This window comes from Misgurnus anguillicaudatus, chromosome 23, assembly GCF_027580225.2.
Source record: "Misgurnus anguillicaudatus chromosome 23, ASM2758022v2, whole genome shotgun sequence".
In the NCBI taxonomy this organism is placed as follows: Eukaryota; Metazoa; Chordata; class Actinopteri; order Cypriniformes; family Cobitidae; genus Misgurnus; species Misgurnus anguillicaudatus.
Genome location: NC_073359.2, coordinates 5,246,720 through 5,471,537, shown reverse-complemented (window position 1 = coordinate 5,471,537; position 224,818 = coordinate 5,246,720). Strand labels below are relative to the sequence as shown.

General features: G+C 37.8%; 4 protein-coding genes and 8 long non-coding RNA genes across 17 annotated transcripts; 8 read left to right on the top strand and 4 right to left on the bottom strand.

Moving 5' to 3' along the window:
- Positions 1-6,300: 6,300 nt before the first annotated feature.
- On the top strand, positions 6,301-7,191 carry LOC129452776 (uncharacterized). The gene is made up of 3 exons (XR_012365970.1): positions 6,301-6,443; positions 6,713-6,846; positions 7,005-7,191. It is a non-coding gene; the product is annotated as an uncharacterized lncRNA (long non-coding RNA).
- Positions 7,192-25,150: 17,959 nt separating this feature from the next.
- Positions 25,151-27,760, bottom strand: LOC129454186 (single-pass membrane and coiled-coil domain-containing protein 3-like). Its single transcript, XM_055218701.2, has 2 exons — positions 27,605-27,760; positions 25,151-26,126 (listed from the first exon to the last, which is right to left on the bottom strand). The coding sequence occupies exon 2, from the start codon at positions 26,106-26,108 to the stop codon at positions 25,425-25,427; it is 684 nt and encodes a 227-aa protein (XP_055074676.2). The 5' UTR covers positions 26,109-26,126; positions 27,605-27,760; the 3' UTR covers positions 25,151-25,424.
- Positions 27,761-30,569: 2,809 nt separating this feature from the next.
- LOC129453653 (single-pass membrane and coiled-coil domain-containing protein 3) lies at positions 30,570-55,295 on the bottom strand. 5 transcript variants are annotated; one of them, XM_055218688.2, is made up of 3 exons: positions 33,814-33,919; positions 32,934-33,046; positions 30,570-31,330 (listed from the first exon to the last, which is right to left on the bottom strand). In XM_055218688.2, the coding sequence occupies exons 1-3, from the start codon at positions 33,900-33,902 to the stop codon at positions 30,645-30,647; spliced, it is 888 nt and encodes a 295-aa protein (XP_055074663.2). In that variant the 5' UTR covers positions 33,903-33,919; the 3' UTR covers positions 30,570-30,644. The 5 variants fall into 5 exon arrangements, 3 of the variants coding, with proteins under 3 accessions (XP_055074663.2, XP_073717654.1, XP_073717655.1); XM_073861553.1 differs by lacking the exons at positions 32,934-33,046; positions 33,814-33,919 and adding exons at positions 54,466-54,566; positions 54,983-55,188 and having other exon boundaries at positions 30,576-31,330; XM_073861554.1 differs by lacking the exons at positions 32,934-33,046; positions 33,814-33,919 and adding exons at positions 54,466-54,563; positions 54,983-55,188 and having other exon boundaries at positions 30,576-31,330.
- On the bottom strand, positions 38,557-39,740 carry LOC141359238 (uncharacterized). Its single transcript, XR_012365648.1, has 3 exons — positions 39,642-39,740; positions 38,944-39,526; positions 38,557-38,684 (listed from the first exon to the last, which is right to left on the bottom strand). It is a non-coding gene; the product is annotated as an uncharacterized lncRNA (long non-coding RNA).
- Positions 43,092-44,192, top strand: LOC141359346 (uncharacterized). The gene is made up of 3 exons (XR_012365791.1): positions 43,092-43,239; positions 43,509-43,642; positions 43,801-44,192. It is a non-coding gene; the product is annotated as an uncharacterized lncRNA (long non-coding RNA).
- A 2,771-nt stretch (positions 55,296-58,066) lies between the features above and the next one.
- Positions 58,067-222,843, top strand: LOC129454229 (basement membrane-specific heparan sulfate proteoglycan core protein-like). The gene is made up of 7 exons (XM_073861509.1): positions 58,067-59,066; positions 59,321-59,671; positions 59,754-59,969; positions 60,066-60,392; positions 60,631-60,840; positions 222,103-222,202; positions 222,459-222,843. Coding segments are annotated over exons 1-7 (1,257 nt in total). The 5' UTR covers positions 58,067-59,014; the 3' UTR covers positions 222,460-222,843.
- LOC141359239 (uncharacterized) lies at positions 78,525-79,386 on the top strand. The gene is made up of 3 exons (XR_012365650.1): positions 78,525-78,650; positions 78,740-78,815; positions 79,039-79,386. It is a non-coding gene; the product is annotated as an uncharacterized lncRNA (long non-coding RNA).
- LOC141359258 (uncharacterized) lies at positions 80,470-83,212 on the top strand. Its single transcript, XR_012365678.1, has 3 exons — positions 80,470-80,559; positions 80,644-80,707; positions 82,461-83,212. It is a non-coding gene; the product is annotated as an uncharacterized lncRNA (long non-coding RNA).
- Positions 159,029-174,372, top strand: LOC129453652 (sialoadhesin). Its single transcript, XM_073861529.1, has 6 exons — positions 159,029-159,206; positions 159,547-159,894; positions 159,968-160,177; positions 160,311-160,634; positions 160,817-161,026; positions 173,182-174,372. Exons 1-6 carry the CDS (start codon positions 159,161-159,163, stop codon positions 173,205-173,207), a joined length of 1,164 nt encoding a protein of 387 aa, XP_073717630.1. The 5' UTR covers positions 159,029-159,160; the 3' UTR covers positions 173,208-174,372.
- On the bottom strand, positions 208,778-210,371 carry LOC141359482 (uncharacterized). The gene is made up of 3 exons (XR_012365951.1): positions 210,285-210,371; positions 209,547-209,671; positions 208,778-209,210 (listed from the first exon to the last, which is right to left on the bottom strand). It is a non-coding gene; the product is annotated as an uncharacterized lncRNA (long non-coding RNA).
- LOC141359577 (uncharacterized) lies at positions 212,225-214,584 on the top strand. Its single transcript, XR_012366089.1, has 2 exons — positions 212,225-213,243; positions 213,721-214,584. It is a non-coding gene; the product is annotated as an uncharacterized lncRNA (long non-coding RNA).
- On the top strand, positions 217,352-219,532 carry LOC129454223 (uncharacterized). 2 transcript variants are annotated; one of them, XR_012366091.1, is made up of 5 exons: positions 217,352-218,503; positions 218,595-218,636; positions 218,817-218,901; positions 219,043-219,158; positions 219,283-219,532. It is a non-coding gene; the product is annotated as an uncharacterized lncRNA (long non-coding RNA). The 2 variants fall into 2 exon arrangements; XR_012366090.1 differs by having other exon boundaries at positions 217,352-218,636; positions 219,283-219,529.
- Positions 222,844-224,818: the final 1,975 nt, after the last annotated feature.

The window sequence follows — 224,818 nt, the reverse complement described above, 5'->3', positions numbered from 1 at the left end:
TCAACTATGCCTAAAGTTATGAATTAGCCCCCTTATGAATTATCTTTATTTAGTCCCCCTTAAAAATATTTTTACACAATTACCTCTAATAAAACAACATCATTATAGTTTTAAAATCACATGACTGTATTGAATAGCTAAAAATATCACCTGTAATGAACAGAAAGACATTCAGCAGACCAGAAATGAGGATGAAAGTTGTGCAATGTGTTGAGTTTTGCTCACTTACAGTTGTCTGATTGTTGGATGTTGTGTGATTGTTGTACAGAACTCACTCAGTTGAGTTGGTTCTGTAAATAAAGTTTGTACAGTTTAGCAGTCGCTTTTATTGTCAGTTTAATATGTTTACGTAACTGAATGAGAAAATGTGCTTACCGATGATGTTCAATCTTGTGCTGTTACTGAGTTTTGGAGGTGTATCTGTGTTCATACAGTAATAAACTCCTAACTCATCTACAGTAATATTATATATCACCAGACGGTGTTTCACTGAATATTTGTTTTTAAATGTTTTATTAAAGTAATGGGCTGATTTTGAGAATGAGCGCAGCATCACTGCATGAGAATCCGATTGCCCCAGCAAAATCCAATAAACCTCACCCGAGTCCAGATCACAGTTTATAGTCACATTTTGCCCCAAATCTGTTAGTTGATCTACAGTGACTGCAGCTTGACACCACATTGACACATCTATAAGATAATAAAAGACATAATAAGATGACCGTCTTAAAACCACTTTACAAACTAATTTATAACAAAAAATTTCAAGTTTACAAAAGTATATAAAGATAGTCAAAACATTTATAATAAACTCACAAAACTGAAGTTGAATAATCTTCATGTTGTTGTTGAAAACTGCTTCTCTCTACAGCGTTTAAATAAAACCTCTACTGCAGAGACCAGACAGGAAGAAACATCTCTGTGTGTATCAGCACATATCTGTGGTAAATGAACACGACTATTATTAATAACCAAATAACTGATGACACATTAAAAACATTTATAAAAGCAAAACAGACTGCCTGTCATTTCTAAATACTTTGAAATGTATATATTTATGCATTTGTCAGATGCTTTTATCCAAAGTGACTTACAGTGCATTACAAGCTATACACTTTTATCAGTATTTGTGTTTTATGGGTTCAAACCCATGACCTTTTGCATTGCAAACACAATGCTCTACCACTGAGCTATATGAAACATTAATAATAGAATAATACATAATGAAATAATAAATGTTTTTAAATGTATATGACTATAATAATCTGTTTTAATTCTGAGCTTAAGAGATTTATTTATTTTATTTCTAAATGACTGGTTACCTAAAGATTTAGTTGACTAAATAGTTTGGTGAGTGATTAAGCACCACATTTTCGCACTGTAATACAAATCAAAGTGCACTTAAGCCATACAGTTTTATGTGCTAACACTTCACAGCAAGATTATATTTGTTAACATTAGTTAAGGATAGCTACATTAACTAACAATATAAAATATTGTTTCATCATTTATTCATCTTTGTTAATGTTATAGTTAATGTCACAACAATTGTCCATGTTAGTTCATTGTGCATGTTAATTAACTAATGTTAACAAATACTACATTATTGTAAAGTGTTTCCATATATTTAAATTAAACAAATGACCAATGGTCAACTAAATGAGCTACAGGAATATAAACAGTGTAACAATATAAAACTTCAAACCAGTGATTTCAACACAGATAAGTGCTGTCAGTCAGAGGGTTTTGGTTTATTACAGTTTTTTTACAGACGCTATAGGACCAGGCCCGGTACTAGGCTTGCTGGACTGGGGGGGGAGTCAGGATTTTTGGGTGGGCAGCCATTTCTCGACTAAAATGATTCATACACTAAAATGATGGATGTTTCAATCCAATATTATTTTGCATTTGTCTTATAATAAAGGGCCATTTATATGTCCTTTTGCACGTTCACATTTTAAAAGTAGATCCAATTAGATTTATAATGATTTATAATGTTATAATGATTACACTTAGTGTAGTTTTACACATTAAGTCACAGTGAAGGAAATCATGCAAGCAGGTGATATGAATGCAAAGCTGTACATATAGCTATATTTTATTAATGTGTACACTGCATTTAATCTATTATTTCACTTATAGATAAATTAAAGCCATTCTTATACCTACCCTACTCAATATATGCCTTTATTCTAAATAAACACTTGTTAGGCACTTTCTTTCCACTTCTCAAACATTTTCTTCATTTAAAATAATGCATTTTCAATATGATATGATAAGCTATATTTTCATTAATTCCTGACCCTATCATACTGCTGCAGCAACCTCAAATATCACAACAAAAAACAATGCTTTAAAAAATCTTTTTTGAAACATCATGAAAGCAATTTGACATGCATGACAAATTTGTCAAAGGTTATCCTGTTTGCCTATAACAGCACCAGACAAAAGCATAAGCCCTAAAATACCTTAAGTGTGGTTTGCGACGAGACCAAAGATAAATCGCATTGCTTTGTTCATAACACAGCAAATTAGATATTATAATACAACGCAACATTATAAAATACAACGTTTTACCTTACGATGACCTTGTGGACGTTTTTTGTTTAAAGAGACTCTGTTATTTTATGGTTGGCTGGACATTTTGGGGGGGGGGGGCAGAAGGAAAATCTGGGGGGGGCAATGCCCCTCCCAGCCCCCCTGTAGACCCGGCCCTGGCTAGGACACATTTCTCAATACTTAGGTCACTTTTGCAAAACTCTTCACACAGTTCTCCTAAATGACTTTTAGCTTGGCAAAGCAGTTCATTTCACATTCAAAATGCACTACAACTACCAAAACACTTTATTCAGGTCTCAAATGAACTAATTCTTCCAGAACACTAGCAAAGGTTGGCAGCAGACAAACACACTTTGTCACCCAAAAAACAATGACCTAAAAAACACTAACAACATGTAGTATTATACAATTTGTTCTTGTGTAAAACAAGGACACATCTCTGTTTATAATTCACTGCAATATATGAATGAATCGGACATGATTCAGACAAGATTTTTGCACTGCGCAATTCCAAAATGCAAGAATTTCTATACACACCATCCACTGATACAGATACAATAGTAATGCTAATCTACTCTGCTGTGGACAGCTGTGACTGGTTCAATTGTCCAATTGTTTTTATAGCATTTAATTTTAAGATTTAAAATAAATTCTTTAAAATATTACTGTAGAAATGTAGCAAATTGCTGTCTTATTCAGTTTTGCATTGTTATTGTTTTGAACATAAGTTTAACCGTTTTGAAAACAGTATGTAAGCATTTGCAAATTGGTCTGTACGTCCAAAAGTTTTGGCAGTTGTTGTGTCTGAGTGAGAAAAGAATTCATGAAATTTCAGAGATGTAGTCATTGAATGCATTTTGTACCAAAGCAATGATAATTGATCCTCAGTTTAGCCCACATAGACTTCTGTTGTGCTCACTGTGTGAAGAGTTTTGCAAAAGTGACCTATTGAGAAATGTGTCCTAGCGTCTGTAAAAAACTGTAAACCACATTAGGAGTGCAAAAATGAGGAGGTGCAAGTAAATGTCCATTGGTTGTGTTAACAGAATTGCGACCATCTTATTCATCCAGTTATCTGGCATAAGACGCTAAACATTTTTATTTAAGTGTTATATTTCAGATTTTGGTAACAGTTTTATAATAGTGCATTGACAAATCACCACAGTAAATGTTTTTTCCATTTTATTCCTAGTTTACTTCAAACAACTTTATTTTTTTATTTCCTAACATTTTACAACCAACAGGATCAAGCACATCATTAAATTAAGCACAAGATGTCAAAGTTGACTCGACCGTGTTCAGACTCTTCATGATGTTGAAAAGCTCACAGCGGTGTACTGAAAGAGTCATAGAAGAACTTCTAGTATTAGTATGAGCAGACATATAACCAACTGATTATCTTAACAGTGTGAAACTATTAAACAATAAACTTGATAATCAAATCAATTATTTATTTACATGAGATGTTTTAATGTGTTTTGTGTGATTTACCAGAGTAAAGCTCTTTGACTCTTGAAGTTGATCTGGAGACAAAAACTGACTCTGTTGTAATCTTTTATCTTGATGTTTTGTGTTTTCTCTACAGTAATAACACACACAAGCTAACAAACAGAGATGTTGTGTTAAACTCTTTTAAAAATGGAGGCACATTACTGAATATTTTATTAAGTTAAAGTAAATAACTCACCGATGACCACAATGACCAGAAGAGCATTTAATAGAGAAGATATGAGAATAATAATCATCCATTGTGTTTGATTCGGTTCAATATATTTGACTACTGTATGATTCTGATGAATATAATCAACTTCAATCTGACTGTGAGCGGATGAGTCCTCTGTGAATAAAGATTTAAAGTCAAATCTAATGACTGGTAATGTTATGTGTTGAGCTTTAAGCTGTTTTAATAATTACAGAAGAATCACATTACCATTTATATGTAGTCTGGTGCCACTGCTAAATTTTGGAGGTGTACCTTTATTCATACAGTAATAAACTCCTAATTCATTAATAGTGATGTTATTTATAAACAGATGGTTTTTAGATTGAAGTGAATATTTGTGTCTAAATGTTGTGTTGAAGAGAAAAAATGTTGTTGGCAAAGTGCGTAATATCATCACAGGAGGATCTGGTGTTTTCAGTAATAACCAATAAATCTCTTCTTCATCCAGATCACAGTTTATAGTCACATTTTGTCCCAAATCTGTTAGATGATTCAAAGTCTCCGCAGCTTGACACAATATGTGCAGATCTAAATAATTATCAAAATAACAAAAAAAAGTATTATAAATTTCACAAAAAATAAATTATTTTTAAAACAGTTATAGTTTGTAGACTTACATATTAGAAGCTGAATGATCTTCATGTTGATCTCTTAAAATGCTTTCACATGAATGTTTCTTGTTTTTTCACAAATACACTGAGATGCAGCTTCAGACATTTGACACAAACCACTAAGAGGAAGTCAAACTCACAGACTGACAGACGGCTTTTAAGACTTCCTATTGCATCCTCATGTATTGAAGAGGAGTCATGTGTTGTTTATTCGTCTCTTTGTTGTCTGGCGCCCTCTACTGATAAACTTAAAGTTGAACTGAAGCAGAAATACATTTAATGAGGAGTGAGCACCTATAGCAACAAATTAAAACAGCAATTGGGAGTTTACAGTGTACATATTCTGGTGACATGTGCTGTATTTATGGTATAGTTAGACAGTCAGATGACCAGCATGAGTTTCTCACTGTCTGCAGATGAAAGCGAGTCTTGCGTATTCTGTACTGGATTTATTTGGTAATCTGTTTTACTAAACAATGCAGCAGCACAACTAAACACATTCACATGACTAAGAGAGATTATCTGATATTAACACGTGTGTTTATGTACGAATTATTCAGATCAAAGCAGTAACATGAGGATTATTCAGATTCAGCTCTGTAAGTTTATTACATTTTAAATATTTGTTTCATGTTCATTGTTTAATGCATTGTTAATATTTGTGGCAGATGTTTTAGATTTTCATCAGTCCATGTGTTATTATAATAAATGTGTGTTTTTCTTGTTTCTTATAGATGTGTTAATGTTTTGTCAAGCTGCAGTGACGTTAGATCAACTAACAGATTTGGGACAAAATGTGACTATAAACTGTGATCTGGATATAAATGATGTTTATTGGATTTTACTAAAACAGTCAGATTCTCCTACAGTGATACTGCGCTCATTCTCAAACCCAACATCTGCTTTTTACTTAAATGAAACATTTAAAAACAAATATTCAACACAATCTAAACATGATCTGGTGATATATAATATTACTGTAAATGAGTTAGGAGTTTATTACTGTATGAACACCGATACACCTCCAAAACTCAGTAACAGCACAAGACTGAACATCAATGGTAAGTACATTTTTAGTTATGGAAATGTTTGGTTCCAAAATAAGATAACCTCCATTTTTAAAATTTTCCAAAATCTTGTTTTTTAATTGTGCATTCCAATTAATATCAATCAAACTGCAGTTGATTAGTTTTGATTTAAGCCTTCGTAACTAATAAAATGCAGATAATTAGCACAATAAAACACAATAAAAACATGATAACATGATAATAAACATGTTTTGACAAAAATGTTTAAAGCGGAGTTATCTCATTTTGGAACCAAACACTTCATATATTAATGTAGTAGACTGACACTAACAGTGACTGCTGTAACAAAACAAACTTTATTTACAGAACCGATTCAACCGAGTGAATTCAGTACAACAATCACACAACCTCCAACAATACATCAGAGCAACAATCAGATAACTATAACTGAGCAAAACTCAACACAATTCACGACTGTCATCCTCATTTCTGGTCTGATGATTGTTTTTCTGTTCATTACAGGTGATATTTTTAGCTATTCAATACAGTCATGTGATTTTAAAACTATAATGATGTTGTATTATTAGAGGTAATTGTGTAAAAATATTTTTAAGGGGGCTAAATAAAGATAATTCATAAGGGGGCTAATTCATAACTTTAGGCATAGATGACCTGCAATGTTACATCATACTTTCTGTTTAAAAATATAACATCATTTTCCTAGTTAATTTATAAGTATTATGCATGCATTGTTTATTATCTAAAAATGTGATAAAATTGTGCAAAACCAGGTCTGGTGGTAGCTGTTTGTGCTGTTAATAATAATTGTTGGATCAGATCTGGAAACAGTTCAGGACAACTTTATAAAACTGATTTTATAAAACAGCTGACACAAGAACAGCATCAAGACCCAAACCAACAACAGGTAAAACCATTAACTGGCATTACTTATATTCATTATATTAAATGAGTGCAATCAAATCACAGTACAATACTGGTTTGATTACATTGTGAAACATACATTTAGTTTAAGGCACAATTGTTGTTTAAATGTTAATATAGATTCTCCTGTTGATCTTTCAGTATGTGACGGTGGTTTATCAAGCGGTGTAAAAACTCAGCCAAACAATGACAGCACCTACGCTATAAGGATGCCAAAAACATAAACACAAGAGTATTCTTGATTTTATACTTATATACACTTACAATTAATAACAAGTATGAACTATATAACCTAACTTAGCTAGAAAATATCTTGATTTCTCTCTGAAACTAAGCGTCAAGTAACCACACACTGAACTCATCTTTTTGAGTGTCTTTCATCACAAAAGAAAATACTTTAAACATTTTTGTTGTTGGTTATTAGTTTTGTATATAAGCAATTGTGTAGTATTGTTTAAAGTTTATTTTCTGTACAAAATAGTAAAATTAATGTTTCTTTCAATAACAAAAGTAAACTCTGCCAAACAAAATAAACATCGTTCTGTGTTTCTAATTTACCGTTTTTATTTTATTTTTATTTATTTTTTTGTACTTTTAATTGTAACAGCAGATGATCACATAATTTTGTTTTGTTTTGTTTTTAGCCAAAAGTAGGCAACAAAACTTAACATGTTTAAGATGTTTTCCACTGGTTTGGTCACTTTAAAACTACTAATAGAGTCTCACCTTTAACTAGACTGGTGGTTTAACCTTAAACCGAGTTTGGTGTTTTGCTGAAATCTTTGAACGTGTTTGTAAAACAGCGCTCATGGTTTTCTAAACCTCAAATGGAAACAGATCAGTATTTCAGTATTGCTGCCGTGGTTTAAACTTTGTCTTATACTTCATGAAGATGTTCATTGTTTGTAAACCTCGACCTTTACATTCAGTGTCACACATTTGTAACATATGAAATAAACCTTTACACTTGATAAATTTATATTGTCTATTATTTTGTTTAATTGATAGAAAAACAGACTGATACAAAGATTAAACCCAACAAAGGGTCGATGCAAAACATTCACATGAATAATTTAGTCATAGTATATTTCTGTCATTTGTCTTCAGTGGTTTTCTGTTGAATATCAACACCTGATCTTTATTTAAACACCCACAACATTGAGTCCAACCATCAAGTACCTGTTTTCAATCAACAATCAAAAACAAAATACATCACAACCTCTAATGCAGTTACCACAGTAAACATGGTAGATTTCACAAAGATGATTTATTCATGACTTTATAAGCAACATTATCTGATAACATTGATACTTTATTAAACATTATAAGAAATGAAACTGTTATATGAGCAGAAGTTCAGTCGACTCGAGTGTCTTCAGACTCCTCACATGTTGAAAATCTCACTGCAGTGTACTGAACATACAGCAATATAAACATTTAAAATAATTACATTATACAAGTTTAACACTGTGGTTTGGTTTATTTTACAATAGTCTTACAGATATCAAGTCATCAAAACACTTTAATTATTAACATATTTATAGTACATGTATGTATATATTAAGATAATTTACCTAATTTACCTAAAATTCTGTCTACCATGGCACAAAATTTCATCCAGGTTGATTATGAATTACATAATAATTTAATAACTTTCTAATTAACTATAAAGGCATGACGCACTTTAAATTAACCACTTTAAAGCATCATGTCTTGTTCCAATAGAGGGCGACACACAACAGAGACTAATAAAGCATACACACGACACATGAGAAACACAGAAGCCACCCCTCACTAATTTACACTGGTTGTTATTCACAGAAAATAATTTGAAATTGTATTTTCATTTTAAGTATGCAAATGAGTGCAGTAAATTTGTATAGTTTTAATGGAATATATATTTTATGATTTATATAAAATGTGTTCCTTATAGCACAAGTAGCAGTATACAGGGTTCCCACACCTTAGCCAACTTCAAATTCAAGGACCTTTCAAGGACTTTCCAGGTCCAATACTCTCAAATTCAAGGACTAAATGTGGGGACACATTTGAAGGGAGAGCAAGGTTACATTGTGTTACCTTTAAAGATACATTGTTACAGTTCCCTTTCGAGGGAACTCGCGCTGCGTCCCTGGGGTGACACTTTGGGGACATCTCCAGTGGTAAGTGCTTTTGAATGTTTATATCAAATTCAACCAATTGTGAGGCTTAACAACAAAGACAGGGGGCAGAAAGTATGGCAAGGGAGACACAGCGTCTCGTTCCCTTCTCAGGGAACAAAAGTTACATGTACCCAGAGACATTTTCATGTGTCAAACACAACTATGCAAATAAGCATTTTGGTATGAATCAACATTCACATACAGAACATATAAGCATTAAAGCGAACAATTTAGCACGTGTGCTTAAAAAGTCTAGCATTTTAATGATATTATCCAACACTACACAGGGAATAATATGGATTTTTATACTGAATTCTAGTTTTAACTTGCAACAGATATGCCAGAAAAGCAGATCATCCCTCAGCAGGAAGTGTGGCAAAGCGGAAATCCACCAGGGGATTGAGTACAGATAAACAACATCCACAGAATAACAGGAACTACTGATACATTAGGATAAGCCGTGTGAAGAATGTTGTTTGTTCTCCAGACTTTGATCACCATCCACACCCATTGCATTCAGAGAACCTTTCAAGCTTAAAAATTAAGTGTTAAATGAAGAATTCGACTCGACATGTCAAATATTTGATGTGTCCAAAAACATTTACTTCTCTATATTCTTCTTGTGGATATTGCGGTTTACACACTTAAAAAGTAAAAACTGTCTAAGCAAGAAAATGTGCACTGAAAGAGATGAAACACTTTTAACCCTCTTGTTAAATATTAGCATAACTTTTAATGTTTGGGGTCAAATTGACCCTAATATGTGCTAAATAACTTAATTTAAAATAAAATTGTAGGAAAAAACATAACTTTTTTTTTAATATACATAAATTGTTTATTTAATAGGTTCATTTCTATGAAAACGTATCTTTTGTAGCACATACATTTAGTGTATATTTAGCAGAGGTGTATGGAGGACCACAAGAGTCATGCAAAATTTAATAAAGAACTTCAATATTTAATAACTACCTGGACAATAAAAATAGCAATTAATACATTTGTTTAAAAATTCATTAATTAATCTATAAATATATAGACAAAGTTACAAAAAAATTATTATGTAACATTTTATTAGACAATAAAAAGTGAGATTATAAAAATAACGTAGACATGAAATATTAATCCATGAATAAATACTTCAAAGTAATATAGCAATTTACAAAAATAACATAAAACACTCAATAAGTTCATCATTTTAAATTGCATTTACAAATTCCTAATTAAATAATTGAATTTCAAAATGTATTTCAAAAAGCGATTTAAACAGAGAAATAAATAACTGGATTTATAAATTGAACTACAAATACAGGTTTAAATTAGGCATTTAAATGGGCATTTCCGTGTAACGTTTCTGTTTTCATTTTCCCGATGGTTCTCCTTATTCTTCTCGCTATTCGATTTGCTTTCGTTTTAGCCTCACTATTTAGCTTTTCCGTGACTCTTTGGGTCCTTGCAAATTGTCAAATGAGAAATGCAAATTAGCTATGGCCAGGTGGATGTAACAAGCATGCTGATTGGCTCTGATTGTATGTCATGCGCAGATTTATAGATCTCGGATGAGGACCCAAAGAGTCACGGAAAAGATATAGATAAATAGAGAGGCTAAAACGAAAAGCAAATCGAATAGCGAAAATAATAAGGCAAACCATCTGGAAAATGAAAACAGAAATGTTAAAAGGAAATGCCCTTTTAAATGCCTAATTTAAACCTGTGTTTGTAGTTCAATTTATACTGTAAATTCAGTTATTTATGTCTCTTTTTAAATCGCTTTTTGAAATTCCATTATTTAATTGAGAAATTTATAAATGCAATTTAAAATGATGAACTTATTGAGTGTTTCATGTTGTTTTTGTAAATTGTTATATTAATTTGAACTATTTATTAATGGATAAATATTTAATGTCTACATTATTTTTATAATCTCACTTTTTATTGCCTAACAAAATGTTACATAATGTTTTTTTTTGTAACTTTGTCTATTTATTTATAGATTAATTAATGAATTTTTAAACAAATGTATTAATTGCTATTTTTATTGTCTAGGTGGTTATTAAATATTGAAGTTCTTTATTGCATTTTGCATGACCCTTGTGGTCCTCCATAGAGGTGGGAGTAAGTCACACATGTGCAAGTCACAATTAAAGGAACAGTATGTAGGATTGTGGCCAAAACTGGTATTGCAACAACAAAACTTGTGGCTAAAACTGGTACTGCAATCACACAACTGGTGGCCAAATCACAACATGACAACATAAACATCATTTGAGGGCTGAAACTCCACTTTTTAAATGACAATATCCTGGCCGCACTGCTGTTGTGAGTGATATAAGTATTTGAAATGAAAATGATTTCTAGTGACATATCAGGGCCATGTTATGATTAATTGATATACATTTCTTACATACTGTTCCTTTAAGTCTCAAGTCTTAACCTTCAACTCTCAAGCAAGTCCGAGTCAATCTTTGTGAGAATCAAGTCAAGTCACTACTTTATGGCAAGCAATTCATATCAAGTCGCAGCTTGGGTCAAGCAAGTCACTGGCAAGTCATACAAATGTTTAATGATTTAAAATGTATATCTTAAACACTGTTAAATCTACCGTAGTTATGGACTGTGAGGGTTTTATTTGCAACAAAAAATTATTATATGCATTTCTGTTTAAAAGGTGTCCACACAAAACCAAAAAATAAATAAAAATCAAAACTACAAATCCTAATATGTAAATGTAACTGAAATTAGGCCAACATAAAAGCATTAAAAGTGTTTAGGTACAACTGTGTCAATATACTGTTTGAAATGCAAAGTTAGTGTATTGGCTGAATAACTGTTTGACTGACTACATTTTGTATAAGTAAACTATCTAAAGCCTCACGGTCCCACCCCTTGCTAATACAACAAACGGTTTATTCCATCTACACGCACATTTTGTTTATGTTAGTTGAGTGTCTGGTGGAGCACAAACATCTGCGGTGCAGTTGAAATGTCTTTCTCAAAAAAGTTAAATCAGGCCACCAAAAAAGGGGGTCCCAGAGGTCCGGACCTCTGTCGTTTTCTGATGCTCGTCTTATTTGACTCAACGTTCAGCGCTCGTTTGGCTTCTTTCGGCGTCGCGCAGACCGATCGGCATTAGCACTGCGAGACTGATTTAACAGTAAATGCCTCAGTTTGTTTAAAAGCGATCTCGCGGTAGTGTGATGTCATAGGCCAACAGGTCTGCGCTGCGCCCCATTAAGTAAGATAAAGTCAAAATGTTTACGAGATGACCAATCAAATTGACCTATGGCTAAGCCACATCCCTAAACGCGATGAGCCAATCACAGTGTGCATAGCTAACATTCCCTGCTTCCACATTCATTGAAAGTTTTCATTCGTTTTCTTGTCATTTTCAGTTTAAAATGGTCAAACGGTGTGCATGGGGTACATGCAACTCCGACACTATAGTGTATTCTTAGAGGCTGGTGACTTCAAGATGATATAGAGTCTTTCTGTCTCCAAAAATCATCAATTGCCTACTGTGACAGCTGCCATAGTGCCTGTCATTGAATGTTTTTAAATGTACGCATAAAAGCCAAAAATAGCCTACGCAAAAAATATTCAGATTTATAAAACCATGCGTACACACACCAGCAAGCAATATTCCTTTTATAAATCACAGATCACCGGAAAATCCCGCCCTATACACGCCCATTTTTAACCATATATAGTCAATGCAAATCACCTCCTGTATGCTGATCCTCATATTAATGAGGCTGGGATCGTAAGCTAAATGTGCCCAGCCAATAAGCACAAGCCATTTCGTAATCCTCCAGCATTGCAGTCAGGCAGCATTACAGGGATTACCGAAGCATTTACAGAGCCCTATTTTAAAGATCTAAGCGCATTGTCTAAAGCGCACAGCACAATGTTGGGCGTGTCCACTTTGCTAATTTAACGACGGGAAAAATGGTTTGAGCGCATGGTCGAAACGGGTTGTTCCTATTTTTTTTAAAAAGTAATGGGAGTATTTTGGGTGTAACCTGCAATAAACCAATGAGAGTCTCACCCTCATCCCCTTTAAAAGCCTGTTGCGCTGGCGCTATGTCTAATCCCTATTTAGATGACGGACTTTGTAAACTGAAAAACTAAGCGGAGGAAGAAGATCCCCAGTTTAAGATTAATGTTAAATAATTGTGTTGTTTTTCACTTGTATTGAAATTGTTATTTTTTTATTAAAACCTTTAAAACCCGTTTTTTTTAAGTCATGGAAGTAAAAAAGCAGGCTTTTAATTGCTTTAAATGTATGCCTATCCAATATCATCAAAAAATAATTTACAAGTATGTAAGAAAAGGTACTTTATTTGTAACAAACAGGAGATAAAGAATTTACAAACGGCTCTCCGCACGTTTCAGCACTTGGATAGCGTCACAAGTTTTTTTAAGCATTACTTAAAAATGTTGCTCATCTCACCATATCCGCAGGTACAGAGTCATCATATACAATAAATCCGTGAGGTAGCATTTAAAAAACATTTAAAAACAGATTCATTTGTTTAAAGCGAAGCATTTATTTACTTACCAGGCTACAGTTGAAGCAGCTCTTTGCACCTTCTTACATCTCATAATTAATCGTCATTTATGTCCAAGAGACTCAATAATAATCTTTAACATTCAATCCTTTAATCTTTCATATTTAAAAGCGTTTTTGTGATGCTGTATTCATGTGTGTGATAGGCAAACCCGCGTTGTCGTCCCGCGCCAACAATGCGCCAACAATGCGCCAACAATGCGCCTGAGCACACCTCGTTTTCAGACCAGAACGACCATAGGCGCAAATGCATTTGCTATTTAAACAATGTGAAAATGATAGTTGCGCAGGGTGGAAACTAGCAAAAGACACTTGCGTCGCGCATTGCGCCGGTTGTTGTCATGACTGCTGGGTGATCGATGGCTGTGTGATGTGTGTGTGTGTGTTGTTTACCTGTGGTGCCGGGTCCTCGTGTGTTCACTAAACTCCGCCCCCTTGTTTCAGTAGATTGTTCACCGGTGGTGTCTCGTTTACCTGTCCCTTTATATTGCACGTAGTCCTGTCTTCCGTGCGCGCTCATTGTTTTATCACAGTCCTGCTGCCCTGCCTTGTCCTGTCAGTCGTTCTCTGTCTTCTCCTCTGTTACCCCAGGTTTGGTTTCGGCGTTCGGAGACCCGCCTTCACCCGGACCGCTCGCTTGTGGAACATTGGATTATTTTGACTTTGTTTGTTTTTGATACAGCTGGTTCGCTTCGTTTTTAGGCGGTATACCAGCTGTCTCCCTCTCTCTCCGGTTTGCATCATCACCCGTGAGTGGAGTTCACCCATTTCACCTTTGTGGATTATATTGACTCTAACAACTGTTGAAGATAGAGCCCATATATTTTTTACAGCAATTATATGCTCTAACACCTTGCCAAAATCACTGCATAAATCACTAAAATAAAATAAATATGTGTTTTCTGCTCCTTTTGTGCACGCGTCTGATTTATGCGTACTGTTCTCCAGCAGCACGAGCATTCTCCTCTGCTATACAAAAAGCAGACATATAAAAAATTAATCATTAAATTTAAAAACATAAATATTAATTTTCTTTTACCTAACAGACTTGCATTAACTTGTACACGTGAGAGTAAATATGTATTTTAATGTAATAGGTAAACGCATGTTTCCTCATGCAGGTTTTCACATAATATTTAGGACTAACAATATTATAGAGAGAAACGATTGTCCAGGAGCTTGATGGCTGTATTTCTACAATTTGACACTTGATGATAAAAATGCACATTAATTAAGGACAATTTTTGGTTATTTACACTGCGTTCTGCAGTTATTTAATGGATATTTGATGCTATCCATCTGTCGGTTTATATCGCGCTCCTGTAGTGGACAACGTGACCTTGAGACAGCGCTGTTTAAATATTTAAAATGATTTTTGATTTAAGATTGAATTTTATTGTATATGAAACAATTCTCAGTACAAGTGCAAATAACACTGCTGGATTTCATAATCATGATAACATGGATCTAACATATGATAGTAAAATTAAATGTGTGTGTGTTATCAATACTTATAATAGTTCTTGTCATATTTACTTTCTTTAATCTGATTTCAGTTCACTTTCTCGCCATCTGTGTCACCAATTCCCATTAATGGTCTCCAAAATGTGAGTACGGCGTCAAGTTTTTCTTTATAGAACACAACCTTTGCATGGAAAGTTGTGCGTATGCAAGCCTTATAAATGAGGATCCTGGTCATGTGGTTAGGTTGCGCACTTGTGTGCGTTCAAAAACCAATATTTATTTTTTAAAAAAGTTTTTTGGAGTCATTTAACTCAAGTCCAAGTCAAGTCTTAAATCATGAATGTCAAGTCAAGTTAAATCGAGTTTTTCTTTTTAAATATTTGTCAAGCAAGTCTCAAGTCTCAAATTTGCGACTTAAGTTTGATGACTTGATGACATATGACTTGACTCGAGTCCCCCATCTCTGATATTTTAGTAAGAAAATAAATGTAGTAATGAAAATAATATATAAGATTTGGTTTATTTGACAACAGTTTTACCCTTTTCCACGTGTTAATAGTAAAACACTCATTAGATCAGTTTCACAGGACTATACTGTATTTATATGTGGTAGATTGAAATATGTATTTACAAAGAAATGGTTATAAATCATATGTATTTACAGAGAAATATTAAATAATTGAAATGTGTATTTACATAGAAATATAAAATAATTTAGAAATATAAAACAATTGAAATCTGTATTTACATAGAAATATTAATTCATCTAAGGTTTAATTAATCTGTGAAACAGTGAAAATACATTACTTTACATATGGTGTGAATATGTTTATAACTCATATACTGTTACCTATTGAAATGTGTTACCTTGAAATTATTAATTCTTTATTCTGTGAAGCGTAACTGTTTAAGTTTATAACTGTTTATAAAATGTAACGATGTTATTTGTTTGTTATTTTAGTTAATCTATGTCCTATTAGATTTATGTGTTGGGTACAATAAGGGTTCGATCGATTACTTTTGCCTGCTCGATCGCAGGGGGCGATCGATTGCTTTTGCCTGATTCACTTCACTGGGAGAGAACTCGCGGGGTTTCTTCATTACACATAAAGTTCACAGTGGGGAAACTTCAGCATCTTTATGAGTTTTCTTCTCCCTCTTTTCAGGTATTAACTGAAGGAATAAAATGTTACAATGGACTAATATGATGTTAGAACAAGGTTTAAAAGTATATAAATGCTAAGATGATACTGATTGTGTTTTGGGGAAATGTTTAAATGTGTACTAGTTTAGAGATGCATGAGCCCAGGCGTGAAATGGCGTAAGGCCCAGATAACAACACGAGGCTATATATCGAGAGTTTAGTGTATTTTTACGTATTACATTTAATGTTTATTTCTGTTAATTTAGTACTGACTGATTAATTTACTTAGAAAAATGTAAATATATTGAAGAATGTGAAAAGTGAATTACAGTTTAAGATATTAATGTATGTTCAGATGAGAGTTATTTGAAGAGTACATGTTATTTTTAATTGTCTGTATCAGATATTCTAAAAAGCTGTATTAATTCATGCATCATTGATTATTAATAACTAAAACTGTATTTAATTGACAGTTTATGTAAAAATGTGTAAAAGAAAAAGACAATTGATGTTGTTTTGTAAAGTTTATTGTCAATTGTTATGAAAATCATTACACATAAAGTTCGCAGTGGGGAAACTTCAGCATCTTTATGAGTTTTCTTCTCCCTCTTTTCAGAGGCATTACATTTGGAGGCACCGCTGGGATCTACTCTTCAGAGGGTGGTTGTCGCTTACCTGGCAGACAACTTCTGATGCAGTACATCCCCTAAAACAACCCAGATCAGCAGTGGGGTGGAAAAGTTCCTGAAGTAAAGGCAAGAAAGAGAGAAAGAACCGTAAACCTGAGGCCAAAGAGATCATCAGGTGAAACAGATAAGTTCATTCAGTCTCAAGTAAGCCACTACTCAGTGAAAAGGTCCACTCTAGTGTAAAAATGGAGACAACCGTGCTAGAGGAAATGCAAGTTGAAGTCATCGGCATGTTAAATCCCCTATCCAAAGACAAACTTCTCAGTGTTTGTGAGTTCCTGAAAATATCAGATCAAGAGAATGTCCCATCTAAATCACGCATGTCCCTGATCTCTTACATACTGCAACATCTTGAAGAGGGCATAGCAGAGCTAGAAGATGATGGCATGTCTGTACTGTTAAGCTTGAGAGATAAAATAATAGAATTGAATACAGTCACTGAAAATGAGTCAGCAGAACAAGGCAAACTCACAGAAAAAGATAAATTGCAAAAGGAGTTTGACGAACTGAAGTTCGCAATGAAACAAAAATTGACTGAAATTCAACAATTGGACGAATTTGGCACAAAATCAAGCGTTGTCCAGCCTCAACCACAAATTGCTACGCCTTTTGTAAATGCTCAACATTTAAGCTCACCATGGCGCAAAGATTTTAAAATTTCTGGACAAATCGGCGAGCCAGGTCAAAAAGAGAAATTGACCTTTTCAAGTTTGGCACACCAGATTGAGAACGGTCTGAGCAGAGGCTACCCAGAATGTGAGATTTGTGATGCAGTCATTCGTGCCATTTCTCCTGGTTTACAGTTGCGAAGCTATTTAGAAGGAAAGCCAAACCTAACTCTACCTACGCTCAGACGAATTCTGCGTTCGCACTTCCAAGAAAGAAGTGCAACCGAACTTTACAAGCAGCTTACCTCTGAATGCCAAGGAAACAAAGAAACGCCTCAGAATTTTCTAATGCGAGCTCTAGACCTGCGTCAGAAAATATTGTTTGCGTCTCAAGAGGCAGAATCAGGCCTTAAATATGACCCAGCATTAGTTCAGAGCATGTTCTTACATACTGTACTCACCGGTCTCCAAAGTGACAGCATTAAGGTAGATCTGCAGCCTCTTCTTCTTGACACAAAAACCACAGATGAGGCTCTGTTGGAGAGATTAAACATTGCTTGTGCTAATGAGTCAGAAAGGCAAAAGAAAAAGAAAACCCATGTACAGCACACAAGTACTGCTGTTCATTCAGTTATGTCCAGCGATGAAACTACTGATAAGAAATCCAGTGTGACTCCTAGTGCACCAAAACCATCCTCCAGTGTGTTGTCAGAACTTAAAGAACTGAGAACTGATGTAGCATCACTAAAAACACTCAGTGCTGAAATAGCTCACATTCGAGAATCATTGCAGCAACCAGCCTTTGCCTCACCACAATGCGCCGCTCCTACACAGAGAGCCTTTGACCGAGAAATGGTTCAATGTCCAGTGCAACCATATTGGGCATCACCGGGTGCCAACCCAACAAATCTGAGCACTCAATTCCAACCCCAGTATATGCCTCGACAATATTATGCACCGAATAGTCGTCCCCAAGCAAGAAAGTGCTTCAGTTGTCAGCAGCAAAGAACAGAGGACCGTTGCACGCATTGCTTTAGATGTGGCAGTAGTGAGCACTTCCAAGCAGGATGCAGGATTCGTGGTATCAAGCCTTCAAGAGAGACTTCTTTAAATGGAGAGAGGTTACTTCCGCGGGACAGGGAGTAGCCAGACCCACTGACCCGTCCCAAATATGTGCAGCCTGTGGAAAAACGGAGAACCAAATGAAACGGTGTTCACGATGTAAAAAGGTACTTTATTGTTGTAAAAACTGCCAAACTCACCATTGGACTGAACACAAGCGAGCTTGTATCAACTTACAGAGTTCAGTGTCAAATTCCTGCATTACCATGAGTGTTCACGCTCCCTGCAAAACCCAAGTGAATCAGTATTCCCCTGTGACATCATTAGTTGGAAGGCAATGTCTCATTGAGTGTTACCTGCACGGCCAACCAGCTCAAGCACTATGGGACACAGGCTCCCAGGTATGTGTCATTGATGAAGTGTGGAAAGAGAAATACTTACCAGAAGTCCCGTTGAGAGATGTTTCCAATATCCTGGAGGCTCCAAATACATTGAACCTTGTGGCTGCCAATGGCATTGAGCTGCCCTATATCGGGTATGTTGAAGTGAAATTCAGATTATCATCACAGACATCACACCAAACTGAACTTGTCATTCCTATGCTTGTAGCTAGGGGTCAGAACCTCTCACACCCTATAATAGGTTTCAATGTGATAGAGCAAATTGTGGACTCCATTGAGCAAAAACAACCAAACACTGTCAACAAAATGTTGGAGAAAACTGTGAAAGCTGCATTCCCCAGCTTAAAAAGGAGCAAAGTGCAGACATTCATCCAACTGGTGAGTGCAGAGAATTTATGTGAATACATAGTGAAAACTACAAAAGTGCATGTTAACATTCCCAAACATAGTACTGTGCAGGTCTCATGTCGAGTGTACATGCAGCCAGTTAAAGAGGATAGCACACTCATTTTTGAACCTGATGTAAACCCCCAGTGGCCAGAGGGGCTTGAATTCACAGACAGTTTAGTGAGGCTGAGAAAAGGAGCCCCAACAAATATCGTGATTGAGGTGTACAATGACACAGATCACGATGTAACTCTCATGGGACAGACCCCGATGGGTACAGTACAGCTCGTCAAGAATGTATTCCCTGCTAGTATGTTTGATGTGCCCACAAACCCTACCTCTGTTGGGGTATGTAATATCCAGACTGCAGATACTTGTCCCGATAACATCAGTCCCGATGAATGGGTCCCACCTGTCGATGTCAGCCACCTGAGTAAACACCAGAGACAGGTAGTAAAGCAAATGTTGAAGGAAGAGTGCCATTCATTCTCTAAGTCAGACAATGACATTGGGTGCATCCGGAACTTGCAACTGAGTATCTCCCTTAAAGATGATGAACCAGTCAGTCGTACTTACATGTCAGTACCAAAGCCTCTTTATCGTGAGATGAAAGAGTATTTACATGACCTTATAGCCCAAGGCTGGATTGAAAAATCTAACTCTTCCTACTCTTCTCCAATCGTGTGTGTGAGAAAGAAAGATGGCAGCCTCCGGTTATGTATCGATTATCGGGACCTGAACCGAAAGACTCACCCAGATAGGCAGCCAATTCCGAGGGTACAGGATATTATGGACAGCCTTGGTGGTAATTCTTGGTTTTCGTCATTAGACCAGGGGAAGGCCTACCACCAGGGGTTCATGTCCAAGGAGAGTAAACATCTAACAGCGTTTGTGACACCATGGGGCCTATATGAATGGGTCCGCGTCCCTTTTGGTCTGATGAATGGGCCCGCAGCCTTCCAGCGATGTATGGAAGAGTGTTTAGAAGGCTTGCGAGATGAGATATGCATCCCCTACCTGGATGACACCTTGGTGTTTAGTAAGACCTTTGAGAACCATGTCCAGGATGTAAGAAAAGTACTGCAACGACTTAGGCAACACGGCATCAAACTTAAGCCAAGTAAGTGTGAGCTTTTCAAACCTGAAGTACGTTACCTGGGTAGAATAGTCTCAGCAGAGGGAAGTAAAGTTGATCCTGCTGACACAGAAGCTGTCCGATCCCTGAAAGACAAACAACCAAAGAATGTTGGTGAGCTGAGAAGAATGCTTGGTCTACTTAGCTACTACAGACAGTACATTAAAGATTTCTCTCGCATTGCTAGTCCTTTATATGACCTGTTAAAGGGTACTCCAGAAAATACTGCTCACCTGAAAGAAAGCAAGAAACGATTAAAGACAAAGTGCATGAAAACTGCTGTTCCCTCGAGTAAGCCCATTACTTGGACTGAACAACATCAAAACACTCTTGACCAACTGATTGACTGTTTGCTTCAGCCTCCTGTATTAGCTTTCCCAGACTTTTCACAGCCTTTTATACTGCATACCGACGCATCAGCTCAAGGTCTAGGTGCAGTATTATACCAGAAACAAAGTGAGAAACTTCGTGTGATTGCCTATGGATCCCGGACTTTATCAGCTGCTGAGAAAAACTACCACTTGCACTCAGGCAAGCTAGAATTCCTCGCTTTAAAGTGGTCAGTCACCGAAAAATTCCGTGATTATTTGTATTATGCCCCAACCTTCACCGTATATAGTGATAACAACCCCCTTACATATGTCCTGTCAACTGCCAAATTGAATGCCACAGGTTGCAGGTGGGTCGCTGAATTGGCAGATTTCCACTTTACAATCAAATACCGGCCCGGCCGTGAAAATATTGATGCTGATACATTGTCCCGATTACCCCTTGACATTGGCACAATGATGAAAGAGTGTTCTGAGGAGTTGTCATCTGATGTAATAGGTGCAACGATTCAAGCTGTAGAAGCTCAAGAAGGTCACAGCATCCCCTGGTCAGTGTCAACCAACTGTTCATCTCTTGAAGCTCATCCAGCAGTCCCAACAATTACTCCATTGTCTGTGAATGAGATCAAAGAGGCGCAAACTAATGACCAGAGTATTAGTCCTGTGTATGATTGCAAACTATCCAACACCAAACCGCAAGTGAAACATCTCAAATCATACAGCCTAAAAACAAAATGCCTGTTTCGGGAATGGGGAAAGCTTACTATTAACAAGGATGGAATCCTCTGCCGAATCACTTCCACACGCACACAAGTGGTCCTCCCTGAAAAATTTAAAGGAACAGTCTTGCGAGAGCTGCATGATGAAATGGGCCACCAAGGGACAGATCGCACTCTTTCACTCATCCGTGAACGTTTCTTCTGGCCATATATGCAAGCAGACATTGAGCATTATGTCACCAAAACATGCAGATGCCTGAAGCAGAAAAAGCCCTGTCATGAGACAAGAGCCCCATTAACAAGTATTGTTACGACCCAGCCCTTTGAACTGATCTCAATTGACTTTCTCCACTTAGACCGCTGCAAAGGAGGTTTTGAGTATATACTTGTGGTCGTAGATCATTTCACCCGATTCGCCCAAGCATACGCCACTACTTCCAAGTCAGGGAAAACAGCTGCAGATCGGATTTTTAATGACTTTGCCTTAAAATTTGGTTTCCCTTCTCGCATCCATCATGATCAGGGTGGAGAGTTTGAGAATCAGTTGTTTGAACAGCTTCAAAAGTACTGTGGCATCATCGGCTCCAGAACGACCCCCTACCATCCGCAAGGCAATGGCCAAGCCGAGCGTTTTAACAGGACATTGTTACAAATGCTAAGAACGCTCACAGAAAGTCAAAAGTCGAACTGGAAAGACTCCTTGAATAAGCTACTGTATGCTTATAATTGTACCCGCTCAGAAGTAACAGGATTTTCTCCTTTCTACCTGTTATATGGAAGGTCTCCAAGACTGCCGGTCGACATGTTGTTTGGCTTGAATTCAGAAATGTCTACCTGTAATCAGAAAGAATATGTGGAGAAATGGAAACGCGGAATGGAAGAGGCATATGAAATTGCCAGAGAGTGTGCTAAAAAATCTGCTGACAGGAGCAAAAAGAATTTTGATGGTAAGGTAAGAAGTACCACACTGCAGCCAGGTGATCGTGTTCTGGTAAAGAACTTAACACCACGAGGGGGCCCTGGAAAACTTCGAAATTTCTGGGAAGATAACATTCATGTAGTTGTGAGACAGATGGGTGGTGAGCTCCCAGTTTATGAAGTAAAGCCAGAAAAGGGAAAGGGACGATCCAGAGTCCTCCATCGTAACTTACTAATGCCTTGTGATCACCTACCTCTTAAAAATGCTCCACTTGCAAAAGTCAGACCCAAATGTGCATTGGAAAAGCCTCAAATCAGCCATGTGGAATCTGATGATGAGAGTGACGATGAATTCAATTTTCATTATGTACAACCACAAGTACCTCAACCAAACTGTGTAGTTGAACCTGAAAGTCTCAAATCACTACCTACCATAGAGCCTAATGAGCAGCAAAATTGGGTCCTGGAACAAGTTCCTGATTCAATGTCGTCTGAGGAGAGTGACCAAGAGGATCAAGAACCACCTGCAGGGACAGACCAAGAGACAGAACAAGAGTTAAACTTACCTGTTGATGAACAAGTCTCTGCTCCCATGTTATCCCCTGAAAGTGACCAAGAGAGTCAAAGAGAGGAAACTAACCAGCTACCTACAAGGCAAAGATACCCACCAAGATTACTTACCTATGATGAACTGGGTACACCAACTTATAATGTCAGGCAACTAAATGGGATCTTGCAAACACCACAACCAAACTTACCGTATGTGTCTGCTTATGGACTGCCGACATGGTTGCCACCTGTTCAGCAATACTGTTTCCAGATGCCTTTTGTGTATTGAGTGCACTAAATGGGAACCATGAACTGATAAATTTGCTATTTGCATTATAGACTGTTACAGTCTGGCATTTTGAACTGATGGACTGTTCTGTTTTGGAAATATTGCCTTGAAAATTCTTTGAACTTTTAAAGTTTGAAAAGTATGGACTGTTTTGTCTAAGGACAATTGCCTTTAACAGTCTTGTGACTTTGAAATTTTGAGAAAACAATGGACTGTGTGCCTTATGAATCAGTCTTGAGAGACTGTTGAACATTGAAACTCAAAGAAACTATGGACTGTTGTTCTTTACCTCTTTCAAGTTTTGCACTTTAAAATACTTAGGCACTATTTACTTGCTTCAGAAAGTGAACAAGTTTGGGACAATCTATGGACTGTTAAAACGGAAAACCGTTAAAAGAACTCTTGAAAACCGTTCGTGAGTAAAAGACTCTTGTTGAAAAAAAGAACTATAATGTCGAGACGACATTTATTCTGTCGGGGAGTGTGTGGTAGATTGAAATATGTATTTACAAAGAAATGGTTATAAATCATATGTATTTACAGAGAAATATTAAATAATTGAAATGTGTATTTACATAGAAATATAAAAGAATTTAGAAATATAAAACAATTGAAATCTGTATTTACATAGAAATATTAATTCATCTAAGGTTTAATTAATCTGTGAAACAGTGAAAATACATTACTTTACATATGGTGTGAATATGTTTATAACTCATATACTGTTACCTATTGAAATGTGTTACCTTGAAATTATTAAGTCTTTATTCTGTGAAGCGTAACTGTTTAAGTTTATAACTGTTTATAAAATGTAACGATGTTATTTGTTTGTTATTTTAGTTCATCTATGTCCTATTAGATTTATGAGTTGGGTACAATAAGGGTTCGATCGATTACTTTTGCCTGCTCGATCGCAGGGGGCGATCGATTGCTTTTGCCTGATTCACTTCACTGGGAGAGAACTCGCGGGGTTTCTTCATTACACATAAAGTTCGCAGTGGGGAAACTTCAGCATCTTTATGAGTTTTCTTCTCCCTCTTTTCAGGTATTAACTGAAGGAATAAAATGTTACAATGGAATAATATGATGTTAGAACAAGGTTTAAAAGTATATAAATGCTAAGATGATACTGATTGTGTTTTGGGGAAATGTTTAAATGTGTACTAGTTTAGAGATGCATGAGCCCAGGCGTGAAATGGCGTAAGGCCCAGATAACAACACGAGGCCATATATTGAGAGTTTAGTGTATTTTTATGTATTACATTTAATGTTTATTTCTATTAATTTAGTATTGACTGATTAATTTACTTAGAAAAATGTAAATATATTGAAGAATGTGAAAAGTGAATTACAGTTTAAGATATTAATGTATGTTCAGATGAGAGTTATTTGAAGAGTACATGTTATTTTGAATTGTCTGTATCAGATATTCTAAAAAGCTGTATTAATTCATGCATCATTGATTATTAATAACTAAAACTGTATTTAATTGACAGTTTATGTAAAAATGTGTAAAAGAAAAAGACAATTGATGTTGTTTTGTAAAGTTTATTGTCAATTGTTATGAAAAACATTACACATAAAGTTCGCAGTGGGGAAACTTCAGCATCTTTATGAGTTTTCTTCTCCCTCTTTTCAGAGGCATTACATATACACTTGGCAGACACTTTTATCCAAAGTGACTAAAAGTAACTTCAAGTCAAAAAGTAGGTTTAAAGGTTTAAAAATACAATTATCATATTTTTCAAAGATTTAAAAATAGCTTTGGGGTCAGTTTGACCCCAAACATAATAGGAGGGTTAAATGACTTGAGAACAAGTAAATAACAAAATTAAATTTTTTTAAATGTAGATTCAGGAGCCATTAGTAAATGTTAAACAATTTATTTCTCTGAATTAAGAAAGACAGATGGATGTTTCAAATGACATTTGTGCTTTTATTTAAGTATTCAACTCCACAAATGTATAAGCGTTTGTCTACATTTTGCATATTTACTCTAATGTTTATTTCAATTTAAATTCAGATATTTTTGAATAGTCAGCTGTTATGACTTGCTTGCTTATTATTCAAGCAAACACTTCTGACAATATAAACAACAACAAAAAATTAAATCATACACGAAAAGCCATTGATGTTGATGTTTAAGACAATTCGTTCATATTAGCCATACGTTTAATAGTCAACTTGACTTCGGTTATGCTATCTTGATATTTTTCAGAAGCTGGCCTAAAATCCTCTAAAGCATCTTCATACTCTTTAAGAGCTTGCTTAAGCCGATCACGCTCAATACTTCCTAGGATGCCCTGAAAAATCATTTCGATCCCCATTAATAGCACCCCAAAGACAACACCGCCTAATAACCCTGTTGCAATGACCCAACATGTGCCTGTTATGCCTCCCAGAATCGCCACGTTTTGAAATAACCAACCGACCACAAAAGGGGCTACCAAGCCTGCAAAACCACATTGAATTCCACGAAGAACTTCTGAAACTTTTGCACGTTCAGGAATAGACAGATCTCTTGTCTTCAGTTTCTCATATAAGTCAGGTTCCAGCTTCTCCACCAGCTCCTTGTCAATCTTCTCCAGCCGAGTCTGGATCTCACGGATGCGTTGAATTAATACATCGCAGTTGGCCTTAACAGTAGCGCTCTCGTTCAGGGTGATTGGATTGAAGCGCAATCCCAAGTGTTCCTTTAGAACATCAATGAGTTGGTTGGTGGCTCTGAAGTTGTTCTTCATCAGTTCTACGATCTCTTGACTTTTGCGGATAAGCGTCTCCCTCATTTTAGGATTTTCAGGGTAGAAGATATCAGCGAAATTCATTGTGCTTTGTGTCCAAGTCTTGAATAAAAGAGAGATAATGAATTAAGGATTACAGTGTAATAGGTGATTCTGTTTAAAAACAAAAAGCTGAAGCAAAATCAATTTTTGTTGAGGCATTATAATTCTTATTTTCAGATACTCTTGCCAAATTTGATGCTGAATGACAGGAATAACAAGTATTTAAAGCATGTGCTGTAGATGGAGAAAGCCATTTGTAATCTGGGTAATTGTATATAGCAAGGGAGATAGTCTGTACACTTTCTTGGAGAGCAGACAAAGCCTTCATCCGAAATTGCAGTACATACTGAATTATATGAAGTACCTCCTAATCGATTGTTAAAACAGTATGAATATGGATAGTATGAATGAATTCGGACGTACTACATCCGCATCAGTCTGCAAAGTGACTGGCTGTGTCCGCATACTTTCATATTATATAGTAGGAGAGGCAAGTAGTTTGTCCGAATTCATAGTATTCGAAAAACAATTTATAGTATACAAAAAATTACCTGGATGACCTACCAGACGAGGAGTTATTCAACAAAAAGAAGACGGAGGGACGTAGTTTTATTCAAAAATGCCCGAAAGCAGTAAAGTGCCTCTATTCAAACGCAAATACATATATAAAACAGCTGTCCCTTGTGGTTAAATTGCGCTTGTTTTACATCATAATAACTTGTTGTTATGAAGACGTATGTCACGTGATCTATCAACATGTCTGGTCAAAAGAAGTAGATTTTTTTGCATGCACTTAGAGGGTTTTGCAGTCAAATTTGTTAAATGACAAAAGTGACATAAATTAATATAGTATATATGAACTTGTCAACTTGATTAGCAAAAGAAAAAAAAAAGTTTAGGTTCACTAAATATCAAAACCTTTTCATTAAGGGAACTCGTTTTTTAAGCCTTATTTTTTGTTTTCTCAACTATTTATTTGTCACAGTTGAGGTTTGTGTGTTCAGTGGTGAATGCATCATGCTGCATTAGAGTAAATTCACAACAACTGTTTAAACAATTCACTGATCTTGGAAAATAAAATATTGTTTTAAACAAGATTTACAGCTAAAAATCTGTGAAACAATGTTAATGTACAACATTAAACACTTACACAATCATTAAACTATTAAATGTACTGCAGTAACCTGTTTTAGACAATTAAAACATATTAAACATAAGGTGCTAAGCAATTATGATAAAAATATCTTTTGTTAATCATGTTAGGATTTATTTAAAGATAATTTTGTTTATAATATGCACTAGCCAAACTGAGTTTATTTTAAACAACTCATGTGGTTGGAAAATCAGCTTAATCTTTACAAGATTTTGTCTTACATTTGGACACTGCACTAGCATTAAGTATAAACCGAGAGTTTTTGAAAATGTACAGTACAACAGATAAATTGGATGGATTGATATTTACACAATATTTCCCATTACTATTTCCAATTGAACTCAAAATGTTATGAAATAAAAGTTAAGTTATTGTTCTTGCTCACCTGGGTTTATTCTAAAGAACTGAAGATTGTGCTGTTGGTGATTCAGATCTCAGTCTCTAACACTCTTCTTATGTTTATTCATTCAACTTAAATGTTGTACTGGACAGGAATGAAACCATTGCATTTTATACTGCACTGTGTTACTTTCACTTTTACGGCGACAATCCTAACTGCACACAAAAAATCCCCTAGGACAGGGAGGGGGCTCATGTCCTGGCTGGGTTTGTTTAAAGATTGTTTACTGCTGAATTGTTTTCCTACTTCAGTGAAGAACTTCCTGTATGTAATTTGTAAAAGACAGGAAATTAAGACTGTCTGTGAATACGAAAAAAATGAGTTAACCAGTTTATAGGTTAATACAGTTATGTTCTGCTAAACCACTGTTATTTGTAGTAGTAATATTTCTGCATTGGAAATGATTTACTTACAGATGTAGTAGTGTAATAGAAAAACAATAGACCCATCTGAAATGATATCCACACCACTTGTTCTGAGTTATATACTGTTTCATTGAAAGTGGCATGATCAAAATAATAGCAGTGTGATGTTTAATTGGAAAATGAGTTCATTCTCTCTTTTTGTCCTTTGTTAGGAAAGAGTGGAAGTAAATATTTCTCCCATTGTTATAAAATATATCTGCTGCTGAATTTCTAATTAAAATGGACCATTCAATCATTACTCAGAGGAACAACGCAAATTGATTAAAAAGTTGATTTGAGAGGGGAAAATGTAAAGAAATGCAACAAAGTTTATGATGCTCAGCTTTAAATGATCTCAAATGCTTTAAAATGGCAACAAAAAATTAAAGCACATGGAAATAAACAAGCAACTACGGTTAATACAGATTGAAAAATAGTCAGGAACGCAAAGATTCAGCCTTTCATCACCTCAAAGATGATCTAAAATGATCTGTAAGTACTATGACAGTCAGAAGACATCTGAATGAAGCTAAGCTGTTTGCAAGAAGTCCCCGTTAAGCACCATTGTTTAAATAAAGTCATGAGCAGAATCACATCAACACATCAACTGACCCAAAGAAAAATGACGTGACATTTTGTGTCCTGAGCCACAGTACACCGTAAAGACAGTTGAACATGGTGGTGCAAAAATCATGGTATGGGTTGGGCCTATTTATTGCACACAAGATAAAATCTATCAGTTTGAATACATCAGAATACCTGAAGAGATTATGTTGCCCTTTGCCAAAGAGGAAATGCCCCTAAAATGGGTGTTTTAATAAGACAACAACCCCAAAAACACAACAAGAGGGCAAAATCTTGTGGGGTGACATTTTTGACGCATAACCTAAAAATTGTCAGGAACTGGATCCTGGGTTGAAATACCTGTTTCTGGGTGACAGAAGTTGGTTTACTTGATTTGACACAGATGTGCAGCAGATATCAACAACAATGGTAATGCAACTAAATAGTTACAATTCAATAGTTTAAAGTGAAGTTAAATCTTTAAAAAAATTCAGTTTTAAGTGTTGACACTGCTAATTTTATTTTATTTTTTTACAGCTTAATATTCATTTTATTTGCTTCCCTTTAAAAGAACAAGACATACTAAATTGTGTTTATGCTTTGATTTGTAATTGAATGTGTAATGTTTTTAATACATTTGAAATATGGAAATAAACTCTATTTTTTTAGAAGTGGATAGGTCTTTTTTGGTATAGCTTTCAGAACGCTCCCAGTTTGTCTATTCTGGAACAAATAAATCTTAGACTGTTAATTTACTGCAAGGTGTACCCCAGGGGTCGGTGTTGGGTCCTACTCTCTTCAGTATCTATATGTTGCCTCTTGAGCAGATTATTCTGAAATACAGTCTGGGATATTTCATTGTAAATACATCAGCATTTACAATTTTATCAGCTTGGTTATTGGTAATACAGGTCTAGATGAAACAGAACTTCCTACAATTAAACGGTTCAAAAACTGAAATTCTCTTGATTGGCAGTTCAACTACTGTAAATAAATGTAATAACTTTAGATTTACTGGATCTAAATCCAGTCTGGATGGGTGCCTGATTCTTCCTTCTGCACATGTCTGTAATTTGACTCTTGATGCACAATTGACTTTTAACACTCATTTTAAGAATGTCACTAAAGTAGCTTTTTATCATCTTCGGAAAATTGCACGTATAAGACCATTTATTGCCATGCCTGATGCCGAAAGGCTCATTCATGCCTTTATAACATCTAGGCTTGATATTGCAACTCTCTATTTGCAGGGTTACCTGCAAATTTTATTAAGAGACTGCAATATGTGCAAAATTCAGCTGCTCGTGTTTTGACCTATACACCATCATGCTGCCATATTACCCCTGTGCTTTCTCAACTACACTGGCCTCGCTACGAACTATGGGTTGGAGGTCGTTCTCTTGTGTTGTGCTTAAGCTGTGGAATTCTTTGCCTTTTTCTATTAGGAATGCTGTATCTTTTACTTGTTTTAAGAAATTACTTAAAACACATATTTCTAATGAATCAATTTTATAATCTAATAGCTGTTATTGCCATTATTTAGTGTGTTGTAATTATGGGGTAGTGTTGTTTCTTTAATTGTTGTTGTAGCACCTTGAGTGTAAGAAAGGCGCAATACAAATAAAATGTATTATTATTATTATTATTTTTAAAATGTTTGCACTTTATTCGCTTTTATTAGAACACTGCTATTATTTTGACATGAAAGTCAATGGGGGCCATCAACTATGTGCTTACAATTTTTTTTTGTCCGACCTAGTTAAGGCGGTAGGGTTTCCGAGTTTAGGCGGGCCGCCTGAACTGAAATGTTCTGCGGGAAACCCTGTATATATCTGGTCCATTAGGACCGTTTTAAAGGGTACTGCCCCAGCCTGGAACCATTTTTTCATTTGACAGCACATTACTCCAGATAAAAAGACGTCACACACATTTACTTACACAAGAAGTTTAATTTTCTTTTGTAGATTTGTAAATTAAGTTAAAAGCAGTGTAGCACATGTTAAAAATAAATTTGCTATGTTTACTCTTTTATTTACTTTAACTTTTTAAACTCTCTCCTACATCTTCTTGGATATGATCTTCACATAGGCTTCCACTTCACAAAGAATATCATTGTAGGAGTCACAGGGCGGCCTCAGAATAGAAAGGAGATCTTGCATTAACTGTATGGCTTCATCAAGGCTCGTTTGATGGTTTTGCGATCCACACAGAAGCTTAGTGATTAGTTTACTGCTCTGCTCGAGATCTCCCAGCAGGACGAATGATGAAACGGGCTGAGATTTAAGCAGTTCCACTGGAGGCATTACATCCGTCAGATTACTTCTGGCCAGCTGAACAGTGACTAAAGGACAGAAGACATTCCCCAAGACACCCATGTTTTCATCATGCACATCTTTTATCACTGCAGCCTTTTCTTCCAGTGACCCAACAGAGAAGGCGATCTTTTCGTAAGGTGCAGGTTCAATGCTCTTCTGAACAAGTTTGTCCTCCCTTTCACATAGGCCAAGGATTTGGCTCATAACATGTCTAACCCTGACACAGTTCTGCTCAATACTTTCACTTTCATTTGCTGAGACTGCAGGTATGTTTTGATACATCTGAGTATTGAGGATCTCCGACAGTCTGTTAGTGATGTTGAAGTATTTGTGTATGTAGTGGTGAAGGGATTGCGTAGATCTTATCAGTTCTTCTTTCTTACTTTCATCTTCTTTGCCACAGAACCAAGACCGCATTCTGGTGCTTCCTGTTGATGAGGAGTAAAGTACATTTATTAAGCAAACAATTAACATGGTACATTTTTGTTAGTTCTTGTGAATTAAAGCAACACTATGTAGTTTTTTACCTTTAAATAATGTCTCTAATATTATTTCAGTGATAGAACAACTTTTAACTGGACAAATCGTACTGTTGCTGCAACCTGAGCAACCTCCTAGCTGCTACAAGCACACTCTGAAAGTGGAGGGTAGGAAACACAGCTCCGACCCTCCCCCTGCTTGCAGAAGAGTGTCTGATATCAGGCTGATATCATGCACTGTTGCGCTTTTCAACCACATGGGGGAGCTGTAAGTCATTTTTACATGGAAAGTACATAGTGTTGCTTTAAGTTGTTTTTTTACCCAAAACTGGGTACTGTAAATATCCTACCCAGTCCACGAAATTGTGTAATATAGTCACGTAACTTTTTGATTCATTTTTTTCATTATATTTTTCATGAATTTCCACGTTTTTTCGTGATATCACGAATTTCTGTTTACGTATAATTGTCATGTATTGGTTACTCAACTGCTTTTTCCTATTTTCAAACTATTGCTGCTTCGGTTTAGGGTTAGATTTGGTGTTTGCGTTAGGATGTCACTTTAAGTATTGGTTTATAAAAAAAATTCTGAATTATTTTTTTTATTTTCTGATTTTTAAACCATTGATTGTCACCTGGCGTTAGGGTTAGAGTTGGGTTTGGGTGGATGCCATTTTATGTAAATCTAACCCTAAACCGAAATACCAAGGGTAAGAAAATAGGACAAAACAATTGAGAAACCAATACGTGACAATTGCACACAGAAATTCGTGATAGGATCACAAAAAAAATCGTGAAAATATCATGAAAAAATACTCAAAATGTTACGTGACTATATCACAAAATTTTGTACGACTGGGCTGAAATATCGGACAGAACAAGTGATTAATAAAGAAACCTGCATGTAATGCATGATGGGTTGTTTCAGCTCAAGGTTAGGTTAACACAGTGCTTCTCAAATAGTGGGGCAGGACCCCCAGGGGACTCGAAGCGACACCAGAGGGGGGGGCGTGCAAGACCCCGGGGAAAATACTTTTTCAGAAAGTGATTTTTTGCACCGTCACTTAAAGAATTACACCCCAATCACGCTGATAAGCCGCTTGAGTTTTTTATTATTATTTATTGATTATATTTTATTTAATTTTTCAGTATCAAATGGTCAAAAAATATTAAACTGTAAATAAGGATTGATTTTTTTATTTCAGGCAAATTGATGTATTTTAAGTCTTTTCTGTTACGGACTAAAAAACAATGTTAATAAAGTTATTCTTTGTTGTACGTTAATTGATATTTATTTTTTTGTGGGTTTTCTTTAATGTTAATAAGGATACAATGTTTTGCAGATGTGTCATTTTATAGACAAATTATAGTATTTACAGTCGCGGCGGAGAGTTGGGGGGGCGCGAAATGTTTACTTCTTCCTAGGGGGGGGGTGACAGAAAATAATTGAGAAGCACTGGGTTAACAATAACCCGGTATAGGTTTATTTATTACCCGACCTATATTTATCAAAATTTAGATTGTTTAAGAGTGATTGGACTGAAGGACAAACCATTGTGAAAAGCCTCAACGATTTGGTTGGGAAAGGTTTGGGAGTTGCTTCTCATCCCTTCCTGAGACTCTTGACTTTCACGGACATTGATTTCTCTTCTTTCAGACATTCTCCTTTAAAAGAGAGACAATAAAATAGGAATTTCAGGTAATAAAGGTAAATGTTTGAAAACAATAGCATACACTAAAAAAAAGTTTTGTTGAATTATCTTAATTGTTAAAGGGTTGCACAAAATAAATGTATCTAAATCCAGATATATTTTTAAGTTGGTTGTACTTATATTTGTTAAGTAATTTCAGATTAATTATATTCATAAATTTCAGTATAATTTACTATTTTTTATGTGTAGTACACTGAATTTAATTATGTGCAACCAGAATAATTTAATGGTTTAATTTCTATATACTAAAATTAAGTTTAACCCAATAGTTTTTTAATCTCTCATTCCACCTTAACATTTGTTAATATTCAAATGAAACAAAGCATTTTCAACTCTTACTTTATTAAGAGATTTTTTTTTTAATTTACTCAATAATGTATTAATTTAGAAATACTTACATTTTTTGTTTTGTTTTTACAAATTTCTTTTTTAATAGAATTTACTATTTTTTTTCAGTCTTAAATATAAAAAATAATAATAAATGCAGAGATAACCATATGCGTCACAAAATTAGTATACATTAGTGTGAATATATAAATCAATCTCGTTGAGAGAACATTAAAACATTACATTGCTATAGAATGTTTGGAAGGTTTTGAACATTTGCTTAACATTAATATGAGCTTTTAAGGAACATTCTTGGAACTTCATTTTGTTAACTGGGAAAAACAAAGCAATACATAAATAACCTTAAGACCTCAAAATATTGTTCTTGCTCACCTGGGTTTGTTCTGAAGAACTGAAGATCTCTGGTGTATTTTGTGCTGTTTGTGATTCAGGTCTTTAACACACTCCTGATGTTTATTCATTCAGCTGAAGTGTTGAACTGGTTACAAATAAAACCGTTACACCTTTATATAGCACTGTGTTATTTTCACTTTCATTATGATGCACCAAACTGTGTAAAAAACAAACTAAAATCTTCAAATTTTGGAGACGGAGGTGGCTCTCGTCTTAATCAGTGATCTGCCAAAGTACTGTAATCCTCATGGTATACAGGATGTGTCACTGCTGTTTCTTTAAAGTGCAACGAGTTTTTTCTTATTTAAAAAAATAAATGAAACATTTGTTATTTGCGTAGTGTGATTACCTACAAGATTACACTGAATGTGACACTGAGCAACACACAAACATTCACTATTATACGTTCCCATTTACATGTACTATCATTTAAATGCCTCATTAAGTTACAGCTAAAACTGTTTACTGTTCAATTGTTGTTTACTTACTTTAGCAAACAACTCCTTGCATGTAAAAGGTATCTTAACTTATTACGAGAGTCTGCATTCACAGGAAATCCAGACAGAAAATGATTTGTCTTTAGATAAAAACAAACCACATTTTGCACCTTTCTGCCCCCTACAGTTCATAACATGAACTTTCAACAAATCAGAATAGAATTAGGGAAGCTGTAACACATGGTTATTTCAAAAGTTTAAAGGTTAATACATTGGCTGTGCACAGACGTTTTGTGGGGGCAGGTTGTCAAGTGAGAAAATACACCCCACTCCTCGATTTATTAAGAATAAAGTTAGATCTATATATCTATATGACATGTGACACTATAAATTTGTCACTAGTCTTTTCACTGCAGACAAAAAGCACAAAAGCAGCATCTGAAGACTGAACATAGACTGTTTAATGCAGCAAGAGGGTCATGAATGCATTACGCACTTTCCTAAATGCATAAATAATAAGGTTCAATCCAGTTACACAGTCTTACAGTGCAGTTTTATAAACAAAGGGGGCACTGCAGACTGTGAGGGCAATAGGCAGTTGTTCACCCACCGGAGCCACCTCACTTCCGTGGCCCCATTAAAAATTTACCATTAAGTACAGCCTATATGGCCATAATAATATTGCAGAGTCATGCATGTTAAAGACAAAAATAATCTGTATTCATATTTTAGCTAATTAGCTGTAAAATCAAGGCACTTGTAGCTTGTTAGTCTTTTGTTTATCACCACTCAATATTTAGATTTTTGATACTTTATTCAATAAATACATTTGTTTGACAGGGAAGCTGTGCACTATGACATCATGGCCAATTATGCGCCATTATGTCATCATCATCATCCATTATAATGTAATCGACATTATCATCATCATCATCGTGACATCATAAACCAACTACGACATCATCACCCATTATGATTTAATCTATTATGACTCCATCATATATTATGACATAGATTCCCATTAGGACATCACCATATTTTATGACAACATTGACATTGTGACATCATCACCCATTATGATGTCATCATATGTTATACCTAGGCTTGTTTGAGATGTGGCTTGTCTCAACTGAAATTTAGATGAGAGCAGACGGTTGCAATACAAAATACAAAAGTTATTAAAATATAAATGTCATAAGTCAATAATAAGTTGAAAAAAAAAATAAAAACTACTATAGTTCGTAAGTTTTTAGAAGTAAGAAGTCATCAGCTGACATCTCTGTGCCAATGAACATTAAGCTGTGTCATCAGCAAGTCTTTTCCCATCGTGCTTTCATCAACGCAGTCGGTGGAGGGCAACTGCACCCAGCTGTTCAACATTTAATGTCTTAATAAAACTGTGTGGGTCAGTGGTTTGGGATAAAACCTATGCAGACTTTATTTTGGTAGATCAAACTAAAGCTCAGTTTCTGGGAATCTGTCAGTGTTATTGTTTGACTAGATTGATGAATAAATACAAAACCCAACACATGAGGGTGCTAAAGGGAGTGTTTCATGATGACTTCCTCTCAGTGGTTCGTGTGAAATGTCTCTCACTTTGGTCTCAAGTAAAGATGCATCGCAGTGTCTTTGTGAAAGAAACAAGAAACCTTCATGCAAAAGCAAGTGATTAACATGAAGATCTTTCAGCTTCTAATCTGTAAGTCTATAAACTATAAGTGTTTAAATAATAATACATTATTCGGTGTGAAATTTATAATACTTTTATAAAATTATTTTGACTCTAGATCTGTTCATGTGGTGTCAAGCTGCAGAGAGTTTGGATCAACTAACAGATTTGGGACAAAATGTGACTATAAACTGTGATCTGGACTCAAATGAGGTTTATTGGATTTTACTGAAACAACCAGACTCCCACACAGCGACACTGCTGCGCTCACTCTCAAACCCAACATCCGCCCTTCCCCCAAACAAAACATTTAAAAACAAATATTCAACACAATCTAAACACAGTCTGGTGATATATAATATTACTGTAGATGAGTTAGGAGTTTATTACTGTATGAACACAGATACACCTCCAAAACTCAGTAACAGCACAAGACTGCACATCATCGGCCAGTGTTTATAAATAAATGCCAAGTTATGTAAACACTTTAAATCATTTACCAATTCTTTTGGAAAAAGATGACAGTGTTGACAATCAGTCATTATTAAAATAAAAAAATATATTCCTTTCAGAGCCGACTGAACTCACAGAGTTATCCGTGTATGTGAATGAAACTTTAGTGAAGTGTATACACAATGAGACACAATGGCACTTTATCATCATTATATCTGCGCTACTAAACGCTCTGATCATTATCATCACTGGTGAGTTATTTTTATTTAACTCCCACAATTAAAACAGTAATGTGATTGTAATAATATTCATGTTATCCTGTTTATTTCTCCAGTAGTTAGTTGTTACTCTAAAGAAAGATTAAAGCTTCAGGATACTAAACATGTGTATATAAAACAACATGAAGAGATGAGCCGAGTTCAGGTAAAATCTTAATATATACATACAGTACTGTACAAAAGTTTTAGGCCACCACCATCAGCTTTGTTGTTTTAGCAAAGTTTTCATTTATTAAGATATAAACAGAAAATACAGTAAACATGTACACAAAATGAACAAAAAAACTCTTTTCTTCTTCAGGCATCAGTCAGTAATGTTGACCTCTCCTGGCATTAAACACATCTTGAGCTTTTTAAACAGACTAAAGTCCTGAAGTCTTTTGATTAGAAATGAGGATTTAATTTTTAATTTGTTCAAAAACAACAAATTATTGCTGGCATGGTGGCCTAAGATTTATGCACAGTACTGTTACTGTACTATGTGATAATAATATAAGCGTTTTGATTACTTGATATCTGTAAGACTATTGTAAAATAAATCACAGTGTTAAACTTGTATAATGTAATTATTTTAAATGTTTATATTGCTGTTTGTTCAGTACTGCAGTGAGATTTTCAACATGTGAGGAGTCTGAAGACACTCGAGTCGACTGAACTTCTGCTCTTCTATCGGTTTCATTTCTTATAATGTTTAATAAAGTATCAATGTTATCAGTTAATGTTGATTATAAAGTCATGAATAAATCATCTTTGTGAAATCTACCATGTTTTACTGTGGTAACTGCTGTAGAGGTTGTGATGTCTTTTGTTTTTAATTGTTGATTGACAACTGGTAATTGATGGTTGGACTCGATGTTGTGGATGTTTAAATAAAGATCTGGTGTTGATATTTAACAGAAAACCACTGAAGACAAATGACAGAAATATACTATGACTAAATTATTCATGTGAATGTTTTGCATCAACCCTTTGTTGAGTTTAATCTTTGTATCGGTCTGTTTTTCTGTCAAATTACAAAATAAATGGCAATACAAATTTATCAAGTGTAAAGGTTTATTTCATATGTTACAAATGTGTGACACTGAATGTAAAGGTCGAGGTTTACACACAATGAACATCTTCATGAAGTATAAGACAAAGTTTAAACCACAGCAGCAATACTGAAATACTGCCCTGTTTCCATTTGAGGTTTAGAAAACCATGAGCGCTGTTTTACAAACACGTTAAAAGATTTCGGCAAAACACCAAACTCGGTTCAAGGTTTAACCACTGGTCTAGTTAAAGGTGAGACTCTATTAGTAGTTTTCAAGTGACCAAACCAGTGGAAAACATCTCTGGGTTTTGTTAAACATGAGTTTTGTTGCTAAAAACAAAAATACAAAATTAAAACTCCAAAAAATAAAATAAAAACAGTATATTAGAAACACAGAACAATGTTTATTTGGATTGGCAGAGTTTCTTTTTTATTTAAATAAACTTTGATTTTACTTTTTTGTATAGAAAATAAACTGTAAACAATACTACACAACTGCTTTTGCTATAAAAAACTACCAATAACCAACAACAAAAAGGTTTAAAGTTTAAAGTATTTAATTGTAAGTGTATATAAGTATAAAATCAAGAATATTCTTTTGTTTATGTTTTTGGCATCCTTATAGCATAGGTACTGTTGTGTTGGCTGCGTTGAGTTTTTACACCGCTTGGTAAACCACCGTCACATACTGAAAGATCAACAGGAGAATCAATATTAACATTTAAACTACAATTGCGCCTTAAACTAAATTTATGTTTCACAATGTAATCCAACCAGTATTGTACTGTGGTTTGTTTGCAATCATTTAATGTAATGAATATAAGTAATGATAGTTAATGGTTATACCTGTAGTTGGTTTGTGTCTTGATGTTGTTCTTGTGTCAGCTTTTTTATAAAATTAGTTTTATAAAGTTGTCCTGAACTGTTTCCAGATCTGATCCAACAACTATTATTAACAGCACAAACAGCTGCCACCAGACCTGGTTTTGCACAATTTTATCACATATTAAAAGAATAAACAATGCATGCAGACTTATAAACTAACCAGGAAAATTATGTTATATTTTAAGAAAGTATGATGTAACATTGCAGGTCAATGCCTAAAATTATAATTTAGCCCCCTTATGAATTATCTTTATTTAGACCCCCTTAACAATATTTTTACACAATTACCTCTAATAAAACAACATCATTATAATTTTAAATCACATGACTGTATTGAATAGCTAAAAATCTCACCTGTAATGATCAGAAAGACATTCAGCAGACCAGAAATGAGGATGAAAGTCGTGCATTGTGTTGAGTTTTGCTCAGTTACAGTTGTGTGATTGTTGCTCTGATGTATTGTTGGATGTTGTGTGATTGTTTTACTGAATTCACTCGGTTGAGTTGGTTCTGTAAATAAAGTTTGTACAGTTTAGCAGTCACTATTTCTGTCAGTTTACTTTACATTACATTAATATGTTTACGTAACTGAATGAGAAAATGTACTTACCGATGATGTTCAGTCTTGTGCTGTTACTGAGTTTTGGAGGTGTATCTTTGTTCATACAGTAATAAACTCCTAACTCATCTACAGTAATATTATATATCACCAGACGGTGTTTAGATTGCACTGAATATTTGTTTTTAAATGTTTTATTTAAGTAAAAAGGTAAAGGTTGGTTTGAGAATGAGCGCAGTATCACTGTATGAGAATCTGATTGTTTCAGTAAAATCCAATAAACCTCATTTGAGTCCAGATCACAGTTTATAGTCACATTTTGTCCCAAATCTATCAGTTGATATAAAGTCTCTGCAGCTTGACACAACATTAACACATCTATAAGATAATAAAATACATAATAAGATGACCGCTTTACAAACTAATTTATAACAAAAAATTTCAAGTTTACAAAAGTATATAAAGATAGTCAAAACATTTATAATAAACTCACAAAACTGAAGTTGAATAATCTTCATGTTGTTGTTGAAAACTGCTTCTCTCTACAGCGTTTAAATAAAACCTCTACTGCAGAGACCAGACAGGAAAAAACATCTCTGTGTGGTATCAGCACATATCTGTGGTAAATGAACACGACTATTATTAATAACCAAATAACTGATGACACATTAAAAACAGACTTATAAAAGCCAAACAGACTGTCTGTCATTTCTAAATACTTATTTATTTATTTATGCATTTGGCAGATATAAATATTTTTTCATCATTCATTCATCTTTGTTAATGTTATAGTTAATGCTAAAACAATTATCCATGTTAGTTCATTGTGCATTGTTAACATATAAATAATGTTAACAAATACTACATTATTGTAAAGTGTTTCCATATATTTGAATTAAAACAAATGGCCAATGGTCAACTAAATGAGCTACAGAAAAAATATAATCAGTATAATAATATATAAATTTAAACCAGTGATTTAAACACAGATAAGTGCTGCCAGTAAGAGGGTTTTGGTTTATTAAGATCTATGTAAAAAATGTATTGTTTAAATAATGATTAATGTTAGAGATTTCACAGATTGTGTTCATTTCAGGGTTGTGAGTACTTACAAATAGGAAATGTAAACCTTTTGTTTTAGTGGTATTAATCCACATGAGGAGTGCAAAAATGAGGAGGTGCAAGTAAATGTCTATTGGTTGTGTTATAAAAGTTTAAGTCTTTACAGAATTGCGACCATCTTATTCATCCACAGTTATCTAAATAAGCATTTTTATTTGAGTGTTATATTTCAGAATTTTGTAACAGTGTTATAATAGTGCATTGGCAAATCACCACAGTAAAAGTTTAAAGTTTTCCATTTTATTCCCAGTTTATTTCAAACAACTTTATTTTTTTATTTCCTAACATTTTACAACCAACAGGATCAAGCACATCATTAAATTAATCACAAGATGTCAGAGTTGACTTGACTGTGTTCAGACTCTTCATGATGTTGAAAAGCTCACAGCGGTGTACTGAAAGAGTCATAGAAGAACTACTAGTGTTAGTATGAGCAGAAATATAACCAACTGATTAACAGTGTGAAACTATTAAACAATAAACTTGATAATCAAATCAATGATTTATTTACATGAGATGTTTTAATGTGTTTTGTGTGATTTACCAGTGTAAAGCTCTTTGACTCTTGAAGTTGATCTGGAGACACAAACTGACTCTGTTGTAATCTTTTATCTTGATGTTTTGTGTTTTCTCTACAGTAATAACACACACAAGCTAACAAACAGAGAAGTTGTGTTAAACTCTTTTAAATATGGAGGCACATTACTGAATATTTTCTCAAAGTAAATAACTCACCGATGACCACAATGATCAGAAGAGCATTTAATAGAGAAGATATGAGAATAATAATCATCCATTGTGTTTGATTCGGTTCAATATATTTGACTACTGTATGATTCTGATGAATATAATCAACTTCAATCTGAACTGATGAGTCTTCTGTGAATAAAGATTTAAAGTCAAATCTAATGATTGGTAATGTTATGTGTTGAGCTTTAAGCTGTTTTAATAATTACAGAAGAATCACAGACACTTACCATTTACATGTAGTCTGGTGCCACTGCTGAATTTTGGAGGTGTACCTTTCCTCATACAGTAATAAACTCCTAATTCATCAATAGTGATGTTATTTATAAACAGATGATTTTTAGATTGAAGTGAATATTTGTGTCTGAATGTTGCGTTGAAGAGAAAAAATGTTGATGATAAAGTGCGTAATATCATCACAGGAGGATCTGGTGTTTTCAGTAATAACCAATAAATCTCTTCTTCATCACGATCACAGTTTATAGACACATTTTGTCCCAAATCTGTGAGTTGATTCAAAGTCTCCGCAGCTTGACACAATATGTGCAGATCTAAATAATTATCAAAATAATAAAAAAGTATTATAAATTTCACAAAAAATAAATTATTTTTAAAGCAGTTATAGTTTGTAGACTTACATATTAGAAGCTGAATGATCTTCATGTTGATCTCTTAAAATGCTTTCACATGAATGTTTCTTGTTTTTTTCACAAATACACTGAGATGCAGCTTCAGACATTTGACACAAACCACTAAGAGGAAGTCAAACTCACAGACAGACAGACAGACTGACAGACAGACAGACAGACAGACATACAGACAGACAGACAGCTTAAAAGACTCCCTTTAGCATCCTCATGTATTGAAGAGGAGTCATGTGTTGTTTATTAGTCTCTTTGTTGTCTGGCGCCCTCTACTGAGAAACTTAAACTTGAATTGAGGCAGTAATATATTTGATGAGGAGTAAGCACCTATAGCAACAAATTATAACAGCAATTGGGAGTATACAGTCTACATATTCTGATGACATGCATACACATGTGCTGTTTTTGTGATGTGGTAAGACAGTCAGATGACCGGCATGGGTTTCTCGCTGCGGATGGGGTCGAGTCTTGTGTATTCTCTGCTGGATTTGTTTGGTAATCTGTTTTGCTAGGCAATGCAGCGGCACAACTAACCACATTCACATGACTAAGAGAGATTATCTGATATTAACACAAGTGTTTATGTACGAATTATTCAGATCAAAGCAGCAACATGAGGATTGTTCAGATTCAGCTCTGTAAGTTTATTACGTGTTAAATATTTGTTTCATGTTCATTGTTGAATGCATTGTTGATATTTGTGGCAGATGTTTTAGAGTTTAATCAGTCCATATGTTATTATAAATGTGTGTTTTTCTTGTTTCTTGTCTTGTAGATGTGTTGATGTTGTGTCAAGCTGCAGTCACTGTAGATCAACTAACAGATTTGGGGCAAAATGTGACTATAAAATGTGATCTGGACTCAAATGAAGTTTATTGGATTTTACTGAAACAATCAGATTCTCATACAGTGATACTGCGCTCATTCTCAAACCGAACATCAGCCCATTACTTTAATAAAACATTTAAAAACAAATATTCAGTACAATCTAAACACCGTCTGGTGATATATAATATTACTGTAAATGAGTTAGGAGTTTATTACTGTATGAACAAAGATACACCTCCAAAACTCAGTAACAGCACAAGACTGCACATCATCGGTAAGTACATTTTTAGTTATGTAAATGTTTGGTTCCAAAATGAGATGACCTCTGTTTTTAAAATTTTCCAAAATCTTGTTTTTTTATTGTGCATAACTGCAGTTGAGTTGATTAGTTTTGATTTAAGCCTTCGTAACTAATAAAATGCAGATAAATAGCACAATAAAACACAATAAAAACATGATAACATGATAATAAACATGTTTTGACAAAAATGTTTAAAGCGGAGTTATCTCATTTTGGAACCAAACACTTCATATATTAATGTAGTAGACTGACACTAACAGTGACTGCTGTAACAAAACAAACTTTATTTACAGAACCAACTCAACCGAGTGAATTCAGTAAAACAATCAAACAACCTCCAACAATACATCAGAGCAACAATCAGATAACTGTAACTGAGCAAAACTCAACACAATTCACAACTGTCATCCTCATTTCTGGTCTGATGATTGTTTTTCTGTTCATTACAGGTGATATTTTTAGCTATTCAATACAGTCATGTGATTTTAAAACTATAATGATGTTGTATTATTAGAGGTAATTGTGTAAAAATATTTTTAAGGGGGCTAAATAAAGATAATTCATAAGGGGGCTAATTCATAACTTTAGGCATAGATGACCTGCAATGTTACATCATACTTTCTGTTTAAAAATATAACATCATTTTCCTAGTTAATTTATAAGTATTATGCATGCATTGTTTATTATCTAAAAATGTGATAAAATTGTGCAAAACCAGGTCTGGTGGTAGCTGTTTGTGCTGTTAATAATAGTTGTTGGATCAGATCTGGAAACAGTTCAGGACAACTTTATAAAACTGATTTTATAAAACACCTGACACAAGAACAACATCAACACCCAAACCAACAACAGGTAAAACCATTAACTGGCATTACTTATATTCATTATATTAAATGAGTGCAATCAAATCACAGTACAATACTGGTTTGATTACATTGTGAAACATACATTTAGTTTAAGGCACAATTGTTGTTTAAATGTTAATATAGATTCTCCTGTTAATCTTTCAGTATGTGACGGTGGTTTTCCAAGCGGTGTAAAAACTCAGCCAAACAATGACAGCAGCTATGCTATAAGGACGCCAAAAACTTAAACACAAGAGTATTCTTGATTTTATACTTATATACACTTACAATTAATAACAAGTATGAATTAAATAACTTAAATTAGCTAGAAAACATCTTGGAAAACTAACAATTTGATTTCACTCTGAAACTAAGCGTCAAGTAACCACACACTGAACTCATCTTTTTGAGTGTCTTTCATCACAAAAGAAAATACTTTAAACTTTAAAAATTTTTGTTGTTGGTTATTAGTTTTGTATATAAGCAATTGTGTAGTATTGTTTAAAGTTTATTTTCTGTACAAAATAGTAAAATGAATGTTTATTTCAATAAAAAAAGGAAACTCTGTCAAACAAAATAAACATTGTTTTGTGTTTCTAATATACTGTTTTTATTTTTATTTTTTTTGTACTTTTAATTGTAACAGCAGATGATAATTTTTTGTATTTTTGTTTTAGCAACAATGTTTAACAAAACCCAGAGATGTTTTCCACTGGTTTGGTCACTTTAAAACTACTAATAGAGTCTCACCTTTAACTAGACTGGTGGTTTAACCTTCAACCGAGTTTGGTGTTTTGCTGAAATCTTTTAACGTGTTTGTAAAACAATGCTCATGGTTTTCTAAACCTCAAATGGAAACAGATCAGTATTTCAGTATTGCTGCTGTGGTTTAAACTTTGTCTTATACTTCATGAAGAAATGTTCATTGTTTGTAAACCTCGACCTTTACATTCAGTGTCACACATTTGTTACATATGAAATAAAACCTTTACACTTGATAAGTTTATTATTATTATTTTGTTTAATTGACAGAAAAACAGACCAATACAAAGATTAAACCCAACAAAGGGTCGATGCAAAACATTCACATGAATAATTTAGTCATAGTATATTTTTGTCATTTGTCTTCAGTGGTTTTCTGTTGAATATCAACACCTGATCTTTATTTAAACATCGAGTCCAACCATCAAGTTATGTTGTCAATCAACAATCAAAAAACATTACAACCTCTACAGCAGTTACCACAGTAAATCATGGTAAATTTCACAAAGATTATTTATTCATGATATATGGCTTTATAAGCAACATTAACTGATAACGTTGATACTTTATTAAACATTATAAGAAATGAAACCGTAATATGAGCAGAAGTTCAGTCGACTCGAGTGTCTTCAGACTCCTCACATGTTGAAAATCTCACTGCAGTGTACTGAACATACAGCAATATAAACATTTAAAATAATTACAATATACAAGTTTAACACTGTAGTTTATTTTACAATAGTCTTACAGAAATCAAATAATAAAACACTTATATTATTAACATATATATATATATATATATATATATATATATATATATATATATATTAAGATAGTTTACCTGTACTCGGCTCATCTCTTCGTGTTGTTTTATATACACATGTTTAGTATCCTGAAGCTTTACTTTTTCTTTAGAGTAACAACTAACTACTGGAGAAATAAACAGTATAACATGAATATTATTACAATACTGTATATTTAATTGTATGAGTTAAATAAAAATAACTCACCAGTGATGATAATGATCGGAAGAGCAGATATAATGATGATAAAGTGCCATTGTGTCTCATTGTGTTCTACACACTTCACTAAAATTTCATTCAGATACACAGATAACTTTGAGAGTTCAATCGGCTCTAAAAGGAAAATAATTTTTTTAATAATGAATGATTGTCAACACTTTCATTTTTTCAAAACAATTGGTAAATTATTTAACGTGTTTAAATAACTTGGCAATTAATTACAAACACTAACCAATGATGTGGATTCTTGTGCTGTTACTGAGTTTTGGAGGTGTATCTTTGTTCATACAGTAATAAACTCCTAACTCATCTACAGTAATGTTATTTATCACCAGACGGTGTTTAGATTGTGTTGAATATTTGTTTTTAAATGTTTTATTAAAGTAAAAAGCTGATTTTGAGAATGAGCGCAGCAGTATCACTGTATGAGAATCTGATTGTTTCAGTAAAATCCAATAAACTTCATTTGAGTCCAGATCACAGTTTATAGTCACATTTTGTCCCAAATCTGTTAGTTGATCTAAAGTCTCTACAGCTTGACACCACATTAACACATCTACAAGATAAGAAACAAGAAAAGGACACTTTTTTATAACATATAGACTGTCTGAAATGTATTCAGTGTAAATAATTTGTATAAAACATCTGCCACATTACAAATATTAACAATGCATTAAACAACAAACATGAAACAAATATTTAAAAAGTAATAAACTTACAGAGCTGAATCTGAATAATCCTCATGTTGCTGATTTGATCTGAATAATTACGTACATAAGCACTTGTGTAAATATCAGATAATCTCTCTCAGTCACGTGTATATGAATGTTTAAGGTGTTGCTGCAGTACTTTTACAAAAAAATAACTTACCAAATCCAGTACTTATGGGGCTACACAAGACTCGTTTATAGACACATCTGCAGCGAGAAACTCATGCTGGTCATCGTCATCACTATCAGTCTGATCTGACTGCTTCACCACATCCTAAACTGCTCGCTGTTGTGAGCGCTTGCTAGATACTATAGTGGTTGCTAAGGTGGGTCTGGAAGTGCTTTAGATGGTTGCTAAGGTATATTAACAATATGTTGCTGTTGTCAGGGCAGTTGATTTATGACAGGATTGTAAAACAGAAAATTGAGAGATGAAGAGAGAAGAGGAAGATCATTTCTGAGACAAAGAGTCTGATGACACCACCAGGGCAAATGCTCAAACATGAAGTGACTGTAATAGTTTTAAGCTCTTGGCAGGAAAACTATAAATTATATAATCATTTACTAACTATTCAATTATCTGTAAAGACATGATGTACTACTTTAGTAAATTAACCACTTTAAAGCCTCAGTTCATGTCTTGTTCCAGTAGTGGGCGACACACAACAGAGACTAATGAAGTATTCATGGATGTTTAGTGCAAATAACACTTGTGCTTTTATTTAAGTATTCAAATATGTAACTGTTTGTCTACATTTCACATATTTACTAAATTGTTCATTTAAACTTAAATTCAAATATTTTTGAACAGTCATGCAGTAGGTATGGCTTGCTTGCTTATTATTCAAGCAAACATTTCTGACAATATAAACAAAAACCATACACGAAAAGTCAATGATGTTGATGTTTAAGAAAATAAGTTCCGTTTCTCCTGAAGTTGAATTGTCACCCTGACTTCGATTATGCTATCTTGATATTTTTCAGAAGCTGGCCTGAAATCCTTTAAAGCATCTTCATACTCTTTTAGAGCTTGCTTAAGCCGATCACGCTCATAACTAGCTAGAATGGCCTGAATAATCATATTGATCCCCATTAATAGCACCCCAAAGACAACACCGGCTAATAACCCTGTTGCAATGACCAAACATGTGCCTGCTATGCTTGCCAGAGTTGGTATCATTTGAAATAACGAACCGACTACTAAAGAGATTGCACTGAATGCAACACCAAACTGAATTGCACGAAGAACTCCTGAAACGTTTGCACGTTCAGGAATAGACAGATCTTTTTTCTTCAGTTTCTCATATAAGTCAGGTTCCAGCTTCTTACTCAGCTCCTTGTCAATCTTCGCTAGCTGAGCCTGGATCTCACGGATGCGTTGAATGAATACATCACAGTTGGCCTTAACAGTATCTTTCTCATTCAGGCTGATTTTATTGAAGTACAATCCCCAGTGTTTTTGCAGAACATAAATGAGTTGGTTGGTGGCTCTGAAGTTGTTCTTCATCAGTTCTACAATCTCTTGACTTCTGCGGATAAGCGTCTCCCTCATTTTTGGATTTTCAGGGTAGAAGAAATCAGCCAAATTCATTGTGCTTTGTAAAAAGAGAGATAATGAATTAAGGATTATATAATTACAGTCTAAAGACAATCAAAGATTCTGATTTAAAAGAAAGACTACAGTGAAATCCATTTTATGTTGAGGCATTCAAATTCTTATTATCAGTTACTTTTGCCAAATATGAAGCTGCATGACAGGAATAACAAGTCTACAGTCAAATAAGAATGTTTGAAGCATGTGGTGTAGATGGAGATTGTGAAGTACACAGGCAAGCCATTTGTTGTCTGGGTAATTGTATCTAGCGAGAGCGAGAGAGTCTTATAGACCCCTTCACAGGTCACGTCACAGGCTGTTCCCACAGCGCATGTCGGGGTCAGAAAAGTCATTACAGCAGATTGAGTTGCGTATTATTGGGTATCGTCACCAGGTCTGCCGTTAAGTTTTTCGGCATTCCTGCAGAATCTCAAAAACATAAAGATACAACAACTGTGGCTGCAAGCAATTAAACTTGCAATCTCCACCTACATGAAAGTGCAAAAACATGCTATCACGCGCTGTCAAGAGCATGCCACACCGGCAGGTGGAGGTATAACCCTAATCGTAAAGCCACGTTGGCCAATCAGAAGCCTTAATCAGAAGAAAAAAAACCTGGTTTTACTGTCTACACAACAACACTGCAACCAGCATTTCTGAGAAACCTCACCCTGCCAGGGGTTTTCAAAAATGTTTGTTGCTCGACCACATACGTCATCGAGGTTCTCACATTTCAGTTAAAATACATTAGAAAATTAAGAATGATTTATTTTAAGACATACAATCATTGTAGTTTCATTCTTACCTTGAAATGTAAAATGTTACTTTTTTGAAATTGAACCCGAAATTAAACCTTGATGACGAATGCGAACAACCAACGCGACTTCCGAAATCCTGTTCAGGACGTTTCCGGCAGAACTGACAGAAATGGCCACCCTACCCAGATAGCAATTACATTTGGCCCGGATCCGTTTTAAGCACCTTGCCTCCGTTTCTATCTTAGAGACGTTTTATGATTGTGAACCAGATCCGTGCCAGATAGAGGTTTCAGCTTAAACATCTTACTGCCATCAGTTCATTTTACAGATCTGGCCCAGATCACTTTTCCCATAGGTAACCGAAAGACGTTAGCCGTGTCTGACACTGATTTGGTCCAGATCTGCAATACGAATCTGAGCCGATACTGACGATCAGGCGGTGCTGGATCGGTGCTGGCACATATCTGCAACCAGAATTGTAAAATACATGTGCCATGAGTCGTTGGTGTTTTAAGCCCTCAACGAAGCCTTCAAGGCACTCCCCGTGCCCCGAGCGTTTCAGCCAATCACAGCACTGGTGCTGCATATCGAGCCTTCCACCAGCTTCCGGCAACCGTTGGTCAGGTAAGTAGCGCAAATATGGTAAGATAGGAATGTGACTGTTTTTAAATTCAGCTCGAAATATACTAAAGATGGATATTATTTATATATCTGCCTATAATAGATAGATATCCACAAATTCATCCATCCATGATCCTTAATCTAACCATCCTTGTATTCATAGATTTTTTTTGAAGTGGCTGCACAACTAAGAGAAAAAATTATAATTGTGATTTTACAACGTTGGGTCTGTAGGGTAGCAAAATTGACCTGTGCACCTTTTTTTAATCATTTTATGTAGCAACAAAATATAATATTGATGTTAAATGTCTTTGATACCATTTTGGGTTTTAATCTAAGTTTTAAGATGATTAAATATGTTTAGGAAATAAATTATATATTTGAGAGTTTGAAAGTATTTATGTAGCAATATTTGAAACTATCTGTATCGTATTGTTCATAAAATAAACTTAGCTGGGCCTGTTTTCTTGTCTGGGTTTTGTTTGCTCAAATATCTATTTGCTGTAGGAGGGACAAGTGATAATTTTCTGGAACTTGCGGTGGGGGGGAATAGGTGATATTAGCATTATAGGACAGTAAGCTTGCCAGACAATATTGTGTGAATTCTGTGAAATGTGTGAATCATTTAAAATGTATAAATGTGATTGGAATTGATTTGCATTAAGATTAATAAGCATGGAAATAATCTGTGTGTTTTTTATTTCAGAATGCTACCAGACAGGACTGTCTTATCTACAATGCGTATGATTGTGTGATTATGTATATGGATTTATAGGATACTATTATTGGGGTACATAAGCAGTACACCCTGCAGAGTAACTCTTAGATGTTGTTAACATTTGTTAAGACAGTGAGTGAAATCACAGCAATTCTGCTACACCAAAGGCCCAATGCTGTAATATTACAACATTTTAAAAACTTACCAAAATATAAAAAATGTAAAAACCCATTGATTTTTGCATTAGAGGACTCCTACAACAACATCCTACATTTAACAACAAAGGTTAAATATTGTTTTCAAAGTTTATTCTATAAAAGAGATTCCACACACTATGGGGCAGTTTCCCACTGAAAAAAGTTATTCATTCAATTTACTCAATTTTTTAAGGTAAGTGGTCGCAATTAATTTATTTAAGCTACAGTTAAACAAAAGTTTTTTGTTTTGTTTCGTATTTCTATTTTTCGTTTGTTTAAATGTAGCTTTAATAAAGTGATTGTGACCACTTAATCTTTTTTTCAGTGCAGGACATTTAAAGGGGTCATAGCGTGAACATCAGACTTTTCCATGTTTAAGTGCTATAATTGGGTCCCCAGTGCTTCTATCAACCCAGTAACTTTCTTTGGGTAAGCCATTTTCTGTAAGCATGTGAAAAATTAGATTGTTCAGATTTTGCCTGTTTTGTGAAGTAGGGTGAATTACAATAATACCGCCCCCTTTGTCTGCACTATACAACCACAGTACTGCCATGTAGTGCAGAGAGAAAGAGAGAAAATAAATGACAGCACAATTGAGTTTCAATTACAACAAACCATCATCATTGTGATCAGTGTTTGCATTTCATCAGCCCATTTGCATTTTAAAGGAACAGTATGTAGGATTGTGGCCAAAACTGGTATTGCAATCACACAACTGGTGGCTAATACACAAAATGACAACATAACATCAGTTGAGGGCTGCAACTCCACTTTTTAAATGATAATATCCTGGCCAGACCACTGTTGTCAGTGATATTAGTATTTGAAATGAAAATTATTTCTTAATGTCTAGTGACATATCAGGGCCATTTTATGATTAATTGATATACATTTCTTACATACTGTTCCTTTAAATTATGCTCAGGCCTACAAATTAGCAATTTTAACATGCTATAATAAATTATCTGTGGAGTATTTTGAGCTAAAACTTTACATACACACTCTGGGGACACTAAAGTTTTGTTTAGATCTTAAAAAAAAAATCTCATAATATGACCCCTTTAAGTAGTTTTTACAAACATGCCTTACAAAAAGTGCATCTCGAGACAAAACAATGGCACTGATTGATATATGTTAAGATATGCATTTTTTTTTTAAATTAGGACACCTCAAACATGCATTTTAATCTGGGACTAGGATAAACCATGTCTGGAAAACCAACCCAACAAACAAGTTAAAATTTCTTTTGCAGATTTGGGAGTTGTGTAATATTAAGTGAAAAGCAGTGAGACATTAAAAGTAAATGGCTCGGTTTACTTTTTAACATTCTTTTATTTACCATGCTCTCAGAATTACTTTTAAATTCTCTCCTACATCTTCTTGGATATGATCTTCACATAGGCTTCCACTTCACAAAGAATATCATTGTAGAAGTCACAGGGCGGCCTCAGAATAGAAAGGAGATCTTGCATTAACTGTATGGCTTCATCAAGGCTCGTTTGATGGCTTTGCGATCCACACAGAAGCTTAGTGATCGTTTTACTGCTCTGCTCGAGATCTCCCAGCAGGACGAATGATGAAACGGGCTGAGATTTAAGCAGTTCCACTGGAGGCATTACGTCCGTCAGATTACTTCTGGCCAGCTGAAAAGTGACTACAGGACAGAAGACATTTCCCAAGACACCCATGGTTTCATCATGCACGTCTTTTATCAATGCAGCCTTTTCTTCCAGTGACCCAACAGAGAAGGCGATCTTTTCGTAAAGTGCAGGTTCAAGGCTCTTCTGAACATGTTTGTCCTCCCTTTCACAAATGTCAAGGATTTGGCTCATAACCTGTCTAACCCTGACACAGTTCTGCTCAATACTTTCACTGTCATTCGCTGAGACTGCAGGTAAGATGTTTTGATACATCTGAGTATTGAGGATCTCCGACAGCCTGTTAGTGATGTTGAAGTATTTGTGTATGTAGTGGTGAAGGGATTGCGTAGATCTTATCAGTTCTTCTTACTTTCATCTTCTTTGGCACAGAACCAAGACCGCATTCTGGTGGTACCTGTTGATGAGGAGTAAAGTACATTTAAGCAAACAATTAACAGTTATTTTTTGTTAGTTCTTGGGAATAGTTGTTATTTTTGGACACACATCTACACATCTGGTGGAAACCGTTGACTTGCATAGTATGAAAAACAAATCCTATGAAATTGTGATAATACATATTTTTGATAAAATTTGTAAAAACAGAATCGACAGTTTCCATTTAATTCCATAGGATTTGTTTTTCCTAATATGGAAATCAATAGTTTCTACCAGCTGTGTGCTTATTTATCAAAATATCTTATTTAGAAAGAAATATCATATATGCAGGGATGGGCAGTATTTCAAATACATGTATTTAAAATACGTATTTGAAATACAAAATAGTATTTTGTATTTTGTATTTTAAAGCCTTTGAAAAAAATGAAATGTAATTTGTATTTAAATACATTTAAGATGAGTATTTTTGTATTTTTAAAATACTCAAAATACTTTGAGCCAGTCAACCAGTCAGGGTGCTGTTTTCATGCATCAACTAGTTCAGACCAGACACCAGAGTTCAGGTAAGCAAATATATCTGTGCAGCTTTTAGTGGGCAATAATTGAAATGTTGGAGTGGGAAATAAAGCAAAGGCGATTGAATTATTGGGTGTGATGTGATTTGTGTTATAACTGTCGCAAAAAGAAATTCAAATTCACACTTGCACGTTGGCAGGCAGTTGCACGCTACACTTGCACATTGCACGACTGAGACAGAGTGTGGAACGCTGACAAATTGGCCTTCACTTTTGACTTAAAGGAAAACCACAATTTTTTTATATTTTACTATGTTCTTACCTCAACTTAGACAAATTAATACATAACTATCTTTTTTCAATGCATGGAGAAAGAGCACATAGTTTGCAGCATTTCGACCTCAGTGCGCAGTAACATCTTCACATGAGTAATGATGTTACTGCGCCAGAGGTTGAAGTGCTGCAAACTAAGTGCTCTTCCGCCATACAATATAGTTCTCATTTTTTATTCACTTAAAAATCACGCTTTATTTTGTGCCACCATACTTACTTGTGTAACTATGTAACAGTCTTTAAATAGGGAAAACATGGAAGTGTTTGGTGGCTTCTAAATTCATCCCTGTTTGGATCCTAAGGAATAAATGGGACTAGGCTAAATGCAAACACATTCATGACATGCTGTGCAAAGATTAACTGCACATACAGTATTGAAAAAAGATAGGCATGTATTAATTCATCAGGTAAGAACAGTTAAATATTGAAAAACTGTGTAAACCTAAAAGGCTTTTATGCTTGATGTGCTTTTCATTGTATAATTCTGTAAATGACAGAGGACGACTCGTGAGTAATTGTTCTCAAAACCATCAAAAAGCAGCAATGAGAGGAATTAGTTTGCCGAATAATTTGTCTCGTGAGACGTTTGTAAATCCATGGATTTCTTAACATATAAACTGATTAGGTTGTGGGTCATTTTGACGACACATGAAAAAGTTTTTATAAAACATCACTTTACTTGAAGGGGTGTTCATAAGGCTGACATGACACATTCATAATCATAACATGACACGTGTTATGAATATGTAGGATATTTTATGGATGTTTATGACAACTGTCATTAAGTGTCATTTGTTCAATTATGTCATTTTTATTGCAAAGATGACATTGTTTGAGATGTCTTTGTTACATTAAAGCAACACTATGTAGTTTTTTTACCTTTAAATAATGTCTCTAAAATTATTTCAGTGATAGAACAATTTTAACTGGACAAATTGAACTGTTGCTGCAACCTGAGGAGCCTCCTAGCTGCTACAAGCACACTCTGAAGGTGGCGGTGGAGGGTAGGAAACACAGCCCCGCCCCTCCCCCTGCCTGCAGAAGAGTGTCTGATACCAGTAGTTGCACACATCTAAATGCTTTTGGGCATTCAGAAATAGACCCAGATAGATTTCAGCCTAATAGGGATACTTGCACATAATCACCAATTTCACATGTATTTTGTGTATTTTCAAAATACAAAATACTGTATTTGTATTTAAATACATTTTTCCTCACAGTATTTTGTATTTGTATTTAAATACATTTTTTGACACAGTATTTTGTATTTGTATTTGAAATACATTCCCATGTATTTATGCCCATCTCTGCATATATGTCTAGAACAACATGAGGGTAAATTATTTTAAAATCTTTTTGGGTGAACTCATTTACTATAAATTCTGCTGGGTTATTTTCGACCAAACGCTGGTTAAATATTGAACAGAACACATTTTGGGTTAATAAAGAAACCTGTGCTAGATTGTTACAATGCAACTCATCTGCAAACCCAACATTTGTTCTGTCCAATATTTAACCCAGCAGGATTTAAAGTGTTTAAGAGTGATTGGACTGAAAGACAAACCATTCTGAAAAACCTCAACGATTTGGTTGGGAAACGTTTGGAAGTTGCTTCTCATCACTTGACTTTCACGGACATTGTTCTCTCTTCTTTCAGACATTCTTCTTTAAAAGAGAGACAATAACATAAATACAAGCACATAAAACAATAACATACCCTTAAATATAAATATAATAAATGCAGACATAACCATATGCTTATAAAATTAAAAACTATACAGCAAGTATACAGTTGTGTGAATTTATAAATCAATCTCCTGTGATGCACTGGTTTACACTTAAAGAAAACAGATGTTTAAAATGCTGATAAAACATTAAAACATGGCATTGCCATAACGTTTAAAAATGACAGAATGTAACATTCCTCTAATATTCACATATCCACGTTAAACTTGGAGGTTTCGTACATTTGCATAACATTAATAGGAGATTTAAAAGGAACGTTTTTAAGAACTTAATTGTGTTAGCTTGGAAAACAAACATTTCCCTTTTTAAGCAATAAAAAACTTGTTCTTGCTCACCTGGGTTTGTTCTGCAGAAGTGAAAAAATAACACAAAAACATCAGTTATATGATAACATGTGTAGTGTGATTACGTAACATTACACTATTTGAGCAACACAACACACACATTCATTATTATAAGTCCCCATTCACATTTAATATAATTTAAATGCCTCATTAAGTATAACATTTACTTACAGCTAAAACTATTTACTGTTGAATTATTTGGTAGTAAACAACTCTTGGTATGCAATCTGTTAAAAACTTACGCAGCAATTATAGTTGCATTGATTTCAGGTGTGCCACTCTGGTACTTGCAACACATTTTTTGGCCACTGGAGGCAATAGTTCAGGTACTGTCTTATCAAAGGTTAAACTAGGGGTGGGCAGTCCTACAAAGTTTAGCTCCAACCCTAATTAAACACACCTGAATGTCATTTCTGAAGGCATACTGAAGCCTTTGATTGGGATTTTCAGGTGTGTTTGATTAGGGTTGGAGCTAAACTTTGCAGGACAGTGGCCCTCCAGGACCAGGAATGCCCAACCCTGGGTTAAACCATACAAATACAAGACAAAGTATCACATATATCACAAAAAATGGTTCTGAATTGTTCTAAAACAGCATAAGATAATATAATTTAAAGTTAGAAATGTTCACACATCTATGTTAACACGGTCTCACACCCATGGCGTCAATATTTGACGACACTTGACCATGCGTCAATATGTTGACGCGGAGGGTATACCTTTCGCGTCATTTTTTGACGAACTGGGGACTTCAATACTATTAGGTACGCGAAATTAAACAGTTGTCGCCTGGCATTGGGGTTAGGGAAAGGTTTGGGTAGGGATGTCATTATGTAAATCTAACCCTAAACCGACGCGAAAATGGTAGAAAATGGTAAGAAAATAGGAAAGAGAATGCAACGGACTTAGTGGTGTTGAGGTCCCCAGTTCGTCAGGGAATGACGCGAAAGGTATACCCTCCGCGTCAACATATTGACGCATGGTCAAGTGTCGTCAAGTGTTGACGCCATGGGGTGAGACTGGGTTGTCTATGTATATATCTTTATGACGTGTGACACTATAAATCTGTTTCTAGTCAAATCAGTCTTCGCACTGCAGGCAAAAAGCACAAAAGCACCATCTGAAAATAGCATCATTGTTTACAGTTTTTTCCAATTGCTAACACACAATTTTGCAAACTAGTCTGGTTTTATCAAAAAACTTAACACAATTTACAAAACCACACACCCAAATAGCAAAATACCACATATATCCTGCAAAATGAAGCACTCCAACCTAAACTACATATAACATTATCAAAATCAAACTTTGACACAAATTGGAACACACTTCATTCATATTACCAGATTTTTGTCTAACCAACTACACACAGTTGGGCATAATGAAAAGTGCACGTTTCTTTAGCATGCTTTGCCATAATACTAAAATATGTATTAGATTGTTCACATGCACAAAAATATTTGCAGATACACACACATGCTGTTGAATTTTTTTTATTTTTCACCAAACAAGTCATAACGCCTCGTCCACATCACAGGCAATATATTCCCTTGCCAGACATCGAAGGAAGAAGTGCCTTGAGCGCCTTATCCATCCCTAAATTGCACCAACATCATTCTCATCACATGTCTCTTCCATAGCCTGCAAAAGAGGCATGCGCACAAAGGGCTGCTGGTCATATACCTTCCATATAACTCTTCTATGGGGTTCAAAAATGGCAAGTATGGGGGAGGTATTGCACGATAAATGTTTGGTAGTCAGCAAACCAGATTTGGACTGGGGCTGCACGATGAAAGCTCACGTTGTGCCATACTACAACATACCGGTTTCTTTGGTCTACATCATTCATACACTCAGATGGTATGAGAATGTCGTGGAGTCTTTCTAGAAATGTGAGAATATGGGCTGTGTTGTATCAAGGTTGACATGACGGTGGAGGACACCATCCATATTGGAGATGGCAGCACACATTGTGATGTTCCCACCACGTTAGCCAGGAACATCTATAATGGCTCTGTGGCCAATGACGTTCCTGTGGTCTTTTCTAGTGCTTACATCCTGATTGAAGTGTTAACAATTAACCATTCAGGTGTTTGGGCAGGTGGCACATTTATTGGCCATTTAGCTCGTGTAGTGTCATTTTGAATGGTAGTGTTTTGAAAAGGCAAACATGTGACTTTATGTCAGATTGTTGTGTCTTGTGCAGAGAACCGTGTTCAGTGCATTTAAAAAGTGCCATTGTGAATAGCAAAATGTGTGTAAAGCAGAAAATGTGTTTAGACTTTTGGAGACTTGAGAAGAGGTGTTGCTCTCTGTGTGTCAGTTTAAATAGTTGTGCTGTTCATGTCATTTTAGTGTGTTAACAATTGGAAAAAACTGTAATACAGCAAGAAGGTCATGAATGCATAAATAATATTTTAGGGTTAACGTTTTAAACGAAATGTATGATATTGTGTTTAAGAAAGAACAGTTTTGCTCACATGATATGAATTAGCTAAATTATATTCAATCCAGTTACACAGCCTTACAGTAAAGTTTTATTAACAAAGTGGGCACTGCAGAATGTGAGGGCAAATGGGCAGTGGGCACCGAAGCCACCTCACGTCTGTGGCCCCATTGTAAATTTAAAATGGCAGAGTCATGCATGTTATAAAGACAAAAATGAACTGTACTAATCTTTTAGCTATTAGCTGTAAAATCAATGCATTTGTAGATTGTTAGTTGTTTGTTTATCACCACTCATTATTTAGATTTTTGATATTTTATTCAATAAATACATTTGTTTGACGGGGAAGCTGTGCACTATGACATCATGGCCAATTATGCACCATTATGTAATCGCCATTATCATCATCATCATAGCTGTGACATCATCACACACTATAACATCATCACCCATTATGACATTGTCCTTTGTTTCTGTGATACTGTAAAACAGTAAAGCAGTCAGTACTAACAAATGGAAAGCACAATGTTCAGGTTCATACAATTTGTTCATTGTACATTATAAAGCCTACAATGTACTGTACTACTGTAGTACTGTATACAACAGTGAACTGGCTTATATCGGTTGTGTCACATCATTTGAAACAGGTGAAATCCATTTTGATTGGTTGTGTTTAATCAATGACATGTGTGATGACATTTGTATTTGATTGTTGCTGCTTGTGTTTAGCAATATGCATGACATGTGCATTAGAGTGCAGATTGTGTTTTAAGAATGAGTATGTGTTTGGAGTTTTGCTTAAAAGTCTAAGTGAGATCTGCAAATTGTGTTTTATGATGTGAAATGGTTTAAGGTATTGACAACAGACTGCACAATTAGATAAATGAGTTCAGGCAACTGAGAACTTTGTTCAGCCAATGGGTTTTAGTGTTTTAGCAATTGAGAAAAACTGTAAGTGCACTCATTCAACCCCACCATGTAGTGCAATAATGAGGCTCGCCCGAAATGAACTCTTGTGTCTTGGCGCTTCCGGTGGGGTCAAGTGTCCGAATTACCCACTCGTTTTATTCACTCATTCGAGTGAACTATATTTGTGGACTAATGTAGGAAATAGTGAATGAGTGTATAGGGGGCTATTTCAGACACAACATATGTCTCCCTCATCTGACACAACTGATTCAGGTCTTGTAGTATATTTATGAGAGAATGAGTTGAATCAGGTGTGAGAAAGCACATGGTTGGGTAACAGGTGAGTCAACAAACAAGTGAGGAATGTAAATGGATTTTTATATTAAACAGAAGCCCAACAGCTGATGTGTAGAAAGTGGAGGAGGCTGTTTTTCATTGCACCAGCTTTAGAAGAAAGGAAGGAAATGAGATCATATACAGTATATGTACTGACACGCCTTTAAAAATCACTTTTTTACACAGTGCAGCAATGACTTTGTTAGAGAGAGATCTTTTAATCTGAATCAAGACTGATAAAATTATTATTGTTACTGTAGATTTTCTAAGCAATTATTTTGTCAACTTAATGAATTGTGAATTTATCTCAGATTATACACAAATAGTAAAGCATGGAGTTGAACTCTGCATTCACATCACTGATCCTACTGATAAACATTCAAGGTAAGACAACAGACTTTATTTGTTTTACATTATTCTGAATCTTTGGGAAAGTAATAAGTATAACCTAGTGCTAAACCATATAAGTCAAAACGTGGATGTGGTGGGATTTGCTATACTGATCCAGTAAAATGCATTTTACACTGTATATAAAGACCATTTCCTTATTTATGAACATACTTGGATACTTAGATTATTGACAAAGTGACCCATCTTGTCTCTGAAAATGTTGGTCTTAATTAAGTTTTTTTTCCTAGGCTATCTAACCTTACCATACAATTTAACAGTGAAGTGTGAACCGCAGAACATTTGTGCATTAAGGGAGGACAATGTGTCACTGACGTGTTCTTACTCTGACATCGACATCACAAACGTGTTCTGGATCAGTCAGAAACAGAGAACAAACTGGAGAAACAAAGATGAACCTGAAGATTTGACTTTAGATTCAGATTACTCAGGACGAGTGGATCAGTGGATCACTAAAGATTACTCAATACTCAGAATATATCATCTGAGAGAGAGAGACAGTGGAGAATATCAGGTCATGTTCATTATGAAGGATGGAGTTAAACATCTCAGCTCAGTCACAGTCAATCTAACAGTCACAGGTACATTTACATTCTCATCAGTCTTTTTTAGATTTTCTTTATTTTTAAATGTTAATGTTTCTCTGTGTTTTACTTTATTCAGTGCTGCAGGTGAAGATACATCAGGAATCTACAGAGCTGAAAAATCAGAAATTAAAACTTACTTGTGATACCTCCTGCACTTTAACTTCAAGACCTAAACAGATCTCCTGGAGAAAAGATGGACAACATCTAAAAAAACATGAATCGAAGATCTTAGAGACTGTGTCATCTGCTGCCTACTCATGTTTACTTAATGCAGAAATCTCTGCCCCTGTGTGTAAGTGTGACATTTCCTTACGTATGACAAATATCTCTATTGTATTACTGCTTTATAAATAAGCCTATGTGTACATACACTTTGTGACTCTTTCAGGTCTTTCTAACAGTAGCTGTTGGGGTGTGACTTACACCTCTAGAAGAGTTTGTGCTTTAGTGGGATCAACAGTAGATATTCACTCTTCATACTCACATCCCACTGGAGATACAGTAGAGAAAACATACTGGCATTTACAAAAAAATAATATTTCAAAATATCTAGATCTGCGTGATGTTCATCAGTTTGCTGGTCGTGTGGAGTATATGGGCAACACACTGAGAATCAAAGATGTCAACATGAGCGACGCTGGTGAATATCGATTCAGGATCATCACTAACACTGACTCTTACTCTGGTTCACCTGGAGTCATTCTCACTGTTACAGGTAACCTGTTTCACTATATGGGTTCATAATAATGATTTGTGTATCAGTAGCTTCACTGATATATGGAAAACCAAGATTGGATCTAGACTGTTGTCACTGGGGGTGGAGTGAAAATATTGTGGGGTCACAATGCTTTAATATAAAGTATTTATTATATTGAGTATAGACAACTCTCAGCTAACGTCACTGTAGACACGTATTGTTCACATCAGTAGAGTAATAGGTTTGTGTCTATCAGGTACAAAGGTGAGAAGCAGCCCAGACCCTGTGATAGATGGAGAAAAAGTGATATTAAGCTGTTTAACCGGATGCACTCTGGATAACAAACATACTTACATCTGGTATAAGAATGGACAACAGGTAACAGATGGATTGACATTATTAAACAAGCTGTACCTGGACTCAATCAACAGTGAGGAGCTACAAGAGTATTCATGTACTGTAAGAGGTAACACAACATCTCATCATACATCTGATGAAATTATATAAGAGTCCTTAAAGTTATGTTCTGAATTTTCTTGGATTTGTCTTTCTTTAGAAACAACTGACAGTTCAGTGTTTGTCCCTCTGTTGGTGTTTCTGCCTCAGTTTCTCATTATAGGAGCTCTGTGGATGTGGTAAGTAAACATTTCAACTAAAACCTAAAACTTGCACTACATACAGTTGTCACGCTCCCAGTCTGTTTTCCTGCATGTGTCCTGTTTTCACCCATTACCTTCCTCCTTAGACTACGTTACCCATCACCCTCCAGGCTTCTTCACTTTTTTGTGTTTGTTATCCTCCCCAGCAATCATCCTCATTATCCCAACATTATTCCCCTCAGCCGTGTTTAGTGTGTGTTTTCCCTTTGTTTATTTCTTGTTCAATTTATCCTTAAGTTTGTTCACTCTTAGTCACCAATCGTCTCCTTTCACATGCATGCCTAACAAGAGTGAATATTCTGATATGAGTTCAGATTGTAAAAATGTGAATTTTGACCCTACAGGTTTTTCATCAGCATGAATAAATTGAACTCATCTAAAAACAAAACTGATGACACAAACAAATAGAGGTGAGAAAATCTGTATATCTGTATGTTAAATAAACTAATGGTCAGATTTTATAACATTATCTCTTTCTGTGTGTTTGTCATTGTTAGATGTTGCAGGTCTGTGAGTAGATCAGCTGTCTGTCCATCAGAACTACTGGAGTGATGTCACAACTCTCTTTATGACATCATCACCTAGCGACAGTCTCTCAGCAGTGACATCAGTGATGCAGTCATGTCATATACAGTGGTTCAGTGTAAATCTAATGCTCAGATACATTAATTATTAGTTTTATTAGTTAATCATGTGAGGTTGACCACATAAAGTCTTTAAAAGACGTTTAAGAGTTTAGCTTGAAGCAGTGAAATCTAAAAGAGATATTTTAACGTGTTTGCCATTGTTGTTATAAACATGTCACTTAACATGATACTGCACAATACGAAAGGTGATTGGTTGCTTTACAAAAAATGGTTGGAACATTGTCAGGTACTGTAGTGTACGTGTTATGGTTTATCTTCATCGTCTTATATTTTATATTAGTTTAATTATGTCACTTCCTGCATTCATATCCAACCGTGTCTTGTTACCCATAATTAGTATGTGTAAATAAAGCTCACATGTTAAAATTGTCTTTTGTCTAGCTTTGTCTGTGTTAAATTGCTGTCTCTGAGTTTCATGTTTTCAAGTCAAGTCATAATGTCCCGCCCACTTCTGTGATTGACAGCCTACACAGCCGACAGTCTTTTTAAGCACATTGTGTGTTTATTCATGTCACAGACACCCAGACAATCTTACAGGCATAACGTTAAAAGTTTTCACCACTAAAGGTAGCATATACATGAATCACAAATGTTTTTCTCAGCTAGTGTGTACAGAAACTGCAACATGTTTTACTCTATTAAATAAGGAATTACAACACAAAATATTTGTCTGACTGACATTACGATCTCAGACACCTAATACTTCAGAACACCGGATGTTGTAGCTATTGTTTTAGTGAAGTGATGTCACCAATGACGTTTACCCTTACGAAACAAAAATATATTGCAGTATATTACAATATATTTCAAGTAATATATTGGTAAATATATTTTCCTTTCGTAAGGGTAAAGCCTTGCTCAAGCACAGTGCTTCAAGAAGGGGTTCTTTTTTTAGAGTAGCTTTGACTAAGGCCACGTTAACATTAAAAGGGACAACTCACAATCTTTGGTGTCCCCAGAGTACATATGTGAAGTTTTAGCTCAAAATACCCAATAGAAAATTTATTATAACATGTTGAAATTGCCACTTTGTAGGTGTGAGCAAAAATGTGCCATTTTTGGGTGTGTCCTTTAAAATGCAAATGAGCTGATCTCTGCACTAAATTTCAGTGCCGTGGTTGGATAGTGCAAATAAAAGGAATAAAAGGATCCGCTTTTGACATCACAAGAGGAGCCAAATTTCAATTTTCTATTTTTTCACATGTTTGCACAGAATAGTTTACCAAAACCTTTTTCACAATTTCAAGGTTTATAAAAGCACTGGTGACACAATTATAGAACTTAAACATGGAAAAGTCACATTTTTATGATATGTCACCTTTAATGCGTTTACATTTTAAAATGCATTACTTCTGCTATTGTTCATCCAGACTACTCCAGCGTTTTCAAGCCTCATAAACGGAGTCTTTCGTAAACACTGCAGACCCTGTTTTAGGGGTTGAGCTATAGACCCCTTCAAGGTTTGTAAACATTGAATGACTATTGGGTGTGCATGCAGCATGGGGTCAAACTGTTCATACCATCCAGGCTTTCTAGTTAATCTAACAGGGCTGAAAAACGATGACTTACCTGAAATGAAGTGAGCACTACAAACACAAGCATCTTTGATATTTGCATTGTCCCAGTCTGCACGTTAATTGCTTGCAGCCATAGATGTTGTATTTTTTATTTTGAGATTCTGCAGGAATCCCGAAAAACTTAACGGCAGACCTGGTGCGGTTTTCACAGCCCACGATGCAAGTAGGCATGTTTGACGATACCGAATAATATGCAACTCAACCCGCTGTAATGACTTTTCTGACCCCGACATGCGCAGTGGGAACCGCCTGTGACGTGAACTGTGAAGGGGTCTATTATTACATGTATAGGCTGCATCCATGTGTAAGAGATGAGCTATTATTAAAGTAATAAGTTATTAAACACTTGTATGCGCATGCTCAGTGTGGGTGAATGAATAGTCATGTTTCATATGTTTATGGTAGCATATACTGTAATGTGGACGAAGATTGTTAATTTGGAAATCCCAGTATAGATAAGGGCCGTTTTCTTTCCTTTTTAAATTATTTTATTTTGAATTTTGCATATTACAGTATACATTTAAGAACATATCATGGAAAATAGCAGAAGTAATAATAGCAAAAAACAAAAAAAAACAAAAAAAAAACAAGAGGTGGTCTTGCAAGGGCATACAATTACATTTCAAAGAAAAACAGTACAATCAAAATGAGTGATAATAGACTCAAGGGGATCGCACACCGGCCGCGCAGCGCCTAGGAGAACTCGGAGGTATTGTAAACCGGAAGTGCACATTAAATAGCGCGAGCTTCGTCAGATAGCGTCTACTTCAAAATGTGAAATATACGTTAGCAGCCAATGTTAATCATTAATGATGTGGGACACATATGATGTTATTTAATGTAAAACTATGTGAGTGGCGCTCTGTGGCGCGACAGGGATTAGAACAACTTCCTGAGTCACAGCTGGGCGGCGCGGACAGGTGCCACCTGTCGGCGCCGGTGTGCGTACACTCATAGAAAACAATGTGTTACATTTTTTTAGAACGGCGCGGCGCTGTGCGGCGCCGAGCGGCGCGGCCGGTGTGCGATCCCCTTTACTGTCCTGGTTTAAGGGGATCCACAAAGGGTTGCCATACTTTTTGGAATTGCCGCTGGGATTTAGGGTCTAGAGAATGTATCCTTTACAATCGTATAACATGAATCAGTTCACTCATCCAGACTTTAAAACATGGGGGATCTGGTGCTTAATGTCTCAGAGGGTCGTTTTCATTTTAAAACGTTTTTTTTTTTTTTATGCAAATTCTCTAATGTAAACACCACCTTAGGCATAAAAGTAACATGTTCAGTTACAGATGCTGCAGCCAATATGGGAGCTCCTGAACTGCTGACCTGAGAACAAAGGCAAGGAAGCTTTACAGTCCATGAGTATCCAAACTCTGCCAACTCTTTTGGACCCAAAATGCTTGGTTCCCTTAGCCCTTTATAGGACCATGAAGCTGTTAGAAAACTCACTTCTGAGTGTGCATCGATAATTTCACAAGAAAGACAACAACAGCACCATGCACCGCCAGCTCAAGATGAAGGACCTTAAACATCAAGTACATTCTTTATGTTGTGTTGACACTGCCCTGGGACCCCCACCTTTGTGTTTAGCCATGCTGCAAAGTTAAGGTAAGTGATTAATAAATAATATTTTATCTGTAATTTAAAGGAACCATAAATTAAAAACTAACCAACCTTCTTTAGCATAGCCTTTACAAAGTGAAAGCTAAATGTAGTCAAAATATGCTGTTACCTGTTCTGTTATTGTTATAAGTTTGTTGGTCTGGGTTTTAGAAATGTCTAGAATTTTGTTAACAGGGTTGGAAAAGTTAGTAAGGTAAAACTGACCGCTTACTCTAAGTACTAGATAGTTTTCTTGACATTGACTTAACTTAGAAAAAAGGAAGGAAGTGAGATCATCTAGCAGGTACTAAAACGGAAATGTACAAACCACGAATGGGCAAATATTTGCACAACAACATATGTATGCATGTTTAATATTTTAAAATAAAATGTTATCATAATTATGTCAGTTGTCATAACAGTTGTGTGTTTCTGTAATTAGATTTTACTGTAATGAGGCCGATCTGAATTGTAATAACAGATTTATGGTCTAAGTGTCACAAGGAAACTAAATGTGTTTAATTATTTTTTTTTCAGGAATAATAAAAGTTCTTGCTTTATGTTTTATATTGTATTTGTGAGTTTCTACAAAGTGAAAAAATGAACTCCAGACTCTTATTACTGATCCTGCTGTTATACATTCAAGGTATGAACACTATTGAGTGAACAACAGTTTTGTTGTTGTATTTGCACTGAAACTTCTATTCTTAGACTCAATGCACAAACTCTCCTGACGTATTTCTGAAAGAATCACAGCCACCGTCTTTACTTCTGGATAGCGCATTTCCTATATGAGTGTACTCGCAGCAAAATGCTTTTATACGATTCATTTGACAGCAATTTATAACTGAAGTATATGTATAGCCTTACATAGTTAAAGGGACACCCTACTTTTTTGAAAATATGCTCATTTACCAGCTTCCCTAGAGTTAAATATTTGATTTTTACCGTTTTGGAATCCATTCGGCTGATCTCCAGGTCTGGCGCTAGCACTTTTAGCATAGCTTAGCATAATCCATTGAATCTGATTAGACCATTAGCATCACGCTTAAAAAATAACCAAAGAGTTTTAATATTTTTCCTATTTTAAACTTGACTCTTCTGTAGTTATATCGTGTACTAAGACCGACAGAAAATTAAAAGTTGTGATTTTCTAGGCAGATATGGCTAGGAACTATACTCTCATTCTGGTGTAATAATCAAGGACTTTGCTGTTGTAACATGGCTGAAGCAGGCGTAGTGATATTATGCACTGCCTGAAAATAGTCCCCTGACATTGAAAGTTATTGAGGGGAATATTTTCGTTTGCTGCATAATATCATTGCGCCTCCTGCAGCCATGTTACTGCAGCAAAGTCCTTGATTTTTACGCCAGAAGAGAGTGGAGTAATGTATGTAAATATATCCTACTCTACATGTTTTAATAATGTATTTAACTAAATGGATTAATAATACAAGAATTAAAATGAACTGGTCAGAAACAGAGATGATTTAGCATAAGATGAGAATACTTAACTTCCACTCAAAGTTGTCAATGTAGCTTGAAATATATCATTTAAAAAAAAGCCCACCAGCGAGTGGGTAGAAAGTGGAGGAGGCTGTTTTTCAATGCACCAGCTTAAGAAAAAAGGAAGGAAATGAGATCATATAGTATATATATACTGACACATTTTTAAAAATGAACATCACTTTTGTTACACAGTGTAGCAATGACTTTGTAAGAGAAAACAGAGATATTTTAATCTGAATCGAGACTAAGATGAAAACATTTTTATTGTTACTGTAGATTTTCTAAGCAAATATTTTGTCAACTTTATGAATTGTGAATTTATGTTAGATTATTCACAAAGGGTAAAGCATGGAGGTTAACTCTGCATTAATATCACTGATTCTACTGACAAACATTCAAGGTAAGACAACAGACTTTATCTGCTTTACATTATTCTGAATGTTTGAGAAATTACTAAGTATAGCCTAATGTTAACCATATTAATCAAAACGTAAATGTGGTGGGATTTGCCTTACAACTCAAGTATCATGCATTTTACACGGCATAAAAAGACTATTTCCTTACTTATGAACATACTTGGATACTTAAATATTTGGACGGGATTAGTTTTAGATAGGGAGATGGGGTTAAGCCATTTCTATCAGATCTTCTCAGAGATTTTAGTCCAATCCGAATGCTCCACCAGTAATTATTACGGACCTTCTGTAAAAAGGTCCGGAGACTTCAGGTAATACTAATCCAGTGCGAAAAGACCAGCTAAAACTATACACGTAAATTTTGTCATTTCCTGTTACTTTGCAGGTTTCTTTCAAATATGAAAGCGCTTAAAGAAGCATACACTTGCATTTTAGGCAGAAAACAAGTCAGTGGCAAGTCAGTTCCACACCAATACCATGACACAGATTTCAAAATCAGTCAAACAAGTCAAAATCAGTTCGCAAAGGCACAGACCAGTTTCTAAAACTGGCGTTCTCCCCAAACTGAAATTAAACACAGTGTTTCGAGTCTTATTCTGGTCTGTGTCATGTTGTTTGCACATGTTATATCAGGAAGCAAGGTAATGTGCTGAACAGTGTTTGGGAAAGTTATTTTTAAAAGTAATGCAATAAAATATTAAGTTACTCCCAAAAAACTAATTGCGTTACTTAGTTACTTTTCATGAAAAGTAATGCTTACGTTACTTTTAGTTACTTTTGCATTACTTTTTCTTGGCTGAGGCTTGATCTCTTTAAGGCCTTGCAGATGTTTTCATCTCAGTTTCTGACTCAAACTTTTCCCACACAGGCGTTTACGCATGGAGTGCATAATGTGACTATGTTTAGTTTAATTCAGTCCATCATTTTTTAAACAAATTAATTTAACTAAAAAGTAACTTGCATTACATTTGATTTTTTCATGTGTACATTCAAGAAGTAATGCGTTACTTTACTCGTTACTTCAGAAAAGTAATATTATTACGTAATGCACGTTACTTGTAATGCGTTACCCTCAACACTGGTGCTGCGTAATCAAGTTACCCCTCCCACTTCTGAATGTTTTACTGAGATTTCTAATCCCGTGCGAATTGACCATCAATATTACAGACGTCCTATGGTAAAATTACATTACGCCATCTACCCCTGTAAATAAAATCCCGTCTGAATAGGCTATAGATCATTGACAAAGTCACTCATTTTCTCTGTGAAAATGTTGGTCTTAATGAAGTTATTTTTTTCTAGGCTATCTGACCTACAATTTAACAGTGAAGTGCGAACCGCAGAACATGTGTGCATTAAGGCAGGACAATGTGACACTGAAGTGTAATTACTCGGACATCAACATCAAAACTGGGTTCTGGTTCAGTCAGAAACAGAGAACAAACTGGAGAAACAAAGATGAACCTGAAGATTTGACTTTAGATTCAGATTACTCAGGACGAGTGAATCAAGAGATCACTGAAGATTACTCACGACTCACAATATATGACACGAGAGAGAGAGACAGTGGAGAATATCAGCTCATGATCATTATGAAGGATGGAGTTAAACATCTCAGCTCAGTCACAGTCAATCTAACAGTCACAGGTACATTTACATTCTCATCAGTCCAGTTAAGATTTTCTTCATTTGTAAATGTTAATGTTTCTCTGTGTTTTACTATATTCAGTGCTGCAGGTGAAGATTCATCAGGAATCTACAAAGAAAAATCAGAAATTAAAACTTACTTGTGACACCTCCTGCACTTTACCCTCAAAACCTAAACAGATCTACTGGAGAAAAGATGGACAACATATAAAAAAACATGAATCTAATATCTTAGAGACTGTGTCATCTGCTGCCTACTCCTGTTTTCTTAATGCAGAAATCTCTGCCCCTGTGCGTAAGTGTGACATTTACTTACATATGAACAAATATTTCTATTGTATTACTGCTTTTTTAATAAGCCTATGTGTACATACACTTTATGACTCTTTCAGGTCTTTCTAACAGTAGCTGTTGGGGTGTGACTTACACCTCTACAAGAGTTTGTGCTTTAGTGGGATCAACAGTAGATATTCACTCTTCATACTCACATCCCACTGGATATACAGTAAAGCAAACATACTGGCATTTACCAAAGAAAAAACAAGAAAAATTTCAGGACCTGCATGAGAATCGTAAGTTCGCTGGTCGTGTGGAGTATATGGACAACACACTGAGAATCAAAAACGTCAAGAAGAGGGACGCTGGTGAATATCGTTTCAGGATCATCACTAATAAAAACTCTTACTCTGGTTCACCTGGAGTCATTCTCACTGTTACAGGTAAACTGTTTTACTATTTGGGTTCATAATAATGATTTGTGTATCAGTAGCTTCACTGATATATGGAAAACCAGGACTGGATCTAGACTGTTGTCACTGGGGGTGGAGTGAAAATATTGGGGGGGCATAATGCTTTAATACTGAATATTTATTATAGTACATTTTAAGCCACTGCTAAAAAGTAGGTTTTTTGGTTTCAGCTAGCAAAAACCGTAATGTAAAGTAATAGGTTTGTGTTTATTAGATACAAAAGTGAGAAGCAGCCCAAACCCTGTGATAGATGGAGAAAAAGTGATATTAAGCTGTTCAACTAAATGCACTCTGGATAGCAAACATACTTACATCTGGTATAAGAATGGACAACAGGTAACAGATGGATTGACATTATTAAACAAGCTGTACCTGGACTCAATCAACAGTGAGGAGCTACAAGAGTATTCCTGTACTGTAAGAGGTAACACATGATAATGATGCATTCTTATCTCTAAAAGAGAGAATCTAAGTTTTTTTTTTTTTTTTAATAAACAGATCCAGTTCCAAAGAAAAGCATGGAAACACGAATCATCATATTGTTACTATCTGTGTTTCTCATTATTGCAGTCATAGGAGTCCTTTATTGTAGGTAATGTTCAAATGTTAAAATATTTTATTATTTATTCCACATTATAAGTGGGTGTAGGTTTATCTTTAGTTTTACAAGTTTTAAAACCCTTTATTTCAATACATGAATGGTCCTATCCACCTTATTTCCGAACGCAGAAGTAAGAGATTATTATTTCCCTTTTTCATGCGAGACGTCCATTTCAATAGCCGATAGAAAACAGTGTAGTGGGAGCGCACATAAAACATGATTAAAACAGTTATGGTAAATATTTACTACACCTGCCATGTATTTAATAATTTTATGATGTTGCTCAGGGGTGACTGGTCTTCAATACGCAACAGAGACATACCAGTAAATGGGAAAGTCAGTCGAGTGTTTGTACCTGGAATAGACCAAGAATTTGTGTTTTTAACCTTTCAACCAATTGTTTAAAATGTCACAACTGTCCCTCTGGTGTGAGTTTTTTTTAAACAACCATTTTTAATCTATTTGTTTGAGTTTTTATGGCGACACATCAAGCCTCACACGGTCTGACAGTCAGCAGCATCTTTCTCATTCAACACATTGTAATTATTTGAGCAAATCATAAAAAACATTAAACAATTACAGTTATTCAGTATTGCATTCGTTTTATGAAAACATTAGTACATCGCTCCTTACGCACTAGAGCTTATGAAAGTATTTGCTTATTTAAAAAATATTTGTTTTTCTCTTTTAAAACAAAAAAGTACACGCAAACACATTCACAACTATTATAAACATTAATTAATTCGCAGTTTATGTTGTATATATTCTGTACTGTAATTGCATTTTTGTAATAATATATAGTAGCAGAATAAATAAATTAACTTGTATTTCAAATATTTTGCTATATATGAACCCTTTAAACACTTTCCTGAGGAGGAGGAGAAAGTATATATCATCTCAGAAATGTGACAACGCAAATCTGGCTGTACAGGTGAGAACAATAACAACAAATATTTTGGCTCATTTATCAATCTAACGTAAAAACAACCACAAATCTGTGCACAAATATCATGACAGGGTTCATGTGTGATTCATAAAACATTTGTATGCCACCAATCTTATCCTTCAAATAATCGTACGTTGATAAATGTGTCAGAAAACTATTGTAACTTGAATATACGCCCATACTTATATAAATGAAGATTGTTTATTGTCGGTAATATTTTTATTTCTCTGTTTCTCCAGCCCAAATCCCATCCAGACTCATCAACATTGGACAACTCCACACCTCTATATACGGTTTCTGACTTTACCCACCAGACTCAGTCAGATGAGCAGATCATTCATTATTCAAGTATTCATTTCAAACAGTCTCACAAGACCACGTCTTGCACCCCTACTGTTATATATGAATCAATTGAAGATGTTCATTATTCCACTTTGAAGTTAAAATGACCATTAACTAAATCATGCTTTGTCAACTGCTTCTGTCCACCATGTTGTAACAAACATGTCTTATGTCTAGGCCTGTGTTTTTGTATATATGTAGTTTCAATGACCAGAGGGTGGCAAGAGAGGTTTCATGTGGCATTTATTGGTAGAAAAGCTTGTCACACCATAGCAACAGTAAACCAGAGGTGAGGTAAATGTTCGATTTTGAGGACATTGCCAAGATGACCCCAAAGGAAACTGAGTTGTTTAAAGGGATTATGAGCGGACAGCTCTAACTATTGCATTAGATACTGCTAATGTATTTCCTTATTTGTTTTTGTATTGTATATTGCTTAATGTATTGCCTGTTATCAGTCATACATAAAAAAAAATCATGCTAATATAGTATTGCAAACGTCTAATTTGTCCTATGCAAAAAAAAAAAAAAAAAACACTGACAATAAGTAGTCAAAAAAATTAGTGGTACCCTTTCAAAAAGTTTACACCTAATGAGTTCATATTAGTACCTCGTACAGTTTATTATTGTATACCTTATGTATAAATGTTTGTACCTGCTACAGTGACAGCTAGGGGCCATTGTTCAACCATTTTCTGACAGTTTACAAACACGTGACTATTATTAATATTCAACATTACAAAATAAAAGTTGTATTAAAAAGGTATATTACATGTTATAGTAGTTCCTTAGTAGCAAACACGTAAATATTGCATGATTCATGAAAATGATATTTGTGATAAGTGTGATTTTTCTTACTATAAACAGACGAAAAGAGGAACTGAAGTATTATTACAAAATATTTACGACACATTGCACACCAATTTCCACTTAAAAAAAGCTTGTGGCATAAACTGTTAATAAAGTAAAATAATTATTATTATTAAAGTTTTTTGCAGACAAAACATACAAATTTAAGTAAATTATGACCTTATTTCATCCGGTTTTTCATTCTCAGACTTAAACACCCTGATTTGTGTTTCCCCTTTAAGAGGGTTCGGCCTGGCTCGGTGTCCCCGCCCACTTCGATGTTTGACAGCCTACACGCTTCAGAATAACTGAAGTTTCACTCACACATAGCTTCCCTTCTTTTTTAAGCACACTGCGTGTTTATTCATGCTTATTACACGGCTCTCTGGAATGCTTGATTCTGATTGGTCAGTTGAGACATTTGCAGGTTCGTTCTTTTCAAATAATAACCGCTCCAAAGTAATAACGCATAGCCGGTGCTACTTGTATGTTTTAAATCCCTCCGCGCCAACAAAGATTACTGTTTGGCGCCATCTTGTGACAAACACTGGACAACCACAATTAAGAATGGAACATTTTGACATTCATTTTAACATGTACGGAAAAAACGAAACATTTAAACAGTGGCTAGAAGAACGAACAACGACAAGACAAAGAGAGCTTACTGAGACTGAACTTGACAAAATAGAGCATGACAGCTACGAAGCCAACACACAAAGAAATACAGAATGGGCATTAAAACTTCTCAAAGTGGCTAAAAGAGAAAAAAATGGAGACAGACAAGTATGAAGCAGAGGATCTTAATAAGGTATTACGATCATTTTATGCATCTGTGCAAAGTTTCGAGGAAGGATAAAAATGTATATTTAAAACAAATATGCCAATAAAATGTTTCAAATTCATATTTATGTCCAGTTTTTTTCTTACGTGGCAAGTAGCCGTGTAATAAGCGGGCTGCCTCTACATTGTCCCTTTCATATTCAACATAACACACAAGCAGATTTAATTACCACCTGTGACTCATGACCTGGTTGGGGCTTTTCAACGAAATCCAGCGTTAAACAAACACACACGCAAAACTCTGTTGCTACCCTGGATAAACAAACTATATCCAATGTGTCCATAATGCTGGCTTACCTCTCCTTACATCCAAAAACACACTATTATTTTTTGCCATTGTTGAGTGTTGATATAAAACAAAGCTGTTGTGTGAAGTGATGCCTGTGACTATTACTTGAATGAACAATGCTAATGAGAATCCTCGTCGTCCTGCTCTTACTCCGATTGATGTGTGGGCGTGTTTTTTCAGGAGAAGTACCCATAAAGGCAATATGATACGTAACGGCTACCCATGGTACGTAAGGGGTGCCCATGTTTGAAAAAAAACTTTCTGAAACTTGTAAGAAAGAGGAGGTATGAGTTTGGCCCAGAAATACTCCGTCACAAGCTTAACTGCTTTGTTGACACTTTGCATTTGTTTAGCATGAGGATTACAACTCTTTAATGGTGCTAATAAGTCAGAATGCATGAAATACCATTAAGTTAACCAGTCAATTAAGAGAAAACGCTTCCCTGCCAATTATGAGTTTTTACGGTATTTCTGCTATTATCCACCAGGTAATGCTCTTACCCAACTTATAAAACCCAGAAGGCAACCCCTTAGGCTAAACAGTAAGTACTCCGTGTTTGTTTTGATCATCGCTCTGAATCTGATCTCTATCAAAAGTCCTTCACAAAAATGCAATTTTGTATTTTTGAAGAAACCTACCCATATTTGAGAGGTGATAAAAAGAGAACAAAATAAGGTAAGATGAAATGTTTTTTGTTTGTTTGAAAGCAGAGGGTCTGTTCTTTCATTTGATATATTGTATGTTTATATATTGAAATAAAAACCTTTTTCTGAAAGGCATTAAACTTCATAAAATCATAAAAAATGCGAGGGCTGGCAACTTTAAAAAAAAATGCTGGCAGGAAAAGAGTTAAGATGGATTTAAAAAAAATAAATAAACCAAAACTAAAGGGGATCGCACACCGGCCGCACAGCTCCGCGTCGAGTCGCGTCTAGGACAACTCTGAGGTATTGTAAACCGGAAGTGCACATTAAATAGCACGAGCTTTGTCAGATAGCATCTACTTCAAAATGCAAAATATACGTTAGCAGCCACTGTTAATCGTTAATGATTTGGGACAAATATGATGTTATTTAATGTTAAACTATGTAAGTGGCGCTGTGTGGCGCGACAGGAATTTGAGCAACTTCCTGAGTCACAGCTGGGCGGCGGCGCCGGTGTGCGTATACTCATAGAAAACAATGTGTTCGATTTTTTTTAGAATGGCGCGGCACTGAGCTGCGCGGCCGGTGTGCGATCCCCTTAATGCTTGACAAGCATTAAAAAGACAGTAAAGTTTTCACAAATACTTTTAGACACTGAATCATTTTCCAAATCTAACTAATGGGGACAAAAAAATTTGTACTTGAAAAAGATCATATTCCATTTATATTGGTTAAGAAGTGTTTTTCATATTGTACTTTGACCAATCACGTGATTGGAAATATGTCATCAGGCCCGTCGCGACAAGGCAGGCAAACCAAGCAATTGCTTGGGGCCCCGGAATTTTCTGGGGCCCCAAGACAACGACTGGTTGAGAATAAATGCAACGACAAACTGTGTCCCTTTGATAGTCAATGCAATGCAGTAAAGTGCAATGACACTGTTATTATCGGAATCCCCCTCAAGAGGGCCCCCTCTCAGTACTAGTCGCTGACAACAGGCAGCCAGCCAACCATGTGATCTCTGCTACCGGCAAAATACAAAACTTCGGCAGTCATCATAAAGCGGATTTATGCTTCTGGAAGCCAATAAAGAAAGGAAGAGGAGTATAAGAAAAAACAAAATAGTGGTAAGTAATAATTTACATTGGATGAAATAGCTCTACTTGTCTTGTGCAAATGATGTAATTTTGCAGCAGGTAGGCAGTAGCAAAAGTCTGTTTATGTTAGCTATACCTGCCTGACGGCAAATGCTGCTTGTAACGAACAGTTAGTCAACTTTTTTCTCGAACAAACGGAATATGGTTATATACTGTAATATGTTTTTTAACAAGATAAGGAAGACGCAGATCTGTTTCAAAATCGCTGTTTAATTCCATGACGTTGATGTAGCTTAGTAATAGGTTTGGATGAAAGTGCTAATGAAACGAACTATTCCACACCGTGATAATCTATTTAACAAAATAATGTATCTACCAAATGGGGTTAGGAAAACGACACGATAAATTCTGTGCATCAAACAATAGCTTGGGAAGTTTTTAAGCATTGGTGGTTGTGAAAGCAGACGTATCTCTTATAAATATCAAAATATGGAAATGCTATTGCTAAAATATCTTTTCGGTAACACTTTATAATAACCATCATTAATAGATGGTAAATTGTTAGTTATTTAATATTTAGTTATTGTCATTTAACTGTTAGCAAACTGATCGTTTCACTTAATAAATACTTTGTAAACAATCTATACGTTATTTACCAGAAAGAGGCAGAGGAACATTATTTTTTCATAGCTTATTTTAATGTGCTAGTGTCAGGATATACAGTAGTGACAGTTTATGCAAATATGACATTATTTACCAACAGATCTTGAACAGTTACTTTATTCTGTGTAGCAATGTTTACACTGTTACAAGTACAGTATCAGGACAACTCACGTGTTTCACTGGTACTGTTTATTAACTATTTAACAAAGTATTATAGTCATTTGTTGCAACTTTGTCTATGTTTATAGACAGTTTACAAACCAACAAAGTTAGTAACCCTTAACAAAGTGTTAGGAATATTTGGTCCGTCTATCTATGTAATGTTTATAGATGTTTTAAAAATGGTATCTTAAAGATTTACAAGCATTTTTAATCATTACCCGATACCTAATATATTATATGATAGATATGTTTGTTACAATAAACTGTTAATTTACAACACTACTAATAATTAGTCATTTAATTATAATTTCATTGTTTGTTAACAGTAAAAAGACTGTTTGCTAACAGCTAAATGACAATTAAAGATTAATTAACTATCAATTTACCATCTTTATATGATTGTTATTATAAAGTGTTACCATCTTTTCTTTCTCTCTCAAGGTGCTTTGCTTAAATTTCTCAGCGCGCAGGTTCTTCCTAAGGATACATCCACTGATGAAGGTAGAGTGAATTTCTCTCACTGAGCTGAGCTGTTTTTAGTGACCTCTTTCAATATGCTAACAGTGAAATGGTGAAATGTACTTAACAGGTAATTTCAGATTTTTTTTCAATTATTTTCCCAGCTACACCATCAACGTCATCCTCAACATCAACAGATGCATCACTTCTCAGTGCTGATGTTTCCTCTATAGCACAAGGTACCACAAGCTCTATAATTAGGCTATAGCTAAAATCATGCACAGCCCAAAGTTTAAACTGATAAGTGTGTGCTGTCTTATTGTTAGAAAAAAAACAGTGCAAATCACTATTGAATTCCCACCAAACTGTGTAAATAAACATTAAACTGTAAACCTTAAACTGTATGGCTATGCTGTGGTTCCTGTAGGCTTTGCGTGCGTGTGGGGGGGCCTCCATGTCCATTTTGCTTGGGGCCCCCAAATTCCTTCAAACGGCCCTGTATGTCATCAAGTCTCCCGATGTGTAGTGAGCCAGATAGTGTCCTTACCAGTACCCAAGCCCATGTGCGCAATATACTAGCTGGGTTATGTTCAAAATGCATTTTTGCTCCCTTTCAAGAGCACTTCGTGAAGGAGATGTGCGTAAACAAACTCTCCAGATAAAGAGAAAGTGATTGTTTTCATTGCTGTTTAAGTGTATTCTAATCGGCCATGCTATAAGACACAATAATTGTGCAACTCCCTGAAAAACACTGGCGGCCAGTGACTTTTTTGAGAGCGCACTTAACATTTAACCCGTCATGTGTGTGGTTCATCACTCGTCATGTCAAAATAGGAGCCTGCTGTGGACACTTCAAAGGTGTTTATAATAAAAGAGATGCTCATGTTTTGCCAGATACTCGCTTAATCTCATGTGTAATCAGAGTTTAGTGTTAAGTTAATGCCTTGCAAGTATTTTGTAAACATGAAAGTCTCTGTTGTCATAAACCCCTTTGACGCGTATACAGCAGGCATATATTTTAAATGACGCATGATGCATATAGGTTCACATGATGCAACAAACACGTATTTTGACATAACGAGCCACTCACATCACACTCAAAACTACATTTTGCACCGCTCAGAAGATAAGTCACTGGCCGCCACTGCTCAAAAGTATACAGATCAAGAGCTCTGATCTTCAAAGGAAAAGGGATATAGGGATGATCACTTCAACCACTAATTCAATAACTAGGTACTGTAGCTAGGGAACTGATTGAGACACAAGGAAACTCTTAAGAAACAGTGTTTGTGCAATTTATGTGTGAGCGTGTGAAAATCCGCTCTGGTGTCAGCTTTATCCTGCCACATACAGTGAGGAAAATAAGTTCTCCCACTTAGAAATCATGAGGGGTCTGAAATTGTTATCATAGGTGCATGTCCACTGTGAGCGACATAATATAATCTAAAAAAATCCAGAAATCACAATGTATGATTTTTTAACTATTTATTTGTATGATACAGCTGCAAATAAGTATTTAAACACATGTCTATCAGCTAGAATTCTGACCCTCAAAGACCTGTTAGTCTGCCTCTAAAATGTCCACCTCCACTCTATTTATTATCCTAAATTAATGCACCTGTTTGAGGTCGTTAGCTGCATAAAGACACCTGTCCACCCCATACAATCAGTAAGAATCCAACTACTAACATGGCCAAGACCAAAGAGATGCCTAAAGACACTAGAGACAAAATTGTCCACCTCCACACGGCTGGAAAGGGCTACGGGGAAATTGCCAAGCAGCTTGGTGGAAAAGGTCCACTGTTGGAGCAATCATTAGGAAATGGAAGAAGCTAAACATGACTGTCAATCTCCCTCGGACTGGGGCTCCAGACAAGTCTCAATGATCCTAAGAAAGGTGAGAAATCAGCCCAGAACTACACGAGAGGAGCTGGTCAATGACTTGAAAAGAGTTGGGACCACCGTTTCCAAGGTTACTGTTGGTAATAACTATAAGACGTCATGGTTTGAAATCATGCATGGCACGGAAGGTTCCCCTGCTTAAACCAGCACATGTCCAGGCCCGTCTTAAGTTTGATCCAGAGGAGTTATGGGAGAAAGTCATGTGGTCAGATGAGACCAAAATATAAATTTTTGGTCATAATTCCACTAAACGTGTTTATGTATGTTGTATATAGTGGTTGCATTTCTGAAATTTAAAAAAATCTTGATTATGTATATGCCCGACAAATGCAGCTTATGTGTATGTATTGTGGATATAAATAGTGTACAGTATAAATATCTTCCTAGATATGGACAACTGCAATGTTTTCATTTGTTTATAAAAATGAAAATGACAAAGAAAAGTTCTCAGTTACATGTGTTCTCTAAGGGAGTGCTTTATAAATTGGAAACTATAAAACATCATATGCATTGGTAACTACCAAACATTCAGTTTGTTAAAAGGTCATTTCCTCATCACTGCTCTTAGGAAATAATAGGAACCAGACATCATAACATGGGTTGCAGCAGCTTTAACTAACTTCTTTTCTTCAAATCAACAAGGGACGTTAAGTGATCCCTGCATCATATGATGTACGTATATCTAAGCTTTTAACTGAATCAACAAACAATTAAATGTGCATTGTCTTTTAGTCTGGACAAAATATGATGTTGTTTTGCAGTGTCAATTTATACAAATGAGAGACATCATGGACTTCATCTCAGTCTCATTACTGATCCTACTGCTACACACTCCAGGTAAGGTTAATTCCCTAACAATTGAACATGAGAAGAACAAGAAACGTCTGAATTTGGGTTTGTTGACCAGTGCGAATTGGCCTTAATATGAGAATGTAAATGTTGTATAATTCATTGCTAGTAAGTGAAGTATGAGTTGCCCTTTCTGGGTTTAGGATTTAAGTGTTTTCTTAAGTATCTTATGAGACGGATCTGTCTTATATCTCGTATGTAAACATTTCAGTTTCAGGCTCTTTCAAATTTCTTTCCTGGCATGAGACTTGTCACGAATACAGTATTTGTGCTTTAAAGCAGAGCAAAGTGACACTGAGGTGCTCTTACTTAAAAACTAACATCAAAACTGGGTTCTGGTTTAGCAAGAAACAGAGAACAAACTGGAGAAACAAAGATGAACCTGAAGATTTGACTTTAGATTCAGATTACTCAGGACGAGTGGATCAAGAGATCACTAAGTACAACTCAGAGCTCATAATATCAGATGTGAGAGAGAGAGACAGTGGAGAATATCAGCTCATGTTCATTATGAAGGATGGAGTTAAACATCTCAGCTCAGTCACAGTCAATCTAACAGTCACAGGTACATTTACATTCTCATCAGTATCGTTCAGATTATTTTAATTTTTAAGTGTTTCTCAATGTTTAACTTTATTCAGTTCTGCAGGTGAAGACACATCAGGAATCTAAAAATAAAAATGAGAAATTAAAACTTACTTGTGACACCTCCTGCACTTTAACCTCAAAACCTAAGGGTTTTAGCTGGAAAAAAGATGGACAACATTTAAGAGAATCTACAAGCATTTTTGTGTCATCTGGCGAATATGCTGCCTATTCCTGTTCTCTTAGTACAGACTTTAAAATCTCCTCTGCCCCTAGGTGTGAGTGTAACATTCACTTACATATGAACAAACATTTCAATCAAGTTACTGCTTTACAAACATGTAAGCACATCTGACTCTTTCAGGTCTTTCTAACAGTAGCTGTTGGGATGTGTCTTACACCTCTACAAGAGTTTGTGCTTTAGTGGGATCAACAGTAGATATTCACTCTTCATACTCACATCCCACTGGATATACAGTAGAAGAAACATACTGGCATTTACCATACAACAAAAAAAGACAAATTTCAGGACCTGCGTGAGGATCATCAGTTTGCTGGTCATGTGGAGTATATGGACAACACACTGAGAATCAAAGACGTCAACATGAACGACTCAGGACAATATCTATTCAGGATCAACACTAACAAATCAAAATTTTCTGGTTTACCTGGAGTCATTCTTACTGTTACAGGTAACTGCTTGTTCTTTATCAGTACCAAGACTCTTTGTTTTTTGTTTTTCATGGTGACCTTTCTTATCAGATACACGGGTGACGAGCAACCTAGCCACTGTGATGGATGGAGAAAAAGTGATATTAAGCTGTCTAACCAAATGCACTCTGGATAACAAACATACTTACATCTGGTATAAGAATGGACAACAGGTAACAGATGGATTGACATTATTAAACAAGCTGTACCTGGACTCAATCAACAGTGAGGAGCTACAAGAGTATTCCTGTACTGTAAGAGGTAACACAACATCTCATCATACATCTGACTTTGGTGTTAAAACTTCAGCTGATCGATCATTCGCTAATTTTTTGTTACTCTTTGAAGTGCAAATGGATTCGGCATTAGGTCAATACACAGTCACTCTGTTGGTGTTTTTACCTCAGTTTCTCCTCATAGCAGCTGTGTGGATGTGGTAAGTAAATTCAGTATTTACAATATAATGTGATTATAAGAGTGACTTTGTCTGAAATGAAGACTGTGAATGTTGGTCCAACAGGTTTTTTCTTATTAAGAAAAGATTCTGCTCATCTAAAGAAGCAAACTGACATAAAATCAAAGAGGTAGGAAATTCTTTCTGACTGTGAAGGTTTCAGTATTACACCCAGTATTGTGTTATTAAAGGAAACACCACAGTTTTGAATATTTTATTATTTTCTTACCTCAACTTAGATTAATTAATATATACCTATCTTTATTTAATGAGTGCACTTCATCTTTGTACAGCCCATTATGGATTTGTTAGCATTTAGCCTAGCCCCATTCATTCCTTAGGATCCAAACAGGGATGAATTTAGAAGCCACCAAACACTTTCATGTTTTCCCTATTTAAAAACTGTTACATGAGTAGTTACACATGAGTAATATGGTGACACCAAATTAAATGGGGCGATAACATCAACGTAACATCATCACTTCTGACTCCTCCCCCTCTCGCTCAAACTTCAGTCAATATTACTGCGCCCGAGCTCGAAGTGATGCAAACTAAGTGCTCTTCCGCCACACAATATAGTTCTCATTTTTTATTCATTTTACTCTTTCCCGCCAGCCTTTTTTGAAAAGTTACCCGCCAGCATTTTTTTGTGATTTCACAAAATGCCTTCCAGGAAAATTTTATTCTAAAAATATTTAAACATACAAATATATCAAATGAAAGAACAGACCGTCTGCTTTTAGACAAACAATAAACAAACAAACAATCAAAATGGGAAAAAACTTTATATCCTATCTTTTTTTTCCTTGCTTATAAACTTAAATATGAGTATTTTTCTTCAAAAATACAAACATTTTACCAAAAAGCTGAAATAATTGCTTTTTTGTGTAGGAATTTTGAGATCAGATTCAGAACGAATATCAAAACATACACGGAGTGTAAAATTATTAAATAATTTTTTGCTCCAGTTTTTTTATAAATTGGGTAAAAGCCCCATCTAGTGGATAATCACAGTATTACAGATTACCATAAAAACTCATCAGGAACACATATTTTTCATCCAAATATTTTCTCTTAACTCTTTCCACGCCAACGTTTTAAAATATGTTGCCAGCCAGTGCCAGCATTTTTAATGATTTTCACAAAAGTTGAATGCCTTCCAGAAAATGTTCTTCTTTAAATATAATAACAAGCAATATATCAAATGAAAGAACAGACCTTCTGCTTAAAAAAAGTTTTATCCTACCTTCATTAGTTATTTTTTATCACCTCTCAAATATGGGTAGGTTTCTTCAAAAACAACAAATTTTTAGCAAAAAGCTGAGATAATTCAATTTTTTAAAGGACTTTAGATAGAGATAAAATTCAGAGCGATCTTTAAAACTTACACGAGTTCTTTCTCTTTCACATGTGGCGTTACTTCCAGGTTGTATAATTACCTGGTGGGTAATAGCGATATTGTGGAAAGTCGGAAATTCTCGTCATTGCCAGGGAAGCCTTTTCTCTTAATTGACGAGTTATCTCGTCAATGGCGGGGAAAGAGTTAACTGACGAGAGAACTCGTAAATGGCGGGGAAAGAGTTAAAAAGCGCCACATTTTGTTTTGTGCCACCATACTTGCTCGTGTGGCTACTCATGTAACAGTCTTTGAATGGGGCAACATGAAAGTGTTTGGTGGCTTCTAGATGAATCCCTGTTGTGATCCTGGGGAATGAGTGGGGCAGGGCTAGATGCTAACACATTAACGATGTGCTGTACAAAGATTAAGTGCACATATTGAACCCTAACCTCTACGTTGACGTAAGAACATTATAAAATATTGAAAAACAGTGGTGTTTTCCTTTAAATGTTCCATCTTCTCTCTGTTTGTCTGGTTCTCCTAGAATCAAGTGTGCATCATCTGTATGAAGATCAGCTGCTCTCAGTATCACAACAGCTTCCCTTCACAATGTAAACAACAGGAATCATGACATCATATATTTCCATAATGAATTGGACCCTACTAAACAGTGATTGGGGTGGCACAGTGGCTCAGCTGGTAGCACTGTTGCTTCACAGAAAGAAGGTCCTCGGTTCGATCCTCGGCTAGGTCAGGTGACCTATCGGTGTGGAGTTTGCATGTTCTCCTTGTGTCAGCGTGGGTTTACTCCAGGTACTCTGGTTTTCTTCCCACAGGACAAAAACATGCAAGTTAGGTGATTTAGAGATGTTCCGTTGGGCGAGCTGGTGACGTTTTGTTCATGGGTGATTCTTAGGGTAAAGGTGTGAACCTTTCTTTATTTTTATGATGAAGTTGTTTCAGTGAGGCTATCATGTTCAAATCTGGGATTTGTTTACAGTTGCCCTTTTTTGCCTGATTGTAACCTTTCATGTTTATATTGTCATCTGAAGGCATTGTTTACATCTGAAGGGACTGCTCCTTCAAATGGCTCTAAATGTATGCATGTGTACAGTAAGTCGAACTTGGTGACTTCAGCTTCCGGCTGTATGCTCTGATTTGAAGTTCGTTTTCTGCAATAAAGACTACTGCTCGAGAAAACCACGTCTCCTGGTCTTTGCTAAAAAGGTTTCCAACACATCCAACAGCAAGAAGTTCATATAGAAAATGGAGTTGTATGTTGTTCATTTTAAAGTGTCTAAGAACCAAGGAGATGTTGTTTTGGCTTCACGTCACTGACAGAAAGAGAAAAGGGAAGGAAATAAAACCACACATACATTTCTTAGTAAAAACTTCAAATTGATGTAATTACCAGATTTTTAAGCCTATTTTGGGGGAATTTTAACTAGTCGGTAGGGACTTTATGATGTTTTATTAACAAAGTTCGGGAGGAACATGTCAAATAAAATACCTAAGTGACTTCAGCTGTTTTCAATCAGTAGTCAATGGCACCAGCCGCTTTCAATCGGTAATCAACAATACACCCAATCAGCTCGAAAGCAAGCCATATATACACAGTTGAACTCACTGAAAATCCTTCGCATCTTTCAGAATCCCTCCTCCACCCCATCTCCTCTCACCAAGTTATTTCCTTAAGGGGGGGATACTCTGTGTTTCAGGCTCATTCCCTGCTCAGAGCCCTCTCCCCGGACAGCACGCCAAATACGTTTACTAATTTAATTCTGTTAACTAATTTGTAAGTGTGAACTCGTGAAAAGCTCCTTTGCACCCTGTTTTTTATTAAACCCACAAAAGTTGCATTGCAAAGTCTTAAAGGAAGTTTTCCCACCGCACAATGTAATACTTTTTACAGGTTTTAAGTTCAATACATTAATTTCAAATTAAGACGACAATTTTCCTAAAGTTCAATGTAGAAAATATAAAACATAGGCAGATTATTGGCTCAGTTTATTAGTAATGAAAGAAACAGGTTTATAAAAATATAAAACATAATCTGTCCTGTGAATGGAGTTGAGACTGTTGCTCAAGAATAAGAGCACTAGCAGTAAAAAGATTAAGATTTATGATTAGATTTTTTTCTGCTGAAAACATAAAAGATGAAGTAAAGATAAGAGACATCTTTTACAGGACTCAGCAATAATTAACAGCTATAAATTAACTTTTAATGTAATAGTATATTGTAAAAAAATAATACGCTTTTGCACACCCTTTATAAGTAAGTTTTACATGGCATAAATTGCTTAAAATTCCATGTGAAACTTACTTAAAAAATAAACGCAAAATTGATGCACTATATTTTTGCGTAAATCCAGCCTTTATTTTTTTTTCGGTGTATGTAATACTTGTCAAATTATGTAAAGTCCAAGCATGTTATGAAATGCTTTCCTTCTTCTTATGCTATGAAAAGTGTCAAAAAGTGAAGGAGAGTCTTCAGCATCCGCTTGAGTATGAGAAAATGAGATAAGATCATTAAATGATCTTACTGCTGATATTTACACAACTTTACAAACCGATTAAAGTCAGAGATCTCCCCGAGCACGTATGTATAGACATGTATATGTATTTAATCTTTAATTTGGAATGTTACGAAAAGAAGCATGTTAGTTTTGTTTTATTTTACTGTAATAACTGTTTGATGAATTGAGCGTCACAATGTTTATTTTTTCTCAGAAATAAGAAAAGAGTTTTGGGTCTTATGTGACTTTCTACAAAACTAAATGATGAACTCCAGACTCTCATCATTGATCCTGCTGTTACACATTCAAGGTATGAACACTTTTGAGTAGATGTGTAGGAGTTTTGTGTCAGTACAAACCTTATTAACACTTGCAGAATTTGGACCCCCAATATTACTGCCTTATAACAATAAACTAGCAGTTTAAAATGTACTGATGTTGCAGATCTTCTGAAGCTTTCTTCTTTCACTAACAGTACACAGCAAAAATAAGTCGACTCTCTCTGAACATAAAGCTATTAGTCTAAATTTCCCATGGCCATATTTGTTCAAGTTCATGTCTCTTAAAGAAACAAAAAGTTAAGTTTACACATTCGTATGTAATGTGTGCAAACTTTAAATAAATAAATCTGTGCATTGATTCATTGAAGAAATAAATAAATTAAATAAAACACCTCTACAAAAAAGGGCACTACGGAGTGTAAGGGCAATAAGGGCAGGTCCTCTGCACGGTTTAATCCCCACCTGTGCATGTGTCTGTTTCATTGAGGTTGAATTTATTAACATGCATTAGACAACTAAGGCAGTTTATAGAGAACATTATTGGATTTTCCATTTGGAACTCAAAAATATGCTTACATTTACATTATACTGTATGCTACAAATGTCAATAATATTTCATATTTATTTTCAGGGTCCCTAACATTGGGCAGCTTTAATGTAAACTGTTATAAAGAGAATGTCTGTGCTGTGAGAGGGGGCCGGGTAACAGTGTACTGCAATTATCCAAACAACAAAATAATCACTGGGTTCTGGTTCAGTCAGAAACAGAGAACAAACTGGAGAAACAAAGATGAACCTGAAGATTTAATTTTAGATTCAGATTACTCAGGACGAGTGCATCAGAGGATCACTGAAGATCACTCACTACTCACAATAAGAGATGTGATGGAGAGAGACGGTGGAGAATATCAGCTCATGATCATTATGAAGGATGGAGTTAAACATCTCAGCTCAGTCACAGTCAATCTAACAGTCACAGGTACATTTACATTCTCATCAGTCCAGTTAAACTCTTTTCATTTCTCATCTAATGTAAGATTTTGATTATTTAGGTTTACACGTGAAGATGGATCCTGAATCTACAGGACAGCGAGTAAAACTGAGCTGTGATTCCTCCTGCCCTTTCACATCTGAATATTATTACCGCTGGTACAATAGTGAACAATTTTTAATAGATAGCCAAAGCATATTTGTATCACCCAGTGGAAACAATGAAGATTTTTCCTGCTCTAAGTCTCATTCATTGCCCTCTCAATCTGTGTGTGAGTCTGACATTTATAAAACATTTAAATAAAAATGGAAGAACAAACTTTGCAGTTTTCTTGTTGATTCATATACAGTATGAGTGTGTTTGTAATTGATTGTGAATGTTACAGCAGTATTTTGTGACTCTTTCAGGTCTTTCTAACAGTAGCTGTTGGGGTGTGACTTACGCCTTTACAAGAGTTTGTGCTTTAGTGGGATCAACAGTAGATATTAACTCTTCATACTCACATCCCACTGGATATACAGTAGAGAAAACATCCTGGTATAATAATTATCGTGGGAAATTCAGAGATCTGCGTGAGGATCATCAGTTTTCTGGTCGTGTGGAGTATCTGGGAAACACACTGAGAATCAAAGACGTCAGCATACGAGACACTGGAGAATATCACTTCAGCATCATCACTAACCCATCAGATGCATTTTTTGGTGTCCCTGGAGTCACTCTCACTGTTACAGGTAACTGCTCATAATAAACTCTCTGTAATGCAGCACTCATTATACTGAAGCATTATAGCTCGAGTAGGAGTCTGATATCAGCATGACTGTGATTAGATTTAGGCCATGCTTTACCGATTGGGCTGATATCAAACATTTCAGGATTAACTTTAAAAAGCAGTTGACGTGAACTCTGTTATATGAAATCTCAGATACACGTGTGAGAAGCAGCCCAGACCCTGTGATAGATGGAGAAAAAGTGATATTAAGCTGTTCAACAAGATGCCCTCTGGATAACAAACATACTTACATCTGGTATAAGAATGGACAACAGGTAACAGATGGATTGACATTATTAAACAAGCTGTACCTGCACTCGGGTAACAGGAAGGAGCTACACAAGTATTCCTGTACTGCAAGAGGTAACACAATATCTCATCATTACTTTACTGTTAAAACATTTGATTGGTTACACCTAAAAAAGGAAGTTGTTTTTAACTTAAATTTTTTCCTAAAGTGAAACACAACTTTCAGTTTTAACAGTTTTTTTCTGGCAGTGTCAGAAATTTATAATGATCCTATGACCTACACCTACTCAGTGTTAATGAAAATTCAATGGCCAAAAGTTTGCAACAAGACGATGTGGAAGGAGGCCAACACCGATCTCTTCAACATACTGGAAGGGATCAGAGGCAAAGACATGAAAAAGTTGGAAAGGATGAGCGATCTTTCTAGTCCTACGGCATGAAATGATTTGGAGTGGTCGAAGACAAACAAGCTACTTGTTCAATCCCCACCAAGTCCAGAATGCAGACAGAGATAGATCGCCTAGTCAAGGAGAGGAGGCAGTTGAAGAAGCAATGAAGGAAGGCCATAGAGGAGGAGAAGGAGGGTATAAACCTGTTGCAGAAAGAGATTCAGGGCAGGATTGCAACACTGAGGAGAGCTGAAAACCTCCAGAGGAAGCGCAGAAGGAAGGAGCAAACAAGATCAAGCTTCTACAAAGATCCCTTCAAATTTGTGAAGAGTCTCTTCACAAAGGAAAAGTGCGGAAGTCTCTCAGTGTCAAAGGCCGACCTGGAAGAACATCTGAAAAACTCCTGCACAGATGACAGACACCAGGAAAAAGTTACACTCCCACATGACATGCCACCAGTCAACCCACCAGAGCACGAGCTGTATATCAGTCCACCCAGGTGGGGTGAGGTAGAACAAACCGTGCGTAGAGCAAGGGCCGCATCGGCTCCAGGCCCCAATGGAGTTCCATACAGGCTCTACAAAAACACTCCAGCTGTCCTGCGATTCCTCTGGAAACTGATGTGAGTTGTGTCTTCACGTGGTGTTCCTGGATCTTGCAAATGCCTTTGGCTCAGTCCCTCACAACCTCCTCTGAATAGCCTTTGACTACTTTGGAGTCCCAGCAGCTCTCACAACCCTTGTCAAGGCCTATTTCAAGGGCGTCCATCTCTGTGTGAAAACAGCAGAGTACACAACAGCGTGGCAACACCTGGAAGTGGGAATCATGGCCGGCTGCACCATCTACCCACTGGCATTCACCCTGGGAATGGAGGTCACCATTCGGGCCTCTAGATGGACAGTTGGCAAACAGGGAATAAGACCTGGGCTGAGGCTGTCCCCAGTCAGAGCCTACATGGATGACCTCACAACTCTCACTACAACCAAGGTTTGCACTGTACAGCTATAAAGTAAGCTCCAGAAAAACATTGAGCGAGCTTGCATGAAGATCAAGCCAAGCAAGTCCAGAAGTATTTCCATCATCAAGGGGAAGCTGTCTGACCACCGCTTCCACATTGGCAAGGAACCCATCCCAAATGTTTCCGAGAAGCCAGTGAAGAGCCTAGGTCATTGGTATGATGCCTCCCTTAAAGACAAAGAGCAGGTAGAGCAGCTTAGGCAGGAGGTAGCCAGTGGCCTGGAAAACATAGACAGAACCATGCTTCTGGGCAAACTGAAGCTCTGGTTCATGCAGTATGAACTACTTCCATGTCTTCTGTGGCTACTAACCCTCTAAAAAGTCCCACTCTCAAAGATGGAAAAGCTGGAGAGATTGGTCTGCTCCTATGTAAGGAAGTGGCTTGGCCTTCCCAGGTGCCTCAGCAGTATTGGACTTTATGACAAAGGAATGCTACACCTGCCCATTACCAGTCTGGTAGAGGAGTACAAGTGTGCCAAAGTCAAACTGGAGATGATGCTTCTGGATTTGAGCGATCCATTTGTAGCCCAAGCTGCCCCCATCTTGGCCACCAGAAGGAAGTGGACCCTGTTGGCTGCAACCAAGCAGGCAAAGGCAGCACTCAGACACAAGGACATCATGGGCCAAGTGCAGGAGGAGAGGAGTGGTCTTGGACTTGGGGCCAGTACACCTATGTGGAGCAAGGCCTCTCCATCTCAGAGACGCAAGATGGTGGTCCAGGAGGTACGTCGGGAGGAGGAAGCAAGAAGGAGTGCCCAAGCTGTGGCACATCAAAGCAAGGGCACTGGATGGCATGGGAAGGAGTGGAGAAGAGGAAGATCTCCTGGGAAGAGATGTGGGAAATGGAGCTAATCAGAGCAAGCTTTACTGTCAGGGCTGCCTACGATGTCCTGCTCTCTCCCACAAACCTAAGCCAATGGTATGCTGAGGACCCTGCATGCCCTCTATGCCAAAGTCTAGCAACACTGAAGCACATCTTAGTGGGATGCAAGATCAGCCTCACCCAGACTGGAAGCTGATGACAGACTTGAACAAGAGACTCTGCTTCCCAGCTGAAATTGCAGCCACCAACCTGCGACCAGACCTTGTTCTGTGGTCAGCCTCACTCAAGCTTGTCTATATTATCGAGCTCACCGTGCCATTGGAGGGTGCAGTGGAGGAGGCCTTTGAACTGAAAAAGCTGAGGTATGCTGAACTTGCAACTGAGGCTGGGATGTGAAGGTACCCCCAGTGGAAGTATGTTGCAGAGGGTTCGTAGCCACCTCAACAGCCAGGCTACTCCGGGAGATGGGAGTGCGAGGAAAAGCCCACCGGCAGGCAGCCAAAGACCTTTCTGCGGCTGCAGGAAAGGGAGCCAATGGCTGTGGGTGAAGAGAAAAGACTCCGCCTGAGTCTTCAAGTGAGTTGATGGCACCTAGGGAGTAAATCTGGGATGCTGGGATTCACTGCTGAACCCTCTGGAGATGTCGTGGGCCTATCAGCGAAACACCCAGGAAGGAGGGCGCCCATTTGACAACCCAAAAGGGGCCATCACTCAATTGACCATCCCACAGGGCCGAAAGTATTAAGGGATATCAACATCAAGTCCTACAATAGACCGGTGTTGTTGGGTAATTGCAGTAGTTTGTTACCGTTTGCCACTGAACCTGCATTAACGACGACAGTGGGGCCTCTGGCCTTAGTCAAACGGTTGGCACGTATGGTTAGATTTAGCAGGTTCCTTGTGTGTTGTGGCAAATAGTATGCCATACAGAACCGTTTGCAAGCTCCCGGTGCAAAAGTGTCATCCGCAATTCACCTTGCTGTGTTTTTTTACAACCAGGGCATATAGTGATGACGTTTACTAACTTGTCGTGACCTATGAACTGAAGGTGTCATCATTGTAAAGTCTACACACATGTCGTACCCAAGTTAGATCATAGTCTCTTTCTCAGACTGAGATCCAGTTAAGTGCTCTGCGTGTATCAGACGTTCAACCAACGGTCAGTAGGAGTGATCTCTAACACAATTCCTTTACATAAATGCAATTATTTCAGCTTTATGCTAAAAATTTTTTATGAAAAATACCCATAGTTAGGAGTTAATAAACATATTATATAGTATATGATCACAAAAAATGCTGGCGGGCAACTTTTAAAAAAAAAAAGGCTGGTGGGGAATGAGTCCCACATGCACCACGCAAATGTAAAGCTCATCTTTTATATGAATGTATTGAAAATCCTCGCTCTGCATCAGTGGACAAACACTGTGACAGCCGAGCAGACGCTGAGAGTGGCAGAGAATTTTCAAAAAGTTGTCAGTTTCTCGACTATGTGCAAACATCATGCGAAAAATGTTGTGCGACAGCCAATCACTGTGAAAAGTGGGCAAGCCAAGATTTTTACATATTCTTCCGACTGTTTGCAAAACTGGAGGATTATTGAACTGAAATTATCTGTCATTTACCTTAAATTCATTTAGAGCTGTCTTGAACATTTGTTGAACTGTTCAGTCGTTTTGAACCTTAAGTGGTAGATACACAATAAAGCTTATAGTTTATGATCCGCAGTTAAAAGACGATGAGGAAACGCAATCAGGGTGGAATCATTATTTTCAAAGGCATGCTATACATTAAAATGTCCTAACATGACCCAAAGTAAAAGTTTTTAGCACTGCCAGTGGCACTGAGCGCCGTAGTGGACAATGTAAACCACTTTACACAGAATTTGTTGTTTGTTATTTTGAGTATTTGCACACAGCTGTTACAATCACACTCTGCTGTGTAGCGCTGTGATAACGGCTGCAGTGAGAGCGCCATTTAAAGGGGCTTTTTTCTTTTGGCGGCTAATGATTTTGAAATCATCTTTGTGATAACAAAAAACAGAAAAGTAATATTCTGAATGTTCGGTCTTCTCTAAGTATAACTGAGTTTTTCTCTTCTGAAATAAAACCAATGAAGAAATGGACAGTTCAGTGTTTGTCCCTCTGTTGGTGTTTCTGCCTCAGTTTCTCATTATAGGAACTGTATGGATCTGGTAAGTAAAAATATCAAGTAAAACTCAAAACTGCATAACATACAGTGAATATTCTGATATGGATTCAGATTGAAAGAGTGTGAATTTTGACCCTACAGGTTTTTCATCAGCATGAATAAATTGAACTCATTTAAAAACAAAACTGATGACAAACAAATAGAGGTGAGAAAATCTGTATATCTGTATGTTAAATAAACTAATAGTCAGATTTTATAACATGATCTCTTTTTGTGTGTTTGTCATTGTTAGATGTTGCAGGTCTGTGAATAGATCAGCTGTCTGTCCATCAGAACTACTGGAGTGATGTCACAACTCTCTTTATGACATCATCACCTAGCAACAATCTCTCAGCAGTGACATCAGTGATGCAGTGATGTCATATACAGTGACATATTAATGACAGTTCAGTGTAAATAATCTAAATATTTAGGCTCCACTCGAACCTATGATTAGAGCTACAAAAAAGAATTTTAAAAAGCCCACTGCTGTCAGTTTACTGAAATTTAATCTCTCTTCACCTTTTGGTGTTTATGCTGAAAAGCATATGATGTGTTTTGGATAGGATGCTGCTGTATCTTAATAGCATCGTGGCTTCTTTACTCACTTAACCAGCTTTACCAGTAAGAACATTCAATTGACCAGCTTGGTTGACTAACTTTTGGTGTTGAATAGTGTGAATATGTAGGTCAAGCAGCAAACCAGCACTTATCAGTCTAATCCAGTATTAAAACTGAGTTGTGCACACGGTCTCTTCCTGTCATGTGGACGATTTATGCTTAAGTTTCAAAGATCAAAACGTTGATTAAGATTTATGTTGATGATGAGAACAGGAAACTTATTTTTGCAGCTGCATCTACTTTTTTAATTCATCAGAATTAAGACTTTACTTCTTACGTTACATTCATGCATTTGACAAATGGTTAAAGCAATTTTATTAATCATGACCTATTATGACTGCTTAGTGTAAATAATCTAATGCAAGTCTAGTAAAACTCTTTAATGTTTGATCAAAACAAGGCTTGGCTTTCTGAAGGTTTGCTTAAATAAAGCTTTATTTTTATTTTAGTATTATGGAAAGATACCTGTCTGATATATTTCTCAACATTTTATTGAGGCAATCACAGTCCCCAGAAGAGATTGTCTTGTGAATATGTGAATCTTTTAAAGTATGTTTCAGCTTTACTGTATGTATATTATTGTGTAAAATGTCATGTTTCTCTAAAATGACAATAATTGTAAATAATCATCTTTTTTACTACATTTGTCAAAGTCAACCTGTTTCTAAAAATAAAACTGATCAAGCATTTATTTAAGTAACTGATTTAAAATCAATCATAATAACCTGATTTTTTGGCAGAATTTCAAATATACCTTGTTTGTTAGGGACTTAAGCTCCTTTGCACCCTGCTTATTTTTGGACCCACATGAGTTGCACTGGAAAGTCTGGAAGGAAGTTCTGCACATACTTCACTCCTTACACGTGCTTGCATATTTTATTTTCTAAGCAATGTTACTATCAGCTCCATTTAACAGGTTTTAAAACAATTAAATTCATTTCTTAACAGTTTCCCCAAAGTCCAATGTAAATATAAAAATGTGCAGATTATTTCTGTCTCAATTTATTAGGAATGAAAGGAACAGGTTTATAAAAATATAAAACATAATCTGTCCTGTGAATCGAGTTGAGACTGAAAAAAGCAGAAAAGAATTTTATTTATTTTTCTGCTGGAGACATAAAAGATGAAGTAAAGATAAGAGTCACGTGTGACAGGACTCTCCAACAAATAACAGCTACACATAAAGATTTGTTAAAATGAATGTAATAGTTGTCTGATTATATAAAAGTTAAACATGTTCTGCAATGCGTTCCTTCTTCTTATGCTATGAAAAGTGTCAAAAAATGAGTCTTTCTTTAACATCCGCTTAAGTACTAGAAAAGGAAGTCAGATCAAAAAATGATCTACCAGAACTTCTGATATTGACACAACTTTACAAACCGGTTTAAGTTTTGGGTCTTACATTGCATTTTTGACTTTCTACAAAACTAAATGATGAACTCCAGACTCTCATCATTGATCCTGCTGTTACACATTCAAGGTATGAACACTTTTGAGTAGACGACTTGTGGTTGTTAGATATTTTTAAAACGTTTATTGGGAAAAAGCATCAGTGTAGCTTACTGCATTAAGACAGCGATATTGTAAGACAAGAGTCAGTACAAACCTTATTAACACTCGCAAAAGAAAACCTGGAGAGCCCAGAATGTATCCACAAAGTTTTACGCTTTACATGTAATTTGTGTTTGTAAGGGTGGATTCACTACAGCGCATCTACATTCAGCAGCATTCATGAATACTTTCATAATATTAGGACAAAAAGCCTTTTGAAAATTGTGTTTTCATTGCCTATATCTGAAAACTTCTTAAGAAGAACTTTCTCCAACTCAACTTTGTACATTTATCCAGAGATAGAGCGTGAACTCGACAAGAGATGCTGTGTGCTGGGTGGTGTTGCAAAGTCCTTTGCTTTATTTGAGTTCAGATTTGGGCTACTGTTTAAACTGTCTTTGCGGGTTGTTTTTTCATGCGGGTTAAAGATGAAAGGAATTTGTTTATCAGTAATTGGTATTGGAGCTGTGAATAATCATTCTTTTTGAGCTAGAATGTCCATTGGGATGGTTTTGATATAAGCTGGCAACCCTGGCTGTGTGCTTGCACAGACATTTGGTTCAGATTATATAGACTGTACATGTAAACCAACATTTTAATCAGATTGCAATGTTTAGGGTGCATGTAAACTGTATTGTCGTAACCTTCAAACGTATTATATTCAGTCGGATTGACAAAATTTTGTGCATGTAAACATATCCATTGAGAACTGAAATCTAGGCCTAATGGCCTGAACCCCAGAGCTTAAGTAAAAAAAGAAAATCATAGAAAATGAACAGAACATAAGAGCAGAGCTCATGAAGAAAAGACCAAAGAAGGATGAGCGCAAGAAGAAGAAACAGACAGAAGACACTTTTATCATTTATCCACCTTTATCCCCAACATGATAGATTTAAACTGACCAATCAGAAGACCACCTTTAACCCCCACTGTACTAGATAAACATCTCTGCCAATAGTCTTTGATCACTATCAGTAAGCAATGACTTTATGAAGCTTTTTTCTTTCACTAACAGTACACAGAAAAAATAAGTCGCCCTCTCTGAACATAAAGAACATAAGTCCGTTTTAAATGGCCACAATTACAGTACATTTGAAGCAGTAGCGTAGCCAGAAAAGAGACTCTGGGTGTGCATCTGAAAATCTGGGTGTGATACATTATTGTCATTTTACTGTGCAAAATTATTAACCATTAGCATATAACCATGCTATAATGGCACCATAGTGGATTCTTACAGTATTTCTGTGCTCTGAGAATATGATTTATAATGTTCAGTGATGTCACAGAACTGCCAGCCAGATTCAAACTGCTTTTGTGCATTGGTTGGCGTTCAGCGCTGGTCATATATACAATGGCGGTACTTGACCTAGAACTGATCCCTGAGGTACGCCGTATTTAACCGGGGTGTGATATGACTCTTCCTCATTTACATAAACAAAGTGATAGCGGTTGGTTAGATACGATCTAAACCATGCTAATGCCTGACCACTGATGCCAACATAGTTTTCTATTCTATCAAGTAAGATTGTGTGATCTATTGTGTCAAAGGCTGCACTAAGGTCTAGTAATATAAGAATTGAGATTTCACCACGATCGGATGTTAAAAAAAGGTGATTTGTAACTCTAAGCAGTGTCTCTGTGCTATGGGGCCTGAATCCTGATTGGAACTTTTCATACGTATTATTATTCACTAAGAATGCACGTAACTGGCTTGCCGCTACTTTTTTACATTTTAGAACACATGTGTCAAATACAAGGCCCGCAGGTCAAATCAGGCCAGTGGCACATTTTCATCCAGCTCGCGCAATAATATGTTTTTAATTAATCTTGGCCCGCTTCAATTCAGAATGGAGCATTGCACTACAATTCCCAGCAAGCACTGCGGATGCACTGCGCGCCAAACATGTGATCTCCACGTCTAGCACGAGACGGCTCTAGTCCAGGCCAGCAGTGCACTGACAGGATTCCACCATTACTGAAACGGTTACAGCAGCATTACTTTTCTTTTTTTTAACCAAAAACTTGGTCAGTCAGCCAGAAATAGTCAGGGCGTTTATGTCAGGTGCGAGTTTGTATCCGCCAATGTTACTTAGTGTTATTTTATTATGGCCCATTCGATCTTGAACATTTCAAAAAAATAAACGAACAGTTGAACTTGACAAGCGGACATTTCTGGAAGAATTTTTTTTCTGTCAAGTCAGCAGATGAGTGGTATGTTTATCATTAATTGTCACAATATGATGCACACAGGTATAAAGATGAAACTATAAATAAAACTACCAAAAAAGAAAATACTGATGAATCAGTAAAGATATTTAAATAACAATGAAATCCTGTCACCATAAAACCTGCTTTCGATAGAAAACGCAAGGTAGGAACATATACCCATATTCAGGGAACACTGAATGTCAACAATAATTTGAATCAAAAGACCTTTATTTATATTTATAAAACGGTTAGTTCCAATCCTTGATTCTGATTGGTCAATAGGTGTGCTTTATTCACGATAAAACACTGCTATGACCGCTTCACCCAACGGTTCTATTTAATATCACTGCGCCCTTACCAACACATAAACATATAATGAGACAAAGTCTGAGAACAGTTTGTTGTTTTTATTTGAGCTTTCATGTTGTTGTTCGCAGTCAGGGACTATTTTTTCTAGCGGAAGGAATGCTTTTATTGATTTAACTTCATGACACTTCGCGTCGTGCCTAACACTTTTTTTCTGCTGGAGCAGATTGGGAGGAAATCTGATGTGCAGTATTGTATTTGCCCAGTCAGAATCTTCACTGGCATCACAAAAAAGTACAAAATAAAAATAAAATATGCCTATTTTATATTTGTAGTTTTTGACATGTAACATTAATAAATATGACACCTAAGATTAAGATAATAACATTATTTACATCCCCACCAATGTCAAAATCAAAAATTTGCCCTTACTTTAGCTAAATGACTGTAATCTTTAGTGTTCAAAATGTGTGCAAAGAAAAGTTTATGGTTTTATTTATTACTGTGTTCATGTTCATTTAAAGAGGACTTATTCAATTAAGTAAATTCAATTCTTTACTTATGAGTGGCCTAGTTGTGTTTTAGTTTGTATGGGTAATGTCAGCATGATAAAGTTTGGCCCTCATTTTTTTCCGATCCGGCCCTCGGCTTAAATGGATTTGACACCCCTGTTTAGAAAGAAAAGGGAGATTTGAGATTGGTCTAAAATGATTAATTAATATCATATATTTAGGTGCATGAAAAACATGCTAGTAAGGCATCAATAGATACATTTCTAACGAATATATTAAAAGTGGAGCAGGGGTGTAGAAGGTTAACTGAAAAGATAAACACAAAAACCCTAGATAAATATTTATTAACAACAGCAGTAAATGTGCTTGATCATGGTTTTAAAAGTTATTTAAGACTTTTAATGGCAAATGTCGAGGGGGCATTATTGTTGCACTAAGTAGGCTACATTAAAATGATGGGAAAACCTCTCCACTTTTGGGTTTCCTTTGATTTCGGACAAAACTGGAATGTGTGCATTCAGGTTTGCTCTATGAATTTCTCTCCGCTCTTGCCCAAAGAGTGTGCACGCACTTTAAATCTCTTCAATCACTTCCATGCAATTGTTTTATCTTTTCCGAAGTTTGCGTGTATGCGCTCAGACTGCGTCTCGTGCATTCGCAAATCCATCAGCTCTCGCGCTCTCTCTGGTAAAAAGTTGGCGCTTTGGTCCGCAACCTGAGCCTGAGTTTTGTCTCAGATCATAGCGCTGGGTGCAGGGAGTGCTCATGGGAGTTGTAGTTTCCTAGTGTAGCATTGTGCATTGTTTATAATTTTTTCACATAACTTTTAAGAAAACTACAATAAAAAATATACTTAACCTGACAAAGTGGCTAGTGGGCTTGGCTGTCTTACCCGCCACAGCCGAAATCTACCCGCGTTCTCTTTCCATGCTGCACGCCATACCTTTAACTTTGTGCTTCTCCAATTTCGCTCCATTTTTCTAGCTACCTTTTTAACTCTTTCCTCGCCGTTGACAAGTTATCTCAGGTTATCTCGTCAATCCGCAATACCGCTATTATAAAACCCGGAAGTATCACCCTAGGGCAAACAGCTGTATATCCGTCTAAGTTTTGAGGATCGCTCTGAATCTGATCTCTATCAAAAGTCCTTTACAGAAATAGAATTATCTCAACTTTTTGCCCAAAATTTGGTGTTTTTGAAGAAACCTACCCATATTTGAGAGGTGATAAAAGAGAACTAATGAAGGTAGGATGAAACTTTTTTAAAGCAGAGGGTTTCTTGGAGCGATCAGGGGTGACAAGAATGGGAGCTGAAACGAAGCAGCTCTTGAGTTTGGCAAATGACCACATGAATGTAGTACTAGGGGAGATCAAGGCGGTGGCTGAAATTGTGAATGAAACACAGGTAAAAATTGGCAAAACCCCAGAAATCTCTGCATGGCCTTGCGAGAATCTGGGGATGGCCAGTTCACCACAGCCTTAATCTTATAAGGATCCATGCGAACACCCTCAGTCGAAACGATGACCCATCTCCTCTATGAACTTATCCTGGAAATCCATTCTTTGCACTGCTTGCTGGAGGAAATCTTTGAGAGAAGTTGGGAAGTGACTTCCTGCTGCTTCCATCAATGGCCAGATCCTTTTGTAACAGTACAGTAACTGAACAGGAAGCAATCGCAGCAAATATTCAAAGGTTTATTAACACTTTGCATAAACACACAGAACGAGTCCAATTGGTGGTAATGGTGAACGAAGGGCTACGGTGGTAAGTGGGTCCTGGTTGTTGATGAAATATTATTTTAAGCATGTTAGCTGTCATAATGTTTCTGCTTTTAAATGTGTCACAATACTGTTCCTTTGTGAAAGTTTACATCAATTTGGAAGCAACACAAATTACAATTATTCATGCAATTATTCTTTTGCCTTTGGATCAGTTTCTGACATGTTTTAAAGTGAGTCTGTATATTTACTAAATTTAGAGATTTGTGTTTGAGAACAAAATTGATGAATCTGGGTTCATATCTTTATAGGACTGGATTTTTCGTCTGTCTCGGTGGTCATTTTAATAAAATCACATTTACATTAAACTATTAATATTGTTATTGTTTCTTGAGGCCGGGGCTTGAGCACCAAGTTCACCCCCCAGAACTGCCCAAAGAAAGAAAGGGAGGAGGAGTGATGGCAGAAAAATTGCACCTGGACCCGGAGGCCTGAAGGCCTTATATACGCCCATAATGATGATTGACAGGCCTGAAAGTTTAGGCTCCTCTCAAACGATTAGAGGTACAAAAAAGAATAGATTACATTTAAACAAAATAACACAGTCTCACCCCATGTCGTCAATATTTGACGACACTTGACCATTCCTCAATATGTGACGCGGAGGGTATACCTTTCGCGTCATTTTTTGACGAACTGGGGACTTCAATACTATTACGTCCGTTGCATTCTCTTCTCCTATTTTCTTACCATTTTCGCGTCGGTTTAGGGTTAGATTACGCAAAATTAAACAGTGTACGTGAAATTAAACAGTTGTCACCTGGCGTTGGGGTTAGAAACAGTTGTCACCTGGCGTTGGGGTTAGAGTTAGGTTTGGGTAGGGATATCATTATGTAAATCTAACCCTAAACCGACGCGAAAATGGTAAGAAAATAGGAGAAGAGAATGCAACGGACGTAATAGTATTGAAGTCCCCAGTTCGTCAAAAAATGACGCGAAAGGTATACCCTCCGCGTCACATATTGACGAATGGTCATGGGGTGAGACTGGGTTGAAAAAAACACAGCTGTCAAATCAATTTCATCTCTCTTGACCTTTTGGTGTTTATGTTGTGAATTGTACACTTGTTTTTGAGGTTGTCTCGTCTGAAAAGCATGTGATGTGTTTTGGATAAGATGCTGCTGTATCTTAAAAGCATTGTGGCTTCTTTACTCACTTAACCAGCTTTACTAGTAAGACCATTCAATTGACCAGCTTGGTTGACCAACTTTTGGTGGTGAATAGTGTGAATATGTTAGTCAAGCAGCAAACCAGCACTTATCAGTCTAATCCAGTTAGTTGAGTTTGAGTTGTGTCACACGGTCTCTTCCTGTCATGTGGACGATTTATGCTTAAATTTCAAAGATCAAAACTTGGATTAAGATTTATGTTGATGTAGAGAACAGGAAACTAATTTTTGCAGCTGCATCTCCTTTTTTTAATGCATCAGAATTAAGACTTTTCTTCTATATATGTTGCATTCATGCATTTGACAAATGGTTAAAGAAATTTGATTTATCATGACTTATTATGACTGCTTAGTGTAAATAATCTAACGCAAGTCTAGTAAAACTCTTTAATGTTTGATCAAAACAAGGCTTGGCTTTCTAAAGGTTTGCTTCTGTAGATGTTTTAATAAAGCTTTATTTAGTATGTGACTTATGGAAAGATATTTTGCACTCACCTTTCTGATATTTCTCCACATACATTTTCATTGATACAATTACAGTCCCTATAAGATTGTCTTTTGAAAGTGACCTTTTAAAGTATGTTTCAGCTTTACAGTATGTATTTTATTGTGTAAAATGTCATGTTTCACAGTTTCAGTAAATGTCTCAGTATATGCACAAGCTTGTTCAAGTAGATTTCACTAATTGTTAATTCTCATCTTCTCTGATTTTGTTTTTTGCATGATCACATTCTTCTGTGTGTCATGATGAATAAACAAAACAAATTATTAGCTTTTCTGCAAAATTACCATAATTATAAATCATCACCAAGGAGATGTTGTTTTGGCTTCACGTCACAGACTGAAAGAGAAAGGGAAGGAAATAAAACCGCACATACATTTCTTAGTTAAATCTTTAAATGGACATAATAACCTTATTTTTGAAACAGATTTTTCGAATTTATTTTTAGATCAAACCCACCAAATCGCGCAGCCTGTCCCTCAGGAAAGGAGTAAGAAGCAACCATACCATCTCACCGCAGGCGGAAAAGAAATCCTTTTGCTGGCAAATCAGCAAAACAGTAGAAACTTGTTTTCTGGCCAGACCTGATTATGTGGTCAGAGCTATGCAAGACTACCTTGTTGGTGAAGCTCACTGTCCCATGGGAGGGGGGAATGGAGGCTGCCAATGAGTGGAAGCGTGCCAAGTATGCAAACTTGGTAAAAGACTGCAGAGAGACTGGCTGGAAAGCCGCAACGTGGCCCGTCGAAGTTGGATGCAGAGGCTTTGTTGGGTCCTCAACGGTTCGCCTGCTCCGTGAAATAGGATTAATAGCCATTAAAGAACTGGCAGAGGAGGCAGAGAGGGGCAGCTTTTGGCTGTAGCTAATTAGGAAGCAGAGGATATGGGGGCCAAGTAACACCTAGGGCATCATCAGGGGATCTCCCTGCCATCGCTCCGCAACCAGGAGATGTAATGGGGTTAACATGCATGACTAGTGGTCCCCAGCTGATGATTCCTTTTATGCCCAAAGAGGTGGAACACACCTGCACAAAAGGCACCCGTGGAGGTGCATCAGGCAGCAATGACCAGCAGGTTAACCATCAGCCTTTATTTCTAAGACCCACATGAGTTGCACTGGAAAGTCTGTAATGAAGTATATTCATTCGTGCGTGCGCATACTTTTAGACGTGCATTACATATTTAATTTTCTGAGTAAAGTTCAATGTAAATACAAAAATTTGCTGATTATTTCTGTCTCAGTTTATTGAAAATCAAAGGAACAGGTTTATTAAAATATAAAACATAATCTATCCTGTGAATCGAGTTGAGACTGTTGCTCAAGAATAAGAGCACTAGCAGTAAAAAGATGAAGATTAATGATTAGATTTTTTTCTGCTGAAAACATAAAAGATGAAGTAAAGATAAGAGACATCTTTTACGGGACTCTCCAACAAATAACAGCTACGTGTAAAGATATAGGGGTGGTTTCCCAGACAGGACTTATCCTAGTCCCAGACTAAATGTTTGAGCTGCTTTAATTTAAAAACACCTTGAACTGTTTAATTTTAACATATATCGGTGACATTGTTTTGTCTTAAGATGCGCACCTGTAGTGTTCTTTCTTAAGGTATGTTTGTAAAGACTTCTTAAATGACCTAATATAAATAAGGCCCAGTCCTGGATTAATCTAAACTCTGTTCGGGAAATCGCCCCTTAATGTATAGTTGTCTGATTATGTAAAATTCAAGCATGTTCTGAAATGAAAAGTGTCAAAAAGTGAAGGAGAGTCTTTCTTTAACATCCGCTTGAGCGTGAGAAAAGGAAATCAGATCATTTAATGATCTCCCACAACTTCAGATATTGACACAACTTTACAAACCGATTAAAGTCAGAGATCTCCACAAGCACGTATGTATACACATGTACAGTATATGGATTGAATCTTTTATTTGAAATGTTACGAAAAACAAGCATTTTAGTTGTGTTTTGTTTTACGGTAATAACTGTCTGATTAATTCAGCATCACAATGATGTTTTGTTTTCTCTCAGGAATAAGAAAAGAGTTTTGGGTCTTATGTGACTTTCTGCAAAACTACATCATGAACTCCAGACTCTCATCATTGATCCTGCTCTTGCACGTTCAAGGTATGAACACTATTAAGTAGACCAAAGTTTTGTGGTTTTTAAAACGCTTATTGGGAAAAAGCATCACTGTGGTTTATTAAGACAGTGATATTATAAGACAAGAGTCAGTACAAACCTTGTTAACACTCGCAGAAGAAAAGGTACAGAAGCTGTCACTCGGGCGATACCCTTTCAAAAGTAAACTTTATTTCTACACTGTAAAAAAACTTTGCTGCCTTAAATTTTTTTTAAATCAACAATGATTTACAAGTCATGTCAACAGAAATTAGCTGTCACAACTTATAAAATATAGTTGAGAAAAGTCAACTTAACATTATAAGTTATAACAACTCACCTGTAGTTATAACAACTCATCTCTAGTCAAGATAAATAATAGTAAGTTGAAATGACTTGCAAATCCGAGCCGACTCAACAAAAAACGTCAAGGCAGCAAAGTATCTTTTACAGTGTACATAAACTGTGCATATACTGTAAGTATCTCAAAGGTACATATTGATAGATCTGAGGTATCTATATAGTTCATATTAAGACTTATGAACTTTGAATTTTTTTCTGACAGTGTAGGTAAAGACAAGCTGGATTAAATATAAGCCAATGGCAATGCATTATTAAGGTAATGGGGTCAAGCGCTGTACATTCTGCAGCATTCATTAATACTTTCATAACATTAGGACAAAAAGCCTAATTAAAAATTGTATTTTTATTGCCTATATCTGAAAACGTCTTAAAAACAACTTTCTCCAACTCAGCTTTGTACATTTATTCAGAGATAAAGCGTTAACTCGACAAGAAATGCTGTGCGCTGCGTGGCGTTGCCAAGTCAAGATTTGGGCTACTGTTTAAAATGTCTCTGTGGGTTGTTGTTTTTTAAAGATGAAAGGACTTTGTTTATTAGTTATTGGTATTTGGGCTGTAACAATAATTGCGATGCTTTTGAGCTAATGTTTAGGGTGCATGTAAACTGTATTGTCGTAACCTACGTGACTACATTTTGGGCATGTAAACATTGAGATCTGGAATCTAGGCCTAATGGCCTGAACCCCAGAGCTTAAGTAAAAAAGAAAAGCATAGAAAATGAACAGAACCCAAGCATAGAAAAAGACCAGAACAAAGAAGGATGAGCGCAAGAAGAAGAAACAGACAGAAGACACTTTTATCCACTTTCTTTGACCTTGTGACTAAACCCAACATGATAGATTCAAACTGATCAATCAGAAGACCTCCTTTAACCCACACCGTACTGGATAAACAACTCTGCCAATAGTCTTTGATCACTATCAGTAAGCAATGCCTTTCTGAAGCTTTTACTAACAGTACACAGTAAAAATAAGTTGACTCTCTCTGAACATAAAGTTATACGTCCATTTTTAAATGGCCACAATTACAGTTCATTTGAATAATTAAAATAAATTTACAATTAACTGAACAATAAAATGTGCCATCTATACTTTTTCTCATAAGAAAAGTATCCAATCATACAATTAAAGCTTACAACTAGGGATGTGCCCGAAGCCGAATACGTTGTTTGGAAGGGCACAGATAATGGCTTCAAACTGAATAGCGAATTCATCCGAATAACAGAAAAAAATATTTGTCCAGACACAATCACGTGTTTGTTGGAACAGCGCTAAATTATATGTGTGTTGAGTGAATGGTTGTCATCTATGAAATGACATGAATGACATTTTCTGCGTCTTTTATTTAGAAATATCAGTTTTTTTGGAATTACTTTTAAAATCTTTAAAACGCTGCTAATTTCAAACTTTTTTTAAACCAATTGGAAAAATTGACCTTTTTCCGTTTTATTTAATTACACAAGACCAGAAAAGCTTGATAAAATGCTGCACTCTAATAATAAAATGTTTGTAAATAATTACAGACTTTCGTAACAGATGATCTTTTAATTACATCAAGTTGAAGCAAGCTTTATTGTCAATCTAGGTGAATAAAAAATAAATAAGTAGCCTAAAAATAAAAATATGAAAATGTTACATATTTCAAAGCAAAATTTAATCTGAAGATTACTATGACATAAATTGCAATTAACATAAAAATAAAGTTAACTTCTTATACCCTGAGGCTAATTTGGGGATTTTTGCCTGGATTTGGCCTACCCAATTTCAAAAGGTTCCCATACCCACATGCAGAGGTTTACATAAGTTTGGTATCATTTAACAGGAAACCCTTTGAAATTACATAAAATACTGTAGAAAGTGATAAACATTGTTGTATGTGTTGTCAGACCTCTAATAAACATAAAAATAAATAGGCGCTTTTTGATGTTTTTTTTTATTTTTTATTTGAAAGTGTATAATTCTGTTTGATTTCACCAATCGTCAGCTTACAGAGGAAAAATTATTTTTTTCTTTATCATAATCTATGCAAAAATTATTTTACTCCAACTGAAGGGAGGAATAATACCCTTTTTGTATACAATTTCTGCCTAAAAACATTTGAAGCCCACAAAGGTGGGCGTCTCTGTCTCAAGCCCCTATCCGAACTCAAAGCAGTGTTCTCCATTGTACAGCCTCTTTCAAGTATTTCATCCTGTACAGAGTTTTCCTCTCTTTCTGGACATAGTGAAAGACGTGCTGAATTCCACCGCTTTCCATCACTTAAGATGAAAGAACTCTGACCTGTTTGTTGTTGTACAGACAACGGATCAGTAAACTGGGCTTCTCTTTTTTTACATGAAAAGGCTTTCTCACTTTCACCTTATCTCAAATCGCAACATTAAGAAATTTAGATCCTCTTTTCCGATCTGTGTATTGTTTACTTTTGTTCTGTGTTTGTGTCACACGAGCTCTGACCTGAGCAAATTTATCAGGGGTATCCTCAGGCAGAAGAACATTTAACTTTGTTCTCATGGGTCGGCCTCTCAAGAGCAGAAAAGGGGTCTCACCTGTTGTAGCATGGGGTGTCGCTCGATAGCTCTTCAGCATGGTCAGGACTGCAGATTTCCAGGGCTTCCAGTGTCACTTCACCTGCTTGGAGACCCTGTTTCAGCTCCATGTTGAACCTTTCAATGGCTCCATTAGCCTGAGGATGATAAACACTGGTCTTTATGTGCTTTATTCCCTATGTTTTCACAAAATCAGCAAATTCAGACGATGTGAACTGCGGCCCATTGTCCGCCGTGATGGTGCAGGGGTTTCCTTCTCGAGCAAAGACAGTGGTCAGAAAATTCAGAACAGTTTCTGTTGTTACTGAAGAAGCCAAACCAACTTCCGGCCATTTGCTGAAATAGTCAATCAGTGTTATTGCGAACTTAAAATCAGCAGCTCCTACTATATGGTCCAACCTGATCTCACGAATTTCCGTGGCATGGTCGCGGAATTTTGTGCTCGTTTTTCCGTGGCGTTCTCACGGATCTCCGCGTGTTTCCGTGGCCCTGCCGCGGACTTTCTTTTCCGTGGCATTCTCACGGATTGGTTACTCAACTGTTTTGTCCTATTTTCTTACCATTTTCGCTTCGGTTTAGGGTTAGATTTACATAAAATGACATCCCTACCCAAACCCAACTCTAACCCCAATGCCAGGTGACAATTGATTAAAGTTTAGAAAATATAAAAGAATACATCAGAAAAAATTGTATAAACCAATACTTACAGTGACAAAGTAACGCAAGCACCAAATCTAACCCTAAACCGAAGCGACAATGGTTTGAAAATAAGAAAAAGCAGTTGAGTAACCAATCCGTGAGAATGCCACGGAAAAGAAAGTCCGTGGCAGGGCCACGGAAATATGCCGAGATCCGTGAGAATGTCACGGAAAAATGAGCACAAAATTCCGTGACTATGCCACGGAACTTTGTGAGATCATGTTGCATGGTCCTACTATATCAATAGCAACATGTTGAAATGGGCCTTTTGGGACCTCCACTGGCTGCATTGGAGCTGTAAGTGTTTTGGGCCATTTATCACTGGCCTGGCAGGTCACACATGCAGACAGTATAGTGTGCACAAGATTGTCCATTCGTGGCCACCAATACAGCTCTCTCAGACACTGTTTGGTTTGAGCCAGCCCCTGATGTCCCTTGTGCGCCAAGTGGGTGAGGCGTTCCCGCAGTGCAATAGGAACTATCAAACCATTCCCCCTGAAAATCAATGGACATTCAACAGCCAGTTCATTTCTGATCGGGAAGTATAGACGTAAATCACTGGAGACAGACGTTTGCAGTTTAGGCCAACCTGTTTGAATTGTCTGACGTAACTGAGACAGTTCTGGACAGTCCTCGCATTCAGCTTTGAAGTCCACTCTGCAATTTCAGAAATTAAATCCTGTTCAATGGATACAGTGATGTCTGTGTGGCTCAATGGCATATGGGACAGACAATCTGCCACACAGTTTTTACTATCTGGACGGTAGTAAAGGTAGTAAACAAGCTACCCTCATGTCTGCTCTATTCATGCCCTTTGGTTAGAGAAGAGTGGTCAGGGCCTGATGATCAGTTCTTAGAGTGAAATGATGTCCCCACACATACGTTCTCCACTTTTCTACCGCCCAAACACATGCAAGCACCTCCTTCTCCACTGTAGAATATTTCCGTTCAGCCTTGATAGCCTCCTGGATGCAAAAGCTACCACACGCTTGACACCATCAGGATGTAGCTGTGTCAGAACCGCACCAAAGCCTTAATCTGAGGCATCTGTAGTAATGAATTTGGAAAGGAAAGGGTCATAAATAGAAAGAACAGGACTCTCCAGCAGCATTCTCTTAAGCATTTCAAAGCTTTCAACAGTCTCTTTACTCCACTGTAGTGGCGTTTTTGCATCAGCTCTAAGCATCTGCCTCAGTGGCTCAATCACAGTAGCATAGTTTGGAATACATTTTTGTTAAACCATGATGTGAGCCCTAGGAACGAACTACCATATCTGTAGGTCGAGGAGCTTCTGAAATGGCAGTGAGGTGGTCTGGGCTGGGACATAGTCCTTCTTTAGAAATGACAGGACCCAGGAATGGAATGCTTGCTTGGTTGAAAGAGCTTTTATCAAGGTTAATCTGCAGGCCAACCTCATCTAGCTTTTGACGAACATCTTGGAGGTGAAGATACATACAATTTTACCCGCAGCTTTTTCCTGTGTGGATGCTGGTCACGCGGCATTGGTCAAAAAAATAAAATAAAATAACAGTCAAATTTTGAAATGCATTGTTGTAACGCGCGTTACTAAGATTGTAACAAGTACAATATTACCAAAATTTTATTAGAAATGCGTTATATTACTGTGTTACAGCATTATATTTTGTAATGCGTTACTCCCAACACTGCAACTGAGGTATGCAGCAAAGCATTTGTGAAGCCACAACACGCACAACCTTGAGGCAGATGGGCTACAACAGCAGAAAAACCCACCGGGTACCACTCATGTCCACTACAAACAGGAAAAAGAGGCTACAATTTGCACAAACTCACCAAAATTGGACAGTTGAAGACTGGAAAAATGTTGCCTGGTCTGATGATTCTCGATTTCTGTTGAAACATTCAGATGGTAGAGTCAGAATTTGGCGTAAACAGAATGAGAACATGGATCTATCATGCCTTGTTACCACTATGCAGGCTGGTGGTGGTGGTGTAATGGTGTGGGGGATGTTTTCTTGGCACACGTTAGGCCCCTTATTGCCAATTGGGCATTGTTTAAATGCCAAAGCCTACCTGAGCATTGTTTCTGACCATGTCCATCCCTTTATGACCACCATGTACCCATTCTCTGATGGCTACTTCCAGCAGGATAATGCACCATGTCACAAAGCTCGAATTATTTCAAATTGGTTTCTTGAACATGACAATGAGTTTACTGTACTTAAATGGCCCCCACAGTCACCAGATCTCAACCCAATAGACCTGTTTGAGACGAGACTCACTCTGATCTTTCACCCAGATCTTTAAATTAACTCATGAGTCGTGAGTCTCTAGTATCATTATCCCGGATCAGTTGAGTCCTACTAAAATTCAATGTAAAACCATAATAAGCACCACCACACACACAAACCTCTTGCAACATTATTGATGAGACTTCGCCCACTCTACAGATCCACTCGTAACCGGCTGATCTGTGCGAGAACTGACCTGAGAATCACTCAGAGCCAGAAACATTGCAGACTCGAGAGACATGCGAATCTGCAATGTTTCTGGCTCTGACTTGAGAATCTCTCAACTCGTAACCGGCTGACCCATGCAAACTGTCTCTCAAGTCAGAGCCAGAAACACCGCAGATCTGCCAAAAACATTGCAGACTCGAGACTGCAATGTTTCCGGCTCTGAGTGAGAATCTTGCGTCAGTTTGCTTGAATCAGCCGGTTAGTGGATCTGTAGAGCGAGTGAATCTCATGAGTCCCATGTTCTGCGAGTCTACAATGTTTAAGGCTCTGAGAATCTTGAGTTGCACGGATCAGCCGCTTACAAGTGGGTCTGTACTGAGTTTTCTTGGCGATTTAGCAATACTGACTCAAGTGACTCACACAACCGGGATCACTTTAGTGGGTGACTCGCAATAACCCAGATCCTTAAAATGAGTCGAGTTTGCCAGGCCTACAACCCAATAGAGCATCTTTGGGATGTGGTGGAACAGGAGCGTCATGCACTAGGTGTGCATCCAACAAATATCCATAAACTCCAAGATGCTATTCCATCAATATGGGCCAACATTTCTAAAGAATGCTTTCAGCACCTTGTTAAATCAATGCCACATAGAATTAAGGCAGTTCTGAAGGTGAAAGGGGGTCAAACACGTAAGGAATAATTGACGACGGGCCATTGAATAATAAGAAAATAATGCACACCCAAGGTGCAATGCGGCACGAGGCGAACCGGAGTTACACCGCGGGTGTGCATTATTCAAATAATTCAAAGGACCGGAGTTAATTATTATTCTTATACCACGGTTACCACAAACATTGCTCTGGTGCCTATTTTTACGACATTTGACAAGTTAGGTGTGCGGTTATCAGAAATTAATGCATACCCACGGAACATTTCTCAGCCAATCAGAATACAGCATTCAACAGACACGTGGTATAAAGTATTAGTATGGTGTTCCTAACAATCCTTTAGGTGAGTGTATATAATGTGGTAATTTTTATTTATGATATATATGGAGATAAATAAACCTTTGCAAATCTGCTGGTTTAATACATTCATGTCCTGACCACCAGGCTAGAAATGTAAACATCCTTAATTCACACTTACTACTAGTCTATCAAATAGTCTATCCGCTTGACGGATCCGACCGCATATGTACTGCAATAAACAGGCGTTCGGCGGCTTTTTACATCAAAGGCCGACAGGCTATGCCATTTAGGGCTATATTTTTGAAAATCCTAGACATGGTTGGACCTGCCGACAGGGTTGAGCACTTTTATATACTGTGTTGAGCAAAGAGGCTGCACAGTTTGTCCAGCGGGAAGGGGCCACACATCAGGCCACCAGATGGGGTTGCAATATAACTCGCAATGTATAACTGTTATTATAATTGGTAACATTTTACAATAAAGTTTAATTTGTTAACATTATTAAATACATCAGCTAATTTGAGATCAAGTAAGTCAGATTTCAAAGAAAAAAATAATAAATAAACTCAGGTTTATTCAAATTAATTTCATCATTGATCTCTAGTGCATTTTACATTTGGATCTCAAAAATATGCTTACATTTACATTATACTGTGTTACGAATGTCGATAATATTTCATATTTATTTTTAGGGTCCCTAACATTGGATAATTTTAATGTAACATGTAATAAACAGAATATTTGTGCTGCGAGGAGGACAGCCGTAACAGTGCAGTGTTTTTACTCAAACATCAACATCAAAACTGGGTTCTGGTTCAGTCATAAACAGAGAACAAACTGGAGAAACAAAGATGAACCTGAAGATTTGACTTTAGATTCAGATTACTCAGGACGAGTGTGTCAGAGGATCACTGAAGATTACTCAGAGCTCACAATATCAGATCTGAGAGAGAGAGACAGTGGAGAATATCAGCTCATGTTCATTATGAAGGATGGAGTTAAACATCTCAGCTCAGTCACAGTCAATCTAACAGTCACAGGTACATTTACATTCTCATCAGTCCAGTTAAACTCTTTTCATTTCTCATCTAATGTAAGGTTTTCATTATTTAGGTTTACAGGTGAAGATGAATCCTGAATCTACAGGACAGCAAGTTAAATTGAGCTGTGATCCCTCCTGCCCTTTGATATATAAATATAATTACCGCTGGTACAAGAATGGAGAACATTTATCATTTGCCCAAAGCATATTTGTGTCATCCAGTGGAAACACTAACAGTTATTACTGCTCTGAGCTGCATAAGTCATTGTTCTCTTCATCTGTGTGTGAGTTTGACATTTATAAAATAATTACAATAAAATGGAAGAGCAAAATAAGCATTTTTCTTGTTGATTCATATACAGTATGAGTGTGTTTGTAATTGATTGTGAATGTTACAGCAGTATTTTGTGACTCTTTCAGGTCTTTCTAACAGTAGCTGTTGGGGTGTGACTTACACCTCTAGAAGAGTTTGTGCTTTAGTGGGATCAACAGTAAATATTCACTCTTCATACTCACATCCCACTGGATATACAATAAAGGAAACATACTGGCATTACTATCATCAAACAGAATTCAGAGATCTGCGTGAGGATCATCAGTTTTCTGGTCGTGTGGAGTTTGTGGGAAACACGCTGAGAATCAAAAATGTCAGCACGAGTGACAATGAAGAATATGAGTTCAGGATCATCACTAACACATCAGATAAAGTTTCTGGTGTACCTGGAGTCACTCTTACTGTAACAGGTAACTGCTCATAATAAACTCTCTGTAAAGCTGCTTTCACTGATTAGATTTGATTAATATATTATGATACAGATTTAGGGTCTTTACAATTTTTTTATCTTTTGTGAAACGGTGAGTAGATTACATTTTAAATATTAAAATGGCAATGCTATCAATCATTTGAATTAATCATCTGAAATTTCATCTCGTCTGAATGCTGTATGATGTTTATGTTGTGAATTGTACACTTGTTTTGAGGTTGTCCATTGTGAAAATAATATGATGTGTTTTGGTCACTGCATATTTAATGCTGTATCTCAATGTCTTCATTGCTGTGGAATCTTAACTCACTTAAACAGCATTACCAGTTGGACCATGCCGTTTACTAGCTTGCAAGCATGGTTGACCAAATTTTGCTGTTAATATTGTGAATATGTTGGTCAAGCAGCCAGGCCATCAGCAAACCAGTACTTACCAGTCTAATCCAGTATTAAAACTGAAGCTAGTATAAACTGGTTTTATGAGTTGTCACACATTCTCTTCGTGTTTAAGTGGGTGGTTTGTGGCAAAGTTGATCAAGACTTTATGTTGATGTTGAGGACACTCATTACAGAAGTCTTCAGATTTAAAACAAATACACTAATCAACATTTGACGTGGATCAAAAAAGTTAATCAAATTTGCTCTTAGACAAAAACTATTGCATTGTTCAAAACACAAAAATAACTTTTATGAAAGGTTTTGATTCACTTCCAATGTTGACTGTATATTTATGTTGCACTTATGTGTTTGACAGATGCTTTTATTCAAAGGAATTTAAGCAGTGTTCACATTATATATTTTATCTGTATGTGTGTGTTTGACTGCATGACCTTGTCATTGTTCACATCATACTGAATTGAGCTAAATCAAACATTTCAAGCTTAACTTTAAAAAGCTTTAGTTGACGTGAACTCTGTTATATGAAATCTCAGGTACACGAGTGAGAAGCAGTCCAGACCCTGTGATAGATGGAGAAAAAGTGATATTAAGCTGTTCAACTGAATGCACTCTGGATAACAAACATACTTACATCTGGTATAAGAATGGACAACAGGTAACAGATGGATTGACATTATTAAACAAGCTGTACCTGGACTCAATCAACAGTGAGGAGCTACAAGAGTATTCCTGTACTGTAAGAGGTAACACAACATCTCCTCATACATTTATATAAGAGTCCTTAAAGTTATGTTCTGAATTTTCTTGGGTTCATCTGTATTCAGATAAAATGGAGAGTTCAGTGTTTGTCTCTCTGTTGGTGTTTCTGCCTCAGTTTCTCATTATAGGAGCTGTATGGATCTGGTAAGTAAAAATATCAAGTAAACCTCAAAACAGCATAACATACAGTGAATATTCTGATATGAATTCAAATTGTAAGAGTGTGAATTTTGACTCTACAGGTTTTTCATCAGCATGAATAAATTGAACTCATCTAAAAACAAAACTGATGACAAAGAAATAGAGGTGAGAAAATCTGTATATCTGTATATTAAATAAACTAATGGTCAGATTTTATAACATTATCTCTTTCTGTGTGTTTGTCATTGTTAGATGTTGCAGGTCTGTGAGTAGATCAGCTGTCTGTCCATCAGCACTACTGGAGTGATGTCACAACTCTCTTTATGACATCATCACCTAGCAACAGTCTCTCAGCAGTGACATCAGTGATGCATTGATGTCATACACAGTGTCATATTAATGACAGTTCAGTGTAAATAATCTAATGCTGAAATAGATGAATTATTCATTGAAGTATTGAGTTTATCATTCAACAGTCTTGTGTCAGTGTCAGATCATCTTATAATTGTGTTCTTGCTATAGATTTTGTATTAATACATTTACTTTGCATTTCAGTATTTACAAATATTATTCAAAGTCCTTCATATTAGTGAATCTTAATTTGGTTTTCTATTTTTATTGTTTTAAATTTTGTCTTTATGTAATATTGTATCTTCTCATCTAAGTCTCCATCAAAAAGAGCTGAGGGGTTCTTGTTTAAATAAAGATAAAAAATACATACATACAAATACATACAATAGTTGATTATTTGTGACACTTTTGGGGGGCGGTTTCCTGGACAGGGCTTAGTCCTAGACTAAAATGCATATTTGATCTGCCTTAATTTAAAAACATTGCATTGGCACTGACATATCTTGACATATATAAGTGCCATTGCTTTGTCTCAAGATGTACAACAGTATTGCTTTTTTGTAAGGTTTGTTTGTAAAATAACTAAGGTCTAGTCGTGCATTAATGTAAAACCTGTCCGGGAAACCACCCAATAGTGTTTCGCCAACAAAGCCTTCAATGTCACAAATTAATAAATTACTGTCATTACATTAATACTGCTGCTAAAAGTTTTTGAAATATGGACATGATTTCTTAGAGCCATATATATCTAATGATTTATGATTTTTAATACCATCAAATGTCGAAATGTTAAAATATGATAACTGAGCTTACCAACAATATATAGTTTGTCAAGATGTTTTATAGGATATTTGCTGACATCTGCTGGTCAAACACGTGTTAACTCTTCCATGACATAATGTTATGAAAATAAACATCATATTATATATACAGTACTTTATGTATCAAACTTACATTTATTTTAGCACTGTATTTTATTTCTTATCTGACAGAGCTCTTATTTGTGTGTTAAATGTTTATTGATAATCATATTTACCATGTAGGCCTATTTCTTCTTAACATTTCTTTCAAATGTTCACGTTTATCTGTTTCATCTTGTCTTGTGTACACTGAAATCACTTAAATTAAATGATGTGTTATCAGTCTTTCTGTAACTATGACTAAAGTACTACAGCATGGGAATTTGCACATTTATTTCCTTGATGAAGGTGAATGAGGGTTATTTGTTATTTTTAAGTATTGTGATGAAGGGAAATATTTCAGATTTTAAGTAGTAAATGATACAGATTCAAATAAAGAGTGACTCACATGAAAGTGTTATGGCCAGCTGAAGCTTGTGTGTTTTATGCTGTTGTGTAGTCATTTAAAGTCACAGTAATTTATATTAGGGTCTATGTTGATCACAGAGATTTTTGTTAACATAGACTATACTGAATAGTGACTTTAGAGGTTTTATTATTGTAAAGGACGCTGTGTTGAGCTCTGTCTAAATACAAAACTTGTTGTTACAATCTGACAGTCCTCAGGACTCAGTTGCTCTTAAAGGAACACGCCCAGATTTTTGGAATTTAGCTTATTCACCGTATCCCCCAGAGTTAGATAAGTCCATACATATCGTTCTCATCTCCGTGAGTGCTGTAACTCTGTCCGACGCAGCCCCCGCTAGCTTAGCTTAGCACAAAGACTGAAAGTGAATAGCTCCAGCTAGCAAACCGCTCCCAATAAGTGACAAAATAACGCAAACATTTTCCTATTTATGTATTGTGATTTGTGTAGTCACACCGTGTACAAATAACATGGTCACATGAGACACAGCCATCTTTTAACCGTACTGGGAACTACATTCTCAGAAGACGAAGCACTGCTACTTAGGCGGAGCAATCTGTCCTGTGAATGGAGTTGAGACTGTTGCTCAAGAATAAGAGCACTAGCAGTAAAAAGATGAAGATTAATGATTCGATTTTTTTCTGCTGGAGACATAAAAGATTAAGTAAAGATAAGAGACATCTTTTCCTGGACTCAGCAATAATTAACAGCTATAAATTATCTTTAAATATAAAAGTATGTAATAGTAGTCAAAATATGTAAAGTCCAAGCATGTTATGAAATGCTTTCCTTCTTCTTATGCTATAAAAAGTGTCAAGTAGAGTTTTTTAACATCCGCTTGAGTACTAGAAAATGAGATAAGATCATTAAATGATCTACAACTTCAGATATTGACACAACTTCACAAACCGCTTAAAGTCAGAGATCTCCACAAGCACGTATGTATACACATGTATATGAATTGAATGTTTTATTTGAAATGTTACAAAAACAAGCATGTTAGTTGTGTTTTATTTTACTGTAATAACTGTCTGATGAATTAAGCATCACAATGATGTTTTGTTTTCTCTCAGGAATAAGAAACGAGTTTTGGGTCTTATGTGACTTTCTACAAAACCAAACGATGAACTTCAGACTCTCATCATTGATCCTGCTGTTACACATTCAAGGTATGAACACTATTAATTATAAAACGGCCAGTTCTGGTTCTTCATTCTGATTGGTTGAAACGCGTTCTCAGCTGTGATAAAACTCACCGGTAAACCCACGGCTCAAACCGTATTACATAGCTTGTATCACTGCGCCACTGTTGTTGTGTACTGTAGAAAATAACTGTCAAAATGTCGGATTTTGTTGTCAATTTTGATTTATTGGGTGGGCTAATTATATTATATTGTATTAATTATAATCCGCAACAATTGAACAATTAATGGCGATATCCAGATAAGTGTCAATAAATATTGTTGAGTTTTCTTGTTGATTAATCATTAATGCTTCCGTGAGGAGTAGTTGTACCGTATATTATCCACTGGGTGGCGATCTTACACAAACACTGATGCTTTCACTCAACACTTTAAAACTCAAGTGTATTTTTTGATCAGCGATCTGAATCGGATCTCTAACAAAAGTCATTCACAGAAATGGAATTATACCAACATTTTGCTCAAAATTTGAGAGGATAAAAGAACAATTGAAGGTAGTGTGAAACGTTTTTATTTTGTTGTTTGAAAGCAGAGGGTCTGTTCTTTCATTTGATATATTGTATGTTTATATATCTAAAGAAGAACATTTTTCTGGAAGGCATTAATGTTTAACTAAAGCTGGGTGGCAACTCTTTTAAAAAACGCTGGCAGGGAAAGTGTTAAGCATGCTTAACACAAGCACATGCTTCCAAGCATATCCACACGTCAACAGTTGCACGGTATAAATGTTAATGTATAAATTAGATGAATGTTAATTTATGAAAATAAACACCACAGTCTTAATAATTCATATTTTCATTGTGTCTTTGCTTCGTCTGTTTTGCTTGGGAACCGCTCTGTTGCAGACACACTTGAGTCTGAGGAACTACTTTGTTTGGCGGAAGACTAATATCTGTACTAATATAATTACAACTTATTTGCTGTGTTTTATTATATGAAATCCTGCTATACATAATTTGAAGCAACCGTTTTATAAACGCAATAAGCCCCGCGAAGCAGTGGGTTACCAGTGCATTTTATAACGGCTAAGGGGGTTTTAGGCACTCCGCTTCGCGTCGTGCCTAACAACGCCCCTTAGCCGTTATAAAATGCACTGGTAACCCACTGCTTCTTGGGGCTTATTGCTTTAGTAGATGACAGTTTTGTGGTTTTCAAAACGCTAATTGGGAAAAAGCTTCGGTGTGGTTTATAAAGACAGTGATATAAGACAAGAGACAAGCTCACTCGGGCGATACCCTTTTTTAAAAGTAAACTTTATTTCTACATAAACAGTGCATATAAGTATCTCAAAGATACATATTAATACACCTGAAGTACACAAATAGTTCATATTAAGACACAATTTTTCTGACAGTGTAAATAAAGACAAGCTGGAAAGACCAGAATGTAACCACAAAGTTGTCTTCTCACAGACGCTTTACATGCAATTTACGGCTTACAACAACGCCCTGAATCTGTTTAGGAGCTTCTTACTTAGTGCCAGATTATCCATAGACGGATTGGCCAATAGGGGGGCACCAAGAGCTCCAGACTGCGACCAATCTTTTTGGTTATCTTCTGACTAGAATTAGTCAAGGGGGTTTTATGTTTCTGTGGTTCACAACTTCTTGAACGTTTCATTAATTGTGCACTATGGCATTTGCAATAAATGCATAGAGAGTTAAGTCTATTTATTATCAAAGTATTTGTTAGTAATACAGTTATTTTGGGGGAAAATGTGAATAATTGCATTGCAGGCTGATTTAAGCCGCGGTCACACTGGACGTTGCTGTGTGGAGCAGCTCATCAGTTTGATCTTTTGCTTCATTTATTTGTACTTTTCAGTAGAGAGAAAGGTCACACAGTGACGTACCAGTTTTGTACTGATCACAATGCTCCACGTGATATGAATTCACAGAGCTTTGACTTGAACTTTGCTAGGCAGTGACCTAAGGAGACATCTTTTACAGGACTCAGCAATAATTAACAGCTATAAATTAACTTTTAATATAATATCATCAACCTGTGTATTTATACTCCCTGTTCAGTTCCTTCCTTGGTTGGTTATTGTTAATGTGATGTTTGTATTTATGCTATGTTGCTATTTTAATTCTTAATTAAAACCTATATGTTATTCATATCATCGTCGCCTTGCCTTCCTTTAAGTGGAAACGTTACAGAATAACCGACCGTAAAAACATGCTGGACCCACCCACACTGCACCTACTTCTTTGTGCGGAGGGCTCATGGGATACATGGAGATGGAGGGGGCTCTCTGTCCTTGCTCAAGAGCCTGAGGCAGTTTCTGAGCCGGAGCTTGAGCATGCGGTCCATTGCAGAGTCAGGTGCAGACATTGACTTGATAGACCTGTGGTTGACGGATCCTATTCCCACCAAAATCCCCACCCTTCTCTCTTCATCGGTTCCGTCCGAAATCCTCCATTCGCCCTGTACCCTGATCCCTCCTTTATCGTTGGTTCCGTCGGCACCCCTGTTGTAATCTTGCTCCTTGGCTCTGCCTCCACGGCTTGCAACGTGCAGCCCATCTGCCTCGCCTCGGACCTCTCATACCCCAGTGTGGCCTGAAAGAGAGCCCCCGGCTACGCTTGGGGTCTCCGGTCCACCGCCGCCACCGCAGCTTTGCAACCCGTCACCTGCACCTTGGCTCACCACTTCCTCATCACACTGACTTCTGGCATTTCGGCCATGCTTCCTACCTGCACCCGTCATCTTGGACTCCTCTGACTTCCCTGTCGCCCTCTCTCACCACATTGTTGCCCAATTCAGCCAAGTCCCCACCAGTGCTCTATCCCGGGAGTCAGCAGCTGGCCTCCATGCTCCCTGCGCATTGGTGTCATCCTGGTCCTTCGACCTCTCATTGCCGGTTGCCCATTTTGCCATGGCTCCGCTTCTGGTGTTGGAACCCTGGGATTCCCTCTACACGTCATACATTCCATCCTGGCTCCCCCCACCTTCAGCTCCACCATGGTCTATTCTGCTGACTCCTCCACGCCCTCCACCAAAGCCTCCGCCTCTTCTTCACTCCCCCTTTTTTACTGTCATCACGGCGCAAGGATGCGCCTATTTGGGGGGGGGGTGCGTTATGTCACATGTCGTCTTGTTTGGACTTCACCTGTCTTTGTTTGTCATCACCCTGTGTATTTATACTCCCTGTTCAGTTCCTTCATTGGTCGATTATTGTTAATGTGGTGTTTGTATGTAGCTATGTTATTCTTCAGTAAAACCTATATGTTATTTTGTTACACAGTGCAGGATTTTCCATTTGGATCTCAAAAATATTGCTTACATTACCTTTATACTGTATGCTACAAATGTCAATAATATTTCTTTTGTATTTTCAGGGTTCCTAACATTGGACAGTTTTAATATAAACTGTTATAAAGAGAATATTTGTGCTGTGAGAGGGGACCGGGTAACAGTGTACTGCGATTATCCAAACAACAAAATAATCACTGGCTTCTGGTTCAGTCAGAAACAGAGAACAAACTGGAGAAACAAAGATGAACCTGAAGATTTGACTTTAGATTCAGATTACTCAGGACGAGTGGATCAGATGATCACTTACCGCTACTCACGGCTAACAGTATCAGATCTGAGAGAGAGAGACAGTGGAGAATATCAGCTGATGTTCATTATGGAGGATGGAGTTAAACATCTCAGCTCAGTCACAGTCAATCTAACAGTCACAGGTACATTTACATTCTCATCAATCCAGTTAAACTCTTTTCATTTTTCATCTAATGTAAGATTTTCATTATTTAGGTTTACGGGTGAAGATGAATCCTGAATCTACAGGACAGCGAGTAAAACTGAGCTGTGATTACTCCTGCCCTTTAACATCTGAATATAATTACGGCTATAAGAATAGACAATCTGTAATAAATAACCAAAGCATATTTGTGTCATCCAGTGGAAACAATGACAGTTATATCTGCTCTAAGGAGTCTTCTTCATCTGTGTGTGAGTCTGACATTTACACAATATTTAGATGAAATAGATAATAAATTAGCAGTTTTCTTATCCAAATATATTTGTAATTAATTGTGAATGTTACAGCAGAGTTTTGTGTCTCTTTCAGGTATTTCTAAGAGTAGCTGTTCATGTGTGACTTACACCTCTAGAAGAGTTTGTGCTTTAGTGGGATCAACAGTAATATTCACTCTTCATACTCACATCCCACTGGATATACAGTAGAGAAAACATACTGGCATTACATTAAGTCTGAGGAAATATATCCTTGGGTATTTAATCTCGTGAAATTCAGTGATCTGCGTGAGCTTCATCAGTTTGCTGGTCGTGTGGAGTATCTGAGAAACACACTGAGAATCAAAGACGTCAGCATGAGTGACACTGGAGTATATCAATTTAGGATCTTCAACGGCACATCAGATGAATTTGCTGGTTCTCCTGGAGTCATTAGGGGTCAAGCCCCGAAGGGGCGTAGAACCCTATTGTATTTGTTAGTTTTCTTAATTTTATTATTAGGGGTCAAGCCCCGAAGGGGCGTAGAACCCTATTGTATTTGTTAGTTTTCTTTTTATAATAATTATTATTAGGGGTCAAGCCCCGAAGGGGCGAAGACCCCTATTGTATTTGTTAGTTTTCCTATTATAATAATTAGGGGTCAAGCCCCGAAGGGGCGAAGACCCCTATTGTATTTGTTAGTTTTCTTTTTACAATTATTATTAGTTATTCTTCTTCCGCCATTGCGGTCTATGGCAGCCCATAGAACCGTACGTAGGAAAGTTATGAAATTTGGCACACTGATAAAGGACACTCCAGTGTGTCCCCACAGCAAATTTGGAGTCTCTATGTCTAACCCGCTAGCGCCACCAACAGTCCAAAGTTGCACTTATGTTTTTGCTTATAACTTCTGGTCCGTATGTCCTAGAAACACAATTTTTGTTTCCTCTGATTCCTTGGCTCAAGACGATTCGAAAGGACCCTATGACGTCATTTTCCGTCATGAAAATTTTTCCACTATTTTGAATTATTCGTAAAACCTACTTTTTCGAACTTGTCCTAGAGCTTTTGTCCGATTGCCACGAAAATCGGCACGTAGCATCTAGAGACACTCATGGCAAAAAGTTATCAAAAGAATTTCAATACACCAATCCGTTGTCATATAGCGCTTCAAAGAATTTGAAGTAGAGCGCAAAAAAAACAGATTTTAGGTTGTATCTTCGCCAAACTTAGGCATATTGACACGAAACTTGGTACTTGAGATGCCAGTCAGGAACTACGGGTGCATGCACAGTTTCGTTGCAGCGCCACCTAGTGGTCAGGCTTATGTTTTACACGCCTATAACTTTGGCTCCGATTGACGTATTTTCACGGGACTTGTTTCTTTGGAGTTCTGAATAGTTGCCGAGTCCAACGATACCAAACATGCCAGAATTCGCCTTAAGGTTAACCCTGTGCGGCAAAATAGCGCTTAAAAAACACGCGCGAATATCTCTGCGAGCGTAATTCTGATTGACTCGAAAACAACATAGGAAGAAACTAACCTCACCTTCTGAACAAAAAGTTCTATTGGCGTTATATTAAAATTTTCATCAGAAATGGCCGAAAAATGCAAAAAACGAAAAATTACCTTTAAATTTTGTATTTTTTACACATAAATGGTTATAACTTCGCAACGAAATGAGATTTTTTCACCAGATTTGATACGCTGATGTACGACCACAGTCTGAGGCTACACAAAAAAAATTGCTTGCTTGCACCACTAGTTGGCGTTATAATTGAACAAAACCTGTGATATCAAGCCGGCCCTATGGTCATACAACTGTTTCTTCACTAAACTAAAGTGTATAGACATAAAACTAGCTCAATGTAACGTAATCATGACCTGAAGTTGCATGCACAATTTTGTCACAGCGCCACCTAGTGGTTTTGAGATAGAAAATGGTAATTTTTGCCTAAAACTACTGCAACAAACACATCTAAAACCATAAATCATCATGGATTATTCATTTCATGGCTTGGATTATAATCACTGGTGGATGTCAATTTACTGTCTAGCGACCAATGAGAATACCTTATCAACTGTTGTTGCAACAGCTTTTTCTCTGCATCAGAACAGCGTAGAGACATGGGGATGGTCTCTTTTGACTCATTTAACTTGCTGTAACATGTTGTGACCCATGTTTTGCCACTGCAAACATCACATACATGTCTTTCAGTGCTCTAATGTTCCATGATTGTCAATAACAGAAGGACGATTGCAGTAGACAAGAACATAGATTATTTTTGTTGATTACTTTTGCGTTTTTTTCATCTGAAATCATAAGGTTTACCTAGGTTCTTTAGTCTGCTTATCCAAACGCAACTTTACATCCTTCTGTGCCCTTTTCGGCTTGACCCCGGCATTGCTGCTTGCAGCTATATTTAGGGGTCAAGCCCCGAAGGGGCGTAGAACCCTATTGTATTTGTTAGTTTTCTTATAACAATTATTATTAGGGGTCAAGCCCCGAAGGGGCGTAGAACCCTATTGTATTTGTTAGTTTTCCTATTATAATAATTATTATTCTGGTTCTTCTTCCGCCATTGCGGTCTATGGCAGCCCATAGAACCGTACATAGGAAAGTTATGAAATTTGGCACACTGATAGAGGACAGTCCAATGTGTCCCCACAGCAAATTTGGAGTCTCTATCTCTAACCCGCTAGCGCCACCAACAGTCCAAAGTTGCACTTATGTTTTTGGTTATAACTTCTGATCCGTAAGTCCCAGAAACAAAATTCTTGGTTCTTCTGATTCCTTGGCTCAAGACAATTCGATTGGACCCTATGACGTCATTTTCCGTCATTAAATTTTTCCGCCATTTTGAATTGTTTAAAAAACCTACTTTTTCGAACTCGTCCTAGAGCTTTTGTCCGATTTCCACGAAAATTGGTATGTATCATCTTGAGACACTCATGGCAAAAAGTTATCAAAAGAATTTTGATACAGCAATCCGTTGTCATATACCTCCTTAACGAATTTTACGTAGAGCGCAAAAAAACGGATTTTAGGCTGTATCTTCGTCAAACTTTGGCCTATTGACACGACACTTGGGACTTGTGATGCCAGTCAGGAACTGAGGGTGCATGCACAGTTTCGTCGCAGCGCCACCTAGTGGCCAGAGAAATGTTTTATACACCTATAACTTTGGCTCCGATTGACGTATTTTCACGGGACTTGTTGCTTTGGAGTTCTGAATAGTTGTCGAGTCCAACGATACCAAACATGCCAGAATCCGCCTTACGGTTAACCCTGCGCAGCAAAATAGCGCTTAAGAAACACGCATGAATATCTCCGCGAACGTTTTTCCGATCGACTCGAAAACACCATAGGAAGAAACTAACCTTACCTTCTGAACAAAAAGTTCTATTGACGTTATATTAAAATTTTTATCAGAAATGGCCGAAAATTGCAAAAAAACGAAAAATTTCCTTCAAAATTTGTGTTTATTACACATAAATGGTTGTAACTTCGTAACGAAAATATATTTTTTCACCAGATTTGATACACTGATGCATGAGCATATTCTGAGGCTGCACAAAAAAAATTGTATGCTTGCACCACTAGATGGCCTTATAATTGAACAAAACCTTTGATAACAAGCCATCCCTATGGTCTTACAACTGTTTCTTCACTAAACTAAAGTGTATAGACATAAAACTAGCTAGATGTAACACAATCATGACCTGATGTTGCATGCACAATTTTGTCATTGCACCACCTAGTGGTTTTGAGATAGAAATATGGTATTTTTGCTTAAAACTACTGCAATAACATATCTAAAACCATGAGTCATCATGGATTATTCCTTTCATGGCTTTGACTATGATCACTGGTGGTTGCCAATTCACTCCCTAGCAACCATTGAGAATACCTTATTAACCGTTTTTGCAAAAGCTATATCTCTGCATCAGAACATCGTAGAGACACGGAGATGGTTTCTTTTGACTAATTAAACTTGTTATAACATGATGTGATGTTTTGCCACTGCAAACACCACTCACATGTCCTTCAGTGCTCTAATGTTCCATAATTGTCAATAACAGAAGGACGATTGCAGTAGACAAGAACATAGATTATTTTTGTGGATAACTTTTTTGTTTTTTCATCTACAATTATTAGGTTTACCTAGGTTCTTCAATCTGCTCATCCAATCTCAATTTTACATCCTTTTGTGCCCTTTTCGGCTTGACCCCGGCATTGCTGCTTGCAGCTATATTTATTATTAGTTATTCTTCTTCTTCCGCCATTGCGGTCTATGGCAGCCCATAGAACCGTACGTAGGAAAGTTATGAAATTTGGCACACTGATAGAGGACAGTCCAATGTGTCCCCACAGCAAATTTGGAGTCTCTATGTCTAACCCGCTAGCGCCACCAACAGTCCAAAATTGCACTTATGTTTTTGCTTATAACTTCTGATCCCTAAGCCCTAGAAACAAAATTCTTGCTTCTTCTGATTCCTTGGCTCAAGGCGATTCGATTGGACCCTATGTCGTCATTTTCCGTCATGAAAATTTTTCCGCCATTTTAAATTATTCGTAAAACCTACTTTTTCGAACTCGTCCTAGAGCTTTTGTCCGATTGCCACGAAAATTGGTATGTATCATCTTGAGACACTCATGGCAAAAAGTTATCAAAAGAATTTTGATACAGCAATCCGTTGTCGTATACCGCCTTAACGAATTTAACGTAGAGCACAAAAAAACAGATTTTAGGCTGTATCTTCGTGAAACTTAGCCCTATTGACACGACACTTGATACTTGTGATGTCAGTCAGGAGCTGAGGGTGCATGCACAGTTTCGTCGCAGCGCCACCTAGTGGCCAGACCAATGCTTTACATGCCTATAACTTTGGCCCCGATTGACATATTTTCACGGGACTTGTTTCTTTGGAGTTCTGGGTAGTTGCCGAGTCCAACGATACCAAACATGCAAGAATCCGCCTTACGGTTAACCCTGCGCAGCAAAATAGCGCTTAAAAAACATGCGTGAATATCTCCGCGAACGTTTTTCCGATCGACTCGAAAACACCATAGGAAGAAACTAACCTTACCTTCTGAACAAAAAGTTCTATTGGCGTTATATTAAAATTTTCATTAGAAATTGCCGAAAATTGCAAAAAACGAAAAAGTAACTTCAAATTTTGTGTTTTTTACACATAAATGGTTGTAACTTCGTAACGAAAAGAGATTTTTTCACCAGATTTGATACGCTGATGTATGAGCACATTCTGAGGCCACAAAAAAATTGTATGCTTTCACCACTAGATGGCCTTATAATTGAACAAAACCTTTGATAACAAGCCAGCCCTATGGTCATACAACTGTTTCTTAACTAAACTAAAGTGTATAGACATAATAGTAGCTAGATGTAACACAATCATGACCTGATTTTGCATGCGCAATTTTGTCATTTTGCCACCTACTGGTTTTGAGATAGAATATGGTATTTTTGCCTAAAACTACTGCAACAACACATCTAAAACCAGGAGTCATCATGGATTATTCCTTTCATGGCTTTGACTATAATCACTGGTGATTGCCAATTGACCCCCTAGCAACCATTGAGAACACCTTATCAACCGTTTTTGCAAAAGCTATATCTCTGCATCAGAACATCATAGAGACATGGGGGTGGTTTCTTTTGACTCAATAAACTTGCTGTAACATGATGTGACCTACGTTTTACCACTGCAAACACCACTCACATGTCCTTCAGTGCTCTAATGTTCCATGATTGTCAATAACAGAAGGACGATTGCAGTAGACAAGAACTTAGATTATTGTTGTTGATAACTTTTTTGTTTTTTCATCTAAAATTATTAGGTTTACCTAGGTTCTTCAATCTGCTTATCCGATCTCAATTTTACATCCTTTGTGCCCTTTTCGGCTTGACCCCGGCATTGCTGCTTGCAGCTATATTTATTATTCTGGTTCTTCTTCCGCCATTGCGGTCTATGGCAGCCCATAGAACCGTACGTAGGAAAGTTATGAAATTTGGCACACTGATAGAGGACAGTCCAATGTGTCCCCACAGCAAATTTGGAGTCTCTATGTCTAACCCGCTAGCGCCACCAACAGTCCAAAGTTGCACCTATGTTTTTGCTTATAACTTCTGATCCGTAAGTCCTAGAAACATAATTCTTGCTTCCTCTGATTCCTTGGCTCAAGACAATTTGAATAGACCCTACGACATCATTTTCCGTCATGAAAAATTTCCCGCCATTTTGAATTATTCGTAAAACCTACTTTTTCGAACTCGTCCTAGAGCTTTTGTCCGATTGCTACGAAAATTTGTATGTATCATCTTGAGACGCTCATGGCAAAAAGTTATCAAAAGAATTTCGATACAGCAACCCGTTGTCGTATACCGCCTTAAAGAATTTTACGTAGAGCGCAAAAAAACAGATTTTAGGCTGTATCTTCGTCAAACCTAGGCCTATTGACACAACACTTGGTACTTCTGATGCCAGTCAGGAACTGAGGGTGCATGCACAGTTTCGTCGCAGCGCCACCTAGTGGCCAGAGAAATGTTTTATATGCCTATAACTTTGGCTCCGATTGACGTATTTTCTCAGGACTTGTTTCTTTGGAGTTCTGAATAGTTGCAGAGTCCAACGATACCAAACATGCCAGAATTCGCCTTACGGTTAACCCTGTGCAGCAAAACAGCACTTAAAAAACATGCGCAAATATCTCCGGGAGCGTTATTCCGATCGAGTCGAAAACACCATAGGAAGAAACTAACCTTACCTACTGAACAAAAAGTTCTATTGGCGTTCTATTAAAATTTTCATCAGAAATGGCCGAAAATGGCAAAAAACGAAAAATTACCTTCAAATTTTGTGTTTTTTACACATAAATGGTTGTAACTTCGTAACGAAAAGAGATTTTTTCACCAGATTTTATACGCTGATGTACGACCACAGTCTGAGGCTACACAAAAAAAATTGTTTGCTTTCACCACTAGATGGCCTTATAATTGAACAAAACCTTTGATATCAAGCCAGCTCTATGGTCATACAACTGTTTCTTCACTAAACTAAAGTGTATAGTCATAAAACTAGCTAGATGTAACACAATCATGACCTGATGTTGCATGCACAATTTTGTCATTGCGCCACCTACTGGTTTTGAGATAGAATATGGTATTTTTGCCTAAAACTACTGCAACAACACATCTAAAACCATGAGTCATCATGGATTATTCCTTTTATGGCTTTGACTATAATCACTGGTGGTTGCCAATTCACTCCCTAGCAACCATTGAGAATACCTTATCAACCGTTTTTGCAAGAGCTATATCTCTGCATCAGAACATCGTAGAGACACGGGGATGGTCTCTTTTGACTAATTAAACTTGTTGTAATATGATGTGACCCATGTTTTACAACTGCAAACACCACTCACATGTCCTTCAGTGCTCTAATGTTCCATGATTGTCAATAACAGAAGGACGATTGCAGTAGACAAGAACTGAGATTATTTTTGTTGATAACTTTTTTGTTTTTTCATCTAAAATTATTAGGTTTACCTAGGTTCTTCAAACTGCTTATCCAATCTCAATTTTACATCCTTTTGTGCCCTTTTCGGCTTGACCCCGGCATTGCTGCTTGCAGCTATATTTAGGGGTCAAGCCCCGAAGGGGCGTAGAACCCTATTGTATTTGTTAGTTTTCTTTTTATAATAATTATTATTATTAGTTATTCTTCTTCCGCCATTGCGGTCTATGGCAGCCCATAGAACCGTACGTAGGAAAGTTATGAAATTTGGCACACTGATAAAGGACAGTCCAATGTGTCCCCACAGCAAATTTGGAGTCTCTATCTCTAACCCGCTAGCGCCACCAACAGTCCAAAGTTGCACTTATGTTTTTGCTTATAACTTCTGATCCGTAAGTCCTAGAAACAAAATTCTTGCTTTCGCTTATTCATTGGCTCAAGACGATTTGATTGGACCCTATGGCGTCATTTTCCGTCATGAAAATTTTCCGCCATTTTGAATTATTCGTAAACTCTACTTTTTCGAACTCGTCCTAGGGCTTTTGTCCGATTGACACAAAAATTGGTATGTATCATCTAGAGACACTCATGGCAAAAAGTTATTAAAAGAATTTCGATAAACCAATCCGTTGTCGTATAGCGCATCAACGAATTTTACTTAGAGTGCAAAAAAAACAAATTTTTGGCTGTATCTCAGCCAAACTTAAGCCTATTGACACGACACTTGGTACGTGTGATTCCAGTCAGGAACTCAGGGTGCATGCACAGTTTCGTCACAGCGCCACCTAGTGGCCAGACGAATGTTTTATAGGCCTATAACTTTGGCTGTGATTGACATATTTTCATGGGACTTGTTTCTTTGGAGTTCAGTATAGTTGCCGAGTCCAACGATACCAAACATGCCAGAATTCGCCTTACGGTTAACCCTGCGCAGCAAAATAGTGCTTAAAAAACACGCGTGAATATCTCCGCGAGCGTTTTTCTGATCGACTCGAAAACACCATAGGAAGAAACTAACCTTACCTTCTGAACAAAAAGTTCTATTGGCGTTATATTAAAATTTTCATCAGAAATGGCCGAAAAATGCAAAAAACGAAAAATTACCTTTACATTTGGTGTTTTTTACACATAAATGACTGCAACTTCGTAACGAAAAGAGATTTTTTCACCAGATTTGATACGCTGATGCATGAGCACATTCTGAGGCTACACAAAAAAAATTGTATGCTTGCACCACTAGATGGCCTTATAATTGAACAAAACCTTTGATAACAAGCCAGCCTTATGGTCATACAACTGTTTCTTAACTAAACTAAAGTGTATAGTCATGAAACTAGCTAGATGTAACAGTCATGACTTAAGGTTGCATGCACAGTTTTGTCATAGCGCCACCTAGTGGTTTTGAGATAGAAAATGGCTATTTTTGCCTATAACTACTGCAACAACACATCTAAAACCATGAGTCTTCATGGATTATTCCTTGATTATTCCTCCATGGCTTGGATTATAATCATTGGTAGTTGCCAATTCAATCCCTAGCAACCAATGAGAATACCTTATCAACCGTTTTTTGCAAGAGCTATATCTCTGCATCAGAACATCGTAGAGACACGGGGGCTCTTTTGACTCATTTAACTTGCTGTAACATGATGTGACCTACGTTTTAGCACTGCAAACACCATTCACATGTCCTTCAGGGCTCTAATAATCCATGATTGTCAATAACAGAAGGACGATCACAGTAGACAAGAACATAGATTATTTTTGTTGGTTACATTGGCGGTTTTTTATCCGTTATCATTAAGTTTACCTAGGTTCTTCAATCTCCTTATCCAATCTCAATTTTACATCCTTTTGTGCCTTTTTCGGCTTGACCCCGGCATTGCTGCTTGCAGCTATATTTAGGGGTCAAGCCCCGAAGGGGCGTAGAACCCTATTGTATTTGTTAGTTTTCTTATTATTATTATTAGTTATTCTTCTTCTTCTTCTTCCGCCATTGCGGTCTATGGCAGCCCATAGAACCGTACGTAGGAAAGTTATGAAATTTGGCACACTGATAGAGGACAGTCCAATGTGTCCCCACAGCAAATTTGGAGTCTCTATGTCTAACCCGCTAGCGCCACCAACAGTCCAAAGTTGCACTTATGTTTTTGCTTATAACTTCTGATCCGTAAGCCCTAGAAACAAAATTATTGCTTTCTCTTATTCATTGGCTCAAGACGATTCGATTGGACCCTATGGCGTCTTTTTTCGACATGAAAATTTTCCGCCATTTTGAATTATTCGTAAAACCTACTTTTTCGAACTCGTCCTAGAGCTTTTGTCCAATTTCCACGAAAATTGGTATGTATCATCTTGAGACACTTAAGGCAAAAAGTTATCAAAAGAATTTCGATACACCAATCCGTTGTTGTATACCGCCTTAACGAATTTTACGTAGAGCGCAAAAAAACAGATTTTAGGCTGTATCTTCGTCAAACTTAGGCCTATTGACACGACACTTGGTACTTGAGATGCCAGTCAGGAACCGAGGGTGCATGCATAGTTTCGTTGCAGCGCCACCTAGTGGCCAGAGAAATGTTTTATACACCTATAACTTTGGCTCCGATTGACGTATTTTCATGGGACTTGCTTCTTTGGAGTTCTGAATAGTTGCCGAGTCAAACGATACCAAACATGCCAGATTTCGCCTTACGATTAACCCTGCGCAGCAAAATAGCGCTTAAAAAACACGCGTGAATATCTCCGCGAACGTTTTTCCGATCGACTCGAAAACACCATAGGAAGAAACTAACCTTACCTTCTGAACAAAAAGTTCTATTGGTGTTATATTAAAATTTTCATCAGAAATGGCCGAAAATTGCAAAAAACGAAAAATTACCTTCAAATTTTGTGTTTTTTACACATAAATGGTTGTAACTTCGTAACGAAAAGAGATTTTTTCACCAGATTTGATAGACTGATGTATGAGCACATTCTGAGGCTACACAAAAAAAATTGTATGCTTGCACCACTAGATGGCCTTATAATTAAACAAAACCTTTGATAACAAGCCAGCCCTATGGTCATACAACTGTTTCTTAACTAAACTAAAGTGTATAGTCATAAAACTAGCTAGATGTAACACAATCATGACCTGATGTTGCATGCACAATTTTGTCATTGCGCCACCTACTGGTTTTGAGATAGAAATATGGTATTTTTGCCTAAAACTATTGCAACAACACATCTAAAACCACGAGTCATCATGGATTATTCCTTTCATGGCTTTGACTATAATCACTGGTGTTTGCCAATTCACTCCCCAGCAACCATTGAGAATACCTTATCAACCGTTTTTGCAAAAGCTATATCTCTGCATCAGAACATCGTAGAGACACGGGGACGGTCTCGTTTGATTAATTAAACTTGTTGTAACATGATGTGACCCATGTTTTGCAACTGCAAACACCACTCACATGCCCTTCAGTGCTCTAATGTTCCATGATTGTCAATAACAGAAGGACGATTGTAGTAGTCAAGAACTTAAATTATTTTTGTTGATTACTTTTTTGTTTTTTCATCTAAAATTATTAGGTTTACCTAGGTTCTTCAATCTGCTTATCCAATCTCAATTTTACATCCTTTTGTGCCCTTTTCGGCTTGACCCCGGCATTGCTGCTTGCAGCTATATTTAGGGGTCAAGCCCCGAAGGGGCGTAGAACCCTATTGTATTTGTTAGTTTTCTTAATTTTATTATTATTATTAGTTATTCTTCTTCCGCCATTGCGGTCTATGGCAGCCCATAGAACCGTACGTAGGAAAGTTATGAAATTTGGCACACTGATAAACGACAGTCCAATGTGTCCCCACAGCAAATTTGGAGTCTCTATATCTAACCCACTAGCGCCACCAACAGTCCAAAATTGCACTTATGTTTTTGCCTATAACTTCTGACCCGTACGTCCTAGAAATTAAATTCTTGTTTCCTCTGATTCCTTGGCTCAAGACGATTCGATTGGACCCTATGACGTCATTTTCCGTCATGAAAATTTTCCCGCCATTTTTAAATATTCATAAAACCTACTTTTGCGAACTCGTCCTAGAGCTTTTGCCGGATTGCCTTGAAAATCGGTATGCACCATCTAGAGACACTCAAGGCAAAAAGTTATTAAAAGAATTTTGATAAACCAATCCGTTGTCGTATAGCGCGTCAACAAATTTTACGTAGAGCTCAAAAAAACGGATTTGAGGCTGTATCTTCGCCAAACTTAAGCCTATTGACACGATACTTTGTATTTGTGATGCCAGTCAGGAACTAAGGGTGCATGCAGAGTTTCGTCACAGCGCCACCTAGTGGTCAGACTTATGTTTTACATGCCTATAACTTTGGCTCCGATTGACATATTTTCACAGGACTTGTTTCCTTTGAGTTCTAAATAGTTGCCGAGTCCAACGATACCAAACATACCCGAATTCGCCTTACGGTTAACCCTGCGCAGCAAAATAGCACTTAAGAAACACGCGTAAATATCTCCGCGAACGTTTTTCCGATCGACTCGAAAACACCATAGGAAGAAACTAACCTTACCTTCTGAACAAAAAGTTCTATTGGCGTTATATTAAAATTTTCATCAGAAATGGCCGAAAATTGCAAAAAACGAAAAATTACCTTCAAATTTTGTGTTTTTTACACATAAATGGTTGTAACTTTGTAACGAAAAGAGATTTTTTCACCAGATTTGATACGATGATGCATGAGCACATTCTGAGGCCACACAAAAAAAATTGTATGCTTGCACCACTAGATGGCCTTATAATTGAACAAAACCTTTGATAACAAGCCAGCCCTATGGTCATACAACTGTTTCTTAACTAAACTAAAGTGTATAGTCATAAAACTAGCTAGATGTAACACAATCATGACCTGATGTTGCATGCACAATTTTTTCATTGCGCCACCTACTGGTTTTGAGATGGAATATGGTATTTTTGCCTAAAACTACTGCAACAACACATCTAAAACCATGAGTCATCATGGATTATTCCTTTCATGGCTTTGACTATAATCACTGGTGGTTGCCAATTTACTCCCTAGCAACCATTGAGAATACCTTATCAACCGTTTTTGCAAAAGCTATATCTCTGCATCAGAACATCGTAGAGACATGGGGATGGTCTCTTTTGACTAATTAAACTTGTTGTAACATGATGTGACCACTGCAAACACCACTCACATGTCCTTCAGTGTTCTAATGTTCCATGATTGTCAATAACAGAAGGACGATTGCAGTAGACAAGAACTTAGATTAATTTTGTTGATAACTTTTTTGTTTTTTCATCTAAAATTATTAGATTTACCTAGGTTCTTCAATCTGCTTATCCAATCTCAATTTTACATCCTTTTGTGCCCTTTTCGGCTTGACCCCGGCATTGCTGCTTGCAGCTATATTTAGGGGTCAAGCCCCGAAGGGGCGAAGACCCCTATTGTATTTGTTAGTTTTCTTTTTACAATTATTATTAGTTATTCTTCTTCCGCCATTGCGGTCTATGGCAGCCCATAGAACCGTACGTAGGAAAGTTATGAAATTTGGCACACTGATAAAGGACACTCCAGTGTGTCCCCACAGCAAATTTGGAGTCTCTATGTCTAACCCGCTAGCGCCACCAACAGTCCAAAGTTGCACTTATGTTTTTGCTTATAACTTCTGGTCCGTATGTCCTAGAAACACAATTTTCATTTCCTCTGATTCCTTGGCTCAAGACGATTCGAAAGGACCCTATGACGTCATTTTCCGTCATGAAAATTTTTCCACTATTTTGAATTATTCGTAAAACCTACTTTTTCGAACTTGTCCTAGAGCTTTTGTCCGATTGCCACGAAAATCGGCACGTAGCATCTAGAGACACTCATGGCAAAAAGTTATCAAAAGAATTTCAATACACCAATCCGTTGTCGTATACCGCCTTAACAAATTTTACGTAGAGTGCAAAAAAACTGATTTTAGGCTGTATCTTCGTCAAACTTAGGCCTATTGACATGACACTTGGTACTTGTGATGCCAGTCAGGAACTGAGGGTGCATGCACAGTTTCGTCGCAGCGCCACCTAGTGGTCAGATTAATGTATTACACGCCTATAACTTTGGCTGCGGTCAATGTATTGTCACGGGACTTGTTTCCTTGGAGTTTTGAATAATTGCCGAGTCCAACGATACCAAACTTGCCAGAATTCGCCTTACGGTTAACCCTGCGCAGCAAAATAACGCTTAAAAAACACGCGCGAATATCTCCGCGAGCGTAATTCTGATCGACTCAAAAACACCATAGGAAGAAACTAACCTTACCTTCTGAACAAAAAGTTCTATTGGCGTTATATTAAAATTTTCATCAGAAATGGCCGAAAAATGCAAAAAACTAAAAATTACCTTTAAATTTTGTATTTTTTACACATAAATGGTTATAACTTCGCAACGAAAAGAGATTTTTTCACCAGATTTGATACGCTGATGTACGACCACAGTCTGAGGCTACACAAAAAAAATTGCTTGCTTGCACCACTAGTTGGCGTTATAATTGAACAAAACCTGTGATATCAAGCCAGCCCTATGGTCATACAACTGTTTCTTCACTAAACTAAAGTGTATAGACATAAAACTAGCTCAATGTAACGTAATCATGACCTGAAGTTGCATGCACAATTTTGTCACAGCGCCACCTAGTGGTTTTGAGATAGAAAATGGTAATTTTTGCCTAAAACTACTGCAACAAACACATCTAAAACCATAAATCATCATGGATTATTCATTTCATGGCTTGGATTATAATCACTGGTGGATGTCAATTTACTGTCTAGCAACCAATGAGAATACCTTATCAACTGTTTTTGCAACAGCTTTTTCTCTGCATCAGAACAGCGTAGAGACATGGGGATGGTCTCTTTTGACTCATTTAACTTGCTGTAACATGTTGTGACCCATGTTTTGCCACTGCAAACATCACATACATGTCTTTCAGTGCTCTTATGTTCCATGATTGTCAATAACAGAAGGACGATTGCAGTAGACAAGAACATAGATTATTTTTGTTGATTACTTTTGCGTTTTTTTCATCTGAAATCATAAGGTTTCCCTAGGTTCTTTAGTCTGCTTATCCAAACGCAACTTTACATCCTTCTGTGCCCTTTTCGGCTTGACCCCGGCATTGCTGCTTGCAGCTATATTGGCAATTGTTTCTGTTAGTAAATTTTTCTTCTTCCGCCATTGCAGTCTATGGCAGCCCATAGAACCGTACGTAGGAAAGTTATGAAATTTGGCACACGGATAGAGGACAGTCCAATGTGTCCCCACAGCAAATTTGGAGTCTCTATGTCTAACCCACTAGCGCCACCAACAGTCCAAAGTTGCACTTATGTTTTTGCTTATAACTTCTGATCCGTAAGCCCTAGAAACAAAATTCTTACTTCCTCTGATTCCTTGGCTCAAGACGATTCGATTGGACCCTATGTCGTTATTTTCCGTCATAAAAATTGTTCCGCCATTTTGAATTATTCGTAAAACCTACTTTTTCGAACTTGTCCTAGGGCTTTTCTCCGATTGCCACGAAAATTGGTATGTATCATCTTGAGACACTCATGGCAAAAAGTTATCAAAAGAATTTCGATACAGCAATCCATTGTCGTATACCGCCTTAACGAATTTTACGTAGAGCGCAAAAAAACAGATTTTAGGCTGTATCTTCGTCAAACTTAGGCCTATTGACACGACACTTGGTACTTCTGATGCCAGTCAGGAACTGAGGGTGCATGCACAGTTTCGTTGCAGCGCCACCTAGTGGCCAGAGAAATGTTTTATACACATATAACTTTGGCTCCGATTGACGTATTTTCACAGGACTTGTTTCTTTGGAGTTCTGAATAGTTGCCGAGTCCAACGATACCAAACATGCCAGAATTCGCCTTACGGTTAACCCTGCGCAGCAAAATAGCGCTTAAAAAAACACGCGTGAATATCTCCGCGAGCGTTATTCCGATCGTCTCGAAAACACCATAGGAAGAAACTAACCTTACCTTCTGAACAAAAAGTTCTATTGGCATTATATAAAAATTTTCATCAGAAATGGCCGAAAATTGCAAAAAACGAAAAATTACATTCAAATTTTGTGTTTTTTACACATAAATGGTTGTAACTTCGTAACGAAAATATATTTTTTCACCAGATTTGATACGCTGATGCATGCGCACATTCTGAGGCAACACAAAAAAAATAGTGTGCTTGCACCACTAGATGGCCTTATAATTGAACAAAACCTTTGATATCAAGCCAGCCTTATGGTCATACAACTGTTTCTTAACTAAACTAAAGTGTATTGTCATAAAACTAGCTAGATGTAACACAATCATGACCTGATGTTGCATGCACAATTTTTTCATTGCGCCACCTACTGGTTTTGAGATAGAATATAGTATTTTTGCCTAAAACTACTGCAACAACACATCTAAAACCATGAGTCATCATGGATTATTCCTTTCATGGCTTTGACTATAATCACTGGTGGTTGCCAATTTACTCCCTAGCAACCATTGAGAATACCTTATCGACCGTTTTTGCAAAAGCTATATCTCAGCATCAAAACATCGTAGAGACACGGGGATGGTCTCTTTTGAGTTATTAAACTTGTTGTAACATGATGTGACCCATGTTTTTCCACTGCAAACACCACTCACATGTCCATCAGTGCTCTAATGTTTCATGACTGTCAATAACAGAAGGACGATTGCAGTAGACAAGAACTTAGATTATTTTTGTTGATAACTTTTTTGTGTTTTCATCTAAAATTATTAGGTTTATCTAGGTTCTTCAATCTGCTTATCCAATCTCAATTTTACATCCTTTTGTGCCCTTTTCGGCTTGACCCCGGCATTGCTGCTTGCAGCTATATTTAGGGGTCAAGCCCCGAAGGGGCGTAGAACCCTATTGTATTTGTTAGTTTTCTTAATTTTATTATTATTATTATTAGTTATTCTTCTTCCGCCATTGCGGTCTATGGCAGCCCATAGAACCGTACGTAGGAAAGTTATGAAATTTGGCACACTGATAAACGACAGTCCAATGTGTCCCCACAGCAAATTTGGAGTCTCTATATCTAACCCACTAGCGCCACCAACAGTCCAAAATTGCACTTATGTTTTTGCCTATAACTTCTGACCCGTACGTCCTAGAAATTAAATTCTTGTTTCCTCTGATTCCTTGGCTCAAGACGATTCGATTGGACCCTATGACGTCATTTTCCGTCATGAAAATTTTCCCGCCATTTTTAAATATTCATAAAACCTACTTTTGCGAACTCGTCCTAGAGCTTTTGCCGGATTGCCTTGAAAATCGGTATGCACCATCTAGAGACACTCAAGGCAAAAAGTTATTAAAAGAATTTTGATAAACCAATCCGTTGTCGTATAGCGCGTCAACAAATTTTACGTAGAGCTCAAAAAAACGGATTTGAGGCTGTATCTTCGCCAAACTTAAGCCTATTGACACGATACTTTGTATTTGTGATGCCAGTCAGGAACTAAGGGTGCATGCAGAGTTTCGTCACAGCGCCACCTAGTGGTCAGACTTATGTTTTACATGCCTATAACTTTGGCTCCGATTGACATATTTTCACAGGACTTGTTTCCTTTGAGTTCTAAATAGTTGCCGAGTCCAACGATACCAAACATACCCGAATTCGCCTTACGGTTAACCCTGCGCAGCAAAATAGCACTTAAGAAACACGCGTAAATATCTCCGCGAACGTTTTTCCGATCGACTCGAAAACACCATAGGAAGAAACTAACCTTACCTTCTGAACAAAAAGTTCTATTGGCGTTATATTAAAATTTTCATCAGAAATGGCCGAAAATTGCAAAAAACGAAAAATTACCTTCAAATTTTGTGTTTTTTACACATAAATGGTTGTAACTTTGTAACGAAAAGAGATTTTTTCACCAGATTTGATACGATGATGCATGAGCACATTCTGAGGCCACACAAAAAAAATTGTATGCTTGCACCACTAGATGGCCTTATAATTGAACAAAACCTTTGATAACAAGCCAGCCCTATGGTCATACAACTGTTTCTTAACTAAACTAAAGTGTATAGTCATAAAACTAGCTAGATGTAACACAATCATGACCTGATGTTGCATGCACAATTTTTTCATTGCGCCACCTACTGGTTTTGAGATGGAATATGGTATTTTTGCCTAAAACTACTGCAACAACACATCTAAAACCATGAGTCATCATGGATTATTCCTTTCATGGCTTTGACTATAATCACTGGTGGTTGCCAATTTACTCCCTAGCAACCATTGAGAATACCTTATCAACCGTTTTTGCAAAAGCTATATCTCTGCATCAGAACATCGTAGAGACATGGGGATGGTCTCTTTTGACTAATTAAACTTGTTGTAACATGATGTGACCACTGCAAACACCACTCACATGTCCTTCAGTGTTCTAATGTTCCATGATTGTCAATAACAGAAGGACGATTGCAGTAGACAAGAACTTAGATTAATTTTGTTGATAACTTTTTTGTTTTTTCATCTAAAATTATTAGATTTACCTAGGTTCTTCAATCTGCTTATCCAATCTCAATTTTACATCCTTTTGTGCCCTTTTCGGCTTGACCCCGGCATTGCTGCTTGCAGCTATATTTATTCAGTTTCTTGTTCTTCCGCCATTGAAGTCAATGGCAGCCCATAGAACCGTACATAGGAAAGTTATGAAATTTGGCACACATGTAGAGGACAGTCTCAGAAGTTACTATAGCAACATTGGTGTGTCTGACTCAAACCCTCTAGCGCCACCAACAGTCCAAATATGCACTTATGTTCATGCTCACAACTTCTGACCCGTGAGTCCTAGAAACTAAATTCTTGTTTCCTCTGAATCCTTGGCTCATGATGATTCAAATGCACACATTGATGTCATTTGTGTCATGCACATCTTTCCGCCATTTTGAATTTTTTAAAAAAACTACTTTTTCGAACTCCTCCTAGACCGTTTGTCTGATTTGCATGTCCTTTGGTATGTAGCATCTAGAGACACCCATGACAAAAAGTTATCAAAAGCTTTTTGATAGACCAATGCGTTCTCATATAAATTGACAACATATATGGCGGCGAGCACGCCAAAACGGACGTGAGGCCTTATCTTCGCAAAACTTTATTGTATCGACACGAAACTTGGTATATGTCATAACAGTCATGACCTGAGGGTGCCTGCAACGTTTCGTCACAGCGCCACCTAGTGGTCACGAGATTCGAAAAATGCCTATTTTCGCTTATAACTACTTCAAACTTCAGTCTAAAATCATGAAGGTGGTCTTGTTAGATTCCTTGAGGCATGCCGAGTCAAACGATACCAAACGGTTTTCGGTCGGCCATTTTGGGTGTCGGCCATTTTGAATTTTCTCATTAAGTTCAATATTTCACAAACAGAATGGCGTATCGCTACGAAATTTGGCTTGGTTCATCAGTGACATGTTCTGAGCGCACTTATAAATCTTTAGGACGGCGCCACCTAGTGGTCAGGATATGTAAAAACAATTTTTTAAATCTTTATATCATTTGATTAAATTGCCACTATGACATAAGACTTCACTCTATTGATTCCTTGGCTCATGCTGAGTCCGACTGTACCAAATATGTCTGAGTCAAACCTACTTCCTGTCGGCCATTTTGAATTATATTGAACACATACTTTTTCAAACTCCTCCTAGAGCGCTCGTGTGATTGGCTTGATTTTTGGTATGCATCATCTAGAGACACTCTAGACAAAAAGTTATCAAAAGATTTTCGGTAGACCTATCCGTTGTCGTATAACGTATCAAAGAGTGCGAGGGCGAGCACGCCAAAATGTGTTTGAGCCTGTATCTTTGCAAAACTTTTGCGTATTAATATGAGACTTGGGATATGTCATAACAGTGATGACCTGAAGGCGCATGCACCATTTCGTCACACTGCCCCCTACTGGTCACGAGATATAAAAAATGTCTATTTTTGCTTATAACTACTGCAAATTTGAATGTAAAATTATGAGACTGGTCTTATTAGATTTCGTGAGGCATGCCGAGTCAAACGATACCAAATGGTTTTTGGTCGGCCATTTTGTGTGTCGGCCATTTTGAATTTTTCTTTAAGTTCAAGTATTTCAGAAACGCAATTGCGTATTGTTATGAAACTTGGTATGGTTCATCAGCAACATGTTCTGGGAGGACTTGTAAACGTTTCGGTGCCCCCTAGTGGTCAAGAGATTTGAAGCTATATCTCTGCATCTCATTATCGTATTTACACCAAATTTGGTGGGTGTCATCACAATCAAGACCTAAGTCACCTTCTATTGTTTTGGTCAGTGCCCCCTAGTGGTCAAGTCATTTAAGGCTATATCTCCGTATCGCTTTATCGTATTTACATTAAATTTGGTATGTGTCATCACAGTCATGACCTGAGGCACCATCTATTGTTTCGGCACAGCGCCACCTAGTGGTCTCAATATACGAAAAAATTGCTTTTTTTTTCATAAAACTAATGCAAACTTAGATCTTAAATCATGACAGTCATCACGTATGAATAATTTTTTGCCATGTTTGGCTTGACCCCGGTATCGCTGCTTGCAGCTATATTTATTATTAGTTATTCTTCTTCCGCCATTGCGGTCTATGGCAGCCCATAGAACCGTACGTAGGAAAGTTATGAAATTTGGCATACTGATAAAGGACACTCCAATGTGTCCACACAGCCAATTTGGAGTCTCTATGTCTAACCCACTAGCGCCACCAACAGTCCAAAATTGGACTTATGTTTTTGCTTATAACTTCTGATCTGTAAGCCCTAGAAACAAAATTCTTGCTTCTTCTGATTCCTTGGCTCAAGACGATTCGATTGGACCCTATGACATTATTTTCCGTCATGAAATTTTTTCGCCATTTTGAATTATTCGTAAAACCTACTTTTGCGAACTCGTCCTAGAGCTTTTCCCCGATTTCCACGAAAATTGGTATGCAGCATCTAGAGACACTCAAGGCAAAAAGTTATTAAAAGAATTTCGATAAACCAATCCGTTGTCGTATAGCGCGTCAACAAATTTTACATAGAGCGCAAAAAAACAGATTTTAGGCTGTATCTTCTCCAAACTTAGGCCTATTGACACAAATCTTGGTACTTGAGATGCCAGTCAGGAACTGAGGGAGCATGCACAGTTTCGTCACAGCGCCACCTAGTGGTCAGACTTATGATTTACACGCCTATAACTTTGGCTCCGATTGATGTATTTTCACGGGACTTGTTTCTTTAGAGTTTTGAATAGTTGCCGAGTCCAACGATACCAAACATGCCAGGATTCGCCTTACGGTTAACCCTGTGCGGCAAAATAGTGCTTAAAAAACACGTGCGAATATCTCCGCGACCGTAATTCTGATCGACTCAAAAACACCATAGGAAGAAACTAACCTTACCTTCTGAACAAAAAGTTCTATTGGCGTTATATTAAAATTTTTATCAGAAATGACCGAAAAATGCAAAAAACAAAAAATTACCTTTTAAATTTTGTATTTTTTACACATAAATGGTTATAACTTCGCAACGAAAAGAGATTTTTTCACCAGATTTGATACGCTGATGTACGACCACAGTCTGAGGCTACACAAAAAAAATGGCTTGCTTGCACCACTAGTTGGCGTTATAATTGAACAAAACCTGTGATATCAAGCCAGCCCTATGGTCATACAACTGTTTCTTCACTAAACTAAAGTGTATAGTCATAAAACTAGCTCGATGTAACGTAATCATGACCTGAAGTTGCATGCACAATTTTGTCACAGCGCCACCTAGTGGTTTTGAGATAGAAAATTGAAAATTTTGCCTAAAACTACTGCAACAACACATCTAAAACCACAAGTCATCATGGATTATTCATTTCATGGCTTGGATTATAATCACTGGTGGATGTCAATTTACTGTCTAGCAACCAATGAGAATACCTTATCAACTGTTTTTGCAAGAGCTATATCTCTTCATCAGAACAGCGTAGAGACATGGGGGTGGGCTCTTTTGACTCATTAACACCACAGTAACATTTTGTGAGCTGAGTATTACCACTGCAAGCACCACTCACATTTCCTTCAGTGTTCTAGTTGTCAATGCTCCTCAAGACGTGAGGGAGAGATTTCACTGAATAAGAACACAGCTTTTTTGCTGATTACTGTTATATTAATTTGTCTGAAATCAGGAGGTTTTGCTAGGTTTTTTAAACTGCTCATCCGGACTCAAGTTTACCTTCTTCTGTGCCCTTTTTGGCTTGACCCCGGCATTGCTGCTTGCAGCTATATTTAGGGGTCAAGCCCCGAAGGGGCGTAGAACCCTATTGTATTTGTTAGTTTTCTTATTATTATTATTAGTTATTCTTCTTCTTCTTCTTCCGCCATTGCGGTCTATGGCAGCCCATAGAACCGTACGTAGGAAAGTTATGAAATTTGGCACACTGATAGAGGACAGTCCAATGTGTCCCCACAGCAAATTTGGACTCTCTATGTCTAACCCGCTAGCGCCACCAACAGTCCAAAGTTGCACTTATGTTTTTGCTTATAACTTCTGATCCGTAAGCCCTAGAAACAAAATTATTGCTTTCTCTTATTCATTGGCTCAAGACGATTCGATTGGACCCTATGGCGTCTTTTTTCGACATGAAAATTTTCCGCCATTTTGAATTATTCGTAAAACCTACTTTTTCGAACTCGTCCTAGAGCTTTTGTCCAATTGCCACGAAAATTGGTATGTATCATCTTGAGACACTTAAGGCAAAAAGTTATCAAAAGAATTTCGATACACCAATCCGTTGTCGTATACCACCTTAACGAATTTTACGTAGAGCGCAAAAAAACAGATTTTAGGCTGTATCTTCGTCAAACTTAGGCCTATTGACACGACACTTGGTACTTGAGATGCCAGTCAGGAACCGAGGGTGCATGCATAGTTTCGTTGCAGCGCCACCTAGTGGCCAGAGAAATGTTTTATACACCTATAACTTTGGCTCCGATTGACGTATTTTCATGGGACTTGCTTCTTTGGAGTTCTGAATAGTTGCCGAGTCAAACGATACCAAACATTCCAGAATTCGCCTTACGATTAACCCTGCGCAGCAAAATAGCGCTTAAAAAACACGCGTGAATATCTCCGCGAACGTTTTTCCGATCGACTCGAAAACACCATAGGAAGAAACTAACCTTACCTTCTGAACAAAAAGTTCTATTGGTGTTATATTAAAATTTTCATCAGAAATGGCCGAAAATTGCAAAAAACGAAAAATTACCTTCAAATTTTGTGTTTTTTACACATAAATGGTTGTAACTTCGTAACGAAAAGAGATTTTTTCACCAGATTTGATACGCTGATGCATGAGCACATTCTGAGGCTACACAAAAAAATTGTATGCTTGCACCACTAGATGGCCTTATAATTGAACAAAACCTTTGATAATAAGCCAGCCCTATAGTCATACAACTGTTTCTTCACTAAACTAAAGTGTATAGACATAAAACTAGCTAGATGTAAAACAATCATGACCTGATGTTGCATGCACAATTTTGTCATTGCGCGACCTACTGGTTTTGAGATAGAATATGGTATTTTTGCCTAAAACTATTGCAACAACACATCTAAAACCACGAGTCATCATGGATTATTCCTTTCATGGCTTTGACTATAATCACTGGTGTTTGCCAATTCACTCCCCAGCAACCATTGAGAATACCTTATCAACCGTTTTTGCAAAAGCTATATCTCTGCATCAGAACATCGTAGAGACACGGGGATGGTCTCGTTTGATTAATTAAACTTGTTGTAACATGATGTGACCCATGTTTTGCAACTGCAAACACCACGCACATGCCCTTCAGTGCTCTAATGTTCCATGATTGTCAATAACAGAAGGACGATTGCAGTAGTCAAGAACTTAAATTATTTTTGTTGATTACTTTTTTGTTTTTTCATCTAAAATTATTAGGTTTACCTAGGTTCTTCAATCTGCTTATCCAATCTCAATTTTACATCCTTTTGTGCCCTTTTCGGCTTGACCCCGGCATTGCTGCTTGCAGCTATATTTAGGGGTCAAGCCCCGAAGGGGCGTAGAACCCTATTGTTATTGTTAGTTTTCTTATTATTATTATTATTATTATATATTATTCTTCTTCTTGTTCTTCCGCCATTGAAGTCAATGGCAGCCCATAGAACCGTACATAGGAAAGTTATGAAATTTGGCACACATGTAGAGGACGGTCTCAGAAGTTACTATAGCAACATTGGTGTGTCTGACTCAAACCCTCTAGCGCCACCAACAGTCCAAAAATCCACTTATGTTCATGCTCATAACTTCTGACAAGTGAGTCCTAGAAACTAAATTCTTGTTTCCTCTGAATCCTTGGCTCATGATGATTAAAATGCACACATTGATGTCATTTGTGTCATGCACATCTTTCCGCCATTTTGAATTTTTCGTAAAACCTACTTTTTCGAACTCCTCCTAGACCGTTTGTCCGATTTGCATGTCCTTTGGTATGTAGCATCTAGAGACACCCAAGACAAAAAGTTATCAAAAGCTTTTTGATAGACCAATGCGTTCTCATATAAATTGACAACATATATGGCGGCGAGCACGCCAAAACGGACGTGAGGCCTTATCTTCGCAAAACTTTATTGTATCGACACGAAACTTGGTATATGTCATAACAGTCATGACCTGAGGGTGCCTGCAACGTTTCGTCACAGCGCCACCTAGTGGTCACGAGATTCGAAAAATGCCTATTTTCGCTTATAACTACTTCAAACTTGAGTCTAAAATCATGAAGGTGGTCTTGTTAGATTCCTTGAGGCATGCCGAGTCAAACGATACCAAACGGTTTTCGGTCGGCCATTTTGGGTGTCGGCCATTTTGAATTTTCTCATTAAGTTCAGTATTTCACAAACAGAATGGCGTATCGCTACGAAATTTGGCATGGTTCATCAGTGACATGTTCTGAGCGCACCTATAAATCTTTAGGACAGCGCCACCTAGTGGTCAGGATATGTAAATAAATTGTTTAAAATCTTTATGTCATTTCATTAAATTGCCAGTATGACATACAACTTCAGTCTATTGATTCCTTGGCTCATGCTGAGTCCGACTGTACCAAATATGTCTGAGTCAAACCTACTTCCTGTCGGCCATTTTGAATTATATTGAACACCTACTTTTTCGAACTCCTCCTAGAGCGCTCGTGTGATTGGCTTGATTTTTGGTATGCATCATCTAGAGACACTCTAGACAAAAAGTTATCAAAAGATTTTCGGTAGACCTATCCGTTGTCGTATAACGCATCAAAGAATGCGAGGGCGAGCACGCCAAAATGTGTTTGAGCCTGTATCTTCGCAAAACTTTTGCGTATTAATATGAGACTTGGTATATGTCATAACAGTGATGACCTGAGGGTGCATGCACCATTTCGTCACACTGCCCCCTACTGGTCACGAGATATAAAAATGTCTATTTTTGCTTATAACTACTGCAAATTTGAATGTAAAATTATGAGACTGGTCTTGTTAGATTTCGTGAGGCATGGTGAGTCAAACGATACCAAATGGTTTTTGGTCGGCCATTTTGTGTGTCGGCCATTTTGAATTTTTCTTTAAGTTCAAGTATTTCAGAAACGCAATTGCGTATTGTTATGAAACTTGGTATGGTTCATCAGCAACGTGTTCTAGGAGGACTTGTAAACTTTCCGGTGCCCCCTAGTGGTCAAGAGATTTGAAGCTATATCTCTGCATCTCTTTATCGTATTAACACCAAATTTGGTGGGTGTCATCACAATCAAGACCTGAGTCACAATTTATTTTTGGTCAGTGCCCCCTAGTGGTCAAGTCATTTAAGGCTATATCTCTGCATCTCTTTATTGTATTTACACCAAATTTGGTGGGTGTCATCACAGTCATGACCTGAGGCACCGTCTATTGTTTCGGCACAGCGCCACCTAGTGGTCTCAAGATACGAAAAAATTCATAAAACTAATGCAAACTTAGATCTTAAATCATGACAGTCATCACGTATGAATCATTTTTTGCCATGTTTGGCTTGACCCCGGTATCGCTGCTTGCAGCTATATTTATTATTAGTTATTCTTCTTCCGCCATTGCGGTCTATGGCAGCCCATAGAACCGTACGTAGGAAAGTTATGAAATTTGGCACACTGATAAAGGACAGTCCAATGTGTCCCCACAGCAAATTTGGAGTCTCTATGTCTAACCCACTAGCGCCACCAACAGTCCAAAGTTGCACTTATGTTTTTGCTTATAACTTCTGATCCGTAAGCCCTAGAAACAAAATTCTTACTTCCTCTGATTCCTTGGCTCAAGACGATTCGATTGGACCCTATGTCGTTATTTTCCGTCATAAAAATTGTTCCGCCATTTTGAATTATTCGTAAAACCTACTTTTTCGAACTCGTCCTAGGGCTTTTCTCCGATTGCCACGAAAATTGGTATGTATCATCTTGAGACACTCATGGCAAAAAGTTATCAAAAGAATTTCGATACAGCAATCCGTTGTCGTATACCGCCTTAACAAATTTTACGTAGAGCGCAAAAAAACTGATTTTAGGCTGTATCTTCGTCAAACTTAGGCCTATTGACACGACACTTGGTACTTCTGATGCCAGTCAGGAACCGAGGGTGCATGCACAGTTTCGTTGCAGCGCCACCTAGTGGCCAGAGAAATGTTTTATACACCTATAACTTTGGCTCCGATTGACGTATTTTCACAGGACTTGTTTCTTTGGAGTTCTGAATAGTTGCCGAGTCCAACGATACCAAACATGCCAGATTTCGCCTTACGGTTAACCCTGGGCAGCAAAATAGCGCTTAAAAAACACGCGTGAATATCTCCGCGAGCGTTATTCCGATCGTCTCGAAAACACCATAGGAAGAAACTAACCTTACCTTCTGAACAAAAAGTTCTATTGGCGTAATATTAAAATTTTCATCAGAAATTGCCGAAAATTGCAAAAAACGAAAAATTACATTCAAATTTTGTGTTTTTTACACATAAATGGTTGTAACTTCGTAACGAAAATATATTTTTTCACCAGATTTGCTACGCTGATGCATGAGCACATTCTGAGGCAACACAAAAAAAATTGTGTGCTTGCACCACTAGATGGCCTTATAATTGAACAAAACCTTTGATAACAAGCCAGCCTTATGGTCATACAACTGTTTCTTAACTAAACTAAAGTGTATTGTCATAAAACTAGCTAGATGTAACACAATCATGACCTGATGTTGCATGCACAATTTTTTCATTGCGCCACCTACTGGTTTTGAGATAGAATATAGTATTTTTGCCTAAAACTACTGCAACAACACATCTAAAACCATGAGTCATCATGGATTATTCCTTTCATGGCTTTGACTATAATCACTGGTGGTTGCCAAGTTACTCCCTAGCAACCATTGAGAATACCTTATCGACCGTTTTTGCAAAAGCTATATCTCAGCATCAAAACATCGTAGAGACACGGGGATGGTCTCTTTTGAGTTATTAAACTTGTTGTAACATGATGTGACCCATGTTTTGCCACTGCAAACACCACTCACATGTCCTTCAGTGCTCTAATGTTCCATGATTGTCAATAACAGAAGAACGATTGCAGTAGACAAGAACTTAAATTATTTTTGTTTATAACTTTTTTGTTTTTTTTATCTAAAATTATTAGGTTTATCTAGGTTCTTCAATCTGCTTATCCAATTCAACTTTACTTTCTTCTGTGCCCTTTTCGGCTTGACCCCGGCATTGCTGCTTGCAGCTATATTTAGGGGTCAAGCCCCGAAGGGGCGAAGACCCCTATTGTATTTGTTAGTTTTCTTTTTACAATTATTAGGGGTCAAGCCCCGAAGGGGCGTAGAACCCTATTGTTATTGTTAGTTTTCTTATTATTATTATTATTCATCTTCTTGTTCTTCCGCCATTGAAGTCAATGGCAGCCCATAGAACCGTACGTAGGAAAGTTATGAAATTTGGCACACATGTAGAGGACAGTCTCAGAAGTTACTATAGCAACATTGGTTTGTCTGACTCAAACCCTCTAGCGCCACCAACAGTCCAAAAATCCACTTATGTTCATGCTCATAACTTCTGACCCGTGAGTCCTAGAAACTAAATTCTTGTTTCCTCTGAATCCTTTGCTTATGATGATTCAATTGCACACATTGATGTCATTTCTGTCATGCACATCTTTCCGCCATTTTGAATTTTCCTTAAAACCTACTTTTTCGAATTCCTCCTAGAGCGTTCGTCCGATTTGCATGTCCTTTGGTATGTAGCATCTAGAGACACCCCAGACAAAAAGTTATCAAAAGCTTTTTGATAGACCAATGCGTTCTCATATAAATTGACAACATATACGGCGGCGAGCACGCCAAAACGGACGTGAGGCTGTATCTTCGCAAAACATTATTGTATCGACACGAAACTTGGTATATGTCATTACAGTCATGACTTGAGGTTGCCTGCAACGTTTCGTCACAGCGCCACCTAGTGGTCACGAAATTCGAAAAATGCATATTTTTGCTTATAACTACTTCACACTTGAGTCTAAAATCATGAAGGAGGTCTTGTTAGATTCCTTGAGGCATGCCGAGTCAAACGATACCAAACCGTTTTTGGTCGGCCATTTTGGTTGTCGGCCATTTTGAATTTTCTCATTAAGTTCAGTATTTCACAAACCGAATGGCGTATCGCTACGAAATTTGGCATGGTTCATCGGTGACATGTTCTGAGCGCACCTATAAATCTTTAGGACGGCGCCACCTAGTGGTCAGTATATGTAAATAAATTGTTTAAAATCTTTATATCATTTGATTAAATTGCCACTATGACATAAGACTTCACTCTATTGATTCCTTGGCTCATGCTGAGTCCGACGGTATCAAATATGTCTGAGTCAAACCTACTTCCTGTCGGCCATTTTGAATTATATTGAACACCTACTTTTTCGAACTCCTCCTAGAGCGCTCGTGTGATTGGCTTGATTTTTGGTATGCATCATCTAGAGACACTCTAGACAAAAAGTTATCAAAAGATTTTCGGTAGACCTATCCGTTGTCGTATAACGCATCAAAGAATGCGAGGGCGAGCACGCCAAAATGTGTTTGAGCCCGTATCTTCGCAAAACTTTTGCGTATTAATATGAGACTTGGTATATGTCATAACAGTGATGTCCTGAGGGTGCATGCACCATTTCGTCACACTGCCCCCTACTGGTCACGAGATATAAAAAATGTCTATTTTTGCTTATAACTACTGCAAATTTGAATGTAAAATTATGAGACTGGTCTTGTTAGATTTCGTGAGGCATGGCGAGTCAAACGATACCAAATGGTTTTTGGTCGGCCATTTTGTGTGTCGGCCATTTTGAATTTTTCTTTAAGTTCAAGTATTTCAGAAACGCAACTGTGTATTGTTATGAAACTTGGTATGGTTCATCAGCAACATGTTCTGGGAGGACTTGTAAACTTTTCGGTGCCCCCTAGTGGTTAAGAGATTTGAAGCTATATCTCTGCATCTCTTTATCGTATTTACACCAAATTTGGTGGGTGTCATCACAATCAAGACCTGAGTCACAATTTATTTTTTGGTCAGTGCCCCCTAGTGGTCAAGTCATTTAAGGCTATATCTCTGCATCTCTTTATTGTATTTACACCAAATTTGGTGAGTGTCATCACAATCAAGACCTGAGTCACAATTTATTGTTTGGTTAGTGCCCCCTAGTGGTCAAGTCATTTAAGGCTATATCTCTGCATCTCTTTATTGTATTTACACCAAATTTGGTGGGTGTCATCACAATCAAGACCTGAGTCACAATTTATTGTTTGGTTAGTGCCCCCTAGTGGTCAAGTCATTTAAGGCTATATCTCTGTATTGCTTTATCATATTTACACTAAATTTGGTATGTGTCATCACAGTCATGACCTGAGGCACCATCTATTGTTTCTGCACCACGCCACCTAGTGGTCTCAAGATACAAAAAAATTGCTATTTTTTTCATAAAACTAATGCAAACTTAGATCTTAAATCATGACAGTCATCACGTATGAATCATTTTTTGCCATGTTTGGCTTGACCCCGGTATCGCTGCTTGCAGCTATATTTATTATTAGTTATTCTTCTTCCGCCATTGCGGTCTATGGCAGCCCATAGAACCGTACGTAGGAAAGTTATGAAATTTGGCACACTGATAAAGGACAGTCCAAATATTATCCACAGCAAATTTGGAGTCTCTATCTCAAACCCGCTAGCGCCACCAACAGTCCAAAGTTGAACTTATGTTTTTGCTTATAACTTCTGATCCGTAAATCCTAGAAATGAAATTCTTGTTTCCTCTGATTCCTTGGCTCAAGACGATTCGAATGGACCCTATGACGTCATTTTCCGTCATGAAAATTTTTCCACCATTTTGAATTATTCGTAAAACCTACTTTTGCGAACTCGTCCTAGAGCTTTTGGCCGATTTCCACGAAAATTGGTATGCAGCATCTAGAGACACTCATGGCAAAAAGTTATTAAAATAATTTTGATAAACCAATCCGTTGTCGTATAGCGCATCAACGAATTTTACGTAGAGCGCAAAAAAACAGATTTTAGGCTGTATCTTCACCAAACTTAGGCCTATTGACACAAATCTTGGTACTTGAGATGCCAGTCAGGAACTGAGGGAGCATGCACAGTTTCGTTGCAGCGCCACCTAGTGGCCAGACGAATGTTTCATAGGCCTATAACTTTGGCTATGATCATCATATTTACAAGGGACTTGTTTCCTTGGAGTTTTGAATAGTTGCCGAGTCCAACGATACCAAACATGCCAGGATTCGCCTTACGGTTAACCCTGTGCGGCAAAATAGCGCTTAAAAAACACGCGCAAATATCTCCGCGACCGTAATTCTGATCGACTCAAAAACACCATAAGAAGAAACTAACCTTACCTTCTGAACAAAAAGTTCTATTGGCGTTATATTAAAATTTTCATCAGAAATGGCCGAAAATTGCAAAAAACGAAAAATTACCTTTAAATTTTGTATTTTTTACACATAAATGGTTATAACTTCACAACGAAAAGAGATTTTTTCACCAGATTTGATACGCTGATGTACGACCACAGTTTGAGGCTACACAAAAAAAATTGCTTGCTTGCACCACTAGGTGGCGTTATAATTGAACAAAAACTGTGATATCAAGCCAGCCCTATGGTCATACAACTGTTTCTTCACTAAACTAAAGTGTATAGTCATAAAACTAGCTCAATGTAACGTAATCATGACCTGAAGTTGCATGCACAATTTTGTCACAGCGCCACCTAGTGGTTTTGAGATAGAAAATTGTAATTTTTGCCTAAAACTACTGCAACAAACACATCTAAAACCACAAGTCATCATGGATTATTCATTTCATGGCTTGGATTATAATCACTGGTGGATGTCAATTTACTGTCTAGCAACCAATGAGAATACCTTATCAACTGTTTTTGCAAGAGCTATATCTCTTCATCAGAACAGCGTAGAGACATGGGGGTGGGCTCTTTCGACTCATTAACACCACAGTAACATTTTGTGAGCTGAGTATTACCACTGCAATTTCCTTCAGTGTTCTAGTTGTCAATGCTCCTCAAGACGTGAGGGAGAGATTTCACTGAATTAGAACACAGCTTTTTTGCTGATTACCGTTATATTAATTTGTCTGAAATCAGGAGGTTTTGCTAGGTTTTTTAAACTGCTCATCCGGACTCAAGTTTACCTTCTTCTGTGCCCTTTTTGGCTTGACCCCGGTATCGCTGCTTGCAGCTATATTTATTAGTTATTCTTCTTCCGCCATTGCGGTCTATGGCAGCCCATAGAACCGTACGTAGGAAAGTTATGAAATTTGGCACACTGATAAAGGACAGTCCAAATATTATCCACAGCAAATTTGGAGTCTCTATCTCAAACCCGCTAGCGCCACCAACAGTCCAAAGTTGAACTTATGTTTTTGCTTATAACTTCTGATCCGTAAATCCTAGAAATGAAATTCTTGTTTCCTCTGATTCCTTGGCTCAAGACGATTCGAATGGACCCTATGACGTCATTTTCCGTCATGAAAATTTTTCCACCATTTTGAATTATTCGTAAAACCTACTTTTGCGAACTCGTCCTAGAGCTTTTGGCCGATTTCCACGAAAATTGGTATGCAGCATCTAGAGACACTCATGGCAAAAAGTTATTAAAATAATTTTGATAAACCAATCCGTTGTCGTATAGCGCATCAACGAATTTTACGTAGAGCGCAAAAAAACAGATTTTAGGCTGTATCTTCACCAAACTTAGGCCTATTGACACAAATCTTGGTACTTGAGATGCCAGTCAGGAACTGAGGGAGCATGCACAGTTTCGTTGCAGCGCCACCTAGTGGCCAGACGAATGTTTTATAGGCCTATAACTTTGGCTATGATCATCATATTTACAAGGGACTTGTTTCCTTGGAGTTTTGAATAGTTGCCGAGTCCAACGATACCAAACATGCCAGGATTCGCCTTACGGTTAACCCTGTGCGGCAAAATAGCGCTTAAAAAACACGCGCAAATATCTCCGCGACCGTAATTCTGATCGACTCAAAAACACCATAAGAAGAAACTAACCTTACCTTCTGAACAAAAAGTTCTATTGGCGTTATATTAAAATTTTCATCAGAAATGGCCGAAAATTGCAAAAAACGAAAAATTACCTTTAAATTTTGTATTTTTTACACATAAATGGTTATAACTTCGCAACGAAAAGAGATTTTTTCACCAGATTTGATACGCTGATGTACGACCACAGTTTGAGGCTACACAAAAAAAATTGCTTGCTTGCACCACTAGGTGGCGTTATAATTGAACAAAAACTGTGATATCAAGCCAGCCCTATGGTCATACAACTGTTTCTTCACTAAACTAAAGTGTATAGTCATAAAACTAGCTCAATGTAACGTAATCATGACCTGAAGTTGCATGCACAATTTTGTCACAGCGCCACCTAGTGGTTTTGAGATAGAAAATTGTAATTTTTGCCTAAAACTACTGCAACAAACACATCTAAAACCACAAGTCATCATGGATTATTCATTTCATGGCTTGGATTATAATCACTGGTGGATGTCAATTTACTGTCTAGCAACCAATGAGAATACCTTATCAACTGTTTTTGCAAGAGCTATATCTCTTCATCAGAACAGCGTAGAGACATGGGGGTGGGCTCTTTCGACTCATTAACACCACAGTAACATTTTGTGAGCTGAGTATTACCACTGCAATTTCCTTCAGTGTTCTAGTTGTCAATGCTCCTCAAGACGTGAGGGAGAGATTTCACTGAATTAGAACAGCTTTTTTGCTGATTACCGTTATATTAATTTGTCTGAAATCAGGAGGTTTTGCTAGGTTTTTTAAACTGCTCATCCGGACTCAAGTTTACCTTCTTCTGTGCCCTTTTTGGCTTGACCCCGGTATCGCTGCTTGCAGCTATATTTCTTATTGTTACAGGTAACTGCTCGTAATAATGCTGTATTTACTAAACTCATTTGTAAGGACTAAAGTGATGCTATTGAACTTAAGAGCCTTTTGAAATTAAAAAGCCCTTTAATGAACTGAAGTTTATGTTGTGAATTTTACACTTGTTTTTGAGGTTGTCTCTGATATGATGTGTTTTGCTTACCAGTCTAATCTAGTATTAAACTGAAGCTGGTTTAAACTGGTTTTCTGGGCAGAGATGTCTATCACACAGTCTCATCCTGTTTAAGTGGGTGGTTTGTGGCAAAGCCGATCAAGTTTTTATGCTGATTCAAGAACAGGACATTCATTTTTGCAGCTGTGTTTCCTCTCCTAATCTTTCATCTGTGTCTTTAGAGATATATGTTTATGCATTTGATAGATGCTTTCATGTAAACTGCTTTAATTTAAACTAAACCGATCAGAGACACCGTAGTATTATTTTTTCTGAATTTGCAAGTCAATAGGGCTTCTGATCGGTTTGGTTTCAAACATTACTCAAACTATCTTCCTTTGTGTTCATCAAAAAAAATAAAATAATAATAATACAGGTTTGTAACAACATGATAGTGAGTAAATTATGACACCTTTTGTCATCATTGTCATCTTATCCCGTGTTCAAGGAGTAGGGAGCAGTGAACACTGTGTAGGGACCCTGTCAATTGAAGCGCATCTTATGTGTGTTTTACTGTTGCTCACGCCATGCTTTGACAACTTTGAAAAGGAGTTTATGGGAATTCTGTTTAATTCAATCTCAGATACACGAGTGAGAAGCAGTCCAGACCCTGTGATAGATGGAGAAAAAGTCATATTAAGCTGTTCAACTGAATGCACTCTGGATAACAAACATACTTACATCTGGTATAAGAATGGACAACAGGTAACAGATGGATTGACATTATTAAACAAGCTGTACCTGGACTCAATCAACAGTGAGGAGCTACAAGAGTATTCCTGTACTGTAAGAGGTAACACAACATCTCATCATACATCTAAGGAAATTATATAAGAGAGAGTTTCAGTCCTTGATGCTGATTGGTTTATACTCAGCTATGACATCATCACTGAGCTACTTTCACTGTGCAGCATTCATCGCTGATCATTAATATTGCACACTCTTAAAACTAATGTGTTAAATTAATCTTGTGTCTAGTTAATTTAACACATCTCTGTGTTATTTTTAGAACAACACACTTTGTGTTGTTTTAACACTTCTTGTGTTGTCCCTGTTATTTATATGAACTCAAAATAAACACGAAATGACACATAATGTGTTAAATAGTTTAACACAAAGCAATGTGTTAAAATTAACACACCCAGGATGTGTTAATTTTAACACATTGTTTTGTGTTAAACTATTTAACACATTGGGCTCTATCATACACCCGGCGCAATGCAGCCCAATGCATGACGCAAGTGTCTTTTGCTAGTTTCAACCCTGCGCAATGATAATTTTCACGTTTAACGCAACGTTGTTTAAATGGCAAATGCATTTGCGCCCACTTTTGCGCCCATGGGCGTTCTGGTCTGAAAACGAGGTGTGTTCAGGCGCATTGTTGGCGCGTTGGTATTTTGAGGCAACTAAAATAGACTACGCCATTGACCAACAAAAACCTGCTCTAAAGTCTAAAGTCAATGGTGTAATAGTTTTTTTGTTATTTAAAGAGCGCAGTAAATTATGCGCCTATAAACGGGACGACAACGCGGGTTTGCTTATCACATACATGAATGCACAGCAGCACAAAAATGCTTTTAAATATGAAAATGTATTGAAATGTAAAAGAGAGTCTTTTGGACATAAATGAGGACTAATTATGAGACGTTAGAAGGCACAAAGAGCTGCTTTACTTGTAGCCTGGTAAGTAAATAAATGCTTTGCTTTAAACAAATGCATCTATTTTTAAATGTTTTTAAATGCTACCCTACAGATTTATTGTATATGATGACTCTGTATCTGTGGATATGGTGAGATGAGAAACATTTTAAGTAAAGCTTTGTAAAAATTCCATGGCGCTGTTCTAGTGCTGAAACGCTTCGGCTCTCAGAGCGTTTTTAAATTCTTTATCTCTTTTTTGTATTTTTAGAGTACAAACCTTTTCTAGCATATTTGCAAATTATTTTATGAGATTAAAATGATTATGTCAATACATTTACAGTAATTAAAAGCTTTCTATTTGTACTTCTATGACTTGAAAGAAAACACATTTTTTTAAGATTATTCTTAAACTGGTGGTCTTCTTCCTCTGCTTAGTTTTTTGTTAGTTTACAAAGTCCGTCATCTAAATAGGGATTAGATATAGCGCCAGCACAACTGGCTTTTAAAGGGGATAAGAGATAAGACTCTCACTGGTTTACTGCATGCTACGCCCAAAACACACCCATTACTCATTAGGTAAATATGAATAACCCTTTTCGGCCGTGCGCTCGGCGCACAAACCATTTTTCCTGTCGTTAAATTAGCAAAAGTGGCATCGGACACGCCCATTTAGACCATGCACTTTAGACAATGCGCTTAGATTGTTAAAATAGGGCCCATAATGTGTTGTTTTTAACACAATATGTGTCATTTTGTTTAGATTTGAAGGTCATATAAATAAAAGGGACAACACAAGATGTGTTAAAACACAGAGTGCGTTCATCCAAAAACAACACAGAGATGTGTTAAATTAAGGACAACACACTAGATGTGTTGTCCTTAACCAGACACAAGATGTGTTCATTTAACATATTCGTTTTAATAGGGTAGCAGTTTTTATGTCAAACACTTCAGTATATCTCATAATAAAAAGAAACATTTGTGTCATTATTATTTTCATTTTATCGAAATTTATTTCATTAAAAGATTTCATGCATTTGTCTCTGTGTCAGTCTGTAAGTCACGGGTTAAAGGTCATTGCTCTTCAGTTGTGATGATATTCATAATGTAGCACAGCCTCTTATACCTGCATTCAGGTGATTTATCTGATAGATTTACTGTATTGATTTTAACATCATGCCTCTGTGTCATTTAAGATGAAGAGTAAAGTTATTTTCTATTTCAGAAACAACTGACAGCTCAGTGTTTGTCCCTCTGTTGGTGTTTCTGCCTCAGTTTCTCATTATAGGAGCTGTATGGATCTGGTAAGTAAAAATATCAAGTAAAACTCAAAACTGCATAACATACAGTGAATAATCTGATATGAATTCAGATTGTAAGAGTGTGAATTTTGTCCCTACAGGTTTTTCATCAGCATGAATAAATTGAACTCATCTAAAAACAAAACTGATGACAAACAAATAGAGGTGAGAAAATCTGTATATCTGTATGTTAAATAAACTAATGGTCAGATTTTATAACATTATCTCTTTCTGTGTGTTTGTCATTGTTAGATGTTGCAGGTCTGTGAGTAGATCAGCTGTCTGTCCATCAGAACTACTGGAGTGATGTCACAACTCTCTTTATGACATCATCACCTAGCAACAGTCTCTCAGCAGTGACATCAGGCTGTTATTGAACTCAATGCTTTTTTTAGTTAGTTTAAGATTTTATATGCAGTTAGGAAAGTGTTTGTTTTTAGGGCTATTTTTTAAGGCTTTTTTGGGGTAATCTTCTTTTACTAACAAATAGTTGCTATGATTTTGTGTCTTCTAAATGTCGACTCTTCAGTGTACTTTGGTTTCATTCAGGACTCAGGAGAAAATCTTTTGCTTATTCTGCACTCTGATCATGAATGAATCCTCAGAATATAACAACAGCTTGATCATTTTGTTACCATGGGAAAATTTAAAGCGCTTATTAAAAGTTTTAAGTTATTCTCAAGCTGGATTTTGTATACATTTACATAACATTTCAGTATTTACAAACAGTATCAAAAGTCTTTCATATTAGTGAATCTTAATTTTATTGTTTTTAATTGCATCTTTATGTATAATGTATCTTCTCTGCAAGGTCTCATTCAAAAACAGTTGGGAGACTTCATTAAATAAAGACGAAATAAAAGTACATATAAAAGTTGATTTTGATTGGCCATTTATTGTTTTAAAAGGATAGTTTATTTAATCATAAAAGTGATGACATCATTTTGATCATGTTGATCTAAACCTGTATGAGTTTCTTTATTCTGATGAACACATGAGGCTTTTTAATGATACACACACAGTTGACAGCAGAGGTGGACAATAACTTCATTAGTAAGAGGATTTTTTTCTTTTCTGTATCGTGATTGTTTTTTTTTTTTTTGTTTGTTTTTTTGAAGGAGACAAACAGTCTATCAGTAATCACGCTAGTAGGGTCATGTGTCATGAAGTTCAGTAATTGATTAACCAACTGGTGGCATTCACGGCAAAATGGACGTGATCCTGAGTGGGCGCATCCATGGCCGTAAAAAGAGTATGTCAGTATGAAGTATGGTCAGGCAAATGATTTTTGTATGTATTTGCTTACCTATTTTCGGCAAAAATTTTCTTGAAACATCACACTAACCGTGTGCATGCCTGTGTTTAGTTAACTTCATTTAGGTTAGATGTAATCAGATCACTCAATACAGCCGAGTCAACTGCCTCTAGTGGACAAAAACAACACTGCACCAAATATACAAGAGTCTCTCTGTGGTGTACAGATGAAAAGGATTTCCAAAGTGAATTCACTAAATAACACAAAAGAAAGTCATGTTTAATTTAAAGGGGTCACATCAACTTGAAAATTCTGTCTATAGTGGCATTGTTGAACTTTCACAGTTTATTAAAATAATGTTCCCAAAACTGTCACTGGGCTAGTACCCTTTGTAAAGACCCCATTTAGGTACAGATATGTGATGTCAGTGTGTACCTCGAGGTATTAATATGAACTCTTTATGTGCACAGGTGTACTTTTTAAAATGGTACCGCCCCAGTGACATCTAGAGATCATTTATAACATTTGTTTCTGACAGTGTATGGATTATATTATTACTGGGAAACATGAAGACATGATGCACTGCTGTAAATCTACCACATAAAGACTTCAAGTTTATCCCAGGAGAGGGCGACACACAACAGAGTCTAAGAGTAGTACAACATACACAAAACAATGAGTCTCCAGAAACAGAGAGAGACTCTTAGGGCTGGTTTCCGGGACAGGGATTAGCTTAAACCAGGACTAGGCCTTAGTTTAATTAGGGAAAAGCAAAGGGCACTGATGTATTTTAAGATATGTCAGTGCAAGTTGTTTTTTGTTTGGATAGCTCTTACATTTATTTTAGTCTAGGACTTGTCTAATCCCTGTCCAGGAAACCGCCCCTTAGAGTTTAGATTGACAGAAATTGTGAAAGAAGGAAACTACCTTGAAATTTTATTGTAAGTTATGTCAATATTAATCCACTAAACTGCACTGTTAGACATTTCTGTAAATTTTACAGTTATTTACTGTATATCACTCAGTATAATACTGCAAACTTTTTATACAGTAAATAACTGTAATTCACATTGCATTATGGGAATTTTCTGACATTAAACATCATATACAGTAATTTAAATGAAAGCCAAGCCAGCTAAAACAATCACATCATGATAGATCTGCAGGAGAATGAGATTAAATTAGGATAATAAACATCAATGTTTGGTTTGCAGGTTCATTTGGCTCTACACAGACCGCTTGGTGATGTCAAATTACAAAAGTGATTCAAAGGAAACTTCTCCGTGTGATTTCTTGAATCGCTTCACATCTAATGTCACAAAACGGTGTTCCGGAACGGAAATCCTTCACTTTTCTATTGGGTTTTTTTTTTAATTAAGCAGCAAAATAAATGTACCATAAAATAATTTGCAATGTAACAACTGTAAAGAAATACAGCTACAATGCCGAGTACAATATGTGTATGTTCCCCTTTAAGAGCGTTCAGTCTGCCTCTGTGTCCCGCCCACTTCTGTGATTGACAGCCTACATGCTGCTGCTACTACTACTGCAGCTTCACTACAGATACAGCTTCTCAAACTGTCTTTTTAAGCACATTGTGTATTTATTTATGTCAAACAATCTTGTAGGCACAACATTAACCACTAAAGGACATTGTTTTGTCAAGGTTCATCTGTCCATGCAAGTGGTGGGTATTTTTTCCAACGCTATTTGATCAAAGAGAAGTAAAATAATATTTTCTCTGTAATTTACAGAAAACATAAATTTAAAAATAACTTCATAAGCTGGCTATAACCGCTACTAAGGTAAACATGAAGGTAAATGTAACGTTAGTCACAAATCTGTTATTGCATCTTCTGCTATTCTAAAAAGTTTGATGTTTGTCTGTGTTTTTAACTGTATTAAGAAATGTCTAGGGCGGTATATGAAATAACTCCCTATACAATTCGTTCACTATTCCCTACATTAGTTTATAAAATGAGTAAGTGTTTATATGCACAAAATGTTGTCAATCCGACGAAATTTAATACAATTAAAGGTTACGACGATACAGTTTACATGCAGCCTAAACATTGCAATCTGATTTAAATGTTCGTTTACATGTACGTTATTTAGAATCCGAACCGAAAGTCTGCGCAAGCGCACAGCCAGGGTTGCCAGACCCACGTTTCAAAACCATCCGACTGGACGTTCAAAACTAGCCCAAAAGCATCACAATGACTATTCACAGCCCAAATACCAATAACTTATCAACGAAATCATTTAATCTTTAACCCGCAGAAAATAACAACTGGTGGAAACAGTTTAAACAGTATCCCAAATCTAAACTCGAAAAAAAGCAGAGGACTTGGCAACGTTACGCTTGCGACAGCATCTCTCGTTGGAGTTCACGCTTTACTCTGTATAAAAGTCAAAACTGAGTTGGAGTTGTTCTTAAGAAGTTTTCCGATATAGGTAATGAAAACACACTTTTCAAAAGTCACAACACTATTTTATTGCTTTAAGCAGCCTAATGTTTTAAAAGTATAAACAAACGCTGCAGAATTTAGTACAGCGTGTGACTCCATTAATGCTGTTGTTGCGTGTTTCTGTGACGAGATTCATAAATATAATAAGTTACGTGAACTTGGAGCGCAAATGTTCTGCGTATGTGCACGACGTATTTTTGCATCCGATTGAGAAAGTCACAGTCAAACTAACATTGTGTTTTTATCAGCAATAAGAAAAGTTCTTGTTTAATGTTTTGTAGCTGGTATATGTGAGTTTCTACAAAGAGAAATCATGAACTTCAGACTCTCATCACTGATCCTGCTGTTACACATTCAAGGTATGAAACACAGTTTTGTTGTTGTACTGAAATACTTCAATTCATTATATATTTGTTAAAAGTATGTCAGATTTTAAACTAGTTTAGTCTAATTAAATTTACATTGCTGAACTCCAAAGGCTGGATTCTCCATTTGGATCAGTCTCTAAAATGTTTAAAGTGAGTTTGTATATTTAAAACTGAACTTAGAGATTTGTGTTTGAGAACAAAATTGATGAATCAGGGTTCATATCCTTACAGGACTGTCTGAATCTCTCATCTTGCTCTGTAATTTTAATGAAGTTAAATACAGATAATCTACAAATATTATTAATGTTACGGTTATGGTTACTTCTTCAAGGGTCCCTAACATTGGATAACTTTAATGTAACCTGTGATAAACTGAATATTTGTGGTGCGAGGGGAGAACTGGTAACAGTGAGGTGCGATTACTCAAACATCAACTTCAAAACTGGGTTCTGGTTCAGTCAGAAACAGAGAACAAACTGGAGAAACAAAGATGAACCTGAAGATTTGACTTTAGATTCAGATTACTCAGGACGAGTGGATCAGATGATCACTTACCGCTACTCACGACTAACAATAAGAGATCCAAGAGAGAGAGACAGTGGAGAATATCAGCTCATGATCATTATGAAGGATGGAGTTAAACATCTCAGCTCAGTCACAGTCAATCTAACAGTTTCAGGTACATTTACATTCTCATCAGTCCAGTTAAACTCTTTTCATTTCTCATCTAATGTAAGGTTTTAATTATTTAGATTTACAGGTGAAGATGAATCCTGAATCTACAGGACAGCGAGTAAAACTGAGCTGTGATTCCTCCTGCCCTTTAACATCTGAATATAATTACCGCTGGTACAAGAATGGACAATATTTAACATTTGACCAAAGCATATTTGTGTCATCCAGTGAAAACACTGACAGTTATTCCTGCTCTGAGTTTGATTCAGTTCCCTCTTCATCTGTGTGTGAGTCTGACATTTACACAATATTTAGATTAATTATTTATTAAATTAGCAGTTATCTTGTTGATTCATATACAGTATGAGTGTGTTTGTAATTGATTGTGAATGTTACAGCAGTATTTTGTGACTCTTTCAGGTCTTTCACACAGTGGCTGTTGGGGTGTGACTTACACCTCTAGAAGAGTTTGTGCTTTAGTGGGATCAACAGTAGATATTCACTCTTCATACTCACATCCCACTGGATATACAGTAGACAAAACATCCTGGGATAACCGACGTTATGGGGCATTCAGAGATCTGCTTCAGGATCGTCAGTTTTCTGGTCGTGTGGAGTTTGTGGGAAACACACTGAGAATCAAAGACGTCAACACGAGTGACACTGGACATTATCAGTTCAGGATCATCACTAACACATCAGATGTAGTTTCTGGTTATCCTGGAGTCTATCTTACTGTTACAGGTAACTGCTCATAATAAACTCTCTGTAGTGCAGCACTCATTATACTGAAGCATTATAGTTCAAGTAAGAGTCACGACTGTGATTAGAGATTTAGGTAATTCTTTATCAATTGAGCTAAATCAAAAATATGAGGCCCAACTTGGAAAATTAGTTTATGTGAACTCTGTTATATGAAATTTCAGATACACGAGTGATAAGCAGTCCAGACCCTGTGATAGATGGAGAAAAAGTGATATTAAGCTGTTCAACTGAATGCACTCTGGATAACAAACATACTTACATCTGGTATAAGAATGGACAACAGGTAACAGATGGATTGACATTATTAAACAAGCTGTACCTGGACTCAATCAACAGTGAGGAGCTACAAGAGTATTCCTGTACTGTTAGAGGTAACACAACATCTCATCATACATCTGACTTTACTGTTACACTGTAAAAAGTGGACAGTTGGATCAACTTAAAAAATAACTTCAGTTGGTAATACCTAAAAAATTTTGTTTCTTGAAATTGAAATTTTAAGTTGAACAAAAGTAGTTTTAGTTACCAACTAAAGTAACTCTTTAAAGCTACATTCGGCAACTCTGGAGGATTGAGATGATTTTGAATGTTTTCAATTTTTATGCCCCTCCCACACTACCACCGAGCAACCTCATATCGAGCTCGTCCTCATCAGTGCGTGTTCAAGCATACAGGGTTTTCTGCAGAAAATTTGTTAGTTAAGGTGGTAAAGTTGGGTGGGTTTCAGGTTCTGAGTGAGGCTGTCAATGTATGGCTCCATGACCTATTAACATTAGATGTGAGAGAAAATTAATAATATTTAAGAGAATGTTTATTCATTCTTGAGCTTGCTTGTGTCTGAAAATGTGCCCATAAGGTGAGATTTGAAAGAGGCGCCACACGTCTTCCCCTCTCTTCTTCGGCGTCGATATTAAGATGGGTCACATTCTCTTTAACCTGAGCTAGAAAGGAGCCCTCAGGTTGCTGTTCACATGCTGCTTTAATTTTCCTTAATATCTCAATGGTAACAGGAAACTAAATAAACATGCAAATTAAACATGATTTTATATTTACAGAGGAAAACTGTCATTTATTTATATAAATAAAAATCATTGTGACATCACACTTTACATGGTTTTTCATTGCCATGAAATTAATATCTTCCTTCTGGAACAATTTGGAAAGCTGTGTCAGGTAGGGCAGGATGTCTGCCTGCATATGAACAGCTGCCATGAATCTGTAAGTTGCACAGTTATGTGTACAACCCTCGTGCTACTGGGTCCTTCTTTATATTCGCCTCCCAGCAAGTGTAGCAAGCCGTGCAGGCAGATTTCTCTGAAGATTTGAAATGGCTTTCTCTTGTGATAGCCACCTAGTGTCCTCCTTGGGTGGGTGTAGGGCAATTTATTCAAATCCATATTTCTATAAGGAATTTGGTGTAGCCTGCAATGTTTTCACTTACTGTGACTTTCAGGTCCGCTACTTGGAGGACACTGGCAGCTGCTTTTAGGGCACTAGTGCGGTTTGCACTATTCCGAAAATAAAGGTGCAGGTCTTGAAGGTGCTTTCTGAAAGTTTTCATGTATGGCACTCCCTCTGATGCATCTCTACATGTCAGGGCCAGGCTGAGCCAGCACAGTGCACAGACACTAATCCTGGCCAGATGTCGGTCAACAATTTTGCTGTGCCATTCTGTTTTCCTAAATTAAAAAAAGTTAAGATTTAGGCAACCTGTTCATTAGTTTCAACTTTAACTTAACTGTCCTTTTCCTTCATTCATTCACTTTACCAGTCATCACTGCTGCTCCATCTGTGCCAAGGCCAAAGATGCGTTCCTCAGGTATTTTTTTTATCATGACCACCTGCTTCACAGCATCTGCAATAGTTGTGGCCGTGCCATCTGGAATGGATACAAGATCCAAAAATTGACACAATAGCTGTCCTTCCTTGTCTGTATACGTGAAATATTTACGAAAAACAATTCGTCTAATCCTGGTTCCCTTTCAGTCGGTCACTACGACGTCGCGTCGTGACCGACGAGTTGGGGGCTCGCTTGGAGAGACCAATCTGCTTCGTATACTACTAAAACGCCAATGAACTTGGCATTGAGATATTTGCATAATGCTGGCGCCGCCCCGCCAGGTGCCTTTATAAGCAGCAGGTGCAAATAGGGAAATTGGCTTTTTCGCTTCGAAAGCCGGCTTTATCTGCTACTGAGAAGCTACTCTCTGCTCTTCTGGGAACGGTTGCTGAAGTTGATTGACAAGCAGTACTAACACAGTGGACGCTCTCAGTATTCCACTGCTCTGCATATTTTTTGTTTTGAGTTTAGTGTGTGCGTTGCCTTTCCCTGTGCGCATCATCAGCTGAGCACCTAAAGAGTGATTTCCCTAAAGAGTGCTACGTGAGAGCTCTGTGTCTTTTTAAAGACAGCCACTCTCTCGTATATTCGGAGATCAGCGTCCTTTTCAGGATTGCTTTTCGTCCGTGCGATCTTGGATGCGAGAGGTATAAGGGTTCCAGTTATGGTCACAAGCGCTGTCTTCGTGCTTGGGCATCAAGCACTCTGAGGCTGCATTCGTGGAGAGTGTTTGTTCTCTCTGTGAGAGCATAGCCCTCTTGGATTGCGGAGACGACTGACGTTTCTACGGGAATGCTGTCCACGCCTTTGCAGTGCTGACACGCCGTGGTGCGGCTGTCAAGCGCTCGCAGGACGCTCTTCGCATCACTACGCTGAGTAGGACGGAGGATGCATCCTCCACCTACCGGCCTCTCATCCTCAGCCGTTTGAGGCTCCGGTCGAGACTGCAGAGTCGTGTTCTACGATTTCTGCCGAATCCATTGGACCTCCTTCTGGTCCCGTTCACTTCTGCAGCATCAGAGGTGTATCCATTTTTCCTCCGAGGCGGAGTTGTTCCGGAGATGGCGGCCGTGCCCGCTCGAGCGGCGGAAACGGTAGAGTTGGAGAGGTTAACCCCTCTCCGCCCGAACCGTACCACCCACGTGATTGGTATTTCGGAGCTGCTCGGGCCTCTCGGTCCTCTCCTCCTGTGCCTTTCTTTCCCGAAGGCACGAAGAGCTGACGTGATTTGCGGCCATCTCGGCCATTCAGCGTTCAGCTTCAGCTTTCACCCCTCACCAATGGAGCCGCTAAGGGCGGGGACCCCTTCAGTGAGCGGGAGGCTGCGATGCAGCTGCGTTCCTGGAGGGACCACCCAACCCTTCCCTCTTGTGTTTGTAGACAGTCGTCCGGTTACGGGCGATGTCCGTCAGGCATGCGGAGAGGCGGCTTCAGCCCTGCATGCAATAACGTTGCTACAGGTTCACCAAGGATTTACGAGGGAGGCCGCGACCTTCAGTCGTGCGATGTCCACCACAGTGGTTCAAGATCGCCACCTTTGGCTGTGTCTGGCTGACATGACGGATGCAGGCGAGAACAACTTCTTGAATGCTCCTGTCTCACAGACCGGCCTCTTCGGCGAGGCCGTGGAGTCGTACAGCTCCGCTGCGCAGACTGAGGCGATCTCCTAGGTCATGCCCCGGCGAAGGAGAGCTGCCCTTGGACCACCACGCCGGCTCCTCAGTCTGCCTCTCGCCGTCGGCGTCCTGCGGCGGCCACCTCCGTTCCCCTCCTCGGACCCCATCTCGGCAGGGCGGGGAAACCGGTCGTCAGCAGCTCACTTCCTGTGAAATCGGGAGTTTAGTGGCCAGTAACGGGCGACCCGGATTGGCAGAGGATCACTCTTCAGGAGATGGTGATTCGCTCCTTCCCCCGATAGAGGGTTGGTGGAAAATTCTTGGTTTGCATGTGTTCCACCGGCGGTTTAGCCGGTACCCACTTAACCACACATAGAGTGCATTCCTCTTCCCTCTCCAGGTCACCAGCTCACCCTACCTCTCCTCTATCGCCAGCGGGTGTTCTGAGGAGTCCGAGCCCTCCACTGAGGAGACCGGACAACCAGCACCCTCATCGGAGTCTGTGCTCTCCGCAGAGGAGACCAGACGACCGTCACATTCAGCGGGCTCAGGTCAGTGTCACGCACACATACTGTAGATGTTTATGCTGTCACAGCAGACGCACCGGCAGTCTCACCTGTCTCGCTTCGCTGCCCCACCGCGGGTACTTCGGTAGTGTCGTTAATCCTCCTCATACGGTGCCTTGGTGCTTGGCTTCAGTTCCCAGCCCGTTTCATTGGGTTTTACGCATATAGTTAATGCTTCGGCATCTCGCTCGTTTAAGTCATCAGGTCGTCTGGGAAAGAGCAACTTTGCCCGTGCAGAGGATCCTTTTTCTCAGTATGGAATTAGACTCGATCGACTAATTGGCGTGTTTTACAAGAGTGCGCAACTAGTCAGTTCTGACTTGCCTCGGTTTAATTCGAGGGAAGTACGCGGTCCCTCTGAAACAATTTCAGAAGCTCCTGGACATATGACAGCATGCTGCGGCTGTGAAACTGCTCGAGCTGCGTCATATGAGACCGCTTCAGCGTTGGCTTTACGATCGAGTCTCGAGGAGAGCGTGGCGCACCGGCATAAATTGTATAAACACTACACCTGCGTGTCATTTTAATTTTCCCCGTAGTAGACCCAGCATTTCTGATAGCAAGATATGCCTCTGAGGGGTCTCCTGGCATTCTGTAGCATACAATGCCCTAAGCACGGGATGATCAGCCACGTATGACGGACTTGCAGTCTCTGGGGTGTGTATAGCACCCCAACTGCCGCGAGCGGTGCGCTGTATATCTGGGACTTGTACGCTCCGCTATGGAGATGCGAGGGAAGGATGTATTAGTCGACACCGATAACATTGCGACTGTTGCGTTATTTACCGTTAAGGCGGTTTTGCGCTCTCGTCACCTGTCGTATCTCGCTCGTCATCTCCTCCTTTGGAGTCAGAAGCATCTGAGGTCCCTTCGTGCCATTTACATCCCAGGTTCGCTCAATACAGCGGCAGACGCGTTCCCGAGCTGCGCGCCCCGGCGAATGGCGGCTCCACCCCCAGACGGTCCAGCTAATTTGGAAGAAGTTCGGTTGTGCGTAGATAGATCTGTTTGCGTCGCCGGACGATACCCACTGTCGCCTATTTTATTCATTAACCGAGGGCAGCCTCGGCGTGGATGCGTTGGCACACAGCTGGCCGCGGGGGGTGCGTAAATACGCATTCCTTCCAGTGAGCTTATTGCGCAGACACTGCAAAGTCAGGCAGGACGGGGAGAGCCTTTTATTAATCGTCCGTACTGGACGACCAGGAATTGGTTTTCATAGTTAATGCTCCTCGCGACAGCCCTCCCTGGCGGATTCCCTTGAGGAAGGGGCACATTTGGCACTCGCGCCCCGACCTGTGGATATCCATGTATGGTCGTTCAGCGCGCGCAAGGTTTAGGTGATTTATCGCAAGCGGTATCTAACACCATTGACGCGGTTCGAGCACCGTCCACAAGACGGGCTTACGCGCTTAATGAAACCTTTTCGTCACCCGGTGCTCTTCGCAACGCGAGGACCCCAGAGAATGCCCTTTAACATTGTGCTTTTATATCTTTAACATAGGTTAGATGGTAGGATGTCCCGCCGCCATTAAAGTTGATATCGCCGCTATTTCTGCTCATCACTCACTATCAACGGCAGATCAGTTGGCCAGCATGATTTAATTATTACATTTTAAGAGGCGCTCGCAGGCTAAACCCCTCGCGCCCTCCCTCTTTCCTCCTGAGACCTGTCCATGGTGCTGAAGCCTTCAGGTCTCCTATTTTAGCCTTTGCAGTCTGCGAGTCTGAAGTTTTTTATCAATGAAAACTCTGACCCTGCTAGCATTGGCCTCCATGAAGAGAGTAGGGGATTTACATGCATTCTCTGTTGACGATTCGTGCTTTTAGTTTGGTCCTGCTGTCTCACTGAAGACCCAGACCAGGCTACGTGCCCAAAGTTCTCACCACTCCCTTCAGAGATAAGGTGGTGAGCTTGCAAGCGCTGCCCCCGGGGGACGCAGACCCAACCATGGCTTTGTTGTGCCCCGTACGCGCACTGCGACTCTACGTGGTTCGCACGCAAAGCCTCAGGACCTCAGACCAGCTCTTTGTTTGTTATGGTGGCCAGCAGAAAGGGAAAGCTGTCACTAAGCAGAGGATGTATCATTGGATAGTTGATACTATCGCCCTGGCTTATAATCTTCAGGGTATTTCTTGCCCCTTTAATTTGAGAGCGCACTCCACACGGAGTGTTGCCTCATTTTGGGCTATCGCTCGTGGTTCCTCGCTAACAGACATCTGTAGAGCTGCTGGTTGGGCGACACCTAATACGTTCATTAGATTTTACAATGTTTGTATCGAGCCTGTATCCTCTCGTGTTCTTTCCTCACCAGGGAGGGCACGGAGAGCAGACTCGCAAGTCGGCTTGCAGCCTCCGACTGAGGCTCCAAATTGAGTTTCAGTATGGAAGGCCATCAGAGAAAAAATGCGTAATGGTTTGAATTGCTCTTCCTCTGTTGCCTTGGCAGCCTTTGTTGCGGAGCACTGGCTGTCAGCCTTTCACTAGCTGTATTCTTACGAACCTACGTGTTTGGCTGGGCTCCAAATTGTGTTCCTTTGTGAGTATTATTCTGTGGGGTTAATCCTACCAGCCCACGTTTCCCTTAGCAGAGCACTGCTTTGCTTACACAGCCACGGCTGTCATTTATACCTCAACTACGGTTGACTTTCGCCCACCAATAGCCCTTAACGGGGCGGTGGCTTCCGCAGCGTCCCTATACCGCTCAGATAGGGCGCTTCCCAGTCACTGGCACTACTGTGGGGTTAAAGGAACATCTAGTGCCCGGCCTTCTGCCTTAAAACCTAATTCTCCTTATCCTTAAGTGGAACCGGAGGGCTTTACGCAGACACTGGAAGAGGTCAGCCCTCAGTGGCGTTTTGTTAGGGATTCCCAATTCGTCGGTCACGACGTGACGGCGTAGTGACCGACTGAAAGGGAACGTCTCGGTTACGAATGTAACCCTCGTTCCCTGAAGGAGGGAACGGAGACGTCACGTCCCGTCGCCACAGGGCTGCTCCCTGCTGTTTATCGACCGGTCACATTCTCCCGGCTTTCTCAGCGAAAAGAAGCCAATTTCCCTATCTGCACCCGCTGCTTATAAAGGCACCTGGCGGGGCGGTGCCAGCATTATGCAAATATCTCAATGCCAAGTTCATTGGCGTTTTAGTAGTATACGAAGCAGATTGGTCTCTCTAAGCGAGTTCCCAATTCGTCGGTCACGACGTGACGTCTCCATTCCCTCCTTCAGGGAACGAGGGTTACATCCGTAACCGAGACGTTTTGTTACACGCATTTCTTACCATTTTCGCTTTGGTTTAGGGTTAGATTTACATAAAATGACATCCTTACCTAAACAAACTCTAACCCCAACATCAGGCGACAATTGGTTAAAGTTGAGAAAATATAAAAGAATAAGTATTGTATCTTTTTTTTAAATAAACCAATACTTAAAGTGACAAATACTTAAAGTAACATATAACACAAGCACCAAATCTAGCCCTAAACCAAAGCGAAAATGGTTTGAAAATAGGACAAAAAAAGTTGAGTAACCAAAACGTGAAAGTGACACAAACAGAAATTGTGACATGCTCACGTTCAAACGCGGCAAAACGTGACATTTTCACGTTGGTCCATACGTGAAATAATCACGTATTGGCGTGATATAGGGTTGCACAGAGATGTCTGTGGACTCATCAATTTCCAAGCCAATAACCTTTGATGTTCTGATGGCTTCTAAAATGGGCTCCTCAACCACTTCACCCAGAATCTGTAACATTTTGTCCACAATCCTGTGGGACCTGTAGTTGGTCCTTTGATCAATTTAAAAAAAAAATTATTTGTAATTATTTGTAATCCATGACAGCAAAAGTACACTAATGAAATAAAAATTCTTACCTTCAATTTGGCAAAATATTCACAGCCTAAGGAGGTCTGCAAGAGCCAGCAATGCCCGGTAATTTGTATGGTGTGCGATTTCATGCTTTACCAGCCAGTAAAGACATTTAAAGCCGCCAATTATGGCCTCATGCTCCACATTTAAAATGGGCTGAAATGCCACACTGATGGGCAGACCTTATAAACAAACATTCAATAAGCTGTCACTGTTAGTTTAAATTAAATAATTAAATCACCCTAGTTTGTTATTCCTAAACAACTCAAACACTTACTTCGGCTTGATTGGGCTGCAATTCCAACACATGAAATGTGATTGGTTGAGCTCAAGTGGGAGTCCAAGGCATCACGCCTGTAGTTAGTGCCTCTATGAAAGGCCTTTGAGAGGGGCCACGTAATGCCCTTTGACGGTGCATCCTGCACAGTCTGCAAAACATCCCTAGGAACAATGCAATAACTCATTGTACGTCGTATGAAGAATGCAGCAATTTTAGGTTGTGTTTTTCGGTCCATTTGGCTGTGTACAATGTGACAGAAAACATGTGCAATCATCAAACATATAAGATGTGTGAACGCAACTAGCCTTAATAAGAAAACATTACAGCTATCATAATAATTGCAGATGCTTCGAGCGAACAGTTTACAGATTATTATAGTATTTAAAGACTTTAGATCATTTAGAATAATTATCTTACCTCGATGGCTACCCAGATAGCATGCAAACCATTTAAACAATGTTAAAAACTACTGCATTGAATCAATATCATGTTTGCACCCTCCACCAACATTGAAAAAATATCTAGATTCCAACAAACCACCACCATCGCGATCAGTGCTTGCTTCAGTTGAGTCTTTGACTCCTATTATTCACTAAGTTAAATCTTTCTTTTCTTTTTTTAGTGTTTGTATGTGTATATGTAGAAACACATGTGCATTGGAAAAGAAAGATGTGTTTCAAAGTTAAGTTGAACCTGGTTGCTTTTTGTGAAGATGTCAAAATGATATAAAATTAAGCTGCTTTACATGATTATGTTGATCCATTTTTGACATTTATAATTGTTTTGGTTTGTAAATACACTGTGACAAGACAAACAGAAAAATTGCTGACACATTCAGACATCATTACTCGTCCTACAAATCTCAACAATGGTGACAATCATCAAACAAATTCATATAAAACAATCAACTGCAATGCATGCTGGGAGTCATAAATTAGTTTAGTACTACGATGATACCCAGCATGCATTGCAGCATGAAGCTTTCTTTTGTTGATGGTCACCATTGATGAGATTCATAGATCGATTCATGATGTCAGAGATAGATTCAGTAGTTTAACTTTAAATGTTTTTTTATATAATCCTCAAAATAACAGACCTGACACTGTTTCCAACTACTACTATAAAATAATTTTTTTGCATAACTTTAACAGTATTTCATTAATATCGCTTAGGTATATCTACAAGAATAAACTACTTGATAACATTAGATCTTTGTTTTCTTTGCAATAGCAGATGTATTTTAAAACACTGCTTTAACAGCCAAAGAAAACTTACCATTAAAACACAAGAGTCAGGGGCCCAGCCAAAGCAAACACTGATCACGACAATGGTGATTTGTTGGAATTTCAGTGTTTTTTCAATATTTATGGAGGGTGCAAGCGTGATATTGATTCAATGGTATTAACATTGACAAATCAACGATTTTTAACATTGTTTCAATGGTTGCATGCTATCTGGGTATCCATATTCTAGATGAACGTCTTCCCCCCAAAAGGTTTTCTTTTTCCCAGAATAAAGAATGTTGTAGAACGTCCGGTGAACGATGACTGATAGCGCAAAGATTGTAAAAACTGATTATTTCACACTATTAATTACAATTCTTAATGGAGTGTAACTACTGTCGCATGTAAATAATGCAAATAAATAATGTGAGCAAGAGCGCTCTACAATTATATAGAATCAACAGGCACGTGCAATCTAGCTAGCAGGTGAAGAACTCAAACAACAATATCACCAGATAACTTACTTTAAATGTGCAAGAACTATAAACTAATACAATAACAGGCTTAAATAAACCCAAAACATAAGTCTACTTACAGTTCTCATGGACACACGAACTGGCTAGTTATCCTCCAGTGACTGACGCGTCTTTTCCTCATTTCGGCCGTGTGACACGCGTGCCCGCTCACTGTGTCAAGCGCGTCCGCGCTATTCTCCGAGATGCACTTGACGGCAAATTTTATTTATTTGTTTATTTATTTATCTATTTATTTTTGAACGACCTTGTTAAGGCAGTAGGGTTTCCAAGCTTAGGCGGGCCGCCTTAACTATAAAGTGCTGCGGGAAACCCTGAGCATACTTAGATTACTTACATAACACTCCAAAGTACAATAAATGGTTGATAAAGCACAATTACCTGTCAAGAAGAAATATGGCAAGCTCTGCATCCAGCTAGAACCCTTTAAAAGCTCATAGATCCCTCCACCTTTCAAATGCTGGCCTGATATTGATCCTAGTTTTATTACAGGCACGGTCGCTTTCTATATTCGTTTCCTTTTTTTCCTAGGTTGTTTTCTTTTTATTGGTTGTTCTCCTAGCTCTGGTTGTTAGCCAAGGAATCGGAAGTTTGTTAGTGAATGTTCTCTCCGCCATCACGCTGCGTTCAATCCAAGGTGGAGGCATGTGATATTGGGCTTGTTCGGCTTCGTGCGGCGCCACAGGAGCCGACAGCCGGGTGACGTCGAGGTACCGCGAGAGCCAGATGAAATTAGACTTTGTATGATTTCTCTAATCATTTTCGCTGTGCTTTCACGTCATTTGGCTGTCGGTTCTTGTGGTGCTTCATGAAGTCAAACAAGCCTAATGTAACACAAGCAAGGAGGGGAATCTGTGGCGTGTGCAGGAACTGTGATTGACAGGCAGATTTTACACAGCCCTGTGCTGATTGGACCAGATGAACTGAGAGCGCTGGATTTTTGCCAACCAAATAACAGGCTCTAGGTGGAGGTAGAAGCCTTTTTTTCTTAAACTGTCTAATTTATGTTGTTCTTTTGGAGCATAGTGTCGGTTTCAGTGAATATGATCAAAAAATCTTGCCGACTGCAGCTTTAATGGAATATTCCATTTTCTTGGAGGAGGGGTCCAGATGGTTTGCTCACCACCATGTCGTCCAGAATGTTGATGTCTTTGTTCAGTCGAGAAGAAGTTGTGTTTTTTTGATGGAGGCATTGCAGGATTTTTCTCATTTTGATGGACTTTGGTAGAGCCCAACATTTGGTGCTTGGCTCAACACTTAACAGTTTTTTTAACAGAGTTTCAAAGGACTATGGATGATCTCAAGCGAGGCGTGGGGGTCTTGTCTGGCGGGACGATTGTCATTTTTGACAAGAAAAATGACAGATATGCACTTTTGAAGCACAACTTTTCGTCTAGGTCCGGTCCAGCGTGACCTAACGTAAATGCGTAGTGACGTAGGGAGGTCACGTGTTACATATATAAAACGCACATTTGCGGACCATTGTAAACAATAAACTGACACAAAGACATTAATTAGTATCAGTTGACATACAACAACGTAGGAACGGTCCTCTTTCAACACACTTGTAAACACTGGGGTGGAGTTTCGCGTTCGTCCTCTGTGACTTCTTGACGTCATGGCGTATTGCGTGGGGTCACGCTGACGCATCACAACCGGATCTAGACGAAAAGTTGTGGTTTGGGGGAGCATGTTTTTTATTTTTCTTGTCAAGAATGACGGTCGTTTTGCTGGATGGGGCCCTTGTGCCTCGTTTGGGATCATTTATATAAAGGGACTGTTGGGTGTTGAGTTGAGTGTTGGATGTTGGGCTCTGTTGAACTCCATTGGAGTGAGAGAGATCCTGCAATGTTTTACTCAGGGAGCATGGTTTCTTCTCGACTGAACAAAGAAGGACATCGGCATTTTGGATGACATGGTGGTGAGTGAATTGTCTGCATTTTTCTTTTAAGAAAATGGACTATTCCTTTAAGTTGATCTAACTTTTCACTTGTTACAGTGTAAATGATAAAATAGATAGTTTCAGTCCTTGATGCTGATTGTTTTATTCCCAGCTATGACATCATCACTGAGCTACTTTCAGTCTCACTGTGCAGCACTCATAGCTGATCATTAATATTGAAGTGAGATGCTACAAAATTACAGAAATGTTCAAGTACAAGAACACATCTTGGTTAGTTATTGCCTAATAAGTCAAATAAGTCACTGGCACAGCTTCTGCAGGTTTCAAAGTCAGGTGCCGGTGTGCCGCGTTGTTTTGTGTACCATCATTACTGGGGAAACCCCTAAAAAAAGAAGATGAGGAAACACAATCAAGGTGGAATTATTATTTTCTAACGCAAGCTGTACTTTAAATGTACTAACACAACGAAAAGTGAAAGTGTTTTAGCGCTGCCAGTGGCACTGAATGGCATAGCACATCACTCAGAACTTTTGTGTTATTTTGAAAATATGCACACAGCTGTCATGATGGTTATTTGCTGAGTAGCGCTGTGATAACGGCTGCAGTGAGACTGAAATCTGAGAATCACAGAAAAGTCAAATTCTGAATGTTCTGCCTTTTCTAAATATAACTGAGTTTGTGTCTTTTTTTCAGATACGATGGACAAAATAAATGCTTAAATACATAAAACTGTAGGATACTGATTAAAACAAGGCTTGGCTTTCTGAAGGTTTGCTACTATAAATGTTTTAACACTCTGGGGTCGACGCAAACTCTTTATTTTTCAATCACTCTGCAAAGAGACTTAAATTACTCTGCTGATTTTTGACATACAGATATGATTTATACATAATTTAAAACGTTAAAGTGTCTATTTTTTTCTGTCCACTCCCAATAAAAACAGAATGTCGTGCTTTTCACAAAATTAAGAAAATAAACATGATGCGCGTTTTGTTCTCTCTCCCTCAGTGAAGTCATTGCAGAAACGCGTCAGAAAAATAAACTGTAACTTAACGAATACTTGTCATAGAAACAAAAGATAAATGTCTACATAATGCTTGGAATGTCAGCTTTTGAATGATGTAAGTGAGATCGAAAACATATTGTCATTCGGTGTAAACTGTATGAGAAGGAGGAGAGATACCGTCTTTCTCATGTTACCTGTTTATCTGTAATGAGATGAGATCGCCACACCCCGCGCCATTGAAGTGAACGAGTAGAAACATCCATATGCATAACTCGTGCCTCCTGCAGTCAATGGATACAAAATCCACAATCCAGTCTCTCCACTCCTTGTTGTTTTATCCGAGTGCACCAAACATGACATCTACTGTAAATCCTTATTTACTTGCATATGTGTGTCAGTATCTCCAGACGCGAGTTTGTCTTAGAATTTGTAAATCAATATATTGTTTTATGTGAATGAGTACACAGACTGATTTTCACATCATTTTGAAGAAAAAACCCTAGACTACTAGATCCTGTTTTGAAAAGTCTTGGGAAAACATGTTTAGAATGAGCGTTGACAAATGTCAGTGCATGTCAAAACTTCCCCAGGGCCCTAAAAACCCCTTAGACCCCAGAGGGTTAATAAAGCTTTTTGGTACCTGCCTTTCTGAGATATTTATCCACATATTATATTTGTATTAAGACATTCACAATCGTCAGATAAATGTTATCTTTTGAATATATTTCTCTGTTTTCTGTTTTCACTGCAGTATGTGGTAACACTTTCTATGAAGTCTGTGTTTATAATGCATTATTGCAGGCATATTCCCTTATAATAAACATTATTATACTGTATGTTGTATTCTCTAATAAATAATCATTACAACAGTTACAATACATTATTTGTGGTTGTACCATTTATGAGTATGATGATTTATGACACATGAGGAACTCCACATTGTTATCTTGTATTATAAGTACACGTTGTCATATATTTAAATTTTATATATTTGCGTTGTATAATTGTCACTTGACCTAAAGCAGTAAATAAACCATAAGTCTTCTCATAAACATCCACAATGCTTTACATACAAATAACTGAAACAAACAGAAAGCTACAGATTGGGCTTTAATGTTCTTTAAAAGGAAAACCTCAGGAAAATGTGTCAGAAATGTCCAACATATGTTTGTTACCAGCCTTACTCCTCTATAGTGGGTCAATATTTATACCCAATCATTAAAATGGCACTCATAATACTGGCAAAGGCTTTAGTGGAGCTTTTGTAGAGCATCGATGAGCAGTGTACTGCTTACTAATTCTGTGAAACATTTTGAGTCGTCCCAGATGACCTGCCCAAAGTTTAGATTGTCTCATTTTTAAACATGTCCTCCATACACTAAAAGAAAGAACCATTTAAAAATTTTCGATACAGAAGATTATTATGACAAAAAGTATCTAAAATAAAAGACTATAAAAGAGACCGTCTCTCTTTCCTCCTCTGCTTCTTTTGTAACTCTAGCGTATATTTGAGAGATTTCTGAGTTCCCTGAAACTTGTTTAATCTTCTTTCTATTAATTAAAGATTTAATAGAAGTGGTTTCACAGAAGGGGGTTGGCAAATCACAATGATAAAATGAAAGCACGGTCAAAAGGTTCTCTTTGTTCACTTCATGACCCATTTCAGTTTCAGCGCATGTTAACACCACATTACAGATGTTACTAGAAAGCAGTAAATTGGCAATCATAAAACTCCAGGACTCTGTCCTCCATCTAGCTGCCACAAAGACATCTGCAAGACGAGCCGCTTCCTCAGCAGAAGATGAATCGTGCTCTTCATTCCTAGTTCGGATCTAACCAACTTTATAAGGTGGCTTTAACCTTTACTAAGGTAAATATTGAAGGTAAATGTGCATAAATGTAAAATCGTTGTTGTGGTGCACTATAAGAATGAGATGCACTTGATAATTTATCACTACATAATGACTGTTCCCTTCATTGTTTACATTATTTAAGGGTATGGGGGCAATTTTGTTATTTTAAACATTAAGATGCCTGTTTGAGGTGTCGTAACAGAAAACAGCTTGCACTGACAAATCCTAAAACATATAAGTGGCATTGTTTCGTCTCAAGATGCACATCAGTAATGTTTTTTGTTAGGGATGTTTGTGAAAACACTTAAATGTCCTAATTTAACTTAGGCCAAATCCTGGTTAACCTAAAGATTTTGCTTTTCCTATCACCCACTGCTTTCTGAAAAAGAAATTACATCATTCCTTAAAGAGTTTCAGACTCTATTAATTCACTAATCTGGGGAGGGTGCTAGTAAGTACTTGATATGTGAATGCAATTTCTACATCTAATTGCAATACATGCATTCACGCCTGCAATGTAAGCGGACAGTTTTTGATGTGAATCATCAAAAATAGATACCACACGCGGTCACATGATTGTGTCACGAGTGACTTTTGGGTGGAAATGAAGATGAGAGAGAGAGTTCCGCCCGGACCGAAGTATGCAAACACCCGTCACTTCCGGGTAACCCCGGGCAACCGAATCAGTGCAAATGGGAAACAGGTGCAAGCAATGATGTGGCGATTGTTGACTGGGCAACTCGCAGCTTGAAGTGAGTATAAAGGAAGCAGTTGAGACACGGTGAGTTCGTTGACGTTGTTGCTGTTGTGTGTTGGAAGTGAGCTATTGTGGGCGAAGGGCACCGAAGCTGTTGTAGACACGGGGTGAACAGGCAGAAGCATTAAAGAAGGATCTGTGGGCAGAACGAGACTGTAGGAGCGCCGCACCACGAGCTGCAAGGGCCTCGAAGCCCTGGAAGGAGGAGAGCCGACTAAGTCACCTGTGAAAAGAGGAGAGAGGAAAAGTCGGTTAAATCAAGAGAAGCTGGTGTCAATATCTACCCTACCTTTGCTTACAATTGCAGGAGTTCGGTCGTGGTGTGTGTGGCCATCCTCTGTCTCTAGGGAGAGAGACGCCACCCCGAAACCCTGTAGAGAGGAGAAGAGGGACAAAATTATTCCTCAGTCTTGACTTCTGGAATCTCGCTCCTGCCTGGTTGAAGGTAGCAGCTTATACTCGTTTCCATACACTCATTGTGTGTTTGTGTCTTTGCCTCCAGTAGAAGAGGAGGGCGCCACGCGTCAACAACCTCACTTGGAGGAGGCCAACAGGCCCCAGGAGAATAATACTCACCAGCCGTGGGAACAAAGGAGCCCTGAGTCCCTTTCCCCGCTTTCCCCTGTGGGCACGTGGCCCTTGGCGCCCGGGCCTTTCCTGTCTGCCAAAAACACAAAGAAGACGTCATTTTAGATTTCCCTTCCCAAGAACATTTTAATTAAATTGAATAAAGTTTGTTTTGAAATTACTTACCTTTCTCGTGTGTCGATCATTTGGGTGCTTCATTAGGGACTTCCTCAGAGTCCACACTTTGATGACATCATGTAGTGCAGACTTTAGGGACAGACTCGAGTGTCCCGCCGAAAATAAGAAGAGAAGTTGCCCATCAGTGAGAACTCCTCACATCCGTCGTCTGATCTGATTGCTCTTTCACAAGGACTTCTGTGTAAAGTGATGAAGCCTGCAGCAGTGTGGACTTCAGAGCATAAAAATGACAGATGGGACACCCGATGGACTCGTAGACTATAAGGGAGCATGCACAATTTAAGGCAACTAGAACGAAAGTCCACATGAAGTGCGTAATTTGGGACAGGACCTTACTGGAGTAATATTGAAGTTTTATGTCTTGTAGCTGTTGGGGTGTGACTTACACCTCTAGAAGAGTTTGATCTTTAGTGGGATCAACAGTAGATATTCACTCTTCATACTCACATCCCACTGGATATACAGTAGAGAAAACATACTGGCATTTGTCAAACATTAGTGCTTAGAAACTAAAGGATCTGCGTAAGGTTCATCAGTTCGCTGGTCGTGTGGAGTATAAAACATATGCAGATTATTAGCTCAGTTTATTAGTAATGAAAGAAACAGGTTTATAAAAATATAAAACATAATCTGTCCTGTGAATCGAGTTGAGACTGTTGCTCAAGAATGAGAGCCCTAGCAGTAATAAGATGAAGATTAATGATTAGATTTTTTTCTGCTGGAGACATAAAAGATGAAATAAAGATAAGAGACATCTTTTACAGAACTCAGCGATAATTAACAGCTATAAATTAACTTTTAATATAAAAGTATGTAATAGTTGTCAAAATATATTCATGTTATGAAATGCTTTCCTTCTTCTTATGCTATGAAAAGTGTCAAAAAGAGTTTCTTTAACATCCGCTTGAGTACGAGAAAATTAGATAAAATCATTAAATGATCTACTACAACTTCAACTGCTCATAATAATGTTGTATTTACTAAACACATTTATAAGGACTAAAGTGATGCTATTGATCATAAGAGCTGTTACCATTTTTGTTTTCTTTATCTTTTGTTAAATAATAATTGGATAACATTTTGAAATTAAAAAGCCCTGTCATGAACTGATGTTTATGTTGTGAATTTTACACTTGTTTTTGAGGTTGTCTCTGATATGATGTGTTTTGCTTACCAGTCTAATCTAGTATTAAACTGAAGCTGGTATAAACTGGTTTTCTGGGCAGAGATGTCTATCACACAGTCTCATCCTGTTTAAGTGGGTGGTTTGTGGCAAAGCCGATCAAGTTTTTATGCTGATTCAAGATCAGGACACTCATTTTTGCAGCGGTGTTTCCTAATCTTTAATCTGTGTCTTCAGAATTAAACAAATATATTTCTGTTATGTTATACGTTTGAAAGATGCTTTCATGTAAATTGCTTTAATTTAAACTAAATCGATCAGAGACCCCATAGTATTATTTTTTTTCTGATTTTGGAAGTCAATGGGGCCTCTGATAGGTTTGGTTTCAAACATTACTCAAACTATCTTCCTTCGTGTTCATCAAAAAAAAAATTTATACAGTTTTGTAACAACATGATAGTGAGTAAATGATGACACCTTTTGTGTTCACAGTATACAATTTATCAGTATGGGTGCGTTACATTCGACAGTAAGTGAACTTAACACGATATTCAACCATCTTAAATGAGATTACAATCTGAAGGGAGAGAATGTGTGCATATGTCACGGAGTAACAAAGACAGGCGGAACGAAAATTGGCGGGAATAGTTCCGCCCGGACCGATTTTCACAAACACCATGTCGGTTCCGGCTGACTCCGGGCAAGGAAAATCAAGGTTAATATATAACAGGTGAGCGAAACGAATCGGGCGATCGGCGATTGGCTTTCGCAAGAAGAGGAGGCCCATAAATAGGGCAATTATACGATCAGAAGGGAAGTTTGATTCTGCTGTGAAGTCTGTGCTGGGTGAAGTTGTGCTGCGGGTGAAGCATATCCATGTGGAGTTTTTTGTGGGCAAAGCGGGTTGAGTGTACACAAGGAGAAGACTGACGGGGATTACAGCCTCGGCGAGGAAATTACAGACACCAGCTGACTCTAATTTGAGAGTAGTGAAAGATCATGAATGTGCAGTGTTGATATGATTTCACTATGTGTCTCGGAGGAACTAGAGATGCCGAACGGATGTAACGAGAAAATCTGAAGGGAATAAGCGGAGGTGGAGGAATAATACATCTGTTGAGAGGTACTGTGAATTGGATATAACAGTGTGGTATACCAAAACCCCTTCTGTGATCTACTGCTGTCCTTGTCTCTGCCCTTCATTCTCTGAGTTCCTTCTGTGTACAGTAACCATGGATTCTTATGTACCACCCAGTCTGTTTTAGTCGGTGTGAAGCGTGGGAAAAGCGGTGGAAGTCATCTACGCTTTCATGCGCTGTTCTCCAGCCCTTGTCGCCTGTGTATCCAGGTCTTTGAAACCGGGCCGCAGTTGTGGTACTGACCTTAGTCACGTTAAGTGTGAAAATTGCGGTAGGTGCTTTATTTGAAGTGAGTACACGTAGAAGAGTGCTGTGCTGTGCTGTTCTAATTGTTGCCAGTAATCACATCCTAGGCTGAGTCCAGAGTCCTGTATAGTGGTGGGATTGGACGGCCGTTTTCATATCTGCACACGATCCAGAGACTGGTTGCATCCCTCATGCCTGTATAGAAAGGTGGTGTATGCTCACCGAAAATCTAGGGGAGTTGACAAATGTGAGTGAAGTGTGTGCTTTCTGCTATTCACCTACAGGTCCGGAGCCAAGGGCTTGTGTCGATGTGGGACTGTTCTCATCGATTATTACAAAGTGGAAGCGTTGGGAAGTTGGCCCGCAAGTAGAACGCCTCACTCAGGAAGAAACTCACACCCGCCTCCTCCATCTGGTGTGCTTCGAGAAGTGTAAGCCTTAGTGCCTGTTGTAGCGAAAGCCCAGTGTGTTCACCGGCCGCCGTAAGTTAAGCTGACCAAGGATCCACCTGTATAACCTCCTAGTCTGCTAAAGCTATAGTCCAGTGTATGCACTGTTTGCGGTTGAAGTTGCTGCCCCAAGTTAAAGACCCCATATACCTACCTGCTGCCCGAAGTTAAAGGCCCTGTATACATACCTACCTTCTGTCCAAAGTTAAAGGCCCCCATACATTTATGTCACAGGTCGGAGCGGACCACAGAGGTCGTGAGTCTCGCCCCTCCCTAGTTTCCACCTCGAGGAGGTCCCAAAAGCACCCCAATGACCAGACACACAAGAGAGTAAGTATCAATTTAAAACAAACTTTATTAAATTATTAAAAATGAAGAAAGGGCAGGGGAAAGGGGACACTAAAACTATAACTCTCCGGCCCAGGGAGAGCGGGATTCCCAGAGTCGCCTAGACTCTCACGGGGACAGGGAGGGTCAGTCGCTCTGTTTCTTTTCCAGTTCGTGTCCGTCCGTGACTTGCAGTGGGTATACCTAATTTGAGCTCCTCTTTTTGTCCACAGCCGTTGCAGTCCAATTCCTCCACTCCTGGTTCCTGGATGGAAGGGACGCACACAGGTAAGTATGAAGGTAAGTATGGGAGAGAAAGCGAGTACCTGGGTTTATTTCATCCAGCAGATGCGTATCCTGCGGTCGTACACTGAGGCGTCCAATAAATCTGCGGGGTCTCAGGGGGTCAGCGTGGAACAGCCCAAAAACACACAGGTGAGTATTCGGCTGTTAAGAAGAGTGCAAGGGGTCCAGCGTTCCGTCTCCAGACGTCGAGGGAATTCTACAGGTAAGTATAGAAAGTCATCCACTGAGTACACAGCTTCAACCAATAAAGCACGGGAACCAGGCAAGTACACTGAACTCGCCGCGTGGAGGCTCGGGTAGGTGTCAAGGGGCAAATACACTGGGCTCGTAGCTTGGAGGTACAGGTAAGTGTAAAGGGGCAATGCACTGGGCTTGTAGCTTGGAAGTACATGTAAGTGTAAAGGGGCAATACACTGGGCTCGTGGCTTGAACGTACAGGCAGGTGTCAAGGGGTAAATGCACTGGGCTTGTAACTTGGATACACAAGTAAATGTAAAGGGCAATTCACTGGGCTCGTAGCTTGGAAGTACAAGTATGTGTAAAGGGGCAATGCACTGGGCTCGTGGCTTGGATATACAGATAGGTGTCAAGGGGCAAATACTGTACAGTACTGAATGAGATGAAGTACCTACTTACTGACCATTAAAACAGTAGATACTACATCCCAGACGTACTAAATCCCCCATGCTGCTACATCACATGACATACGCCATCATCACGTCATGTCTTACCAGCGTGAATTCAGCAGCATCACTGCTTTCCGGCATTTCCTAATATGACGACGCCTTCGTCGTTGGATAACTCCGCTCCCGGGGCATCATGGGATAGTGAAGTGTCCGTCGTATGCACATCTCAACATCTAACTGGAAGTAGTAAGTCATCCGGATATTTTCACATATTGTTTTTTGAATACATTGGCCCTGTCCCAAATGGCACACACCGGACTTGTGGTCCTCCTTAGAGTGTAATGTAAATATAAAAATGTGCAGATTATTTCTGTCTCAGTTTATTAGTAATGAAAGGAACAGGTTTATAAAAATATAAAACATAATCTGTCCTGTGAATCGAGTTGAGACTGTTGCTCAAGAATAAGAGCACTAGCAGTAAAAAGATGAAGATTAATGATTAGATTTTTTTCTGCTGGAGACATAAAAGATGAAGTAAAGATAAGAGACATCTTTTACAGGCAGCGGCGTCTATATGTGTTGTATCTCACAGTAAGTTTGTTTCTGCAATATGAAAATAAGAGCTATGTGATTCCCATTACAAATCCAGGCAATAACCAACTTACAACATCTATTGCTGGTGTTTGTTAGTTCAGTTTGTTAGATCAGTCTGAATCGTAATTTAATGCTTCACTGTTTTTTATTTAGTTTCTTTAGTAAGATCACAGACTGAAGTTGCAGTAGTGTATACATTACATTATTTTAAATACATCCTATAAGGAATTTGCAAGCAAAGGATAGATTTGAGAGGGGCTTGAAAATATTTTTCTGTACAAAGGGAGGCCGGTGAAACAAGGTTTTTTGTCTTATACCATGTTATGTTAAGCAATTCAAAATAAAATAAATCTGTTTTTATATGTCTAACTTCATTCTATCTACTCAATATTACTGTCGTGCAATTCAAATGAAAACCCTTCAGGCAATGTTGGGACATGGGGGGCTTCAGTTTCTTGGACTTTCCTTAGGGCCCCCAAAATGGTAAACACACCACTGTTTACAGGACTCTCCAACAAATAACAGCCACACGTAAAGATAAGAATAGTTGTCTGATTATGTAAAATTCAAGCATGTTCTGAAATGCTTTCCTTCTTCGTATGCTATGAAAAATGTCGAAAAAGTGAAGGGGAGTCTTTCTTTAACATCCGCTTGAGTACGATAATCAGATCATTAAATGATCTACCACAACTTCAGATATTGACACAACTTTACAAACCAGTTGAAGTCAGAGATCTCCACAAGCACGTATGTATACACATTTATTTGTATTGAATCTTTGAAATATTACGGAAAACAAGCATGTTAGTTGTGTTTTATTTTACTGTAATAACTGTCTGATGAATTGAGCGTCACAATGATGTTTTGTTTTCTTTCAGGAATAAGAAAAGAGTTTTGGGTCTTATGTGACTTTCTACAAAACTACATCATGAACTTCAGACTCTCATCATTGATCCTGCTGTTACACATTCAAGGTATGAACACTATTAAGTAGATGACAGTTTTGTGGTTGTAATAAATTTTTAAAACCCTTACTGGGAAAAAGCATCAGTGTGGTTTATTAAAACAGGTAAAGAAGCTGTCACTCGGGCAGTACCCTTTAAAAGGTAAACTTTATTTTTACCTAAACAGTGCATATATATATATATATATATATATATATATATATATATAAGTATCTCAAAGGTGCATATTAATACATTTGAGGTATGTAAATAGTTCATATTAGGAAATAATTGTTCTGACAGTGTAAGTAAAGACAAGCTGGAGAGCCCAGAATGTAACCACAAAGTTGTCTTCCAACAGACGCTTTACATGTAATTGACTGCTTTGTGTTTGTAAGGGTGGATTCACTACAATGATTCAGTCTGTAGGAACACTGAAATGACAGAGAAATGTTAACAGCAAGTATTTCTTGTCAATTATCACCTTTTGCAACTTACCAGCGACGGAAAAAAGCGCAGCTATGATAGCAAAATATGTGGGAGCAGTGTTCGAATTGAAGATCTCTTATAAGCCTTAAGGGACCCCCCATAAAGCACAAAAATATAAATTGGGGGGCCCCCTGGCTTTTATTAAAATTAAAATACTACATGAATTTAAAATTATCATGTTGCGTGTCACAAAGCGAAACTGTCTTTATTTGTCCCAATTTCGCAATAAACTAATTCAAATTACTTCCGTCTGAAATAAATAAACTCGCAAGTGCGCCACATGCTGTTTTCTGGAGGAATTGACAGACAAACAGTGGCAAAGCTATCCTCTCAGTCTGACGGCTGGTCCACCCAGTCACACAAAATATTTTATTGGGAAAGCAGAAGAAATCACGCTTAAATGATAATAAATAATATTCTCTTTAATATTAAACACCTGGGCACATAAACCGCGCTTGAGCGTGTTTGTGACCAACCCTCATTGACGGCAAGCACACATACATAGCCTTGCGCATTTGTGCGCGGCATTGACAAGTACATAAACCCTGCGCGTGTTTGCTGTGATTGTTTTTAATGATAGAGAGAGATTAAAAAACTTATCGCTGAGTTAAGAAGATCTTACTTGTAATTGTCATCTATGTGCACTCAGCAGTATCGTAATTTCAAATTCGTTTACAAGACGACTGCTCTTGTTATGTTAAATATAAAGTTTACATTACGTTGTAAAAATGATGAAATTATCTTCATACGTGCTTAATTCATAATGAGAACGTATTAATACAAGCTTTTTTATTCTGATATAATATATAGCAGAATAAACAATAATATATGTCATTTTATATACAAACTATAATTCTATCTTGACATGCACATTATCTGCTTCATGTTGGTCCGGTTTAATTCAGAGGACTCATTGCTTTGGTGTATTAATTTTCATTGTAAGCCTTGTAAGCCTTTAAAAATTATTTTAGATGCAATTTTGTAATATTTATAGCTTAAATTATCTAATATAATTTATGAAACATTTAAAATCCTTCCTCAGAATTCCGCAGATTCTTCCAAAACATTTCCAGAGATAAAGCAAAAAAACCCCCGCAGATTTCGTCTGGCCCTGTTTATTGCTCAAATACGCATCATTCAGAAATAAAATAACTATATTTATAGAAAGTATATTTTGCATGTGTTTTTAAACATTGCAAATGTTAACATGTAAGCGATTTTAAACAATTTGAGCGCAAGATGTGAGCTGTTTTATGTGCGCAAAGACAATAGTCCCTTTCACACATACAGTCTTTACTGGTAATTTACTGGTAAATTGCAGTTAACATGTCATGTGTGAACAGAACCTGTCCGGTAAATCAGTGCTCCCAATTTACCAGTAAGACAGGTTGTAAGATTACCAGTAATTTACCGGTAAGCGCTATGTGTGAATGAAAAATATAGGATTCCCGGCATTTAGAACGGACGACGTCAGACCGTGCTGACAGATCGGGCCAATCAGAAAGTTTTTTATACAGGTGACGCATTTACCCCCGAACTGTTTACAGATGTTTCCACACACATGTTGCTTAAAAGTCGAGCACACCTGAAGTTAACATCCACATTTCTTCACCAAAGTTGTTTAAAACAGCTTACCGTCTGCCATATTGCCGACGTCCTTAGCACACCATCTGTGAAGCCTAATGTGCAAACGCAGGTTGACGCCGCCTCACGCAATTTGTTTGGTCACAAGCAACTTCGCGACTGTTTGCCACAGATGTGAAAACAACAAAATACGGACCGTGGATATTAAGTCATAACCCGCCGTTTACAAATACGACATGGGAGCTCGCCGGCCGCGCGCCACATGTAACTTCCGCTTTCTTTCCGAGTTTACCGGTATTTTGATACTGATGTGTGAATGATGTCTTACTGGTAAAAAGACGGAACGTCACTGCATGTGTGAACAGCACATTTTTGTATTTACTGGTAAATTCATTCTGGTAAATTCACGGTAATTTAACAGAATTACTGTGTGAAAGAGGCTAATGAGCACACACATACTTAAATGGACGCACACTCATAAGCGGACGCATTGAGTCGCGCGTTTCCTAAAGCATGCAAACACAAAATTATTTTGAAATACCACAGTCTTGGCACCTATTCTCATAAAAACATTCAGTTATGTTTAAAGTGAGTGCAAACAGTTCAGAAAGAAATCAGATGTTTGTGTTGGTCTGAAAGTAGAAATTCTTATCTGCTTATTTTGTGTCATTTATATTAATTAAACAACAGAAAACAAAGGAAAATCACTTCTGTATCTAAAAAAAGATTAATTATATTTCATTTATACGATGAATTATTCATCTGATTCTATTTATGTACCTAAATATATCTTACTTTATTTGTAACTTTGTTCTTTTCTATTTTTAATGCTGATAATTTCTTAATTTGTTCTTATGTTATTTTCCCAGCCCCAGTTCTGCTGATCTGAAAAGTATTCGATCTATGACTCAAAAAACGCAATGTAATCCATTTAACCACTACTATATAGTAAAATTATGTAATTTAAGAATGAGGTCCACCCTATTTCACCCCTATTCTGTGTAAAATTTCTGGCCAGTGTTTCACACTAATTAATTTGAGGGGTAAAAATGTTTAGAGTTTGAGTTAAGGGTAATTTGGGGTTTCTTTGATTAAAACCAGGATCAGATGATTGTTGATCAAGGATCACATCTTTGTCAAATCACAGCAACCCTATGATGAGGGTGTTGGGCTTGGCCAGTGGGTGGGGCTTAGCTAGGGGACCCCCCATAAGCTTTGACATAATTCGAACACTGTTTAAAAATATCTGTTTTGACAAGAATTCACGCAGGTATGACCTATAATCTGTTATATCTGAAGTGAATGTTTGGTTAACTGTTAAAGGCTTTCTAAGCGAATAATGTGCGACGTCACTTCCTGTTGATGTTTGAACTGTTTTCAAACAAACGGAGCGTAGCTAACGCCTCCCCCTCCCTCTCCCGTCAGTGCTTTCATGAACGCGCCCAACCCCCACCCCCAAATTCTTCTTGTCGTTTATTGGCTGGAAAACTTTGTTATGTTTTGTTGTGCTAGGTTTGGCCACTATGTTGATGTTGCCGTTTGTCGAGCCTGGGCTGTCTACAGAGATCGTGTTTTTATACAGTTTGATCAGCGGACAGGCAGCAAGCAGATAGTGAGGAGGTGTTTGCTGTATGTAACAAAAAATGTTTTATGGTGTAAAACGCGTCAATTCGCTTAGAGCGCCTTTAAGGAGAAGTATCTGTTGTGTCATTATATTAAACCCTTGCATACAGTATCTTAAAGTGGTCTGTCTCAATGTCAAAATTAAACAGTAAAAGAAAAACATATATGTAACATATATTGATATTGTTTTTGCTCTGCGTTAACAGGTATAGTTCTGTCATGCTTTGTCAGATTCCAACAATTGTTCCAATTGTTTTTAAGTTTTTTAATAAAGAATGTTAAAATATAAATGACACATTTTTGAAAATTTGCTCATCCCAACTCAATTTGCCAGCACAGGTCACAAATGATGCAGCAGCAAACAGAACTGGAGAAAGAACAAGGTCTTCTAAAGGGAAAATCATTTCTAAAACTATGGCTGATGGTTCTGTTGAAAATGTAAACAGGCTGTTGTAGACATACATTTGCATATAGCATATATATTATCCAAATCCATGCTGATTAGAGCATTAAAAACTTGAAAAGTGTTACATTTAGGTAAATTTAGAACAGATAAAAATGTTAAATCATTAAATATTTTAATCTATTGACAGCCCTATTATTAATAGATCAGCTAACTTGAGATCAAGTCAGATTGAAAAGAAAAACTTTATTCAAAGCTTTATTTAATTTACATCATTGTACTTCAGTGCAGGATTTTACATTTTGATCTCTAAAATATGCTTACATTTACATTATACTGGGTTACGAATGTCAATAATATTTCATATTTATTTTCAGGGTTTCTAACATTGGATAACTTTACTGTAACATGTAATAAACAGAATATTTGTGCTGTGAGGGGGGCACAGATGAGTGTGAGGTGCTCTTACTCAAACATCAACATCAAAACTGGGTTCTGGTTCAGTCATAAACAGAGAACAAACTGGAGAAACAAAGATGAACCTGAAGATTTGACTTTAGATTCAGATTACTCAAGACGAGTGAGTCAGAGGATCACTAAAGATTACTCAGAACTCACAATAAAAGATCTGATAGAGAGAGACAGTGGAGAATATCAGCTCATGTTCATTATGAAGGATGGAGTTAAACATCTCAGCTCAGTCACAGTCAATCTAACAGTTTCAGGTACATTTACATTCTCATCAGTCCAGTTAAACTCTTTTCATTTCTCATCTAATGTAAGATTTTCATTATTTAGTTTTACAGGTGAAGATGAATCCTGAATCTACAGGACAGCGAGTAAAACTGAGCTGTGATTCCTCCTGCCCTTTAACATCTGAAAATAATTACTACTGGTTCAAGAATGGACAATGTTTAACATATAACCAAAACATATTTGTGTCATCCAGTGGAAACACTAACAGTTATTACTGCACCAAATCAGATTCAGAGCCCTCTTCATCTGTTTGTGAGTCTGACATTTATAAAATATTTCAATTAAAATTGAAAAGCAAACTTTGCAGTTTTCTTGTTGATTCATATACAGTATGAGTGTGTTTGTAATTGATTGTGAATGTTACAGCAGTATTTTGTGACTCTTTCAGGTCTTTCTAACAGTAGCTGTCGGGGTGTTACTTACACCTCTACAGAAGTTTGTGCTTTAGTGGGATCAACAGTAAATATTCACTCTTCATACTCACATCCAACTGGAGATACAGTAGAGGAAAGATCCTGGCATTACATTCAGTCTGAGAAAATCTTTTCTATGAGATATCACATTCTTCAACGTAGATCATCATCTGGTATATATTTGTATTTACGAGATCTGCGTGAGGATCATCAGTTTGCTGGTCGTGTGGAGTTTGTGGGAAACGCACTGAAAATTAAAGACGTCAACACGAGTGACACTGGATTATACCGATTTAGGATCCTCAACGACACATTAGATGAATTTGCTGGTTTACCTGGAGTCTATCTTACTGTTACAGGTAAACTACTCATAATAAACTCTCTGTAAAGCTGCTTTCACTGATCAGATTTGTAATGAATATATTTATGCTGTTTTAGGGTCCTTACAATTTTTTATCTTTTGTTAAACGATGATTAGATTACATGTGAAATATTCATCTGAAATTTCATCTCGTCTGAACACTGTATGATGTTTATATTATCAATTTTACACTTGTTTTTTTGGTGGTTTATGTTGAAAATAATATGATGTGTTTTGGTTACTGCAAATATGATGCTGCTGTATCTCAATGGCTTCATTGCTGTGGAATCTTAAATCACTTAAAGGTATAGCGGAAGATTTTCTTTTTCCGGGTGGATCATCAGGATTATTGGTCATCCCCGATGTCAATCATTATGATGATAAGTTAACGTATAACCGTCGTACGTGCTCGTCCCTAGGTTCACTTTCTGCACATGCACACTTTCACGTGTATGTGTGGTGGGCTATGGTTTCAACCATTCATTGAAGCTCGCATTCTCACTGTTTTTTTTTTCAAAATGTCTGAGAGTCGCAAGAGAAAAAGTGTCTACGAATTTTATGACAAGAAGAGAAAGGACTATGAAGAAAGTAACAAGACCAAAGTGTTTATGTGAGACTATTCACACGCTGACGTGAGCTAATACGACAGGTTGGGCTTCCCACGCAAAGTTTCTACTCGACAGGTAAAGTTTGTCATGCTATTTGGAGAAATCCATTTAAAATCACTGCTAGTAAAATTTGATGTAAGCTATAATTAGCGATGCTAGTGTCACAGGTCAGAGGGGACCACCCCTATCGTGCGTCATGCTCCTCCCTCAGTTTCCACCCCGAGGAGGTCCCGAAACACCCCAATGACCAGACAGACAAGAGAGAATAAAATTTAACACTGTTTATTAAATTAAAAGAGGGGAAAGGGGAAGGGTTGTAAAAATAAACAGGTTTTCTGGAACTTGGGGCATATGATCTGAGTCGCTTCTGACTCTCACGTGGCTGCAGGTAAGTCATTCTGACTCCCTCTCCCTCTTCGTCTCGCATGTGAACTATAGGTGATATTCCTGGCTTCCTCTCTTCGTGATTCGCAAGCGAACTACAGGTAAGTATTCCCAGCTCCTTTTCCTCGTATCTCACAAGTGAACTGCAGGTAAGTATTTCCAGCCTCTTTTCCTGGACTCAAAGGGGGAACACAGGTTAGTACACTGGTAAGTAGACAGGTAAGTATCCTGGGCTTGTAGCTTTGGGGCGTAAAGGGAGGTATACAGCTGAGTACACTGGCTTTTAGCATGGGCATACAGGGAGGTATACAAGTGAGTACACTGGGCTTTTAGCGTTGGGCGTACAGGGATGTATACAGGTGAGTACACTGGGCTTTTAGCTGAGGTGGATTGAACTTACAGGCAAGTGAATGGGCGGATGTACAGGGCTTTTATCCCTTCAATACTTAGGTGGTTGGAGCAGACGTATAGGCACACAACAACTTCTGGTCTTCCTCTCTCGGACAGACTTACGACGACCACTTAGGCGCTGACTTCACAGCATAGGGTAGAGCAATCCCACTTGGCTCAGACCTGCAGACTGGCAGCAGGGAACACACAAATCTCTTCAGCAATAACAATACTTCAGTGAGCATGCAAGGGGGATTACAGCAACTCTAAGCTCCAGGTAGGAAGGGACGGATGGAGGCACAGGGTGAGGCTGCTTCAATATTTAGACGAACACACCCACTGGATGGGATCACAGAGGTAGATAGATGGAGGTAGGGGGTTGTACAATACAGCGTACTGCCAGAGCGGAGCCAGCCACTTCGAATCTCCTTTCCTTCAGACTGTGGGGCAACAGATTTGGACTTGGACTGACCTCTGGAAACACTCAACAAGTGTATGGTTATACACCAGGGGTCTTCAACGTTTTTTGGGTCGGGGACCCCTTAGATGAGAGAGGCATGGAGCAGGGACCCCCTAATACTAAATGTGTAAAACAGAGATATTTAAGTAAGCAGCAGGGTACGAGAGGCTGCCTTTTCGTATAAGGCACAACGCAAAGTGGAGTAAAGTACAACTGATGACCAATCAGAATCAAGGACTGGAACTGTTTTATAAATAGAAACAAACCATATTGTCACACAGCCATACTATATTAACATGCATCATTTTTTTGTTAAAGTAGATTTAGTTTTTATATTAATATAATAATAATAATATAATATTATTTTAAGGTATTTGCAGTGTAATATATTTTCATTTTAATGTGAATTGTACAAGGGCTTTCAGTTTATAAAGAAGACTGATCATGGTGAATGACACAAAGACTGTCTATTCTGGTGAGGATAGAGGTTGTGCTACTTTATAATTCTGAGGTCTGTTGCCTTTCTCGTGTATCATCTTTGTCACCAGTTTAAGTAACGCAGGTTTATTTTCTGTGTACTGTAGCTTCATATCAGACTCAGGAGAACAACATGCAATGAGTGCGAGCGCATCTCTTTGGTGAAACTTTTTGAGAGGCGGATTTCAACCTGACTATGAATCTTACACAAAGCACCATCACGGCGCGCGTTTCAATAATTTTTAAATGCGAGCGATAGTTTTGTCACAGTTTAAAATGCAGACGCGGTGTAGTGTCATTTGCCTGTTGAATTAGCGCTTTAAATCTGGACCGCGTGAAACAGCCGTCCAAGTTCAGAAATATAGATGAGACAACATGTCGCACTGATTCTAAAATGACATTCTGAAAGAAAGACACACATAAGATTTACCTGTTTTATGATGACTTTTCTGTTGCTACAGCTGCTTCCTGGGTGGACATTTATAATCTTTAGATATTTTATTTTATGTCCGCTGGCTAAACTGAACGCGCGCCTTCAAACCTATGCGGCCACGCACGTGCACAACTTAAAGAGGACATGTAACGTTTTGTACCTATACGTTTTAAGCAAAAATAGCTTGTCGTTAAGCATCATTTGGCGGACCCCCTGCAGTTCCGTCACGGACCCCCTGGGGGCCGCGGACCCCCGGTTGAAGACCCATGTTATACACAACAACAGCGAGTACACTTCTCCCACACCGCAGGTAATTACAGGCTCTCCCTCTGCAGATGTTAAACACAATATTCGCAGCCAATCCTTACTTGCTACAGTCGAGGTGCCACCACAGGTGGGAAGGGAGTTTTACCAATCTCAGTCGTGTAGGTATAAGAGACAGCTGCCCAGTGCAACCACTCTGCTCTTCGAAAACGGGGCTCTTTCTTCGACCTAGGAAGTGATCACTGACAACACAGACAATGCACAGCACTCCAATTGTCCAAGTGTACACTCTCAAAAATAATCACCCACCGCACTCCACACACTCACAGTGAAGTAGGGTCAGGGTCACCATGTTGGGCCGGATTCAGAGTCCTGAATCATCGGACGACTGGGGCAGAAGACAACCACGTGCAAACTTCTTGAGCTCCTCCTTCCTCTTCTCGGCCAGCTCCAGTACGCCAACAGATCCTCACAACGAGCTGGGTTGCTAACACACTCAATCGGGAGACAAAGACGAACTGCAATAGCAAGATGAATTCCAAACGAGCACACTGTTCCTTTAACTTCTTATTACTTCCCTCTTCCTTGCAGATGTCCTAAGCATCCCGAGCCTTGTTTATACAGATTCCTCCATTTCTTCTGACATATAAGATCTCTTCAAGATACACGGTAGAATCAACAACACATCACTGCAGGATGAATGATTTCAACACTTCTCACTGCCTTCTCGGTTCAGTCCAATCCTCTGTCCTTACTTCGCCCAGCCTGCAAATCAACACAAAGACGTCTCTCAAAACACACTGTTAACCTCTGCCTCACTCACAGCAATCACCGGAATAAACTTCTCCTCTTCCGGTTTTCTGGACGCCTTATATATGGGCCTCCCCTTCCCTACAGTGTCCAATCGCTGATCGCCACACTCACTTGGCACACCTGATCCCAATAATCCCTGATATGTTTGCCTGGCGTTGGCCAGAACCGGCCGGGTGTTACAGTGAAGTTGGTCCGGGCGGAACTATTTCCGTCATTTTGGTTCCGCCGGTATAAAGTCACTCTGTGACACTAGCCCTGGCACAAGTCACGAACCGCACAGACATGGTAAACATGCCGACAGCAACTTGTAAACAGAGTGTAGAGAAGAACTAGTCCACTCTCTCTCTCTCTCTCTCTCTCTCTCTCTCTCTCTCTCTCTCTCGTGCATGCGTTTAACAGGCGTTCCGTCTCGGGAGAAGGTAGAATGTTGCGCGTGTGCATTTTTTTAAAAAGTGGAGGGGCGGTTCTTTTCAGATGTAACACCCTTAAAAAAATTTAAATGTTTATTACTAAAGTTTCTTTTCTATTGTATTTGTTTTTAATATACTGTGTAAAATGGAAATGTTGTTTTGTTTTCTTATTTTGCCTGTTGAATATGTTGTTCATGGTATCCAATCAGAATACGCTCCAGTGTGATGTGAAGAGACTGTTTTCTCCCATAGAGGGCGATACTGGATATGCTAGAGGGAGCGCGAGAAAAGAAAAGGAGGGGAGAAGAAGACAAGGGGAACGATGTATGTGCGTTGTGCTCGCGGAGCTTAAGAAATTGATGACAAACTGTGTTTTCTTTATTTTGCTTAAGAGAAACTTTGAAGTGACAGTGTTTAGCGACCCACCTGAGTTCATTTACTGTGTCCGTACGAGTTTTTGCGTGTTCGCATTCAGCACGTGGAGCAAGGTTTCAGGTGGCAGCCACGTGAGATCACTAGCTGGACGAATCCTCCATTACTCGACTCACTGAAACTCTGGAGTCCCCGTGTCTGCACGTGTGTCAACATTTGTTTGTCTCTTGAACAGAGTTTTTCTTGAGTGAAACAACATCGGACGATCGGCATTTGTCACTGGATCGTGTCGTATGGATCGTGTCGTATGGATTGTGATTCGTGAGTACTGAAACCAGGCCTAACAGTTAAGTCTTTCCTCTACGATTGATGAACACTTTAAAAGTGTCTCAGTAACGTTTACTTGCACCCCTACAAGCAAATCTCACTCTGAGTTTTCTGTATTTTGGGGAATTTCGGACCTTGATCATTTTATTCAAAAGTGAGTCGTCTGAAGAAAAGAATCGCTCAAAGGAATCGAACATTGAATCGGTATTTTCCAATCGGTTCCTTTAACTATTGTGAATGAAACTGGTTTTGTATGTCTGATTTCTAAACTGTTATGTTATTTAATAACTGTTTTGGTGTTTAATCTGTGGAAATAGCCTATTGCTGTTTTTATTGGGCTTGAAACAAATGTTCGGGGTTAATTTTGAAGGAAACCCAGTTGATATATTATCTGTACCTTGAAGCACAGAGCTTGTTGAACAGTGATTTACTTCTAAGAATACTACGAGGTATTTTGTTTTTTTGTGAGAATCATTTTCAAATAATTGTTTATTTTTACCCAGTTTATTTCATTTGTTTATTTCTTTTTGGTTTACTACATTTTGTTTTTTTTAAATAAATTTTATATTTTCTTATCTTTCAAACACTTAGTGGTGTAATACATTTTGGAGGCTTATACATGTATATGTTTTCTTTAGTGGTAAAGCATTGACATAACCATAGAAAAAGGGTCAGTATAATTCATACTATAAGTCTAACACTGAGAGTCAAGGATTTTCTGTGCAGCAGTAAGATTGTACAAAGTATCATAACAATAGGGTTACATTTTGGAGGCACCGCTGGGATCCTTTTTCACAATGTGTGGTTGTCAATGCTTATTATGTTTGATTGTCTATGCTAATTCTGTGTAATGTTGCAGTGATTTTGATGATTTTGGGAGCCATCCCTGCAAGTAAGCCTACAATGGCCCTCCATGGGCCCACTTAGGGCTAGTCTAAGGGCCCCGCGCAGGCCCGCTCACTGGCAAAACGCTGGCCCCCCAGCGCTGGCCCCGCGCGGGCAGCCCCCACCCAGCCCCCAGGAAGCCCCCACACAGAAAAATCCCCAGAGCCAAATAAACACCGCTGGATGTACACACTGTCCCATCCCACAGAGTGCCAAAAAGCAACAATGAAGCAGAACCAAAAGCTCTGTTATCCTCTTTCTCAACATCTCCGTCTGAAATGTGGAATTGCATTTTGCATCTTGCTTGTGGAGTCGTTTTCTTGCTTTTGGTTGAGATTTTGTTTAATTTGGGGTCGCCATAATTGTGATCAGTGGTTGTTTTAATTGGACTTTGACTTGACCGTTGGCTTGTTAGTGTTTCTAACTGCTATATCTAAGTGTGTTTAAAACACATGTTATAGCAAAGAAAAGACAATTGTAGTTGAATATTGATGGTTGATACATAAACATTGTCAACCATAATCATTTGATGAACAGATTTATTAATATAGTTTTCCCCCTCATCAGAAGCATCATTTTCTGTTTATAATGAAATACTACAGTGTAAGGTCCAGAACTCTCATAGCAGTTTATTATTCTGAAGGATTTTGATAGTTTGCACATAAACATTAACTGCTGAACAATGTAGATACAAAGACATCAAGAATCGGAGTATGAATCTCAACAATGGTGACAAAGAATATGGTAAAAAAGTTCATTATTTATTCATGCCGCCAGGGGCGGAAATTTCATCTAAATGTTGGGGGGGACAATAAACATAAAATTTTTCAAGAACAATTTTTGAAGGGGACACCAATAATACAGGCAAAATTGTACTTGCCAGGAAATGTGTACAGATAGAAAACGTTTCTCTTTCTCTATGAACGGACGCAAATTTAATTTTAATACACATGAATGCAGAGGTGAAAAGAGTAATGAAATATTCTACTTAAGTAAAAGTAAAGTTACTTTAATTATATTTTACTTAAGTAAAAGTAAAGTTACTGGTCTAAAAATCTACTCAAGTAAAAAGTAAGTCATTTTAATTTTAAGAGTAAAAGTTACTTTTTTACAGCGGGGAGAGGTTTCTAGTTCAAGAAGGAAGGATGTATACATCTCAAACTACGTTTTAATTTTAAACATCTTTACAATTAAAGTGCAATAACAAAAAGTTAATAAAATAAAAAGCTTTTTTATAACTAAGAAACATTTATGGAATTATTTAATGATTTTTACAGGTGAGTTATGCACTTTTGAAGCAAAAATAATATGAGGTCAGCAGTAAATACAATCATTATAGTAAGGTTGTAATTGATGTATTGCTGGTAACATACATGATGTTAATAAACTATATACATAAATGAGCATATAATGAGATGAGTGCCATAATACTTTTATCCTTCACACGTTTATTGTATTCTATAGCTTCCCAGACCTGTGTACCTGATGTCTTTCAATCTCTCTCTCTCGCGCTCTCTCTCTCCTCAATGTCTAATGATCTGTGCATTCTCGAGGACGTTCTTAAGTTGTGTTTGACTTGACGCGAAGCTGCTAGACCTCGGAAGATAATGCGCATATTAAAAACGCGTCGTGCAAATTAGCGGTTAAAACCCGATCGGCAATTCTCAAACTCAAACCCGTACTCAAGAGGATGAACCCTACCTGAATGAAACAATCGCTTTGCGTCAATGGCCAGGGGTTTCTTTCATAAGAATTGCATTGAGGGTCTGCATTAGCCCGCGCCTGTCTCGTCCCTCTCCATGGTTCTTTTTGCGCGTTCCCCCGCCCATCAATCAATCATCCGTGGCGCGTCTTTATCACCTTACTTTTTTATTTTTTTTATTCAGTAACGGATATGATTTAACTTGAAGCGAAGTAGCCTACAATACTTTAAACATACTTAAGTAAAAGTAAAGTACAGATTTTAAAAACTACTCAAAGTAAAAGTACACAAAAAAAACTCAGTTACAGCAAGGTGAGTAAATGTAATTTGTTATTTTCACCTCTGCATGAATGCATAAAACTGTTTTCTTGATCGTTTATCTGCTTCTGTTCTCAGAAAACGAAATATGTTCATGTCAAAATAGTCCAGTTTTAAAACATATGAGGATAAACTGATAAGTGATGGGAAACGTTGTATTGTAGGTATATAGCTGATTAACGCGTCGGCTCCGTGTCTTCTCTACCGGACTGTGTGTCGGTGGTGAGGTAAAAGGGGCGCGGGCAGTGGACCAAACCACTGTGAGGCAAGGGAGGGGGAATCAAAATGTTTAAAAGTTTTTTGTTGTTGCTCCGTTTGCATTTGTATTGTTTCACTTCTTACACAACTATTTTAAGTATTATAAATCATTAAAATATTTACAATACACATATTTTAATGATATTTTAGGGGGGACAACCCTCAGATAGGGGGGGTCCTGTACCCCCCCACCCCCCCCGGATTTCCGCCCATGCATGCCGCAGTGCATTCTGGGAGTTCTGGATGAGATTTGTAATTTGTTGATACCCAGCATGCATTGCAGCATGAAGCTTTTCGTTTTATTGTCACCATCATTGTGATTCATACTCTGATTCTTGATATTTGTGTGTCTACATTGTAGAGCAGTTAATTTTAAGTGTCAGTGTTTCAAAATTCTTCAGAAAGACAAACTGCTAAGAGAGAGCTGGATCTCATACTATAGTATCACATTGTCAGAGAAAGATCCTTCTGTTAAGTGTGCAAACAATAAATTAATACAAAAGTTTTTATATGATGATGTTCAGACTTTATTTACTGAACTGACCACCACCAAAGGATCGCATGCTGCCATAACAAACATGTTTTAAACACACAAAGTTATAGCAATCAAAAGACTGAACAAGGCAAGAGTCAAGAGTCAAGTTTAACTAAATCAAACACTGATCACAATAGTGGTGACTTTAAATTAAACAAAATCTCAACATAAAGTAAGAAAATGACTCTACAAGTAAGATGTAAAATGCAATTTTAGATTTCAGACAGAGATGGTGAGAGAGAGGATAACAGCGGTTTTAATTCTGCTTCATTGTTACTTTTAAACACTCTGTAAGATGGGACAATATATACATCCAGCAGTGTTCATTTAACTCTGGGGATTTCTCTATGTGAGGGCTTCCTGGGGGCTAAGTGAGGGCTGCCCATGCAGGGCCAGCGCTAAGGGGCCAACGTTTTGCCAATGAGCAAACCTGTGCGGGGCCCTTAGGCTATGCCCATACAGGCCCATCGTAAGCTTACTTGCAGGGATGGATCTTAATCAAATAGATGAATGGAGCCGGCAAATGCAGGTCAGTCCTCCGCATTGTGTTGTTCTCAGTGGCGTTCCTTTAACTGTAACAGATGAAACCATCAACGAAGTACTTAGCACTGTAAAAGCCTTTGGTCGTACAAAAATTTGTGGCCGACGTGGTGACACTACCGGGCTGAATTTGTTCCTCTTAATAGAAACCAGTCTGGAGGTAGATTCCACCATTGTACCTCCTGAAGTAGGCATCCCTGGAGTAGTGGAGCCTTGGAGGGTACATATCCCTGGTAATGCCTGTGCTCCGGGTGATGCGTTTCACAAGAAGTTAATGTGCTTACTTCAACAGGAAGGAAAATCGTTGTGTGACGTGAGATCCATTGTTAATCCTGAGCAGTCCCCAATTCCAAGTCCTGCTGTTAATGTGAACCTAGATTTAGTCCAAGCCATTAATAGTCTGGTTGAGAAGTGTACCAATGTGCCTGGTGATACGTCAGTTACAGAAAACTCAGAGTTTTCTCAGGCATACAGCCAACTCCACCCGGGGAGGAAGATTATGATTCCTGGATGGAGCAGGCTGCTCAGATGGTGAGCGAGTGGCAGTGTGCTGATTCTATTAAGCGGCAGCGAATCGTGGAGAGTCTCAGAGGACCTGCCGCTGACATAATCAGATTTTTAAAGTTCAGTAGTCCCGCTGTAACTGCCACTGAATATCTCATGGCTCTTGATACTGCTTATGGCAGCACTGAAAGTCAGTCTGACCTCCTGGTGAGGTTTAGCAATACCTACCAGGAACCTGGTGAAAAGCTGTCCATTTTCTTGTGCCGGCTAGATAAGTTACTCCATCGTATCTTTCTAAAAAAAGGCATTAAAGTGGAGGAGCTAAACCAAAAACGAATGGAGCAGGTAGTTAAAGGAGCACTTACTACAGATATGGTAGCATTGAGGCTTAGGATGACTCATAAGCTTCGTGATCCCCCTAGTTTCTCTGAGCTTCTGAGGGAGGTGCGCGAGGAAGAGAGCTGGGTTAGTGCCCGTGAGAAATCCAAGGTTTTAGTGTCTTCTGCAGTGGTAGCTCAAGAGACACCCTCACATGAGTTAGCTGACTTGAAACGTGATGTACAGGAACTTTCTGCTCAGGTAGGCAAACTCTTAACAGCTGTTGCTGAGACCTCGGCTGCTGTTCCAGTTACACAGAAAGCTGTTTCTAGGGCTGCGCTAAATGCAAATGACAGGGAGGGAAATCAAAAAAAAGATGTTGGTCGTTATAATCCACCTGCCATTTTCTGCTATAAGTGTGGGGAAGATGGACATACAAAAAGGGAATGCAGAGGGGTGGAAGACTTGAGAAAGGTTAATCAGAAACTAATCAGGCAGAATAGGCAGTCGGGAAACGCCAGAGGAGCCTTGTGAGTGGGGAACACTTGGCTCCCCTTGAACAGTGTTTAACCCCATTGTCTGCTGAAAGCAATTGTACACCTGTATTTCCTTCTGGTTTAGTGGGTCCACTGTCTGATGTGCCGGTGCTGATTAAAGGAGTTAAGGCCAAAGCATTATTAGACAGTGGTTCCCAGGTCACCATATTGTATCGTAGTTTTTACCACACTTACTTAAAACACCTACCTTTGAAGCCCGTGGAAAACCTGGAAATTTGGGGTTTAAGTCAACATGAATATCCCTATGATGGTTACTTATCTGTTAGCCTTGTTTTTGATGAAGATGTTGCTGGTGTGTCCCAGACCGTTGATATCCTGGCATTAGTGTGCCCTGATCCACAGCCAGAGCAGCAGATAGCTATTCTAGTGGGAACCAATACCTCTTTAGTCAGAGGCTTGTTCAAAGCATGCAAGGAGAAGGCTGGAGAAGATTTTCTGAGTGTTTTGGCCGTTCATCCTGTAGTAAAAGCAGCTAACAAGACCATTCAAAATTCCACTAGGGTAAAAGATTCTCCTGAAAGGCCTGGGGTAGTGTGGTTTATTCAACACAAACCTGTTACTTTGAAACCAGGTGAGGTGCTACAAGTTCATGGGAAACCTAAATTCTTTAACGAGTTGGTTGATACACATGTCTTAATTGACCAGGCATCTAACATTAATTCACCTGATGAGCTATTGGTGAGACCTGAGCTACAGCTAGTGTCTGAGATGTCCAACCGGAAGGTTGCAGTAACTGTACGGAACATTTCCAGTAAAGCAGTAACTTTAAAACGTGGAACCCCCATTGCACATATCTTTTCTGTAGATATTGTGCATCAGTTGACTCCGGTAAGTGGGGACTCAGTCCCTCATACTCAGTTGTCTCTTGATTCATTTAATTTTGGTGATTCTCCACTTCCTGAGGAGGCCAAGAGGCGGTTATGTGAGAAGCTCATGGAGAGACAGGATGTGTTTTCTGCTCATGAGTGGGATGTAGGGTGCTCCAAAAGTACAGTGCATGAGATCAGACTTTCTGATTCGACCCCATTTCGAGAAAGGTCACGCCGCTTAGCTCCTAAAGATCTAGAGGATGTACGGAAACATTTGCTTAAACTACAGGAATGTGGCATAATCTCTGAGTCCAGAAGTCCATATGCCTCACCTATTGTGGTGGTAAGGAAAAAGTCTGGTAATGTTAGGATGTGTATTGACTATAGAACACTGAATCGCAGAACTGTTCCTGATCAGTACACTGTGCCTAGGATTGAAGACGCCTTGCATTGTTTGTCTGGTAGCAAGTGGTTTTCGGTACTAGATTTAAGGAGTGGTTATTACCAAATACCTATGAGCCCCGAAGACAAAGAGAAAACTGCGTTCATTTGCCCCCTTGGTTTCTTTGAATTCGAACGCATGCCACAGGGCATTTCTGGGGCACCGGCCACATTTCAGAGAGTCATGGAGCGTACAGTAGGCGACATGAACTTTCTGGAAGTGTTGGTCTATCTGGATGACCTAATAGTGTTTGGTAGAACCATAGAAGAACATGATGAAAGATTGCTCAAGGTGCTTGACCGTTTGAGACAGGAAGGCTTGAAGTTGTCCCTGGACAAATGTCAGTTTTGTAGGACATCTGTAACTTATGTGGGGCATATAGTGTCACAGGACGGAATTGCCACTGATCCCTCAAAAGTGGAAGCAGTTGTAAACTGGCCAAGACCACAAACCTTGACCCAGCTGAGGTCATTTTTAGGGTTTTGTGGTTATTACCGCAGATTTGTGAAGGGATATTCGAGTTTGTGTCACCCTTTGAATCAGTTACTTCAGGGTTATTCTTTACATCAAAACCAGAAAGTACAGAAACACCGCAAAGCTCCTGATACTGGGCCTTGTAAAACTTCTGAGTGTGTGGGTGCTAGGTGGGATGACAGATGTGAAAAAGCCTTTCAAGAACTGAAACTACGTCTCACTCAGTCTCCGGTATTGGCTTTTGCAGACCATAAGCTACCTTACGTCCTTCATGTGGATGCCAGTCTTGAGGGCTTGGGTGGCGTGCTATATCAGCAGCATCCCGAGGGTTTGCGTCCAGTGGCCTTCATCAGTCGTAGCCTCTCACCCTCCGAACGTAATTACCCGGCCCATAAGCTGGAATTCTTAGCCCTTAAGTGGGCTGTAGTAGATAAGCTGCACGACTACCTCTATGGTGTCAACTTTGAGGTAAGAACGGACAACAACCCTCTGACCTATGTATTAACATCAGCCAAACTGGATGCTACAGGCCATAGGTGGTTGTCGGCTTTGTCCACTTACACTTTCAGTCTGAGGTATAGGCAGGGAAAGAAAAATGTGGATGCAGACTCTTTGTCTAGACGACCTCATGTCTGTATAACGCCGGATGATGACTGGCAGGAGATTTCTGCTCCTGGCGTTCGTTCGCTTTGTCAAGCCGTATCCACCGGTACCAATGGTAGTAAGCTTGAGGAACAGGTAAAACATACTCAAAACTCTTCTTGTGAGGATGAGACACGACCTGTGTGTAATGTTGTTTCTTTTTCTCAGAATGAGCTGAAAAGCTTTGACTTGGACAAGTTGATTGAAGCTCAGAGAAATGATCATTGTTTAAGTAGTGTAATTACTGCTGTTAGTCAGAAACAACTTCCTGCTAGCCTGGGGTGTGATCACTCAGATTTCAAGATGTGGAGAAAAGAATGGGAGAAGTTGGTCATTGATGATGGTGTGTTGTGTAGGGTAGTTAACACTGCTGAAAACCAGAGACGGAAGCAAATTGTACTTCCTTCTGTTCTCCGTAGCTCTGTGTTGAAGTCCCTTCATGACAAAAATGGTCATCTAGGGTTTGACAGGACCTATGCACTGGTAAAAAGCCGTTTTTTCTGGCCTGGGATGAAAACTGAGGTTGAGGAATATTGTAAAACATGTGAGCGATGCATTGTGAGAAAAACTTTGCCTCAGAAACGAGCTCCCATGTCTCATATGCAGAGTTCAGGTCCTTTGGATCTTGTATGTATCGATTTCCTGACCATTGAGCCTGATAGTCGAAATGTGTGCAATGTACTAGTAGTAACTGACCATTTCACTCGTTACGCACAGGCTTTTCCCACCAGAGATCAAAAAGCTCTGACGGTGGCCAAAACGCTGTGTGAAAGGTACTTTGTTCACTACGGTCTACCAAATCGAATCCATTCTGACCAGGGTAGAGATTTCGAAAGTCGCCTGATTAAAGAGATGTTAACTGTGTTAGGCATAAAGAAATCTCGTACATCCCCATACCATCCGCAAGGGGATCCCCAACCAGAAAGATTTAATCATACACTGCTCAACATGCTTGGTACGTTAAATTCATCGGATAAGTCCAAATGGAGTCAGCACATTGCACAGCTGGTGCATGCATACAATGGTCCCAAACATGAGTCTACAGGATTTTCCCCCCTATTTTCTTATGTTTGGGCGTTTGGGCGAGAGCCAAAATTGTCACTTGATGTGTGTTTTGGAGTGCATGGTGATAATTGTGTAAACTCTCATTCCAAGTATGTGGAACACCTAAGAGAGGGGTTACAGAATGCTTACCAGTTGGCTGCTGAAACTTCTACAAAGAAGAACCGAAATAACAAGAGAAGGTATGATCATAAAGTGCACCCAAGTGACTTGAATTCGGGTGATAGGGTGTTCATAAGAAATCTTGGATTGAAAGGGAAACAAAAACTTGCTGATCGTTGGAGTTCTGTGGTGTACTTGGTAGAGAACCAGTTGCCCAACTTGCCAGTGTATCGTTTGAGTCCCGAAACTGGTGACGGTCCGTCCAAAGTTTTGCACAGAGATCATATTCTGTCTCTAAAACATCAGGTCAGAGTACAGCAGAATGAAACTGTAGCAAGTCCCAAGCATAATCGCAGGCGAAAGAGCAAACGTAACAAGAGAACAAAAAAGGTTGAAACTTTGGTTGAAGAGCCAAATGATGTGTACTCCTCTGATTCTGAGTCTGAGGGGGTTTACTATCCGTGTTTGGTTGGTGAGTTCATTCCTGGTGAAATGAATAGGCCTGTGGTACAGGAACCTATAAGTGAGGTTGAGAGTTTGCATGAACAGACTTGTGATGTTGATGTGGTTCCTTGTGATACTGTGGAAACGGTTACTGTGGAAGATGATACCCAGAACAGGGAAACTCACAGTAGTGTCACAACTGAATCCGTTCATGAAGCAAGAGGTGAAACTTTTGTGAGAAGATCAGGTCGGGAGAGAAAACCACCCATAAGATTTACCTATCCCCAGCTGGGTAAGCCAAGCAAAGAAACCGTAGTCTCTGTCAAGAATAATAGACTATGCTGTAAGCAGAGTGATAATTGTTTATTCTGGTGGTGCAATCCTTATGCTTTGTGCAAGCCTTGCTCAGAAAGGGTGAATTATTTTCCCTGTATTGTTCCCTGGGTTTAATAACACCAATTCAATAAATGTTTAAATATTAAGTACTGCATGTGGGCATGCTTATTTTTAGTGAGGGGAGGATGTAACACCCTTAAAAAAATGTAAATGTTTATTACTAAAGTTTCTTTTCTATTGTATTTGTTTTTAATATACTGTGTAAAATGGAAATGTTGTTTTGTTTTCTTATTTTCCCTGTTGAATATGTTGTTCATGGTATCCAATCAGAATACGCTCCAGTGTGATGTGAAGAGACTGTTTTCTCCCATAGAGGGCGATACTGGATATGCTAGAGGGAGCGCGAGAAAAGAAAAGGAGGGGAGAAGAAGACAAGGGGAACGATGTATGTGCGTTGTGCTCGCGGAGCTTAAGAAATTGATGACAAACTGTGTTTTCTTTATTTTGCTTAAGAGAAACTTTGAAGTGACAGTGTTTAGCGACCCACCTGAGTTCATTTACTGTGTCCGTGCGAGTTTTTGCGTGTTCGCATTCAGCACGTGGAGCAAGGTTTCAGGTGGCAGCCACGTGAGATCACTAGCTGGACGAATCCTCCATTACTCGACTCACTGAAACTCTGGAGTCCCCGTGTCTGCACGTGTGTCAACATTTGTTTGTCTCTTGAACAGAGTTTTTCTTGAGTGAAACAACATTGGACGATCGGCATTTGTCACTGGATCGTGTCGTATGGATCGTGTCGTATGGATTGTGATTCGTGAGTACTGAAACCAGGCCTAACAGTTAAGTCTTTCCTCTACGATTGATGAACACTTTAAAAGTGTCTCAGTAACGTTTACTTGCACCCCTACAAGCAAATCTCACTCTGAGTTTTCTGTATTTTGTGGAATTTCGGACCTTGATCATTTTATTCAAAAGTGAGTCGTCTGAAGAAAAGAATCGCTCAAAGGAATCGAACATTGAATCGGTATTTTCCAATCGGTTCCTTTAACTATTGTGAATGAAACTGGTTTTGTATGTCTGATTTCTAAACTGTTATGTTATTTAATAACTGTTTTGGTGTTTAATCTGTGGAAATAGCCTATTGCTGTTTTTATTGGGCTTGAAACAAATGTTCGGGGTTAATTTTGAAGGAAACCCAGTTGATATATTATCTGTACCTTGAAGCACAGAGCTTGTTGAACAGTGATTTACTTCTAAGAATACTACGAGGTATTTTGTTTTTTTGTGAGAATCATTTTCAAATAATTGTTTATTTTTACCCAGTTTATTTCATTTGTTTATTTCTTTTTGGTTTACTACATTTTGTTTTTTTTAAATAAATTTTATATTTTCTTATCTTTCAAACACTTAGTGGTGTAATACATTTTGGAGGCTTATACATGTATATGTTTTCTTCAGTGGTAAAGCATTGACATAACCATAGAAAAAGGGTCAGTATAATTCATACTATAAGTCTAACACTGAGAGTCAAGAATCTTCTGTGCAGCAGTAAGGTTGTACAAAGTAGCATAACAATAGGGTTACACAAAAATTTGTGAAAATCTTCCGCTATACCTTTAACCAGCATTACCAGTTGAACTATGCAGTTTACCAGCTTGCTAGCATGGTTGACCAAATTTTGCTGTTAAATAGTGTAAATATGTTGGTGAAACTGCCAGGCCGGCAGCAAACCAGCACTTACCAGTCTAATCCAGTAATAAAACTGAAGCTGGTATAAACTGGTTTTATGACTTGTCACACGGTCTCTTCCTGTTTAAGTGGGTGGTTTGTGACAAAATTGCAAAGTCGCTCAAGACTTTATGTTGATGTTGAGGACACTCATCACAGAAGTCTTCAGAATTAAGACAAATACACTAATCAACATTTGACATTGATCAAAAGTTAATCAAAGTTGCTCTTAGACAAAAACTTTTGTATTGTTCAAAACACAAAAATAACTTTTATGAAAGGTTTTGAAATGTTGACTGTATATTTATGTTGCACTCGTGCATTTGACATGCTTTATTTAAAACAATTAAGCTGCGTTCACATTATATATTTTATCTGTATGTGTGTGTTTGACTGCATGACTTTGCCATTGTTCACATCATACTGAATTGAGCTGAATCAAACATTTCAGGCCTAACTTTAAAAAATAGTTTATGTTAACTCTGTTAACTGAAATCTCAGCTACACAGGTGATAAGCAGTCCAAACCCTGTGATAGATGGAGAAAAAGTGATATTAAGCTGTTCAACCGGATGCACTCTGGATAACAAACATACTTACATCTGGTATAAGAATGGACAACAGGTAACAGATGGATTGACATTATTAAACAAGCTGTACCTGGACTCAATCAACAGTGAGGAGCTACAAGAGTATTCCTGTACTGTAAGAGGTAACACAACATCTCATCATACATCTGATGAAATTATATAAGAGAGAGTTTCAGTCCTTGATGCTGATTGGTTTGTTCTCAGCTGACATCATCACTTTTAGTCTCACTTCCCTAAGTATTGTTATTGTTTAAAATCTTTCGATCCGGTGCCAATTTTAATACCTCATTTTCGATACCGGTTCCTAACGATACTTTTTTCCGACACCATATGTTTTAAAATCCATTGAAACATTAACAAAAATACATTAAACACACAACTTTTTTTTCACCTTAATTAAAACAAATTCTGGTAACACTTCTCACTCATTGTAACATTAATAAAACTGGTTGTGCTTTTTGGATAGGGGTGCACCAGCAGACACACTTATCAGTTTTTTTATGAAAATAAGGAAACAAAAATAAAGAAATGAAGAATATAATTAACACTGCTTTATTTTATGAAATGTAAAATGGTCGTTAGCTTGGACTAACAGTATTTAATAAGTGGGTTCATTGTAGCTGCAACTTTGACAAAAAGTTAAAATATTTAAATGTGTGACTGAGTTTTACTGGGAAGATTTGTATGCATGTTTGTTTTTTGTAAAAAAATACTCAACTTCATAATTATCAAAATATATACATTTGGGATTTTTAAAATGAGTAGAAAATGCGTTCAATGTAATTTCATTCAAGTGAAATTATCAAACCAGTTAAATGGAATTTGGTTTGTTTTAAATAAAGAGACAGGCTTGTAAGCAGTGTTGGGATGCGCGTGTGCGTCAAGTTTTAACCATAAACTGCATCGTCCATTTTGGGAGATGAGGGCATAAAGGCTTTGCGATGCGGAGAGACAGGCACGAGTATTTGATAAGCATTGAGAGACACAAGCTGCACACGTGGGTCAAGTTTAAACACCTTGTCGAGACTGTTGTGGGAGACGTGCGCGCGAAGTCTTGAAATGCGGAACTAGGGGTGAGTTAAACAAGCAGAGACACAGACTGCGCGCGTGCTTTAAATTGAAACCCCTCGTCACTTTAAAGCAACACTATGTAGGTTTTTTCCTTTAAATAATGTCTCTAAAATTATTTCAGTGATAGAACAACTTTTAACTGGACAAATTGTACTGTTGCTGCAACCTGAGCAGCCTCCTAGCTGCTACAAGCACACTCTGAAAGTGGCGGTGGAGGGTAGGAAACACAGCCCCGCCCCTCCCCCTGCCTGCAGAAGAGTGTCTGATACCAGGCACTGTTGCCCTTTTCAACCACATGGGGGAGCTGTAAGTCATTTTTACATGGAAACTACATAGTGTTGCTTTAAAGAAGCGCCGTTTTGGTTGTTGTGCCTTTCACGGAGACAACACGGCCATACTTGCGCTAACTCTATTGGTTAGACAACTGTCACAAAGCCTTTCTGTATATTTCTCATATTACATCCTTTCTACACTTGTGTTGGGTAACTGCGAGTATTTTCATAAATCCTCTCTGTCACGTGGTGGTGGACAGCCAATCGCGCCGCTTTGGGTCCTTACACGCAAGTACAGGCTCACACAGACACAGCCGCTTGGCTTTTGGAATCTAAATTTGACACCGAAAGATAAATAATTTTTCGATACTCAAAGTATCAGAGTTTTTCGTTCAATACCATAAAAGTATCGACGTTCGGTACCAAGCCCTAGTCTCACTGTGTAGCACTCGTAGCTGATCATTAATATTGTAGTAGTTAAAGTTTATATGTCATACACTTCAGTATATCTCATAATGAAAGAAACATTTGTGTCATTATTATTTTCATATAAAAGTAACCAATTTATTAAAAGATTTCACTCATTTGTCTCTGTGTTAGTTTGTAAGTCACGGGTTAAAGGTCATTGCTCTTCAGTTGTGATGATATTCATAATGTAGCACATCCTCTCATACCTGAATTCAGGTGATCTATCTGATAGTTTTACTGTATTGATTTTAACATCAAGAGTCTTTGTAATGAAGATAAAGAGTACATTTTTTTTCTATTTCAGAAACAACTGACAGTTCAGTGTTTGTCCCTCTGTTGGTGTTTCTGCCTCAGTTTCTCATTATAGGAGCTGTATGGATCTGGTAAGTAAAAATATCAAGTAAATCTCAAAACTGAATAACATACAGTGAATATTCTGATATGAATTCAGATTGTAAGAGTGTGAATTTTGACCCTACAGGTTTTTCATCAGCATGAATAAATTGAGTTCATCTGAAAACAAAACTGATGACAAACAAATAGAGGTGAGAAAATCTGTATATCTGTATGTTAAATAAACTAATGCTCAGATTTTATAACATGATCTCTTTCTGTGTGTTTGTCATTGTTAGATGTTGCAGGTCTGTGAGTAGATCAGCTGTCTGTCCATCAGAACTACTGGAGTGATGTCACAACTCTCTTTATGACATCATCACCTAGCAACAGTCTCTCAGCAGTGACATCAGTGATGCAGTGATGTCATATACAGTGACATATTAATGACAGCTCAGTGTAAATAATCTAATGTTCAAATAGATGAATTATTCATTGAAGTATTGAGTTTATCATTCAACAGTCTTGTGTCAGTGTCAGATCAACTGCAACATCACAATACATAAATCCTGTAAAAACTTTGCTATAGTGCATCTTTATGTAGATGATACTGTGATCTACTTTTATCTTCACTATAAGTCAGACTGTTATTGAACTCAATGCTGTTTTTAGTTAGGTTAGGATTTTATTACAGGGCTGTGCTTTAATCTTGTAGTTAGGAAAGCATTTGTTCAGTTCATATTAAAATGTTTTGGACTATGGGGACATTATTTACATGCATGTTGCTTTCACTGCATTTCACAGTTTAGACACTGACTGTGTATCATAGCTCATTATGTTTTATAATTCATTGTCATTGTTGTATACTTTATTATACAGTATTTTGGTTTCATTAAGTTTGAGGAGACTGCAGCATCTTCTTTCACTTACAAATAGTTGCTATATTGTCTCTTCTAGATGTTGACTCTTCAGTGTACTTAGATTTCATTCAGGACTCAGTAAAAAATCTTTTGCTTATTCTGCACTCTGGTCATGAATTAATCTTCAGAATATAACAACAGCTTGATCATTTTTTTACCATGAGAAGTAATTTTCTAGAAACATCACAGTAACCGTGTGCATGTCTGTGTTTAGTTAGTCTCGCGTAGCCAGACCTCAGGGACGTACTGGGACTGAAATTCAGCCCGGGACATTAAGATGGAGAGGCCTTTTACGCGAGTGCCCTTGGTGCACGAGCAGGATTTTTTGCAGTTATTTTAATTCTAGTAGTGTTTTTATGGTATGAACTTGAAGAGAATCAGATTATGCTGAAGACCTAAAAGAAACTTTAGGATAACACCTGCCTCCTCAGGTTGTATAAGCAAGTCACCACTGCACTAAACACAACCAGGTCAGCAAAACCTAATCTCGAACACATAAGTCACAGTATACTGCTAACTACCAGCATGTCATGTGTACAGTCAGTTGGAGTGATAAAATTGTTACAATTACTCACACATACCCACTCAGATAATCAAAAACTACAATACAGTCCTATAAAATAGAGATTGTGTGTGTACGTACTCACTTTCAACTCTCCCTGGCTCCACTTCCCCTGTGCTGGACCCTGCCTCTGCTTACTGATTGTACAGCTACATATGCATGAGAAGAACATCAGTAATAAATATGACTAAGAATAATTCCTTTTTTTAATTCAATCTGTGCTTTAGTAAGGTTATAATCTAGAAAGTGGACTATTGCATTTTATCCTATATGTAAATATGTAATATTGTGCTGTATTTTTCTATTTGTGTGTCCTTAATAAAGCTTTGATTGATTGATTGATATGCCTACCCTGCTGAAAAAAAAACAGCATCAACCAGCATGGGAATTATGCTGGTCTATGCTGGTTTGATGCTGGATTAGCTGGTGGTCACTGGTTTTTCCAGCAGGGTAATATGATTGCCTACCCAGCCCTGCACACTGACCCATCACTGTTTTTGTACTGGTTCCATTCTCCTCCTCCTCTTGTTCTGCTTTCCTTCCTCCTCCTCATCAATATGACTGCAAGAGTCATCATCAACCTGTCTCTCTCCATCAGTGACCTTAACAGCTAATAAACAGACATACAGGGATTCCTTAGACCATTTTACTGTTTGAACACAATGATGACGTGGAAACGTATGCACGCGCATGTTGGCAATGGAAGTATGGCAAGAATCAGTAGTGAAGCAACACAGACAGAGAAATATATATTTAAAAGTTGACTTTATCAAGTTTTTCAACACAGCTACCAGATCCGTGTACTATAGTGGAGTGAATAGAAGACGTTAGCAGATGGCCAAATATAAAGTGACCATATATACGTATTAGTATATTATTAGTGCAACCAAACGCAAGTACCAGACATTTTGATGCTGGGAAACTGTTTTGATAAACTTACTGAGTTGCTAACACGTTAAAACCACTGGGGAACAACACCACTTCTGTTGCCAAAATACGCACGCAGGCTATTTCATCAATTTCATAAGCGGGATAATGTAGAGCGAGGCGGTTCTTATAGCGAATACAACCAAGCTCCGCTTTGCGTGGGGTCCTGATAAGCCTGTCGGGGTTGAATTCGCTATAACAACCGCCTCGCTCTACATTATCCCTTATATATGCCTATATTTAAATGCAAATATAAATGATTTCAGTGTATAATAGATGCATCACTAATTGTGCACCTGTCCTGTCCATGCTGCTGGTCCTTCCTCATCTGCACCTCCTGCCACAGCGTCCTTTTGACTGCGAAAAAAGGTCTGTTAATTTGGCGCATTTAGCTGCCTCTTGTGCCAACATTTTTATGTTTTAGGCCCCACCCATTTCTTTCTCTTCTTTTCGCAATTTTTACCGTCTTGTCTTTGTTGCATTCACACGAATCCAAACCTGACCAAAAGTAAACTCTTTTGATCGGCGCCTTTGAGCCAATCGGATGTGAGGAAAACCGAGGATCAGTCCAAGTTGGGAGGGGCCGCTCTTATCCCCCCTCAAGATTTGAAGAATTGGTTTGGCCCGGTCTGAAACAGACACAGCGTTCCGCTGCAGCTGAGCGCCTGGTCAGGCATTAAAAAAAAAAATTTTAGACCTCCGGCCGGTTCGGCCTGAAATGGACCGGCCGTTCGGGATTGCTCCCGGAACTCCCGATGGCCAGTCCGCCCCTGCCAGACCTTCAATACTGAAGGTCTGGTGTTTTTTGTTGCTTTTTCTGGACAAAGCCCGCTCACGAGCTGTTTGACCGACATGTCAAAAAACCAATCACAGTTTGTTTCATCTAGCGTCACGTTTCGGACTCCCCACAATCACGAGCCGGCTGGCAACAAGTCAGTTATTGAAATAACCAGCCGCAACCAAATAGTATCTAAATAAACAACATTACTCACCATAGGACAACGTTGAGCACTTCATCAACAGCCACACAAATGAGACGATCCTGTTAAACGTCTGTTTGAAGCATATCTCTCCACTTTTTAACACATACAAGCAATTCAGGAGAACCAAACTTTTAAACTCCACTAACTGCCTTAAAGAAAACTCTTGGACGTCTTTTAGAGAGTCGATGCCGCGAACTACATTTACCCATTACACATTATATTTGTACATCCATGTAAGCTGGTATTTCCCAAGGCTATTTGATCATAGAGAATGAACTTTAGTGAGGCTATGCAATTTCACTTAAAACTTAAATTCCTCTGTCCTTGGGTCTTTTCCTTGCATCATTCCCTCACATTCTAGGGAGGTGGAGTTAAGACGCAAGGACAGGAAACAATGATACACAAATAAGAACTGAAAGACATCCAAAGACTGTGAGGAGCGAGCAGGAAATGGAAAACCTGGAGTGGATCTCTAGTGGACTGATAACAGAATGATTTCAGTGGGAATTGGGAATCAAATCCACTCATACATGCTGAGGTTCTTGTGTCCCAAATATAATAAATATTATCTGTAATTTAAAGAAAATATAAGTTCAAAATTAACTAACTTCATAAGCTGGCTATAACCTCGACTATGGTAAACATGAAGGTAAATGAAGTCAAAATCTGTTGTTGAATCTTCTGCTATTCTAAAAAGTTTGATATTTGTAAGTCTGTGTTTTAAACTTACAGGTAAAAGGTAAAAGTGAAACAGCGTTATAATGTTTAGTTTGACAAGCTGAAGCGAACAATTATCATTTCCTGAAAGTTTAACTCACTGACATTTACTAATAAACAAGAAATAGACACACTATTCTCAGAAGGGTGATAGCTGTCACGGTTTATGAATGCATTGTTTCCTTCCTGATTCACATGGCTGTGTTGTGTTTATGTGTGTGTGTCACAAGGTGACGATCTTTAGGGGCGGAACCAAAGTTAAGGAAGTTTGGTTCCGCCTGGAAGTGTTTCCACCCGGGCCGGAAAGGAAGAACACCGGAACTTCCGGTAACGCCGCGGGAGGGAAAATCGGCGAATTAGACACAGCTGTGACTAGTTAACGGGAGCGGCGATCATCGGAGGACACGCCGGGCAGGCCAGTATAAAAGAACAGTTTAAATCACAGTTAGAGGCTGGTTGTTGATGTTGTACTGAAGTGCTGCGTGTACTCATCGGGCACGTTGCTGGTAGCGGTCCGGCTCTCTTTCCCAGGCTGGAGCGGTATAGTTGGAGAGATATTGTGAACCTTAAAGGATGAAAGACGAACAGATGATATCGTAAACAAAGACACAACACAAGGAGAAGAACGGAGTATATGTGAGTACAGACCTGCAAGTGAATTGTGGAAACGCTGGAAGAGACGCCCTGTTCTGCAGGGTTGATGTTGCCTGTTGTGTGGACCAGAAGCAAAGGACAGTGAGACAAATAGTTCACAGTATTCGTGAGTATAATATTTTGTGAAGATGCTTTGTATACTAACCTGTCTTTCCAGTGGATACCTCCAGGAGAAGGAGGGCGGCCCTACCCCTAATATAGCGTGGTGGGTGAGCCGAGGGAATATTCGACGGAAGCTAAGCACAGCGACAAGACCATCAGCTAGACCGTATTTTCCATCACCAATCGGACCTGGGCAAAGTGGAAGGAGACGGGGGGCCTTTGTGTACACTTGAGCGTGGTGGGTGAGTCTTTGTGCTGTGGAAACTTTCACTTTTGACGTGGTGCTGTGTACTGCTGTGTATTGCTGTGTGTCTTGTCAGACAAACCCCCCCCTTCGTACACTTTGTCAAAGGAAGACGAAGAGGTTGCCGGTCTTAGTAAAGAACATCTGAATATATGTTGTAAACACGCTTCAGGCCTACGTAACGAAGCGGTGCCACGGAACGATCTCCCGTCCAGACGTCTGGGGTGTTCTAAAGAACGGCGGTGAAGAACTGGACGATTGGTGTACGTGTGAGTACGACTAAGGGTCACTACTGTTGATGCTTTTACCTACGTAATACTTACTGTTGCAGAGAGTGAGGTGTAGGAATTCCGCCGTCCCGTGGTCTCTACAAAGGGGCGCCCCTGCTCGGTATACGATCCCCTAACGGCAACCAGAGAAGGGCAGCGCTCGGCCTGGTGTGACGGTGCGACGTGTCCATCCCTCTGTGACCATCTAGCTCGTCGTGAGGGTCTGTCCCCGACGTTACCTGGAAAACTGCTTGTCGATCTGACCTATTGAGAGAAACCAATTGTTGTAAGTCCGCCACCTGGTTGTATTATATTGGACCCCTTTCTAAGTCTGTTGATTACAGGGACGGAGAATGCACCGCACCGAAACGGAACGCAAGGAGGATCCCAGAAGAGAACGAGCTGTGTGAAACCTGTACTTACAGCGAGCTGTAACCAGCAAAGAGGTGAGAACAAACCAAGTCGAACTAACTGTGCCTTTGTGTCCCAGCCGTTTGCCTGTGGAGAAAGAGAAAGAGAGTGAGCACCAAGAGAACGAACTGTGTGAAACCAGTACTTACAGCGAGCTGTAACCAGCGAAGAGGTGAGAGTAAACCAAGTCGAGCTAACTGTGCTTTTGTGTCCCAGCCGTTGCCTATGGAGAAAGAGAAAGAGAGTGAGCACCAAGAGAACGAACTGTGTGAAACCTGTACTTACCGTGAGCTGTAACCAGCGAAGAGGTGAGAGTAAACCAAGTCGAGCTAACTGTGCTTTTGTGTCCCAGCCGTTGCCTGTGGAGAAAGAGAGTGAGCACCAAGAGAACGAACTGTGTGAAACCTGTACTTACCGTGAGCTGTAACCAGCGAAGAGGTGAGAGCAAACCAAGTCGAACTAACTGTGCCTTTGTGTCCCAGCCGTTTACCTGTGGAGAAAGAGAGTGAGCACCAAGAGAACGAACTGTGTGAAACCAGTACTTACTGTGAGCTGTAGTCAGCGAAGAGGTGAGAGCAAACCGAGTCGAACTAACTGTGCCTTTGTGTCCCAGCCGTTGCCTGTGGAGAAAGAGAAAGAGAGTGAACACCAAGAGAACGAACTGTGTGAAACCTGTACTTACCGTGAGCTGTAACCAGCGAAGAGGTGAGAGTAAACCAAGTCGAGCTAACTGTGCTTTTGTGTCCCAGCCGTTGCCTGTGGAGAAAGAGGAAGAGAGTGAGCACCAAGAGAACAAACTGTGTGAAACCTGTACTTACCGTTAGCTGTAACCAGCGAAGAGGTGAGAGCAACCCAAGTCGAACTAACTGTATCTTTGTGCCCCAGTCGCCACCTGTGGAGCAAGAGATACGACAGGGAACAGTAAAAGCACGTGTGGAAAGCCCCCGTGAGGAGAGAAAAGGTACGCAGACAGGAAAAATACGTCAACACTCATTTTGCTTTTATTCTGCCTCCAGGAAGGAAAAGGAGGGTGCCACGGATAAAAGGGACCAGGCAGGAGCCTGATTTCTATGCCCCCTCCCCCTCTTCCCGTCATTGCCTTGGCCGTAGCCCACCTGGAGGGCAGAGCCAGAGACCCTAATTTTAATTGCCCTTTCCCCATTTCCCCCAAGTTCTTTTAAATATTTAAATAAATAAAGATTTGTTTTTATACTTACTCATCCTCGTTGTTGTCTGGTCATTGGGTTGGCTTTGGGGACCTCCTCGAGGTGGAAGTTGAAAAGGGGCGTGGCTTTAGTCAAACCATAGCCAGCCCCTGGGTGTGACATGTGTGTAGTGGGCGTGTTTGGCACTTACCTCCAGTGCACCTGATTGTCATTACTCGCTCCAGCTGCAGCTCATTTACTCACCTATATATACTCACCCAGTTCTCATGTCCTTTGTCAGATCGTTTGTGGAAGTCAGTGAGGTCTCGTGCTGTGTGTTTCCAGTCTGCTGTGTTCCTGCTCTCGTGTTCGTGTTGGATTTATATTGGATTATCACCGTCCGGATTCATCTGTTTCCACGCTGGCCACCTCTCATGCCTGTGTCACCCGCTCAGCTGTCATCATTTATCAATTCACTCTGTTTTCAAAAAAACATCTTTACTTGCATTTGCTTCCTCTCCTATTTCATGACACTAGCAGGAACTGAGATTTTTCTTCACAATGACAGGAACTGAGATCAGCAGATCATTTAACAAGTGCGAAAACATACAGCTAAAAACCACTGATGCATGGACAGAGAACTGCACAACAACGTGTTTGTATGCATGTTTTTATTGTTTTATTATATGCAACTTGAAAATAAACTATTTTAATTTTAATTATTGTTAGTTAAAAACAGTGATGTGTTACTGATTTTACTGTAAAGAGGCAGATCTGAATAAGAGATGAATGAATTTTGTGTCACAGTCAAACTAACATTGTGTTTTTATCAGCAATAAGAAAAGTTCTTGTTTAATGTTTTGTAGCTGATATATGTGAGTTTCTACAAAGAGAAATTATGAACTTGAGACTCTCATCACTGATCCTGCTCTTACACATTCAAGGTATGAAACACAGTTTGTTATTATACTGAAATACTTCAATTCATTATATATTTGTTAAAAGTGTGTCAGATTTTAAACTAGTTTAGTCTAATTTAATTTTCATCGCTGTACTCCAAAGGCTGAATTCTCCATTTGGATCAGTCTCTAAAATGTTTAAAGTGAGTTTGTATATTTAAAACTGAAATTAGAGCTTTATATTTGAGAACAAACTTGATGAATCTGGGTTCATATCCTTACAGGACTGTCTGAATCTCTCATCTCGCTCTGTCATTTTAATGAAGTTAAATACAGATAATCTACAAATATTATTAATGTTATGGTTTCTTCTTCAGGGTTCCTAACATTGGATAACTTTGATGTAACCTGTGATAAACTGAATATTTGTGCTGTAAGGGGGGGACTGATGAAGGTGAGGTGCCTTTACTCAAATATCAACATCAAAACTGGGTTCTGGTTCAGTCAGAAACAGAGAACAAACTGGAGAAACAAAAATGAACCTGAAGATTTGACTTTAGATTCAGATTACTCAGGACGAGTGGATCAGAGGATCACTAAAGATTACTCACGACTCACAATAAGAGATCCGAGAGAGAGAGACAGTGGAGAATATCAGCTCATGTTCATTATGAAGGATGGAGTTAAACATCTCAGCTCAGTCACAGTCAATCTAACAGTTTCAGGTACATTTACATTCTCATCAGTCCAGTTAAACTCTTTTCATTTCTCATCTAATGTAAGATTTTGATTATTTAGTTTTACAGGTGAAGATGAATCCTGAATCTACAGGACAGCGAGTAAAACTGAGCTGTGATTCCTCCTGCCCTTTAACATCTGAATATAATTACCTCTGGTACAAGAATGGAGAACATTTAACAGACGACCAAAGCATATTTGTGTCATCCAGTGAAAACACTAACAGTTATTCCTGCTTTGAGCCTGTTTCAGAGTCCTCTTCATCTGTGTGTGAGTCTGACATTTATAAAATATTTAAATTAAAATGGAAGAATAAACTTTTCTAAGTTATCTTGTTGATTCTTATACAGTATGAGTGTGTTTGTAATTGATTGTGAATGTTACAGCAGTATTTTGTGACTCTTTCAGGTCTTTCTAACAGTAGCTGTTGGGGTGTGACTTACACCTCTAGAAGAGTTTGTGCTTTAGTGGGATCAACAGTAGATATTCACTCTTCATACTCACATCCCACTGGATATACAGTAGAGAAAACATCCTGGCGTTTGCCATTCACTCATTTGGATCTGCATGAGGATCATCAGTTTGCTGGTCGTGTGGAGTATCTGGGAAACACACTGAGAATAAAAAATGCCAGCATGAGTGACGCTGGACGATATCACTTCAACATCATCACTAGCACATCAGATGAAGTTTCTAGTTATCCTGGAGTCTTTCTTTCTGTTACAGGTAACTGCTCATAATAAACTCTCTGTGCAGCACTCATTATACTGAAGCATTATAGCTCGAGTAGGAGTCTGATATCAGCACGACTGTGATAAGAGGTTTAGGTCATGCTTTATCAAATGAGCTGAATCAAAAATATGAGGCCCAACTTGGAAAAGTAGTTTATGTGAACTCTGTTTTATGAAATCTCAGATACACGAGTGATAAGCAGTCCAAAGCCTGTGATAGATGGAGAAAAAGTGATATTAAGCTGTTCAACTGAATGCACTCTGGATACCAAATATACTTACATCTGGTATAAGAATGGACAACAGGTAACAGATGGATTGACATTATTAAACAAGCTGTACCTGGACTCAATCAACAGTGAGGAGCTACAAGAGTATTCCTGTACTGTAAGAGGTAACACAACATCTCATCATACAGCTGATGAAATTATATAAGAGTTTCTGTCCTTGATGCTGATTGGTTTATTTACAGCTATGACATCATCACTGAGCTACTTTAATTCTCATTGTGCAGCACTCATAGCTGATCATTAATATTGTGTCAGTTATAGGAAACACTTTAGTGTAACATGACTGCAGGAGTCGCAATATTATTCAGTGCCTGAAAATATTCCCCTTAAGCCCTTTTCACACACATTCCGAAAAATACTCGGAAAATGCATCCTGGAATTTTTTAAAGGAGAGCGTGAATGCTGGTGAATGATTTCAGCTTCAGAGTGGATATTTGACAAGCTCCCTGATCTCTGCTTCATTAGAAAATCACAACTTTTAATTTTCGCGTAACTTCTGGTAAACTCTGTTTACAAAGTTCTTTAAACGTAGTTTATTTATATAACAAGCAAAAAACCAACACATGGATACCTAACAATCCAAAACATTTGTTATTTTCGACGAGGCATTTGTTAAAGAGATCAGTTTAGCAACTAGTCAGACCATTAAAAAAATGAAACCGGAAGTAAGGTTCGGATCTAGACGTGTGTCACGTGCGTCCGATGAAACCGTATATACACCTCTAAAGATAATGACCAGGTAATGTTTCACAATTTCATACAAATATTAGGCTACTGCATAGTCTTCTAAACTACAGATGATGGTAATCGGATAATAAGAAGTTTTTTTCAAGTGTAGAGTAGGCCTATAACAATAAAGTAGCCTACCGCGTTTGCTGACTTATAACGTTTTTTACATGATTGCAGCTAAATCACAAGTAAACAGTCTATAGTCTTTGTCTCCTGTTTAATTTCATTTGTGTTTTTTTATTGTAATGTTAACATTACAAAATGCTATGACAAAGTTAATTGTGTACGTTGCATTATTTCATAACATTGGCTGTTATAATGTCACTATACATGATTATTGCTATTTATCATACACTCTTAAGAAAAATGGTTCTTCAAAGGTTCTGAAATGATGGTAAAGGTTCTATATAGAACCATAGCTTACTGAAGAACCCTTTTTCCCGAAATGGTTCTTTGTCTTGACAAAAAGGGTTCTTCAGTTCCCTCCTTTTTTGATTTTAAATTTAGTCAGTTATTTTCAAGCTGCCTCCTGATTATTTTCACCTGTAAAAGCCCTGAATCATCAGTCTTGCTGAATCGCCTGCAGACTAACAACACAAACAGGTAAGAGAGGAAAATAATCATCATTTACTGTTAAAAACATTATGAAAATTGAAGCTTTGTGTGTTCTTATTGTAATTTATTTATTTTATAGCAGGTAAACTTTATACTGTAAGCTTCATTCCCATTATAACAGGTAAGCTTCATACATTAATTTTTAAATGATATATTTAGAGGACTCTGCTTTAACACTTAGGATAATGATTTGTTAAAGTGTTAAAAAGCGAATACATGTATATTGAACATTACCTTTATTAAACTAATTATGAAAAGAATGTGGTACAACATGTGTTTAGTTTTTTTATTGATATTTCAGAGATTTCATATGTGAGGTAATCTTACTGGGAGTGAAGGCAGTGCTTATGACCACTTGATATGAGAGACACATCCTGTTTTTAAAGGTGATTATATGCATGTTTCTTTCAATGCTGGCATTAAAAAAATAGTTATTTACTGTTTAAACATTTTGGAGATTGTGTGATCTTGTGGCACATTTACGTGTAATATCATAATTACTTATTATTTTTGTCTATCTGTTGTAGGTGGATCATGAGTGAAGCTCTGCAGGTCGGCCATTGACTTGATAACAGTGGTTTATTTTTATTCAATTTATGAATAAATCTCTCGCCAACCATTCACCTATTTACTGACAAAACGGGTAGCTTGAGCAGAATCATAAAACTTCTGTCAAATCATGTTTTACACACAGTATGTAAGCAAACTCCAGGCTAATATTAACTTGTTTTGTCTCTATGTCTTATCCTTTCTCCCATCTCCAACAGATCCAAGTCTTGTTCAGCCTGATGCTCAACCTTGTATGATGATGACCACAGCCAGGTGATGAGATCTGTGTTAATCACAGCCTGCGTCTCAAGATCAACATGACAATAGCGGCCATCTTTTATCTTACTCTTATCTGACTAAACATTGGATGGAGTATGTACTGTACAATGACCCAGCAAACAAAATAATATGGACTTTTTTGGCGAGATTCTAACATTGACACATAAATTTTTATAGTTAGTAATGTATTATTAACATCCTATTCATTTGTATTCTATGCCATTTATCTGTTTGTGCTAAAATGTATACATCTAAATGTAATGTCATAATATGTTAATATTCAGTATTTATTGTCATTTGCATGTTTTGATGTGGCATTTGTCATGATTTTATTAATTTCATGTTATTGTTGTCTATTTAGAATGATTGTCTTTGCCAATGATTCTGATTTTAATGCACATATTTATTATTGTATATCTCATGTAATGAAAACGTGAAAATAAAAGTATTTTTCTGATGTCTTGCGGTTCTGTTTTTAAACTGTTAAACCGTGTAAAGTGCTATAAATAAAAAACAAAAATATAAACAAAATAACCCTCCTGACTGCTAATAAATGAAAAGGGTTTTTTATAGCACCACTGAGGTTCTATGTAGCACTTTTCAAGGCAAGGTTCTATATAGAACCATCTAAAAAAGGGTTCTATATAGTACCAAAGAGGGTGCTGCTATTGTTACAAGCTGAAGAACCCTTATTTGGTACTATATAGAACCATTTTTCTTAAGAGTGTAATAGTTTGCAAATTGTGCATGTTTACACTATTTATTTTTACTGTTGATCACCATGTGACACCATTAATCTTGCCACATGGTGATCAACAGGAAAAATGACCAATTTTACCTTTTTGCAAAAGGAAAAACCACAAAGAATCAAAAATGCATGATAATAAGGTGTCATGCCTCTGCAATCAAAAAATTTTGTTATAATGGAAGTCAATGTGGCAAAAATGGCCACCAACAATAAACGAAGGAGAAAAAAAATCTGATGCTTCACAAAAACTATAAATGCTTCAAAGCCAATGTTTTTACTAATCCTTTACATGCCCAAGATTGTGAAAAAGGTAAAAGAAATTCCAGTTTACAATCACTTTTTATATTGAAAATCAGTCATTTTGTGTGTGTTTTCCCCCCTAAATTAGTGACACCACTAATAAACTTGGCAAGTAAAGAGTTAAAATCATGGAATTTTTGTAAACATTTGTAAGTTTTGATCAGTACTGAGGTTGATTAACAAATTTATGCAAAAAAAAAAAATTAATTTGATACATTTTTGCGGCAGTTTAATTTAGTGGCCACTAACAAAATAAAAGGTTGGTAAATTTGCCCACGGTATATTGTTGAGTTTTTTAAACATTTCAAAGCCTTTTCTTAAAATATGTGTAAATATAAGATTTGTCATCAAAAATTATTCCATTTGCTGAAACACAGAAACGTTGAAGACAACCCCCCCCCCCCCCAAAAAAAATGGCCCCAACAAACATAACGGTTGATATAGCAATAGTCATGATGAATATTCAGGGCCCTATTTTAATGATCTAAATATATTTTAATGATCTAATTATTGATTAGTGATCTTGCCTAAAGCGCACAGTCTAAAAGGCATCTCTAAATCCAATCTTGCTCATTTAAAGACTGGAAAAATGGTTTGTGCGGCAAGCACACAGTATAAAAGGGTTGTTCCTATTCTGGTAATGAGTAACGGGTGTGTTTTAGGTGTAACGTGCAATAAACCAGTGAGAGTCTCAGCTCTCATCCCCTTTAAAAGCCAGTTGCGCTGGCGCCATGCTGATTTCATATTTTGATGACGGAGGAAGAAAAAGACCACCAGTTTAACATTGATGTAAAAAATTTGCGTTGTTTTTATTTGTATTGAAATGGTTATTTTTTTGTATTAAAACCTTTAAAAGACATTTACGTTCATGTGTTTAACATGCGACATGTATAATTGCGATCTATTCATCAATAAACAGCTATCCCATCATTGTTGCGGTTAAATAAATGTTAAAGATACGGTGTGCTTGTGTTATGATTATTTAACATGTTCTTATGCACCACGTCTGTGTAGGACAACTCGCAGGTAACGCACACCAGATGTGCACATTAAATAGCGCAAGCTTAGTCAGACAGAGTCTACTTCAAAATGCTACATTTCCAAACGACTGCCACGCACTGCCTCTTTGGCTATATCTAACAATTGTGCAATTAAAAGGGAGCACAAACACATGGATGAGGAGAGAAGGTAAAAAAGCCCTGGCCACAGACGCAGCGAGATGCTACAAAATTACAGAAATGTTCAAGCGAGCAGGTCTGTCAAAATTACAAGTACAAGCACACATCTTGGTTAGTTATTGCCTAATAAGTCCAATAAGTCACTGGCGCAGCTTCTGCAGGTTTCAAAGTCAGGTGCCAACCACCCCCCCCCCCCCCCCACGGTGTGCCGTGTTGTTTTGTGTACCATCATTACTGGGGAAGATAAGGAAACACAATCAAGGTGAAATTATTATTTCTAGATGTACTTTAAATGTACTAACACAACCAAAAGTGAAAGTGTTTTAGCGCTGCCAGTGGCACTGAATGTCATAGCGCATCACTCAGAACTTTTGTGTTATTTTGAAAATATGCACACAGCTGTCATGATGGTTATTTGCTGAGTAGCGCTGTGATAACTGCTGCAGTGAGACTGAAATCTGAGAATCACAGAAAAGTCAAATTCTGAATGTTCTGCCTTTTCTGAATATAACTGAGTTTGTGTCTTTTTTTAGATACAATAGACAAAACAAATGAAGCAGTGGACAGCTCAGTGTTTCTCTCTCTGTTGGTGTTTCTGCCTCAGTTTCTCATCATTGAAGCTCTGTGGATGTGGTAAGAAAAATATCAAGCAAAACTCAAAACTGCATAACATACAGTGAATATTCTGATATGAATTCAGATTTTAAGAGTATGACTTTTGATACCACAGCTTTTTCATCAGCATGAGTAAACTGAACTCATCTAAAAACAAAACTGATGAAAAAAAAAACAAAAAGAGATGAGAAATACTTTATAATCTTCTTTAATACAATAAACTAATGGTCAGATTTTATAACATTATCTCTTTCTGTGTGTTTGTCATTGTTAGATGTTGCAGGTCTGTGAGTAGATCAGCTGTCTGTCCATAGCTGTGTCTGAAACCGCTCCCTATCCACTATATAGTGCACTATATCGGGTGTCGGCCATTTTGTAGTGGTGTCCGAAACTTGAGTGAACAACTTCATTCCCTACATTCATTCACTACTTTTTACCCACAATGCACTCTGATTTTGAGGGTACATTCGATGTACACTCATTCACTCATATTTCCCATGATGCAACGGGAGACGAATGCGTAACTTGAATCAGCTGAAGGATACTGACAGTAAACACCAAACATTTAGGTTTATAATTTGTCAGTTATTTTCTGCTTCTTTAAAAATAAACAAATGAAAAATTATTTTTGGTTAAATAAAGATAAAAACATAAAAAAATACATATAAACGGTTTATTCTGATTGGTCAGTAACTGTTTTAAAAACTGGTTTAAATGTTAAAATCAATAAAAAAAGTTTTTGTGACACTTTTAGGCCTGTTTGAACTTTTCATTGTTGTGAAAGCTTTTTATCAACACTGTCCCATCTGTGACTCTTAATGGATTCTCCCAACAAACCAATAAGTGGTGAGGCCAGACTGAGAGGACCTTATTGAACTAGGGTGGATCTTAATAACTACTCTCAAATTACATCATTTTACAAAGATTAAACTGATAACATTATGTTTTTTGAGTCACGGATTAAATAATTTTGGATCAGCAAAAAAGGGGAAAAAAATAAATCAAGAAATTGAAAACATATGAAAATAGAAAAGAACAAAGTTACAAATAAAGTCTAACAGTATAAAAATAAATGAATTAATCTTTTAAAAGCTACAAAAATGATTTTTCTTTTGTTGTCTGTTGTTTGATAGGCCGCATTTACATTGCATTGCTTGAAGTGACTAAATTCTTTTTCCCTCATGTGGCACAGATCGGATATGATGACCCACAAATGTGTAAGCAGGAATAAAGCGCATAGATTTAGATATTTTCTAACTGGTTTCAGGTCTCATTCATATGCGGAAATAAATTGGATATGAATCGGATACATGCATTCATGCCCGCAATGTAAGCGGACAGATCCGATATTCCCATATCAAGATGTGTTGTGCATCATCGATAATGGACACCACACGCGGTCACATGATTGCAGCACAATAGAGGATGACGGCTCCACTGAAGCCCTGTCCCAAATGACACACCCTGAACTTGTGGACTTCCTCAGAGTCCAAACTTTGATGACATCATGTACTTCAGACTTTAGGGACCCTTGTACACAACGGTGCACCAGAGTCGTATTTTGGGACAGACTTGAGCGTCATGCCGAAAATAAGAAGAAAAGTTGCCCATCAGTGAGAACTCCTCCCATCTGCTGTCTGATTGGTCTGATTGCTCTTTCGCAAGGACTTCTGTGTAAAGTGATGAAGCCTGCAGCAGTGTGGACTTCAGAGCTTATAAATTATAGGACTTGTAGACTAAGTGAGCATGCACAATTTAAGGCCATGAGACCGAAAGTCCACATGAAGTGCGCTATTAGGGACAGGACCTTACTGGAGTAATATTGAAGTTTTATGTCTTGTAGCTGTTGGGGTGTGAATTACACCTCTAGAAGAGTTTGTGCTTTAGTGGGATCAACAGTAGATATACACTCTTCATATTCACATCCCACTGGATATACAGTAGAGGAAACATAATCCATTTGTTAAATATTAATGCTTGGAAACTAAAGGATCTGCGTGAGGTTCATCGGTTTGCTGGTCATATGGAGTATAAAACATATGCATTATTACCTCAGTTTATTAGTAATGAAAGGAACAGGTTTATAAAAATATAAAACATAATCTGTCATGTGAATCAAGTTGAGACTGTTTCTCAAGAATAAGAGCACTAGCAGTAAAAAGATGAAGATTAATGATTAGATGTTTTTCTGCTGGAGACATAAAAGATGAAGTAAAGATAAGAGACATCTTTTACAGGACTCAGCAATAATTAACAGCTCTAAATTAACTTTTAATATAATAGTATGTAATAGTTGTCAAAATATGTAAAGTCCAAGCATGTTATGAAAAGGTTTTCATCTTCTTATGCTATAAAAAGTGTCAAAAAGAGTTTCTTTAACATCGGCTTAAGTACGAGAAAATGAGATAAGATCATTAAATGATCTACTACAACTTCAGATATTGACACAACTTTACAAACCGATTAAAGTCAGAGATCTCCACAAGCACGCATGTATACACATGTCTATGTATTTAATCTTTTATTTGAAATGTTACTTGAGGAAAACAAGTTTTAAGTTTTTAAGCATGTGATATTAAGTATCTCAAAGGTACATATTAATACATCTGAAGTACGTAAATAGTTCATATTAGG

Excerpts from the sequence above, each read along its gene's own strand:
- LOC129454186 (XM_055218701.2), bottom strand. The coding sequence starts at position 26,108 with ATGAATTTCGCTGATATCTTCTACCCTGAAAATCCTAAAATGAGGGAG.
- LOC129453652 (XM_073861529.1), top strand. The coding sequence starts at position 159,161 with ATGAACTTCAGACTCTCATCACTGATCCTGCTGTTACACATTCAAG. Across the intron at positions 159,895-159,967 it reads AGTCAATCTAACAGTTTCAG|ATTTACAGGTGAAGATGAAT; the intron begins GTACATTTACAT and ends TTAATTATTTAG. Across the intron at positions 160,635-160,816 it reads AGTCTATCTTACTGTTACAG|ATACACGAGTGATAAGCAGT; the intron begins GTAACTGCTCAT and ends ATGAAATTTCAG.
- LOC129453653 (XM_055218688.2), bottom strand. The coding sequence starts at position 33,902 with ATGAATAAACATCAGGAGTGTGTTAAAGACCTGAATCACAAACAGCAC. Across the intron at positions 33,047-33,813 it reads GTTCTTCAGAACAAACCCAG|GAGAATGTCTGAAAGAAGAG; the intron begins GTGAGCAAGAAC and ends TCTCTTTTAAAG. Across the intron at positions 31,331-32,933 it reads CGTTGAGGCTTTTCACAATG|GAAGCACCAGAATGCGGTCT; the intron begins GTTTGTCCTTCA and ends CCTCATCAACAG.
- LOC129454229 (XM_073861509.1), top strand. The coding sequence starts at position 59,015 with ATGGAGTTGAACTCTGCATTCACATCACTGATCCTACTGATAAACATT. Across the intron at positions 59,672-59,753 it reads AGTCAATCTAACAGTCACAG|TGCTGCAGGTGAAGATACAT; the intron begins GTACATTTACAT and ends TACTTTATTCAG. Across the intron at positions 60,393-60,630 it reads AGTCATTCTCACTGTTACAG|GTACAAAGGTGAGAAGCAGC; the intron begins GTAACCTGTTTC and ends TGTGTCTATCAG.